We start from the raw sequence: 244743 nt of genomic DNA, 5'->3' as shown, positions 1-244743 counted from the left end.
CACCGTCACAGGGAGACAAAACACCATGGCAGATCTGCTAAGTCAACAAACAGCAATCCACGATTGGAACTTCATCCACAGTTTCTCATCCTTCTTTCAATGGTGGACAACCTCAAATAGACTTTGCCACCCACAAACGTAAATGCCCAAACTCTGACGCCAGATACCCACACCCATTGTCCAAAGGAAATGCGATATGGATGCACTGGTCAAAACTATTTGCGTACGCTTTCCTCCTCCATCCCCCCCCTTAATTACATTAGTGGTGCGCAACAACAGCACATTCCCTAAGCTCATCCTGATAGCTCCAACTTGGGCCAGACAACCGTGGTACACCATGCTGTTGCAAAGTCTTGTAGTACCACACCAAAAACTAACCTATCTCCACGCCTACTAACTCAGAACCGTGGAGAGACCCAGGTCAGCTCAACCTAGCGATCTGGCTCCTGAGGTCATAGAGTTGGTTACCTCAACCCTGACTGCATGAACGTTATCAAAGAAGCATGACACCCCACCGCTAGAGCATGTTACGCTGCTAAGTGGAAAAGGTTTGTCATATAGTGCCAGAACAACGAAGTTGATCCTCTAGAATATCTATTCAACACATCATTGGATATTTACTGCTCTCAAAAGTGTAACTTTATCTGTACTCTGCAGCTACTATGGCAGCATACTTGCAAATAGACAACATCTATTCTTTTTAGAGTACCATCTATTAAAGCTTTCCCGGAAGGACACAAAAGAATAATCCTCCCAGAACACCACCCGCACCAGTGTGGAACCTAAAAGTAGTTTTCACAAGGTTAATGGGACCTCCCTTTGAACCATTACATCTTGCGAATTGCAATTCTAACCTGAAAAGTGCTTACCTAGTAGCCATTACGTCTCTCAGAAGGGTTGGTGAACTACAAGCATTTATCATTCAGGAACCCTTCTGCAAATGCATCTAACAAAGTGGTTCTTCGTACAAATCCAAAATTCCTTCCAAAAGTCATTTCCCTTTTTTCATCTAATCAATCTGTTGAGCTGCCCATGTTTTTCTCGCAGCCTCAAACAGTCGCAGAAAGAGCTCTACACACTTTAGATGTCAAGAGAGCATTATTGTACTACATTGAAAGAACACAAACCTTTCAGAAGACAAAACAACTTTTTGTGTCTTTCTCACTGCTACATAAAGGCAATCCATTTCAAAGTCAGGGATCGCTAGGTGGATTTTTAAATGCACAAATATGTTATCAAAAAGCTAAACGCACATTAACAATCCCACCAAAAGCCCATTCTACCAGGAAAATAGGGGCTTCAATTGCAATCTTAGGGAACATTCCCCTACATGACACATGCAAAGCAGCCACATGGGCTACACCGCACACATTCACAAAGCATTTCTGTGTAGATGTGCAAACTAAACAACAAGCCACTGTGGGCCAGGCTGTACTAAAAACTCAGTTTCAAACCACTGCAACAGATACGTGTGGTCGCTGCTAGGTGTGGGAACTGCTATGTAATTTGTGCATAGTGTGCAATCTGCAGCTCATATGCCTCGAACGGAAAATGCTACTTACCAGTATGCATCTGTTCTTGGCATGTAGAGCTGCAGAGTTGCACACGCCCACCCACCTCCCCGGCTACTTTTATCTGTTCCAGTACTATCTTAATTAGATAGATATCACATGGACATCACTATCTCTTATACAGCGCCATCACTTCCCTAATGGCGAAAAACAATCTGGGGATGGAGCCGATGACCATGGGCAGTATCATTCAAAGGAGGAGTCCCCTATCCCGCGACTTCCAAAGACTTTTCTACAAAACAAACTGCAAACATCCGGGCCCAACACTAGGTGGCAATCTATGCATAGTGTGCAACTCTGCAGATCTACATGCCAAGAACAGATGCATACTGGTAAGTAGCATTTTCCTTTCCTCCATTGGATAACATTGACTGTTTTTATGTGAAAAGTCTCTGTGTGGATTTGTAAAAACTAAGAAACCCTTTAAAACTGTAACTAAATAACAAAACTGCTTTTAGTTAACTGTTTACAGGAAGTGCCCTAGTGCAGTATCAAGGTAAACTGCACTGTGTAAGAAAAGTAATCTGTAAAGTAATCTACTTCACATTCCACTAAAAAGCCGATGCAAAGTATACGTACTATATTTCAAAGCATTTCATTACTAGTAGTTCTACTGCAATCAAACCAAAAGTAGCTATATCACTTCAATTCAAACTGTTTACAAACCATAATATTACTGCAAAGTACTTATCACTTACCTGTTCCAGGCTTGCTTGATTCTAGGAAATAAAAATAACTAAAAGAATATTTTAATCCAAAACCAGTTGGTCTGAAGTTCAGTCTTTAAGCGTGAGTTATCATTTGCTGAGTGAGTGTGTACAAAAAATGCTTAACACTTCCCTCTGATAAAGCCTTACTGCTAGACCACACTACCACAAATAGAGAGTAGACTGCTATCTGCTGTTACCTCTACCTACCTTTGGGGTCCCACTGAACTCTGTGGACACTATTCCTCACTTTGGTATAGTATGTTCGAGGCATATGGGCTGCAGATGGTACATTTATGAATAGATCGCCATCTGGTGTTGGGCTCGGATGATTGCACTTGTTTTTCTCTTGGAGAAGTCTTTTGTCGTCACAAGACTGGTGACTCCTACTTTGGGTGCTAGTGCGCATGGGCATCGGCTCCATCCTTAGATTGTTGTTTTCCGCCATCGGGTTCGGATGAGGATCGAAGCGATCGGGATCGACTTCGAGAAAAAGTGATATTTCGGCGCGTATTCCCTTTCCAATTCGACGGTATTGTTATCGAACGCGATTTAATTTCCATTCCGACGCGTTTCGATTCCAACAATAAACATTTTCTTCTACGTCGACGAGACCGGGAGGCCTTTCTCGACGTAGTCCAGCCCAGGGTCCATGGAAAGGACTCCATTTAAGAGATGTCCAACGTGTGGTGCTAAGTTCCCACACAAGGACCTCAACGAGGTGTGCAATCTTTGCCTATCACCTGAACACGAATCCAGGGACTGCGAAGCCTGCGCAGCATTCTCCTCCAAGTTGACGATTAGAAACCGTCGAGCCCGAAGACACGAGGTGTCGAGAATGCAGTCGGAGGCAATCCCGGAGCTGTTCGAGGCCCAGCAGCCCGAAGAAGAAGAGGAATATGAGGACGAGTCCGGGTCGAAAGTGGACGAATCTGATGTCGAAGAAATCGACGCTCAACAAACAGTGAGTGACAACGTCCCCTTACCGAAAAACCGACCCCACGTGGTACCGACCCCGCCTTCGAGCCCGGTCAGACTACCGAAGAAAGTTTCCGACGCCCCGCCTTCGGGCCCGGCAACGAAACCGAAACCGAAACCCTCGGCCTCCCACCATGTCGGATCCGAGAAACGGTCGACATCGACACCGAAGCTCCATACAAAGGAAAGCTCGCAGTCGAAACATTCCATGTCGAAACCGAAACATGCTTCGACGTCGAAGACTTACTCGACACCGAAAAAATCGGAATCGAGCAAATTCTCGGTGCCGAAAACACAGAACATTGACGGTCAGAAGCAAAGGCACCTTTCGGAACCAAAAACTTTGGTACCGACACAGGAGCAGCAGACCGATCCAGAACAAAAGACTTTGTTTATTGATCCGCAAACTGGCAAAGTGGTGACAAAATTACCTAAAAAGAGGAAGAATGAACAGCTAGATGACAAAGCTCTTCCTCCTAAAAAGAGAACAATGGGGACAAATACAACTCCTCCACTTTCTCCTCGACCTAGAGACACGCCCTCTTCTCCTCTTCCTCACACTATGCCAGCTATTCCTCCACCAAGACCATCTACACCTCAAACAGATGTAGACAGTGATACAGGGGAGGGAGAACTTCATGGGGATGACGACACTGTCCCAGATGAAGCAGACCCATGGGAGAATTATAATGCAGGGTCAGATGATAACAACCCAGAATTATACCCCTCAAAACCTTCACCACCTGATGATAATACAGGTTTTGCACAGCTGATTAATAGGGCAGCAAAATACCATAAGGCAGATTTACACGCAGAACCTCAAATAGAGGATTTCCTTTTAGAAACGCTACCTGCTGCACAAAGAACATCAGGAACACTACCTTTGCTGAAGGGTCTTCTCAATCACACAGCAGACGTATTCAAAGACCCTGTGAGGGCTAGGGTATTAAACCCAAGAATTGATAAAAAAATATAAGGCAGCCCCAAAGGACCCAATATTTATCAAGGGACAAATACCTCTGGACTCGCTAGTAGTCACAAACGCTCGTAAAAGAGCAAACTCATTATCTACAGGAGAAGCTCCTCCTCCTGATAAAGAGTCCAAGTTAATAGATGCATCGGGCAAAAGAGTAGCATCCCAAGCAGCAAAAAGCTGGCGCATAGCTAATACACAAGCGCTCCTTGCACGCTATGATAGAGCGCATTATGATGAGTTAAAAAAACTCATTACACATCTCCCTAAGGAACATCAAAAGAGGGCAGACCAGCTCATACAAGAAGGGAAGATAATAACCAACACTTCCATTAAGTGCGCCTTAGACGCGGCAGACACTGCAGCAAGATCCAGCAACACCAGTATCATGTTAAGAAGACATGCATGGCTTAGGGTCTCAGGGTTCAAACAAGAGGTAGAAACATCCTTATTGAACCAAACTTTTGATCAAAAAACACTTTTCGGCTCAGGTACAGATGAGACTTTAGAAAAGATTAAAAATGACACAAACGGCTAAATCAATGGGTGCATTACAACAGCCAACTCAAAGGGGTTCCTTTCGTAGGTCCACCTATAGAGGCGGGTCACAGAATACAGGCACAAGCCAGCAATCTACCTCTTTTACACCAACATCACCCAGAGGTAATTCAAGAGGCAGTTACAGAGGTAACAACAAGGGTAGAGGTCGCGGAAATAACAACAACCGCAACTCCTCAACCCCAAAACGGTGACTTCATACATCTCCCCCCAGACCATATAACACCGGTCGGGGGACGTCTATCACAGTTCCTACCGGTCTGGGAAAACATCACATCAGACAAGTGGGTGAGACAAATTATCCAACATGGTTATTGCCTAGAACTCACAGCTACCCCACCAAACATCCCACCCCAGACAGCGTTCAATGAGTCAAGATCATCTAACATTGTTAAAACAGGAAGTACTATCACTGCTACAAAAGCATGCTATAGAGGAGGTTCCAAAACATCAGCAAGGGACAGGAGTATACTCTCTATACTTCCGTCTTTTTTGGGAATTAGGGTCTCTAAGACCAATTTTAGACCTCAGACCTCTCAATACATACATAAATTCGGAACATTTCCACATGGTCACGCTCCAACAAGTACTTCCTTTACCGAAGAAAGTCGACTTTCTTTCTACACTGGATCTAAAAGACGCTTACTTTCACATTCCAATTCACAAAGCTCACAGAAAATACCTCAGGTTTGTAGTAGAAGGACAACATTATCAGTTCAAAGTCCTTCCGTTTGGGGTCACAACAACACCAAGGGTGTTCACAAAATGCCTAGCAGTAGTTGCAGCACACCTAAGAAGACAACAAATACATGTCTTCCCTTACTTGGACGATTGGCTAATAAAAGCCAAGTCACAAGAAGTATGTCTTCAAAACACACAAAAGACCATTCAATTGCTGCACCAGCTAGGGTTTACGGTGAACTACACAAAATCCCACCTACAACCAAACAAAGTTCAACAATATCTAGGGGCTACTATAGACACAGAAAGAGCCAAAGTATACCCCAATCCAATCAGGATCCAAACAATGATCACGTTGATCCAAAGATTTCAACCACAACACTCACTAACAGCTCGAGTGTTCATGCAGCTGTTAGGGATGATGTCCTCCTGCATACTGCTAATACCATATGCCAGACTACAAATGCGTCCACTGCAAGAATGTCTAGCAACACAGTGGAATCGGGCTCAAGGTCAGATTACAGATCTGGTGTTGGTAGACGACCGCACACATCGCTCTCTGAAGTGGTGGAACACAACAAACATTTCCAAGGGGCGGTCGTTCCTAGAACCGAATCCACAAGTGATACTAACAGCGGATGCATCGCTCACCGGATGGGGAGCGCATATGGAGAAATATACAGTGCAGGGAAAATGGAGTGTACAGCAAAACTGCACATCAATTATCTGGAACTACTAGCAGTGTTTCTAGCATTAAAAGCTTTTCAAAGGCAAATCCTCAACAATGCAGTCCTGATCAGAACAGACAACATGACTGCAATGTATTATATTCAAAAACAGGGGGGGGGACACACTCTCTCCAACTATCCAGACTAGCGCAGGACATTTGGAGATGGGCCATTCCTCAAAAGTTCTATCTCTTAGCCGAACACCTACCAGGAGTTCAAAATCAGATAGCAGACATCCTAAGCAGAGAGTCAGAACAAATACATGAATGGGAACTGCACAACCAAATACTGCAGCCATTCTTCTAAAGATGGGGACAACCAGAGATGGCTCTCTTTGCCACTCATCAGAACGCAAAATGCCAAACCTTCGCATCCAGGTACCCACACCACCTGTCCCAGGGCAATGCGTTATGGATAAATTGGTCCAACAAATTTGCTTACGCTTTTCCCCCTCTCCCACTAATTCCATTAGTGGTTCGAAAACTGCAACAACATTCAATGACAATGATACTAGTAGCACCCACGTGTGCAAGACAGCCGTGGTTCACCACGCTACTGCAACTCTCACAGGTGCCACATCAAAAGTTAAGAATATTACCCATGCACCTTACACAGAACCATGGAAAATAATGCACCCAGATCCCAAACAATTGAACCTAGCGATCTGGCTCCTGAGGTCATAGAATTTGGATACTTAGATTTACCTCCAAACTGTATGGAAATCATTAAGCAAGCAAGACGTCCTACTACCAGAGCATGCTATGCAGCAAAGTGGAAAAGGTTTGCTGTATACTGTAACAGTAACAACATCAACCCTCTGGACGCATCCACTAAAGAGATTTGCTATTTACTACACTTGCAGCAATGTAACCTTGCTTACACCTCTATTAGAGTACATCTTGCAGCTATAGCAGCGTACCTGCAAAACAGACATCTTCTTTCCCTGTTTAAAGTGCCAGCAATAAAAGCTTTCATGGAAGGCCTCAAAAGAGTCATTCCACCAAGACTACCGCCTTCCCCAGTCTGGATTCTCAGCATAGTACTTACCAGACTAATGGGACCACCTTTCGAACCTATGCATAGGTGTGAAATGCAATTCCTCACATGGAAGGTGGCTTTTCTTATAGCTATTACTTCACTCAGAAGAGTAAGTGAATTGCAAGCATTCACAATACAAGAACCATTCCTGCAGTTACACCAAAATAAAGTAGTTCTTAGAACAAACCCAAAATTCTTGCCTAAAGTAATTTCAGCATTCCACATCAATCAGCCAGTGGAACTACCAGTCTTCTTTCCAAAACCACAGACGGTAGCAGAAAGGGCCCTACATACATTAGATGTCAAAAGGGCGATATTGTACTACATAGAAAGAACACAAACTTTCAAAAAGACAAAACAACCATTTGTAGCGTTTTCTCCTACACATAAGGGCAATCCTATCTCTAAAGCAGGCATTGCCAGGTGGATTGTAAAATGTATACAAATATGTTACTTAAAAGCAAAAAGGACATTAACTGTTCCTCCTAGAACTCACTCTACACTTAAACTAGGAGCATCTATGGCATTCTTAGGAAACATTCCTCTAGATGACATAAGCAAAGCAGCTACCTGGGTTACACCGCATACCTTCACAAAACACTACTGTGTCGATGTGCAGGCAACACAACAGGCTAGAGTGGGACAAGCTGTACTAAAAACTTTATTTCAGACTGTTGCAACAGACACTGGTGACCACCGCTAGGGAGATAACTGCTGTATAGTCTATTCATAAATGTACCATCTGCAGCCCATATGCCTCGAACGGAATATGCTACTTACCAGTATGCATCTGTTCTTGGCATAGAGGGCTGCAGAGTGGTACATGCCCTCCCAGCCTCCCCGGAAACCTGTGTCTGTTCCAACACTATCTTATTTAGATACACTTACATGGGCATTTCTATCTGTATTCTATCATACTACTCCATCTAACCCTACTATGGCAAAACAATCTAAGGATGGAGCCGATGCCCATGCGCACTAGCACCCAAAGGAGGAGTCGCCAGTCTCGTGACGACAAAAGACTTCTCCAAGAGAAAAACAAGTGCAATCATCCGAGCCCAACACCAGATGGCGATCTATTCATAAATGTACCACTCTGCAGCCCTCTATGCCAAGAACAGATGCATACTGGTAAGTAGCATATTCCATACAGAGCCAACTTCCTACAAAACAGACCCGGTCGTTGTTTTCGCAGAGGACTTTAAGACTAAAGGGGTAACATAACTTTGAAGATTAAGCCTATTAATCGAGTAAGGCAAAGCTTTAGACCACACAGGTGTTTCTAGTGTTGTGAAATGAGAATGAGAACCTCTGGTCTTCTTCATTTGTTTTTGGTTGTTGACTTTCTGCAAGCATTTCTTCTACTCAGTTGTTTGCATTGAGCTCGCCGAATACTCTCCCTGTGTCATATCTGGCATAAGATTAATAACACTTGCTGACTAAGGCCAGCTGCAGTGATGGAGAGAGCATTGGCTGTTGAATATTTTATAACTCAATATTAATCCTTGAAAATTCACAGGGTGCTACTTCGTGTCCGGATGCTCTACTATCTGAGGCAGGAGGTTATTGGAGATCAAGCCATGCATGTGCTGGGAGGAACTGATGCCAGGTATGACCACAGATTTTATTTTTACCATTCCGAATCAGCATTGTTCTAACTTCACCCTTTCCACTCGTACCGGTTTCCTTCATTCTGTCCAGAGCAGTAATCATTCAATATACCAGCCCAGTGATAGATTAGAAAATTCCTACTCTGTCTTGGGTTAAATTTGATCTGACTGATGTAGAAACATTCTTGTGGAATAGAATGGTCCTCTTGGGTATTTGCTGCCTCTTATAAGAAATGATCAACCATAAATAAAATAGGGTTCGAGGCATGTGGGCTGCTGAATTCATATATGTGCATAGATCGCCGCCTAGTGTTGGGTCCGGATGATCGCACATTGTTGTCCTGGAAGAGTCTTCGAAGTATCACGAGATAGGTGGCTCCTCCCCTGGACTACAGTGCACATGGGCATCGACTCCATCCTCAGATTGTTTTTTTCCGCCATTGTGTTCAGATGTATATTGGTTCACTCTAGTCTGAATCGATATAAACTTTCTTAAGGCCAAAAGGCCTTTAGCTTTTTTCGTCGGTATAGTGTTGCGTTCGGTGCCTGATTCTTTCAGCTCGGTTCTGAGCCGGATTCCAGAGAACCGCGTGCTTTCGACGCTCGACGCGGAAGGCCCAGTCGACGCCACAGACCCTATCGACTGATCATCATGGAACGGAGCCCGTTCAAGAGATGTCCCGTGTGCAACTCCAAGTATCCCCACATCTACGTCCACCCGGTGTGCAACAAGTGTCTGCCGCCGGGTCATGATGAAGCCAGTTGCATGGCTTTTTCCCGTTTTCGATCCAAGAAGACACTTAAGCATCGACGTGCTGCGCGCCAGGAGGCCCAGCAGACTGCACGGGCGCCTGTGGACATCTTCGATGCCGGGGATGATGAGGGAGCTGACCGGGAAGTTAGTGAAAACCTGTCGAATCCCGCGTCGGAGGTCGACTAGAACTACGACGCGGACGCTGAAATGTTCGAAGCAGAAGAAATCGTCGACGAGGTAGGAGACGACGATGGGGCCTTTGGGGCCATGGAGGATAGCTCGAGCGAAGAGCTAACTCAGACTGACATTGGGGCCGAAACGCTTCAAAAGGCTCAGGTCGAGGGATCGCCACTAGGCCTTACCCAAGATCTTACAATGGGTTCTACGGCCCCGCCTTTGGGCTCGGCTACGGACATTACTGTTGAGCCGCACCCTGCACAATCGAAACCGAAAGTAAAACCAATGGTCTCGACGCAAGCGAAAGCACTTGCGCCCCCCTCGAAAACCGAAAGTGCGCATTACTTTGGTCGGATCGAAGGCCTCGGAGCCGTCGGCACAGACGAAGCAGAAGGGTGTTGTCGATCCGAAGACACAGGTCAAGGGCGTCGAGACGAAGTCTGCCACGCCGAAGACAAAGGTCAACGTGGTCGAACCGAGTAAATCGGCGCCGAAGGTGGTCGACACAAACAAGGGACTCGGTGATCCGAAGGTTCTCGAGACTCCGCGTCAACATGACAAGGCCAAAAGCAGCACACCCCACGAATCCACGTCTAGTGGTGCCTCAAAGGATCCCGTCGACTCAGCACGGCCGTCCGCCGCTTTCTCCAAGCAGGTGGCGGACTCCCTAAAGCGCATCAAGGAGAAGGCCTCGACTGTCGGCCCGAAAGATCCTCCACCTTCGAAGCCGGTTGAGAAACCTCAAAAAGCGTTGACGCCCATTCACTTCACGTTGCCGCCAAAAGTGGCGCAGAAGGCTTTCACCCCTAGGATGGGCGCCAGCGTGCCCGAGAAGGTGGCCTCGGTGCCGAATCCACGACAGTGGTTCCTACCTTAAAGCATCGACAATCTTCGTTAGAAGAACAACAAGAACACTTTATCGATGCCGAAACAGGCAGACTTTCCCTCCATAAACGGAAAATTGCCCCGAAACAGCCAATGGAGTCCTATAAAATTCCTTTAAAGAAAAAGAAGGAATCCACTTCAACTCCTGTTCTTGTGGAACCACTTTCTCCACATGGCCATGATGTCTCACCCACTTACTCTGACGTCGACGCTGGGGAAGGTAATGGTGATGATGATTAGTACAGCTATCCTGTCTACACCGACCCTGAGGATACCAATGAACCCTGGGCAGCTGGTGCTGACCCAGGTGATCCTCACTCTACCCCAGACACAACTCTATGCTGTAAAAACGTCGCCTACAGAGGATTCAGCGGCGTTTAATGCCCTCATTGAAAGAGCGGCTAAAAATCATGACGTCCAGCTCCATGCTGACTCCATTGAAGTGGACTTTCTTTTTGACACCTTTTCCTTCTCAGAGAGAACTGTCAAGACTCTGCCTATGTTGAAGGGTGTCTTGAAACATGCTGGGGAGATCTTTAAAGAGCCTACCAGAGCCAGGGTGATAAACCCTAGAATTGAGAAGAAGTATAAACCAGCGCCTACTGACCCTACTTACATCAAGGGACAGTTGCCTTTGGACTCTCTTGTTGTTTCAAATACCTGGAAGAGGGCTAATTCTCAAACGACGGGTGATGCTCCTCCCCCAGATAAAGAATCTAAGGTGTTTGAGGCATCAGGGAAAAGGGTGGCAGCTGAAGCGGCCAATATCTGGCGCATTTCGAATACACAAGCACTTCTAGCGAGGTATGACAGGGCACACTATGACACACTGGAGACCCTGTTGCAGCACCTTCCAGACGAATACAAAGAGGCAGCTGAGATGCTCATCCAAGAGGGGAAGCTAATATCCAATGCTTCTATTAAATGTGCACTGGACGCGGCTGATACCGCGGCCAGAGCTGTCAACACTAGCGTCATGCTGAGACAACATGCCTGGCTCAGAATCTCGGGATTTAAGCCAAAGATACAGACCACCATTCTTAATCAGACAGTAAACCCTGATCATCTGTTTGGCCCAGAGGTGGACACCACCTTAGAAAAGATCAAAAAGGACACTGAAACTGCTAAGTCCATGGGGGCCCTGCAGTCCCAGCAATTCAGGGGTGGTATTTTTCGTCGCTCAAGCACTAGAGGTGTTTCCAGAGGCCAGCTCTCCCAAACCACGCAGTACTATAAAGGCAACACGCAGACACATACACCACACAAAGTCGAGGTTGATATCGTGGAAACAGCGCCAAGGGCAGGGGTCGTGGAAACAACAACTCCAGATCCTCTGCCACTAACAAACAGTGACGCCTTGTCACTGCCTCCCAACCACGCCACACCGGTCGGGGGGAAACTTCAACAATTCCTGCCAGTCTGGAAATCCATCACCACAGACAGGTGGGTCACACAGCTTACGCAGTACGGTTATTGTCTGGAGTTAACATCCACTCCACCCAACATACCCCCAAGACAACGTCCTATGTCCGCCGAGCATTTGCACTTATTGCAGCAGGAAGTCCTTGTCATGCTGCAAAAAGGGGCAATCAAGCTCGTGCCTGTGGAAGAAAGAGGCACAGGAGTTTACTCACTGTACTTCTTAATACCAAAAAAGGACGGGTCCCTCTGACCCATACTGGACCTCAGACCCCTCAATCAGTACATTCTCTCGGAGCACTTTCACATGCTGACCCTGCAGCAAGTGCTCCCGTTGCTCAGTCAGGGGGATTTTCTCGCAACTGTAGATCTAAAGGATGCGTATTTTCACATTCCGCTGCACCCGTCACACAAAAAATACCTCCGGTTCACCATCCAAAACCAACATTACCAGTTCAAGGTTTTGCCTTTCGGGGTCACCACGGCACCCAGGGTGTTTACAAAGTGCCTGGCGACGGTGACGGCGCACCTAAGGAGACAAAACATTCACGTCTACCCTTATCTGGACGACTGGCTCATCCAGGCAAAGTCAGCCCAGCAGTGTGCCGCCCACATGTCCCACACCATTCACCTTTTGCACGATCTGGGATTCTCACTGAATTACCCAAGGTCCCACCTGCAACCCGCCCACATATAGCAGTATCTGGGTGCGACGATAAACACTCTGGCAGCCCAAGCACAGCCAAATTCAGTGAGGCTCAACAGCATCCAATCGCTGATACAGAGATTAAGACCTCAACACTCGCTTCCAGCGCGAGTGTTCATGCAGTTGATAGGCATGATGGCCTCCTGCATCTCCATAGTCCCGCACGCGAGACTACATATGCGTCCGCTTCAGGAGTGCTTAGCACGTCAGTGGACTCAGGCTTGCGGACAGTTGAAAGACCTAGTGTTGGTGAGCGGTCGGGCATACAACTCTCTGCATTGGTGGAATCCACAAAACCTTTGCAAGGGACGACCGTTCAAAGAGCCTGTGCCACAGATCATCCTGACGACGGACGCTTCTCTCCAGGGATGGGGAGCTCATGTACTCCATTACACTGTGCAGGGACTATGGACACCACAGCTAGGGAAGATGCACATCAACGTTCTAGAACTGATGGCAATCTTCATGGCACTAAAAGCCTTCAAAGTACATCTATGCAACAAGGTCGTGTTGATCCGGACGGACAACATGACGGCCATGTACTACATTAAGAAGCAGGGAGGAACACACTCTCCACAGTTGTCTCATCTGGCTCAGAGCATGTGGAAGTGGGCCATTCAAAGAAACATCTTCCTCATGGCAGAACACCTCCCAGGCAAAGACAATCGGATGGCGGACCTGCTCAGCAGGTACAGCCTCCAAATGCACGAGTGGGAGATACATCCATCGCTACTACACCCGTACTTCCAAAGGTGGGGTCATCCAGAGATAGACCTGTTCGCCACAAAGGAGAACGCAAAATGCTGAAGCTTTGCCGCCAGGTTTCCACACCCACAGTCGCAAGGCAATGCAATATGGATGAACTGGTCAGGCAAATTTGGGTACGCTTTCCACCCAGCACCTCTAATACCGCTGGTGGCACGCAAGCTGAAGCAGCACTCGATGACTCTCATCCTGGTTGCTCCGACGTGGGCTCGCCAACCATGGTACACCACGTTTCTGGAACTGTTAGTGGTACCGCATCAAAGGCTGCGCCTCACACCCAGGCTTTTGACGCAGAGCCATGGCGACATTCAGCATCCAGATCTGCAACAGCTCAACCTGGCGATCTGGCTCCTGAGGTCTTAGAGTCTGGCTACCTCAACTTACCTCCTGACTGTATGGACATCACCCGGGAGGCAAAGAAGCCCACCACCAGAGCATGCTATGCGGCGAAGTGGAAGCGGTTTGTCATTTATTGTGCAGGCCACAACATTAACCCGCTGGATGCATCTATTCAGAACATCATTTGTTATCTCTTACATGGGCGCCAGGACGCCCCTTCGCTGGGGCAGCTGTGCGCCGAATAAAAGTTATTAACATAACATAACATAACATCTGTACAAATGTAATCTGGCCTATGCTTCCATTCGCATACATTTATCCGCAATGGCTGCTTATCTCCAAAACAGACAGCACCTCTCACTTTTCAGGGTGCCTGCCATTAACGCCCTTCTGGAAGGACTCAGAGTCATTCCTCCGCGGACGCCACCAGCTCCAGAGTGGAACCTCAATGTGGTCCTCACCAGGCTGATGGGTCCCCCTTTTGAACCAATGCATTCCTGCGAGATTCAATTCTTGACATGGAAAGTGGCTTTCCTTATAGCGATTACGTCGCTACGACGAGTTAGTGAACTCCAGGCACTAACTATCCAAGAGCCATTTATCCAAATTCATCCTAACAGGGTGGTGCTTCGCACTAACCCTAAATTCCTTCCTAAGGTAGTGTCTCAGTTCCATATCAACCAGACTATAGAACTGCCTGTGTTCTTCCAAAATCCAGAGTCACTGGCGGAGAGAATGCTCCACACACTTGACGTCAAAAGGGCCCTAATGTATTACATTGTTAGGACCAAGGATTTTAGGAAAACTAAACAACTCTTTGTTGCCTTTGCGCCACAACACAAAGGTAACCCCATTTCCAAGGCTGGTATAGCCAGGTGGATCGTTAAATGTATTCAGATCTGCTATCAGAAAGCCAAGCGCACTCACCATTCCACCACGGGCCCACTCCACCCGAAAGTTGGAGGCCTCCATGGCTTTCCTTGGAAATATTCCTTTGGAAGACATATGTAGAGCAGCCACATGGTCTACCACACACACTTTTACAAAACATTACTGTGTTGATGTGCACTCCAAACAGCACTAATAGTGGGAGAGGAGGGGTGCACAACGAAGAGGTGAGTTGGTTGGTCGGTAGAAGCTTCTGAATTCTGGGTGCACTCGTAGGGTAGTGTTATCCGTCTGAAACACTTTAAACTATCATTGTGGTTGTGTATGCGGAGCCCCGCAGATACATCCCCTGGTGAGGCACACCAATTCGGATCACACAAGTGCTTCGCTTTCGGTTGTATATATCTTCGTTTATTTCATTTCAGTTGTTTATACACATTTAAGGATAGTTGACTCGAATATTGAACAGCATATCCGACTGTCGTTATCCGTAACATTTAAACATTGACCTCCATTGACCTCCAAGGCATTTCGGGCATAGGTGCCCTTGGTCACGGAGAGCTGAGGAGGAAGCAGAAAGGGGCGGTGGTGAGAGACTGTGTTGCAGTGGAGAAAGTCGGGGAGTCTAATGGAGTGATATGGTGTGTGGGCTGATGCGCTATTGCTAGTGCACGAGGCTACAGTGAAGGGTGGGGGATGTGAAGGGAAAGTTACCGCTGGTGAAAAGAACAAAATATGGATATTAAAAACATAGTTTCTCATCGTCTTACTTCAAAGTTACGCGTAGCGTCCTTAGACGTTCTCAGTCAGTCATCCGTTCGCTGTCCCGGACGCGTGTGAGACAGCCTGCTTAAAAATTACACGAACAGTGATGACGGACTAGCGCCCGAGAGTTACGGGGGCCATCTTGGAGTGGTGAATGCTAAAGGGAAATGCTAAAGGGAAATCGGGTGGTGCAGAGTGAATGCTGTGTGTAAAAAAGGATGGAACAAATGAACAAAGGTGAACATGTGTGATTAAAATAGAAATAGAGAGGAAGGTAAAGCAGCAACATAGTATAATACAGATGATATTACAAATAGCAACTAAATTCTGTACGATCATTGAGCCCGTGGGGCTTGAGAGTTTGCAAAAGGTAAATCCATTCAAGTTCTCTCTTGAGTAACAGTTTGGTGTTGTCTGTGCCTTCTTTCTTAGATACAATCTCTAGGACCAAGAATTTTAATTGAGCGATGGTGTGGCGTGCTTCCATAAAGTGGCAGGCAATGTTAGATTTCTCAGTTTTAAGTCTGATATTAGACTTGTGTTCGTTTAGTCTGGTTTTGATTTTTCGTTCGGTCTTCCCTATGTATAGTTTGCCACATGGGCATTTGATGGCGTAGATCAGATTGGTGGAATCGCAGGTGGCGTCTACATGGAGTTTGATATTGTGTCCTTTCATGGGGTGTTGTATTTCATTGCCCCTGATTACACTGTTGCAGTGGCCACAATTCAGGCAAGGTTGGGTGCCACGGTGACGTTTGGTTGACTCGGTAGGTTTAGCCAATATTTCTTTAATGTTTCGGCTCCTGGTATGGGCGAAAATTGGCGGCTCATTGAAGATGCCTTGGAAGTCGGGTTCATTTTGTAATATTGGCCAGTGCTTCCAGATAATCTTTTTGTACGCTGCACTTGCAGTGGAAAATTTGGACACAAGGACCATGCGTTGTTCTATGTTCTTGTGACTCCAAACAGCAGGCAGCTGTAGGGCAGGCTGTTCTAAAAACACTTTTCCAAACTGCTGCAGCTGGCACGGGCAGCCAGCGTTAATGGAGGGACTGCAGCCCACATGCCTCGAACCGAATATGCTACTTACCAGTATGCATCTGTTCTTGGCATCTAAGGCTGCTGACATTCATATCGTCCGCCCTCCTCCCCGGCGCCTGTAGCGGCTGCAGCATTCACACATACTTCTAGCATGGTCATCATTCACTTAGTTTCACTCCATCTTAGCCACAATGGCTAAAAACAATCTGAGGATGGAGTCGATGCCCATGCGCACTGTAGTCCAGGGGAGGAGCCACCTATCTCTGGATACTTCGAAGACTCTTCCAGGACAACAATGTGCGATCATCCGGACCCAACACTAGGCGGCGATCTATGCACAGATATGAATGTCAGCAGCCCTACATGCCAAGAACAGATGCATACTGGTAAGTAGCAAATTCGATACAAAGACAGCCTTAGTTCAGTTTTATTTTGATGGAGTATTATGGGAGTCCAGTAATCTCAATACTGTTGTTCCGTTTATTGCATCACTTTCATCTTTCTGTAATCCCTACAGAGCAATTGACATATGGTTACCAGAGGTGGAACCTTTGGAGGTACCAACAGGCTGGTGGGATACAGAGGCTGACAAATCTCTGCTTCTTGGAGTTTTTAAGCATGGTATGTGAATTGACACACCTTACAATCTAAAATTTGCTTTTTGGCATTGAAATGGTAGTCTCAAAAACCTATAATGTAGTCATACAGAAAATTTTATACAGTGTTTACAAAGCATTTCAGAAAGGCAGCATATTTTATTATAAAGTTTATAGAGACATTTGGTTTTCTATATGCAAGTACATCATGTGCATTGCTTCTACTTTTCTAACAGCATCAATGAATCCCTTCTGTTTCTCCAGCGGAGGAACATAGAAAGGAGGTAAAATTCATTAGGTAATAATAGAAGAGAAAAGACAAAGCTTGTTTTGTTTACCACCGTTCCCCGTTGTTTATAAAGTAAAAGTAGATATGAAAACGAACGTTTAAATCAAATTGTTGATCATTATCTGTAGACTATTTAATGGAAATGTAATGCATTAGTGTGAGATGTTAAGAACTTGGTAATGTTTGCAAGAACATTGTAATGTAATAACTTGTAATTTGATGTACTCTTATGCTCATAAAAAAAACTATAATGTCAAAAAAAGTGTGGTAAGTCCTGTACACTTTTCCCACTTGTAGGAAGCTGGCTCTGTATACTCTATATCAAAATGAGGTGTAGTGTGCAGAGTCCAGTGGAACCCAAAATGTAGGCAGAGGTAAAGTGGAAAGCACCTCACTCTCCATTTGTTGTGGTGTGGTCGAGCAGTAAAGACTTTATTAGAGGACAGTGTTAAGCATTTGCTGTACACACTCAGTCAGCAAATGAATTCACACACTTAAAGACTGAACTTCAGACCAATTGTTTTTGTATAAAAATATTTTGTTAGGTTTTTTATTTTCTAGAACCAAGCAAGCCTGGCACAGGTAAGCAATAACTACTGTATAGTTTGTAAGCCGTTTGAATTCCAATTGTAAATTTATTTTGATTTGAATACAGTAGTGTTACTGATAATGCAGTGCTTTCCAGTATACTGTACATATACTTTGTTTAGGATTTTTGGCAGAAAATCATGTGTGAGAAAGTGGCTCGATATATACTGGACTAGAATGAAGTACAGTGTGTATAGAGTCCACAAACCCCAGAGGTATAACAGAGGTTAAAGTCAGGACTGACCTTACTCTCCAAAGTGGTAGCTTGGTCGAGCAGTAAGGCAGTACCAGAGGACAGTGTAAAGCATTTGTTGTACACACTGTCAGCAAAAGGTTTCACACACTCAAGGACTGAACTCCAGGCCAATTGTTTTTAAATCCACAGATATATATATATATATTTTTTTAGAACCAACAGTTATAAAAATATACTTTTCTGGTTATGAGTACTCTCGTGTAAATACTTTGCAAAGGGGCAATAAAGGTTGTGCACACAATGATTACAGTATTGATAGTAAGCGACACATTCTTGAAACACACTTTAGCATTGAGCTCAATGGATTTTCTACATATAAGTACAGTTGATTACTTTATCGATTACTTTGGGAGTTCCAGGACTAGCTCTTGGATTGAGTCCAGGGGTCTAAGCTGAAACCTGATTAGCAAAAACGTTTTAGTTACTGTAGTGAATTTTCACAAATATAAAGCTTTTTTAAAAGTTCACACTAAAACGTTTCAATGTAAATCTCACAATGTTCTTCAATGGGAGGAAATTCAGATTGCAGGTAAAGTACGATCGTGTTACTTTTGTAACCCAGCACTGGTCTCATATGGCCAGCGCTAGGGTCTTAACTCAAAACTGGTAGGTAATTGCGTTTCAGTATTTCGTATGATTTTTAAAGAATATTTTCAAAAGTAGACACTTAGAAGAAAGTTTATAAAAAAGCAGACAATGGGTGTAGGAAGGTACATCCTGACTATGGTTGCCCCCAACTTTTTGCCCTGTGTTTTAGCTGGTTTTGGACATAGTCGACCTGGGACCCTGCCAATCAGGACCCCAGGCCTACTGCTCTCTCTTTAAAATGGATTCCATGTACCCTAGGTACATTTCCAATTGGTACTGGGCCCCCTTATCAGACCCTGTAACTCAGGGCATAGGTGTACCCAGGGCTGCCAGGGGCTGCAGCATGTATTATGCCACCCCTGGCTGGCCTCTTAAATTTGACACAACTGGCTGCATGACAGCTGGGGCAAAGTCGTGTAATCACCCTTTGCTATAGGTGTAGTATACCTATACCTAACCCTAAAATGGACACACAGATTCCTATCAGTCACTCCTATGGCAGGCCTTGACAATCCTGAAGGCAGAGTGCTTGGAATCATGTGAGATGGTGCTCTGGCATGAGCTGAGCCTGTCTGCAGCTTGCGGAATCAAGTCCTAATAGCTGTTCCATGATATCGCATACCATATACTCTTAAGTGCATTATAATCCTCGCGGTTAAATGCTATCTTTGGTATTGCTTTATCAAAACATGTCGAGTAAGGTGTCATACGAATTGGAATACTAACCCCTCGCCAATTCTGGCGACGGGGTTAGCATTCCACCCTTCTAGAGGGACACGACATGTATGTAACTGTGAACCCCGGTTAAAGTTAACTGAAGCCTCAGCTCCACAAAATGGATGCTGCCACCACAGACACGAGTCTGACCCCCTGCAGCTGGGAGTCCTTCCAGCGAGGGGAGCCTGGACAAAGGGTTTCCTGTCAGGGGCGGTGCTAGCACCGTCCCAGACATGGTTTTGTGTATCCTGGGTAGGCAGGGCTTTACAGGAAGGTGACTGCTGAGTGGCACCCCGGTGCTCACTACGCATAGGCCGGTCTGAACCAGTTCCAGGGGCACACCAGCCCCTGGCCTGGGGAAGTCCGGCATGGCTGAGGGGTGTAACCACCCCCCACCTAGTCCCACCCATAGGCAGGACCTAGTCACCGGGTCAGCCCCCTTTTTTAGTATAAAGATAGGAGCGGGCCCCCTGTTCAAATTAGATCATCTTTGGAATCAAGATACCACTTTCTTCGAAAGGACTTCACGATTTCTTCTTCAAGATTCTCCCTTGTGGCTAAGGAGTAGTCACCCTGCATCCGCAGGCACCATCCTAAAGAACACTGCGGTCTGCTGCAAGTCCTTCATCACGAATCCGACGACCCAGCTCGACGAGACCCGGCTTCCCTGGCACCTCTGACCTCTACTCACCTCTACAGCCCAGCTGAGAACCGTGAGTGCGACGAGACCTCAAGGGACCGACGATCGCCAAGACTGCACGACATCTTTACTGCAAGCCCACCGTGTCCTCCACTGGTGAGTGCTTTGGGGTCCGAGAAGCCCCGACCCTGCGCAGCTCCAGCACCCAAGATCAGCCCCCCTGCATCTCCACGATCTGCGTGGGGCCCTTCTGCTGTTTGCTGTGCACCGCGTTGTTTGGCTACTAGCCGGCTGGCTTGTGGCCCTCTGAACGACGCCCAACGACTTCACGACTGCTGGTCTGGTTGCTCCAGGCTGGCCTTTGCTTCCTTCTTCAAGAGAGGCACCCCGGACCCTCCTGGTCCACTCCAGACGCCATTTTAGGTCCACCGCGTGGGCTTGAATTTGCCAAGGCTTTGTTGCCCAATCCTGGGTCCAGCGACGCCGACAGCTTCTATCTTCGTGGGACAGCTCGATCCTCCATCCTGGTCGCCGACAACGCCTCCTGGTCCGTGAGATCTTCGAGTCAAGCGTCACCCACTCACCTTGTCGAGGTGGCTACCATCCGGTGCCCTCCTGGTGCCCACTGACTACTGGCTAGTAGTCTCGAACTTGGTCCCCTCTGCTTTCAGGTGTCATCTATCTTCGAGATCCAGGCTCGGATCCAACTGAACTTTCTTCACTGGTCACCGGCCAGCATCTTTTCTTCCGGCTCCTGGTCCGTCTACGAGGATTCCCGACGTCTTTTCAGACCTATGCAGCTGCAGCCCCTGGGCTAGGTAACTTCGGCATTTCGGTGCCCCAGCATAGCCTCACTATCCAAGGGTCAGAATCTACCTTCGTTTTCTCCCTACCAGGTCGGGTTCGCCCGAGAACACTAACTTTCTATTTCCTAGCTACCATAGACTTTTGTCCCGCATCTCGCGTGAGAGTGCACACACTGCACCCGAGTCCCCTAGGCCTCCTAGACGTAATCTAACGATTCCCTAGTCAAGTCCTAGCGATTCCAAAAGCTATTAGTACTGTACTTACCTGCTAGGAATTTCGCATTCCACTTTCAGAGTATATGGTTTTCCGTGCCCCTCGGGCATTTGTATATACTGTGCTAACTTAAGTATTTTTGTAAGAATTTTGGTTTGTGCTTAGTACCCTGTCCTCATAAAGAGTACAGGGCTGTTGTGATCTTTAAATAAATAACTGTTTATTTTCATAACACTTGTGTGGTGTCCTTTCACTGGGTATTCAAGGGGTATATGTGTGGTAAACAGCTGGCTTAACGCGCCCTCTCGAGTCTTTAGCCTTAGACTGCTCGTATCCACGCTACTAGGATAGCTGGTCTATAAGGTTGACTTACAACCAATCATCAATAAGGGTTGCTGGACTGATACATAGTGTTCACTAGAATAGTGAGCACTGCATATCAGGCCACCTTCTCACATTGGTGAGCAGCGGTTGGGATTTGAGCTTGCTGTTGTTTTACCACACGTATCCTAAGAATATCTTGTTGAAAGATCACATAAGTACTGTTAGGTACATATAACTAAAGCTTAGAATACTCTGAGTTCTACTGAACCAGCTGTTGTAGCTCCTCAAGGCTTAGCACACCTTGGCTGCAACTCTAGCAAGGGACCAGTAGGTAACACATAGTGTAGGTAGGTGCATCACTTACACCACACTAGAAGCAGTATGTCGGTCACAGGAGGAAACACTGAGTCTCCCCTTGTGTCAGTTGACCCTCCACAGGTCATCCCTTCAAAATATACTGCTCTTAGCTTCCATGAGATGAGACAAGTGTGTACTCTCAGGAAACTAAAACAGGGGTCTAACCCCACCACCTCCTTTCTGATTGGTCTCTTAGAGGCCTATGATGCCAGTAGGGCTGGTAACCCAGACCCTTCTAATCCAGAAGGAAGTATGCCCTCCTTACAGGGTCCCTTTGATATCCATCCCCTCCATGAGGCAGATGATGCTGAGGAGGAGGATGAGTTGTCTGGGGATGAGGCAGATAAGGGACAGCTAGAAGTCAGTAGACTAAGCAGGTCCAACTTAAGCAGACATGAGCTTGGTACTGGGGGACTCCTGGGCCCACTCTCAGGTCAGCTTAACATTGGGGATGGACGAGTTAGGTCTCTATCAAGAGGCTCTAGCAGATCCTTTCGAACCAATGGCTCTCTCAACTCTTCTCACAGAGGAATGTCTTCCCCTAAGAGGAGAGTGTATGAAGCTGAAGAAAGGGCAGTCAAACTGAGGATTGAAAGGGAAGAACTTGCCCTGGCCAAAGAGAGACTTGCCCTTGCTAGAGAGCAAGAATTATGTGGGCTAGTTCCCACTGGTGGCAGCAATAAACCTAGCAATAGGGAAAGGAGTTTTGATAAAAAGCACCTGAATAAGATAGTGCCCCCCTTTAGGGAAGGGGATGACATCCACAAATGGATTACTGCTTTGGAGAGAGCCTGCACTGTGCAGGGTGTTCCCCAAAGTCAGTGGGCAGCTATCTTGTGGCTCTCCTTTGATGGTAAAGGTAGAGATAAGCTCCTCACCACAAGGGTGGAGGATGCTAACAATTACCAGGTCTTGAAGAATGTACTGGTTGATGGGTTTGGTTTAACCACTGAACAATACAGGATGCTGTTCAGAGACACCCAGAAAACTCAGTCTCAAGATTGGACTGACTTTGTTGATTGTGCCACTAAGGCTTTTGAAGGCTGGCTACTGGGTAGTAAGGTTACTGATTTTAAAGGATTGTATAATCTAATTATGAGGGAGCAAATCTTAAGTAATTGTCAGAACCAGCTATTACATCAGCACCTGGTAGACTCTGAGTTGACCTCTCCACAGGAATTGGGTAAGAGGGCAGACAAATGGGTCAGAACCAGGGTTAGGCCTAAAAACCAGGGTGGTGACCAGAAAAAGGAATCAACCAAGCCTCAAGAGAAGGGTGGGGATAAATCCACAGAGAAGACTTCCCAAGGGCCCCAAAACTCCAACAAGGGTGGTGGGTCCCAGAACACTCCTTCAGAGCAAAAGAAACCTTATTGTCATACCTGTAAACAGGTGGGCCATTACAAAAGTGATGCCAGTTGCCCTCAAAATGGCAATAAGGGAAATGTACCCCCAGGTAATACTCCTAAACCTCCTGTTACCACTAGTGGTAATCCCCCAGGTGGTGGGAGTGCCCCCAAGAATGTGGTGGGCATTACTCTGGGCCAACAGGAGGACTATGGCTTAGCCAGGTTCCCTGACCACACTCTTGTCTGTGAGACTGGCATGGGGTTTGCCAACTTCACTACTGGACCCCACATTTTGGGCAAGTATAGACAAGAAGTTTTAGTGAATGGTCAGAAAGTTGAGGCATTCAGAGACACAGGGGCCAGCCTCACCATGGTGAGTGACCATCTGGTCCCCTCTGCTCAACTGACCCCTGGTTTTACTTATCAGGTGACAGACATTCATGGAATGAAGAGAAGGCATCCCATGGCAGTAGTCAAGCTCGGCTGGGGTAATGTCACAGGGCCCATGAGAGTGGCAGTGACAGATAACCTACCTGTAGATTGCTTACTGGGGAATGACCTGGAACTCTCAGCATGGGCTGAGGTGGAACAAGAAACTCATTCCAGAATGATAGGCCTATCCAGACAGGTTAGTGGGGCAGTAATAGCTACAGCCCCAGTCCAAGCACCAGTCCTCCCTGAAAAGGTTGGAAGGGCAGTGGTAGCCACTGCCCAGGCTCAGACAGACTTTCCAGAACAGGATAGGAGGGCTGTGACAGTCACAGCCCAAACACAAACTGAGTGCCCTCCTGAAAAGGTTGGCAAGGTTGAAATGGTCTCAGCCTCTACTCAGACAGATAGCGAGGTTGTGAAGCCTGAAACAATGGATCACTCCACTCAAACAGAGAGCATTGAGGAGGAAGAAGAGTCTTCCCCCTCCCAGACACTAGGTGAGAGCCAGCCTCCTCAGGGAACTGACTCTACCCCTGTTGAAGGAACTGCCCCAGAGGTAGTCAGGCCTAGCCTGGCAGAGCCCCTGATGGCAGTGGACCCTTCCCAGGTGGGACCCAGTCTGGAGCAGGTAACCTGCACCTCTCTACCCTGCCTCAGTCAGCCCAGGGCTGAAGAGACCAGGGAGGCCAGTGGTGGACCCCAAAGGGCCCCCTGTCCAAAAGAACCCCTTAATCCGCAGATTAGGATCACTGAAGCTGGTAAACCTAGCCAAGTGAAAATAGAGCAGACTCCGGAGGGATCCCCCTTAAAAGTAGTTAGGGAACTCCCACAGCTGGACACTGTTGGGCACAGCCAAACATGGGGCCTAAAAACCCCAGACCTGACCTGTCCCTCCAGTGAGCCAAACAGAGGGACTCAACCTCCAGCTTTAGGTAGCCAGAGGCTGACCCTGAGAGCTCAGTGCATCTCAGCTAAAGAAAGAAAGGCACACATGATGAATGGTGATTGGAGGAAGTTGAGCCCAAAGGTAGAGGAGCCTCACTTCAGTACTCCATCCCAGCATCAGCCTCCTTCTTTCCCAAAACACACCAGAGACAGAGATTCCCTATGGTGGAGACCCTCAGATACCCTTAGGGTGAGGGGTTGCCTAGTGGACCATGACACAGGGGGAAACCAAGCCAGAGCTGGTACTTCCTTATATGGCCACTTAGGTAATAGAGGCTTACCTGGACAAGGATAGCCTTATCTCCTTTCGTTTGGGGGGGGGTTGTGTAGGAAGGTACATCCTGACTATGGTTGCCCCCAACTTTTTGCCCTGTGTTTTAGCTGGTTTTGGACATAGTCGACCTGGGACCCTGCCAATCAGGACCCCAGGCCTACTGCTCTCTCTTTAAAATGGATTCCATGTACCCTAGGTACATTTCCAATTGGTACTGGGCCCCCTTATCAGACCCTGTAACTCAGGGCATAGGTGTACCCAGGGCTGCCAGGGGCTGCAGCATGTATTATGCCACCCCTGGCTGGCCTCTTAAATTTGACACAACTGGCTGCATGACAGCTGGGGCAAAGTCGTGTAATCACCCTTTGCTATAGGTGTAGTATACCTATACCTAACCCTAAAATGGACACACAGATTCCTATCAGTCACTCCTATGGCAGGCCTTGACAATCCTGAAGGCAGAGTGCTTGGAATCATGTGAGATGGTGCTCTGGCATGAGCTGAGCCTGTCTGCAGCTTGCGGAATCAAGTCCTAATAGCTGTTCCATGATATCGCATACCATATACTCTTAAGTGCATTATAATCCTCGCGGTTAAATGCTATCTTTGGTATTGCTTTATCAAAACATGTCGAGTAAGGTGTCATACGAATTGGAATACTAACCCCTCGCCAATTCTGGCGACGGGGTTAGCATTCCACCCTTCTAGAGGGACACGACATGTATGTAACTGTGAACCCCGGTTAAAGTTAACTGAAGCCTCAGCTCCACAAAATGGATGCTGCCACCACAGACACGAGTCTGACCCCCTGCAGCTGGGAGTCCTTCCAGCGAGGGGAGCCTGGACAAAGGGTTTCCTGTCAGGGGCGGTGCTAGCACCGTCCCAGACATGGTTTTGTGTATCCTGGGTAGGCAGGGCTTTACAGGAAGGTGACTGCTGAGTGGCACCCCGGTGCTCACTACGCATAGGCCGGTCTGAACCAGTTCCAGGGGCACACCAGCCCCTGGCCTGGGGAAGTCCGGCATGGCTGAGGGGTGTAACCACCCCCCACCTAGTCCCACCCATAGGCAGGACCTAGTCACCGGGTCAGCCCCCTTTTTTAGTATAAAGATAGGAGCGGGCCCCCTGTTCAAATTAGATCATCTTTGGAATCAAGATACCACTTTCTTCGAAAGGACTTCACGATTTCTTCTTCAAGATTCTCCCTTGTGGCTAAGGAGTAGTCACCCTGCATCCGCAGGCACCATCCTAAAGAACACTGCGGTCTGCTGCAAGTCCTTCATCACGAATCCGACGACCCAGCTCGACGAGACCCGGCTTCCCTGGCACCTCTGACCTCTACTCACCTCTACAGCCCAGCTGAGAACCGTGAGTGCGACGAGACCTCAAGGGACCGACGATCGCCAAGACTGCACGACATCTTTACTGCAAGCCCACCGTGTCCTCCACTGGTGAGTGCTTTGGGGTCCGAGAAGCCCCGACCCTGCGCAGCTCCAGCACCCAAGATCAGCCCCCCTGCATCTCCACGATCTGCGTGGGGCCCTTCTGCTGTTTGCTGTGCACCGCGTTGTTTGGCTACTAGCCGGCTGGCTTGTGGCCCTCTGAACGACGCCCAACGACTTCACGACTGCTGGTCTGGTTGCTCCAGGCTGGCCTTTGCTTCCTTCTTCAAGAGAGGCACCCCGGACCCTCCTGGTCCACTCCAGACGCCATTTTAGGTCCACCGCGTGGGCTTGAATTTGCCAAGGCTTTGTTGCCCAATCCTGGGTCCAGCGACGCCGACAGCTTCTATCTTCGTGGGACAGCTCGATCCTCCATCCTGGTCGCCGACAACGCCTCCTGGTCCGTGAGATCTTCGAGTCAAGCGTCACCCACTCACCTTGTCGAGGTGGCTACCATCCGGTGCCCTCCTGGTGCCCACTGACTACTGGCTAGTAGTCTCGAACTTGGTCCCCTCTGCTTTCAGGTGTCATCTATCTTCGAGATCCAGGCTTGGATCCAACTGAACTTTCTTCACTGGTCACCGGCCAGCATCTTTTCTTCCGGCTCCTGGTCCGTCTACGAGGATTCCCGACGTCTTTTCAGACCTATGCAGCTGCAGCCCCTGGGCTAGGTAACTTCGGCATTTCGGTGCCCCAGCATAGCCTCACTATCCAAGGGTCAGAATCTACCTTCGTTTTCTCCCTACCAGGTCGGGTTCGCCCGAGAACACTAACTTTCTATTTCCTAGCTACCATAGACTTTTGTCCCGCATCTCGCGTGAGAGTGCACACACTGCACCCGAGTCCCCTAGGCCTCCTAGACGTAATCTAACGATTCCCTAGTCAAGTCCTAGCGATTCCAAAAGCTATTAGTACTGTACTTACCTGCTAGGAATTTCGCATTCCACTTTCAGAGTATATGGTTTTCCGTGCCCCTCGGGCATTTGTATATACTGTGCTAACTTAAGTATTTTTGTAAGAATTTTGGTTTGTGCTTAGTACCCTGTCCTCATAAAGAGTACAGGGCTGTTGTGATCTTTAAATAAATAACTGTTTATTTTCATAACACTTGTGTGGTGTCCTTTCACTGGGTATTCAAGGGGTATATGTGTGGTAAACAGCTGGCTTAACGCGCCCTCTCGAGTCTTTAGCCTTAGACTGCTCGTATCCACGCTACTAGGATAGCTGGTCTATAAGGTTGACTTACAACCAATCATCAATAAGGGTTGCTGGACTGATACATAGTGTTCACTAGAATAGTGAGCACTGCATATCAGGCCACCTTCTCACAATGGGTTCCTATGGATAAAATACAGATTACTAGTAAACCCGCTAGGGATTACTTCTACGGTACAGTACTGGCTTCTCCCCTGATCCCAGTTGAGTTCTTCGGCATTCAGACTTTGGCTGATATAGGAATATTTTCAGTTTTCAAAACTTTACACTTTCGCGTCAAAATGGGTCAATGTTATCCAATGGCAGGTGAGTGAATTACCGGTTTCCAGGTGAGTACTTGGTTGGGGAAGTTAAGGTTCTGGGTATAGACTCAGGGGTCCCCCAGGGTCAGGTAAGTACAGTTAGTCAAATCCCAGCGGCACAGGGGCGGCCGGGTGCAGAGGTAGGTAGGCCCAAGGATATCCAATGAGGGAAAGGGGGCCTTCGGTTGGTGGCTGCTGGCTAGCAGGTCACGCGTCTCTGGGAGCTGGGCTCCTGGTCGCTTGCTCAGGGCAAGGGGGGAAGTAGGATAGGACAAAGGGGTCACAGCCAGCGGCACTCGGTTGGCTGGGTGCAGTGTGCTTTTGAGCCATCATGAGCTCATTGTTCTCCAATGAGGATCTTGAAGAGGAAACAAAGGCTGCAGGCTCGGGGACAGAGACTCTCCAGGGGTGGCCAACACTTTGAGAGGTAAGTTGGGATCTTGGAGCACAGGTAGTTACCCCAAAGGGAGGCACAGGGGGCTGTAGGGCGCCGGGTGCAGTGGTGTCTTTGGATGTCGGAAAAGCCTTCGGCTGGTCGCGGTTGGGGTGGCCCCTGGTTCTGAGTCTGCAGGCATCAGCTGGTTCGTCGAGGTGGGTCTTTGGGCACTGGACTTCGGGTACCAGTCACCGGGGGGACGCCCTCGTGGTCTTGGTTCAGGTTGGCCCGCCCGGGCTCGGCTGGTGCAGAGTGGGCTGGTCTGGAGCTTCCTGGTGAGCACCAGGTGAGTTGTTGCAGCAGAGCCTCTGCTGACGGGAGTCCCAATCTTCAAGAGGGTCGAGGCAGGCAGTTCCTCTGGGTGTCCCAAGGTTGCTGTCCGTGGGGGTTGCCAGGTTTAGGCAGGAGCAAGTTCCAGGATCAACAGGCCGGTAGGGCTGGGGCCAAGTCAGTTGTTGTTGTCCTATTGTTAGCAGCTGCACGGCGGGGCTTCTTCTTGATCTTCTTCATATATCTGGATCTGAGGATGGAATGTTTAGGGAGCCCCTAAATACTAAATTTAAAGGCGTTACAGGTAGGGCAAGGGCAGGGACCAATAGGTCCCTGTCCGGGGGTGAGGGCACCCCTAGCCTGCTCCTCTCCTGTGGGAGGAGGGCAGGAGTCTAGTTGGTATTCGGCAGGGCTCCCCATCTACAAGATGGCCGGAGCCCGGGGTTGTGCTTCACCTCGCCTCCTCCACCTGAGGGGTGGAGTTGGCATAGGTTGGCACACCCTCTTTCATGACGTAGTTTTTCCTGACAGTCTTCCCGCCAGTGTGGGGGTAGAACGGGTGGGGGGCCAGTTGCTGGGTACAGAAAATGGTCTGGGGAAGCTCTGAGGCGGTATGCCTTTGAAGCTTCCCCCTGTCCATCCTGGGGGAGGAGACATAGCACTTCGCCCAGGATGTGCATTGTTGCAGGCCCAGGAGACCGGGGGGCTCTCCACTCAGGGGTCCAGCAACATGTCTGCTGTGTGGCAGCCTCTGCAGCCACTCAGCCCAGACGTTGATTGTAGGTTACGGGTTTTGGAGGGCATCTCTAAGATGCCCTCTCATGCATCTTACATTAAATCCCACACTGGCATCAGTGCAAGTTTAATGTGCTGAGAAGTTTGGTACCAAACTTGTCAGTCTTCAGTGTAGCCATTATGATGCTGTGGAGTTCGTAATGACAACCTCCCAGCACCATATACTCTTAAATGGCATCACTGCACTTACAGTGCCCAGGAATGGCCCTGGGTACTGTAGGGGCACAGGGCTTATGCACCTGTGCCCTCACCTCTGGCATAGGGCACCCAGCTAGAGGGGTGACTGAAGTATGCCAGGGCAGTGGGGTCTGTTGGCATGGTACACAGGGATGTGTGCCATGTTGACTCTTGTTTTTATTCTGCACTTAGGCACTCAGCCTGCAAAGGAAGTGTGTGGGTGCTAGGGTACAGGGCCCCTGAGGGTGGCACAATAAGTGCTGCAGCCCTCAAGGGTCTTCTCTGGTCACCATGCCCTGGGTACCTAGGGTACCATTTACTAGGGGCTGACAGGTGGGCAGAGATGCCAATTATCCAAAGGAACACAGGCCCTGGGTACCTGATTGGCAGGGGCCCAGGTCACACTCAGTTTTCGGGAGATAAAAATAGCCCGCCCAGAAGATGTGCCCAACTCTGCCAACCCCACCTCTTAGGTGGGGGAGGCGATGTGAAGCCCACTTTTCATTACCTGCCATCTTGCAGATGTCAGGCACTCCCCAATCAGGATAAGGGATTGTGCTCACTCCCCCACGTGTGGTGAGCACACCAAGGGCTACTGACCTCAAGACTCCTAAAACGCCCACTAAATATAATATTTAGGGGGCAGCCCTGAACCAAGAAGTCGGACAAGAAACCAGAAGGAGAAAATAAATAGTACCGAACAGCCGTGCCGAAGCCAACAAGAGGACGCCCCATCCCTCCCGGCCTGTTCCCACCTTGAACCTACAGAAGCGAAACTCTGGTGTGTCCTGCAGCCAGACACTGCTGGTACGGCAAAGTCCGCGGCCCGAGTTAGAGTACCCCTACATCACGAGTGGGTCGCCCTGGAGATCCTGACCTGAGATCCGGTGACCCCTGACCTGCCTCCAGTCGACGCCTGCAGCCTCAAACTGGAAGGTCCCCCCCAACCGCGAACAGGACCTGGTAAGAAGATCCGACCCTAAAAGGCACCTGACGCCCTACGGCCTTGGGTGGCTCAAGCTACGGTGCCTAACCAACCCCCAAAATCCCAACTTAACTCTCCAAGTGGTGGTTGCACCCAGAAGTCCTTCGTCCCAAGCCTGCTGTATGTTTGCAAACCGGAGACTCCGTATTGAAAGCTGCAGGGTGCCCGATGCCAAAACAGCACTCTGCACCAGCCGCCCCAGAGCCGCTGAGGGTGCACCTTTTTTGCTTGCTTGAACCCCCATTTGCCCTGAGCTTAAGTCCAGAGGCTTTGCTCCCACAACCTTGTTGCCTGCTTGTAAGCAGCCACCAACCGGAGGCCCCCTATCCTCTATTGGATAACATTGGGCTTCAGTACTCTGCACCCGGCTGCCCTAGTGCCACTGAGGGTGTAATAGGAGGTCATCCTTGACTCTGGGAGAGCCCCGAGTCTACCCCAGAGTATCAACTCCCACAACCAAATACTTGCTTTTGAACCTATAACCCTATGTTCGAGGCATTTGAGCTGTAGATCACAAGCTGTTCTTAGCTTGTCATCTAGTGTTGGGTCCAGATGTTTGCACTTTGTTTTTCTTTGAAGTTTTTCCAATCACGAGGTAGGTGACTCCTCCTTTCGGTGATAGTGTGCGTGGGCATCGACTCAGTCTTAAGTTTGTTTTTTCCCTACATCGGGTTCGGATGTGTATTGCTGCGCTCCTGTTTGGCAGCGTTTCTTTGACCCCCTTCGACGCAAAATCCACTTCCCTCGACTGTATTGTTACCGATCCCGATTTCCCATTCATCGCATAGCGTCTCAACTAAAGACAACTTCAATCGGAAAACTCGTGGCAGGCTGTCGGGCCTACCCTGCCGACAGCGCTAGCAGTTGATGGAACAGACTCTTTATAAACTCTGCCCAGGGAGTTGTGCAAAATTTCCACACATTTGCACGAAGTGTGCAACCTCTGCCTGTCCCCACAACACGACGAGAATGACTGCGGCGCGTGTCGATCGTTTCGATTGAAGAAGACGCTTCGTGACAGTCGGGCTCGACGGCACGAGATGCAACATCAAAGCGGCTACGCACCAGACATCCTCTGTGAATATTGCGACACAGAACATTACACTCATGGAGCTGAGGAAGGAAAACCGCATATCTCAGTGTCCGAAGTCGACTCCGATATGGAAGAAGAGGAGCAGGTTACTCATGTTCAGGGTACCGTGAGTAAAGATACCTTTTTGCCCCCTCAACAAAGAAAAAGGCTCTGGTACCTCCTCCGCCTTCGGGCCAAGGTCGGCACTAACAAAAAGTTTCAGATGCCCCGCCCTCGAGCTAGGCACACAACATAAAGAAAAGCCTTCGGTTTCATGCTTGAGCGGGCCCCATATCAGTGCCCAACTGTAGGAAAGTGGCTCTGTATATACTGGCTGAAAGTAAGGTACAGTGTGCACAGAGTCCACAGTCCCCAGAGGTTTTGGCAGAGGCTAAAGTTAGATATACTAAAAAAACACAAGTGGGTCCTTAGGGCATACATGTGCGCCACAGGTGCACACATACATATTTCAGGGGTGCAACTGGGTGTCCTTTTGACACCCTTGCATCCTTGAAATTGCATTCACAATTTGCGAGTACCTAATGGGTACTTGCAATGGCGAATTTCTTCCCATTCATTCCTATGGACCTCTAGGCCTATAGAATGAATGGGAAAGTATTCCTTAATTGCAAATTGCATAGATCGCCATCTGGTGTTGGGCTCGGACGCTTGCACTTTGCTGTTGTCTTCGAAGAAGTCTTTTGTGGTCACGAGATAGGGGACTCCTCCCTTGGACGATTATGCACATGGAGATCGACTCCATCTTCAGATTCTTTTTTTCCACCATTGGGTTCGGATGTAACTGCTGCGCTCCGGTTCCGCACCATATTCTCCAAACCTTTTTGATGCGCAAAACCATCATAGTCTTGACGATATTGTTTTCGATTGCATGATCTTCGACGCGCTTCAAAAATTCTCGATTCCGGTCCTCGACGCGGGCCACTGGGCCTATCGACGCCGTTCAGGCCTACAGCTCATGGAAAGGACTCAATTTAAGAAAATGCCCCCAATGTGGAGCTAAATTCCCACACAGTGACCACCACAAGGTCTGTAACCTGTGTCTCTCGCCTGAGCACGACGAAAACAATTTAGATCCAAAAAGATCATCCGTGATCGCCTGGCCCGTTGGCACATTATGGCGCAGCAAGCCGCTCCGGCACCGGTGGACATCTTTGATGAAGTCCATGATGCTCCGGAAGAAGACTCTGAAGATTTGCAAATCGTGTCCGAAGCAGACAACTCAGACTCAGACCATCCCATCACTCTAGGTCAACGAGTGAGTACAACTGCCTCTGCCCCAATTCCACCTCCAAAAATGAATGCCCTGGTCAAGACTTCGCCTGCTGGCCCCAGTCGCGACCAAAAGCAAGCTTCAAAAGCCCCGCCCTCGGGCTCTGCTCCTAAGAGAAAAGACAAGCCCTCCGGTGGCTTGGGACCGAGCAAACTACATGTCACGGTCCCACAGGCGCCAGCAGCACAGAAGCACGGAGCACAATCTACTCCCAAAAAGACCTCGGCACCAACCATCCCCGTGCCGAAGGAAAGGGCATCAGATCTGAAACCAAAACATTCGGAACCAAAAGATTTCCGCCTCCACAACCAAGCCAAAGGACCCGAAAACATCCTCCAAGGCCCTGGAGCAGAAATCCAAACCTCGCTCGGACCTGAAAAAATCAGCATCAAAAGTATCTACAGAAGAGGAAGAACTTTTTCGACCGGATCTTATTGATCCAAATCAAAAAATACTCCATATGAACCCTTAAACAGGACATGTGTCCACTATTCCACACAACAAAAGTACAGCTTTGAACAGTCACTAAAAACTGTACAAACACTGCCAATGTTAAAAGGTGTCATTAAACATGCCCCTGACATATTCACGGACCCTTTTAGGACTAGATTTCTAAATCCAAGGATTGACAAAAAAAATATAAAGCCGCTCTCAGTAATCCCGCCTACTCCAAAGGTCAACTTCCTTTATATTCCCTACTGTTATGTTATGGATATTTATTATGCGCACAGCTGCTCCAGCAAAGGATCGTCCTGGCGCAAGACAAGGTAGCAACATAACAGCTAAAAGAGGCAACAGAACGAGAAGTGAAACAATTTAAGAGAATAAAAAGGTCTTAATGGCCCTACGAAATGAGAAAAGATCGTCAAGGGCACGGATCTTTGGAGGCAGGGAGTTCCATAAGGCCGCAGCACGTACTCGAAATGAGCGGCCACTAGCCCGACTGCGCTTGAACCGGGTGACTACTGCAAGTTTAAGGCCCAATGAACGTAAAGAGCGGGCAGGAACATAAGGAGACAAGAGATTCAAAAGAATTTGGGCAGGGGAGCCTTTAAGGATTTTATGAGAAAGAAAGAGCACTTTTAATTGAATTATCTGCTTAACCTGCTGCCAATGAAGGGAGCGCAGGGTGTTGGCAGCAGAGCAGAACCTGGGTAAAACCACCACTGCTCTAGCTGCCACGTTTTGCACACGTTGAAGACAAGTAATTTCAGCCTGGTTTATCCCTACCAAGAGGGAGCTGGCATAATCAAGCCGAGAAATCACCGTCGCCTGCACCACGAGCTGCCTGGTCGAAGCGTCAAAGAATTTCAGTACTGGTCTTAAGCCACGCAGGATGCCGAAACAGCATGCAGCGTTTCGCTTTGTGTGGCAGACAAAGCTACGTGCGGGATCTAACCACACCGCGAGATTTTTTACCTCCGAAACCGGTACTCTTAACTGATGCTAGAAAACGCACAAACTCTCAAACCTCCGGTATCTGAAAGAAACCGGTTTAGTATTAGATTCCTTACCTTAGAATATCCCAAGGCGTCAGACTGGATCTGGAAAGTTTTCGTCCGCAGTACCCCTGCGCGTCGGTAGGCGTCTTCTGCAGCTCCGCGTCTGTCGTCGGCGTCGTGTTCGTCGGGATGACGTCGTCGGGGAACTTGGACGCCTCCCTTGCGCGCTGACGTCAGTTCTTCTGTTTTCTGTGCCAGAAAACACAGATCCGGGAAGAGCTAGTACCCTTAGTCACTTTTTGACTAACTTTTTGGTCTTTTTGACTGTTTCTGTACTAGTTGACTTCGACTCCTGGTGCCGCTAGGAATGTCCGGTTTCAAGCCGTGTGAAGCCTGACACCGACTGATGTCTGTTACCCACCCCCATAGTCGCTGTCTCTACTGCCTAAGGGCCGACCACGACGACAAGTCGTACCCCGACATCCGGGACTTGATGTCGAAGGCTAGGCGGAAGCAGTCCCGCAAGCTCCTCGAGATCCGACAGTCTGCTCTGCACCGCTCGAGGTCCTGGTCGAGGGGCAGGTCGCGGAGTCGGAGCCCACACCGTTCGTCGGGCTCCAAGTCCTCGCATTCAGGCAAGTCGAGGCACTCTAAAAAGAAGTCTAAGAAGAGGCATCCTCTTCTGACTCCCCTCGCCGGTCGTGCGACTCGGCTTAGGGTTCGGGTGGCACCACCCGCGCGGCTCCGCCTGAGTCTTGGCCATGAGTACTCACTTGCCTCCGTCGCGGCCTACCGGTGTGCCTTCGGGCCCTAGCGAGCCGGCACCTTCGACCCCGGCGCCATCATCGACTTCATTCCCAACGCCACAGGGCCCCAGGGGATCCAGGCCTGGATCCTGGTTGACACCAGTTGACCTCACGACTCCTCCACTGGCGCTGACCCCGATGGCGTCACTCCCTGCGCCGTCCTCGGACGCCAACCCCGGTTTCAGTCCGGGTCTGGAGTCGGAGCGGCGCAGTCTCCGGCGTCGGTGGGTGAGCAATTTACCTATGTCCTGGCTCTGTCATTTCTGCCTGTTTATCAGGACACGGATGAAGGGGAAGACTGGGAGGGGGTCTGAGGACCCTCTGGCACAACAGTGCCAGTTAAGCCCGTACTGGGCAGATGAGCTGGGGCGCTACCTACGGCTAACGGTAGGCCACGAGCACTTTCAGTTTACTGTGCTCCCCTTCGGCCTCACCAGTGCCCATCGGGTGTTCACGAAAGTGATGGTGGTGGTCGCAGCTCATCAGGGGTTTCAGTTTTCCTCCTATCTCGACGACTGGTTGTTGAAGGCGGCTCGCCCCCAGATAGTCGTCTCCCACCTCCGGACTACGGCCGATCTCCTGCCCTCTCTGGGGTTCTCCATCAACGTGCCGAAGTCACACCTGTGACCCTCTCAGAAGGTCCTCTTAATCGGAGCGTTTCTGGACATGGCACAGTTTCGTATTTATCCTCCCGAGTCAGGCTGACGCTGCGGCTCCTGGTGCTGATGGGCTCCTGCATCATGCTGGTACATCATGCCAGGTGGCCGATGCGAGCTCTGCAGTGGGACCTAAAGTTCCAGTGGTCACAGCATCAGGACAACCTGTCCGACCATGTCATGATCTCGGAGGGCACTGCAAGACAGTTGCAGTGGTGGCTCACAGATCGTAATTGGGTCAGTGGGAGATCCCTCTCCCTTCCCCAACCGGAGCACGTATTTGTGATGGACGCGTCCCTCCAGGCCTGGGGAGGCTACATGGGAGAGGCGGAGATCAGAGGCCTCTGGCGGAGTCCCGGCTCCATATCAACCTTCTGGAGCTGCGGGCGATTCGTCTAGCACTGAAGGCATTCCTCCCCTCTGTCTGAGGGAGTGTAGTGCAGGTGTTCACAAACAACACCACCGCCATGTGGTACTGCAACAAACAGGGCGGGGGGTGGGGGAGGTCGTGGACCCTCTGCCAGGAGGCTCTGCGCCTCTGTCAGTGGCTGGAACATCAGAGCGTGACCCTGGTGGTTCAACATCTGGCAGGTTCCCTGAACGCCAGGGCGGACGAGCTAAGCCGAAGGTGCATGATGGATCACGAATGGCGTCTGAATTCGGACGTGGCTCAAGGCCTCTTTCTGCAGTTTGGAGAGCCTTGGTTGGATCTTTTCGCCACCAAAGAGCACGCGCAATGTCATCAGTTCTGCTCGTTGGAATTTCCAAGGCGGCACTTGCTCGGGGATGCTTTTCGTCGCGAGTGGAGTTGCGGTCTGTTGTACGCCTTTCCGCCTATACCACGTCTGCCCAGAGTGCTGAAGAAAATCAGGCGCGACCGGGCCCAAGTCATCCTTGTGGCTCCGGACTGGGCGCGAAGGTACTGGTATCCCGAGCTACTCAGTATGTCAATCGATCCCCCGGTTCGTCTGCCTCTTAAGGAGGACCTTCTGTCGCAGCAGCAGGGGACGGTCCTCCACCCGAACCTGTCCATTCTCCACCTCCATGCTTGGCGATTGAGCGGCGACAGTTGAGCCCATTTGACTTGCCTCCTGAAGTCTGTAATGTCATTCTGGCAGCCAGGCGTCCCTCCACGAAGTCGGTATACGCCTGCAGGTGGAACAGATTTGTGGCTCGGTGCACAGCAAAGGCTGTGGATCCTCTCAATGCCCCTCTTCCTGAGGTTCTACTCTTCCTTCTTTCTCTTACCCAGCAGGGCTCTGCTCTGGGCACTATCAAGGGCTACCTTTCTGCCCTTTCAGCCTTCCTAAGGATACCTGATCAGCCTTCTTTGTTCAAGTCCCCATTGTAAACAGATTCTTAAAGGGCATCACTCATATGTTCCCTCCTGTTCCTTTCGTGATGCCCCAGTGGGACTTGAACCTGGTTCTAACTTTCTTGATGTGGGCTCCCTTTGAGCCACTTCATAACTGTCCTCACAGTCTTCTTAGTAGGAGCCCCACATGCCAAGAACAGATGCATACTGGTAAGTAGCATATTCCATTTAGGGGCACCCTGAACCTTCCTTCCTCAGATCCAGATTACGAAACAAGAAAGAACAACAAGGAACAAGAAGACCTGCTGTGCAGCTGCTAAAAAAAAAAAAGAGGAAGATACCAATTGACTTGGCCCCAGCCCTAGAGGCCTGTCGACCCTCGAGCCTGCTCCTGCTAAACCCCGGCGTCTCCGTTGGTCAGCAACCATAAAAACCCCGGAGGACCTGACTGCCTTGTGACTCTTAACTACCTCGGTCTCCCACGAGTAGTGGTACTGCTCAAAGCAAGTAACAAGCCCTGGCATCAGCCCGGAACCGCAAACCCTGCACACTCTGCACCCGCCAAGGCTGGCCTGTGCTGGAGTGAATCAAGACCCTGAGGATGTCCCCCGGCGATTCTAACCTGGAATCCAGTGCCTCAGGACAAGGGACCCCTCCAACCACGACAAGCAGGGGGTATGATTCCCCGACCTCAAAAGACACCCCTGCACTCTGCACCCCACGGCCCCCTGTGCCCAACTCATGGGTGCCTACCTATCCTCCAAGATCCCAACTTACCCCTCGAAGTGTTGGCCGCTCCAGAAGATCCTCCGTCCCCGAGCCTGCAGCCTTTTCTCCCTTTTCAAGATCTCCAATGAATAACATTGGGCGCCAACGGCTCAAAAGCACCCTGCGCCCAGCCGCCCAAGTGCCTCTTGCAGTGCAACCTTTGTCCTATCCTACTTCCCCGTTTGCCCTGAGCAAGTGACCAGGAGCCCAGCTCCCACAGCTGCGTGGCCTGCCTGCTTGCAGCCACCAACCGAAGGCCCCCTGCCTCTCATTGGATAACATTGGGCCTAACTACCTCTGCACCCGACTGCCCCTGTGCCACTGAGGGTGTACCTACTGTACCTATCCGACCCTGGGAGACCCCTGAGTCTATGCCCAGACCTTAACTCCACTAGTCGAGTACTCACCTGAAATATGATAACTCACTTTCCTTCCATAGGCTAACATTGACTGGTTTTCACTGAAATTTCTTCTAAGTGTGGAGATTTGGAACTTTAAAACATTCATCTAAAATCAGCTGAATAAAGAATTCCGAAATACTCACCTGTGATCAGGAGAGAAGCCAGTACTGTACCTTTTAGCCCAGTACTGAACCGCAAAAAGTAATCCTAACTGTACTTACCAGTAACTTGAATTTTCTTCAATAGGAAACCATTGACTGTTTTTCTCTGAAATTTCTTCAAAGTGTTGATTTTTGCAAACTAGAAATATTCCTTGAAAATCGTACTAAATACTAAAATGTAATTACTTACCTGTCTTAGGTAGAGGTCCCAGCGCTGATCCTAGGAGTCCAGTATTGGATTACAAAAGTAACGAGAACCTGCTTTACCTGTGACTTGAATTTCCTTCCTTAGGATAACATTGCTAGTTTTTCACTGAAAAGTTTCTAAGTGTCAACTTTGAAAATACATTTATATTCTTTAAAAATCACAACTGTAACCAATACGCTTTTACTTAACTGTTTACAGCTTACATCCCGGGACTGAATCCATGATCCAGTCCTGTGGTTAGAAAAGTAATCCTGAAAGTAATCAACTGCATTTATGTAGAAAACCCCATTGAGCTCATTGTTAAATTGTGTCTAGAATTGTGTTGCCTCTTGCAACCACTGTAGCCATTGAACTTACAAAGTCTTTCACCTTTTTGCTAAATAATTACATGAAGTCTCTCATATTGAGAAAAGTATATTTTGATACCTGTTGGTTCTAAAATAAACAATTATATATTTTGATATAAAAACAATTGGACAAGAGTTCAGTTCTTGAGTGTGTGAAACCTTTTGCTGACTGACTGTGTACAACAAATGCTTTACACTCTGATAGTGCCTTACTGCTCGACCAAGCTACCACTTTAGAGAGTAGGGCCATATCGGACTTTAACCTCTGTTATACCTCTGGAGACTGGGGACTCTATACACACTGTACCTTACTTTGGTCCATTATATATATAGCCACTTTCTTACACAGACAAATAGGTGGTAGGAATTATCCAACATGGTTATTGCTTGGAGCTTCCCACCAATCCTCCCAAACATTCCCCATCGTTCTCACAAAATGTCACCAGAACATTTACACTTGCTCAAACAAGAAGCACAGTCTCTTTCACTAAAATGAGCCATAGAACCTTAACCCAGGCTTATACTCTTTGTATTTTCTAATTCCCAAAAAGGACGGCTCTTTGAGACCTATTCTGGATCTCAAAGAACTAAACTTCTACATACTGTCAGAAAATTTCCACATGGTAACACTTCAATAAGTTCTGCCACTCCTACAGCTGGGAGACTTAATGTCTACTCTAGACTTAAGAGACACATATTTCCACATTCCAATTCACCCTACTCATCGCAAATACCTCAGATTTTTGATAGCATGCCAACATTACTGTTGGAAGTTTGGAAGTACTGAAGAAACAGGACACAGCTGGTAGAAGCAATACTCATTTATTGACCATCCACTCTCCTCACTGGAGAACACCTCAACATTCTACAGGGAGCTTCAGGATGGGAGAACCCAACAGGGGTCAGGGAGAAGGGGTGAACGGAATGTACCAACAGGCTGGTTGTAACACATCTCCCTTCCTTATAATGAGTACCAGCAATGCATACAGACAGGTACAGGTTAGCAACAAACTGGTCGGCTCCCCGGGGGGAAATAACAGGCGTACCTACAAGGAAAAGTTATGGCTGCACTTTTACAATGTTGTCAAAACTCCACCATTGACCATTTTCAAACTGTACTACATTTTTCAACACTTTGACAATCCTGCTGGGGGAGTAGAACTTGCTGATGTCAGTTCCCAATTTGGTGTTCCTTCTGGCTTGCGCCATGTCCCCCACTTCCCACCATTGAACCTTAACACCATGTTTCTTATCGTACCACTGTTTGTACTTAGTTTGATGTTGTCTGACTTTCTCTCCTGCCTCCTCCCAATCTACATCCCTGACATCGCCCCCGTTTAACCAACTGGGATTAAACTTGGTACTAGGCTCCCTCCCACGTAAAGACACAAAAGGAGAGACTCCAGTTATTCTATTGGGCGAAGTGTGATAAGCCCACAGACATTCCCTCAAACAGTTCTCTACATCTTGTCCATTTACAGTAGCTAGCTGGATATTCTCTTTGATGACTCTATTAGCTCTCTCCACCATGCCATTTGCTTTGGGGCAATAGAGGGCTGTGGTTTCATGTCTTATGCCTGAAGATTCCAGAAAACCCTGCATTTCCTCGGAGGTGAATTGTACCCCATTGTCAGTAACTAATGTGGAGGGTATACCTTCTTCACAGAACACTTCTTTGAGAAATTGGATCACTGATCTGGTGTTGATGTGCACAAATTTTTGCCTTATCCAGTTTGAAGTATAGTCAATCAGAACCAACATGAACCTTTTTTGCACACATAGATTTTGCATGGGTCCAATGATGTCCAATGCCAACTTGCTCCATGGCTTGTTTGGGACACTTACTGGAGAAAGTGGAGACTTGTGTATTATTTTTGACTTGTCACTTTTAGCGCATGCCCCACACTTTTACAGCTTCTTCCGTCATGGTGTCCATTTTGGGGAGCCAAAAATGTGTTCTTACTCTAGCTTTGGTGGCACTTCGCCCAAGGTGGCCTTCATGCGACAAGTCTATGACTCTCTTCCGTAATTCTCTGGGGGGAATCACTCTGTTGTTTCGGTACACTTTTCCTCCAATGACACTCAATTCATTCCTGACCTCCCAAAACACTTCTAGTTCTGCTTCAACGTCTCTCTTCTTGTTAGGCCATCCTTTCTTGACTTGCTCCATTAAAACATTAAGTTCTTTATCTTCCTTCATACCGTCTTCCCATTCTTTCTCTTTGATGGCAGGAAAATCCATCATCATTATGGGACTGTCCAGAGCCTCCTCAGGTTCTTCTTCCTCTGGTAAAGGTGATCTTGAGAGAAAATCTGCAATAGTATTTTCCTTGCCCGGCACGTGTTCGATCTTGAAATTAAAATGTTCTAATCCCAGAATCCACCTGCTGATGCGTGGGGTGCAGTTCTCCAGACCTTTCACCGAAAATATAAACGTGAGGGGCTTGTGGTCCGTCCGTATTGTGAACCTCAATCCCCATAGAAAATTTTTTAAATGCCTAACCGCCCAAAAACACGCCAAGGCTTCTCGTTCGATTACCGAGTAGTTTTTCTCCTGTGGAGAAAGGCTCCTGGACGTGTAGGCAATGATCTTTTCCTCACTACCATCTTTCTGGACTAAGGTGGCACCCAATCCATAGTTTGATGCATCTGTTGCAAGAATGGTTTTTTTAGTCGAATCAAACGTACCAAGCGCTGGAGAGTTGATTAGATCCTCCTTTAGAGCATTTGCGACAGCCTCCTGCTCCTCATTCCACACAAAATCCTTGTCCTTTTTTAACATCTCTCTCATGGGCTCACACTTTGTTGCAAAATTGTTCACGTACTTAGACATGTACTCCATGAGTCCTAAAAAGGATTTGAGTTCCTCTTTGTTACGTGGATTTGGAGCCTCCTTCACTGCACGGATTAAACTTCCCTTTGGTCTAAACCCTTGTTCTGAGATGGAATGGCCCAGATATTCAACTTGTTGCACTTTTATTCTGCACTTTTCCTTCTTAACTGTTAGGCCGGCATCCATGAGTTTTTTAAAAACTTGCCTTAGCACATTATCGTGTTCTTCTGAATTTTTTCCATAGACCAAGATGTCATCCTGCAAACACATTGTGTGTTCTACACCTTTGAGGATCTTCTGCATAACTCTTTGGAAAATGGCTGCCACTGACGCAAGGCCAAACGGCATCCTTTTGAACATAAAAGCTCCAAATGGCGTAATAAACGCCGCGAGTGGCCTTGAATCCGGATGCAATTCGATCTGGTGGTACGCCATGGCTAGATCTATTACACTGAAGTATTTAGCAGGGTCCATGGTGCTTAGCATCTCATTTATGACTGGCAAAGGGTGTCTTTCAACCCAGATAGTCATTTAAGCTGCGCAAATCCACACAGAGGCGGATACCTTCACCGTTGGATTTTGCTGCGAGAACAATGGGGGCCAACCACTCGGAGCAGTCTATGGATTGAATAATGTCCAAGTCACACAACTTGCGCAGTTCGTTTTCTAGAGGCTCTTTCAGTTTAAGAGGCACGGTGCGCAGGCTGTGCACCACAGGTTTGGCATTGTGTTTTAGTTTAATCCTATGTAGGAAATTGTGCAGACATCCTAGCTCCTCTTTGAAAAGCTGTTTGAATTCTTCACAGATCTTTTCGATTCCCAGAAACTTTTCTGTAAGCAAGACTTGTTCCGCACTATTTGGGTCCAGTATGATTCCCAACTCCTTTTGATGAACCCATCCCAAAAGGTTTGAACCAGACTTTACTACGTATATTGTCCCATAGGTTTTCCTATCTTTCAATTGAAGCTGCACATCCTTCATCCCCAGAAGGGGTATATTGCCCTTATTGTATCCTGAAGGAGAGATAGCTGAACGTGAACGGTGAACAGGAATCTGCAAACATTTCAACATGTTCATCATTAATTAATACATCGCATTTTGGATAAATGGAATTCACGGTGTCATCAACATCCTTTACCTGCAAAATAAACTTTTCCATTTTCTGTTCAATACATTTTACTTCTTTATTTGCACCCCTTTCATTACTTCTTTCATAATCTCTTGAGTGTAACTCTCCATCACGGCACACTCTGGCAAAATGCCCCCTTCTATTGCATTTCTTACAAGTGACATACCTGGCTGGGCATTGAAAATAGGTGGCAAAATGGTTGTTACTGCCGCACCGGTAACACTTAGGACCCTTCTCTCTGTGCTCTACCTTGGTGCTGGTATTTTCCTTAAACCTCATCTTGTACACATCAAATCTCTCCTCTGCATCACTAATGGTAACCACTACCTCCCCTTCTGGTTTCATTTCTTTAACACACCTTGCTGTGTGTTCCACTGACTTGGCTATTTCAATAGCTTCTTTTAGCCCTGGATTCTTAGCTAATAGTTTTTCCTGGATGCGTGGGTTATTAGTGCACCTCACCAATTGATCTCTTATTAGGGAGTCAGTGAGATCCCCAAACTCACATAGCTGTGTCAGTCCCCACAAAACTGCGATATAATTCTGTACTGACTCCTGTTTTCCTTTACATCTTTTAAAGAATTTGTGGCGCTCTAGGACCACATTGATTCTATCCCCAAAGTGTTTCTCTAACTTTTCCATGGTCTGCACAAACACATCAATTTCCCCCACAGCATTACCATCCTGCTCTGGCACAAGTAAGTTTTCATACACTTTGCGCCCTTGCACACCCAGATTATGGAGTAGGATATGTTGTTTCCTTACAGAATTGAACCTTTGTCCCCCAATGGCTATAAGGTACGACTCAAAAAGCTTCACCCATTCCTTCCAGCTTATCTCGGGTTCCCCTATGTCATTTAGAAATGGCGGGGGTTGGTTCATGCTTGCTGCTGCCATTGTGGACCAGGAAAATTGGACCAATAGCTACACAAAACAGGGGGGGGGAAATTAACCTTAGGAAGAGGATTCTACCCAGCATGCAAAAACAACTTAGATCAGGCTTTTTTTTTCCTCTTCCACAATACTCACTGTCCCTCATTAAATTGGACCAACGCAGAAACAGAAAAAACGCTGTGAAAGTAAAAGTTAGTTTGTTTGGACGAGTTCACACTAACTACTTGAGCACCAACAGTCAGTCGCTTAGCTAGCGGTGCGCAGGCTTCCTTACTGAATGTTCCCTTCCCTTGTGACACCGCTCTCCGACCGACTTCCGTGGAGATCCTTGAGAAAACGATATTGGTGCAAAACAGCTGCTTCGTACTCTAAATTTGCCGGCCTGAACAGGCTTCCGGATGCAGACGCTGTCAACAGGAAAAAAATCCGGCCCTTAACACCTGATGCACCGGCACTGCTCCCCCAGCGGAAACCAGGCACACGGACACTCTTCTCAGAGAACGATCTAAGGTAACAATGCAGGCGCCGTCAAGGGACACCGCCAGGCCCCGGATTTAGTCAGCCTCCAGGGACTCTGACAGGAAATGGGCGGGCTAGGCTTCCGATGCGCCGCTATGCCAGGACACCGCTCTCACAGGCAAACAAGCCTTTCTCACACAGCGCCATAGTCCCACGATACAAAATTCGTCAGCAACTTGGTCAAGGACGGAGCGCCCTGGCAGGAACCCTCGCTGTCAACGCTGCTACCGACCCCATGCACGTAGACTTCAATCGCTACGCCGCCCCTCTGCTCACGCCGGTCCTCAGCAACAGCAAGGTACGTGTAAACAACAGAGGGTATTTTCCACGTCAGGATGTACACGTCGCACTCAGAGCGGGTCAGGCTTCTTCAGAGACATACCATCCGCTCTCCTTCAGTCTCTTTAGAATCACTTATACTGCACTCCCACAGTAACCACTCGTAGCTCATCCAGGAGGTCAGCTTACGTTTTACAATGCTCCTATGCGATACTGATTCCTGCTTTCTTTCTTGAAAAGCCAGTATTGGATAAATTCCTTACTTCAGAGTCCTTAGATGTGTGTGTGTGGAGAGAGCACACAAAGGGGAGATGGTCACTACTGCCCCCTGCACAGTTCCGTCGCCAGTGTTGGAAGTACTGAAGAAACAGGACACAGCTGGTAGAAGGAATACTCATTTATTGACCATCCACTCTCCTCACTGGAGAACACCTCAACATTCTACAGGGAGCTTCAGGATGGGAGAACCCAACAGGGGTCATGGAGAAGGGGTGAACGGAATGTACCAACAGGCTGGTTGTAACAATTACCAATTCAAAGTTCTACAATTTGGAGTCACCACTGCTCCCAGACTATTTACCAAATGAATGGCAGTAATCGCAGCTCATCTAAGAAGACAGCACATCCATGTGTTCCCATACCTGGATGACTGGTTATCAAAGCCAGAACTTACCAGAAGTGTTTCCAACACACTCAAGCCATAATCCAGTTCCTACACCTACTAGGGTTTACAGTGAATTCTTTGAAGTCCCATTTGCAGCCTACCAACATACAGACTTACCTGGCCCCACCATTGACACTCAAAGAGCTCTAGCCTCTCCCAATGCAGCCAGAATTCTCAGTATTCATTGTCTTGTCAGTCAGTTTTAGCCCAACCAATCATTACTAGCATGAGTCTACATGCACCTGCAAGGATTGATTGCGTCTTGCATAGCAATTGTTCTCCATGCAAGACTTCACATGCATCCCCTCCAAGTAATTAGCCCAAGTAATTAGCAAGTCAGTGGAACCAGACGCAGTGTTAATTGACCGATCTAGTGTTGGTATAGGGCCGCACTGATCACTCTGCAGTGGTGGTACCCATAAAATGTATCCAAAGGGGGTCCCTTCATAGACAGGAGCATCATTCACTGGTTGGGATGCTCACTTGCTCAATCACACAATCCAAACAATTATGGAGTCAAAAGCACAAAAGGCTTCATATAAACCACCTAGAACTACTAGCAATGTTTCTAGCAATCCGAGCCTTTCAAACTCACCTCATTGGCAAAGCTGTGTCCTAGTCTGCATGGACATCATGACAGCTATGTACTACATACAAAAACAGGAGGGGGGGGGGGGGACATATTCTCTCTGTCACGCCTAGCACAAGCCATTTGGAAATGGTCTTTCTGTAGTAGGGGATCTCTGTGTATAGTCATAATCTAGTGAATAGTCCCGCCCATGTGCGTGGACCCTGGAGCAATCAAAATAGTCTCTTAAGTTGTCTTCTTCTGCAGTCCTGCAAAGACACTTAAGAGAAAATCAATCAAAGACAAATAATGCAGCCTAAAACTACAAGGCTACACTGGCCAGTACTTCATCTTGAAGTGACAAAAATAGCAAAATATTATTAAATGTTACGCACTTTGTAAAGTTTCACACCTAGAGAAACTCCCCTTGACAAAAATCCTTTGTCATGATGGAAGGGTTGGACAGACAAGCCTCATAGGCTGCCATTATGTGTCTGGAAAAGGGCTGGAGCAGAGGAGACATCAAGAAACAGGTGGGACTTCTGGGCCTGGAGGGACCCTATTTTCATCCTCTGCACGTGCATCGGCCTCAGGGGGGCTCCCCAGTCAAGAAAAGGCCCAGAAAAGGCACCCGTCCCGGTCGACATTAATGGCTTCGACGTTGACAGGTATGAGTACCATCTGCTCCCTGTCGACCCAGGGCTCTGGGTCGAAGCAATGTCTCCATTCGGCGTCTAGGGGTAGGACTTAGAGACCTCGGATTAGGTCGACGTCGAGGAGTTCACCGGCGTCAACACATCGACGTCTAGGTGATTCCCGGAGAGGCAGGCGCTCGCCGTCGAGGAAACACGGCCGTTCGCCATCAACGTCGGCGCAAAGATCGATGTCGAGGAGAGAAAGATCGCAGTCGAGGCGAGGACACTCGACCTCCGGGAGTTCATCGAGGTCAGAAAGGTCGACATCGAGAAGAAAGACATCAAAGAGGTCAACGTCGAGGAGAGAAAAATCAGCGTCAAGGGGTGAGATGTCGAGGCCCAGAACGGAGTCTAGTGCGTCTCATCGACATCAGCGAGTCACTGGTCGTGGCGGCGGCGGCGCTCGCGATCAGAGAGGTTGGCCTCCAGAGTGTCCTCTCCGAGGCCTGATCGCAAGAAGAGACGAGTCCTTAGGCCACCGGAATCTGATTACTCCCGCACCTACTCACCCTCAAGGCCAAAGACTCCTACTCCTCCGCCTCTTCCGCAGATGCCTCCTCCTCCTCCTCCTAGTCCTCCTCCTCTTCATCCTCCTCCACCACCACCTCCTTATCTTCCACCACTGCATCAGCCTCATTTTCCGAGCCCTGTGGTTCCGGCGCTAACTGTTTGCTTCCGCAGCCCCCGGGGACAGTGGTTCCTGCAAGGCCCAGAAAGCCATGGTCAAGATCCAGAGGGAGGCATCGCTCTCGCAGTGAATGTCGATCCTCGACGAGGTCACGCCATCGTCGGCGGAGGTACAGGTCGCGGTCCAGGTATAAGGACTCATCTAGCGACAGAAGGTATTCTCCCACTTTGTCGGACTCTCCTCCGAGTGTCCCCCGTGGTACGACATTGTGACTTTCCAAGATGTGCTGCTGAGGGAGGCAGGGAAGTTGGGGATCACATTGACTGTGCCCACCCCCACCACTTCCGTGATCTTTGAAACGCTGCAGCGCAGACACCTCTCTCGCCCTTTGGTGCCAGGACTGGAAGAGCCGGCCATGGAGCTGTTTCTGACGCCGACCTTGGTGAAGTCGGCACCATCGAGACTTCAGAAGAAGTACAAGCCTCCGGATTCTGATCCAGCATTCTTGAGAGCGGATCCTGTACCGGATTCTGTCATTGTGACAGCGGCCAAGAAACAGCAGTCTACTGCTCCGTTGTCTACGGTTCCTCCAGGCAAGGAGAGCAGGCACATGGATTCGGCAGGAAGGAAAGTCTGTAGTACGGCTGCCACCTCAATGAAGGCAGCTAGTGCATCAGCACTTTTGGGCAGATATGATCGCTCGTTGTGGGAGTCCCTGCAACAATTTATTGAGCTCCTCCCGAGAGACAGGAGGGAAGACTTCCAGGAGATTCTGAATGAGGGCATGATGGTCTCAAATCAGGTCATCAATTCGGCGGCGGATGCCTCTCTCTCCTGGCCGCGCCTGGGTACTGCCATGGCATTAACTTGAGGTGAAATTTCTGGTTGCGCCTTACCTCACTTAAACCCGAGGCGCAACAGCAGATATCTATTTTGCCCTTTTCAGGATCCACCCTCTTTGGGGCTCATGCTGACGAGGAGATGGCCCGCATGAAGGCGGAAGTGGAAATGCTGAAGGCTGTAGGTTTGGATAAAACAAAGGAGCAGCGGAAGTCATACGTCCCTTCCAGAGGCTTTACTCTTCCCAGAGGTATCAACGGGGGCAAGGTCGCCAAGCTGGCCAAAAGCAGCAGCAGCAGCAACAACAGCAATACCAGTGACAACCCTTCCAGAAGCGTCAGAGGGGCAGAGGCGGACAGCAGTCCTCCTCGGCGAATAAGGGCCTGGCCGGGTCTAAGCCCTGAGGAGTTCCTTCCCCCTCGTCCGTTACCCGCTCCGGTGGGGGGAAGCATACAGAATTACTTGAAGGAGAGGATAAAAATTACTCCGGACAAGTGGGTTTGCAATGAATATATTTTTCGGTTTGTCAGCCCTCCTGCAGCTAATCCACTGGTTCCTTCGCACTACCAGCTGCGAGAACTCCAGGCGTAGGCCGATACCCTGTTAAGAAAAAGGGTGATAGAAGACGTCCCTCTGTCAAATGGGAAAGGGTCTATACTCACGGTTCTTTCTGGCACGCAAAAAGGACATGAATGAGTTCAGGCCCATTCTGGATTTGCGACAGGCAAACAAATGGATTTGCAGGCAGAAATTTCTCATGCTGTCCTTACACCAGATTTATCCTCGGCTGCAGCGAGGAACTGGCTTTGCGCAATAGATCTACAGGATGCGTACTTCCATGTGCCAATTGCACAGAAACACCGGAAGTTCCTGCGATTCTTAGTCTGCACCAATCACTATCAATACACCGTGCTACCGTTTGGACTGAAGTCTGCACCCAGGACTTTCTCAAAATGCATGGCAGTGGTGTCAGCGCACCTGAGAAAGAACAAGGTGTTTGTCTACCCGTACCTGGACGATTGATTGATCAAAGCCTCCCCCTTCCAGGAAGCGCAATTGCATTTCAACAGAACGGCCGCTCTGTTGAATCAGCTGGGTTTGCACATCAACATGTCCAAGTCTGTTCTGACTCCGGTTCAGTGCCTGCAGTACTTAGGAGCCTCCATCAACATTATCAGAGCAAGCGTGTCTCCTTCGGAGGAGGGACGATTATCGATCCTTCGGAATGCTCAGGCTCTCCTGTCGGTTCCATCAACGACAGAAAGGAATGTGTCTTCTCTTCTGAGGTTTATGGCCTCTTGCATCTTCCTCACGCCACATGCACGCCTCCACGTGAGACCGCTTCAGGAATGTTTGGAGGATCAATGGGACCAGAAACGAGGGAGCTGAGACAACAGGATCCAACTGTCTCTACACTCTCAACAGTCCCTGAGATGGTGGTGTTCGGCAGAGAATCTCCTAAAGGGGGTCCCCTTCCACAAGGACATTCCCACACAGACTATTGTGACAGATGCGTCTCTCCACTGCTAGGTAGCGCATTCAGACCATCTTCAGATCCAGGGAACGTAGTCCAAGGCGGAATACACGTACCACATCAACTTCCTGGAGATCAGAGCTGTTCATTTGGCGCTGAAAGCCTTTCATCAGTCCTTCCAGACCGACTCCTTGCGTGTACAGACGGACAATACGACCACAATGTATTACCTCAAAAAGCAGGGGGGCTCGAGATCGCGCACACTGTCCCAAGAGGCGCAGGCGATCTGGCACTGTCTGTTAGCCAGGGGACTGACGATAACGACGACCCATCTACCAGGTGTGCAGAATGCTCCGGCGGACGCACTCAGCAGGCTCGTTCAGGAGAACCACGAGTGAGTCTTAAACGACAAGGTGCTAGGAAACATCTTCGGAAGATGGGGCACTATAGATAAAGATCTGTTTGCCACCGCCGAAAACAGCAAATGCCGAGGCTTCGCCTCCAGGTTTTACCAGCCGGGGACTCTGGGGAATGCGCTATGGATCAGCTGGTCGAAAAGCTTTCTGTACACTTTTCCACCCATTCCCCTGATTCCGGCAGTGCTCATCAAGCTGTCGCAGTCCAGAGCGCAAATGATCCTCATTGCTTTGGAGTGGCCTCGACAGTGGTGGTTCACAGACCTGCTCCACCGGTATCTCCAACCTCACCTGCGGCTTCCATGTCGGCCGGACTTTCTAAAGACGTTCGGGGGCAGATGGTGCACCCCAACCTCTCATCGTTGAGTATGGCGGCATGGCTCCTGAGATAGTACAGTATGGACACTTGAACTTGCCTGACAACTGCATGGAGATACTCAAGGAAGCTAAAAGACCTTCCCCCAGGACTTCCTATGTCTATAAGTGGGTGAGGTTCTGCATCTGGTGCATGTCCAAGAATGCTGATCCTACCTCTTGCAAGGAAGATGTCATCCTTCCATATCTCTGGCACTTGACTTAATCTGGCCTTAAATTCCATTCTATTAAGGTTCACCTCGCAGCATTAACTGCGTATAGGAAATGCCCTTCACAAACATCCTTCTTCCAGATTGCTGTAATTAAAGATTTTTTGGAAGGTTTGAAGGAAGTGTTTCCTCCTGTCAGGCGTCCGTCGCCTTCATGGTAACTGAATGTGGTGCTGTCTCGGTTGATGAAGGAACCTTTTGAACCCATTCATAAGGCTTCCCTGCAGCATCTTTCCTGGAAGGCGGCCTTCCTTGTGGCTTTAACATCGACCCGCAGGGTGAGTGAGATTCAGGCCTTGTGTTGCAACGAGCCTTATACAGTGTTTCCTGCTTCTAAGGTTGTCATGAGGACTCACCCCAAGTTCCTGCCTAAAGTGATTTCTGATTTTCATGTCAATCAGACGATAACTTTGCCTACCCTTCCTCTCCTGCGGAGAAGTCTCTTCATTCCCTGGATGCAAGAAGAGTGTTGAAGTTCTTCTTAGATAAGACTAAGGATATTCGTAAGTCAGACCAATTGTTTGTAAACTATGGTTCGGTCAGGACTGGTCTTGCCACTTCTAAACAGTCCATCTCTAGATGGATAGTGTCCTGTATCTAGTTGTGTTATCAGAAGGCTAACAAGAACTTAGGGGGTAAACCTAAGGCCCATTCCCCCAGGCGCAAAGCAGCTACAACGGCTTTGCTACGTAATGTTCCCATTGCAGATATCTGCAGGGCTGCCACCTGGAAGTCGGTCCATACATTTGCCAAACACTACTGCCTGGACTCTGATGCCAGAGCAGACCCTCGGGTTGGGCAGGCTTCGTTGAGAAATCTGTTTGCACAGTAATAGTTTATCTGTTTCCTCCACCCCTCGTTTGGGTTGTTGGGATGGGCTTGCCATTCTAATCAATAGATTATGACTATACACAGAGATCTCCTACTACAGAAGGAGTAGTTTCTTACCTGTAACTCCAGTTCTGTAGTAGGGGTATCTCTGTTATAGTTATAAGCGCCTGCCCCATCCCCGGTGGATGAAAGGATAATGTACTGAATGCTGCACTTCACCTACACCTTCAAAAAAGAACGGAAAGTAAAAGGCCTATGGCTTTGCATCCTGGGATACCAAGGGTCTCTGGAGAGTTCCTTAAAGGCAGGGTATCCCTTTTCCAGACACATAATGGCAGCCTATGGGGCGTGTTTGTCTAACCCTTCCTCTCTATCATGACTAAGGATTTTTGTGAAGGGGTTATTTCTCTAGGTGTGAAACTTCACAAAGGGTGTAAAATTTAATATTATTTGGCTATTTTTGTCATTTCAAGATGAAGTACTGGCCAGTGTAGCCTTGTAGTTTCAGGCTGCATTATTTGTCTTTGATTTTCTCTTAAGTGTATATGCAGGACTGCAGAAGAAGACAACTTAAGAGACTATTTCGATTGCTCCGGGGTCCACGCACATGGGCGGGACTATTCACTAGATTATGACTTTTTAACAGAGATACCCCTACTACTCCACTTACCACAAGATTTATCTCCTGGCAGAGCATCTTCTAGGAATAAACAATCAGATTGCGCACCTCAGCAGACAGAAGCAGCAAATTCATGAGTGAAAAATTCATCCTCAAGTTCTCCTCCATTGCTTTCAGGAATGGGGACTTCCTCAAATAGACCAGTTTGCCACATAGCACACCGCTAAAGGCCCGTGCTTTACCTCCAGGTTCCCACACCATCTCTCCAAAAGCAATGCCCTATGGATGAACTGGTCAGGGATATTTGCTTACGCTTTTCCACCTCCCACTTATTCAGTTTGTAGTTTGGAAGGTCAGGCAAACATCCCTCACACTGATTCTCATAGTTCCCACATGGGCATGTCAACCATGGTTCACCATTCTACTGGAGATGTCAGTAGTTCCACACCAAAAGCAGTATCTCACCTCCACACAAAGACAACCCCATATCTAAATCGGGCATTGCAAGATGGATTGTGAAATGTATCCAAACATGTTATGTGAAAGCCAAAAGAAATTTAATAATCCCCTTATAGCACATTCCATTTGCAAGATAGGGGCTACTATGACCTTTTTATGGGACTATTCCCTTAGCTGACGGCTGTAAGGAAGCAACATGGTCTACACCAGACACATTCACCAAGCACTAATGTTTAGCTTGAAGGCAAGAAGCTAACGTAGGCCAGGTAGTACTTAAAACACTGTTTTAAACAACTGCAACAGCTACAGGTTAGCCACCGCTTTGGCAGTATACTGCTGTATAGTCTATGCAAAGCATGTGTATCTACAGCGCACATGCCTCGAACGGATAATCTAACTTACCCAGTAAACATTTCTTCTTGGCATGTAGAGCTGTAGATTTACATTTGCCCACCCGGGTACCTGTAGTTGGTGCAGTTCTCACTTTACATACATAGGAATGGACATCTGTATTCTACACTTCTCCATTCTCACCCTATGCGGGGAAAACAATCTAACAATAGAGTTGATGTACATGTGCACTATCACCGAAAGGAGGAGTCACCTCACCTCTTGACTGAAAGACTTCTTCAAAGAAAAAAACAACTTGCAAACATCCGGACCAAACACTCGATGGCAGGAGTACGCAAAGCATGTGAATCTACAGCTCTACATGTCAAGAACAGATGCTTACTGGGTAAGTAACATTATTCTACCTTACCCACAGTTCATTGTTTCAGTTGGTTTGTTGGTGTTTTATGTTTATATGAGATTTTCTCACAAATTGAACAAGGGATGTGTATTAGGATAGACTCACTCCACCACAATGAAGGTTCTCTACAAGTTAACTCAACTGACTGTACATGAGTCCCTTTCAGGGTCTTTTGCTTAGAATTCTAATAGGTTGCATGTTTACCATTCTGACCTTTAATTTCTTTTTTCCAGGGTATGAGAAGTACAATACTATGCGCGCAGATCCAGCACTGTGCTTTCTGGAGAAGGTTGGACGGCCGGATGACAAGGCCATTGCTGCAGAGCATCGGGTGCTAGACAATTTTTCAGACCTCGTGGAAGGGTATGGGCATGTCTCCTTTGCTTAAAATTGTTATGGGAGTTAGATCTAGCCATGCCTTTGCTTGTCCTTGACATATACCCTACAGATTCTCCAGCTTTACCTTGGCTTCTACACCATGCAGTATTGTTTCAGGTCCATGTTCTGATGAATACATGTTCATGCAAATTCCTCACCTTGCGAATACCTTTTTCTAGGCTTGAGTATGGTCTGAATAACATTGCCCAGCAATGACTCCCTAGCTCTACCATGCGGCGCCAACTGCAACTTAGACTCTATACAGGAACTTGTGAGTCTGTGGCATAGTAGTGGCTTCATATCCTGTTTTGCATCACAGATTTTGTTTGAAGCTTTCAGACAGTTTCACCCACATTTCTTGTATTTTAACATTGACTGGGTCAGATATCTCAAATCTTCTGGCATGAACCTTGCAGAAATGTTGTAACCAAGTTATCTGCACAGTCTTGGCATGCGAGTCTTTCTGGAGGCAAAGGTATTTTTGCTAAGGCTCTTGAAGGCTCCCTCCCTGCAAAAGCCATCATCCATGTAACCGTAGGAATTAGAGGTCTTCTTTCTGGAAGTGGTCTTGCAGTCAGCTTGCTGTTCCTTAGTGCTGGTTTCCTCCCTGGCAGCTAAAATGATGAGATTGAAATGTTCGTTATCTTGTGGCCTTCTGGATGGTGAAGCTGATAGTTTTCAGGTTGGCTGTGAGAAAGTGCCCTCTTTTTGCATGGTTCCCCCCACTTTTTGCTGAATTGCTGATGTACTTTTGAGTGTACCCTGGGCTCCTGCTAATCAGGTACCCAGGGCCTATGTTCTTTCCCTAAAACTGCATTGAAGCCTGAACCCAATTGGCATCTCTGGCCACAGGTCAGCCCCTGGTAAATGGTACCACAGGTACAGGCCTCTAAGGGCTGCAGCCCTTATTGTGCCACCCTCAGAGGTCCTGTACCCTGACACTCACACACTGCCTTTGCAGGCTGAATGTCTTGGTGCAGAACAAAGTGAAGAGTCGACATGGCATGCATTCCTATAACCCACTGCCCTGGCATAGATCAGTCACCCCTCTAGCTGGGTGCACTATACCATTGGTGAGGGTACAGGTGCTCGAGCCCTGTACCCTTACAGTGTCCAAGTCCATTCTTAGACATTGTAAGTGCAATGCTGCCATTAAGAGTATATGGTGCTGAGTTTGTCATTACGAACTCCGTAGAACCATAATGGCTACACTGAAAACGGAGAAGTTTGGTATCAAACCTCTCCAGCACATTAAACCCACACTGATGCCAGTGTGGGATTTGATGAGAAATGCACACAACAGGGCATCTTAGAGATGCCCCCTGAAAAATAACCCACCACTTGTGTCTAGGCTGAGTGGCTGCTTTCAGCTGCCACCACCATACATGTTTCTGGACCCCTGGGTCGAGAGCCTGCTTCTCTCTGGGGCCTGAAACAATGCACATCCTGGGACGAGGTGCCAAGCTTCCTCCCCCAGAAAGGGCAGGGTTCACGAAGGGGAAGCTTCAAAGGCTGGCCGCCTTTGTGAGCTTCCCCAGGCCAATTCCTGCTTGCAGCAACTGGTCCCCACTGGTTCTGTCACCCACTTTGGATGGGAAAACCGGCAGGAAGAAAAAGTGAGGAAGAGAGGTGTGCCCACCTCTGCCAACTCCACCCCTCAGGTTGGGGAGGCAAGGTGAAGCACAACTCTCAGTCCACGCCATCTTGAAGATGGGGGGACTCCGCCAACCAGGGACAGGCACATGCCCCACTCGCCCTGGAGGGTGGCATAATAGGGGGTGTACCCACCCCAGGGAAGGGACCAATCGGTCCCTGCCTTTTACCTACCTGTAACACCCCTAAATCTAGTATTTTGGGGCACCACTCAACCTTGCTTCCTTAGATACAGACAAGAATAAAAGGAGGACTGAACAGCTGTGCAGCAGCTAACCAGAGGAAGACGCCCACTGACTTGGCCCAGGCTCCATCGACCTGTCTCCCCTTTGAACCTGTCCTGCGAAATCTCAGTGCGTATTGCAGCCAGCAACCTCTAAAACCCCGAAGGACCTGCCTGCCTTCACTTCCAAGACTGTCTCCTGTGAACACCGCATTTGTTCAATTGCAACCTCTGGGAGCAGCCGGAAACTGCAAATCTGCCCTACTCTGCATCCGCCGTCCACGGCCTGAGCTCGTGAGGGCAACCACCACGAGGAGCTCACCCTGGTGATCCTGCCCCAACATCTGGCGACCCCTGACCTGCCTCATGTCTCTAGCTGATGCCTGCAGCCTAAATCCAGAAGGTCCCCCCCCAACCGCAACCAGGAGCTTGTAAGAAAATCCAACCCCAAACGGCACCCCTGCATCCGACGCCCCATGGCCTTGTGTGCCCAAACTGCCTAACCTGCCCTTAACTTCCCAACCTACCTCTCGAATTGGTGGTAGCACCCAGAAGACTTTTGTCCCCAAGCCTGCAGTGGCTTTGCAAACTGGAGGTTCCTCATTGAAAACAGGGCACCGGACGTCGAAACCGCATCCTGCACCCGGCTGCCCTAGTGCAGCTGAGGGTGCAACTTTGGTGCTACTTTGTTTCCCCAATTGGTCTGAGCTGAAGTCCAGGAGCTTTGCTACCACAACCAAGTGGCCTGCTAGCCAGCAGCCACCAACCTAGGGCCCCTACCCCCCATTGGCTAACATTGGGCCTCAGCACTCTGCACCCATCCGCCCTAGTGCCGCTGAGGGTGTAACAAGAGTGCATCCTTGACCCTAGGGGAAATCTAGTTCTAACCCCACAAGCTCAAATCCAAAGACCGATTATTTACCTGGTAACCGTTAACTTCATTTCACTCCATAGGAACCTATAGACAGTTTTTCCTCTGAAAAGTGTTTTATGTAGGGAGTAGATTTGTATGGAATCCTGAAAAATAGCAATTGCGCATAACTGACTTTACTTACTGTGAGAAAGTGCCATCTTTCTTGCATTGGTTTGCCCCCACTTTTTGCTGAACTGCTGATGTGCTTTGACTGAGTGTGCCCTGGGCTCCTGCCAACCAGGTACCCAGGGCCTGTGTTCCTTCCCTAAAGCTGTATTGAAACAAAACCCAATTGCCATCTAAGGCCACATATTAGCCCCTAGTAAATGGTACCCAATGTGCCCAGGTCCTGGTGACCAGAGAAGACCCCTAAGGGCTGCAGCACTTATTATGCCACCCTCAGGGGCCCTGTACCCTGATACCCACACACTGCCTTTGCAGGCTGAGTGTCTAGGTACAGAACTAAACAGGTACATGAGCCCTGTTCCCCTACACTACCCAGAGCCATTCCTGGGCACTGTAAGTGCAATGATGCCATTAAGAGTATATGGTGCTGGGAGGTTGTCATTCCGAACTCCACAGCATCATAATGGCTACACTAAAGACTGACAAGTTTGGTACCAAACCTCTCAGTATATTAAACCTGCACTGATGCCAGTGTGGGTTTTAATGTAAAATGCATCAGAGGGCATCTTAGAGATGCCCCCTGAAAACCTAACCTGCAATCCACGTCTGGTCGGAGTGGCTGCAGAGACTGCCACACAGCCGACATGTTGCTGGACCCCTCGGTGGAGAGCCCCCGCTCTCCTGGGCCTGCAGCATGCACATTCTGGGCGAGGTGCTAGTTCTCCTCCCCCAGGATGGGCAGGGAGAAGCTTCAAAGGCATGCCGCCTCTGTGAGCTTCTCCAGACCATTTGCTGTACTCAGCAACTGGCCCCCACCAGTTCCAACCCCCACTCTGGCGGGAAGACTGGCGGGAAACCCCACGTCAGGAAGGGGGTGTGCCAGCCTGTGCAAACCCACCCCTTAGGTGGAAGTGGCTAGGTGAAGCATGACCCCGGGCTCCGGCCATCTTGAAGATGGGGAGCCCTGCCCAATCACAGCTAGGCTCCTGCCCCCTCCCACAGGAGAGGAGCAGGATAGGTGGTGTACTCACCCCAAGGCAGGGACCCATTGGCCCCTGCCCTCACCCTACCTGTAACGCCCCTAAATTTAGTATTCATGGGCACCCTAAACCTTCCTTCCTCAGAAACTTTGATTAAGAAAGAAGACCAAGAAGAAGACCTGCTGTGCAGCTGCTAACAAGAGGACGATATCAACTGACTTGGCCCCAGTCCTACCTACCTGTTGATCCTTGAACCTGCTCCTGCTAAACCCCAGCGTCTCTTGCGGACAGCAACCTCGAAAACCCCGGAGGACCTGCCTTCCTTGCTCATCTAAAAGACTGGGACTCTCATGAGCAGTGATTCTGCTCAAACAGAAACACCCCTGGTGCCAGCCAGGAACTGCGAATCCAGCACACTCTGCACCCGCCGTGCCCAGCCCGGCCTGTGCCTGAGTGGACAAAGACCCTGAGGTTGTCCCCCTGGCGATTGTGACCTGAAATCCAGTGCCCAAGGACCCTCCTCGACGACCCAGAGGACACCTGCAGCCTCACATCCAGGGACCCCTCCAACCGCGACCAGCAGAGGGTAAGATTTCCCGACGTCAAAAGACACCCTTGCACCCGGCGCCCCACTGCCCCCTGTGCCCAACTCCTTGGTGTCTACCTATCCTCCTAGATCCCAACTTACCCCTCGAATTGTTGGTCACTCCTGAAGAATCTCCGTCCCCTAGCCTGCAGCCTTTGTTCACTTTCCAAGATCTCCATTGACATCGAGCGCCCGAAGACTCAAAAGCACCCTGCACCCAGCGCCCGAGTGCCCCTGGCAGTGCAACCTTTTTGTAATCTACTTCCCCATTTGCCCTGAACAAGTGACCAGGAGCCCAGCTCCCACAGCCACGTGGCCTGCTTGCCAGCAGCCACCAACCGAAGGCCCTGTGCCTCTCATTGGATAACATTGGTCCTAACTACCTCTGCACCCGGCTGCCCCTGTGCCGCTGAGGGTGTACCAACTGTACCTACCTGACCCTGGGAGACCCCTGAGTCTATGCCCAGAACCTTAACTCTGCCAGTTGTGTACTTACCCAAAAGCCGATAACTCTTTTCTTCCATAGGCTAACATTGACTTGTTTCACTTGGAAATTCTTTTGTGTGGAGGTTTGAAACTTTAAAATATTCATCTAAAATCAACTGAACAACAAATTCCGATATACCCACCTGTTATCAAGAGAGAACGCAGTGTTACATATTTTAGCCCAGCACTGACCCTGAAAATTATTTTTAACCGTACTTACCAGTAACTTGAATGTCCTTCCATAGGAATCCATTGTCTGGTCTTCACCAGAAAAGTTTCCAAGTGTCAATTTTCAGAAACTACAATTATTCCTTAGAAATCACCTGTATGTATATTACAAGCCGGGTCTGGTGGCTCAGTGGACTAATGCGTCTACTGCAGGGGCCTGTGTTCGACCTCATGGTCACAGGTTCAAATCCCGGCGGGTCCACTCAGCCTTTCATCCATTTGGGGTCGATAAAATGAGTACCATTGATTTGGGTAACAACAAACATCTGTTATTTCAGCGCCAAGAGGCCCGTAGTGGTGAACGTGCGCTTACAAATACTCATGTTATGTTATGGTGTTATGTTATGTCTTAAATGCATTCTTTCAACGGTTTACAGGAGATGCACCAGTGCTGGATCCAGGATCCAACACTGAGTAAGAAAAAGTCATGAATTTCTTCCCCCAGGATAACATTGGTGATTCTATGTGAAAAAGTTTTTAAGTGTCAACTTTTAAAACAAATAATATTCCTTGAAAATCACTACTGTAACCAAAACACTTTCACTTAACTGTTTACAAGAGATGTCCCAGGACTGAATGTAGGATCCAGTCCTGTGATTAGAAAAGGCATCGTCGGTGGTCCTCGGCCCACGGCCTTGACAACTTTCAGAGGAAGAGCGTCAAGAGCATTTCATCGACGCCGAAACGGGCAGGCTTTCCCTCCTGAAGAGGAAAATCACCCCGGAGCCCCAATTGGAGTCGTACAAGATCCCACTCAAACGGAAGATGGACTCTGCTGGCACTCCAGCCTCGCCCACTCACTCCAATGTGGACGCTGGTGAGGGCGACCACGAGGATGAATACAGCTATCCCGTCTACACAGACCCAGAGGATGTGGCAGAGCCCTGGTCTGCTGGTGGTGAGCCTGGGGACCCGCATTCTGGGCAGGACCCTCAGCTCTTCTCCGCAAAAACTTCCCCCACTGAGGACTCTGTGTCTTTCAATGCCCTCATTGAGTGGGCAGCGGCCAATCACAGCGTCGAGCTGCATGCTGACCCTGTGGACGTCGACTTCCTCTTTGACACTTTTTCTGTCTCTGAAAAGACTGTAAAAACACTGCCAATGCTGAAGGGTGTTTTAAAGCACGCTGCTGAGGTCTTCAAAGAACCCACCAGGGCGAGAGTCATCAACCCAAGGATCGACAAAAAGTACAAGGCGGCGCCCACTGATCCAACTTATATTAAGGGACAGTTGCCTCTGGACTCCCTGGTTGTCTCCAATGCCCGGAAAAGGGCCAACTCGCAGACTACGGGTGATGCTCCTCCCCCAGACAAAGAATCAAAAGTCTTTGAGGCTTCGGGGAAGAGGGTGGCAGCACAGGCAGCCAACATATGGCGCATCTCTAACACGCAGGCGCTCCTGGCGCGTTATGACAGGGCACACTATGATACCCTAGAGACCCTTTTGCAACACCTACCCGATCAATATAAGGAAGGGGAAGAAATGTTAATACAGGAGGGGAAGCTGATCTCCAACGTTTCCATAAAGTGCGCTCTGGACGCGGCTGACTCCGCCGCACGCGCGATTAACACTAGCGTTATGCTTCGTAGACATGCATGGCTACGGATATCTGGGTTCAAGCCGGACATTCAAACCACCATCTTGAACCAAACGGTCAACCCAGATCACCTGTTTGGCCCAGAGGTTGATACCACCCTTGAGAAGATGAAAGACACCGACACTGCAAAATCCATGGGTGCCTTGCAGTCCCAGCAGTTTCGGAGTGGGTCCTTTCGTCGCTCCAATATTAGAGGCACCTCAAGGGGTCAACTTTCGCAGTCCGCGCAGTTCTACAAAGGCAACACCCAGACTACTTATACCAACAAGGGTCGAGGTGGATACCGCGGAAACAACGCCAAGGGCAGAGGACGTGGCAACAACAGCTCCAGGTCCTCTACCGCTAACAAACAGTGACGCATTGTCACTGCCCCCCGACCACACAACACCGGCCGGGGGAAGACTCCAGCAGTTCCTGCCCGTGTGGAAGTCCATCACCACGGACAGGTGGGTCAGAAAGCCTATCCAGTTTGGTTATTGTCTGGAGCTCACATCCACTCCACCCAACATACCCCCAAGGCACCGTCCTATGTCCGGCGAGCATTTGCAATTATTGCAGCAGGAGGTCACAGTCATGCTGCATAAAGGGGCAATAGAGCTTGTGCCCTTGCAGGAAAGAGGCTCAGGAGTTTACTCCCTGTACTTCCTGATTCCAAAGAAGGACGGATCCCTCAGGCCCATCCTGGATCTCAGGCCCCTCAACTTTTACATCCTGTCCGAGCATTTCCACATGCTAACACTGCAGCAAGTTCTCCCACTGCTTCAACAGGGGGACTTTCTGGCAACTCTGGACCTGAAGGATGCGTACTTCCACATTCCGCTACATCCTTCACACAGAAAATACCTCAGGTTCACCATCCAAAACCAGCACTACCAATTCAAGGTTTTGCCTTTCGGGGTCACCACGGCACCCAGGGTATTCACAAAGTGCCTGGCGACGGTGGTGGCGCATCTAAGACGTCAAAACATCCACGTCTACCCCTATCTGGACGACTGGCTCATTCAGGCAAAGTCGGCCCAGCAGTGCGCCGACCACGTGTCCCACACCATTCACCTCCTGCATGATCTGGGATTCTCACTGAATTACCCAAAATCCCATCTCTAGCCCGCCCACATACGACAGTATCTGGGTGCGACCATAGATACTCTGGCGGCCACAGCCCAGCCAAATTCAGTGAGAGTCGGCAGCATTCAATCGCTGATCCAAATGTTCAGACCTCAACACTCGCTTCCAGCAAGAGTGTTAGGCATGATGGCCTCCTGCATCTCCATTGTCCCGCACGCCAGGCTACATATGCGTCCGCTTCAGGAGTGCCTAGCACTTCAATGGACCCAGGCTCACAACCAGTTGAAAGACCTAGTGTTGGTGAGCGGTCGGGCATTCAACTCTCTGCATTGGTGGAATCCACGAAACCTGCAAGGGCTGACCGTTCCAGGAGCCTGTGCCAGAGATTATCCTGACCACGGACGCCTCTCTCCAGGGATGGGGAGCGCATGTGCTCCAATACACTGTGCAGGGACTGTGGACGCAGCAACAGGGGAAGATGCACATCAATGTCCTAGAACTGATGGCGATCTTCATGGCACTGAAGGCTTTCAAAGAACATCTATGCAACAAGGTCGTGTTGATTCGGACGGACAACATGACGGCAATGTACTACATTCAAAGGAAGGGAGGCACACGCTCTCCGCAGCTGTCTTATCTGGCTCAGAGCATGTGGAAGTGGGCCATTCAGAGGAACATCTTCCTCATGGCAGAGCACCTCCCGGGCAAGGACAATCAGATGGCGGACCTGCTCAGCAGGCTCAGCCACCAGATGCACGAGTGGGAGATGCATCCATCAGTACTGCAGCCGTACTTCCAAAGGTGGGGTCATCCAGAGAAAGACCTGTTCGCCACAAAAGAGAACGCAAAATGCCAAAGCTTCGCCGCCAGGTTCCCACAGTCGCAGGGCAATGCGATATGGATGAACTGGTCAGGCAAATTTGCGTACGCTTTTCCCCCAGCACCTCTGATACCGCTGGTGGCACGAAAGCTCAGGCAGCACTCAATGACTCTCATCCTGGTTGCTCCAACGTGGGCTCGCCAACCATGGTACACCACATTTCTAGAACTGTCCGTGGTACCGCATCAAAGGCTACATCTCACACCCAGCCATCTGACGTAGAGCCATGGCGACATTCAGCACCCAGATCCGCAACAGCTCAACCTGGCGATCTGGCTCCTGAAGTCCTAGAGTTTGGCTACCTAAACTTACCTCCCGACTGCATGGACATCATTCGGGAGGCGAGAAAGCCCACTACTAGAGCATGCTATGCGGCAAAATGGAAGCGGTTTGTCATTTATTGTGCGAACCACGGCATTAACCCGCTGGATGCTTCTATTCAGAACATCATCTGTTACCTTTTCCATCTGTACAAGTGTAATCTGGCCTATACTTCCATTCGCATTCATCTGTCTGCAATGGCCGCTTATCTCCAAAATAGACAGCACCTTTCACTCTTCAAGGTGCCTGCCATCAAGGCTTTTTTGGAAGGCCTCAAACGAGTCATTCCACCACGTACTCCACCAGCCCCTGAGTGGAACCTCAATGTGGTTCTTACCAGGCTGATGGGTCCTCCTTTTGAACCACTGCATTCCTGCGAGATTCAGTTCTTGACATGGAAAGTGGCTTTCCTCGTAGCGATGACATCGCTACGGAGGGTTAGTGAATTACAAGCCCTCACAATCCAAGAGCCATTTATCGAAATTCATTCCAACAGGGTAGTGCTCTGCACTAATCCTAAGTTTCTGCCCAAGGTTGTGTCTCAGTTCCACATCAACCAAACAATCGAATTACCTGTTTTCTTTCAGAATCCTGAATTATTGGCGGAGCGGATGCTCCATACCCTGGACGTTAAACGGGCCCTAATGTATTACATTGATAGGACCAAGAATTTTAGAAAGACTAAGCAACTCTTTGTCGCCTTTGCACCACACCACAAAGGTAACCCAATTTCCAAGGCTGGTATTGCTAGGTGGATCGTTAAATGTATCCAGATCTGCTATCTGAAAGCAAAACGTACTCTTACCATTCCACCAAGAGCCCACTCCACCAGAAAGTTGGGGGCCTCTATGGCATTGGAAGACATATGTAGAGCAGCCACATGGTCTACCACACACACATTTGCTAAGCATTACTGTGTTGATGTGCACTCCAAACAGCAGGCAGCTGTAGGGCAGGCTGTTCTCAAAACACTTTTCCAAACTGCTGCAGCTGGCACGGGCGGCCGCCGCTAATGGAGGGACTGCTATGTATTCTATGCACAGATATGAATTCAGCAGCCCACATGCCTCGAACCAAATATGCTACTTACCAGTATGCATCTGTTCTTGGCATGTAGGGCTGCTGACATTCATATCGCCCGCCCTCCTCCCCGGCGCCTGTAGCAGCTGCAGTATTCACATATACTCATAGCATGGTCATCATTCACTGAGTTTCACTCCATCTTGGCCACAATGGCTAAAAACAATCTGGGGATGGAGTCGATGCCCATGCGCACTGTAGTCCAGGGGAGGAGCCACCTATCTCGTGATACTTCGAAGACTCTTCCAAGACAACAATGTGCAATCATCCGGACCCAACACTAGGCGGCGATCTATGCACAGATATGAATGTCAGCAGCCCTACATGCCAAGAACAGATGCATACTGGTAAGTAGCATATTCGATCTGACTTTAGCCTCTGCCAAACCTCTGGGGACTGTGGACTCTGTGCACACTGTACCTTACTTTGGTCCAGTATGTACAGAGCCACTTTCTTACAATAAGTTTCTGCCGTGCACTGGAGGCATTTCAGCCCCTCCCACTAGTTTAACATTTTCTCCATATTCACAGATTTAAGTGTACTGTAGTCGTAACACGCTGTAAAACTACATGCCCAGTCACGCTGTGTTCAGCAATGTTTCATCAGACCCTTGGTTTCGGCAGAGTACATGTGCTTCCCGTCCGCGGTTGGGGTGCCCGACTACTGTGACCCACCAGTGGTGAGTGAGACATAAACACCCAGTCCTGCAGGGCTGATGAGAGTACGCCTTCCCAGAGGAGATTAATCTCAAAGCTCATGAATACTCCCATTGCACTTTGTTGCAGTGCCATAATCCAGGTTAATGCACTGGCTGCGGTGATTGTTAAGGAGACACAGATAGTTTCTGTATGCCGCAAGTCATAGGTGGCACCCTGGATGGTCTGATACTGCTTTTGAACAACAAGAAGTATGTTTCGTCATATGGTAGGCAGAACGTCCCGCGTGTTATCTGTTGAAGTGTTGTTTTGTAATGCCACCTGCGCCCCTGACCTCTGCTACATTATAATTGTGGCCAGTCTATTTTCCGGCGTCTGACCCCCCGCCACCATACGTTAGGGCCCAGTCCCTACGGTCTCCCCTAAACCCAGTCCTTTGGGATGGTGGGCCAGTCCTACCTGTACCCTCTCTTTCCCCAGCCTCCTTTGAATGTTGGCTAGTCTTTTCGGTACCCTCTAACCCCATCGCCCTTTGAATGACCTTTCATCATTCATGCATCCTATGTTGCCTTGCCACTTTGGTTATTTATTCATTGGTAATTTTTTCATTAGAAGCATATCACTTGGGAACTGCTTCCGTTAGTGGGCAAGGCCCGTTTTTTCCTGCACACTTAAGTTGGAATAAAGGCTTCCCCTATACCTCCCCCCCTCTCGCCGTCACTCAAATATCACATGCATCACAAAATATAGCTTCCAAGTTTTCAGTGTGCGTGCATGTGACTTTTGCATGTCTCATGTGTGACACCTTAAAGGACACTCTGTCACAAGCAGCTAAAAAAGAAAACTGGTGCAGAGCATGAAGTTTAAATCTGGTTTTATTTTTGGAACCAAGGATCTAAAGCTTTTAACATTGTGAGCACTGCAAGTACCAGAATTCAGAGGAAGAAAAATTATTACATTAAGTACTTGCATCCAATTTAGGATCTTCTGGGATCACCAAGTTGTTCCAGTTTAGGTCGCAGTGTTACAGGGATTCTGCTCAAACACCGAACTGTGCACAGAGACATAGGACCTCAGTTAATTAGGGTGTGCCAAAACTCACATTAGTACCCAAAATCCCCTACCAGACTAGCAATCAGTGTCACATTAGCTCCTATAGCAAAGAAACCAATGATTAGACAACCTACAACATGCGGCGTAGAACCATCTCAGGAATAGTGGGAAGTAAGAACTCTTTTGTCTTACGCTCATACCAGTCCACAACGTGAGTAAAATAGAGACACAGTAAGGTTAAAATGTTTATTTTAACGACGTGATCTCAAGCGCAGTATTTTCATCAACATCAGCATACATATTGATAATAAAAATACGGACAGCATAGTTACAATTCCATAAAATAAAAAAGGAGGAATCATGTTATAATAGTGCAAACAGGTGATAAAAGCGCCTATTTAAAACACCCTCCCTGTCTAGGAAATATGTATTATAAAACTATAGAAGGTCTCTGGAGTAATCTTAGGGGTTCCCATTTACCTGTCCGCTCAGTAAGTGTAAATTACATCAGGATCGGTTAGTCTCTCTGCATGCCTGGAATCTTCCAAGTGTGTGCAATTCTGGCAAGTGTGATATGGTAAAGGTGCCAGAATCCTACTCCGCTTGCAGCAGCCAAATTGTTGTGTCTAGAATGTGTTACATGGACAAGCCAATAAACAGGCTCGCGTTATGATAACCTTGGCGGCTTAGCACTCACTGTACAGACTGGGGATACGATGTATGTCTAGAGATATCGAAAAACAACCAGTTTCCCATGTCTAGACCTTCATCCAAGCTAAGTCATCAAAAACAGCAAAGCAGTGTCATGTGCAAAAGCAGCAAAGGGGAAAAATGGCGTTTAAACTCAAGTAAGCCATGCTAACTTAACATTCACGCAAAAGAGGCCCAAAATACATAAGACATCCCCCCATGTTCGGGGAACTCACAGTTGTGAGAAGGTGGCCTGATATGCAGTGCTCACTATTCTAGTGAACACTATGTATCAGTCCAGCAACCCTTATTGATGATTGGTTGTAAGTCAACCTTATAGACCAGCTATCCTAGTAGCGTGGATACGAGCAGTCTAAGGCTAAAGACTCGAGAGGGCGTGTTAAGCCAGCTGTTTACCACACATATACCCCTTGAATACCAAGTGAAAGGACACCACACAAGTGTTATGAAAATAAACAGTTATTTATTTAAAGATCACAACAGCCCTGTACTCTTTATGAGGACAGGGTACTAAGCACAAACCAAAACTCTTACAAAAATACTTAAGTTAGCACAGTATATACAAATGCCCGAGGGGCACGGAAAACCATATACTCTGAAAGTGGAATGCGAAATTCCTAGCAGGTAAGTACAGTACTAATAGCTTTTGGAATCGCTAGGACTTGACTAGGGAATCGTTAGATTATGTCTAGGAGGCCTAGGGGACTCGGGTGCAGTGTGTGCACTCTCACGCGAGATGCGGGACAAAAGTCTATGGTAGCTAGGAATTAGAAAGTTAGTGTTCTCGGGCGAACCCGACCTGGTAGGGAGAAAACGAAAGTAGATTCTGACCCTTGGATAGTGAGGCTATGCTGGGGCACCGAAATGCCGAAGTTACCTAGCCCAGGGGCTGCAGCTGCATAGGTCTGAAAAGACGTCGGGAATCCTCGTAGACGGACCAGGAGCCGGAAGAAAAGATGCTGGCCGGTGACCAGTGAAGAAAGTTCAGTCGGATCCAAGCTTGGATCTTGAAGATAGATGACACCTGAAAGCAGAGGGGACCAAGTTCGAGACTACTAGCCAGTAGTCAGTGGGCACCAGGAGGGCACCGGATGGTAGCCACCTCGACTAGGTGAGTGGGTGACGCTTGACTCGAAGATCTCACGGACCAGGAGGCGTTGTCGGCGACCAGGATGGAGGATCGAGCTGTCCCACGAAGATAGAAGCTGTCGGCGTCGCTGGACCCAGGATTGGGCAACAAAGCCTTGGCAAATTCAAGCCCACGCGGTGGACCTAAAATGGCGTCTGGAGTGGACCAGGAGGGTCCGGGGTGCCTCTCTTGAAGAAGGAAGCAAAGGCCAGCCTGGAGCAACCAGACCAGCAGTCGTGAAGTCGTTGGGCGTCGTTCAGAGGGCCACAAGCCAGCCGGCTAGTAGCCAAACAACGCGGTGCACAGCAAACAGCAGAAGGGCCCCACGCAGATCGTGGAGATGCAGGGGGGCTGATCTTGGGTGCTGGAGCTGCGCAGGGTCGGGGCTTCTCGGACCCCAAAGCACTCACCAGTGGAGGACACGGTGGGCTTGCAGTAAAGATGTCGTGCAGTCTTGGCGATCGTCGGTCCCTTGAGGTCTCGTCGCACTCACGGTTCTCAGCTGGGCTGTAGAGGTGAGTAGAGGTCAGAGGGGCCAGGGAAGCCGGGTCTCGTCGAGCTGGGTCGTCGGATTCGTGATGAAGGACTTGCAGCAGACCGCAGTGTTCTTTAGGATGGTGCCTGCGGATGCAGGGTGACTACTCCTTAGCCACAAGGGAGAATCTTGAAGAAGAAATCGTGAAGTCCTTTCGAAGAAAGTGGTATCTTGATTCCAAAGATGATCTAATTTTAACAGGGGGCCCGCTCCCATCTTTATACTAAAAAAGGGGGCTGACCCGGTGACTAGGTCCTGCCTATGGGTGGGACTAGGTGGGGGGTGGTTACACCCCTCAGCCATGCCGGACTTCCCCAGGCCAGGGGCTGGTGTGCCCCTGGAACTGGTTCAGACCGGCCTATGCGTAGTGAGCACCGGGGTGCCACTCAGCAGTCACCTTCCTGTAAAGCCCTGCCTACCCAGGATACACAAAACCATGTCTGGGACGGTGCTAGCACCGCCCCTGACAGGAAACCCTTTGTCCAGGCTCCCCTCGCTGGAAGGACTCCCAGCTGCAGGGGGTCAGACTCGTGTCTGTGGTGGCAGCATCCATTTTGTGGAGCTGAGGCTTCAGTTAACTTTAACCGGGGTTCACAGTTACATACATGTCGTGTCCCTCTAGAAGGGGGGAATGCTAACCCCGTCGCCAGAATTGGCGAGGGGTTAGTATTCCAATTCGTATGACACCTTACTCGACATGTTTTGATAAAGCAATACCAAAGATAGCATTTAACCGCGAGGATTATAATGCACTTAAGAGTATATGGTATGCGATATCATGGAACAGCTATTAGGACTTGATTCCGCAAGCTGCAGACAGGCTCAGCTCATGCCAGAGCACCATCTCACACGATTCCAAGCACTCTGCCTTCAGGATTGTCAAGGCCTGCCATAGGAGTGACTGATAGGAATCTGTGTGTCCATTTTAGGGTTAGGTATAGGTATACTACACCTACAGCAAAGGGTGATTACACGACTTTGCCCCAGCTGTCATGCAGCCAGTTGTGTCAAATTTAGGAGGCCAGCCAGGGGTGGCACAATACGTGCTGCAGCCCCTGGCAGCCCTGGGTACACCTATGCCCTGAGTTACAGGGTCTGATAAGGTGGCCCAGTACCAATTGGTAGATGCACCTAGGGTACATGGAATCCATTTTAAAGAGAGAGCAGTAGGCCTGGGGTCCTGATTGGCAGGGTCCCAGGTCGACTATGTCCAAAACCAGCTAAAACACAGGGCAAAAAGTTGGGGGCAACCATAGTCAGGAGGTACCTTCCTACACAACCCCCCCCCAAACGAAAGGAGATAAGGCTATCCTTGTCCAGGTAAGCCTCTATTACCTAAGTGGCCATATAAGGAAGGACCAGCTCTGGCTTGGTTTCCCCCTGTGTCATGGTCCACTAGGCAACCCCTCACCCTAAGGGTATCTGAGGGTCTCCACCATAGGGAATCTCTGTCTCTGGTGTGTCTTGGGAAAGAAGAAGGCTGATGCTGGGATGGAGTACTGAAGTGAGGCTCCTCTACCTTTGGGCTCAACTTCCTCCAATCACCATCCATCATGGGTGCCTTTCTTTCTTTAGCTGAGATGCACTGAGCTCTCAGGGTCAGCCTCTGGCTACCTAAAGCTGGAGGCTGAGTCCCTCTGTTTGGCTCACTGGAGGGACAGGTCAGGTCTGGGGTTTTTAGGCCCCATGTTTGGCTGTACCCAACAGTGTCCAGCTGTGGGAGTTCCCTAACTGCTTTTAAGGGGGATCCCTCAGGAGTCTGTTCTATTTTCACTTGGCTAGGTTTACTAGCTTCAGTGATCCTAATCTGTTGATTAAGGGGTTCTTTTGGACAGGGGGCCCTTTGGGGTCCACCACTGGCCTCCCTGATCTCTTCAGCCCTGGGCTGACTGAGGCAGGGTAGAGAGGTGCAGGTTACCTGCTCCAGACGGGGTCCCACCTGGGAAGGGTCCACTGCCATCAGGGGCTCTGCCAGGCTAGGCCTGACTACCTCTGGGGCAGTTCCTTCAACAGGGGTAGAGTCAGTTCCCTGAGGAGGCTGGCTCTCACCTAGTGTCTGGGAGGGGGAAGACTCTTCTTCCTCCTCAATGCTCTCTGTTTGAGTGGAGTGATCCATTGTTTCAGGCTTCACAACCTCACTATCTGTCTGAGTAGAGGCTGAGACCATTTCAGCCTTGCCAACCTTTTCAGGAGGGCACTCAGTTTGTGTTTGGGCTGTGACTGTCACAGCCCTCCTATCCTGTTCTGGAAAGTCTGTCTGAGCCTGGGCAGTGGCTACCACTGCCCTTCCAACCTTTTCAGGGAGGAATGGTGCTGGGACTGGGGCTGTAGCTATTACTGCCCCACTAACCTGTCTGGATAGGCCTATCATTCTGGAATGAGTTTCTTGTTCCACCTCAGCCCATGCTGAGAGTTCCAGGTCATTCCCCAGTAAGCAATCTACAGGTAGGTTATCTGTCACTGCCACTCTCATGGGCCCTGTGACATTACCCCAGCTGAGCTTGACTACTGCCATGGGATGCCTTCTCTTCATTCCATGAATGTCTGTCACCTGATAAGTAAAACCAGGGGTCAGTTGAGCAGAGGGGACCAGATGGTCACTCACCATGGTGAGGCTGGCCCCTGTGTCTCTGAATGCCTCAACTTTCTGTCCATTCACTAAAACTTCTTGTCTATACTTGCCCAAAATGTGGGGTCCAGTAGTGAAGTTGGCAAACCCCATGCCAGTCTCACAGACAAGAGTGTGGTCAGGGAACCTGGCTAAGCCATAGTCCTCCTGATTGCCCAAAGTAATGCCCACCACATTCTTGGGGGTACTCCCGCCACCTGGGGGATTACCACTAGTGGTAACAGGAGGTTTAGGAGTATTACCTGGGGGTACATTTCCCTTATTGCCATTTTTAGGGCAACTGGCATCACTTTTGTAATGGCCCACCTGTTTACAGGTATGACAATAAGGTTTCTTTTGGTCTGAAGGAGTGTTCTGGGACCCACCACCCTTGTTGGAGTTTTGGGGCCCTTGGGAAGTCTTCTCTGTGGATTTATCCCCACCCTTCTCTTGAGGCTTGGTTGATTCCTTTTTCTGGTCACCACCCTGGTTTTTAGGCCTAACCCTGGTTCTGACCCATTTGTCTGCCCTCTTACCCAATTCCTGTGGAGAGGTCAACTCAGAGTCTACCAGGTGCTGATGTAATAGCTGGTTCTGACAATTATTTAAGATTTGCTCCCTCATAATTAGATTATACAATCCTTTAAAATCAGTAACCTTACTACCCAGTAGCCAGCCTTCAAAAGCCTTAGTGGCACAATCAACAAAGTCAGTCCAATCTTGAGACTGAGTTTTCTGGGTGTCTCTGAACAGCATCCTGTATTGTTCAGTGGTTAAACCAAACCCATCAACCAGTACATTTTTCAAGACTTGGTAATTGTTAGCATCCTCCACCCTTGTGGTGAGGAGCTTATCTCTACCTTTACCATCAAAGGAGAGCCACAAGATAGCTGCCCACTGACTTTGGGGAACACCCTGCACAGTGCAGGCTCTCTCCAAAGCAGTAATCCATTTGTGGATGTCATCCCCTTCCCTAAAGGGGGGCACTATCTTATTCAGGTGCTTTTTATCAAACCTCCTTTCCCTATTGCTAGGTTTATTGCTGCCACCAGTGGGAACTAGCCCACATAATTCTTGCTCTCTAGCAAGGGCAAGTCTCTCTTTGGCCAGGGCAAGTTCTTCCCTTTCAATCCTCAGTTTGACTGCCCTTTCTTCTGCTTCATACACTCTCCTCTTAGGGGAAGACATTCCTCTGTGAGAAGAGTTGAGAGAGCCATTGGTTCGAAACGATCTGCTAGAGCCTCTTGATAGAGACCTAACTCGTCCATTCCCAATGTTAAGCTGACCTGAGAGTGGGCCCAGGAGTCCCCCAGTACCAAGCTCATGTCTGCTTAAGTTGGACCTGCTTAGTCTACTGACTTCTAGCTGTCCCTTATCTGCCTCATCCCCAGACAACTCATCCTCCTCCTCAGCATCATCTGCCTCATGGAGGGGATGGATATCAAAGGGACCCTGTAAGGAGGGCAAACTTCCATCTGGATTAGAAGGGTCTGGGTTACCAGCCCTACTGGCATCATAAGCCTCTAAGAGACCAATCAGAAAGGAAGTGGTGGGGTTAGACCCCTGTTTTAGTTTCCTGAGAGTACACACTTGTCTCATCTCATGGAAGCTAAGAGCAGTATACTTTGAAGGGATGACCTGTGGAGGGTCAACTGACACAAGGGGAGACTCAGTGTTTCCTCCTGTGACCGACATACTGCTTCTAGTGTGGTGTAAGTGATGCACCTACCTACACTATGTGTTACCTACTGGTCCCTTGCTAGAGTTGCAGCCAAGGTGTGCTAAGCCTTGAGGAGCTACAACAGCTGGTTCAGTAGAACTCAGAGTATTCTAAGCTTTAGTTATGTGTACCTAACAGTACTTATGTGATCTTTCAGCAAGATATTCTTAGGATACGTGTGGTAAAACAACAGCAAGCTCAAATCCCAACCGCTGCTCACCAATGTGAGAAGGTGGCCTGATATGCAGTGCTCACTATTCTAGTGAACACTATGTATCAGTCCAGCAACCCTTATTGATGATTGGTTGTAAGTCAACCTTATAGACCAGCTATCCTAGTAGCGTGGATACGAGCAGTCTAAGGCTAAAGACTCGAGAGGGCGTGTTAAGCCAGCTGTTTACCACACATATACCCCTTGAATACCAAGTGAAAGGACACCACACAAGTGTTATGAAAATAAACAGTTATTTATTTAAAGATCACAACAGCCCTGTACTCTTTATGAGGACAGGGTACTAAGCACAAACCAAAACTCTTACAAAAATACTTAAGTTAGCACAGTATATACAAATGCCCGAGGGGCACGGAAAACCATATACTCTGAAAGTGGAATGCGAAATTCCTAGCAGGTAAGTACAGTACTAATAGCTTTTGGAATCGCTAGGACTTGACTAGGGAATCGTTAGATTATGTCTAGGAGGCCTAGGGGACTCGGGTGCAGTGTGTGCACTCTCACGCGAGATGCGGGACAAAAGTCTATGGTAGCTAGGAATTAGAAAGTTAGTGTTCTCGGGCGAACCCGACCTGGTAGGGAGAAAACGAAAGTAGATTCTGACCCTTGGATAGTGAGGCTATGCTGGGGCACCGAAATGCCGAAGTTACCTAGCCCAGGGGCTGCAGCTGCATAGGTCTGAAAAGACGTCGGGAATCCTCGTAGACGGACCAGGAGCCGGAAGAAAAGATGCTGGCCGGTGACCAGTGAAGAAAGTTCAGTCGGATCCAAGCTTGGATCTTGAAGATAGATGACACCTGAAAGCAGAGGGGACCAAGTTCGAGACTACTAGCCAGTAGTCAGTGGGCACCAGGAGGGCACCGGATGGTAGCCACCTCGACTAGGTGAGTGGGTGACGCTTGACTCGAAGATCTCACGGACCAGGAGGCGTTGTCGGCGACCAGGATGGAGGATCGAGCTGTCCCACGAAGATAGAAGCTGTCGGCGTCGCTGGACCCAGGATTGGGCAACAAAGCCTTGGCAAATTCAAGCCCACGCGGTGGACCTAAAATGGCGTCTGGAGTGGACCAGGAGGGTCCGGGGTGCCTCTCTTGAAGAAGGAAGCAAAGGCCAGCCTGGAGCAACCAGACCAGCAGTCGTGAAGTCGTTGGGCGTCGTTCAGAGGGCCACAAGCCAGCCGGCTAGTAGCCAAACAACGCGGTGCACAGCAAACAGCAGAAGGGCCCCACGCAGATCGTGGAGATGCAGGGGGGCTGATCTTGGGTGCTGGAGCTGCGCAGGGTCGGGGCTTCTCGGACCCCAAAGCACTCACCAGTGGAGGACACGGTGGGCTTGCAGTAAAGATGTCGTGCAGTCTTGGCGATCGTCGGTCCCTTGAGGTCTCGTCGCACTCACGGTTCTCAGCTGGGCTGTAGAGGTGAGTAGAGGTCAGAGGGGCCAGGGAAGCCGGGTCTCGTCGAGCTGGGTCGTCGGATTCGTGATGAAGGACTTGCAGCAGACCGCAGTGTTCTTTAGGATGGTGCCTGCGGATGCAGGGTGACTACTCCTTAGCCACAAGGGAGAATCTTGAAGAAGAAATCGTGAAGTCCTTTCGAAGAAAGTGGTATCTTGATTCCAAAGATGATCTAATTTTAACAGGGGGCCCGCTCCCATCTTTATACTAAAAAAGGGGGCTGACCCGGTGACTAGGTCCTGCCTATGGGTGGGACTAGGTGGGGGGTGGTTACACCCCTCAGCCATGCCGGACTTCCCCAGGCCAGGGGCTGGTGTGCCCCTGGAACTGGTTCAGACCGGCCTATGCGTAGTGAGCACCGGGGTGCCACTCAGCAGTCACCTTCCTGTAAAGCCCTGCCTACCCAGGATACACAAAACCATGTCTGGGACGGTGCTAGCACCGCCCCTGACAGGAAACCCTTTGTCCAGGCTCCCCTCGCTGGAAGGACTCCCAGCTGCAGGGGGTCAGACTCGTGTCTGTGGTGGCAGCATCCATTTTGTGGAGCTGAGGCTTCAGTTAACTTTAACCGGGGTTCACAGTTACATACATGTCGTGTCCCTCTAGAAGGGGGGAATGCTAACCCCGTCGCCAGAATTGGCGAGGGGTTAGTATTCCAATTCGTATGACACCTTACTCGACATGTTTTGATAAAGCAATACCAAAGATAGCATTTAACCGCGAGGATTATAATGCACTTAAGAGTATATGGTATGCGATATCATGGAACAGCTATTAGGACTTGATTCCGCAAGCTGCAGACAGGCTCAGCTCATGCCAGAGCACCATCTCACACGATTCCAAGCACTCTGCCTTCAGGATTGTCAAGGCCTGCCATAGGAGTGACTGATAGGAATCTGTGTGTCCATTTTAGGGTTAGGTATAGGTATACTACACCTACAGCAAAGGGTGATTACACGACTTTGCCCCAGCTGTCATGCAGCCAGTTGTGTCAAATTTAGGAGGCCAGCCAGGGGTGGCACAATACGTGCTGCAGCCCCTGGCAGCCCTGGGTACACCTATGCCCTGAGTTACAGGGTCTGATAAGGTGGCCCAGTACCAATTGGTAGATGCACCTAGGGTACATGGAATCCATTTTAAAGAGAGAGCAGTAGGCCTGGGGTCCTGATTGGCAGGGTCCCAGGTCGACTATGTCCAAAACCAGCTAAAACACAGGGCAAAAAGTTGGGGGCAACCATAGTCAGGAGGTACCTTCCTACAACAGTACTCAGGGCAAAAAGTCCAGAACGCAGAGTTCAAGTTTGAAGAGGAAAGAACCAAGTTCAGAAAGCCTGTTGAGTTTGAATTTTAGGAGCGAAAATCCCAAATATATTCAAGCGAGTGGGAATACAAATCAGCCTTGTAAGGAAAAAGCAAAACAAAAATAAAAATATTCACGAGTCTAGCACGTGTCTATGAAGCAAAAAAGCAATACTTCCGTCCAACAACGTGGAAGCACCAAATGTTGCAACTGCTTCCAACAAGAAGTCGTTCTCATTTGCGAACATATCAGCCATCCAATTAAGCAAGGGGAAAGAACATACATGTTCCACAATTGCCGAAGCCTCTAGCATCATCAGAGGACAACTCTGGCTTATTTCAAGAAAACTGCGATTCAGAAAGTCATTGGCCGCAGTCCAAATGTTCCAATTGCCTCCTCCCCATCAACCTCCCCCCCTCCCCACCCGCGCCTCAGCGCCTTGAGACCCTCACGGGTAAATAGCGTGCTCTACAAATAGATTGATTGATTGATTGCCTAGAACCCTATGTGCCGCTGATCAGGCCATAATTCCGGTACCAGAACAGTCTATTTCATGAGCAACTTAGTAGATCAAAATCCAGATCAGGATACACCGTGTTGCAGAGACACAAATTCGGGGCCCATTCGAATTCACAATCCTGGCAAGGGAAAAACATGCTGCACTCCCTATATGGCCTCCCTCTTCAACGCCATGGTGGAGGAAAGTAGAACAATAGGTACCATGGCGGAGGTAGTGATCTCAGTCATACCCAAGCCGGGGAAATACCCTAAATCCTGCTCCTCATTTAGACCGATCGCGCTACTTAATTTAGATGCCAAGCTGTACTAGTCTATTCTCGCCAAACGCCTGAATGACCTCATGCCGCTCCTCATTCATCTGGACCAGTCCGGTTTCATCAAGGGGAGGCTTACCCACGACAACACTCGCCGTATAGTCCACCTCATAGAAAAGGCCAATAAATTTCGCATCCCAGCCATCTTGGTGGGCCTTGACGCGGAGAAGGCCTTTGACCAGGTCAACTGGTCCTTTCTTTTCCAGACGCTGTCTGCCTTCGGCTTTTCGGCCAAATATATTGCGATGGTCCAGGCAAACTACCGCGCCCCCACCGCCAGAGTGATGGTTAATGGAGCGCGATCGGACTCCTTCCTGCACTCTCGAGGGACGAGGCAGGGTTGCCCCCTCTCCCCCTTACTTTTTGCCCTCAGCATTGAACCCCTAGCGCTGGCGATACGACAAAATGAGTCCACCCAGGGTATCCTGTTCACAGGGGTCCCCCACAAGATCTCCCTCTTTGACGATGACGTCCTTTTGTCCCTTGCGGAACACGAGAGCTCTCTCCATAGCCTACATGCGGAACTCACACAATTCGAATCTGTCGGGTTTCAAGATAAATTCTGGGAATTCTTTCATTCTCAACCTCTCCCTCCCCGCAGAAAGGGAGACTCAGCTTCGATCTTCCACATCGCTTGCCTAGGCCTCTAAGTCCCTCCAATATTTAGGGGTGTCTTTAACCCCAACGCTTCAAGGACTCTATCGAGCCAATTAACCCCCCCCCCCCCCCCCCCCCCCTCCTGCTTACGCAAATTCAAGCTGATCTAGCGAAATGGAAGCCACTCTTCCTCTCCTGGCTGGGCCGTATCCACGCAATCAAAATGACCCTGCCGCGGTGCCATAACTCTTGTACCTCTTTCAGGCGCTCCCTATAGGCTTAGACTCTGATCTCTTCCAGAAAATCAAGACCATGATCCTACGCTTTATCTGGCAGGGTGGAAGAGCACGCTTTTCCTTCTCACTTGTTCGCCGTCCCCGCACTCAAGGGGGAGTGAGACTGCCGGACATTCAGCTTTTTTACAGAGTGGCCCAATTACGGGTTATGGTCGCATGGTCCCAGAGGGAATCCAAGAAACACTGGCTTCATATGGATCGTAGCGTGACGGGTCGGACCGTCTGGGACCTGGCCTGGCGTCCACGTAGAGACAGACCTTTGAACACATATATAAGCACGCCCACACACACACCACACTTAAGGTATGGGACACACTTACGGGCGACGATAGGTGGACTACTTTCCCGTCCCCTTATACCCTGATACACCACACTTCACTCTTCCCCCCAGGCCCTCCAAGAAGGCCCACTTTGACTCCTGGAAACAGGTCGGTTGTCTCGCTCTGATACACCTGTTCCGGGATGGCGAGCCCCTCTCTTTCCAGGACTGCCGGGACGAATTCTATTTACCAGAAACCGAGGCCTATCACTACACTCAACTGATGCATTGGGCTCTTTACCCCCCATTTAGGGAAGCCGCTACACGTCCCCTGACCAAGTTTGAGGCTTTCCTCGCAAGGTCCTCATCTATGGAAGGGGTAATTTCCTTTTTTTACATTCTGTTGCTTGATTCCTCCATTCCCCACGACCCCGATACATGTCTATATGGGAGGATTCCCTGCAAAGCCCCATTTCTGAGATCTATGGGCAGATACCACCCGATTCAATCGTTCCATAGCCCTCTGGGAAGCCCACCTCAAGACAATATTGGACTGGTACCTACACCCTTCCAAACTCCAGATCTTCCCCGCCACTTCTGATAGATGCTGGAGGGGTTGTGGGCAGCTGGGGGATTTCCGTCATATTTGGTGTGACTGTCCTGCTATCCGACCCTATTGGGAAAAAATCTTAGCACACATGAAGGAGATGTTGGGCTATCCCATCCATACGGAAATGGCAGGGGTTCTTCTGGGGCTTCGTGATCCATCCCTACTCTATCAGACTCGAGCGGACAATAATGTGGTTGTGCCTTGGAGCAGCCAAGATTCCCCTGGCCGCGACTTGGGAAGAAAAAGGAGGCCCCGGCTATATCCCTCTGGCATGCCCGCCTTTGGCAGCTCCTAAGTCTTGAACGCATGGCAGACATCTTTAGGGATGATTTTAAAACTTCACCTTCAAATGGGGCCCGCTGGTCACTTTTCTCTCAAGGGGCCTTCCATCAGCGGTGTGCCTCCCCCCCTCACCCCCCCCCCCCGCCACCACCACCACCACCACCACCATTAGGGCTTTGCATCTGTTCCAACTGTGGGACGCACCACATCATCCGCGGTCACCCCCATATCCTGTTGTGCTCTATTTCCCGCTGTGTGTCTCCTATTCTCGTAATTATCACCGCCACCATGGGGGGAGGGGGTTTGGGGGAAGTCTGGGGGACCGAGAGGGGGGGAGGGGGATGGGAGGGCGGAGAAGGGGGGTGTTCGTTGGGTTCTTTTTCAACATGCATAGCTAGCCCATAGGGGCCATCTAGACGTATCCAGTTTCTCCATGCCTCTACAGCAGCCACATGGGAGAGCTCTACACAGCTCGCATCAGGTGAATGGACGAATGACGTAAGGTTGAGCTCCTACGGGGTGGCTTTCCCAGCTGATCTCAAGTTTGACAGTTAATGCTATCTGCTACCTTTCGGCGGGTCCCCGCCCCCCCCCCCGGAGGTTTGATGTCATTCATAATTGCTGCTTGCCCCAACAGTTATGTCTTCACTCTGTATGCATACTCCCCTGCGTGTGAATGTCTACTTTGGCTATGGTCTTTGTCTTTCTGCTGTCTGGCACATTTTCTGTTTTTTTTGTCCTCATTTGCCTTACCCTCAATACGGGCGATACCAACCACCTTGCACGATACAAGGACGCGAGTTGTTATATTGGTGGCAGAGATGTCCCAAAAGCAAAGGGGCTTTCTTTGACTCCATCTAGGTATATTCCAACCTGCAGGGCCATTATCATAACTAGGCTAGACCCGGTCCAAGGAGTGTTCATGGCATAATCATAGGATCCGGGGGGAAAAAAACAACCCAAGAATTATCTCCATTTGATCAGCAGATCCCAGAAAGCCAAGTTACGTTTACTACATGGTCTATTGAGGTCAACTTTAGATGTTTCATATAAAGATGAAAGCCACCCAGAGTGTGATGGGGCTGTTTTCTATACCTAATGTATACAGATTTGCCTTCTTGCCAATAAAATTGCATAGAAAAGGAAGGACCTTGCTTTACCTGTGATGTTGTCTTCCAGCCCAAAGATGACAAAGTGGTAGGGCTATTGACAGAGATGCATTTAGGATAGAGTTAAAGGTATTCTTCATTTCTTCCCAAAATCTTGCAATGTTAGGGCAATCCAGGAACATGTGAACATCACAGGCTACTACAAAGTTACATTTATTGCACTTTTTGTCAGGGAGAAATTTAGAAAGTTTCAACGGTGTTATGTATGCACGATGAGCTGAGAAGAGATGATTTCGTCTTAGCCATGATGGTTTCACGATTTTATGAAGTAGAGCAAGGAGTTTAGCCACATCTCCTCACATTGAAGACCAGTCACCTCCCCCCATAACTCATCTGGAAGATGAAACTCCCCATCAATTTCCTCCCAACAGCTGCCAGTACCATGCGGCTACTTCTCTCCCTCCCATTGGTCGTTCCACTAACCGTTGCTCCAGTATGCTAGTCTTCCCAATATGGGCGCTGGGATCTCACCCAGCTTTCCAGTTGAATGTATTTAAATCTGGAAAGCCCAGGGCCAACGTGATCGTATAACTCATCCCAGGCTATTAATGATCCTTCCTTAAATAGCTGACCCCATCTTGTAATGCCGGCTTGTTCGATTATGGAAGACAGACTATCTCTTAAACATGGTGGTAGACCGGGGGAGTCCCAGATTGGAGAGAAATTGGAATAGTAGGACAACCCCAGTTTTTTCCTAATAGTAAGCCAGACTTGGGCCTATGACTGTAAGATTTTAAGTTTGATTTTTTTTTTAAATTTCTGACTCCCAAATTTTAACATAAAACAGTCTACTGCTAGATTCGTCCCTAATAGCATAACTCTATACATTGACTCAGTAGGAAGATTAGATGGCATTTTTAAAAGCATCCTAGAGTGTGGCATCTGGAAGGCCCATGCATAGTACAATATATCCGGCAATGCAATACCACCCTGCTCTCTTCTTCTTCTCAACTGTTTCCATGGTAATCTGGTGGATTTGTAATTCCAAATGAAGGAGTTAATTTTTCGCTGACATTTTTCAATCATTTTAAGTTTAAAAGCCAAAGGGATAGCATTGAAAACAAACGTGAACTTTGGAAGAATACACATTTTGACTAGATTTACCCTGGCAGGTGAGTCCAGGATTTTAAAATTCTTTTACTCTCGCTGTATATTCTATCCAAGTTGGTTTGTCCAATGCTGCCCACGTCTTGGGTAACTCGTATCCCTAGGTAGCGCATGAAGGTTGAAATATTTACCCCAAGCTGTATATTTGGTAGGTTCCATGCCATTATCTCGTTTTTGCTCGAGATGATGTCATAACCCGAGATATGACCAAATTCTTCAGCCCGCTGAATGACGACTGGCAATGCCTTTTCTGGATCAGATGTAAAAAACAGGATATCATCTGCATATAGTGTTAACCGCCTTTCCCATTCTCCGAAGCTGAAAGATGGAATGTTAGCCTCCTCCCGCAAAAGCTGGGCAAACGGTTCGATATATAGGTTGAAGAGGAGGGGAGAAAGCGGGCAGCCCTGCCTTGTACCTCTGGTTATATTAAAGGCTTCCGTCAAAGCCCCATTGACCAACAACCTGGCCGAAGGGGCACCGTAAAGTTGAGTTATAGTTCTTCGAAAACCTTACCCACAGTTGAATTTTTTAAGTACATCATTTAGATAGAGCCAGTTGACTCTATCGAAAGCCTTAGTTGCATCTAAGATTAGGGTAGCTAAAGGTAGGGAAAAGGCTGTGGTGAAATCAATGGCCCCTATCAGTTCATGTGTTAAGTCTGATAGTTGTCGACCCTTAATGAATCCTTTTTGATCTAAATGAACTATAGTACCAATCTTGTTGAAAAAATTGTTGTAAAAATGTTATAATCATTATTGAGTAATGATATTGGCCTATATGACCCGCACTCAAGGGGAGATTTCCCTGGTTTCGGGATAAGTACAATTGTAGCCTCCCCCCAGGATTTAGGCGGTAAATCTTCTATTAGGATACCATTAAATAAGGCCGTCAGCATGGGGGGGATGATATTTTCCAGTGATCTATAAAATTCTCCCAGCAGACCATCTGGACCTGCCGCTTTTCCTTTTTTGGATTGACAAATAGCTTTTTTCACCTCAGCCTCTGTTATCTCAGTCACTAAGGATTTACTCTGAGTTGTTGAGAGGGTTGGAAGCGTGATAGCTTCCAGCCATCTATCCCTTGCCTGCTGGTCATTAGGAAGATCTTCCCTATAGATCGCCTCAAAAAATTCAAAAAAGCTCTACCTATTTCTAGGTTAGTGGTTCTTGCCATGGCCTCTCCCTCTATCCTGATTTCCTTGATATATTTAAGGGCTTGGTCAGATTTTATTTTCCATGCTAGCACTTTCCCTGCAGCTTCTCCGAATTCAAATTGAGAAATCTTGTTCGCTTCCCATCTTTTATTTACTCTCTCCTGTAGGATATTTTCCTATTGAGACTTTAACCTGGCCAATTTTTCCTGTTCTTCTAATGTTCCTGAGGACGGGTCGATCTTTAATTCTAGAAGTTTCATATCTTGTTCTAGGCTAGCTACCCTTTCTGTATATATTTTTCGCCTATAAGAGGTTCTGTTTGTAATCTGACCTCTTAAAAAGGCCTTGAATGTCTCCCAAAAAGCCAAGCCTGCAGAGTTACTATTTATATCGAAAAAGGCTGAAGTCTCGTCTGCCAGAAATTTAACCTCTTCTTCTTCGAGCAAGAGTGTCCGGTCAAAAGACCAGAATGGATGTTTAATGGAATTTTCGAATCTCAAAGTGACTATTAATGCGGAGTGGTCTGACAAGTGTGATGGTAGATAATCTATCGTTGTCAGAGTATCCTTTAGACAGTAGCTGAAAAGAGCATAGTCGATTCTGGATTTATGTTTCAAGCGACTATTCTGGAAGGACACCCCTGGCTTGTTACCTACTCTCTCTCCACAAATCCGCCAAGCCAAGTTGTGTCATAGTTGTTATAAGGGTTTGTCTGGATTTAGCGGAGCTACAAGTTCTAGATTTTGTCGATTTATCCAGTCTGGGGTTAAGGACGATGTTGAAGTCATAGGGTTTTTCTTCAGTGTGTTAACTGCCAGCCTCATCCAGAGGCACCTCCCAATAAGTTAAAATATTGTTATACTCAAGACAGACCGGGTTACTGGGTCTGTAGGTATGAGGATTATTGTGGATTTGTCAAATCCACAATAATCCTCATACCTACAGACCCATATTTTAACTTATTGGGAATTTATCCCCTAATAAATCACTGGGATTCCTTTCCATTTTTTAACATTTTTTCCTGTCATTTTTGCACTCTTTGTTTTGCACGTTTTAAGTTGGAAAACCCTCAATCTCTGGACACTGCATTTGAAACCAGAGGTGTCTCTGGATGAGGCTGGCAGTTAACACACTGAAGAAAAACCCTATGATAACTGCCATAACTACAATGCGGGCGGATGAAACACATATACCGCACTCCGATTAGCATTGAGTTTTTGAGGGTATTCTTCTTCCTTGAACCTAAGGTTGAAAGTGTAACAGGTGTCCTTTTTCACTTTTTTGATAAACTTGAACTTACTCTGGGGAAAGAAACGGACACATCGATTCCTCATCCCTCCTTATTGATAAACCACGATGTTGAAGTCCCCCCCATCCAGATTACTGGATCCTGGACTGAGATTAGTTGTTCCTTACAGCATCCAAGTGCGATGGATCATCTGAGTTGGGACCGTAGTAAACCACTAAAGTACGAATCTGACCATCCAGCCAGACTCTCACTATTAGCCATCTCCCTGTGTGATCTTCTTTACAGTCCAGAATTTGCGCTTTTGCAGATTTTTTTAAAATAAATATTACCCCCCTGATGTTAGTCACGGTCTGTGGAACAGAATCTATCGATCCACCTTTGTTTTTTAAGTAGGGTAGTAGCCTCTGTTTTAAGGAGATGTGTTTCCTGGAGAGCTATGATCTGCGCCTGTGAGTCTCTCAAGTATTGTAAAATACCATCTCGTCTACCTCTCACACGCAGACCATTAACGTTCCAGGACATATAATGAATACATGTCATGCTATAGCCACAGTCCCTAACTCCTTCACTCTTTTACACCCCGTTTGATGACCTCTTAATTTTAGCATGTTGAAAGTTTGGTTTTGGAAAAAATGAGAAGCTGAAACACTAAAACGGGCAGAAAGATGAGGATTTTTTGCTATTTTAACCTTTCTCCTCCCCCCCCCTCCCCCCCCCCCCCCCTCCTTTCCCACCCCCTGGGAAACCCACCCTTACTTACTCTGGCTTGGTGTCTAGCCAGATTTACGCCCACCTACAACCTTACCCTTCGACCCCCCGCTGCTACAATGTCTTGAAGTAAGAAGTTACTATTGCCGAGCAGTATGGACGCAAAATAACCATTTCCTCAAGAAAGGATATTTGGACACTTCTTTCTTTTATGTTAGTATATGTTTTTATATTATTATTTTTGTTATATATATATATATATATATCTATATCTTTTTTTTAGATAGCATTATATACATTTATTTTCTTTTTTTTTTAGTTTAAATTCAGTTGTGATATTTGTTTGTTATTTATATCCTTCCCTACGGGTTAGTGCAAGAGGTTGAAATAGCTTCCCTATAGGAACATATAGAGACCTGTAAGGACCTGAAGGAAGCTATATACTACTAGTCACGCCTAAGTTAATTTGTATTATGGGCCTGGGCTTGGGCGAGTTCTCGGATGGATTCTAATAGGTCATCAGCATCATGTATAGAGCGGATGTTATGCATCTTGTTGTTGTACATGATCCGTAGAAATCTCATCTGCACCGTGGCTCCCAATGACCTAAATTTGTCCATGCGCTGCCCCAGCTCCCACTGTCTATCCAATGTAGTTTTGGAAAGATCAGAACGTATCTCAAAGGAAAAGTCGAGGCCCTTCATTGTTCTAGCTTTCAGAGCAAGATTTAGAATATTTTCTTTAAGTCTGCAAGTCAAAAAATTGATTAGCACCTTTCTGGGTTTAGTTCTTGCCGGGTTCATGCGAAACGGATCTCTATGTATTCGCTGAATATCCTTGTCTAATTATTCAACTGTTTCATCAAGATTGAGGGATCCCTTTAATAGCTGTATTATAAAGCCTTTAAGGTTACCACCTTCCTTGCCTTCTGGAATTTTCAGGAGTCATTTTCACATTGTCTGTTACCGATTATTTCAATAAACATTTTATTGACACCAAAAAAAAGCAACGTATAATAGTTTGTGTTGGCTTTTACCTATATTGGTTGTTTCTGATTTTGGACCCTGCATACATGACATTGGAGTTTGGACCCGATTCAGGCGGGAGAGGGTAGACTCCCAGTTTCTCAACTCAACAATGTGTTTAATTTAGCTGTCTAGTACCTGAAATTGCCTCTGCTTCAATATACGTCAATGGGGAAAATATATTTCCCCGATTTTTTTCTAAAAATATCCACTTTCCTGTTCTAAAATGTTGGCATGTATGGACCCTGTGGGAAATGCTGCGCTCATGAGACTAGTTAAACTGTTGTCATTGAACCACATTTGTAATTGCTATGTACTGCTTGCATATATGTAGATTGCCATGCAACCTATTTCATACATGTAAAAGCCTAATAAAAAGATTTAAACAAAAACATGCTGCACGCAAGTGAAGAATGAGATCCGGAAGGATAAACCATATGCTACACTTAGTCGCCAAAGGCAGGGCTCCATAGCATTCTAGAATCCGGTCACGCAGGTGGAGCAGCCGGGACTGAACGTCTAGGGGCACATACAGCGCATCCATTTTGCAATAAGCAAAACAATAGCAGAATGCCTGCACCCAAAGCCAGGAGCAAGGGGAAACCTCCAAAGACGTTCGAAAAAATTGAATGAAAAAATGCAGGGATCACACCGAATATAGTCTTAAATGGGGTAACCAGGCTAGAGCATACTACTTAAAAAAAATTAGCCAAGTCCGTAGTCCACGAGGCATTCAGGATCGTGTGGATCAAAGCACCGAAGTGCAAGGGCATCCTTATTTAATAAAGCATTTACTTCTGTACGAGTATTTGGAACGTGAAGGACGAATGTCTCACGTGCATTTGTAAGGGCAACTTCCTTTTGGGACAATAGAGCTCTTATTCTGCTCATCTTGTTGAACTCTGCTTTCGGAATCGAGGGCCAGATGGAAGCATCAAGCCTACCATGCGGAGGAGGGAAAAGCACATTCTCGCAACAAGTAACATGCTGGGAAACTGTAACAATGTAAGCAATACCGTTAGCAAGCAGCGTAAAAGTTGGTGTAATGGCCGGGACTGGGGTGCCTTTTAAAACACCCGCCAAATTTGTTGCAAGTACATTACAAGAGCGTGCAATTGAAGATTTCTGCATGTCAATGAATGATCGGGTGTAGAGACAATCTTCACCATTTAAAAACACTTCCTTACCATCCATTAAACATCTGTAAGTGAATGGGAGGTTCCAAACTTCATGAAGGAAAGCTCCACCCAGGGGCTCAAATCTGCCTATAGCATAGTGTTTCATGCAATTCTCGAATTTAAAAAGAGAGAAAGGTAAGGTTATTAACCAGTGAATAAGCCAAACAGCCGAATTTGCTTCTGCTACTGAAAAAGGCAATGGTTCTAATTTTTCAATATGCAATAGGGAAAACGTGGCATCTTTCATTGACATAAATTGCTGTTTCAAAGTCAAATTAAAAGGCAGAAATAACAAGCTCGTATTCATGTAATCCCATGGTACGCGGCCATTTTAACCCCTTCCATGCTGATGACGAACCCCAGCCGTCATGCACTACGGTGCTCGTGTGCTGATGACGGCTGGGGTTCGTCACGGCCCGCCCCTGTTCGTGCTGTTTACAGCACACCAGGGGAATCGCGGCCGCATGGAAAGGGTTAAGGGTTTGCAAGTCCAGGCAAACTGCATGACGGAACGCAATTGATTTTGCCCATGATACAACACTGCAACATCTTCTTGTACAATATCGAACACAGACAACACAATATTATCTAATGTGTAAATTCTGGAAGAATGGGTGTTATTGCTGTTGTCTACCGGAGCTAGCACTTTTTCTAAATTAGCTTGATCTATAGCTCTAAGCCTAGAAGCAGCTTCAATCTGAGACAGTTTCCAAACTTCATTGTAAGCAGCATATATCCATCTTTTTAATCTGCCACCCGCAGGGCCCTTAACAGGGCCCTTAACAAAATCATTTAAATCGACAGACTCAGTGAGTTTGGACAAATGCGACTTGACAGACGCTAAGGATGAATGTCTGAGCCAACTCTGGCACAACTTGCTAACAGAATAGGTGGTGACTGAACGGTGAGGTGGGAAACGGGGATCAGTGGTGCTGGCAAGAATCTGCGCTTTTTTGCCAGAGCAACCAGCCTTCAGAATTAATGCTGGAAACTTTTGAAGAGGAATTACTGAGCAATGCCTGTACAGGGGTGTACTGGTAAAATTATTCCAATTGGGGTACGCACCCAAATCAGGAAAGGAAGGAGTATTTAATTTTTTAGATGTAGGCAATCCAAAGCATGTCGTTTGTAAAATAGTGTCATTCAGGAACAACATATGGTTCGGGATGAGATAAGCACGATGAAAAGCGTAAGTGCCTTGCACTTGCCAACTTTTAGAACCCCAAACCGATTTAAGATTAATAGTATCTCTCCACATCTCATAGCCCCCAACAGCCAACTGGTCTATAAAGGACTTTGAATAAAGTAATTTGTTGTGGGTAAGTCTAACCTTGGAAAATGACTCTCCAGTCAATTTAAAATAAAATGCATTAGGGTTTGATTGATCAAAATCAGTAAAATAGGAAAACTTTTTCAAAAACGTTTTAGAGCTGCCTTCCACTGGTGCAGGACAATGTTCCCACTATGTGTAATTAACTATGCTCCTGAAGGAGCCAGTCTTATGCAGAAAGTGATTGCCAAAATGTTGGTAACAGTACAAATCACCATCATTTGCAGATTCTAAATATAAATCTTCAGCATCCAAGGCAGCATAATATTTCAAATCAGTAAATAAAGCTTCAACCGCTTTAACATCCCAGTCATCGGAGCGAATATTCTGTTTAACCACATCCCCCATAGAAACACTGAGTACATTGGGAACATTAATACCCTCTGTGGGACCATGAATCTGGAACTTCACAGCATCCCATACAATCCCATCTAAAACGGGCCAAGCAGTTATATTAACATAAGTCTGGTCCCTCTTCTTGATGTGCGAAGAGGTGTGGGGAGCCAAAGTTCCATTGATCACTGGAATTGACGTTCTTTCTTCAACATAGTGTCCATTGTTAAAACAAAAAAAAATACTGCAAATTCTATGGACATGAACAAAAAAATTGCAATCGGCACCAGCCAAATGTAAATCCAAGGTGGGATCAAAAAAATGTTTTTTTAACCAGGTAACAAAGTAAAACTTTTGAAGAGGTTTTTGATGTGGATGAGCCAGTGTCAAATGAAAAACTGGATTGATTAGCCACACAGGTTTCCAAATCAGGCATAGACAAGTCAGTTGGATAAGTATATTCAGTGTCATCGAGGGGATCATCAGTTGGTAGATTCACAATAGGATTCGTAAGTGGACTCATTTCAATGGCAACAACAGGCCCGATGGTAGGATCCGGGCCAAAACAGAGTGTTGCACCATTGCTGGACACGAAACCGCAGGCGTCATACTATACAGTATCGGCCACCCTGTAGATTCTGTAAAACATTAGAATGCTTGTCTACGTCAAAGGATGTGACTCTCGCCGACATGTCTAGACCGTCAAGGTCCGGAACAAACATCTTGATGCCAAAGAGCAATTCGTATGGGGTCCGCCCACCCAGAGACCTTCTAGGGAGATTATTAAGTGCATGTTGTACGCTATGCAAGTGGGTAAGCCATTCTCTGCCAGCACCTAACACCTTCGTTGTCAATGATTGCTTTAAGTCACGGTTCATCCACTCCACAACACTGTATGGAGACGAAAATTTGACTTGGACCCCCAATGAACCCATGGCATCCTTGTACGCCTTAGAGGCGAACGCTGGACCTTGGTCCGAATCGAAGGTGCCACATGCAAAAATTCCCACAAAGACACGCAAATCTCTTATGACAGTTCTGGCATCAGTGCTCCTCTGCGGCCACAGCCACACAAAGCGCGGGCAAGAGTCAACTGCTACTAAGATGTACTTATATGCAGTATCAGAGGAAAAAGGACCGCAGTTATCTAAATAAACACACGCAAGTGGCTTACTAGATATGTACAACTGAGTTTGGGGTGGGCGTGCAGCAGAAGAAGGCTTAATTTGCTGACAAATGCCACATTGAAGGACAAAATCACATGTCTGTTTATACAAACCTGCTACCAATACCGTTTCTGTAGGAGAGATGCAGTAGCTGATACGCCGGCATGCGCTGAAGCCATCCCCGCATGGGCTGCTGTAATCAAAGCCTGTTTGCAGTCCACGTTGGGAATCAGTCTGTCACCAAAGTCATTAATTTTCACATAAGGAACTTTATCGGGCCTTAAGTGATGAGAGTACTTTGAAGGGAAACCCTTAGGAAAATTACCTTCCTTCTCAGTCTCGGCAATAGCTGCAAAGATGTCATCATCAATCTTACTTTTGGAACGTGTAACCGCTTCCACTGCAAATGTTGCTACTGCTGTCTTTGCAGCTTCGTCTGCGAGACAGTTGCCAACAGTGTGAACTCCCACGCGCTGATGACCCAGAGTATGAATTACAAATACAAGTGGGAGACGGTCTTTAAATTCTGCGAACTCGAACCCATATCATTTTATGTTTTATTGTGCGACCTTTGGAGTCACGATAATCATTTTGCGTACAAAACAGTAGATTGTCATTGAATTACTGTACACAGTAGTAAGAATCACTCACAATAAGAGTAGTCACACTGGGTGCAAGCATCAGAGAACATAGTTCTGCTAATTGTGCGGTACAGTCCCCTAATGTCTGAGTATGCACGACATCGGACCTGAATTCACCATCCACCATTGTACCAACCACAATTGCACTGGCTGCAGAATACGCGTTTCTAGAACCCGTAGCCGCTTGAGCACTTCCATCAATGTAAATGATACAGCGAAAATCCTCCAGTGGGCGCATAGTCAGACGAGCAGGATGAACAAACTCATACTGCAAAAACTCCTGAGTCTGCGAAGAGGAATCGAAAATGAACGTTACATCCGAGGATGTCAAGGATGTAGCCAACTGTATCCACCGAGGGTGCAAAGCCTTAGAATTCGGTACACTGGCCTTCGTCACTGCCTCCAAGGCAGGACAATGTGTTTTCCCTGCAACAGTGCACGTTCCTTAAGAATTTGTACTGCTGTCAAAACTTTTTCCACATTGGAAAACCGCAACTCTGCCGAAGTGTACAGGTGTGACTTGTAAGCAATAGGTACTGTGTCTCCCTCATTAAAAGTGAGGTATGTGAAACCCACCGCCCCTGGCACGATTCTTTTCACCAGGTTTGTGTGGTTATCACGAGTCGACAAGAATTTAGATTCAAGTAGGTCAGCCTGCAAAGATTGCAAGACAGCTGAATGTTCTGGCAGCCAGCACGATTTGGAGAAAGTAGGTTGTATCCACGCATAAAGGGGCTTGATACGCTGGGCATATTCTCGAAAGTATGTACGACCGAAATTCAAAAAGCCCAGTAAGGATTGTAATTTTTTCAGAGTTGTCGGAGCACGCAAAAGGGCGCATTTCTCCAAGTGAGGAGCCAAGCCTCTACCTTAGTTGTTGAGCTTGTGGCCCAGGAACTACACTGTGTATTCTGCAATGTGCGATTTCGCAAAATTTAATTTATAGCCAAAGTCCACAAAACAGCAAATTATGCGGTCAACACGACACAGATGTGGCCATTAATTTGTCTGTGAGATAAACATCATCCACATACGTACATGCATCTGCGTCGAGTCTCTCAAGCAGAGAGACAACACGGGCAGCAAAAATGCCCGGACTGTTCTTGTAGCCCATGGGCAAACGAAGAAATTGGCTCTGTTTACTGCAACAGGTAAAACTTCTCCACTCGCTACTAAAAGGGTACATTTATGGGCAAAGAAGCCATTGGAAATGTCAAGTGTGATTTTAAACCTTTTATGCACAAGACTATCCACTAAAGCAGAGCTGTGAGTATTCTGGACCGCACACGTACGACAATGTGAGTTTTAAGTGGCGGTAATCCAATACCAAACGGTACGAGCCATCGGGCTTGGTCACAGTAAAAAGTGGGTTATTCATCAGAGACACAGACGTTTCAATTATACCTTGATATTCCAATTGTTCAAGGATTTCGGCCAGAGAGGCTTTCGCCCCACGCCGTATGGGGTATTGGGGTTGGGGTTGGGGTTGTGGCTGTGGCATGGACCGCAAAGGGATCTCATGTCGAGGGGATAATTTGTCTCATCCACAATGAGTACGGTACAATGCTGGCGCAAGCGCCTTAGCCCAATCTTCTGCAAACTGCAGTGCCTGCTCCTTTAGCACAGTGTGCATGAAAGCGGGGAGGATCACCTCCTCACCTTGTGGAGCGGCCAAAACAAACGGTGGGGGCCAATCGACCTCCGCCAACAGAATGTCATAGGTGGTCGTCAAATTTTCCCAAAAGACCCCTTTTATGGTACGTTCTATGTCACCTTCAATCACTAGGACTATTTCATAAAGCCTGACAGGAGGAGCCACTCTGGTGTCGGCTGTCTCAACAACAACGACGAAGGTGGCAGTCGCTGTCACCTTCAGTAGTGGACTCAGCGCCTCTCGAATGATGGTAATCGTACCGCGCTGACCAGCAGGGTCAGATCCCATGTCAGATTCCGAAGCTGCGTTCTCACTATCTGTGGCATATCTCGCTGTTACAGCAGCAACTTTCTTCTTTTGAAACTGGAGTCTCTGACGCAGTGTCTCGTCCTGCTTGCTTTTTCCGTCAGCCTTGCGAGGCTGCTCACAGCTCTGTTGGGCACCTTGACCTCTGCCACCGCCTCCTCCACCGGTGGCTGTAACCAATGTTTCCTGCAAAGACGAGGAGAACATTGTACAGGAACCAGAAACCTATCAGGCGACTTAATAGCACTGCGGTCTCGCAAATCATATTTACGCTCAACAGGGGCAGGCGTTGGTGAAGCCGGAAGGGAACCCTGTTTCTGCTGCTTCCCCTGTTTTTTGTTCTTACTCCAGTTTTGTTTCTGAACTTTTGAGCAGTCATCTTTATCTGAGCTTGCTGATTTTCTTTCTTTGCGAAAGGCTTAACACCCAAACTATTACGGCCCACAGTCTTATAAGCCTCTGTAATAATTTTCGGTAAGTGACGGGGTTTGTCGGCATCGGGTACCTCGCGCAGAGCATTAGCGACCTGGAAACTTACAGCATCTCCCTTGACATTAGCAAGGACGAGATCACGTACCATATCAAACGCTCCCACGAGGCGCATTCCCAGTTCCACTGCTGCCTCTGGTCCATGCTCATCCTGAACACGCTTGATCACAGTGGGCAAAACAGTCATTGACGGGGTGCCATAGCACCGAGTGTAGACTGCTGCAAAAATTACCCTCCAAGTTGTACACTCAGTTACGTCAGGCACTGTCTTTCTGCAAACTCACAGTGAGAATCCTGTGTTTCTCAACAGGACTCATATTTGTGAACACTGCTTCCGGTTGGTCAAATTTCTCGGCAAGCCAAAAAGGCATTTCTCCTTATCTTGGGGACGCTTGCCCATGACCGCATTAACCATGGTGGGACTAGGTTTGAGTCCACCACAGCCAAATGGATGTGCTGCACCAGCCGGGGCCCCACCCGGGAGGTTGTGTGAATTGTAGTGAACCAGACCCCTAATAACTGCTACCGAAGAGGCATACAGGGTCCAGAGTTGTTGAGCTGTCAAAGCACCCGCTAGGGGATGCAGAGTGTAAGCAGCCAACACAGGCCAAGTAGCGCCTGGAATGGACAACGGTTCTTGTCTCACCGCTGTAGGAACGTGTGGAAGGGTGCCATTAAACCAAACGGCATGCTGCAAAACCGAAATCGGAATTTCCACCGTCCAATATGGAGCGTACACTGCAGGGGCATCAGCGGTTGTATACGAGTGATAAACACCAGAAACAGCATCCACTACGGGAAATGTGACCCAAGAGTAAAACAACTCAAACAGGTACGCCGCGTCAGCAGAGACTACAAAAATCACTGCCTGTCCCTCAAGGGAAACGAGGTATTCTTGCAAGTGATCATGCACAGCTACACGACTGTGTGCTGGGATATCAACGCAGCCATATCGAAACTGCAATAGAGAAGCACCAGACAATACTAGAACGCACAATTGGGTTGTAATTCAAAAAGAAACCTTTTATAATGAACAAGCTTGTAACACCTATGTAAATATAAGTAGTTTTTTTTTATCCGCCACCACCCTCAACCGGAAACGACAGTGAGGGTGTCATAGACTGATATAAGCACTACTCGAGTGTCTCACAATAGGACCACACTCTTTGTCGGTGCCATGCTACAGGGATTCTGTGCAAACACCGAACTGTGCACAGAGACTTACGACCTCAGTGTACTAGAGTGTGCCAAAACTCACCTTAGTACCCAAAATCCCCTACCAGACAAGCAATCAGTGTTACATTCGCTCCTATAGCAAAGAAACCAATGATTAGACAATCTAGAAATGCGACCTAGAACCATCCCAGGAATAGTGGGAAGTGAGAACACTCTTTTGTCATACTCTCATACCATTCCACAACATGAGTAAAATAGAGAACCATAAGGTTAAAATGTTTATTTTACCGATCTGAAACCTATCAGTAGTGGTCGCAGCGCCTCTCGAATGATGGTAATCTCCGCTGCGCTGTCCAGCAGGGTCAGAGCCCATGTCAGATTCCGAAGCTGCGTTCTCACTAGCTGTGGCATATCTTGCTGTTTCAGCAGCAACTTTCTTTTGAAACTGGGGTCTAACGACGTGATCTCAAGCGCAGTATTTTAATCAACATCAGTATGCATATGGATAATAATAATACGGACAGCATGGTTACAGTTCCATAAAATACAAAGGAGGAATCATGTTATAATGATAGTGCAAACAGGTGATAAAAGCGCCTATTTAAAACACCCTCCCTGTCTAGGAACTATGCATTATAAAACTATAGAAGGTCTCTGGAGTAATCTTAGGGGGGACCCCATTTACCTATCCGCCTAGTAAGTGTAAATTACATCAGGATCGGTTAGTCTCTCTGCATGCCTGGAATCTTCCAACTGTGTGCAATTCTGGCAAGTGTGCTATGATAAAGGCGCCAGAATCCTACTCTGCTAGCAGCTGCCAAATTGTTGTCTAGAATGTGTCACACGGACAAGCCAATAAACAGGCTCACGTTATGATAACCTTGGTGGCTTAGCACTCACTGTACAGACTGGGGATATGATGCATGTCCAGAGATATCGAAAAACAACCTGTTTCCCATGTATAGACCTTCTTCCAAGCTTAGTCAGCAAACACAGATAAGCAGTGTCATGTGCAAAAGCAGCAAAGGGGAAAAATGGCGTTTAAACTCAAATAAGCCATGCTAACTTAACATACAGACAAAAGAGGCCCACAAGCCATACGACAGCAGTCTACTTTATGCTTTTGGACTTAGTTCACATCCAAGATGAAAACCTCCCTCCATGTCCTTGCTATCACTTTCCAGGACTGGGCTTGTGTGTGACAACGTAATGCATTCTGGGTAATCTAGTCTTCGTGCCAGTGGACCTAATTAAACTGACAAGAGTGGCCACCATAGTTGTAGGATGTAAGTTTTAAAAATCCCCGGAGCATATATTTCAAAATTAGTTGCATCACATATGGTGGCCGATTGCAGTGTGCACACGCCTTCCTCTATTGACAAATATTATATGGGCAGTAGCAAGCCAAGTGTCGAAGCAGGAGCCTACAGTGAGGGCATCGGAATCAAATTTACGTTACCAGCTTTAAATAAGCTTTGCACACTTCAGCTGCTGTTTTCAGTTGCAGAAATAAATATCGAGCAGGCCTCTATTTCACTTTATCTCCTGTGCCCTCCCCACCCCACACCATCTCCCGTCTGTCCCTGCTAATTTAACTGTTTGTCTTCCTCCCTAAGCATTACACACTTCAGCTGATGAAACAAATATAGAATCTCTCCTCTGATATTTCGTGATTGCCTTAAAAACTGATGTCCAGCAGCCGAGGCATACTCCTGCATGCACATTCAGCAATTCAGCACTAACACACAACACTACTTCAGCATAGCATTTACTCAGTTTTACTCAGCAACACCACCTCCACATAACTCAGCACCACAACATCACTTAGCACCACCTCAGTATCACTGCGCATCACCTGAGCGTAATCTCTGCATTAGCACACCACCCCTTCAGCATCAACTCACCATAATTCAGCACCACGTGAGCATTACCTCTGCATCATCAAACCACAACTCAGTACCACTCAGCACCATCTCAGTCTACCCTCTGAATCTAGCATCTGTTGAGTCTCCCCTAAAGTCTGTCTGCTGCTTGTGTTGCAATTCAGGTACTATTTCCTAACCTCCACCGTCCTGTTGTTTATGTCCTCCTGCATAAAAAAACAAAGAAAACCACAATAAATAAATACATCAACAATAAATAGACAAGCATTAGAACAGGCAGGGAGAATTTGCTAGCACTGCAAGGACAAAAAACTAGAAGACATTTTTTATGTTAATTCTTTTTTAATCGGGTCATTCTGTTGTGCATAATGGCTTCTTAGTTATATAAAAATATATGGTAACAAATGCTTATTGCACTTTTCTAATCATAACTTTTTAACTTGCTGCACAGTAGCCACAATGCTCTACAACATAGCTTAAAAACATTGGCAAAATCAATAGCTCTGGCTAAACACTTATAAGGTCCCAAAGGTGAGACCTATTGGCTATGCCAATGCTTGTTCTCCCTTTATCCAGAAAATGTCCTCGTGTGGTATCTAAGCATATCACACCGAGTAGAAAAAGTAATATAAAAAGAAATCAAAAGGAATTTCAACAGTATTTGAATATTTTACAAACCTGTTACAAAAGTTATTTTCTTCCTGCTTGCTTGTTGATCAGTCTGTCTTGAACCAAGTCCTGCTTGGTTCTAAAAATAAAATACACCTCAAGAAATATTTTTAATATAAACAATTAGTCTGAGTTCAGTCTTTAAGTGTGTGAAATGATTTCTTGCCTGAGTGTGTACATTAAATGTGTAACACCTCCCTCTGATAAAGTTGTACTGCTCGCCCATACTGCCACAAATGGAAAGTAAAGTATAATCTACTTTTACCTTTGTAAGCCTTTGGGGATCCACTGGACTCTGTGCACATTATACCTTACTTTCGTATAGTATATACACGAAGCCCGCTTCCTACACAGGTGCAGTGGCACTGGGGTCAAAATGTCAAGGAAACCCACTGAACACTGATTATTGCTATATTTTAGTACTAAACAAGCTATTCCAAGTGCAATTACCGTACAGACGCCAGGTTCATGATTTGAATGGTACAGTATGTGCAGTGGCACAGGGGCAAAAGCTCTAGGAAATACACAGATTATTGCTATTTTTTGCTACTGATCAAGCATTCACAAGTGCAGTTACTCTGCAGGCAGTAGGGTCATGATTTGACTGGTGCAGCAGGTGCAGTCGCACAGGAGCCAAAAGGTCTAGGAAACCCACTAAGCACAGATTATTGCTATTTTTTACTATTAAACAAGCAGTCAGGAGTTTTTTGGTTGGTTGTAACTATTTTACCTAAAGTAACACATAGCCACATCACTGTAAAAAAAGCTGTAACCCATTGGAATTTTCTATCTCTCAATAGCTTATGTTACATTCAGCACATTTATATGACACATTTTCACAGTTTGTCTGGTCCTAAAATTCTTCTGAATCTGGATACAGTAACATCTTAGCAATGGCATTTTCCATTCTATAACATTAGCACTTAAGCAGTTGTAAACCTTATATGAATACTTATAACTTACCAAATGGCATTCCATTCCAAGCGTTGGCAAAGCCAGTAGGTCTCACCTTTGTGATATCTTTTGGCTTTGTCAATATTTTTTTTGGCATATTAAACAGCTGTTCAAGCTTCAGTGCAGCGTAACTAAAAAAAAAGGTATTATAAGGCGGAAAATCAATAAATCATTTGTAGAGCGTGCTAATCACCCGTGAGGGTATCAGGATGCTGAGGGGAGGGAGGAGCAGCTACTGGTCCAGGTCGAACAGCCAGGTCTTGGGTTGTCTCCTGCAGGTCAGCAGGTCCCTGGTCTGACGCAGGTGGATGGGGAGGGTGATCCATGTCTTGGCGGCGGGGTGGGAGAATGATCTTCCACTGGTGGTCATTCGGCGAAAGTGTGGGATGCTGGCGAGTGCGAGGTCGGCGGAGCGAAGCTGGCGGTTCGGGGTGTAGGACAGTCGTTCGTTGAGGTATGCCGGACCGGCGTTGTGGAGCGCTTTTGAGTGTGGGTGAGGAGCTTGAAGGTGATCCTCTTGTTAACTGGAAGCCAGTGCAGATCTCTGTTGGGTGGTGATGTGGCTGTGGCGAGGGAGTCAAAGGATGAGGCGTGCGGAGGCGTTTTGTATGCGTTGGGAGTTTTCTGGAGAGTGGCCATCGTTCCTGTGTAGGGCGTTGCCGTAGTCCAGCCTGCTGCTGACCAGTGCTTGGGTGACCATTCTTCTGGTTTCGGTGGGGATCCAATTGTAGATCTTGCGGAGCTTGCGGAGGTTGTTGAAGGAGAAAACTGTGTTGACTTGTTGGGTCATAGAGCGCATTGAGTCCAGGATCACTCCCAGGTTGCCTGCGTGGTTGGTTGTTGTCGGGTCCACTTCCAGCATGGCCGGCCACTAGGAGTCGTCCCATGCGGTGGGAGAAAAGCCAAGAATGAGGACCTCCATCTTGTCCGAGTTCAGTTTCAGCCGGCTAGTCTTCATCCACTCTGCGATGGCCTTCATTACCTCATGAAGGTTGGATTTGGCGATGTCCGGGTCCTTGGTGAGGGAGAGGATCAGCTGGGTGTCGTCGGCGTATGAGACAATGTTGGGGGGGGGTGAGCTCGGACGATGTTGGCTGGCGTATCCATGTAGATGTTTAAAAAGGGCTTGGCTGAGGAATGATCCTTGGGGTACGCCGCAGGTGTGTTTGGTGGCTTCGGACCTAAAGGGGGGGAGGTGGACTCTCTGCGTTCTGCCAGTGAGGAAGAAGGTGATCCAGTCCAGGTCTTTGTCTCGGATTCCTGCATCATGGAGGCGTGTGCGCAGGGTGTGGTGGCAAACGGTGTCGAAGGCGGCCTTTAGGTCCAGGAGGAGGAGGGCTGCAGTTTCGCGGTTGTCCATTGTGGTCCTGATGTAGTCAGTGGCGGCGATGAGGGCGGTTTCGGTGCTGTTATTGCTGCGGAGGCCGGATTGGGAGGAGTCCAGGACGTTGTTCTCCTCCAGGAAGTGGGTCAGTTGTCTGTTGGCAGTCTTCTCAATGACTTTCGCCGGGAACAGGAGCAGGGAGGTGGGTCGGAAGTTCTTGAAGTCTTTTGGGTCCGCCTTGGGTTTCTTGAGAAGGACGTTAATCTCTGCGTTTTTCCAGCTTTCGGGGAAGGTGGCAGTCTCGAAGGAGCTGTTGATGATCTTTCTAAGTTGGGGTGCTATGATGGATCTTGCCTTGTTGAAGATGTGGTGGGGGCAGGGGTCGGAGGGTACGCCGGAGTGGATGGTGTTCATAATTTTGATGGTGTCTTCGTCGTTGACGTTGTGCCAGGCGAGTAGGCACAGCACAGGCTGTATCATACAGCCTTTTTACATTACTTTCGGCCATTTGCAACATAGCTAAAAAAAATAAGACCAGCCAATAAATCTCACATATTCAAGACGTATGCCTATTCCAATGCTTGTTAAGGTTCTGAACCAACAATTATTGTTTCAGTCACTTGTGATGAGGTATATTAAAGATTAGATAACCATGCCCACCCAATCAGATTTTGCTGCCACAGTGGGACCTTATTTTGAACTTCACATTCCATGTGTGTATGCCTTTCGAGCCCATGCACAGCTGCTCACCGCTGCTCTTGACCTATTAGTCAGCCTTTCTGTTTACGATTGTATCCTCTCATTGCATAAGTGAACTGCAGCCCTTTTACTCCACCTTTTCTCAAACAACCTGGTACTACAGGCGCGAGCGGCCTTCCTACTGAAAGTCATTACTTTTTTTCTAACCTCGGCAATCAATCGTGTTACCTGCATTCTTTGTTCACCTGCACCCATCAAAAAATAAGCTACCATTTGGATACCAAGGGAGGTTAAAGCTTTCAAATACATTCTACCTGTACTATTGTGTGTGGGAGGGGGCAGATGCCAAGTAAGGAAAAGCTGTACAGAAAAGCGCCTTGTTAAGATGGATAGACTTGGGCATTAAGATATGTTATGCTATGTGCTGGTCAAGAAGCAGCCCGCAGAAGTTATGAGAGCCCATTCTATCAAGGCCATGTCTACAACCAGTACGCTGGTGCGAAGGGTACTTGTCATTGATATCTGCCAGGCGGTGACGTGAGCATTGGTACATACTTTCAAGAAGCACTTCTGCCTAGACAGCCATGCTTGGCAGAAAGTATACTTCAGCTGCTCAGTTATGCTCGACTTTTTGCTATGAGCCCACTCTACAGATCTTATACTTTGGAGAGGTACTGCTTTGGTATCTATTCTCAGGCGAGGTATATGCTGTTGGACGTATCCACCAGAAAATCAAGTTACTTTTGTAATGCTATTTCTGGTGGATACTTTAACTGCATACATCTCACTGCCCATCCACCTCCCCGTTCTGTGGAGTGTCCTCTTTTCAACATGTAGAGGAGCCAAGTTAGTACACGGCCCACTGTTGCCAACAGTTGTTCTCGCTCTGCATCTGAGGGTTGGAAATGGTAAAGTACAACATTACAACATATGTCAGCACATAAAGGTGCCGCTTATATGCGTCTTTGCTCCTTCTATTCCATGGCATTGTGGAGCCGCACAACAGGAGCACTGCTGTGAAGCAATCTCTGGATTCAGTATGGAGCCTGGAAGAGATTCCAAGGTGTAGAATCTAGAGTTCAACTTTACATCAAAAAGAGCATTCTTACAGGTTAGTAATTTCTTCCATTGTCTCACAGTACTATCACTAATAAAATTTTGCCTCTGTGAATACTGCCAGGTGATGTCATTTTTAAATATTCTTTTGTTCTTTTCTTTAGTGTGGACTTTGATAAGGATTGTGAGGACCCAGAATATCGTCCACTCCATTTGCAGCGGGATCAGGATGAGGAGGTATGCATTACTGTGATGTCTCCATTCAAGTTTACACCCTGTCCTGATAGTTTTGACCCAGGGTCATTTTACATATTGTCTCTAATAGATGCTCAATTGTGCACTCAGTTTCTTTATTATCAGAAGGAGGAGTTTAGGGAGATGGAAATGCTCTATAGCTTGGATTTGTGATGTGGGTTTCCACACAATTTCACTTTATACTTCCCAGTTCAAGGTTTATGAATTAGGGAAGGATTGTGTTTAACAAGCACTGTGGACACCGGTGCCTGGTGCAGGGTCTGGCTCTGGGCTGAGTCCTGTGCTCAGAGCTAGCCTCACCTAGCCAAAGTCTGTGCGTGTGCACACCTAGTTCTAATCAACAGTACTGGTGTAGGGCCTGTTGCAAATGGCCAAAAGATATACCACCAATGTAGTTATAACATTTTTTTTATTGTGTTTTAGATTAATTTTATTGAAGGTATTAGAAGCATCCTTTCCTAGTAACTCCCTTGCCCTTTAACAGTATGGTACTGAAAATAACAAAGAATACTTGTACCAGGATGTTTAATAAGGCTTGCTGCTGTGTGTTATAAATAGGATATCCTGTTTTTAATATTTATTGTATGGGGATTTCAGTGGTGTTGTCTCAGTATTTCTCAAACATTATGAAATCAGTGCTAATCATTGTTTAGTCAGCTGCCAAGCCCTCTCAAAATAGACAAAAACTGTGATTTTCCACAGTTTACAAAATGTTGTTCTTTTGCAGTTTTAAGCATGAATGTCGGTTTTGCTCCGTCACTTATTTTAAGTCTCATACTCTCTCTCAGCCCTCTCTCTGCTTTGCTGGACTATTAATGGGTTTAAAAAGTAGGAGTACTGTATTCAAATATTTTAATAAAAAAATTCCAGTACACAGTTAGGGGTCATTCACCTACTCCTTACTGAACATTATGACATTGTAGGGGTGGTCAACCCTGCAAATAGCATAGTGCCTTGTGAAACGTATTATATTTTAAATTTCCACAGGTTAATTTATAGCCCTGCATTCTAAGGCACCTGAAACTTTATACTTTAGGCGTACTCTCCACTGCTTTTCTGCACTCTTTGTTGCCTCTTTGTAAGGTAGCGCTGCTGTTGTGAGGACATTTATAGCTGCCTAGTGTCCCCATGGCACATATTTCATTTTGTCAGTTCCGACCTTTTACAGAGGTGCTCTGAGATTTACAAATTCTGCTGTAGAAATTTTAAGTATGGCCTCAAACACGCCAGCAGTAAATTGCAGTTGGGTATAAAGCCAAAATTAGCTGATGGTATTGCACATAACATTGGGATACTGTAGCATCCCCCCACAGAGGACAATGAAATTAGCATGTAAAGTAAATAAACTTTGAAGATTATTTAAAAGTAGATGCACAGCAAGCCACCAACACCCCTGTCATCCAGCATGTAAGTAGAACCTGAAGCATTTTCAAACGACAGCGCTCTGACACTCGAGCGTTCCTAAGGAACTCTGGACATCAGTAGCACTGTGCTGTGCTGACTGATAAACAAATACTACAGACACCTTGCAGCTACGAATTTTGTTGATATGTGGAAACTCTTCTGTCATGTTTTCACCCCTATTCCATGTACTTGGTGACAGCACTCTTTTCACAGGTACCTGTCACTACACATTGCATTTATATTTAAAGTCTGGGGTTGACCTGCTTTAAACAGTTACTTGTTAAACAAGCAGTGGCATAGCCAATAGGTCTCGCCTTTAGGACCATATAAGTGTTTAGCCATGCCTACCTACCTCTGCACCCAGCCGGCCCTGCGCTGCTGGGGCGGAACCGACTATACTTACCTGACCCTGGGGGGACCCCTGAGTCTATACCCAGAACCTTAACTTCACCAGCCAAGTACTCACCTGGAAACCGGAACTCACTTACCTGCCATTGGATAACATTGACCAATTTTGACTTGAAAATTTTCTAAGTGTGAAGTTTCGGAAACTGAAAATATTCATATAAAATCAGCAGAATTCTGAAGTACTCACCTGTGAGCAGGGGAGAAGCCAGTACTGTACCTTGCAGCCCAGTACTGAACCGCAAAAGTAATTCCTACAGGGTTTACTAGTAATCTGTATTTTCTCCATAGGAACCCATTGTCTGCTTTTCTATGAAATTTCTTCTAAGTTTCTACTTTTGAAAACTTGAAATATTCTTTAAAAATCATAAGAAGTACTGAAATGCAATTACCTACCTGTTTTAAGTTAAGATCTTAGGAGCCCAGTACTGGATTACACAAGTAACGCAATCGTACTTTACCTGCAACCTGAATTTTCTCCCATTGAATAACATTGCCAGATTTTCATTGAAAAGTTTCTGTGTGAACTTTTAAAACCACTTTATATTCATGAAAATTCACTACAGTAACTAAAACGTTTTTGCTAATCTGGTTTCAGCTTAGACCCCAGGACTGAATCTAGTATCTAGTCCTGGAACTACTAAAGTAATCTGTACTGTAATCAACTGTACTTTTATTTCTATTTATTTTTTTAAAAAAATTATTTTAATGTCACAGCAAAAAAAAAAGAGAGGAAACAACCAAACATACATAACACAAGCAATGATAGAATCAACAAGAGGATCACAAACTAATCAACCATTAGACAAAATTCCACTTATCTCGAATAGGACAGTCAAAAAAGTAATATTCTGAATAAGTAAAAATCTGAATCAAAATCGTGGCCACTTGGAATGAAAAGAGATGTACGTACAAATGGAATAATAAGTGAGATCAACACAGAAAAAAACCAGAAAATATGGAGAAAAAAAAGAGAAAAGACTTTGAACAAGCGACAGCAATTAATCCCATTGCAAACTTGCCCACATCTTCCCGATTTTTACCCTTGAACCTAAGCCCTGTGCTTTTGCTAACACTCGTTCCATTTCATAAACTCCCCTTGTAGCAACCAGAAATCACTAATCTTAGGACTCGCTGCCTCAATCCAGGCGCTGGCAATGCAGAGCCACGCCGCAATAATAACAATTGAGACTACTGTTTTAGGTAAATTACCTGACTGGGTGACCACACCCAGAATTAGTTCTCTTTCCATTAGCTGCATTGATGTACCTGACAACCTACTCCACACTGAGGCAATCTCCAACCAGAATGTATTTAAGCGTGGGCATGAAATAAACATGTGTCTAAGATCCGCAGCGTACAAGTTGCACTGTGGGCAGAACGATTTCGAAGAGCCCTGGGAGTTTGCCCATTTTAAAATAATCTGCGGAGTATAATATAGCATAAACATAAGACGATGCTGGTGCAACTTTAGATTGATTGAAGAAACAGCAGAATTAATTGTAGCCAAGGACTCGTGAAAATTTTCCATAGTGATTCAAGTTGGAAACATATGGTTAATCTTAGCTACCTTCGTCACGCCATCATTCATCGTTTCTTGCATAAAACACTGATAGGCTTTACCAATCTGGCCCCGGACAGAGGTGTGAAAAATAGCCCGAAGTACAGCAGTAGTATGGGGGAGAGCATACAAACCCTTCCCTTGCAGAAAATAGTTTCTGATTTGCAAATACCTAAAAAATGAGTTCTGTGATATCCCAAACTCACCTTTTAAGGAAGCAAATGACCTAAAGCCCCTTCATCATAATCTGTCCCAGTCAAATTATTCCAGCCTGTTGCCACTTTCTGCAGACCCCATCCGAGAAAATTCCCGGGAGCCTAGGGTCATCCCATAAATAAGTATATTCATGCAAGTCAGGCAAAGAATACGTTTTACAGATATCTTGCCATATACTATAAATATGTTTGGCTACCTTGAAACAAACTCTCTTGAAATAGTTTGGGTCCGACATATAGTGTAACAGAAAACCACTGTTAAGACCAAATGTAAGCTGATAGGCTAACCAGGTTTTACCCACCGTTGGTCCAAAGAGTACACTCTGAATACGATTCAGGAACGCAGCCCAAAAGTAGGTTTTGTAATTGGGAAGCTGAAAACCACCTTGCTCATAAGTCAGCTTAATATATCTGAGGGCTCTCCTAGCTTTACGATAGCCCCATATAAAACTACCAATAAGAGTCAAGTTGCTTAAAAAAAGAATTTGGGACCCTTAAAGGAATTGAACGAAACAAATAAAGAAATTTGGGCAGGATATTCATTTTTACTATGTTGCATCTCCCAATTATAGTCAGCGGCTGCCTATGCCATCTACGCAAATCTACAGTGATTTGTCCAATTAGACGTTCATAGTTCAATGACATGAAGTCATTTATACATCCATGGAGACGAATTCCGAAATAAGTAGCTGTAGTAGTAACACCAAGCTGCACTACAGGAGATGCAGGATCATAGTTAAGAATCGTCTGCGTTTTGTTAAGATTAAGCTTATAGCCAGAAAGGGAGCCAAAATATTGTGCCTCTTGTATAATTGCATCAATCGCGACTTCAGGTCCAGAACTAAATACCACAATGTCATCTGCATAGGCCGTAATTTTTAGGGTTATACCATTAAAGCAAACAGGAGAGATAAAATTGTTATAGAGAAGGTGCCTAATATAGGGCTCAATGTAAAGGGCAAATAATAATGGGTAAAGAGGGCAACCCTGGCGGGTGCCCCGCTGAATGTTGACTACCCCGAATGTACAGCCATTCAACTTGATAGCTGCCACCGGATTACGATACAGTTCCTGGACCGCCGAGATGAACCTCTGACCAAGGCCAAATGATTGCATAGTACTCCATAAAAATCCCCAAGCGACCTGGTCGAAGGCCTTCTTGGCGTCCAGCATTAACATGCCAATCCGCTCCTCTAGTTGACCAGCTACGTCCAAAGCTGCGTAGGTTGTATTTATATGCGCCACCGTATCCATACCTGGAACAAAACCATGTTGTTCTTCTGAAACCAATAAGTACATACATGGGGCTAGGCGAGAAGCAAGCAATTTCGAAAATATTTTAGCATCAGAATTAATAAGTGAAATAGGTCGGTATGACCCCATCTCCTCCACCCGTTTACCCTTTCTGGGGAAAACCACGATGTTAGTTTTGTTCCAGGAAGGGGGAGCGCCTCGTCCATCCAATATGTCGTTGAACAATTCAAGAAGAACTGGTGACAATAATTCCTTAAAGATTTTGTAAAACTCTAGCGGTATGGTGTCCTCTCAGACCACCTTACCACTGGGAAGGGCCCCCAGGGCTAGCTTCAATTCCTCAATGTCAGCTAAGGTCTCCAGACACTCTGATTGAAATATGTCAAAAGTAGGAAGAACACTCTTGCAAATACCGCCCTACAGCTGGTTTCCTCATATAAGAAGCCATAGAATTTCCTAAATTCCTCTTCTAGGTCTTCAGATTTTGAATGGTTATTAGAGTCCACACCCTTAATATGCTTGATATGAGAATTTGCCCGCTGATCAGCACTCTTCCTACCCTTTCTCCATATTCGTACTGCTTTATTCTGTATTTGAGGAAGTTATTAGCCACTTCATCTTTAAGTTTCCTCTGAAGTTTAGCTTTAGTCTCAATAATCTGGGCATAAATCTCTTGCTCACCACTGTCTTTAGATGCAAATGCAGCGGCATGTTGCTGCTCTAATTACATAAGCCGGTTATGTTCATTAGCACTTTGGATGTTATATTGTCTATTCTGTTTTACTATATACTGCAGAGTTGCCCGTCTCTCACACCTGCTTTAAACAGTCCCATATCATAGCCATGGACGAGGAGTGAAGGTAGATCAGAATGAATTCCTCTAAAACCTTATGCATATAAGCGACATAGTCCGGGTTATTTAGCAAATGTTGTGGGAATGAAAACTCCTTTGCTTGATGTGATCTAAACCCTGCAAGAGTTACATTAATCATAATAGGGTTGTGGTCCGATGTAATCTTTGGACAGATGATCATAGTTGCGTTGACCAACAACCCGTAATTCATGCAAATCATATTGATCCTAGAATAGTGTTTATGGGGATGGGAGTTAAATGTAAACCGCGGTATAAGGTTCGCCAGTCATCGTCTAATTGATGGATATGCATTAAATCAAGCATACTGGCCCTTACCTGGACCATTCTGGCCCTTGCGCGTGCATTAGTAGTATCTATTTGTTTTTATCCATAATAAATTTAAAATCACCCATTACAATACGTTCGCCCTCCCAGTCCAAAAATTGAGAATTCAAGAAATAAACGACCTCCGGGCAATCAATATTAGGACCATATACCATACAGACTGTAATCTTTTTTCCCAGAATCAGAAACTGCGCGATTGCCCACCTCCCCTGACTATCTGCCAGAGTTTTAACTACGATCATTTTCGAGTACTTACCTTTCAATAGCGCAACACCCCTTAAAGATACTGTCTGTGAGGAACAAATAACCAAATCATAACCTAGTTGTTTAATTAACTTTCTATCCTTATATGCGAGATGGGTTTCAGCCAGCCCCACTATTTGAGGCTTGAATCCTTTAAGTTCTTCCGCGACCAAACACCTTTTACCGGCTGTGTTGAGCCCACAGACATTCCAACTCATAATCTTGACTCTAGACATTATAAAGAATCAAATTGGCCGCTTAATACTCTAACCAAAACCAATTGTCCATTTTCCTGCGTGACGAGCTCATTTTTAGGTCTCGCACCTGCGACACATGGCGAAGCCATGTTGCAGAGAGAGCCTATTGTCGCCGGTTCTGCTTCCAAGGAGAGAAAGGAGACAGGAGATGGGCACGCGCAGCCGGAATCGGATCAGGTCACGCACGCGTTCACCATCTCCGGTCAAGTTCGTCGAGGAAGAAGAAGAGTTCGAGGTCGAGGCACCGCCAGAAAGCCAGGAAGATCTGGAATATCGGGAAGATGACACTCCCTACTACGAGGAGGAGGAAGATGACGACCAGAGGACCTTCCAGGGCTCGACATACTCGGACACACAGGACCTAGAGTGGCAGGACCTAGAAGCCGAGAGTCCAGAAGAGGGAGTGGACACATATCCGGCGAGGCCCTCGCCGCCTGACGACATTAGACTTTGCAATGAAGTCATCAAGAACGCAGCATCAGCGTTCAGAGTAAAACTCGAAGAGGAACAGCCTAAGGCGGATTTCCTTGTGGAAACACTGCTCCCGATACAAACTAGGAGCCAGTACCTGCCAATGCTCGAAAGCATCAAAGGACAAGGCAGAGAGGCCTTCAAAGAACCTGCGACTTGTAAACCAGTCACACCCAGGATGGAGAAGAAGTACAAGCACTCCCCCAAGGACCCACCCTACATCCAGGGAACGGTCACTGCAGACTCCATCATTGCGGCAACTGCAAGGAAAAGGGCCAATGTCCTAACAACGTCAGGACCACCTCCAGACAAGGAGAGCAGAAGGATGGACCTGACAGGGAGAAAGATCGAGAGGAATGCCGCAACTCACTGGCGCATGGCCAATTCCAGCACCCTGCTGAACAGGCACCAGTACCAGATCCTGGACGAACTGGGCCAGTTAATCAAACACATCCCACAAGAATACCAGCAAAGAGCTACGAACCTGGTAGAGGAGGGGAAGAACGTGGCAAATTCATGCCTAAAAACAGCACTGGCGGCCATCTTTCAACAGAATTTGAAAGATGGCCGCCAGATAGGAGCTCTCTGTAAGAGCTCCGGTGCTGGGGATCCAGTTCTTTGGTTTTATCCCTGTCAGCTCCGAGCTGCACCGTCTTGAGCAACGCTTCGCAAAAGTAACTGGAGCAAGTAACAGGATTTAAACAAGTTATTTACTTACCTGCTGGATGAAACAGGCTGAGGATCCCCGACCTGACTGAAGACTGAGACCCGCAGGAGAAGACTGAGCCACTCCCGCCTTCCTCTTCGGACCTTGGGCTCCCCGCTGACCAACTTGCGGAGCTCGATACGGATGCCTGCTGCCTGGAGCCTGCTGTGGACGACTGGTGTGCCTGGCAAGGCCGGTGGTTGCCTATGGGACGTCGCTGTAGACCTGGACCTGGACCGTTGCTGGCGCCTGGAGTGCGACGGACACGTCGTTGCGGAGTGGTGCTGCCCGTCTGCGGGTGCTGCCGGGAACCCCAGTGTCCTGCTCGCGCTGGGAGCTGTGCGCCCTGTCTCGTCCTCTGGGCTCTGCGCCTTGCTGCTCGCTCCGGGCTGTCTCCTGCGCCTAACAACAACGTCGGAGGAGGTGGGCGCCCGGCGGTCGTGGAGGCAGAAGTGGTATGGGACGTGGCGGACTTGCGGAGCGCGGGCGAGAGAGGGCTTCCCCGCCTGGCAGATCGCTGCGGGCTGAGTCCAGTGCATCCTGCCCTGCCTTGTGAGCTGTGTGCCTGCCAGCTTCCTCCAGTGGCGCCTTGCTGTCGGGGGGCTCGTGGTTCCCCCCTTCCCCCCCCCCCTTTGTTTCCCACCCCCAGCGGTATCGTGCCTCACAATTAAAAATACTCGAGAGTAGAGGCGGCCCTCTTCGGCTCGGAGATGAGCTTGTCGTTCTGGGCGCCACTGCCACCGTGACCCTGGGAGCAGAGCTGCAAACTCATGCAAAAGCTGCAAAAGATCGTCTTTGCCCCTGAGGCTGGGACTACAGAGCCCAGGCTGAAGCGAAGGCTGGAAAAGGTATTTACTTTGCCCCACAAGTTTTTGCTGGAAAGATACTTAATTTGCCCCACTCGTTTTTTGTTTTGAAAAAAACCTCTTGATTTGAAAAAAAACACCAAAAAAAAACCTTTTTGTGCAAAATGGCCGGGGCCATAAACTGAGCACTTAATCCCCTCCTGTACCAACGGAACCCACGAGGCCCCTCAGATAAGACTTCCCATGGCATGCAAGATCCTGAGCCAGCCGGAATAGAATCTGAAACTGCACTTCCCTGCTCTGAAAAAAGCAACAACAAAAAGAGGACTAATGATTCTATCCCTCCTACTTGGCGGCCATTTTTAGACTGCTCTTTCTCTCTTTGGCGGCCATCATGGACTAGTCTTTCTGACTACTCTTGACTATCGGTACCACAGCCTCTACATAGCTCTGTATTTAAATCTTTGCGTGATTAAGAAACTCAACCCAAACTCCTTACCGCCTAACAGCCGCAATCGACTACTCCCTCCTCCCGGCGCTACGGACGTTCAACGACTGACTGATCACTATCTCAATACTATGTCCACAATAATCAATGAGGCTGCACCCATGCAACTGAAAAGAGTCTCATCCAAGATTTCCAACCCATGGTATGACGGGAGCCTCAATGAGGATAGAAGGGCAATGCGACTGGCACAGCGCACATGGAGGTCAGCCCCTTCTGCAGTGCACCTAAAAAGATTGAAGAAACAGAGAAACGCCTACTTCAGGAAAATATAACGCTCAAAAAGAGATTTCTTCAGCCTCCAGCTCGCCCAAGCAAAAAACCGCCCAAGAAAATTATTTGACTTAATCAGAACACAATCCAAAGAACAACCCCAGACACTCAGCACCATGGGCGTTACACCTTCCTGTGAAGACTTCTCTGCTTTCTTTATCCAAAAAACTGACAACATAAGAAGCGATCTCCTCAATGACTCAATCCTTTACTCCAACCCCCAACACACAGCTATGCCTGAACCAAAGAATAATGCTACATGGTCCTGTGGCACCTACTCCGAAGAAGAAATTGGCAGACTGCTCAGCACCCTGAAACCATCCAATCACCTCACTGACCCCCTTCCTGCTAACGCTGTAAAAGACTTTACTCCTTTGCTCCTCCCACTCTGGACTAAGATTATCAATAGCTCTCTTCAACAAGGATCCATCCCTAACGCCCTCAAAGTCGGGCAAGTCTCACCGCTACTAAAAAAACTAACAGCAGACCCCACTGATCTAAACAATTACCGCCCTATTACAAATATTCCGACCCTCGCTAAACTGTTGGAGAAATGCGTACAGCTACAACTGACTAAACACATAGACAAGTTTGATCTCCTCAACGCCCATCAGTCAGGCTTCCGAGCAGGGCACAGTACCGAAACTGCCATGACTCACATAGTGGACGACGCCCTCCAAATCCTAGACCAAAACGATACCTGCCTCCTCATCCTTCTGGATCTATCCTCAGCATTCGATAAAGTTAAACATAAGAACTTACTCGAACTGTTAAACAGAAGAATGGGCATTTCTGGGACTGTGCTCAAGTGGTTCACCTCCTTTCTACACAATCGGTCACAAAGATTCAAAAGTAGCAACCTGTTGTCCCCTCCGGTACCTGTAACGCTAGGCGTCCCTCAAGGATCCTCCCTCTCCCCAACACTGTTCAACCTAGTTATGGAACCTCTCACTACTTTGCTACAGACATCCAATGTTCACTTTCACATGTATGCCGACGACACCCAACTTTATCTCAAACTACAATCTCCCAAGGACATCATGCTTCTGAACACCACGATCAGAAACACCCAATCCTGGCTTGCCGAGAATCACCTCAAACTCAATGCGCTGAAGACCGAGTTCCTCCTGATCTCACCTCCTGCAAAAATCTCTACGGCTCAAACATGGCTTAAGCACTTAACGGCTCTAAATGTACAACCTACCGTCGTAGACTCGGCAAAATCTCTAGGCAGAACACTCGACGCCAATCTCGACATGCAGCAGCACATCAGCAAGGCAACCAAAGGAGCGAACTTCCAAATCAATACCTTGAGAAAACTTAAACCCTTCCTTCCAGCCAAAGACTTCCAAACTGCAGTACAATCTATAGTCATCCCGCACATAGAATATGGTAGCACCGCCCTCTGCGGGCTCCCTCTAACTACAACGGCACCCCTAAGAGCGTCCCTTAACGCTGCAGCGAGACTCATCAATGGTTCAAAAAAACACTCGCATATTTCCCCTGACTTTAAATCTGTCAACTGGCTACCTTTTGAAGCCAGAATTCATCTGAAAATCGCCTGCATGACACACAAGGCTGTACACATGAATTCACCCGCCTACCTCACTCAAAAGCTGACAATTTCGGGTGGCTCTAGAACTACTAGAAGCACAAACAATCTTCTACTGAAGCCTCGAAGATTTCGGAAGGAAAAAACCTATAAACGCTCCTTTTCAGGAATGGCACCCAGGATCTGGAACTCACTCCCCCCTGAAACCAGGCTCATCTCCTCCAACAAACTTTTTAAGAAAGAAGTAAAAGCGTTCCTCATGGCTAAACACACACGATCTATTATTCTGTATCTCCCATGAATCTGCTCTGTAAGACCTGCCTGACCACCTTGGTCTTAATGTATTACTTGTATTATCGACTTACTTGATTGTTTACGCTCCCTCTTTGTATATTGTTATATTGTTGTCGCACCTGCCTGACTTTGCACACTGTACCTACACCACCTCAACGATCCCTACTCTTGTACTACTGATGCACCTATGTGACTACACATCCTGCACTCACCCACCTCAACTATGCACTCCTTTATGCTATCTCCAAAAAATTTTAAACACGCTTAAGCAAGTATATGCTCCTTATTTTTGTACATTATATTGTTTGACACAACTGTCTGACTATGCACCTTGTACCGACACTACCTCACCTGTGACCTACCTCACGTTTTTTTGACATACCTATGTAACTATGTAACTACTATGCAACTACCTAACTACCTCAACTATTACATTGTATTACTCTATCACCCCTGTGTCTTGTAAAGCGCTCTGATATCTGCAAAGATCTTGTTCGCGCTATATAAAACTCTCAAAATAAATAAAAAACAAAACTGGGCGCAGACTTATGATGCTGGGCATCACGGAAAGGAGACAAGCCTGGCTCAGAATATCGGGTTTTAAACCAGAGGTGCAACACAACTTCCTGAACACCCCGTTCAACGGTGAGACACTGTTCATAGCACCAGTGGACGAAAAGCTCATTCAGTTAAAAAAGGACAATGACACCGAAAGATCCATGGGGGCCTTGCAGTTCAGGGGAAATAAGAGAGGAACCCCGTCATGGAGACCAAACTGGAGAGGGAGAAACCAGCCGGGGACTTCGCACCAGACTTTCCACCAGACCCACCAGGGTGACACCCAGACTCAACAAGGCCAGCAAAAACAACACTGGCAATACCAACAGAGGGGCCAGTCCTTTTGCGGGAAGGGAAATGGATGTGGAAACAGAAGAGGTGGACAACAACCCACCTCCAAGTGACTCTGCCACACTACTAGTGCACACCCTTTCAAAAATCCCACGGGTGGAGCACATATACAACAGAGGAGTGGCTCGGACTAAACATCCAAGAGCACGTAACACCGGTGGGAGGAAGACTGAACCATTTCTTCCAGGAGTGGTGGAAAATAACGAGAGACAAATGGATTCTCAACACCATACAGTACGGATACTGCATAGAGTTGGAAAGAACACCACCAAACAAAAAACCAAAAAGAAGAGCACTAGCAAAGAAGGAACTAGAGCTACTTCAAAGGGAAGCACAAGAACTCCTGCAGAAGGAGGCTATCGAGCTTGTACCTCCCATAGAGAGGAACAAGGGGGTGTACTCTACGTACTCCCTGGTACCAAAGGTAGACAAAACAATGAGACCCATCCTGGACCTAAGGTTCCTCAACAAATACATAAAAACCCAAAAATTCAAAATGACGTTCCTGCAAGAGGTCCTTCCACAGATACAAGGCGGGGCCTTCATGGTCACCATAGACCTCAAAGATGCCTACCTGCACATCCCAATGAACAGGCGGCACAAATATCTGCTAAGATTTGTCATCAACACAGACCACTATCCATTCACAGCACTGGCATTCGGACTGAAATCGGCACCATGGGTATTCACAAAGTACCTTGCAGCAGTCGCAGCACACTTAAGGAGGGAAGGGATCCACGTATACCCTTACCTGGATGACTGGCCAATAAAGGCAAGGTCATACAAGACATGCAAACGGCACGCACAGCGAGTGACAGACACGCTGATGGCCCTGGGTTTCTCCATCCACTGGGGGAAATCCTCAATGAACCCAGAACAAGTAAAAATTTTCCTGGGTGCACAGATCAATACCGTACAGGAGAAGGTGTTCCCCAGTGAGAAGAGAACGCAAACACTGTTGAAGGAGGCACACCTCTACCACAAGGGGCGTGCTCTGACAGTGAGGCCGGCGAGCAAGATGATGGGTATGATGGCCTCATGCATACACATAGTGCCAAATGTACGACTCCACAAGAGACCACTCCAGGAGTGGCTACAGGACCAATGGTCACAAGCTACAGGTTGTTGGCAGGATCTGGTGGTTGTAACGCACGCAGTGCACGAGGAGATATCATGGTGGAACAAAGGAAACATAACAAAAGGTAAGCCTCTAACACCATCAACACCAACTGTGACCATCACCACAGACGCATCCCAGAAGGGATGGGGAGTACACATGAAAAAACTCAGGGTGAGGGGTCTGTGGACACCAACGGATGCGGTCAAACACATCAATTACCTGGAACTAAATGCCGTTTTCCTCGCACTAAAGGCATTCCAGACAAAGCTGTACAACCAAACAGTGTTGATCCAGACAGACAACACAACAGCGATGTTCTACATAAACAAACAGGGAGGGACACAATCAGCCCCGCTGTCAGAACTAGCGCAGGAGATATGGAGATGGGCCATCCCACTAAAAATAGACCTACTGGCGATTCACCTGGCAATAAAGGACAATGTGGAAGCGGACTGCCTAAGCAGACCGACATCGGCTTCACACGAATGGGAGCTCAATGCCCAAGAGACAAGGTGACTGTTCAACAGGTGGGGAACACCATCAATAGACCTATTTGCAACACGCCAGAATGCCAGCACTTCGCATCCAGGCAACCAGGGGAAGGGTCACTGGCGAATGCCCTATGAATAATATGGTCAAAGACATTTGCTTACGCTTTTCAGCCGATCCCCCTGATACACAAGGTACTCAGCAAGTGCAGGACGAGCAACATGACCCTGATACTGGTGGCACCACAGAGGGCCAAACAGACCTGTTACCGCAGATTATGGAGATGACACAGCACCACACAGATATGCAAAACGGAGAGGTGTTGCATCCAGAGCCGGAAAGTCTCAGCCTGGCTCCTGAGGACCTAGAGTTCGCACACCTTAAATTACCTGAGAGCACCCTGAAGGTACTTCGAGAGGCAAGAAGACCTAGCACACGGAAGTGCTATATGGCCAAATGGAAGAGGTTCACACTATGGTGCAGAAACGAAAAACAGCACAACAAAGTGACAAGAGACTCAACAGTGCTAAAATACCTCACGCGCCTGCTTGAGGCTAACCTGAGCTCATCCTTGCTAAGGGTACACCTGGCAGCCATAGTCGCTTACACTAGAGGAGAGACAGGGAACAGCCTTTTTACTTCACAGATTGTAAAAAGATTCTTGGAAGGTGCAAAGAGGATCGCACCGCGAAAGAGGTTACCAGCACCCGCGTGGAACCTCAACCTAGTACTGACGGAACTCATGAAAGCGCCCTTTGAACCGATCCATTAGGCCTCCCTAAAAATGCTAACCTTGAAAACAGCTTTCCTAGTGGCAATCACCTCGCTACGCATGGTGAGCGAGCTACAGGCATTAAAGCTACAAGAACCCTACATACAAATTCACAACGATAGGGTGGTGATGAGAACGGACCCACACTTTATGCAAAAGGTGGTGTCTAAGTTCCACATCAACCAGACTATTCAAATACCTAGTTTCTTCCAGAAACCAACGACAAACGCAGAGAGAGCACTGCACACTCTGGACGCCAGACGTGCAGTCATGCACTACATGGAGAGAACTAGGAATCAAAGAAAAACAAAACAATTTTTTGTGTCATTCACAGACATTTTCATGGGAAAAGCAGTTACCAAGGGGACAATTGCATAATGGATTGCGCAAGCAATACAATTCTGCCACAAGCAAGCTTGGCAAGAGCTAGCGGAGGGCCCACGGGCCCATTCGACCAGGAAAAAGGGAGCAACAATAACCTTCCTGGCTAACACTCCCATTCAGGACATATGCCTGGCGGCAACAAGGGCTTCAGTGCACACATTCACAAAACACTACAGTGTGGACATACAAATGAACAAAGAAGCACAAGTAGGATAGAAAGTGCTTCAACACATATTCAAAACTCAAAGCTCCATCTTCCACCCAGCCGCCACAATTATAACAAACTGCTACAAAGTCTATGCACAGCATAGTGAATCCAGAAAGATTCACGCTGCAAAACACATAGTTTCTTACCTGTCGGTGTAGTTTTGCAGCTTGAAGATCTTTCTGGATTCACTAATGAACCCACCCACCTCCGCCGAAACATGAGACTGGAGAAAGAGGTGGGAAAAACGGGAAAAAGACTTTAACAGACCTTTGAAGGAAAAAGCGGTGAAACAAAATTTTGAAACATTGCCATACTATTCGGAAACAGAACACAAACGGGGAAAAAAGAATCGGAAGATGGCGCCCAAGGGTGGGAGCTTCCGCAGAAACCATGCGACGTCACCGGAAGGACACCAAAAGGTGGGACGTCGACGCCCACCTCGGCTACGAAACAAAAAACAAAGAAAAGACTACGATTCCGGACCCAACCACCAGACCGCAGAATAATGTACAGCATAGTGAATCCAGAAAGATCTTTAAGCTGCAAAACTACACCGACAGGTAAACTATTCGTTTTGGGTCTATCCTCCAGAACAGCGAGTCCGGGACATTCGGCTATGATTCTGATCTTTCAGCCCTTGTCCCGGGTTTCGGTCAGGCCGACCTGGAGTCTGCTGGGCCTCATGGCCTCCTGCATACGGCTCACCAACCATGCCAGATGGCATATGCAGGCTCTGCAGTGGGACCTGAAGTTCCAGTGGGAGCAGCATAAGGGGAACCTGTCTGACTACGTCCAGATCTCGGAGGGCACTGCACATCAATTGCAGTGGTGGCTCACGAATCATCATTGGGTAAGCGGACGATCCCTCTCCCTTCCCCAACCGGAGCACACAGTGGTGACTGATGCGTCCCTCCTGGGATGGGGCGGCCACATGGGAGAGGCGGAGATCAGAGGCCTCTGGTCTCCGGCGGAGTCCCGGCTCCATTTTAAACCTTCTGGAGCTTCGGGCGATCCTTCTTGCACTGAAGGCATTCTTTCCCTTTGTCAGGGGAAAGGTAGTGCAGGTTTTTACAGACAACACCACTGCCATGTGGTATTGCAACAAATAGGGCGGGATGGGGTCGTGGACCTTGTGTCAGGAGGCTATGCGCCTCTGGACATAGCTGAAACGTCAAGGCATTTATTTGACGGTTCAACACCTGGCAGGTTCTTTGAACACCAGGGCGCACGAGCTCAGCTGCCGGTGAATGATGGATCACAAATGGCGTCTTCACTCTGAGGTGGTGCAAGGTCTCTTTCGACAGTGGGGAGAGCCTTGGTTAGATCTGTTCGCCACCGAAGAGAGTGCGCAATGTCTGCTGTTCTGCGCTTTGATATTTCCAAGGCGGCACTCGCTTGGCGACTCTTTTCATCGCGAGTGGAGCTGTGGTCTATTTTACACCTTTCCGCCTTAACCACTTCTACCCAGAGTGCTGAAGATCAGGCGCGAAGGGGCCCAAGATATTCTTGTAGTACCGGACTGGGCTCGAAGAGTTTGGTATCCCGAGCTACTCAGTATAAGCGTGAATCCCCCGATCCAACTACCTCTTTGGAGGATCTTCTGTTGCAGCAGCAGGTTCGGGCTCCACCCGAACTTGTCCAGCCTCCACCTACATGCGTGGAGATTGAGCGGCAACAGTGGATTCCGTTTGACTTACCTCCTAAAGTATGTGATGTAATTCTGGCAGCCAGGCGTCCCTCCACTAAATCGGTATACGACTGCAGGTAGAATAATTTTGTGGCATGGTGCACAGCAAAGACTGTGGATCTCGCTTTCTGTCACTCTTTCAGAGTTCCTTTTGTTCCTTCTTTCTTTGGCCCGGCAGGGCTCTGCTCTGGGGACCATCAAGGGCTACCTTTCTGCAATCTCGGCTTTCTCATGCTCCCTGATTAGCTCTCTTTTCAAGTCCCTTGTTAATAGATTTCTCAAAGGCATTACTCACCTTTTCCCTCCTATTCCGTTTGTGATGCCACAGTGGGACTTGTATCTGGTATTTACTTTTTTGATGTGCGCTCCCTTTGAGCCGCTCCACAATTGCCCTCTTAGTTTTTAGGTCGAGCATTCGAGACCTCTTGTATACTTTAGTATACCTCTTGCGTACTTGAATGTGGACACGAGTCGGACGCGCGGTTTTTCAGTGTCCGATTTGTCCCTGTGAGCGTGCTTTTGCTGCTGGCTGTTTGCTGTGAATGTCAGAATCCGACTCTGCCATGCTCTGTAGGTTTCAGTTTCGTTTTGACCATCTGCACGACGCGACGCGACCGGGCACATAGTTTGCACTCAGCACTTTCCTTCAGTTGCTGGCGAGGATGCAGTGTCGTGAGACTTGCCGATACTCTCTGAGAATATCGTGATTCTCTCTGCCGAAAACAGCAAGCCACACTCTGTTCCTGGAAGTTTCTTTGGGAAAAAGGAGGTGTGCAGTGCCGGGAGGCTCCCTTCTAGACCTCATTCGGGACAATGCACCCCGGTAAGCGTTCCATGAGCACACAGGCCACAGCCGCTTTTTCAGTACGGCGGGCTGTGCCTAATAATGCTGGTGGTGCAAACAAGTGGTCGGGCATGGCCTTTGTCCTGGGGGCTGCTCCAGGAGGCGTCGGGCTCGCTTTTCCCCGCTGAAGGGAGAGAGGGGCACGCAGTGTCTTATTTAGCTCCTTCAGGACACTGCTGGCAGGACGCTCCTCGCAGGGCACCGAGAGAAGGTGCACAAGTGGAGCGGTTTGCAGTTAGCAATTTTTCGGCAGCGCGTGGGGTGTCACCGGTAGGTTGCTGCGGGGGCATGTGCAGAGGGACAGCCGCAGGGCCTTACCGCTGGACGTTAAAATCTTTGTCCGGTTGTCTTCCGCCCCGACTCCCCCTAATCGTGCTGGCAGCAGGTGTGATACAGGGTGACTCTGGCTCGCAGATAGCAGCAGTGCGGCTTGTCGTCCTTGAAGTTCCCGGGGCTGCTGCTTTCCATGCGTACCGCACAGGCCTTCCTAGCGCTGCAGGCTGTACTCAGCTTTTCCGGCGAGCCTAATTTGCACTTTATTATCCCGTCGCTGTCTCCTTTCCCAACACTTCCAGAAACTATTCAAACTTATCATACTCGCCCAGACTGCTTGGCTCCCTTCTTTTTCTGATAAAAAAAGCGTGAATACATTACAATTAGCTTTAAGGCAATTTTACCCTTTCCGATCTAAAGCATCTTTCGACAAAATGGAGTTGCTTTTTTTTTTTGCTTGCTTTGGTGCATTTAATAAATGTATTTATTTATTTTATAAATATGTTTACAATTTGCTGTTATGGAAATTGAAGTAGAGGATGTGGCATAATAGCCAAAGCCGCTGACTTTTAGTGCTGGGGAACAAAGTCCTCATTTCGGGTTCAGCTCAACATCTTGTTTTTTAAATGGCTACTGCATCATGACGTACACGCCATCACACTGGTGTCACTGGAGCGTCTTGACAGATACATGCACATGCGAGATGGGCATGGGCTTATTTTCTTTGTTTTTTGGAAATGCCTCTCGTCATTGGAAAACAAGCACTTTTTTTATTTTTACTCATTCACAACAACATAGGCGAAACAATTGACATAGCTAGAGATAGAGTTGTGCCTTTGGCTAAACCTATTGCACTTGCCAATTATTCATATTACTGCTGCCAAGAAGGACCACATGAAGTGTGATAGGTTCAGCCAGTTCAGCCCTTTTTTAGGTCTCGTAGAGAGACCTTTTGCCATCCATCCACAAAGCTGACTTTTTACGATGAGGATTTGAGGATTTTCAACAGTTCACGAGAATCCCAATCACGTGACCTGCTCTCATGCACGAGCCTTCCCCCTGCCAGCAGCCTTTCTCACTTCACAGCTATCTGTTCCTCTCTCCCCGCCCTCGCATTTACTTCCCCGGCTCTGCTCCCCGCCCCGCCTCCTCTCTATCCCTAGCTCTCCTTCACCCTGCCCCCACCACCTCTCGATATTGCTGCTTGTTTGTCTACTCCAGTTTCCGAACGTGAACGATAGTGCCCTGTCTACAGAGCACAATACCGCCGTTGTAACTTTTATACTCACTTTAAACTAAACCCTATTATTTATGTGTCGACTATGAAGGGTGAAATGCTGGGTTGGAGCGCCTGAGTGACTGCAGCCAGACCTTTAACTCTCAGTTAATTCTGCCAGCTTGAGGGAAAACCAGCTTGATCGAGAATGTATTCATAAAGAAAAAAATGTGCCAGTAAATAAAATCCGCCTTTTAATTATGCAAGTAATTTCGACGATCACCAACAACGATCTGCCTGTCCTTCTTACTAAACAAGAAAGCAAAACGTGTTCAAAATAAATTGGCTCCAAGTTTTTGCACGCATGCATTCGACTCGCACATGACACAATTGCCATCGAATTGTAAACTCACTTGTGAACAAGTTCAGAAGGTAGGGGAAATACATTAGAACACCACAATGATTTATTGGCATGCCTGTGGGTTGACACGTGTTTCCAAAGCTTCACAGATTCGAATGGTTGTCACAGTTTTACACGAGGGTCACAGATCTTTTGTTTTCTGCTGTAGAAGAATAGCTTCCAGGTCCGGCCACTCACTCTGCTATTTCTCACCAAAGTGCTATGTACGAGCACAAAGGAGCAAGCCGGGTAATTTCCTCCTTCACACCACTGGAGAGTCAGAAACAAGGGGGCACAAACATTCCCAAGCCGTTTCAAAAAGTAAAAGGGTACCAATTAACACGTGTGGAAGGAACAAGCCAAGGACCAGGCCAGGGGCACAGGACAGAAGCAGATTTTGTGTTCGATATGTTCCCACCTGGGCTGCACGTGGCAGTTCTCTCTACACCCAGCACTGCATGGCCCATGAGATATCCATTTCTGATACAGTGGTAGCATTGCTAACAGTCGCAGAAAGACGTTGTGGCAATAAAGTTATTTACCCTGAATTGAGCCCTTCCTTCTTAGGAAAGTCCTAAACAGGCCCCCTTCAACATCAAAGAGCTCCGTTGTTTAGGGCTGTCATTCTTTCATGCACATTTTTCTGGCGCTTTTGGGGAGGGGGGCGGACACCCATCATCCTGCTGAGAAGATACTAGCATCTTTCCAAGCATTTTAAAGTACATCATTTAATTCAAAGTATCCTTAAGTACTCGGAGGATTTACTAGAAGGAAGTACTGCGAAAATCAAAAGAAGTTACTTTCCTGTAAGCACAGTTCTCCAGCGTTAGTATCTCTCTAAAATTCTCACGTATGCCACACAAATCCATGCTAGCATTTTACTGGGGTGGGTAATCATATTGTTGGTTACATTAATACCAGTGAGCTGGGTAACAGTAATATCTGCCATTAGAACTGATGGTTGCCAAATTTAGGCAACATATAAAAAGTGTTGAGAGTTTACACTTAGAGCTCTTAAAATGTGTGAACCTCGACTACTAGCGCCTTGCGGATTTATGTAGCTGAAGGCAAACACGGCAGGTTCACAAAACTGCAATGCAAGGGGCTAGCTGTTAATAGTGCACAGCTGGAGTGGCAAATGGGGCCAGTGGTTGCAGGGAACCACTGCACCCAAATTATAGCTGTTTACTATCCAATTGGGAGTTAGATGAGCATATTTTTTCTCGCTGCAACAGAGCCCATTGCACGGTTGCTGCACCACAGCTAAAATGATACAAATTCTATTGCGAAACACTAATCTTTCGAAAATAGGGATTCAGACACTCATTTCTTTTTCTTTCCTGGTAATATAATTTCGGAACCGCAATGCCCGAGGGGCCGGTGTCTGAGTTCCTGCTGTGGTATGCTTTTTTGAGCAGTCTGGTGGGCCATTTGGGCGCTGTCTCTATTGTTCGAACACAGCCAGGTGCCCAGTGGGTGTCTGAGTGGCCTTTCTAGAGGCAGATTGGCGCTCGTTACCTACGTTTTGCAACAGCCTTTGTCTCACTGGCCGGCCCATTAATGTGTGTATATACTGAGCGGGGCAGGGTGCCTGTGCAGAAGTGGCCTCACTTGTTTTCAGTGCGTTTCACTAGTGTAAACTAATGCGTGCATTTTTTTAAGCCCCTCCCCCTCCTTCTTTTTATAGCAATTACGCTGAAGCAGTGATTTGAAGAAAGGCATTATACAAATGGGGGCCGTTTTTACGTCTCGTAGAGAGACCTAATGCCTTCCATCTACAAAGCTGACTTTTTACTATCCGGATTTTGACGAGTGCATGTGCACGAGCTTGCCCGAGCCATCTGCCTGCCTCCTGCCTTGAAGGCAATCTGCTTCTCAGCCCCCTGGCAGCCAAACGCTCTTCAAAGGGTTTGCTCCACGCCCCCCGCCTGCACCACTCTCCATACTTCTCCTCCCACCTTCCACGGCCGTGCTTTCTGCCCGCCTCGCACACCACATCAAAGCGTCCAGATCACAGCATGTCCAGCCTGTGCCTTCTCTCCCTACCCTTAACCCTGCCCCCACCACCTCTCGATATTGCTGCTTGTTTTTCGTGCGTTCTTTCTATGTTCTGTTTTATCTCTGTCTTTGCCAACCTTTTTTCCTCTCCTCCATCTTTTATTCTTTCTTCTCATCCACCCTCCTCTTTTCACTGTTTCCTGCATTGTCCGCCCATATTTGCTCCTATTACCCGTTCTCTACTTCTGTTCTTTTTCTTGTTTACCTTTCACTGTCTGTTCACTTCTATGTCTCTGCAGTAAATTTTGATCATAATATCAATAATATAATAAAAAACGAATAGCATTGCATTTTTGCTCTAGAACATTCCACGGTTTCTGCATCTTTGCACCTGTGTACATGTGTAACGGTTGTTACTGTTACCTAATTCAAGGGCCCTCTTGTTATACGTATTATTATCGTTATTAATGGTATCTAAGACGCTTCAACAATATGCCACCACAAAGCTCCAATAAACTATCAGCTGGGAAGGATATAGCTTGACGGCTAGGGCGGCCGAGCTCTAACCTGGGGAACCAGGTTCGCGTCTCAGCAATGACACTCAACATCGTGTGATTCTGGTCAAATCCCCCGTGCCTAACAAAAACGAATGTGTCCTTGTGTAACGCAACTGGTGCTCATGTAAAGCGCTCTGATGCCGTCGGGTCACGTTTGTGCTATGTATAACTCCGGCAGAATATTTTATAAAGCAACGTGGTTCTTTAGTTTGTTCTTTTATTTGTTTAGCAGCCTCCTAAGAATGAAAGTCAGAGGACAGAGCTATAGAGACCCCAAAGCTCTCCGAGCTCCCTGCATCCGCCGGCCGCTCATGGCAGCCTCCACACTTGCCCCAAAGCAAAAGGCACATTTGCCCGGTGGCAGGCGTCACAAAGAAAACCCATCAGTGACGCAGGACATGAAAGGCAGCAAGAATTCACTGGATGCCATTCCTTCTGTGAGCATTCCAGGGCATTTCATGGTAGACTGGGCAGTCATTCACCAGTGTATTGGCTGATGTAATATATCCATTTGCCCGTTTGCAAGTGCGAGCAGGTGACAGTGGCCGGGATGGCGAGCATTAGTTACCCTTTGGAAACAATCTGACGTGCAGATAGCTGCAGGACCAATCCAACAGGCTATTTACGGGCTGCCCTTAACATACACACAGTTGCATGACCTGTAGCTGTACACATTTCTTATGAGTTCATTACGTATGTGAGAAGGTGGCCTGATATGCAGTGCTCACTATTCTAGTGAACACTATGTATCAGTCCAGCAACCCTTATTGATGATTGGTTGTAAGTCAACCTTATAGACCAGCTATCCTAGTAGCGTGGATACGAGCAGTCTAAGGCTAAAGACTCGAGAGGGCGTGTTAAGCCAGCTGTTTACCACACATATACCCCTTGAATACCAAGTGAAAGGACACCACACAAGTGTTATGAAAATAAACAGTTATTTATTTAAAGATCACAACTAGCCAGTAGTCAGTGGGCACCAGGAGGGCCCCGGATGGTAGCCACCTCGACAAGGTGAGTGGGTGACGCTTGACTCGAAGATCTCACGGACCAGGAGGCGTTGTCGGCGACCAGGATGGAGGATCGAGCTGTCCCACGAAGATAGAAGCTGTCGGCGTCGCTGGACCCAGGATTGGGCAACAAAGCCTTGGCAAATTCAAGCCCACGCGGTGGACCTAAAATGGCGTCTGGAGTGGACCAGGAGGGTCCGGGGTGCCTCTCTTGGGGAAGGAAGCAAGGGCCAGCCTGGAGCAACCAGACCAGCAGTCGTGAAGTCGTTGGGCGTCGTTCGGAAGGCCACAAGCCAGCCGGCTAGTAGCCAAACAACGCGGTGCACAGCAAACAGCAGAAGGGCCCCACGCAGATCGTGGTGATGCAGGGAGGCTGACCTTGGGTGCTGGAGCTGCGCAGGGTCGGGGCTTCTCGGACCCCAAAGCACTCACCAGTGGAGGACACGGTGGGCTTGCAGTAAAGATGTCGTGCAGTCTTGGCGATCGTCGGTCCCTCGAGGTCTCGTCGCACTCACGGTTCTCAGCTTGGCTGTAGAGGTGAGTAGAGGTCAGAGGTGCCAGGGAAGCCGGGTCTCGTCGAGCTGGGTCGTCGGATTCGTGAAGAAGGACTTGCAGCAGACCGCAGTGTTCTTTAGGATGGTGCCCGCTTGATGCAGGGTGACTACTCCTTAGCCACAAGGGAGAATCTTGAAGAAGAAATCGTGAAGTCCTTTCGAAGAAAGTGGTATCTTGATTCCAAAGATGATCTAATTTGAACAGGGGGCCCGCTCCTATCTTTATACTAAAAAAGGGGGCTGACCCGGTGACTAGGTCCTGCCTATGGGTGGGACTAGGTGGGGGGTGGTTACACCCCTCTGCCATGCCGGACTTCCCCAGGCCAGGGGCTGGTGTGCCCCTGGAACTGGTTCAGACCGGCCTATGCGTAGTGAGCACCGGGGTGCCACTCAGCAGTCACCTTCCTGTAAAGCCCTGCCTACCCAGGATACACAAAACCATGTCTGGGACGGTGCTAGCACCGCCCCTGACAGGAAACCCTTTGTCCAGGCTCCCCTCGCTGGAAGGACTCCCAGCTGCAGGGGGTCAGACTCGTGTCTGTGGTGGCAGCATCCATTTTGTGGAGCTGAGGCTTCAGTTAACTTTAACCGGGGTTCACAGTTACATACATGTCGTGTCCCTCTAGAAGGGTGGAATGCTAACCCCGTCGCCAGAATTGGCGAGGGGTTAGTATTCCAATTCGTATGACACCTTACTCGACATGTTTTGATAAAGCAATACCAAAGTTAGCATTTAACCGCGAGGATTATAATGCACTTAAGAGTATATGGTATGCGTTATCATGGAACAGCTATTAGGACTTGATTCCGCAAGCTGCAGACAGGCTCAGCTCATGCCAGAGCACCATCTCACACGATTCCAAGCACTCTGCCTTCAGGATTGTCAAGGCCTGCCATAGGAGTGACTGATAGGAATCTGTGTGTCCACTTTAGGGTTAGGTATAGGTATACTACACCTACAGCAAAGGGTGATTACACGACTTTGCCCCAGCTGTCATGCAGCCAGTTGTGTCAAATTTAAGAGGCCAGCCAGGGGTGGCATAATACATGCTGCAGCCCCTGGCAGCCCTGGGTACACCCATGCCCTGAGTTACAGGGTCTGATAGGGTGGCCCAGTACCAATTGGAAATGTACCTAGGGTACATGGAATCCATTTTAAAGAGAGAGCAGTAGGCCTGGGGTCCTGATTGGCAGGGTCCCAGGTCGACTATGTCCAAAACCAGCTAAAACACAGGGCAAAAAGTTGGGGGCAACCATAGTCAGGATGTACCTTCCTACAACGTATACAGTTATGAAAATATATGGTTAGTCATAAAATTGCCAACACCTCCCCAGCAGTGGTACAGCAAGTATGCTGTGAAACCAAAAGCAAGAAAGGAAACTGGGTACACTGGTTGGGAAGTAAAAGCCATTATTGGGGTGCAGTGGGGCCCTGGACCCACTAGCTTCCCGTCACACTGGACTTTCTGCACTTATTATACTAGCCACCATGACCTGAAGTCTCAAATATAGACCACTAGTTTGGACAATACAGCACCACCACAGCATCACTCAGTGGCACCACAACATCACTGAGCTCCACCACAGCATCAATCTGTGCAACCATTCAACAACAACTGGTTCGAATATGTTATCTCAATGTTTCAAGCTTTATTACAAATGTAACAAAAAGATGTTAATATTTGACATATGTTCTTGGATTTTCGTCACAATAAAATACACTGAACATAATCTTCACAGATGTTATTTACAAAAGTTTAAGCTATTGCCATTATAAATTACAATAACTTTTATTTAAGTATTAATTATTAAAAAAATTAAAAAACATTGTTATTTGTAATATAAATACATGCAAGTCACGTAAATACAACACATATTGCATTACAAATGCTATAGGTGTCACATTTGCGAGAGTTATAACTATTGGCATTGTAAATGACAAAGCTATTAATTTCGCACTTTTCAAAAACAAAACCTAAATAAAAAATGTGTAATTTACAATACCAATAGCTCTAACTTTCCTAATGCGAGACCTATTGCATTGCAAATGCTTGTTTATACAACAGCTCTTAGCATGCTGCGACTTATTAACCTATACTTACCCTGTTAACAGTGAAACTACAAGTCCCAGCATGCAGTGTGCTTGTGGCTGTAAAGCTAGACCTGGCTGAGACCTCATATGTGATATTGGGCAACATTGTAGCTGTGTTGACCTCAGAATCAAGGTGACGCATACAGTGTTAGTATGGAGATTACCACATATGAGCACGAATTTTGCTTTATTGCCAAATTTAAGCACCCACAACTTCATCTTTGACTCTTCAATCTGGGTCACCCTCACACACCCTCTCACACCCTCACCCTCACACACCCTCACCCCCCCTCATCCTCACCCTCACACACCATCGCATCCCCTCATCCCCCTCACCCCCACACACCCTCACACCCCCTCAACCTCACACCCCCTCAACCTCACACCCCCTCAACCTCACACCCCCTCACCCCCCCTCACCTACCCTCATCCTCACACTCCCTCTCACCCCCCTCACCCTCACGCACACCCTCACACACCCTCTCAGCCTCCTCACAGCCCCCTCACCCTCACTTACCCTCTCACCCTCACTTACCCTCTCACCCTCACTTACCCTCTCACCCTCACACACCCTCTTACCCTCACACACCCTCTTACCCTCACACACCCTTTTACCCTCACACACCCTCTTACCCTCACACACCCTCTCACCCACCCCCTCACACACCCACCTCACCCTCACACACACTTTCACCCTCACACACCCCTAGCCCTCACACACCCTCTTACCCTCACACACCCTCTCACCCTCACACACCCTCACCCGCACACACCCCCTCACCCACCCCCTCACCCTCACACACACACCCTCACCCACCCCCTCACCCTCACACACCCCCTCACCCTCACACACACCCTCACCCACACCCTCACACACACCCTTACACTCACCCTCCCCCTCACACACCCTCACACACCCCACACCCCCTTGCACCCCTCACACCCCCACACCCCCTCACCCTCACACACCCACACACCCTAACCCTCACACACCCACACCCCCTAACCCTCACGCCCCCTCACCCTCATACACCCTCACACCCCCTCACCCTCACACCCCCTCACCCTCACACCCCCACATCCTCCCTCACACCCTCAGACCCTCACACCCCCCTCACCCTCACTCACCCCCTCACCCATGCTCACCCACCCTTTCACCCTCACCCACCCTCACACATCTCACCCACCCCTTCACTCTCACTCACACCCTCACTCTCACACACACCCTCACTCTCACACACACCCTCACCCTCACACCCCCTCACCCTCACACCCCTTCACCCTCTCACACCCCCTCACCCACTCACACCCCCTCACCCTCGCACGCCCTCACTCACACACCCTCGCTCTCACACACCCTCGCTCTCACACACCCTCGCTCTCACACACCCTCGCTCTCACACACCCTCGCTCTCACACACCCTCGCTCTCACACACCCTCGCTCTCACACACCCTCGCTCTCACACACCCTCGCTCTCACACACCCTCGCTCTCACACACCCTCGCTCTCACACACCCTCGCCCTCTCACACACCCTCGCCCTCTCACACACCCTCGCCCTCTCACACACCCTCGCCCTCTCACACACCCTCGCCCTCTCACACACCCTCGCCCTCTCACACACCCTCGCCCTCTCACACACCCTCGCCCTCTCACACACCCTCGCCCTCTCACACACCCTCGCCCTCTCACACACCCTCGCCCTCTCACACACCCTCGCCCTCTCACACACCCTCGCCCTCTCACACACCCTCGCTCTCACACACCCTCGCCCTCTCACACACCCTCACCCTCTCACACACCCTCACCCTCTCACGTACCTCTACTACTCCACCGCCCTCACTTTACCACTCTACCGTCCTCACTCTACCACTCTACCGCCCACTCTACCGCCCTCACTCTACCACTCTACCGCCCTCACTCACTCTACCGCCCTCACTCACTCTACCGCCCTCCCTCACTCGATCTATCGCCCTCCCTCCCTCGATCTATCGCCCTCCCTCACTCGATCTATCTATCGCCCTCCCTCCCTCGATCTATCTATCGCCCTCCCTCCCTCGATCTATCGCCCTCCCTCACTCGATCTATCTATCGCCCTCCCTCACTCGATCTATAGCCCTCACCCCCCTCTATCTCGATAGCCCTCACTCACTCTATCTAGCGCACCACTACAGCATCATTCAGGGGTACCACAGCATCATTTAGCACCACCACAGCATCACTCAGGGGCACCACAGCATCACTCAGGGGCACCACAACATCAATATGCGCTACCACAGCATCACTGAACGCCACCGCATCACTCGTCGCCACCACAGTATCAATCTGTGCAACCATTCAACATCAACTGGTTCAAATATGTTCTCTCAATGTTTCAAGCTTTATTACAAATGTCACAAAGATGTTAATATTTCACTTCTGTTCTTGGATTTTCGTCACAATAAGATGCACTGAACATAATCCTCACAAAGGTATTTACAAAGGTTTAAGCTATTGCCATTTTAAATTACAATAACTTTTATTTTAGTATTATGTATTTAAAAAAATTAAACCATTGTTATTTGTAATAACAATACATCTAAGTCATGTAAATACAAAACATGTTGCATTACAAATGCTATAGGTGTCACATTTGCAAAAGATAAAAGTATTGGCATTGTAAATGACAAAGCTATTAATTTCGCTATTTTCAAAACCAACACATAAATAAAAAAAATTGTCATTTACAAGACCAATAGCTCAAACTTTCATAATGCGAGACCGATTGCATTGCAAATGCTTGTTTAACTTTGAAGACTACTTTCCTGTTTACCATCACCTCCGCTAGGTGTGTGAATGAGCTCCAGGCTCTTTCTTGTAAGCCTCCTTTTCTGTCAATCCATCCGGACAAAGTTGTGCTTCGCACTGGTCCTTCTTTCTTCCCAAAAGTGGTCACTGCTTTTCACAGTTCCGGGTGGATGACCAGCTCTTTGTTGTCTACGCGGGTGCCAAGAAAGGTTGGGCTGTACACAGGAGGACTATCTCCCACTGCGTCGTCTTGTGTATCAAAGCCTGTTATTCTCTGGCTAAAAAGGAACCTCCGGTGGGGGTGCACGCACATTCTACCAGGGCGGCAGCAGCTACTATTGCATTGGGACGTGGTGTCCCCCTGCAAGACATCTATCAGGCAGCCATATGAGCCTCGTTGGAGACTTTTACCAAGCATTATTGCCTTGACTGTCAAGTCCGGAGAGACTGCTTCTTTGGCCGTTCTGTTCTCCGTGACTTTCTGGTGTGATCTTGGTTCGCAGACCCACCACCGGGGTTGGTATCGCTGGGGTATCTATTCTAAGGTAAGGAATATATCACTAACTAATGTCTCTTACAGATACATTGTTACACAAGTAAGTAACTTGTGCATTAGCCAACATTCTTGTGAGCCAGTCATTTCCAGCACCTGGATTCCTAGTCTTGCCCCCCCATCCCACCTTCTCATTCCCAACCCTTGACACTTTCAGCGGCAGCTCTTCACGGCCTGAACCCCAGACACCTTTCTTTTTGCTGTTGCCTGGCTGATGTGGCCAGCACGAAGGTGTGTTTGGATGCTTCATCTGCATTTGACCAAAACTCTTCCCCCCTGCTCCTCCAAAGTCTCACACACCTATGGCTTGTGACACAGTAAAGACCAACACTCTCCCCTCTCTGACTCGTGCCCAATTGTAGGAAGCTGGGTTTCTGTTGTGGTAAACCCCTGCCCCACCGCCCACCATACCCCCCCTCCCAACCCACTTTGTCAACTACTGATATACTTTGACTTGATGTGCCCTGGGTCGCTTCTTTCCCAAAACTACCTTGTACCGCCAATTAGCACCTCTGTCCACATGTCAGTCTCTTGTAAAAGGTACCACAGGTACCCAGGGCACTGTGACCAGAGAATGCCCCTAAGGGCTGCAGCACTTATAGTGCCACCCTTAGAGATCCTGTTCCATTACACTCGCACACTGCCTTTGCATTATGCGTGTTTTGGTGCAGAACAAAGTGAAGTCGACATGGCACACATACCTGTATGCCATGCCTACAACTCACTGCCCTGGCATAGGTCAGCCATCCCTCTAGCTAGGTGCACTATACCAGTGGTGAGGTTACTGGTGCATGAGCACTGTACCCCTACAGTGTCTAAGTCCATTCTTAAACATTATAAGTGTAGTGCTGCGTTAAGAGCATATGGTGTTGGGAGTTTGTCATTACGAACTCCACAGCACCATAATAGCTACACTGAAAACGGAGAAGTTTGGTATCAAACCTCTCTGCCCATTAAACCCACATTGTAGCCAGTTTGGGAAATAAAAAATGCACACAGAGGGCATCTTTGGGATGCCCCCTGAAAACTAACCCACCACTAGTGTCGAGGCTGAGTGGCTGCTTTCAGCTGCCACCACCAGACATGTTTCTGGACCCCTTTGGGAAAAAGTGCCCGCTTTCTTGCATGGTGTGCCCCCACTTTTTGCTGATTTGCTGATGTTCTTTTACTGAGTGTGCCCTGGGTTCCGGCTAATCAAGTTCCCAGGGCCTATGTTCCTTACCTAAAACTGCATTGAAGCCTAAACCGAATTGGCATCTCTTGCCACATGTCAGCCCCCTGGTAAATGGGGCTCAACACTCTGCACACTCACTCACCCTAGTGCTGCTGAGGGTGTACCAACAGTGCATCACTGACCCTGGGAGTGCTCTGAGTCTAATCCCAGTCTAACACCAGAACCTTAACTCCCACAGTCATTTACCTACCTGCAAACGGATAACCTTTTTTCCCTCAATAGGATAACATTGACGATTATCCGTCTAAAAAACAGTCAAGTGTGGAGTTTTGTAAACTAAAGACATTCTTTAAAAATCGTACAAATAACCAAAACATGAATTCTCACCTGTTTGCTGGACATATCCCAGTGCTGAATCTAGGCATCCAGCATGGAGTTAGAAAAAGTAACGTAAAAGTAACATCTGAAAGAGACACGTTAGTGATAGATTCCTTGCCTTAGAATATCTCAGGCGTCAGACTGGATCCGGAAATTTTTGCGTAGCAGTACCCTTGCTCGTCAGTAGGCGCCGTCTGCACCTCCACGTCAGTCGTCTGCGCCGTGATGACGTCGTCGGAATACTTAGACGCCGCCTCCGCGTGCTGACGTTAGTTCTTCTTTTTTCCGCGCCAGCAAGCGCAGATCTGGAAAAAGCAGTACTTCTAGTCACTTTTTGACTAACTTTTTGGATCATTTTGATCATCTTTTCGAAGTCGAACGACTTTGATCGGTGCCATAGGGATGCCTGGATTTAAGCACTGCGAGAATTGCGACCGCACGATGTCGGTCACGGATCCTCAGCATCGGTGTCTACTCTGTCTCGGCGTCGACCACGACGACAAGACCTTCCCCGACTGCCGGGCCCTGTCTTCGAAAGCCAGGCGGGAGCGGTCCCACAGGCGACTCGAACTCCGGCAGTCGGCCCCGCGCCGCTAGAGTTCCCGGTTCCACGGGAGGTCGAGGGACAGGTCGCGGGGTCGGAGCCACCACAGCTCCGAGAGTCGGCACCACTCCTTCGGGTCGAAGTCGTCGTCCGGTAAGAAACACAAGAAGTCGAAGAGGCCTCATCGCTCTTCTGACCCCCCGACGCTCGCGCGATGCGGCCGGGATTTCGGGTGGCACCGCCCACGCGGCTCCGTCGGAGTCTCGGGCGCCGCGTCCAGCTCCACACCCTCCGGTCCCTGGGCGAGACGCGACGCCGGAGGAGATCGAGCACTTCCTCATGGCCATGAGGTCCCTCTCTCCTCTGACGAGCTCCGCGGGGCCTTCGGACCCGTCTGGGGCCTCTAACGGGTCAGGGGCTTGGGCCCAACGGCGTCGAGTGCTTCGGCCCCGACACCGCCGGCGTCTTCGGACCCGGCGCCGCAAGCCCCCACGGTCCCGACGCCGCTGGCGCCTTCGGGCCCGGCGCCACAGGGCCCCGCGGTTCTGACGCCGCTGCCGCCTTCGGGCCCGGCGCCGCAGGACCCCACTGGACCCGCTTCGGGATCCGGGTTGTCGCCGGTGGACCTTACGACCCCCCGGCGTCGGTCCGTCAGTTATCACCTCCGCCGCCGTCCTTGGGCGGCACCGTCCCCGATGCCTCGCTCGCTCCGATTCCGGCGTCGGAACGGCGCCGCTTTTGGCGCTGCTTGGGGAGCTTACCTTCTATGAACAGGCCTCATCGTTTGATGACCCTGACTATCGGGGGATGGGTGACGAGGAGTATTGGGAGGGGTCTGAGGACCCTCTGACCAGAGAGTGTCAGTCTCATGAGGACTGGACAGGTGGACTTGGGGATGCCAGTGGTCTGGACACCTCACCAGACACTGGTTTTGTCTCACCTCCTACCGTGGCTTCGGAGGAGGGGGCAACCTACAGTGTGGTGTTGATGAGGGCTGCCAAGGCCTTGGGCCTTGAGCTCCCCGTCGCGGCCGTAAGGACTAACCTCCTCACTGAGGTCCTTAAACCGCAGTCATGCCCAACAGAGCCTCTGCTGCCGTTTAATGAGGCCTTGTCCGACGTTCTTTTGGGCACTTGGTCCAGGCCCGCTGCGGGTTCGCCCGTAGATAGGAACGTGGCCAGACACCACCGCCTGGCCCCGGGCGACCCAGTTTTCCTGTTCACCCACCCCACCCCGAGAGCCTGGTCATCCAGGCATCCACTTCCCAGACAGCATTACCTTCGGCTCAGCGCGACAGGGAATCCAAGAGGTACGAGTAGTACAGTAAAAAGATCTTCTCCTCCCTTAGTCTGGGACTGCGGTCTTCCAACACCGCATGCCTCTTGGGCTGCTACACCCACTCTCTGTGGTATACGGTCGAGGAATTGCTGCCAGAGTGTCCGTTGGAGGTACAGGCCAAGCCCTTGTGGAGGGCCGGGATGCAGCCAGATATTCTATCCGGTGTGGGCTGGATACCACCGACTCACTAGGTAGAGCGATGGCTACGACGGTGGCGATTAGACGCCACGCCTGGTTGAGGTCCGCCAACTTTTCGGCCGATGCCCAAAACACACAGATGGACATTCCGTTTGATGGCCGTCGCCTTTTTGGCGACAAGGCAGACCATGCGCTTGAGCGCTTTAAGGACTCCAGGGCTACGGCCATGTCCTTGGGCCTCTCGGCCCCGCGCCAGCAAACTGGTGCCTTTCGCTCCTTTCGTGGCCAAGGAAGGGGCGCCCCCACACGTGCCGCCAGCCACACGCTGCAGACTAACATCCAGCGCGGTGACGGCCGTGGAAATCGACTTGGAGGAGGTCGGGAACAGTGGCGAGGCCAGTCCACACCCTCCTCCGCAGCAACCACCTCTAAACCCTCCTAATACGTGCTTTTCAGCCCACGTGACGCCAGTGGGGGGCAGGGTTCACCATCACCACTCTCACTGGCGCTCTGTCACTTCGGACAGGTGGGTGCTGCAGGTCGTCCGAATGGGCTACTCCCTCCCCTTCGAGACGACCCCCAAAGCCATGCCACCGCAAAAACACCGCATATCGGGGGATAATTTGCGGCTTCTGCAGGAGGAAGTTTCGGCCCTCTTCTGGCCTCCTGGGCCAGAAGTAGGACGTGGTTGCTACTCCCACTACTTTCTGGTACCCAAGAAGGGCAAAGGGAGCCTACGCCCTATCTTGGACCTACGGATCGTCAACTGCTTCCTCCGGAAGGAGAAGTTCAAGATGCTGACTCTGGCTCAGGTCTTAGCTGCCCTGGACCCAGGAGACTGGATGGTAGCGTTGGACTTGCAGGACGCTTATTTCCACATCCCCGTCCTGCCGGCCCACCGGCGTTACCTGCGGTTCACGGTAGGCCACGAGCACTTTCAGTTTACCGTGCTCCCCTTCGGCCTTACAAGCGCCCCACGGGTGTTCACGAAGGTGATGGCGGTGGTCGCAGCTCATCTGCGCAGGTTAGGGATTTGTCTTCCCCTACCTCGACGACTGGCTGTTGAAGGTGGGCTCGCCCCAGACAGTCGTCAGCCACCTCCAGTCGACGGCAGACCTCTTGCACCAGCTGGGGTTCTCCATCAATGTGCCGAAGTCACACCTGTGCCCCTCTCAGAAGCTCCTTTTTATCGGAGCGGTTCTCGACTCGGTGCAGTTTCGGGTTTACCCACCCGAACAGCGGTTTCGGGATATACAGGCTCTGATTGCAATCTTTCGGCCTTTATCCCGATTTTCGGTCAGGTTGATGCTGCGGCTTCTGGGGCTGATGGCTTCCTGCATCCTTCTGGTGCATCACGCCCGTTGGCGGATGCGGGCTCTGCAGTGGGACCTGAAGTTTCAGTGAGCCCAGCATCAGGGCAACCTGTCCGACCATGTACTGATCTCGGAGGGCACTGCGAGACAGCTGCAGTGGTGGCTCACGGACCGCGATTGGGAGTCCCGGCTCCATATCAACCTTTTGGAGCTGCGGGCGATTCGTCTAGCACTGAAGGCATTCCTCCCCTCTGTCTGAGGGAGTGTAGTGCAGGTGTTCACGAACAACACCACCGCCATGTGGTACTGCAACAAACAGGGCGGGGTAGGGTCGTGGACCCTCTGCCAGGAGGATCTGCGCCTCTGGCAATGGCTGGAACATCAGGGCGTGACCCATGTGGTTCAACACCTTGCAGGTTCTCTGAACTCCAGGGCGGACGAACTCAGCCGCCAGTGCAGCATGGATCACGAATGGCGTCTGAACTCGGACGTGGCACAAGGTCTCTTTCTGCAGCGGGGAGAGCCTTGGTTAGATCTATTCACCACCGAAGAGAACGCGCAATGTCATCAGTTCTGCGCGTTGGAATTTCCAAGGCGGCACTCGCTCGGAGAAGCTTTTCGTCGCGAGTGGAGTTGCGGTCTGTTGTACGCCTTTCGGCCTATACCACTTCTGCCCAGAGTGCTGAAGAAGATCAGGCGCAACCGGGCACAAGTCATTCTTGTGGCTCCGGACTGGGCACAAAGGTACTGGTATCCCGAGCTACTCAGTATGTCAGTCGATCCCCCGGTTCGTCTGCCTCTTCAGGTGGACCTTCTGCCGCAGCAGCAGGGGACGGTCCTCCACCCGAACCTGTCCAGTCTCCACCTCCATGCTTGGAGATTGAGCGGCGACAGTTGAGGCCATTTGACTTGCCTCCTGAAGTCTGTAACATCATTCTGGCAGCCAGGCGTCCCTCCACAAAATCGGTATACGCTTGGCATGGTGCACAGCAAAGGCTGTGGATCCTCTCTCTGCCCCTCTTTTTGAGGTTCTTCTCTTTCTTCTTTCTCTTACCCAGCAGGGCTCTGCTCTAGGCACTATCAAGGGCTACCTTTCTGCTCTTTCAGCCTTTTTGAGGCTGCCTGATCAACGTTCTTTTTTCAAGTCCCCTAATGTTAACCGATTCTTGAAAGGCATCACACATACGTTCCCTCCTGTTCCCTTTGTGATGCCTCCGTGGGATTCGAACTTGGGTCTTACTTTTCTGAAGTGCGCTCCCTTCGAGCCACTTCACAACTGTCCTCTCTGCCTTTTTACTTTAAAGACTGCCTTCCTGGTAGCCATCACCTCTGCCTGGAGAGTGAGTGAGCTCCAGGCTCTATCCTGTAAACCTCCTTACCTTTCGGTCCATCTGAACAAGGTTGTGTTGCGGACAAGGCCCTCTTTCCTTCCCAAGGTAGTCACAGCCTTCCACATCGGGCAATCCATCACCTTGCACACCTTCTTTCCGCCTCCGCATCCCTCTAGAGAGGAAGAGAGGCTCCAGCGTCTGGACCCAAAACATGCGCTCTCTTACTATCTAGATCGCACACGCCAGTTCCGGGTGGATGACCAACTCTTTGTTGGTTATGCGGGCGCCAAGAAGGGAAAGGTGGTACACAAGCAGACCATCTCGCGGTGGATCATCTTGTGTATCCAGGCATGCTACTCCTTGGCTGAGAAGGAACCCCCTGTTGGTCTGGGGGCTCATTCCACTCGGGCCACGATGACCACCACTGCCCTGGGCCGAGGAGTGCCCTTGCAGGACATTTGCCAGGCAGCTACGTGGGTCTCGCTGCACACGTTTGCAAGACATTATTGCCTGGACAGCCAAGTCCGGAGGGATGGCTTCATTGGCCGGTCCGTCCTCCAGGACTTTCTGGTGTGATTATTGGTTCGCAGACCCACCTCCTGGGTTGGTATTGCTGGGGTATCTATTCTAAGGTAAGGAATCTATCACTAACGTGTCTCTTTCAGATGCACAAGTTACTACTTGTGTAACGATATATCTGTAAGAGACATTAGTTAGAGATAGATTCCTTACCGACCCACCCATCCTCCCCGTTCTGCGAACTGATATCTAGGGTTAAGGTCATCCCCTTTCAGGGCCCTAGTTTCAAGGCACCAGTGTTGGTTTTTAGCATAGCTCTGCGTCTCTGGCGCGGAAAAGCTGTGTCTAAGAACGGACGTCAGCACGCGGAGGCGGCGTCTAAGTACTCCGACGACGTCATCACGGCGTCAACGAGGGACGCGGAGTGGCTGACTACGCCTACCGACGCTCAAGGGTACTGCTACGCAAAAATTTCCGGATCCAGTCCGACGCCTGGGGATATTCTAAGGTAAGGAATCTATCACTAACTAATGTCTCTTACAGATATATATCGTTACACAAGTAGTAACTTGTGCTTACCTGCAATTTGTTGACAAAGCCTATTCATTTCAATGTACAGCTCCAAAAAGGTTTTAAGTGTGGCATTTTGAAATCTGAAAATATTCTTTAAAAATCGATAGAGTAATACAAACGCATTTACTCACCTATTTACAGGAAATGTCCCAGTGCTTAATCTAGGCATCCTACACTGAGTTAGAAGAAGTAACATAAAAGTAACTTACCTGCAATTTATTGAAAAAGCCTATTCATTCCAATGTACAGTATTTCTATTGCATTTTCAAACTGTTCTATATCTAGTAACTTACTACTGAAAAAGCATTTAATGCTTACCTGTACCAGGCTTGCTTGGTTCTACAAATAAACAGTATATTTTTATACAAAAACAATTGCCCTACAGTTCACTTCTTGAGTGTGTGAAATCATTTGCTGACTGAGGGGGTACATCAAATGCTTAACACTGTACTGCCTTACTGCTCGACCAAGCTACCACTATTGGAGAGGAAGGTTCTATATAACGTTAACCTCTGCCTACCTCTGGGGACACCTGGACTCTATACACACTATACCTAATCTTACACCCATGGGTCGGAGCCTGCTTCTAACTGGGGCCTGAAACAATGCACATCCTGGTACGAGGTGCCAAGCCTCCTCCCCCAGGACGTGCAGGGTATACGAAGGGGAATCTTCAAAGGCTTGCCGCCTTTGTGAGCTTCCCTAGGCCACTTTCTGCTTCAGCAACTGGTCCCCTCTGGTTCTGACCCCCCACTTTGGGCGAGAGAACCGGTGGGAAAATCACGTGAGGAAGAGAGGTGTGCCCACCTCTGCCATCTCCACCCCTCAGGTGGGGGAGGCGAGGTGAAGCACAACTCTCAGTCTCCGCAATCTTGCATATGGGGGACTCCGCCAACCAGGGACAGTCTCGTGCCTCCCTCCCACTGGGTGGTGGCATAATAGGGGTTGTACCCACCCGAGGGAAGGGTCCCTTTGGTCCCTACCTTTTACCTACCTCTAAAGTCCCTAAGTCCAGTATACTTGGGGGGAACCCCTGAACTTTGCTTCCTCAGACAAGAACCTGCAACAAGAAAAAAAGGACTGATCAGCTGTGCCGAAGCGAACAAGAGGAAGACACTCACTGACTTGGCCCCAGCCCTACTGGCCTGTCTCCACGGTGTGTCCTACAGCCAGCAACCTCGAAAAGCCCGGAGGATCTGCCTGCCTTCAACCACAAAGACGTTGTCTCCTGTGAACACCGGATTTGTCCATCTGCAACCTCTGTCTACGGCTGGACACCACAAATCCACCCCACTCTGCACCCGCCGTCCACGCCTGACCTCTAGTGGGCAAACACAACGAGGAGACTCCCCGGCGATCCTAACCTGAGATCCGGCAACCTCTGACCTGCCTCCAGCCGACGCCTGCAGCCTAAATCCGAACGGTCCTCCCAAATGCAACCAGGAGCTGGTAAGAAGATACAACCCTAATAGGCACCTCTGCACCAGACGCCCCATGACCTTGGGTGGCCAAACCGACTGTGCTTAACCAACCCCTGACCTCCCAACTTACCTCTCGAAGTGGTGGTCGCACCCAGAAGACCTCTGTTCCCAAGCCTGCAATGCCTTTACAAACCAGAGGTTCACCTTTGAAAACAACAGGGCACCCGACGTTGAAACAGCACCCTGCCCTAGTGCAGCCCCAGTGCAGCTGAGGGTGCACCTTTGGTGCTACTTTGTTTCTCCATTTGCCCTGAGCTAAAGTCCAGGAGCTTTGCTTCCTCAACCTAGTGGCCTGCTCGTCAGCAGCCACGAACCGGAGGCCCCCTATCCTCCATTGGATAACGTTTGGCCTCAGCACCCAGCCGCCCTAGTGCTGCTGAGGGTGCAACTAAAGCGCATCCTTGACCCTGGGGGACCCCTGAGTCTACCCGCAGAACCTCAACTCCCACTACCAAATACTTATCTCAGAACAGATACACTATTTTCCTCCATAGGTTAACATTGACTGTTTTTCTGTGAAAAGTTTCTAAGTGTGAAGTACGAAAACCTAAAGGAATTCTTTAAAATTGTACTGTTTAACAAAAACGATTTTACTTACCTGTTTACAGGAAATGTCTCAGAGTAGTATCCAGATATAATACTCTGTAAGAAAAGTCATCATTCAAAGTATATTTACTGTATTTACAAAGCATTGCATTTCTCAGAAACAATACTGAAAGTCAAAACAAAGTACATTTACAATTGCAATCCAAACTGTTATCTATTTATTTACTGCAAAGTACTTATCACTTACCTGTGCCAGGCTTGCTTGGTTCTAGGCAACAATATAACTAAAAGAATATTTTTATACAAAAATAATTGGTCTGAAGTTCAGTCTTTGTGTGTGAATTAATTTGCTGACTGAGTGTGTACAACAAATGCTTAACACTTCCCTCTGATATTGCCTTACTGCTCCACCACACTACCACAAATGGAGAGTGAGGTGCTATCCAACTTTACCTCTGCCTACCTTTGGGCATCCACTGGACTCTGTGCACACTATACCTCACTTTGGTATACTATATACAGAGCCAGCTTCCTACAATCCAAAACCCGGGGCCTGTGTGCGTTCCGAAGAATTTTACTTTTGCACCCCCAATTGGCACCTCTGTTGCCACGTGTAAGTACCGTAAAAAAGGTTCCAAGGGTACTGTGACCAGGGAAGGTAACTAAGGACTGCAGCACATATTGTGCCACCCTTGGAGGCCCAGTACCTTAACACACACGCACACGCTGCCCTTGTGGGCTGTGTGCTTTGGTGCAGAGAAATGTGAAGAGTTGACATGGCACACCTGTGTGCCATGCCTACAGCCCACTAACTATGGTATATGTAAGAAAGTGGCTCTGTATATACTGCACCAAAGTAAGGTACAGTGTGCACAGAGTCCACAGTCCCCACAGGTTTGGCAGAGGTTAAAGTTAGATATAACCTTACTCTCTAAAGTGGTAGCTTGGTCGAGCAGTAAGGCAGTATCCGAGGATTTGTTGTACACACTCAGTCAACAAATGGTCTCACACACTCAAGAACGGAACTCTAGGCCAATTGTTTTGTATATAAAAATAATAGTTTTATTTTAGAACCACCAATAGGTATAAAAAACTTTCTCAGAATGAAATGCAACATTTGAATACTTTCAAATAGCAATATGCTTTTCAATGAACTAGATACAGTTGGTGCAATATGCAACACAATCTTAACACAATAATAACATTGAGCTCAATAGGAATTTTAAGTAAAATGCAATATTAGTTACTTTGCTTATGTTTTCCTTACTCTGGGCGGAATCCTGGATTACGCTCTGGTGCATCTCCAGTAAACAGTTGAAAGAAATCGTTTTTGTTACACAGGCGATTTTTAAGGAATATTTGTATGTTTCAAAAATTGACACTTAAAAGAATTTCTGGCAAAAACCAGCCAACGTTGTCCTACGGAGGAAAATCAGGTTATCGGAAAATCTTAGTTGTAATTACTTTTTAAGGTCAGTGCTGGGCACAAAGATACAGCACTAGGATCTCTCCTGGTAACAGGTGAGTAATTTCGTTTTCATTGATCAGATGATTTTTTTGTGAATATTTAAAAGTTTCAAAACTCGCACTTAAAAGAATTTCCAAGTGAAAATCAGTCAATTTTACCCTATGGAGAAAATGTAGGTTATCAGTTTTCAGGTAAGTACTCAACTGGCAGAGTTAAGGTTCTGGGATAAGACTCCAATTTCTCCCAGGTTCAGGTAGGTACAGTAGTTACACCCTCTACAGCAGCACTGGGGCAGCCGGATGCAGAGAGAGTAGGCCAAATATTAGCCTATGGCTGGTAGGGGGCCTTTAATTGGTGGCTGCTAGCAGGCAAACCACTTGGCTGTGGGAGCTGAGATCCGGGTCACTTACACAGGGCAAGGGGGGATGTGGAATAGAACAGTTGCTGCAATTCCAGTGGCACTCGGGCGGCTGGGTGCAGTGTGCTTTTTGGCCGTCGCGTGCCCAATGGATTTCAATGGGAAAGCTGCAAGACTAACAAACTCTGCAAGCTCGGTGACAGAGATTCTTCTGGTGTGTGACCACCACTTCGAGAGGTGAGTTGGGAAGCTGTAGGTTAGGCAGACACCCAGGAGTTGGGCACAGGGGGCAGTGGGGGGCCGGGTGCAGAGGTGTCTTTTAGTGTTGGGAAATCTTATCCTTTGCTGGTTGTGGTTGGAGGGGTCCCTAGTTGTTTGGCGGCAGGAGGAGTCAGGAGCATCGAGGAGGGTCCTTGGGTGCTGGATTCTTGGTCAGTCGCCGCGGGGGGGATGTCCTTTTGGTCTTGGTTTACTCAGGCACAGGCCTGGCTCGGCGGGTGCAGTGTGTGCTGGATTCGCGGTTCCTGGCAGGCACCAGGGGTTGTTGCTGCTTGAGCAGAACCACTGCTCTTGGGAGTCCCAGTCTTTGGATGAGGAAGGCAGTCCGGTCCTCTGGGGATTTCGAGGTTGCTGACCACAGGAGACGCTGGGATTTAGCAGGAGCAGGTTCAAGGGTCGACAGGCCGGTAGAGCTGGGGCCAAGTCAGTTGGTGTTGTCTTCTTTTTAGCAGCTGCACGGCAGGTCTTCTTTCTTCTTGTTCTCCGTAGTTTCGGTATCGGGATCTGGGGAAGAAAGGTTCAGGGTGCCCCTAAATTCTAAATTTAGGGGCGTTACAGGCAGGGAAAGGACAAGGACCAATGGGTCCCTTTCCTGAGGTGAGCACACTCCCTATCCTGCCACTCTCCAGTCGTAGGGGGGCAGGAGCCTAGCCCTGATTGGGTAGGGCTCCCCATCCTCAAGATGGCGAGAGCCCGGAGTTGTGCTTCACCTCGCCTGCCCCACCTGAGGGGTGAGGTTGGCAGAGGTTGGCACACCCCCTTTCCTCACTTTGTTTTTCCCGCCTGTCTTCCCGCCAGAGTGGGAGTCAGAACTGGTGGGGACCAGTTGCTGAGTACAGCAAGTGGTCTGGGGAAGCTCACAAAGGCACCATGCCTTTGAAGCTTCCCCTGCCCCTGGGGGAGGAGGCCTAGCAACTCGCCCCAGGATGTGCATTGTTGCCGGCCCACGAGAGCGGATGGCTCTCTACCCAGGGGTCCAGCAACATGTCTGCTGGGTGGCAGCCGAAGTAGCCTCTCAGTCGTGACCCAGGTTGTGAGTTAGTTTCAGGGGGCAACTCTAAGTTGCCCTCTGTCGTGCATTATACATTAAATCCCACATGGATTTAATGTTCTGAGAACTTTAATACCCAACTTCTCGGTCGTCGGTGTAGCCATCATGGGGCTGTGGAGTTCGTGATGACTACCTCCCAGCACCATATACTCTTAATGGCAGCACTGCACTTACAGTGCCCAGAATGGACCTGGGTACTGTAGGGGTACAGGGCTCATGAACCTGCACCCACATCACTGGCATAGGGCACCCAGCTGTTTTGTGCTGCCCCATGACACTCAGCCTGCAAAAGGGGGGGGGGGTGGTTGTGTGTGTGTGGGTGTGTGTGTGTGTGTGTGCGTACCCTGGGTACTTGATTGGCAGGAGTCCAGGGCACACTCAGTCAAAGCACTTCAGCAAAAAGTGGGGGCATACCATGCAAGAAAGAGGGCACTTTCTCACAGTATAGATAAGATACTCCTCTAGCTGGGTGCACCCTACCACTGGTGAGGGTACAGGTGCATGAACTCTTTACCCCTACAGTGCCTACGTCCATTCTTAGACATTGTAAGTGCAGTAAAGCCATTTTTGCAGCGTGAATCTTTCTGGATTCACTATGCTGTGCATATTCCGCGGTCTTGTGGTTGGGTCCGGATTCGTAGTCTTTTCTTTGTTTTTTTTTTTTTTTTCGTAGCCCTTGTGGGCGTCGGCGTCACACCTCCTCGGGTGCATTTCCGGTGACGTCGGCATGCTTCCTGCGGAAGCTCCCACTCTTGGGCGCCATCTTCAGATTCTTTTGTCCGCGGTCGGGTCTGGATCGTTCCCGTTGGGCTCCAGACATTTTTGGAGAAAGTGCTGAAAAGAATTGAAGTTGGAGAAGATATTGGAAGAAGAAGACTAAAGAAGACTTCGCAGAACATTGACGAAGAGAAAAGAAGGAGAAAACCTCGAGAACTTCGACGATCGTCGACGTCCACGCGGTCAGGGAGGCCTGAACGCTCGAGGATGGACAACACGCCGTTTAAGTTCTGCCCGAACTGCAGACACAAGTACGCGCAGAAAGACCAGCATCCGGTTTGCAACCTTTGCCTACCGGTAGAACACAGAAGCGAGGACTGCAACGCCTGCTCAGTCTTCGCCCAGAAGACCCATCGTGTGAGGAAGAGACCGAGGGTAGCACACGCCACCCTCGAAGGAAAATCCCCGACGCCATCGCTGTACGAGCTGGGGATGTCCTCGGAGGAAGAGGACAACGCTGCCGCTGAAGACGACAGCTACACGGTCGTAGAGACCGATTACAAGAAGACGCCTGATAAGGTAGGAGACTCGACGTCCCACAAGAACACAAGAGACTCTGAGTCTCGAAAGTACGAGGGCAAGAGCCCGAAGGCGCCGACGCAGAGACATCTGCCGTCCGCGACCACAAACAGGCCCAGCGGATCCTCGGAGAAGGAGTCCCTGGCGCCGAGAGCTGTTGATCAGCAGAAGGCGTCGAAGATCGTCGCCGAAAGGGACCGATCGACGTTGAGGGAGAAAGACCCTAAAGCCTCGGCGCCGTCCAAGGACCCGAAAGCCAGTTCGACGTCCAAGTCATCGACGCCGAGAATCTCGCCGCCGAGCCAGGCGACGAAGAGAGGGGCCGAACGTTCCGAAGCCGAAAACGCGGCCGAGATGGCAAGGAAAAAACGCCGGCTAGAAGCCGAAATGGCAAGCCTCTTGCAGCGGAGAAAAGATTTCAACGCCGAGATGAGTGCCTTCACGATTCCACACAAGACCAAGCACGCTGTGCTAGATCTGGTCGAAGAGGAAGAAGAACATGTCGACGGGCATGGGCCTAGCGACGAGATGGTCGACGACCAGGAAGGTGAGGAGAATCCCTACGAGGATTACACCTATGAGGAGTAAGAGGGCAGTAGGTTGGACGCCGAGTCAGCCACCTCTGACCCATATGAGGAGGATTACCTAGATGTCGATCTGCCGCAGCTGCATTCAAGCTAAAGCTCGACGAGGAAAGGCAGAAAGCGGACTTCCTGCTAGAGACTTTGCTCCCAACACAAACAAGAAGCCAGTTCCTTCCAATGCTCGAGAGCGTCTTGGCTCAGGGAAAGGAAGCATTCAATGAGCCAGCAACATGCAAGGCGGTAACTCCCAGAACAGAGAAAAAGTACAAACACTCCTCAAAGGACCCGGCCTACATTCGGGGCGAGGTCTCCGCAGACTCCATTATCACGGCCACAGCTAGGAAGAGGGCGAGCGTATCCAAAACCTCTGGCCCACCACCGGATAAGGAGAGCAAGAGGATGGATCTGGTGGGGAGACGGATCAAACGGAATGCCGCGACCCACTGGCGCATGGCTAATTCCAACGCCCTGATAAACAGGCACATGTACCAGATCATGGAGGGGCTGGGGCAGTTGGTGAAGGACCTACCCCAGGAGGGCAGGCAGAAGGCCGAAAAGTTGATCGAAGAAGGGAAAAACGCGGCAAATTCTTGCCTTAAGACGGCCCTGGACGGAGCAGACACCGCCAGCAGGCTCATGATGATGGGTGTCACGGAAAGGAGACACGCCTGGCTCAGGATCTCAGGGTCCAAACCCGAGGTACAACACAGTATCCTGAACACACCGTTCAACGGCGAGACTCTTTTCGGAGCAACAGTTGACGAGAAACTCTGCCAACTCAAAAAAGATAACGAGACGGCAAGATCCATGGGGGCATTGCAGTTCAGAGGCAACAAAAGAGGCACCCCGTCACGGAGGCCAGGCGGGAGAGGTGGAAACCAGCCAGGTACATCGCACCAGGCCTTCCAGCAAACGCACCAGGCAGACTTGCAGGCTCAGCAAGGTCACCAGAAGCAGTCCTGGCAGTACCAACCAAGAGGTCAGTCCTTTCGAGGGAGAAATGGACGTGGCCAGAATAGAAGAGGGGGGCAGCAGTCCACCTCGAAGTGACTTCAAAGACCTCCGGGTGCCCGACCACAGAAAGGATCCCAGGGGGCACCACGTACGAAGGGGTCGGGACAATCTAAACACCTACGACCACATGACACCAGTGGGAGGAAGATTAAAGTTTTACCTCCAAGAATGGAGAGAAATAACATCAGACAAATGGATCCTAAACATTATCCAATTCGGATACTGCTTGGAGTTGGAGAGAAAGCCAACAAGCAGAAAACCAAGGGGAAAGCCACCAGCAAGAGAACAGCTGGCGAGGCTTCAGGAAGAAGCACAAGAACTTCTACAAAAACGGGCCATAGAAAGAGTTCCCTTCAAGGAAAGAAACAAGGGAATATACTCGACGTACTTCCTAGTACCAAAGGTAGACGACAAAATGAGACCCATCCTAGACCTGAGGTTCGTCAACAAATTCATAAGATCACAAAAATTCAAGATGACCTCCCTGCAGGAGGTGCTACCGCAATTGCAGGTCGGAGACTTCATGGTCACGATAGACCTCAAGGACGCCTACTTGCACATACCGATGAACGAGAAGCACAAATATATGCTCAGGTTCACAATCGGAGGAGGCCCCTACCAGTTCACAACGCTAGCCTTCGGACTAAAATCCATTAATAATAATGGGGCAACCCAAAACGGTACGGACCTGGGTATAGTGCATTAAGAAAAAACAATGGTCCAAGACCTAATTCTTTACAGCCTGATTCAATCAGTGTATATTCATACAGTAAGAAAATTCCTGGGCGTTCCAACTAGATCCGCTCCAAAACAATTATTACACATAGTCAGACAATTATATATATACAACACTACAACAGTACTGCGGACAAGTTTGTGAATCCACACGACAGAAATCGTAAACCGCGCAAATAGGCTTCCTGATCGGTACGTGACAGGAGCTTTTTCTCGAGTGGAGGAAAAGATCTCAAGTTCCACAACTATTGGGGAGGAGTGACTGAGGTCCCTTAGTACATCTGATTGGAATTTATTTCTACTACACAAGATCACATGACATGTTGATGGATGATTGATTCCCACAATTAAATAAGGATTTACTCCTACCAGGGTGATCCGAGGATACACTGGCTTCGCCCTACTCCATAGGGGTCATCACTTACCCTTGGTTGCCCCACCTTTTGTCCTGAGGAAGACTCGCACGGTCCAGGTCTAACTTACCGGCTGACCATAAGTCGAGTCGAAACGTCGACGATAATTTTCCAGCCTAGGATCCACACTTGCCAAAAATGTGCACCAAAATCTGACTCCAATGTCTGTGTTTAGCTTATTCTGACATCATTTGGCATTTAGCATTATTTAGTGGACCAGGTCCTGACACGGCAAACTGCGATACCGTGATTGTAAAAAATCAAATGTGATTTCTTTTAAATTTCTCATTTGGAATTCTTTCCTTTCTTTATTCACCGCACACTCTTTTTGATCACTTCTTTGGGCACGCCCCCCTTTTTTCTGGGCAACCTTCTTACTTCAAAGAGTTAAAATATTTGTGTTGATTATTATTCATTGGTGTAGAGACAATAAATTAAATACTGGACTCTGCAGTACTGTTGTAGTGTTGTATATATATAATTGTCTGACTATATGTAATAATTGTTTTGGAGCGGATCTAGTTGGAACGCCCAGGAATTTTCTTACTGTATGAATATACACTGATTGAATCAGGCTGTAAAGAATTAGGTCTTGGACCATTGTTTTTTCTTAATTCCGACTAAAATCAGCACCGAGGGTATTCACGAAGTGCCTCGCGGCAGTCGCAGCGCACTTACGAAGACAGGGGATACACGTATACCGTTACCTGGACGACTGGCTGGTGAAAGCAAATTCGTACCAGAAGTGCAAGCAACATGCACATACAGTGACGAGCACGCTCATAAACCTGGGGTTCTCCGTCCATTGGAAGAAATCATCAATGGAGCCGGAGCAAGTGAAGATCTTCCTGGGGGCAGAGATCAACAGCTTACAGGGCAAAGTGTTCCCCAGCGAGAAGAGAGCAAGGGCACTGGTCAAGGAAACTAGCCTCTACCGGAAGGGACAAGCTCGGACAGTGAGGACTGCGAGCAAGATCATGGGGATGATGGCATCATGCATCCACCTAGTGCCGAATGTGCGGCTCCACATGAGACCCATGCAAGAATGGCTCCAGGAACAATGGTCACAGGCTTCGGGCAGTTGGGAGGATCTTGTGGTGGTGACGTGCAGAAGGAGATGACATGGTGGACCATGGAGAACTTAACAAGGGGACAGCCTCTAACACCCTCAACTCCGACAGTGACCATCACCACAGACGCAGCCCTGAAGGGATGGGGCGCTCACATGGAGGAACTCAAGGTGAGGGGTCTTTGGACGCCAGCAGATGCGACAAAGCACATCAATTACCTCGAATTGAAGACAATCTTCCTTGCACTGAAAGCCTTCCAGACAAGACTGTACAGGCAAAGGGTGTTGCTGCAGACAGACAACACCACTGTGATGTTCTACATCAACAAACAGGGTGGAACACAGTCAACAACGCTTTCAACGCTGGCACAGGAGATATGGAGATGGGCCATCCCTCTCCAGATAGACCTGCTAGCCATACACCTACCAGGGAAGGAGAACATTCAGGCAGACTGGCTGAGCAGACAGACATCGGCATCCCACGAGTGGGAGCTCAATGCTCAGGAGACAAGGTGGCTGTTCAACTGGTGGGGAACGCCATCAGTGGACCTGTTTGCAACACGCCAGAATGCGAAATGCCGAAACTTCGCATCCAGACAACACGAAGAAGGGTCCCTTGGGAATGCCCTATGGATAGACTGGTCCGGGACATTTGCTTACGCTTTTCCCCCGATACCACTGATACACAGAGTACTGAGCAAGTGCAGAGCGAGCAACATGACCCTGATACTGGTCGCGCCACAGTGGGGGAGGCAGACATGGTACTCGCAGATCATGGAGATGTCACAGTGTGCACTCCACAGATTCGGCAGAAGAAAAGACCTGCTCTCCATGCAGAACGGAGAGGTGCTGCACCCAGAACCAGAGAGCATGAGCCTAGTAGCATGGCTCCTGAGGACATAGAGTTCGCACATTTGAGACTGCCAGAGAGCACCCTCAGGGTCCTTCGGGAGGCACGAAGGCCCAGCACACGGAAGTGCTATGTCGCTAAGTGGAAAAGATTCACGATGTGGTGCAGGCGGGAAAGGCTTCACAATAAAATGAAGAAGGACTCCACAGTGCTAAAGTACCTGACGCACTTACTGGAGAAAAACCTCATCTCGTCCTCCTTGAGAGTTCACTTGGCAGCTATAGTGGCCTACACAAGGGGTGAGATGGGCAGAAGCTTCTTCACATCACAAGTTGTCAAGAGGTTCCTGGAAGGAGCGAAGAAGATCGCACCACCCAAGCGTGTGCCACCACCAGCATGGAACTTAAACGTAGTCCTGACGGAGCTCATGAAGGAGCCCTTTGAGCCACTTCACAAGGCCTCCTTACAGATGCTAACTATGAAAACTGCTTTCCTGGTTGCAATAACGTCCTTACGCAGAGTGAGCGAGCTGCAGGCGCTAACGCTACAGGAACCCTACTTACAAATACACAATGATAGGGTTGTGATGAGGACCGACCCACACTTCATGCCGAAGGTGGTGTCCAAATTCCACATGAACCAGTCCATACAGATACCGAGTTTTTTCCAAAAACCAACCACTAGCGCAGAGCGAGCTCTGCACACCCTAGACGCCAGAAGGGCGGTCATGCATTACATTGAAAGGACAAAAGGACACAGGAAAACGAAACAGTTCTTTGTGTCGTTCGCCAACAGTTACATGGGCAAGGCAGTAACTAAGACCACTATTGCACGCTGGATCGCGCAAACAATCCAACTCTGCCACAAAAGGGCAGGACAAGAACTGGCAGAGGGGGCACGTGCCCACTCCACTAGGAAAAAGGGGGCTACAATAGCCTTCCTGGCCAATACACCCATACAAGACATATGCCTGGCGGCAACATGGGCTTCGGTGCACACATTCACGAAGCACTACTGCGTGGATGTTCAGATGAACAAAGAAGCACAAGTCGGACAAAGGGAGCTCCAGCATATATTCAGAAACCAGAGCTCATCTTCCACCCAGCCGCCACAGAAATGAGAAACCGCTACAAAATCTATGCACAGCATAGTGAATCCAGAAAGATTCACGCTGCAAAACGAATAGTTTCTCACCTGTCGGCGTAGTTTTGCAGCTTGAAGATCTTTCTGGATTCACTAGCGAACCCACCCACCTCTGCCAGAAAGAGGAGGCTGGAGAGAGAAGAGGTGGTCAAAAAAAAAAAAAGGGGGAGAGAAGTAAGAGAATATAAGGATAAAGCGATAAAAAAATTCTCACCTAAATACAACATTGCCATTGCTTCGGAAACGAAAGGAACACGGAAAAAAGAATCCGAAGATGGCGCCCAAGAGTGGGAGCTTCCGCAGGAAGCATGCCGACGTCACCGGAAATGCACCCGAGGAGGTGTGACGCCGACGCCCACAAGGGCTACGAAAAAAAAACAAAGAAAAGACTACGAATCCGGACCCAACCACAAGACTGCGGAATATGCACAGCATAGTGAATCCAGAAAGATCTTCAAGCTGCAAAACTACACCGACAGTTAAACTATTCGATACAGTCTGGGACTTTGTCAATATGAACTCCACCACACCTTAATGGATTTACACTTCTCAGCTCATTAAACCCATATTGCCAGATTCACTTAGTATTAAATGTTTTTATTCAGAGCTACAAAAAACTTCCGACCCATGCATGCCATGGTACCGGTTACACATAGAGGGCATTATAGAGGTGCCCCCCTGAAAAACGACTTAACTCTATTGTCCTGGCTGAGAGATTGCTTGCCAGCTGCCACCCCCAGACATGTTTCTTGACTCCTAGGTCGAAAGTCTCCGCTCTCGGGGTCCTGAAATAATGCACATCCTGGGCAGAGGTGCCAAGCCTCCTTCCCCAGAATGGGTAGGGTCCACGAAGGGGAAGCCTTAGAGGTTTGCCGCCTTAGTTAGCTAACCTAGCCATTTTCTACTCCCAGCAACTGACCCCCACTGCTTCTAACTCCCACTTTGGGGAGGGGGGAGGGGGGGAGTATAAGGAGAATCAACATAAAACCCAAGATAGGAGGAGTGGTGTGACCACGTTCGCGTTCCGCCCCCCCCCCCCCTCCTCCTCACCTCGGGTGGATAAGGCAAGGCGAGGCACAACTCTGTCCTCATCATCTTGAAGATGCGGGACCCAGCCAACCAGAGAGGGGCTTATGCTCCCTTCGCACTGGAGGGTGGCAAATTAGGGGGTGTACACACCCCATGGAAGGAACTCATTGGTCCCGACCTGTAACGCCCCTAAATGTAGTATTTAGAGGCAACCCCGTACCTTGCCACCTCAGAAAAGCAAGGAGGACTGAAGAGCCTTTTATGTAGGAAGAGGAGGAGGACACCAATCGCCTTTTCTCCTGCCCTACCGGCCATTCCCGACCTCAACCTGCTCCAGCTGAATCCGGCGTGACCTGCAGCCAGCAGCCCCCCAGAACCCAGAGGACCTGCTCTGACTTCCCTATAAAGACTTTGTCTCCCGTGAACACCGGACTTAATCAAGCACCAGACTCTGGCTCTGGCAGAATCTGAAAGTCTGCACCATTCTGCACCCAACTCCCACAGCCTGAATTAGAGTAGCCCAACACCACGAGGAGGTCCCCCCAGCAATCCTGACCTGGTATCTGGTAACTCCTGACCTCCCTCTGACGCCTGCAGCCTCTAGCTGGAGGGTCCACCCTACTGCGACCGGAGTTGGTACGGAAACCTAATGCCTAAAGGCACCCCTGCAACCGACGGCCTTAAGTGGCCCAACAGACGGTGTCTAGGCATTCCCCTACATCCCAGCTTACCTCTCTAGCCAGTGGTTGCCTCAAGAGAGCCTCCTTGTCCGAGCCTGCAGTCTTTGTTCCGACTGGAGATCTCCCATTGAAAATAACAAGGCACCTAAGGCCAACCCAGCACCCGGCTGCCCTTGTGACGATTTGGGTGCACCTTGTGTGCTAACTTGGATCCCCCTTTGCCCTGAGCTTAACCCTAGGAGCTTTGCTCCCTCAACCCAGTGGCTTGCCCGAGAACAGCCACCAACCGACGGCCCCCTTGCCCCGTAGGTTAACAGTGGGCTTTGGCACCCGGCCGCCCTAGTGCCGCCGAGGGTGCTCTTTGCGTGCATTCTTGACCCTGGGTGAACCCTTGTCTCAGAAACTGAACCCTCAAGACTGTTTACTTACCTGCATCACACTTTGTAGAAAAAGTAATCACAAAGTAATCCAAAACAATCCAATAGTAATTAAAACTGTTTTTAAACATTGTACCAACCTGTAACAAAGCTAACTTCATCAGCTTGCATTTCCTTACCAACCTGTTTTGAAAAGTACAACTTTACTTACCTGTATCAAGTTTGGCTAGGAAATAAAATACAACTAAAGAAGTTGATTTTATTTCTGATCGAAAAAATATTGCCCCAGTGATACTCTGGGTGAAAGTCTGGCTTATGGAAGAGTTCACGCCCACATGAGAAATGATTAAGGATTGCATTTTACTGGATAATGCAGAAGCCATCTCATGGCTTTGCTATGTGAAAGGAAAACTTGATAAAATTGGCCTAGAGCATTTCTTTGACAACCCTAAAAGTATTGATATAAGCACGAAATTTACTATAAAAACGCATATCGTGTTGAGATTGACAATCACCGAAGGCCAGCAAGGCGACTATCACATACCGATCAGCCTTTTTTATAGCAGCAATTTTATTTGCCTTTTACCCGGAACGTACAGTCTATATTTCTGCTGACCAGGTTTAGGCCCTGTACATTGCACTTTTTGGGGCCTTTCTTAAACAGGCTGGATGGTGCAATAACCTTACATCTTACCCCTGTGACAACCTGTCCCAACAAAGCACCCTGCACTTTACCCTTTTTTGCGCACTCTACAAGGTCCCAAGATTTTGGTCCCTTATACCACTCCTAAAAAATATCAGACCATGTAATTTTCAGGAGGGTTTTAATTTTTTATTATCCTTGTCTACTGAAGGAACCTGCATAGCTGTATTACATTTTATCAGAATGGCGTTATCAATAAGGAAGCAATATGAAATGTAATCAAATTCTGACATCTCCTTTTAGAAACTTGTTTTTTAAACCTGTTTGAAAATCTTGATATATATGTGAGCTGTATGATTTTATTGCAATTTTCTATATATCCAATTTTTATGTGTGTTTTATGAATGTTTTACTTTTATGGTTAATTCTACCCGAATAAAGTTATTCTTGACTTAAAGAAGCATTTTTGATACAATCAGTTGGTTTGACTTCAGTCTTTAAGTGTGTGACATCATTTCTTGCCTGACTGTGTACAATAAATGCTTAACACTACTCTCTGATAAAGCCTTACTGCTCGCCCACTCTACCACAAATTGAGAGTAAGAAATTATCTACTTTTACCTCTGCCTGCCTTTGGTGATCCACTGGACTCTCTGCACACTATACCTTACTTTGGTATAGTATATACAGAGCTAGCTTCCTACACTTTTGAATAAGGGTATCCCAAAAACAAAACAATCACCAGCTAGATACATTTTTCATGTATAATTCTGAATCGCACATCTATGAGCAGACTACTTTCTGGAACTGTTAGCGCTCTTTCTGCAAGAAGTATGGTAGCCTTTTTAAAGCAGTGTGACATCAATTTCAGAAAGACAGCAGTGTTCGAACAAATAGTGCTCTGGAACCTCTTTCATAATGTGAGCCTCATTTTCTGCCTTGCACTGTGTTTTTACCTGTTTTGCTAATCTTGATTCAAGTGTTGATACTATCAAATATCGAATGTTAGAGAAGAAAGTGAGTTGCTTTCTTGTTAATTTGGTTCTCCTGCATTGGTATCTTTCATAGATTCTCATGTGACTCTTCCTCATCCCCTTTCATGATGCTTGATAGCTTGGCTTCATTTGCACTGTCACAAACTAGAAAATCTGGCATTTGAAAGCTTTTGTCAGGCAAAAAGCTGTGTGATCTGGTGCCTGATTGACTAAAGTTAGGCTCTCAGAATGCAGTGGACTGTTTGTATGTAATCTGTGGCTATTTGAAATTCTATTTTGTATGATAGTAAAGTGCTTTGCTGACATTGATTACCGAGAGTGGTGGGAAATGATTCAAGCATATGAATCTATGAAAGATACCAATGCTGGGAAAAAACGGTTCAGAAACATATTTGTTATGTGACTAGACTACAGTACGATTGCGCAACCGATTCATCGGGGCAAGCCTACAAAGAGTATTGTCATGACACAACTGACTACTTTTGCACTTCTAGAAAAGACCTTGTTTGCTTTTTTAGAACCATTCTGAATGGAAGCCACTCTATTGCAAAGCATGTGTACTTGTACGTGATAATCTCCCCCTGCCCCTCATCTTCCCTATATCATCTGAGTATTAAAATCTCTTGAAAGAAACATTAAACCTTTTAATTCTCTCCCTCCCCACTTCCTACTCTTGCTCTGCCTCCCCCTTTTTCCCTTGCTTTGGTCTTCTCTCAGGGTGACATGATGATGATGGACGAAGAGATCTCAGTGGTGGATGGAGAAGAAGGTATGCTGTATCCATAGTGATCAAAGTTCATACTATGATAAAAACAACTGTAAAATGCTCATCTTTTTCATGAATCAGATGTTGTCTGTTCAATTCTACTGATCTTTCTTTAATGTATGTTGAATAACAAATATTTTCCTTTCAAACATACAGCTGTCTAGTGTTTGATAATGCTGTGTGATTGCTGTGGTTATTTAGATTGCTGAAAAAATGCCAAGTTAATCCATTCTGGTGGTATTGTTTGATTTGGGGCACGTTGGAATAATGCTACGTTGTTAGTACCATATCATAGTTTTTGAAGTAGGACTTGCACAGAAGACAAGGTAATTCTTTGTGTACCCTTCATTCAGTTCATTTAGTGATACTATTGCTTATAAGTTGGCTGTTTGCTTGTCTTAGGAGAGCACAGATTCCCATTTGGGTTGAACTCTTACACAGTCATACAAAGAAATATGCTTGTCTCTAGAAACTTTCACTTTCGATGGAGACTTGTAGCTACAAAATTTTCACCTTTTGAATGTTCCCTGGATCCGAAAACTTTCCAGCAGTATCTCTGCGTGCCAGTAGTTGGCTCTGTGCTGCTTCGCACTTATGCCATTCTGCACCTTAAATGACTCGCTGGCTTATATATGTGCCACTCCCACACTCTGATGTCCGTTCCTTTCTTTTTGTGCCACCAGCTATGGATCCGGAGCTGCCTTTGGCCTCTTTAAGACCCTTACTTGGCTATAAAATTCTGTTTTCAGTGTGCAGGGTAAATGACATGGCCCAAAACAACAGGTTGTATGCCCTTTAAGAACTGTCACAAACAAATGCCTGTGCTCAATCCTCATCAGATTTACCTGTGGTGCCTGGGATCATTTCACAACTCTAAGGCCTGCAGTGACTACGCTCCGATGAACCCAAAGGCCAAATGAGACCGCTAGGATAAACCTGACATCTCCAAACACCTGAAGATGAAGACTAAGCGCCAAGACTGGTCCAAGTCGAAAATTCAGTCTATTTCCCTTTGGAGATCCAGAAGTCGCTGAAGCCATTCCAGGGGACTGTTTTCGTCTCAGTCAAACCTGTTTTGTAAATTGAGGAAATCGTAAGTGGGATTTGAACCCTTCCCATCACTCACATCCTCCTGGCACCGTACTACTCTATCTTGCTCCCAAAGTCGTTCAACTTAAGAGCCTATACTGCAACTTATCCCTGCGCAACGAGAGTTTCCCAGGCTGTCTGCTACCCTAAAACATATCAGAGATCCGCGCAGCCATGCTCTTACTCTTTGGATTTTCCCTACTCCCTCTATCGTACACCTGCAGGCCACACACAGCCAAGAGGTTCTCCTTCTGGAATACTGCCAGCGAGTTTACCCTTGGTGCCCGTTGACCCTCTAAGTTCACTACGGCATCCACTTCTGGATCTAATTCTGAGTCCGGCACCGCGGTCCACGCTTGTTTCAGGTACTTCGCCACTGATGCCTGCCTCCATTGACAGCGGAAGACAAGGTCCCAGTTTTCCTCTGGCTAGCAATACCACAAGGAGAATTGGTATGAAGACCTGGAGGAGGCTAGTGGTTTTAACACCACCCCTTATTTGGGGCTTCTTTTACCACCTGGACCTGACACGGAGGAGCATGCTTCTTACACCATGGTAATGCATAGAGTGGCAAAAGTCTTTGACTTCCAACTCCTCACGTTAGAGGTCCAGACCGATGTTCTGATCAAACTCATCCAGTCTAGGCAAACATCCACTGAGCCCCTCTTGCCTTTTTCAAGGCGTTCACTGATACCTTAATAGGGATGTTGGGCATCGGCTAAATCGATCTCTCGCACACCGGTCAACCGCCAGATTGCACAATGCCACTTTCTGCCCTGGGGCGACAGTCGTTTTTGTATTAGCACTCCTCCTCTGAAAGCTTGGTGGTGCAGGAGTCTACAAGCAGGACTACGTATTACCAACCACTCCCCCTGGCAGGGAGTCACGACCGGTGGTAACGTTTGGTAAGGGTCTTCTCGTCCACTAACTTAGTGCTTCAATCTGTTAGTGCCAGCTGCCTTCTGGAGAGCTATTACCATCCCGTTGGTATTCCGTGGTTAAGTCTTGCCAGCTGTATCGGAAGATTTTCAATCTTTCCTCGCCCTGGCTATACAGGATGGTTGTGACACGGCCAAGTTTACAGTTCAATTTATTATGGTTTTGACACCACTCATTCCATCGGACAAGCTATTGGCATTTTTCGCCATCTCCTGCCCTACTTGGCTCGCCCAACCGCAGGAGAGTAGGGCAGGCTCTCTGGGCTGATCTGCCCCACCTCGCCAACCGCTCCATTCTAACGCTTCTTTTGCAGCCAATTCACCCACACCCAAGTGCCCAGCATTTTTGATAACCACTGCCTCCGCACTCAAGGTCAACAGACCACCCAGTCAACTTTTGTGAGTGCTTAGCAGAGCACAGCCTCCTGGTGGGAGCCAGTATCCAACAAGTGTTGATGGGGTGGCAGGATCCAACGATTGTTGTCAGGTTGGCAGGCCTTAACATTATACAGGTGGTTTGTGCAAATTGTTTGTGAGGGATATGCCCTGCCATTTCTTTTCACTCCACCCCTCTGCAGAAAGCGGCTCTTTATGTAATATACCAAAAAGAGGTAAATTGTGTAAACAAAATCGGGTATCCCTTATGAGTGGACAGGGGCTTACGTTAACATTTCCAAGGTGCTCTCTTTGTGGTCGTGTGGTTGAGCAACCTTAGGCTTATCAAGAAGGAGTGTTAGACATTTGTTTCATACACACAGTCAATACATAATATACACACACTCAATAAGGAGACCCACACCAACATAGAAGAATAGCACCAAGAACTTAATTATTTGGCAAGTACTTTTTATAAAGCAGTTTTAAAGAAAACAAGTAAACATACTTGTATTGTCTCTTATGCGGTAATGTATGACACATATTTTGCATATGGGTACTTAGTAGTGACTTCAGGACTAATCTTCTAGAGTTAAGGTAAGCATGGGGCAAGCTCCAAGGCCACGCCAACAGGTCACCTCGGTAGGCTTTGGGGCATCCAGGTGCAGAGGTGCTTTTCAGCGTTGGGAGCCCCTTTGGTTTAAATGGGAAACTGACCTGGGGAAAAGAGACTGCAAGCTGGGACTGTGATGCCAGTCCGGTTGAAGCCACAACAGGCTTGGTTCTTGAAATGCTGGAGGCACATAGGGACACCATCATTCCACTTCTCCTCTGGCTGTGGGGCTCAGGTGCAGTGGTGCTTTTAGGCCTTGGTTCCTTGGTGCGGAGACACTCGCTGTTGAAGGTGCTTACACAGAGGCTACATATGGTAACAGGTAGTCCAGTGCGGGCAAACTCAAGTTGGGGTTTGGCTCTGGAGAATTTCAGGACGTCGTTGGCACTGTTTGGACCACTACGACTCAGGATAGAGGGCATGGGTGAAGTGGTACTTGGCAGTTTATGCACTAGCGAGATCAGTACTCATTAACATTGTGTTCGAGGCATATGGGCTGCAGACCACACACTGTAGCATTAGATCACAATCTGGTGGTGGGCCCGGATGATTACACTTTGTTGTTGTCTTTGAAGAGTCTTTGTCTGTTGAGTGACTCCTCCCTTAGATCGTAGTGCGCATGGGCATCGACTCCCTCATCAGATAGTTTTTTTCCGCCATCGGGCTCGGATGTGTTCATCATTCGGTCCCGTTTCCAAACTCTTTTCGAACCCATAAATCGATCTACAACATCGACATAGTCTTCAACACTAATTCCGGTTACCCGCGTCGAAGAAAGGATACACTTTTCGATTCCAGTGTTCGTCGGGTCCAACTGCGCCATTGGGCCTTTGGCTCATGGAAAGAACACCCTTCAAGAAGTGCCCTCAGTGTGGACACGAATTTCCCCACACTGACCTTCATGAGGTTTGCAACCTGTGCTTGTCTCCAGAGCACGAGAGTCATTCCGGTCCAAGAAAACCATCAGGGACCGTCAAACTCGAAGAGCTATGGAGCAGTCATCGTCGTTGACTCCAGACCTAATCATCGACTAGGCGCTGATCGAGGTAGACACCGAACACAGCAAGAAGATGTCGCTTCCGAAGCAGAGAATTCAGCTGCAGTAGACGAGGATCGATCCGAAGATGACTATCTTCTTCCAGCTGGTCAACAGGTCGTGAGTAATTGCGTCAACCCTGTTCCCCCGACCATATCGGGACATGCTTCGGTTCCACCTCCACCTTCGGGTCCAGGTGCACACCGACCAAAACCTTCCGACGCCCCGCCTTCAGGCTCGGCAGCGAAGAGTACTAAAAAGCCTCCAGTCAACTCGGGCTCGATTCAGTCTGTCGGTCCCGAAAAGCAGAAGGTACTAAAGCCAAAGTCAACACGCACCGAAACATCCATCGGTTCCGAAAACAGGCGAGCCGAGACAGTGTTCGGCGCTGTTGCAAAGTCATCCTGTGCCCTGGGCACCCCCCAACTTTTTGCTGACTGGAACTGGTGGTAACTGACTCTGACTGACCCTGGGCCCTGTTTAACCAGGCCCAGTGCCAAGCTAAAGGAACACATTAGAATACAGTTAAGACACCCAACATACACTAGGGTACACTATGGTATGGTGGGGTACCCCTGTAATTGGCATGGCCTACCCCATAAGCCCCTAGTATGTAATAGGGCAGGGGATTGAAACTACCTAGAAGTCTCCAGTATCCTGGTGCATGGCAGTTTAGAGGCCAGCAGATTTTGTGCACTAGCATGTGGTCCGTGTAAAAGCATCCCTGGTGGCCAGGACAGCTTTTAAACATTAAATTGTGCCCAAACTCGACTTTGGGGGTAGGGGCCCTTAAAAATGAAAAAACTACCATGTGTTTGCATATATGTGGGGACCCCCAGGGTCACCCCTAGGTATCCGAGGGGTGGGGGGACAAATATCTATAAGGAGCGCGCTTATAAAATGAGTTTTTTATATGCCTGGGAAAGTGAAATTTTACATTTCACTCCCCACATTGTATTAAAGAGCTGCTCAAATTCGACTTTGATGCTAGAAGAATTGGGTAAGGATGACCTGCAATATTTCTGCAGATTCAGAACCCCTGAAGTCTCCTCTAGTTGCACAGGGGGTGTGGGTCCTGTAGAAATTAGGGAAATACATATTAAATATGGTTTTATAAGCCCTGGATCTTGAAAAGTGGCCCAGGTCATTTTCCCCATTGCAAACCCCATGGCCCATAGGTTAACATGGTAGGAAGTGATTGATTAATAAATATTGATAGGAGAGGACTAGCTGGACCATTCAAAGACTTCCCAGAATGGTAGTAGTAAATCCAACAATATTATATTGTTGAATTTCTGCTAAAGTGTACATACAATAAGTTATGAGACTTTCTTGTTTGTAAGTCCAAATTCAGCCTTTCAGTGGTCTGCCCTGATTGGTCAGAGTTGAGTAGATTAGCAAGGTTGCTGGGAGGGCAGTGTGCTGTTCTATAGGAATGCCAGGAGGTGGCGTCGTAAACTATGCTCTTCGAAGGCAGAGGGGAGGCCTGGGTTTCAGTCCACGATGACAGTCTTGACCCATATTCAGGGCTAGGCTTAAGGAAGGTATGTGCAGATGGTAGGGGGAGACATCCCAGGGGGTGTGTTTAGCCAGCTCTTACCTCCTTGCTGGAAAATCAGCCATCATGGATTTGGAAGACTGATGCACTCTGGGAAAAACTAATGCCACACTCCACCAGAAGTGGTCATAACTAGGAGGAGTTGCCCTGCTCTCATTGTTCAGCAGTGACCTGGTGCTTTACCCAGAGAATTTTGAATAAGTATCTGAGAGGATCAGAGCACTCCGGATCTGCTGCTTGAAACTGAATGAAGCAAGAAGTGCCCTGCTGGAAAGTTTTGCTGTGCAAGGAACTCTAAGGCCTGACCTATGAAGACTGCACCATCTGAAACTACAGCCCTGTGGATTACCTTGCTGCCAAAGGACTCAAGAGTGGAAAGTCCCTGCAAAGCTACAGGTTAACAGAGCTCGCCTTGACAGCCCCACAAAGAATTCAAAGCCTGGAGTACCAGTGGTTTGGTAAGGGTTTTGTTCAAGTGGATTGCGGAATTGAAGTTTCACACTTTCACTGACCCTCTTGGAGATTCCAGAACCTTGGATTGTGTGTTGGATACTTTGGGACCCGCAAGCAGAACTCCAGGAAGGTGTTCTAACTCGACCCCGCTTGCTGAAGAAGGCGACCCACTACAGTGGTGAGAATTCTTCAGAACAATTTATAAAGGTGTGTACCTGACAGAGAAACCGAAATGACTTAAGGGGCACTGTTGGTTTCTAAGCACTAGAAAGTGACTAATCTTTAAAAATTCATATCTCTGGTTACTTATAGTGGATTATTTTAGTTTTGGTGTCATTTAAAAGATACAAATATTACCTATTTTGTATCAATTAGTGTTGGATTTTTATTTTGTGTTGTGTCTTAATTATTTACTGAAATGGTGTTTTTAAATGCTTTACATATCTGTCTTTGAAGTTAAGCCTGTCTGCTCGCAGCCACGTTACCAAGGGTTGAGCAAAGAAATACTTTTCTAAGACCTAAGCTGAGTCCTATCATGTGTTAGTGGCCTTATTGCCAATGACAGACCTACATTTGCCCCTACCATTAACCCACTTTCCAACATTTGGTGTTCAGCGGTGTGGATGAAGACTTGTGTTTTAAAAAGTACACCTTTAAGTGAATAATTTAAGATTATAAAAAACCTCTAAAGTGCCTTAGAACACAACATTTGAATTTGATTTTTCGAATTTGGACTACACTTGGACTATTAATCCATTGTTTTGATTTTTCCAAATTGTTCTAAGTTTATTGTGCCTAGTTTTTTGTGACCCAAAACTAGGGAACCATGGAGCTGGACCTGGCTAAACTGTCCCAGTTTAAGATGGCGGACCTTAGAGAACAGTGTAGGCTTAGGGGGCTGCATCCTGCCAAGAAGATGAGGAAGGCAGGGTTGCTTGAGTCCCTAAAGGCCTGGGCCAGGGCAGCGGAGGAGAACCCAAGGGGGTGGGAAGATGTCCCCCCAACATCACCCGAGAGGGGGGTGAGGATGAGACCTTTCCCATTGTGACTAGTGTTAGCCAGGTTAATCAAGGTGGTGGTGGGAGTGGGGAAGGGTCCCTTACTCGGGTACCACTACTGTCCCTTGCAGAGAGACAGCTTCAGGCTCAATTAGAGTTGATTTCCTTGGAGAAGGAGAAATTCAAATCGGCCAAGAGAAAATCGGATAGGGAGGAGGAGAAAAGGAATGGTCGCAGCGAAAGTGAAGAAGATGCTGAGATGTCCAGGGGTGGTAGATGTAGGAAGGTGGATACCTGACTATGGTTGCCCCCAACTTTTTGCCTGGTGTTTTGCTGGTTTTCCGATTTAGTTGACCTGGGGCCCTGCCAATCAGGACCCCAGGCCTACTGCTCTCTCTCTAAAATGGATTCCATGTACCTTAGGTACATTTCCAATTGGTACTGGGCCACCTTATCAGACCCTGTAACTCAGGACATAGGTGTACCCAGGGCCTACCAGGGGCTGAAGCATGTATTATGCCACCCCTGGATGGCCATCTAAATCTGACACAACTGGCTGCACGACAGCTGGGGCAAGGTGGTGTAATCACCCTTTGCTTTAGATATAGTATACCTATATCTAACCCTAAAAATGGACACACAGATTCCTATCAGTCACTCCTATGGCAGGCCTAGACAATCCTGAAGGCAGAGTGCGTGGAATCGTGTGAGATGGTGCTCTGGCATGAGCTGAGCCCGTTTGCAGCTTGCGGAACCAAGTCCTAATAGCTGTTCCGTGATAACGCATACCATATACTCTTAAGTGCATTATTATCCTCGCGGTTAAATGCTATCTCTGGTATCGCTTTATCAAAACATGTCGAGTAAGGTGTCATACGAATTGGAATACTAACCCCTCGCTAATTCTGGCGACGGGGTTAGCATTCCACCCTTCTAGAGGGACACGACGTGTGTAACTGTGAACCCCGGTTAAAGTTAACTCAAGCCTCAGCATCACAAAATGGATGCTGCCACCACAGACACGAGTCTGATCCCCTGCAGCTGGGAGTCCTTCCAGCGAGGGGAGCTTGGACAAAGGGTTTCCTGTCAGGGGCGGTGCTCGCACCATCCCAGACAGGGTTTTGTGTATCCTGGGTAGGCAGGGCTTTACAGGAAAGTGACTGCAAGTGGCACCCCGGTGCTCACTACGCATCTGCCGGCTAGAACCAGTTCCAGGGGCACACCAGCCCCTGGCCTGGGGAAAGTCCGGCATGGGAGAGGGGTGTAACCACCCCCCTTCCTGGTCCCACCCCTAGGGCAGGACCTAATCGCGTACCCACCCCTTTCTTTAGGATAAAGGCAGGAGCGGGGACCCTTCCAAATTAGATCATCTTTGAATCAAGAAACTACTTTCCACGAAAGGAACTCTCGACTCTTCTCAAGATTTCTCCCTTGTGACTAAGGAGTAGTCACCCTGCATCCGCAGGCACCATCTAAGAACTCTGCGGTTTGCTGCACGTCCTTCCTCCGGAATCCGACTGACCAGCTCAACGAGACTCCGCTTCCCTGGCACCTCTGACCTCTACCTACCTCTACAGCTAAGCTGAGAACCGTAGGTGCGACGAGACCTCGAGGGACCGGCCATCATCAGAACTGCACGACTTCTATCCAGCACGACCGCCGAGGGATCCTCTGGTGAGTGCTTTGGGGTCCGAGAAGCCCCGACCCTGAGCAGCTCCAGCACCGAAGACCCACCCCCAGCATCCACGAGATCTGCGTGGGGCCCTTCTGCTTTTTGGCTGCTCACCGCGTTGTCTGGCTACTAGCCCGCTGGCTTGTGGCCTTCCCGACGACGACCAACGACGACAACACTGCTGGTCTGGTTGCTCCAGACTGGCCGTTGCTCCCTTCCAAAAGAGGAGCACCCCGGACCCTCCTGGTCCACTCCAGACGCCATTTTAGGTCCACCGCGTGGGCTTGAATTTGCCTAGACTTGTTGCCCCAATCCTGGGTCCAGCGACATCGACAGCATCAACCATCGTGGGACAGCTTGCACCTCCATCCTGGTCGCCGACAACGCCTCCTGGTCCGTGAGACTGCAGAGCCCAGCGTCGCCCACTCACCTGGTCGAGGTGACTACCATCCGTTGCCATCCTGGTGCCCATCTGATCACTGGCTAGTGATTAAGAACTTGGTCCCCTCTGCTTTCAGGTGTCTTCCATCTTCGATCCAGGCTTGGATCACTTCGAACAATATTCACTGGTCGCCTGCCAGCAACTCTTTCTTCAGGCTCCTGGTTCGTCAACGAGGATTCCCGACGTCTTTTCAGACCTATGCAGCCGCAGCCCCTGGGCTAGGTAACTTCGGCATTTCTGTGCCCCAGCATAGCCTCACTATCCAAGGGTCCAGATCCACTTTCATTTTCAACCTACCTAGTCGGGTTCGCCCGAGAACACTAACTTTGCTTTTACTGGCCTCCATAGACTTTGTCCCGCATCCCGCGTGAGAGTGCACACTCTGCACCCGAGTCCCCTAGGCCTCCTACTAGTAATCTGAAGGTTCAGTAACGTAGTCCTAGCGATTCCAAAGCCTATTAGTCCAGTACTTACCTGCTAGTAATTTCGCATTCCACTTTCATAGTATATGGTTTTTCGTGCCCCTCGGGCATTTGTGTAAATTGTGCAACTTAAAGTATTTTCGTAAGAGTTTTGTTGTGTGCTTAGTACCCTGTCCTCATAAAGAGTACAGGGCTGTTGTGATTTAAATAAATACACTGTTTATTTTCATAACACTTGGGTGGTGTCCTTTCACTTGGTGTTCAAGGGGTATATGTGATGGTATAACAGCTGGCTTAACACGCCCTCTAGAGTTTAGCCCGAAGACTGCTCGTATCCATGCTACTAGGATAGCTGGTCTATAAGGTTGACTTACAACCAATCACCATAAGGGTTGTTTGGACTGATACAAAGTGCTCACTAGAATAGTGAACATTATATATCAGGCCAACTTCTCACAGTAGATTTGAACCTAAACTTCTTCAAAGGCATAGTACCCAAGTACACTGAGGGGGATGACATTGACAAGTGGCTAGCAGCTTTTGAGAGGACCCTTAAAATGAGTAGGGTTCACTCTAGCTATTGGGGTGCACTTCTGTGGGAGTTGATTCCAGTAGCTGGAAGGGATAGACTCCTGACCCTGAAGGGAGAGGATGCAGAATCATACCAGCAGATGAAGGCATGCTTAGTCAAGAGATTTGGTCTGACTCCAGAACAGTACAGGGTGTGTACTTAGAGGCACGCAGAAATTGAGTTTAGAGTCTTGGGTAGACTTTGTGGACGTTTCAGTAAAGGCACTGGAAGGCTGGATTGTTGGTAACAAAGTTGACACATATGAGGGATTGTATAATTTGTTTTTGAAAGAACACATTTTGACTCATTGTGCAGAAGAGAAGTTATGCCAGTATCTAGTGTACTCTAAGCTGACAGAACCCAAAGAGCTGGGGGGATCAGCTGATGAGTGGGTGAGAACCCGGGTTTCCATTCAGCACCACAGGGGTGACCAAAAGAAAGGAGGACAGGTCCCTCCCCTGGATAAAGCCCAGGGAAATGAAGGTCAAAAACCTAAGGCGTCCTGCAAAGACCCACAACAACCTGCACAAGGAGGGCGGCCGAGCCAACCCAAATTCAAAGGGAGGGGGTTTCAGGGGAAGCCTGGTAGGATCATAGTGCTTTGACTAACCAGCCAGGGCATAAGCAGGGAGATGCTGTCTGCACCAAGAAGCTCCCCCCCTAAGGGGCCATCCACAGGGATTGCCAGTGTCAGTGTATGGGTGGAGGATGGTGTACAGAACAGGCAGGTGGTGGAAGCAACCTTAGTGTCCTTGGGTGGGGTGAGTATTGCCACTCTTGCTGCCTTACCTCCAAACATGGACATGTACAGGCAGAGGCCTAAAGTGAATGGGACTGATGTTGAGACACTGGGGCTAGTGTAACTATGGTCCTGGATGAACTGGTGCCACCAGAGAGGTTGTTACCTGGTGAGTTTCACCAGGTGACCTATGCAGACAGCATTACCAAACTCCATCCCATGGCTGTGGTGGATTTGGAATGTGGAGGTGTATCTGAAAGAGACACGTTAGTGATAGATTCCTTACCTTAGAATATCCCCAGGCGTCAGACTGGATCCGGAAATTTTTGCGTAGCAATACCCCTGCGCGCTGGTAGGCGTCGTCTGCGGCTCCGCGTCCGTCGTCGGCGTCGTGAGCGCCGGGATGACGTCGTAAGAGTATATAGACGGCGCCCATGCGCGCTGACGTCAGTTCTTCTTTTTTCCGCGCCAGCTAGCGCAGATCCGGAAGAAGCTCTACCCCCAGTCACTTTTTGACTGAAAACTTTTTTGATCTTTTTGATCCTCTATTTAGTCGATTCTCGACTATCGGTGCCAGGGATGCCCGGGTTCAAGCCTTGCTCGAAGTGCGGCCGACTCATGTCGGTCACGGACCCCCATCGCCGGTGCCTGAAGTGCTTAGGCCTCGACCACGACGATCGAACCTGCTCCGACTGCCGGGCCCTGACGTCGAAGGCTAGGCGGGAGCGGTCCCGCAAGCGTCTCGAGCTGAGGCAGTCGGCCCGCGCCGCTCCAGGTCCCGGTCCCGGTCCCACGGGAGGTCGAGGGACAGGTCGCGAGGTCGGAGTCATCGATGTTCCGGGAGTGGACACCGATCGTCTGGTTCCAAGTCCTCAGGTAAGAGGCATGAGAGGTCGGAGCGACGCCATCGATCCTCCGACCCGCCCCGTCGCTCGCACGATGCGACCGGGGACTCGGGCGACACCGCCCACGCGGCTCCGCGGGAGTCGCAAGCGTCGCCGCCTGCCCCACACCTTCGAGTCCCTGGGCACGGCGCGTCGCAGGAGGAGGTCGAGAGGTACCTCATGGCCATGAGGGCCCTCCCTCCTCAGTCGGTTCCCGTGGCGCCTTCGGGCCGATCGGCTCCGTCTGGAGGTCCTTCCGGGTCGGGCGCTTCGGCCCCGACGACGTCGGGTACTTCGGGCCCGGCGCCGCTGGCGACTTCGGTCCCGGCGCCGCACGACCTCGCTGGATCCGGCTCCGGATCCGGGACCTCGCCGGTCGACCCTACGACCTCGCCGGCGCCGTCCGTTCAGGTGTCGTCCCCGGCGGCCGATGTGGTTGCCGCCCCCAATGTTTCCTACGGTCCTCCTCAGGAGTCGGAGGGGCGCCGCTGGGCGCCGATTCCGTCGGCCTTCGGAGAGTTCTATCTCCACGAGGAGGCCCTGGCTGTTAATCCTGGTCTCCAGGAGCCAGGTGACGAGGAGCAATGGGAGTGGTCCGAGGACCCTCTGGCACGTGATTGCCAGTCGAATCAGGACTGGACATATGAGCTTGGGGAGGCCAGTGGTATTGACACCTCGCCAGACACTGGATTTACGTCGCCCCCGACTGTGGCTTTGGAGGCGGGTTCTGCTTACAGTGTAGTGTTGACGAAGGCAGCTAAGGCCTTAAACCTTCAGCTCCCCGTCGCGGCCGTGAGGACTAATCTCCTCACTGAGGTCCTCAAACAGCAGTCCGGCTCCGCGGAGCCCCTCCTGCCGTTCAACGAGGCCTTGTGTGACGTTCTTCTGGGCACTTGGTCCAAGCCCGCCACAGCCCCCCATCTGGACAGGAACGTGGCCAGACGCTACCGCCCGGCACCGGGCGACCCTTGCTTTTTGTCCACCCACCCCACCCCCGAGAGTCTGGTCATCCAGGCCTCCAACTCCCAGACCGCATTCCCGTTGGCCCCGCCCGACAGGGAATCCAAGAGATATGAGCAGTTCGGGAAGAAGGTCTTCTCGTCTGTGAGCCTAGGGCTACGGTCAGTGAACACCAACTGTCTCTTGGGCCGCTACACCCACACTCTGTGGGACACGGTTGCGGAGGTGCTGCCACAATGCCCTGAGGAGGTCAGGGCTAAACTCAGCCAAACCCTTGCGGACGGCCGAGATGCGGCACGTTTTTCTATCCGGTGTGGGCTGGATACCACGGACTCACTGGGCAGGGCGATGGCAACGACGGTGGCGGTTCGACGCCACGCCTGGTTGAGGTCCGCCAACTTCTCGGCCGATGTCCAGGCCACCCTCCTGGACATGCCGTTTGATGGCCGTCGCCTCTTCGGCGACAAGGCAGACCATGCGCTGGAACGTTTCAAGGACTCCAGGGCCACGGCCAAGTCCTTGGGCCTTACGGCCCCACGCCAGCAATCGGGTGCCTTTCGCTCCTTTCGTGGCCACGGAAGGGGCGCCCCACCACGGACCGCCAGCCACACGCCGCAAAATGTCTAGCAGCGCGGTGGCGGACGTGGGAACCGCCGCGGCGGTGGTCGGGGTCAGCGGCGAGGCCAGTCCACACCTCCCTCAGCAGCCCCCGCCTCAAAACCTTCCTAGTCCGAGTTTTCAGACCCATGTGACGCCTGTGGGAGGCAGGGTTCGCCATCACCTCTCCCACTGGCATACAGTCACTTCGGACAGGTGGGTGCTGCAAATTGTCCGAAGGGGTTTCTCCCTCCCCTTCGAGTCTTCCCCTCCATCCATGCCACCTCAATACCACCGTGTGTCGGGGGATCACTTGCAACTTCTGCAAGAGGAAGTTTCGGCCCTCTTGGCCAAGAGGGCCATCGAGCGCGTTCCTGGGCCAGAAGTAGGACGTGGCTGTTACTCCCACTACTTTCTGGTACCCAAGAAGGGCAAAGGGGGCCTACGCCCTATCTTGGATCTGCGGAACGTCAACGGCTTCCTCCGGACGGAGAAGTTCAAGATGCTCACTTTGGCTCAGGTCCTGGCTGCCCTGGACCCAGGAGACTGGATGGTAGCGTTGGACTTGCAGGACGCCTATTTCCACATCCCCGTCCTGCCGGCCCACCGGCGTTACCTGCGGTTCACGGTAGGCCTGGAGCACTTTCAGTTTACCGTGCTCCCCTTCGGCCTTACCAGCGCCCCACGGGTGTTCACGAAGGTGATGGCGGTGGTCGCAGCCCATCTGCGCAGGCAAGGGGTGTCAGTCTTCCCCTACCTCGACGACTGGTTGTTGAAGGCGGGCTCGCCCCAGACAGTCGTCAGCCACCTCCAGACTACGGCCGACCTCCTGCACTTGCTGGGGTTCTCCATCAATGTGCCGAAGTCACACCTGTGTCCCTCTCAGAAGCTCCTTTTCATCGGAGCGGTTCTCGACTCAGCGCAGTTTCGGGTTTACCCACCCGAGCAGCGGGTTCGGGATATTCAGGCTCTGATTCCTGTCTTCAGGCCGTTATCCCGGGTCTCGGTCAGGTTGACGCTGCGGCTTCTGGGACTGATGGCCTCCTGCATCCTTCTGGTGCGTCACGCCAGGTGGCGGATGCGGGCTCTGCAGTGGGACCTGAAGTTTCAGTGGGCCCAGCATCAGGGCAACCTGTCCGATCATGTCCTGATCTCGGGGGGCACTGCGAAGCAACTGCAGTGGTGGCTCACGGACCGCGACTGGGTCAGTGGCAGACCCCTCTCCCTACCCCAGCCGGAGCACGTAGTTGTGACGGACGCGTCCCTCCAGGGCTGGGGAGGCCACGTGGGAGAGGCGGAGATCAGAGGCCTCTGGTCTCCGGCGGAGTCCCAGCTCCACATCAACCTTCTGGAGCTGCGGGCGATTCGTCTTGCACTGAAGGCATTCCTCCCCTCTGTCAGGGGGAGCGTGGTGCAAGTGTTCACCGACAACACCACCGCCATGTGGTACTGCAACAAACAGGGCGGTGTGGGGTCGTGGACCCTTTGCCAGGAGGCTCTGCGCCTCTGGCAGTGGCTGGAACATCAGGGCGTGACCCTGGTGGTTCAACACCTGGCAGGCTCTCTGAATGCCAGGGCGGACGAACTCAGCCGCCGGTGCATGATGGATCACGAATGGCGTCTGAACTCGGACGTGGCGCAAGGTCTCTTTCGACAGTGGGGAGAGCCTTGGTTAGATCTATTCGCCACCGAAGAGAACGCGCAATGTCAGCAGTTCTGCGCGTTGGAGTTTCCAAGGCGGCACTCGCTCGGAGACGCTTTTCGTCGCGAGTGGAGCTGCAGTCTGTTGTACGCCTTTCCGCCTATACCACTTCTGCCCAGAGTGCTGAAGAAGATCAGGCGCGACCGGGCCCAGGTCGTCCTTGTGGCTCCGGACTGGGCACGAAGATACTGGTATCCCGAGCTACTCAGCATGTCAGTCGATCCCCCGATTCGTCTGCCTCTTCGGGAGGACCTTCTGTCGCAGCAGCAGGGGACGGTCCTGCACCCGAACCTGTCCAGTCTCCACCTACAAGCTTGGAGATTGAGCGGCGGCAGTTGAGGCCATTTGACTTGCCTCCCGAAGTCTGTGACATCATTCTGGCAGCCAGGAGTCCCTCCACGAAGTCGGTATACGCCTGCCGGTGGAACAGATTTGTGGCATGGTGCGCATCTAAGACTGTGGATCCCCTCTCTGCACCCCTTTCGGAAGTGCTGCTCTTTCTTCTTTCCCTTGCCCAGCAGGGCTCTGCTCTGGGCACTCTTAAAGGGTACCTTTCTGCTCTTTCAGCCTTCTTGAGGCTACCAGATCAGCCTTCTTTATTCAAGTCCCCTATTGTGAGTAGATTTCTGAAGGGCATCACGCACATGTTTCCTCCTGTTCCCTTCGTGATGCCCCAGTGGGACTTGAATCTGGTTCTCACCTATCTGATGTGTGCTCCCTTTGAGCCACTTCATAACTGCCCTCTTCGTCTCCTTACTCTAAAGACGGCCTTCCTGGTTGCCATCACCTCTGCCAGGAGGGTGAGTGAGCTCCAGGCTCTTTCTTCTTCTCCACCTTTCCTGTCTGTTCATCCTGATAAGGTGGTGTTGCGTACACGACCTTCCTTTCTGCCCAAGGTTGTCACGGCCTTCCACATCGGGCAGTCCATCACTTTGCCCACCTTCTTTCCGCCTCCGCATCCCTCGAAAGAGGAGGAGAGGCTCCACCGTCTGGATCCAAAACGTGCGCTCTCCTACTACCTAGACCGCACTCGCCAATTCCGGGTGGATGCCCAACTCTTCGTTGGTTACGTGGGCGCGAAGAAGGGAAAGGCTGTACACAAGAGGACCATCTCGAGGTGGATCATCTTGTGCATCAAAGCATGCTACTCCATGGCGAGGAAGGAGCCCCCGGCTGGATTGCGGGCTCACTCCACTCGGGCCACGGCTTCGACAACTGCCCTGGGCCGCGGTGTCCCCCTGCAGGACATCTGTCAGGCAGCCACGTGGGCCTCGCTGCACACGTTCGCAAGACACTACTGCCTGGACAGTCAAGTCCGGAGGGATGGCTTCTTTGGCCGTTCCGTCCTCCAGGACTTTCTGGTGTGATATTGGTTCGCAAACCCACCACCGGGGTTGGTATTGCTGGGGTATCTATTCTAAGGTAAGGAATCTATCACTAACGTGTCTCTTTCAGATGCACAAGTTACTACTTGTGTAACGATATATCTGTAAGAGACATTAGTTAGTGATAGATTCCTTACCGCCCTCCCATCCTCCCCGTTCTGCGAACCGATATTTAGGGTTAAGGTCATCCCCTTTCAGGGCCCTAGTTTCATGGCACCAGTGTTAGTTCTATCATGGCTCTGCGTATCTGGCGCGGAAAAGCTGTGTTATCAGAACTGACGTCAGCGCGCATGGGCGCCGTCTATATACTCCGACGTCATCCCGGCGCTCACGACGCCGACGACGGACGCGGAGCCGCAGACGACGCCTACCAGCGCGCAGGGGTATTGCTACGCAAAAATTTCCGGATCCAGTCTGACGCCTGGGGATATTCTAAGGTAAGGAATCTATCACTAACTAATGTCTCTTACAGATATATCGTTACACAAGTAGTAACTTGTGCGACAGGCCCAATGAAGGTAGCTGTGTCAAAGGTGCTCCCAGTCCAGTGTTTACTGGGCAATGATCTTGAAGCCTCTGCGTGGTCAGAGGTGGAGAGAGGACTCCATATGAAAATATTGGAGCTCCCTGAGTGGGTATGTGTTGTGACTAGGTCACAGACTAGCCAGAAGGGAGGGGCTGGACACTTGGACCCTGGAACAAAGGGCCAAGGACAAGGGCACTGGGCCTGGTGAGCCAGCCCAGGGAACTCCAGAGGTGCAGAAATAATCTAACCCTGATGGGGAGGATCTGGACTCTGAGGGAGGGACTCCATCCCTACCAGAGCTGTCAGATTTGGCAGAACTGACAGGTGCAGGTGGACCCTCCAGATTGGAGTTGAGTCAGGGACAGCGTGACTGTCCCACCCTTGAGAGCTTGAGGTGGATTTCTTCTAAACAAGAGGAGGGGGATGACAGTGGGCTTCACAAACTCTACTGGGAATATGGACTGCTTTATACTGAGGCCAGAAACCTCAAGGAGGGGGCCACCAGGAGATTGGTGGTGCCCCAGAAGTACAGAGAGTTCATCCTGACTTTGGGTCATGATATCCCCTTGGCAGGACATTTGGGATGGACAAAGACATGGAACCGGTTGGTGAACCATTTCTACTGGCCCAATATGTCTGAAAAGGTAAAGGAGTTTTGCAACTCCTGTGTCACCTGTCAGGCCAGTGGAAAGGCAGGGAGCAAGACAAAGGCTCCCCTAAAACCACTGCCAGTGGTTGGGGTTCCTTTTGAAAGGGTGGGGATGGACATTGTTGGTCCCTTGGACCCACCTACTGCATCAGGGAATAGGTATATCTTAGTGGTAGTTGACCATGCTACTAGATACCCTGAAGCCATACCTCTTAGAACCATTAATGCACCTGCAGTGGCTAGAGCACTTCTTGGTGTGTTCACCAGAGTGGGTTTTCCAAACGAAGTGGTGTCAGATAGGGGTACGAACCTCCTGTCCAGCTATCTGACTGCTATGTAGGATGAGTGTGGTGTCAACTACAAGTTCACCACCCCCTATCACCCACATGGAAATGGTCTTGTTGGGAGATTCAACAAAACCCTGAAGGGCATGATAAATGGGTTGTCAGAGAAACTCAGGAGGAGATGGGATGTTCTCCTCCCATGCTTACTGTTTGCCTACAGGGAGGTGCCACAGAAAGGGGCTGGTTTCAGTCCTTTTGAGTTGGTGTTTGGACACCCTGTGAGGGGGCCATTGAGCCTGCTAAGAGAGAGAAGCCTCTTAAAGAAGCTAAGAACAATGTGCTTGATTATGTGCTAGGCCTGAGATCTAGAATGGCGGAGTACATGTACAAGGCAAACTGGAGGCCAGCCAGGAGCTCATGAAGCACTGGTATGATCAAAAGGCTACTATGCCCGAGTATACTCCAGGATAGTTGGTGTGGGTGTTGGAGCCTGTGGCACCCAGAGCCCTCCATGACAAATGGAGTGGACCCTATCCAATCTTAGAAAAGATGGGTGAGGTTACCTATTTGGTTGACCTTGGCACCCCCAGGAACCCTCACAGGGTCCTGCATGTGAATAGATCGAAACCCCACCATGACAGGGCAGACATGACCATGTTACTGGTCACTGATGAGGGTGTGGAGGAGGAAACTGAGCCTGTGCCCGACCTCCTCTCCACTAATGTGCAAGATGGGTCATTGGAGGGAGTTGTACTCTCTCCAAAATTGACAGACCAGCAGCACAGAGACTGTAAGCAGGTGCTGGAGCAGTTTTCTGGCCTGTTCTCTTTGATCCCAGGCATCACTGAGGTGTGTGCACCACATTGACACTGGTGACGGCTTACCTGCCAAAAATAAACTGTACAGGTCGTTTGACCATGTCAGAGCCAGTATTAAAGCTGAAGTTGCTAAGATGCTGGAGCTGGGGGTAATTGAACCGTCTGAGAGTCCCTGGGCCAGTCCAGTGGTACTGGTACCTAAACCTAACCATCAGGGGGGACCCAAGGAGTTAAGGTTCTGTGTGGACTACAGAGGTTTGAATGCAGTCACAAAGACGGACGCTCACCCTATACCTAGAGCTTAAGAGCTCATTGATCGGTTAGGGGCTGCTAAGTACCCGAGTACTTTTGATTTGACTTCAAGTTACTGGCAGATTGCCCTCACAGATGGAGCAAAGGAGAGGTCAGAGGTCTCCACAGCAGAGGGAGATTATCAGTTCAAGTTAATGCCCTTTGGACTAAAGAATGCACCTGCCACCTTCCAAAGGTTGGTGAACAGGGTCTTGTCTCGGTTGGAACAGTTCAGTGCAGCTTCCCTGGATGATATAGCTGTACCTTGGGGGATCACTTAAACCACCTAAGGGAAGTGCTTCAGGCCATGCAGCAGGCAGGCCTGACTATTAAGGCAAGCAAGTGCCAAATAGGGCCGCATTCCGTAGTGTACCTTGGCCACCTGGTAGGTGGGGCCCATATACAGCCTCTCCAAACTAAAATCCAACTTATTTTGGATTGGACAGCTCCTGTTACCCAGACTCAGGTCACAACATTCCTTGGACTGACAGGGTACTGTAGAAGGTTTGTTCAAAATGATGGGACCATTGTGGGGCCCCTAACCGAACTGATTTGTAAAAAGAGGCCCAAAAAGGTGATTTGGACCCCAGAGTTTTGGAAGGTTTTTGACACTCTGAAAGCTGCTATGTGTTCAGCACCAGTGTAACTGGCCCCTGACTACACAAAATAATTTGTAGTTCAGACTGATGCTTCAGAGCAGGGGATTGTAGCAGTTTTGTCACAGCTAGGTGGAGGGGGCCTTGATCAGCCAGTTGCCTTTATTAGCAGGAGGCTTCTTCCCAGAGAGCAGAGATGGAGTGCCATTGAGAGAGGGGCTTTTGATGTGGTGTGGTCACTGAAAAAGTTGAGACCATATTTGTTTGGGACTCACTTTTGGGTTCAAACTGACCACATACCTCTCAGGTGGCTCATGCAGATGAGCGTAGAATCCCAAGCTGTTACGATGGTCCATTTCCCTACAGGGAATGGACTTTACAGTGGAACACAGACCTGGGGTTGCCCATGCCAATGCAGATGGACTTTCCAGATTTTTCCACTTAGCCGATGAGGACTACCAGGGTGTAGGTTAGTAACCCATCATCTTTCGTTTGGGGGGGGGGGGGGAGAGCGGGGGGTGGCTATGGTGCAAAGTCATCCTGTGCCATGGGCACCCCCACTTTCTTTTTGCTGACTGGAACTGGTGGTAACTGACTCTGACTGAACCTGGGCCCTGTTTAACCAGGCCCAGTGCCAAGCTAAAAGGAATACATTAGAATACAGTTAAGATACCCAACATACACTAGGGTACACTATGGTATGGTGGGGTACCCCTGTAATTGGCATGACCTACCCCATAAGCCCCTTGTATGCAATAGGGCAGGGGATTTAAACTACCTAGAAGTCTCCAGTATCCTGGGGCATGGCAGTTTAGAGGCCAGCAGATTTTCTGCACTAGCATGTGTGCATTGCTGAAGCCTGAGGTCAGTTTAAAAGCATCCCTGGTGGCCAGGACAGCTTTTAAACATTAAATTGTGCCCAAACTCGACTTTGGGGGTAGGGGCCCTTACAAATAAAAAGCCTACCATGTTTTTGCATATTAGGGACCCCCAGGGTCACCCCTAGGTATCCGAGGGGAGGAGGGACAGTTATCTATAAGCAGCGCCCTCATAAAATGAGTTTTTTATATGCCTGGGTAAAGTGACATTTTACATTTCACTCCCTACATTGTATTAAAGAGCTGCTCAAATTCGACTTTAATGCTTGAAGAATTGGGTATGGACGATCTGCAATATTTCTGCAGATTCAGAACCCCTGAAGTCTCCCCTAGTTGCACAGGGGGTGGGGGTCCTGTAGAAATTAGGGAAATACTTATTAAATATGGTTTTATAAGCCCTAGTTCTTGAAAAGTGGCCTAAGTCATGTTCCCCATTGCAAACCCCATGGCCCATAGGTTAACATGGTAGGAAGTGATTAATAAATATTGATAAGAGAGGACTAGCCGCACCATTCAAAGACTTCCCAGAATGGTAGTAGTAAATCCAACAAGATTATATTGTTGAATTTCTCCTAAAGTGTACATACAATAAGTTATGAGACTTTCTTGTTTGTAAGTCCAAATTCAGCCTTTCAGTGCTCTGCCCTGATTGTTCAGAGTGGATTAGTCAGGTTGCTGGAAGGGCAGTGTGCTGTTCTATAGGAATGCCAGGCCAGAAAGTGGCATCATAAACTATGCTCTTCAAAGGCAGAGGGGAGGCCTGCTTTCAGTCCACTATGACAGTCTTGACCCTGAGTCAGGGCTAGGCTTAAGGAAGGTATGTGCAGATGGTAGGGGTAGAGTCCATGGAAATAAGCCATCCAGGGGGTGTGTTCAGCTAGCTCTTACCTCCTTGCTGGAAAACCAGCCATCATGGATTTGGGAGACTGATGCACTCTGGGACAAACTAATGCCACACTCCACAGGATGTGGTCATAACTATGAGGAGTTGCCCTGCTCTCATTGGTCAGCAGTGACCTGCTTCTTGACCCTGAGAATTTTGAATAAGTATCTGAGAGGGGCAGAGCCCTCCAGATCTGCTGCTTGAAACTGAATGAAGCAAGAAGTGCCCTACTGGGAAGTTTTGCTGTGCAAGGAACTCTAAGGCCTAACCTCTGAAGACTGCACCATCTGAAACTACAGCCCTGTGGATTACCTTGCTGCCAAAGGACTCAAGAGTGGAACTCCCTGCAAGCTACAGTTAACAGAGCTCGCCTGGACAGCCCCACAAAGAATTCAAAGCCTGGAGTACCAGTGGATTGGTAAGGGTTTTGATTAAGTGGATTGTGGAATTGAAGTTTCACACTTTCAAGGACCCTCTTGGAGATTCCAGAAACTTGGATTGTGTGTTGTATACTTAGGGACCCGCAAGCAGAACGCCAGGAAGGTGTTATAACTGGACGCCACTTGCTGAAGAAGGCGGCCCACTACAGTGGTGAGAATTCTTCAGAACAATTTATAAAGGTGTGTCCCTGACAGAGAAAACAAAATAACTTAAGGGGCACTGTTGGTTTCTAAGCACTAGAAAGTGCCTAATCTTTAAAAATTAATATCTCTGGTTCCCTACAGTGGATTATTTTCGTTTTGGTGTAATTTAAAAGATATAAAAATATTACCTATTTTCATATATTGCTGTTGGATTTTTATTTTGTGTTGTGTCTTAATTATTTACTGAAATGGTGTTTTTAAACTCTTTACATACCTGTCTTTGAAGTTAAGCCTGTCTGCTCGCAGCCACGTTACCAAGGGTTGAGCAAAGGAATACTTTTCTAAGACCTATGCTGAGTCCTATCATGTGTTAGTGGCCTTATTGCCAGTGGCAGACCTACATTTGCCCCTACCAATACCCCACTTTCCAACAGGCGCCGAAAGAGGCTCATAAAAGTTACCGTACCGAAAACGATTCCGGTTCCGAAAAAAGCGGAGCCGAAAACAGTTCGATATCGAAACATGTTTCGGCTCCAAAGGCAGACAAATCTAGACACATGGGAACAAAAGCTTAGGATCCAAGGAGCACAGATCCAAAGAAAAGACAAGAAAAGCCTTCCGAACCGAAACCAAGAACCGTTCCAAAGACCATAGACACTGCAAAGTCTAAAAAAACTTTCGGCCCCAAAACAGATAAATTGCCGCTGAAAAGGGATTTGCCAATAGAAGAGCTTTTCCAGCCTGATGCAAGATAAAAAACTGGACGTGTATACACAGTGCCTGAAAAGAGGAAAATGGACTATCCTAAACCACCGCCAGTTCCTCTTAAAAAGAATGTTCAAACTTCCTCTTTAAGAATTCCTTCACCAGAGGTAGAAATGCCAGTAGATATCTCTCCTGTACATTCTCCAGCCAGTACACATAGCTTCATACCACAACATGAGGACTATGGGGATACCTACTCACAAGAGGTAGAGAGTGAACATCAAATGGATGATATTAATGATCCAGATGATATGGCTGGGCCATCAGGTGACTATAATGCACCGGATGCACCAGATCTACCACAAGACGAGGCATACTCGTCTAGGCCATCTCCCTCTGATGACCCCATTGGATGCACACAGCTCAATCATAGAGCAGCCACTTTCCGTGGAGTAGACTTACATATAGATCCAATAGAAGAAGACTTTCTAATGGACACACTGTTATATGCGCATAAAACCACTACCACTTTGCCAATACTTAACGGAGTGGTAAGACCTGCACCAGAAATATTTAAAGACTCAGTCAGAGCCAGGGTAATTAATCCTAGGCTAGAAAAGAAGTACAAAGCGGCTCCAACTGACCCCACATATATTAAAGGTCAGTTGCCACTAGACTCAATGGTAGTGTCAAATGCGAGAAAGAGAGCTAACTCGCAGAAAACATGGGATGCTCCACCCCCCAATAAAGAGTCTTAAGCTTTTGGATGCTTCAGGAAAACGCACCATCTCACAAGCAGCCAATATATGGAGGATTGCTAACACTCAAGCTCTGTTAGCGAGATATGACAGAGCTCATTATGATGAGTTAGAGTAGCTCATGCAACACTTGCCAGAACAATATAAGACTAGGGCTTCTGACCTAATACAGGAAGGCAAGATTATAACAAATACCTCCATAAGATGCGCACTAGACACTGCAGACACAGCATCTAGATCAGTAAATACAGGGGTACTGTTGTGCAGACATGCATGGTAACGCATCTCTGGGTTCAAACCAGAAGTACAAGCCAGTATATTAAACCAACCATTTGACCAACAGCATCTTTCCGGCCCAGCAGTGGACAGTGCACTGGAAAAGATGAAAAAAGATACTGATACGGCAAAATCAATGGGAGCCGTAAAAACGTAGTCGCGACCAGCCACAGGGGCCCCTGTGGATAAGAACGTCGCCAGGCGTCATCGCCCGACGCCGGGTGACCCTGCCTTTCTGACCACTCATCCTACGCCACAGAGCCTGGTCATCCAAGCTTCGATGTCTCAGAGTGCCTTTCCCACAGTTCCGCCGGATAAGGACTCTAAGAAGCTGGAGCAGTTCGGCAAGCGGTTGTTCTCTTCTGCTAGCTTATGGCTGCGGTCGGTGAACACTGTATTTTTGTTGGGCCGCTATTCCCACACTGTGTAGGATACGGTTGCACAGGTGTTGCCTCAGTGTCCTGAAGATGTACAAGCTGTGTTGTCTCAAGCTGTGGCCGAGGGTAAAGATGTGACCAAGTTAGCCATTCGGTGTGGTTTGGATACCGCAGACTCACTAGGTAGGGCAATTTCTACAACTGTGGCGTAGGGCAATTTCTACGACTGTGGCGATTCTTTGCCACGCCTGGTTGAGATCTACCGGGTTCTCGTCAGATGTCCAAAGCTCACTCATGGACATGCCCTTTGATGGCACTTGCCTGTTTGGCATAAGGCTGACAGTCCGCTGGAGCATTTTAAGGACTCTCGGGCTACGGCCAAGTCCAAGGGTCTCTCCCCACGTGCCTGGCCACGTCTACCTTTCATTCCTTTCGTGGCCGTGGAAGGGGCGCCCCTGGCCGCTCGTTCAGTCAGAAGCCTGCTCAGAACCAAACTCAGCGCGGCCTGGGGGGGGGGGGGGGGGGGGGATGCTGCCGTGGGGGGGTGTGTGCCGTGGCGGCACCAGGGGCCAGCGTGCGTGTCAGTCCACCTCCGCTCCCACAGCATTTCCTCAAGGCCTTCCTTGTCCGAGCTTTGGGGTGCATCCCCTTCCCCACTGGTATTCTGTCACTTCTGGCAACTGGGTTCTGCAACTCGTCAGGAGGGGTTACTCCCTCCCCTTCGAGTCTACCCCCCAGCCATGCCACCTCAGTTCCACCGCATGTCGGGGGATCACTTTGCACTTCTCCAACCGGAAGTTATGGCCCTTTTGGCCAATGGGGCCATCAAGCGCGTTCCTGGGCCAGAAGTAGGACATGGATGTTATTCCCACCACCGCCATGTGGAATTGCAACAAACAGGGCGGGGTGGGGTTGTGGACCCTATGTCGGGAGGCTCTGTGCCTCTTGGCATGGCTGGAACATCAAGGCATTACCTTGGTGGTTCAACACCTGGCAGGTTCTCTAAACGACAGGGCAGACTAACTCAGCCGCCGGTGCATGATGGATCAGGAATGGCATCTGAACTCTGACATGGCGCACTGTCTCGTTCTGCAGTGGGGAGAGCCGTGGTTAAAGCTATTCGCCACCGAAGAGAACGCGCAATGTTGTCATTTCTGTGCGTTGAAATGTCCAAATCGGCACTCGCTCGGCGACCATTTTCGTCACGAGTGGAGCTGCGGTCTGTTGTACGCCTTTCCGCCTATGCCGCTTCTGCCCAGAGTGCTGAAGAACTTTTGGTGCGACCGGGCCCAAGTCATTCTTGTGGCTCCGGATTGGGCACAAAGATACTGGTATCCCGAGCTACTCAGCATGGCGATCGATCCCCCGATCCGACTGCCTGTGAGAAAGTGCCATCTTTCTTGCATGGTATGCCCCCACTTTTTAGGTCGAGCAGACCTACCTTCAATGCGTAAGCATTGATGGTGTCTGCTTTAGACCTATTGTGACCCGTATTTAGGAATGAAGACACGAGTCAGACGCGCGCTTTTGCAGTCTGTTTTGACCGCGGGAGCGCGCGTCTGAGCTGCGCTTGCGCAGACTAACTCCCAGCCCCTGCTTTTGCTTCGCTCGCATACATTAATGGCGCACACACGCACACACAGCCAGCCCCCACCCCTCTGCATGCACACACAGGCGCGCGCATGCATACGCAGGCACACACATACAGGCACACAGCCGCCCACCCCCCCTTCCCCCCCCCCCCCCCTTACCTCACGGAGTCGGGCTCGGGCTTGCACCATCTGCCAAGGGAGCCCCGCAGAGCATCCGAGCTCCTCTGCCACTCTACCAAGAAGCGGAGCTCTCCCCATAGGCATGGGGGCCCCGCAGTCTCCCCGCTGGTCTTCACCCGGGCCCAGGACTTCATGCGGCACTTCTCTTCTCCGGGCTCGCCTTAGTCAAAACGAAACTGAAGAGTGGTGCGCATGCGCAGGCAGCCCCCGCCCTCCAACTCCTCACAGGCCGGCGAAGAACTGATGGCAGCGCAAGACTGGTTTCTTTTGTAAACTAAATGTCGATCAAATCGTTCATGGGTGAAATCGCTTGATTCATTTGGTGGGTGTGCGCTTGTAGTGTCCCGTTAATGTCTTTTACCCATGTTTGAGTGGGGCAGTGGTGGGACAGCGGTGGCTTCTGCCTCCAAGCAGTCCCGACTTTGTTAGTTCCTCAAGGAGGACGGGATTTGAAGTCCTTTGCTCCGTCAGTGTTTTGCGCTCGCTTTGTAAAGTTGTGTAGACCCGATCTACTCTCTTGTGTGATGGCGATCACGTCGAAACTGTGATTAGTGCCTTTATTTTGACATCCGCGTGATTTTAATTTCCGGTATAACTTGTGTTAGTTGAAGGACATTAGTGCTGCTGGCCCCCCCCTTAAATGCCAGAATCAAGGTTTGTCCTTTATACTGTTACTTGGCAGCCCCGGCCAAGCACATGACATCATTTCCCTCATCTCCCTGCGGCCCGCCGCGTGAACAGCACACTCTGTACTGAGGCGGGGTGGAGTAGGGGTTCAGGTTAGTGCGGAGTTGTGCTGAAGTGGGGTTGCACTAGTGCTGAAGTGAGGCTGCACTGGTGATGAGGATGAGAATGGCGATCCTGAAGATAACTATTGCTGAAGTTTATCATAGTGTTTAGGAGCCCGCAATGTTGTTCTAGCTTTTTGCTTGCAGACTGCAAACACCATCATATTTCGTGGCTACTAAGGACCAAGCGCCAAGAAGCAAATGTGTTTAAAGAGTGCGCTACACTCTTATTACTTTAATTAGTGCCATGTTTACCTCGATCGATAAGTGACACCACTAATTGGTAATAAGGCTGTATAATGAAATAAACAGAATGTATATTATTAAACTACACTGGAGTGCTTTTTGCAACATAAACGTGGCGAGTGCATAGAGGTGTGAGGGATGCGTGTGTACGGTGTGAGCCATGGGGATGGGGTAGTATATTTTTGAATGTCAGTAAATTCCAGAGACAAACGAGATTATGTGGAGGAGTCCTGGTTTTCCATAGTAACCATTGGCAAAAATCCAGAGATGGAGTTTGGAAAAAAAAAAACACTGGCAAAGACAACGGCATTGGCAGTTCATGTGCTGCAGCACAAAAACTGCTATTGTGCATGTATGTTTAGATGCATCTGTAAATTAAAGCCAGAATGTAAATTAAAACAAAATCTATTGCAGCTGCAGTCTGTGCCCTTGTAGATGTGTTTTTGTGTTTTAAGTGTGCACAATTTCTAAATGTATTACAACCTGCTGCAGTTACAAATCAAACCAGGAATTCCAACCCTACATGGTGCAGCGTGTTACCTATTTAGGCAAGTGCTTCAACGCACAACATTGGGGTACTAACAGCTATGTAAATGTTGCAGTACAATACTGCTGTGTTTTTTACAGAAAATATATGGTAAAGCAGAGTGGTAGGTGAGGGAAGGGAAGAAAACACGCAGGTCCAAGTCCGGTGAGTGGGAGAAAGAGGTGATTGATCGGTTGTCGGGAGAAAGGAATGCGGGGAAGATGTTAGTGGTATGAACAGTGAAAGTGATACAAATTCAGTGGCACTGTTGTAAAAATATTTGACGTGTTATCCCAGTATTTGGCTTGGAAAAAGATTTGCGGCGTTCCAACTGAAACGCAAGTGCACATGCTGGCAATGGCACTGACATCCAACTTGCTGTGGCCATCTTATTCGGATCTTGAGTGGGTGCTGGGGATGACCATGTAACATATTTGCTTTTCTACACTGTATAATATGGCTGGGGGTGAGCGAAGATCTGCATCTCGGGCCTGCCATGGTAAGCAGGAACAACTGAGGCCTGCCGCGGCCAACTCCAGGGTGCTGGTGATCAGCCTCGGTGGCACTGGTGGGCTGTATGACACTCACACTGCGTCCAGATGTGGGGCTTCGCTCCAGCAGCTCGTGCAACTGCAGAGCCTCAATGAGCTGATGGCCCTTCACATTAGCAGCTTCCTGCATCCCCTTCCCTCCTGTCTTTTTGCTTTAATTGCTGAATGTGGAAATACCGTTCTCCAGGGACAGCTCCTCCATTGTGGGCGGAGGGTTTGGTTGGATGCGGGCTGGTAGGCGGTCCTGCTCTATGGCAGGGGAGGAGTGCTTGCCCACTCTGAGGGTGCTGACTGTTTGATCGGCCCAAGGGCCGACCAAACCAGTCATACGCACTCTCCCTTTTCTCCATGTAGGCTGTATGGCCTCCCCATGGAAGTGTGTGTGGTAGGTGTCGCAACCAATCACAATGCTGCCATTACAGCGTTGTGATTGGCTTAAGGGGGAGGGGAGGGAGGCTGCCTGCTTCCTGTGTGGAGCAGAGAAGCAGTGATCTTGCAGGACTTGGCCGGCGAAGGTAAGTCCACTTTAACAGACAACAGACGCCACTGTGCCACAAGGCCGCCAGAGTCCTCCTCTTTCAGTAACACCTCCTTTAAAAAAAAAAAAAAACTGCACGTGCATCCTGCTTCTTTAGCTCCTTCCTCTCTGCTAGAAACAGACAGCCGGCGCCACAGGGACAATATAAACAGAGCTATCCTGCTTAATGAATGTTTGGGGGAATTCAGGTGTTTAAAGGAAACAAACTCCTAATATCAATACATGTAAGTCGCATAAATACAACACATATTGCATTACAAATGCTACAGGTGTCACATTTGCGAAAGTTATAACTATTGGCATTGTAAATGACAAAGCTATTAATTTCGGCATTTTAAAAAACAAAACATAAATAAAAAATGTGTAATTTACAATACCAATAGCTCAAACTTTCCTAATGCGAGACCTATTGCATTGCAAATGCTTGTTGTTGAATTTCTGATGTACTTTGACCGCGTGTGCCCTGGCCTCCTGCCAATCAGGTGCCCAGGGCCTGTGTTACTTCCCTAACACTGTGTTGAATCCTAACCCCAATTGGCATCTCTTGCCACAGGTAAGCCCCATGTAAATGGTACCATGGCACTGTGACCAGAGAAGACCCTTAAGGGCTGCAGCACTGATTGTTCCACCCTTAGGGGCCCTGTACCCTGACACACACAAACCTTTGCAGGCTGAGTGGTTTTGTACAGAACTAAACAGAGAGTTGACATGGCACACATTGTGCCATGCCCACAAACACACTGCCCTGGCATCCCTCAGTCACCCCTCCAGCTAGGGGCACTATGCCAGTGGTGTGGGCACAGGTGCATGAGCCCTGTGCCCCTACACTACCCAGGGCCATTCCTGGCCCTGTATGTGCAGTGATGCCATTAAGTGTATGGTGCTGGGAGGTTGTCATTACGAACACCACAGCACCATAATGGCTACACTGAAGACTGAGAAGTTCGGTATCAAACTTCTCAGCACATTAAACCCACACTGATGCCAGTGTGTGTTTTAATGTAAAGTGCACTAAAGAGGGCATTCTAGAGATGCCCCCTAAACCTAACCAACTACCAGTATCCTGACTGCGTGGCGACCAAGGCTGCCACCACCAGACATGTTTCTGGACCCCTGGGTCGAGAGGTTGCTGCTCTTGGGGGCCTGAAACAATGCACATTCTGGGACGAGGTGCCAAGCCTCCTCCCCCAGGATAAGCAGGGGAAGCTTCAAAGGCGTTTTGCCTTTTGTGAGCTTCCCCAGGCCAATTGCTGTACTCAGCAACTGGCCCCCACCGGTTCTGACCCCCACTCTGGTGGGAAGGCCCTAAGTGAGGAAAGGGGATGTGCCAGCCTCTGCCAACCCCACTCCTCAGGTGGGAGAGGCGTGGTGAAGCATAACTGTGGGCTCCCGCCATCTTGAGGATGGAGCGCCCTACCCAATCAGAGATAGGCTCCTGCCCCAATCCCACAGGAGAGGAACAGGATGGGAGGTATACACCCACGAGTACAGGGACCCATTGGTCTCTGCCCTTGCCTTTCCTTTGACGCCCCTACATTCAGTATTTAGGGCACCCTGAACCTTCCTTCCTCAGATCCCGTTGTTAAAACCAGAAGAAGACCAAGAAGAAAGAAGACCTGCCTTGCAGATGCTAACAAAAGGACGACACAAACTGACTTGTCCCCAGCCCTACCTGCCTGTTGATCCTTGAACCTGCTCCAGCTAAAACTCTGGTGTCTCCTGCGGACAGCAACCTCGAAAACCCTGGAGGACCTGCCTGCCTTCCTTGAGTGTCTACCTATCCTCCAAGATCCCAACTTACCTCTTGGAGTGGTGGTCGCTCCTGAAGAATCTCCGTCCCCGAGCCTGCTGCCTTTGTTCAACTTCCAGCTTTCCCATTGAATAAAATTGGGCGCCCGAAGACCCAAAAGCACCCTGCAGCCTGAGTGCCACTCGAAGTGCAGCACCTATCCTACTCTACTTCCCCACTTGCCCTGTGTAAGTGACCAGGAGCTCAGTTCCCACAGCCACATGGTCTGCCTGCTAGCAGCCACCAACCAAAGGCTCCCTATCCTCCATAGGATTACATTGGGCCTACTCACTCTGCACCCTGCTGCCCGTGTGCTGCTGAGAGTGTAGCAACTGTACTTACCTGACCCAGGGAGACCCTTGAGTCTACCCCCAGAACCAGAACTCTGCCAGCAGAGTACTTACCCAAAGACCGATAACTTGATGTTCGAGGTATGTGGGCTGCTGAATTCATATCTTAGCATAGATCGCCGCCCAGTGTTGTGTCTCGAGGTTTGCACCTTGTTGTCTTGGAAGAGTCTTTGAAGTATCACGAGATAGGTGACTTCTCCCCTGGACTACAGTGCGCATGGGCATCTTCTCCATCTTCAGATTGTTTTTCTCCGCCATTGGGATCAGATGCACTTCGACAACTCCAACTTCGGGACCGAAGTTTTTCAACTTTCCAAGGCCAAAACCTTATCCTTTCGATGGTATTGTTGCTGCTCTGTATCCCTCGACTCATCAACTCTTTCCATCTATATCTGGTAGTCGACGTGGGCCGCTGGGCCTTTTAGACGCCACGTGGGCCTCCTGCCGATGGAAAGGACCCCTTTCAAAAGATGCCCACAATGTCGATCCAAGTTTCCACATAGCGATAAGCATACAGTATGCAACAGGTGCCTATCTCGGGAGCACAACGAAGAAAACTGTCCAGCTTGTGCTCAGTTCCGGTCGAAGAAAACCATCCAGAACCGAAGAGCTGCTCAACAAGACATGCAGCGACAGGCACTTGAACCGGAAAACATTTTCGAGGACGAACAAGAACTCCCAGAGGCAGCGGACTCCGACCTAGAGCTAGTCATAGTAGAAGGCCAGTCGGACTCGGATAAAGACATCCCACCGGGGCAAACCATGAGTACCAAAGCCCCTACCCTGCCTCCACCTCCACACAAGGCTCTGGTCAAAATATCGCCTAAACGCCTTGGCCGCGACCGAAACACTGCTTCGAAGACCATACCCAAGCCTTCCGGTACCCCGAGACCGAGCAAAACACTTCCCAAGAAGGCCGTCGATTCAAAAACGGCTGCAGAGATGAGAACGGGCTCCGACACTGAAATGTATCGATCCGAAAAAGGGCGTCGAGCCAAAGAAGGTCATCGACCCGAAAAAGACCGTCGATCCAAAGAAGTCTGTCGACCCAAAGAAGGTCGTCGATCCAAAGAAGACCGTCGACCCGAAAATGGGAATCGACCCAAAGAAAGTAGTCGATCCGAGGACTGCCGTCGAGCCGAAGGCCATCGAACCGAAAAAAGTTGTCGAACCGAAAAAAGTTGTTGAGCCGAAAAAACACATCGAGCCGAAAAAGACTGTCGAACCGAAGGTCGTCGATTCAAACAAGGCCGTCGAGCCGACAAAGGACTTCGAGCCGAAAAAAGCTCAACAGAAAAATAAAAACAAGCAAGCGACCGATCCAAAACCATCTGCGCCAAAGCCACGGACAGTGGAAGATGAACTTTTTCATCCTCATCCAGTGAGCCCAGACCAAAATAGACTGTATATAGAACCTGATACAGGACACATATCAGTTTACAATAAGAACCAGAGAAGACTGGACACTGAAGCTCGTTCTCCTGTTCCTTCTAAGAAAAAGGACTTTATCACATCCCCTTCAAGACCTTTCACACCTCTTCCTTTCACTCCTCACATGCCTTTTGTTCCATATTCTCCTACACCCCACATTATGATGAGGGAGAAGACATGGGTGAAGATCCTCAACAGGATTTTATAGACCCTGATGAGCAAGGAAACCAGGATCACACATGGGATGATCAGAATGACCCTGATGACCCATATGATACACAACCCATACCCGATCCCTCGCCATACCCCACAAAGCCATCTCCTACTGACGACTGTTGCTTTTAACCAGCTAGTCGACAGAGCAGCTCAGTATCACAGCGTACAAATGCACACTGACCCTGTAAAGGCGGATTTCCTATTTAACACCTTCCCAACATCAGAGAAGAGTGTACGTATACTCCCTATGCTAAAGGGAGTACTAAAGCATGCACCAGACATCTTTAAAGACCCAGCCAGGGCGTGTGTCCTCAACCCTAGAATTGAAAAGAAATATAAACCAGCCCCTACAGACCCCTCTTATAGCTACCACTAGACTCTCTAGTTGTATCTAATACGAGGAAAAGGGCAAATTTGCAAACAGGTGATGCCTCCCCTCCCCCCCCCTACCCCTCTCCTGACAAGGAGTCAAAAAAATTTAGAAGCCTCAGGGAAAAGTGGCCTCTCAGGCAGCAAATACCTGGAGCATCGCCAATACATAAGCTCTCCTAGCCCTCTGACAGAGCACACTATGATGAACTGGAGGGATTATTACAACACCTACCAGAACCCTATAAGGCAAAAGCAAACTACCTAATGCAGGAAGGGAAATTCATCACTAACACATCCATAAAATGCGCCTTTGATGCAGCGGATACAGCCGCTAGGTCTGTCAACACTAGTGTTTTGCTACGCCGGCATGCCTGGCTCCGCATCTCGGGTTTTAAAAATCAGGTGCAATCTACAATACTCAATCAACCCATTAACCAGGATTTCTTGTTTGGCCCTGTAGTTGATACCATCTTAGAAAAGATGAAAATAGATACTGACACCGCAAAGTCGATGTGTTCACTTCAATTTCAACAGTCTAGGAGCTCCTTTCGTTGCTTCTCTTTTCGAGGCTCAGGCAGAGGCAACACATCCCAAACCTCTTCATCATTTAAAAGTACTACGCAAGGCACCTTTAATAGAGGCTCCAATAGAGGAGGTTATAGAGGGAACAATAACCAGGGCAGAGAACATGGTGGTAATAACACCAGAGCCTCCACCGCCAACAAACAGTGACTTGTTCACACTCACTCTAGACCACTTAACACCAGTCGGAGGAAGAATAAAACAATTCCTACCAGTCTGGAACGCCATTACGACAGACAGGTAGGTGAGACAAATTATCCAGTATGGTTATTGCCTTGAACTCACTTCTACTCCACCCAACATACCGCGCAAAAACCGTCCAATGTCCAAAGAACACATCACGCTGTTACAACAAGAGGTGCTATCCATGTTGGAAAAGGTCCCATTTCAACATCAAGGGACAGGAGTATACTCTCTATACTTCCTCATTCCCAAAAAAGACGGATCCCTCAGGCCAATATTGGACCTCAGACCTCTAAACCAATACACTCTCTCAGAGCATTTCCATATGATTACTCTACAACAAGTACTACCACTACTCCAGCAAGACGACTTCCTTACTACATTAGACCTCAAAGATGCATACTTTCACATCCCTATACATCCAGCTCACAGGAAATACCTCAGGTTCACAATAGAAGGTCACCACTATCAATTCAAAGTTCTCCCCTTCAGGGTAACTGCGGCACCAATGGTTTTTACAAAATGCCTAGCAGTAGTAGCAGCACACCTCAGAAGGCAACACATCAATGTGTTCCCCTATCTCGACGATTGGCTCATAAAAGCCAACTCATACGCACAGTGTGCAAGCCATACGTCTCAAACAATCCTAAACAGTCTAGGATTTTCCATAAACTATCCAAAGTCACATCTGAAACCCTCCCACATACAGCAATATCTGGGAGCAACAATAGATACCTCAGTGGCAAAGTCATATCCAAATCCAGCCAATATAGCCAACATACAGGCTCTCATTTAAAGATTTCAAATACAACACTCCCCGCCAGCTCGAGTGTTCATGCAGCTTATAAGCATGATGGCCACCTGCATATTCATTGTCCCTCATACTACACTTCAAATGTGTCCCTTACAGGAATACCTAGCACGGCAGTGGAACCAAGCTCAAGGACAACTAAAAGACCTAGTGTTGGTAGACAGTCGCACTTACAACTCTCTGCAGTGGTGGAACCCACAAAACCTTTCGAAGGGGCGACTGTTCCAAAAGCCAGTTCCACAAGTAGTATTAACAGCAGACACATCACTGACAGGTTGGGGAGCCCATCTCCTTCAATATACAGTCCATGGTCTCTGGACAATCCAGCAAAAGACACTACATATAAACCACTTAGTTACTAGCAGTATTTCTAGCAATGAAAACCTTTGCAACAAGGCTGTGTTAATCCGGACGGACAACATGACAGCCATGTACTACATCCAAAAACAGGGAGGGACACACTCTCTGCAGCTATCTCACCTAGCACAGAGCATATGGAGGTGGGCAATTCCAAAAAACATTTTTCTCCTGGCAGAACACCTCCCAGGAATAGACAATCAGATAGCAGATCTACTAAGCCGACACAACCAACAAATAGATGAATGGGAGATTCACCCTCAAGTTCTCCAACGCTCCTAGAACTCTCAGTAGTTCCTCACCAAAGGCTGCACCTTTCGCCACAATTGCTAACACAGAACCATGGAGAAATCAGGCACCCAGATCCCAATCAGGTGAACCTAGCGATCTGGCTCCTGAGGTCTTAGAGTTCGGATATCTTAACTTGCCTCCGGACTGCATGAACATTATCAAGGAAGCAAGGCGCCCCACTACCAGAGCATGCTATGCAGCTAAGTGGAAAAGATTTGTAATTTATTGCAATAATAACCAAATCAATCCATTAGATGCCTCCATACAAAACATAATCTGTTACCTGCTACATCTTCAAAGATGTAATCATACTCATCCATAAAGCTACACCTTGCTACTATAGCAGCATATCTTCAAAACAGACAACATGTGTGTCTGATCAGAATACCACCTATCAAAGCTTTTCGGAAGGACTTAAAAAAATTATCCCTCCAAAGCATCCACCTTCGCCAATCTGGAACTTAAACATAGTACTTACCAGACTCATGGGACCACCCTTTGAACCACTTCATTCATGTGAACTACAATTCTTAAAATGGAAGGTGGCATTTTAATTGCCATTACCTCCCTCAGGCGAGTGAGTGAGCTCCAGGCACTAACCATTCCGGAACCTTTCATGCAAATGTACCACAATAAGGTAGTGCTTCATACAAACCCTAAATTTATACCAATAGTTACCTCCACTTTCCACAGCAATCAGTCTATAGAGTTGCCAGTTTTCTTTCAAACCCGCAGTCAGTAGCTGAAAGAGCTCTACACACACTAGACGTTAAAAGAGCTCTGCTATATTACGTTGACAGAACAAAATCATTCAGAAAGACAAAGCAACTATTTGTTGCCTTTTCACCACAACATAAGGGTAATCCCATTTCTAAGACAGGAATAGCCAGATGGATAGTTAGATGCATTCAAATATGCCATCAAAAGGCAAAGCGCACTTTGACAGTTCCCCCCAAAAGCCCACTCAAGGCGCAAAATGGGGGCATCCATGGCTTTCCTAGGAAATATTCCCCTAGAAGACATATGTAGGGCAGCTACAAGGTCTACCATTCACACTTTCACTAAACACTACTGTGTTGACGTGCAAGCTAAGCAACAAGCTGTTGTAGGCCAGGCTGTCCTTAAAACTCTTTTCAAACCACTGCAGCTGGTACGGGCGACCACCGCTAGAGGAGAAACTGCTATACAGTCTATGCTAAGATATGAATTCAGCAGCCCACATGCCTCAAACGGAAAATGCTACTTACCAGTATGCATCTGTTCTTGGCATGTAGGGCTGCTGACATTCATATCGCGAACCCTCCTCCCCGGTGCCTGTCACAGTTGCAGGGTTATCTTCTTTACATACATTTACATGGTCATCTCTTACTTTCCTATACTCCATCTTCGCCACAATTGCGACAAACAATCTGAACATCGAGAAGATGCCCATGCGCACTGTAGTCCCCTATCTCGTGATACTTCGAAGACTCTTCCAAGACAACAAGGTGCAAACATCCGGACCCAACACTAGTCGGCGATCTATGCTGAGATATGAATGTCAGCACCCCTACATGCCAAGAACAGATGCATACTGGTAAGTAGCATTTTCCTTTCTCCATAGGGTAACATTGGCTGGGTTTCGCTCCAAATTTCTTCTAAGTGACATGCTTTGCAACTTTAAAATATTCACTAAAAATCAGCCGATAAACAAAATTACTCACCTGTTATCAGGAGAGATCCCAGTGCTGTCTCTTTGAGCCCAGCACTGAACCTGAAAAGTAATTATAACCGTGAATTACTGTTAACCCAATTTTCCTTCATAGGAATACATTGCCTAGTTTTAACCACAATTTCTTCTAAGTGTCGATTTTTAAAACAAATATTCCTTAAAAAATCGCCTGTGTAACAAAAATGATTTCTTTCAACTGTTTACAGGAAATGCACCAGGGCTGAATCCAGGAACCAGCCCTGAGTAAGAAAAACCTACGTAAAGTACTTTTATTACATTTACTTAAAAACTCCCTTTGAGCTCAATGTTATTTTGTTTTTTAAGTTGTGTTGCATATTGCAACTACTGTAACTATTGCATTTAAAAGTCAATTGCTATTTGAACGTATTCAATTGCAACATCTCATTCATGAGAAAGTATTTATGATACCTACTTGATTCTAAAATAAAGTAACTATATATTTTTATATACAAAACAATTGGCCTAGAATCAGTTCTTGAGTGTGCAAGACTGTTTACAACAAATGCTTAACACTGTCCTCTGATACTGCCTTACTGTTCGACCAAGCTACCACTTTAGAGAGTAAGGTTATATCTAACTTTAGCCTCTACCATACCTCTGGGGACTGTGGACTCTGTGCACACTGTAGCTTACTTTGGTCCAGTATATACAGAGCCACTTTCTTACACTGCCTCTTCATGAGGATCTTCTGTCGCAGCAGCAGGGGACGATCCTCCACCCGAACCTGTCCAGCCTCCACCTCCATGCGTGGAGTTTGAGCGGCGATAGTTGACATATTTCGATCTTCCTCCCGAAGTCTGTGATGTCATTCTGGCTGCCAGGCGTCCCTCCACTAAAACCGTATACGCCTGCAGGTGGGACAAATTTGTGGCATGGTGCACAGCAAAGGCTGTGGATCCCCTCTCTGCCCTTTTTTCTGAGGTCCTTCTGTTACTCCTATCCTTGGCCCAGCAGGGCTCTGCTCTGGACACTATCAAAGGTTATCTTTCGGCCATCTCCACCTTTCTACGGCTTCCAGATCAGCCTTCTCTTTTTAAGTCCCCAGTTGTTAACCGTTTCCTGAAAGACATTACGCACACATTTCCCCCGGTTCTGTTCATAATTACTCAGTGGGACTTAAATCTTGTCTTGACTTATCTGATGTGCTCTACTTTTGAGCCCCTTCATAATTGTCCTTGACGTCTTCTCACTTTAAAGTCCGCTTTCCTGGTAGCTATCACCTCTACCAGAAGACCGAGTGAGCTCCAGGCTTTTTATACTAAACCTCCTTTCCTTTCTGTTCATCCAGACAAGGTGGTTTTAAGGACCCGTCCTTATTTCTTGACAAAGGTTGTCACGCCCTTCCACATCGGGCAGACCATCACTTTGCCCACCTTCTATCTGCCTCTGCATCCTTCAAAAGAGGACGAGAGGCTTCACTGTCTGGACCCAAAACGTGCGCTCTCATTCTATCTGAAGCGCACTCAACAGTTTCGGGTGGATGACCAACTTTTTGTTGGCTATGTGGGTGCCAAAAAAGGTCGGGCCGTGCACAAACGAACCATCTCTCAGTGGGTCGTTCTGTGCATTAAAGCATGTTACTCGTTGCCTAAGAAGGAGCCTCCTGTGGGGCTGCGTGCCCATTCTACCAGCGCAACGGCAGCCACTACTGCCTTGGGACGCGGCGTTCCCTTGCAGGACATTTATCAGGCAGCTACGTGGGCCTCGCTGCACAACTTTACCAAGCATTACTGCCTGGATAGTCAAGTCTGGAGAGATGTCTTCTTTTGCCATTCTGTTCTCCGTGACTTTCTTGTGTAATCTTGTTCACAGACCCTCCACCGGGGTTGGTATTGCTGGGGTATCTATTCTAAGGTGAGGAATCTATCACTAACGTGTCTCTTTCAGATGCACAAGTTACTACTGGTGTAATGATGTATCTGTAAGAGACATTAGTTAGTGATAGATTCCTTACCGCCCCTCCCATCCTCCCCGTTCTGCAAACTGATTTCTAGGGTTAAGGTAATTCCTTTCAGGGCCCTAGTTTAATGGTACCAGTGGTCAGTTTATTGCTCTGCGTTCCTGGCGCCGAAAGTAGTGTACAGAACCAACGTCTGCTCACATAGGTGGCGCCTAAGTAGTCTCTGTGACGTCATCTCGGCGCATATGACGCCAGCGACGGACACGGAGCCGCACAACGCCACCTACTGACGCGCAGAGGTAATGCTAGTGAAAACTTTCCGGATCCAGTCTGACGCCTGGGGATATTCTAAGATAAGGAATCTATCACTAACTAATGTCTCTCACAGATATATCGTTACACAAGTAGTAACTTTCCCTTTAGGGACATGAAGGGAAGAGTGATTGCCAATGGGCTATATACCCTTGATGTCACTACACCCCCTATATGACCACATCATGTGGGAAGTGGGCATATCCTGACTCAGAGTTCCTAATTCTGCCATCACCAAGATGGCAGAATTTTCCAAAACGGACGCATATCAGGCAGCTCACCTTAAGGGTTTGACTGGCCTGGTAGTTCACCACACCTCTCTTTTTATCTTTTGTTCGAGGTATGTGAGCTGTAGATCACATTCTTTGCATACTCCTGCCATCTAGTGTTGGGTCTGGATGTTTGCAAGTTGTTTTTCTTCGAAGAAGTCTTTCCAGTCACGAGGTTCGTGACTCCTCCTTTCGGTGATAGTGCGCATGGACATCGACTCCATTGTTAGATTGTATTATTTGCCATCTGGTTCGGATGTGTATCGCTGCGCTCCGCTTCAACACCGTTGCCACTCAACCCGCGTCTGTATTGTTTTGGAACGCGTATCCCAATTCTGCGCATATCGTATCAGTCGAGGAAAACTTCTACTTTGATCAGAGATCTTGGAAAGGCTCTCCGGCCTAGCCACGTCGGTCCACTTTGCAGTCGATGGAATGGACTCCATTTAAATTCTGCCCTTGCTGTCCCACTAAGCGGTACAAAAGGAGGGACTGTTCCCCTTTTGACTGGGTGTGAGTGTTTGATTGATTCAGATGCTCCGTCCATCACCAGCTCCCTTTTGTACCGCTTTTGGCCGCCATAAGTGTGGCAGGGTATGCTCAGAATTGAGTCCCTTTATCACTTTGCCACTGGATTCCAGCAAGCCGGGCTGAAGACGGCTGGAATGCCAGAAACCGGTCCTCGGAAGCTTGTTTCCGGTCCAGGGAAGACATGGCTTGGCAGTTCGGAAAGGACTGTTCCCATGAGGCACAGGGTCAGACTGATTTGCATATAGCCATGTCTGAAATGGGGTGGCAGAGTGGGCTAAAGAACGGTGATGGATTAAACCCATATCTTTTCACTGGGTGTGAGTGTTTGATTCAGATGCTCCGTCCAATCCCCACCCCCTTTTGTCTCCAGAGCACAACAAACAAAACTGCGACGCATGTAAATTTTTCCGATTAAAGAAAAAGCTGGTTGATCGTCGGGCTCGACGTCACGAGATGCTGAGCCAAAATGTTGAATACACGCCGGACATCATCGGCGAAGAATCAGAGCAAGAATTTGTACAAGGGGCCAAGGAAGAACAAGAGGAACTTGTGTCTATTCCGGAATCGGACTCTTGTCGGAAGGCTTGCCGCATGATCAACGTACCATGAGTACTGAATGCCCCTTAACCCAAAATCCGCTTCACCCAAAACAAAAGGCTTCGGTCCCACCCCCGCCTTGGGCCACGGTCCGCACCGACAACATATTTCCGGCTTGTCACTGAAACACGTCTTGAAGCCTTCTGGCTTGGGATTGAGTCTGCCAAAGACTGGCACAGAGCCGAAGCATTTGGGCCTAAAGCTGAAATCTACTTCTGAGTTGAAATCCTTGACGCAACAGACTAAACCTCCTTCGGCATGGAAACCTTAGCCGTTGAAAGCTGTTTCTACCCTGGCACCAAAACATAATACTGTGCCTCCGAAGCAGCAGGGACCAAATTTCGACGCCCCAACACCCAAATTGGACTCAATACAAAAGGAACTCTACATAAATCCTGATACCTGAGTCACAAGAAAAACCTTTCTTTATTCCTTTCAAGAGGAAGAATGTTGATACTAACCCTTCCCCTCCTCCTACTTTACCATGTTCCCCTACACCAACCTCTCCACCTTTACTTCATTTATTGATCACACCAACTAAATCTCCACCACCTGATGATCAGGAGGATGACGACGATGATGATGATGATGGTGGTTTGGGGGACAATTTTGTACCGATAGATCCCTGGAAAGACTATCACACAGATTCACCTGCAACTAACGACCCAGATCTTTACCCGGCAAAGCCTTCTCCCCCGACAACAATGTAGGACATCTAGAGTTAATCACTAGACCTGCAGAATATCATGAGGTGCAGTTACACAAGGAAAGTTAGAGGAAGATTTCCTATTTGAAAGCTCAGTACCACATATAGGGCTAGTCACACCCTGCATATGCTTGAAGGCATGATGAGACATGCTGACAACCTCTTCAAAGATCCAGTGCAGCTCGCATTCTAAGCCCCAGAATTGACCAAAAATTTAAAACTACTTCTTCAGATCCAGTCTTTATTAAAGTTCCGCTACCACTAGACTCTTTGGTAGTCTCTAATGCCTGTAAACTAGTCAATTCACAGACCACAAGAGATACTCCCCCTCCAGACAAGGAGTCAAAACTATTAGACACCTCTGGTAAACAAGTAGCTGCCCAAGCAGCAACCATTGGTGCATTGGCAACACCTAGGCCCTACCAGCACACTGGGGCGAAATAGAGCAGTTGCTACAAAACCTCCCAAATGAATACAAAACAAAAGCCCAAGATCTAGTACAGGAAGGAAAGCTCATATCCATTTCTTCAATGAGATGCGCTTTAGATGCTGCAGACACGGCAGCTAGTTAGGTCAACTTTAGCGTGTTACTAAGAAGACCTACATGGTTAAGGATTTCTGGGTTCATACCAGAAGTGCAACAGTCTATTTTAAATAATCATTTTGATAATGAGCATCTCTTCTGCCCGATGTAGATAAATCATTAGAAAAGATGAAAAAAGTCATAGGTAGCCAAGTCTATGGGAGCGCCCCTTCTAATCGTGGCTCCTTTTGTCGCTCCTTCTACCGGGAGGTCCTAAACCTTGTCCTCACACAATACTGCCACCTCTTACAAAGGCAACAGCCAATCTTCCTTTACAAGAGGTTTCTTTAGAGGGGATACAGAGGTAACAACAAAAAGGGTTCCACACAGTGTATTACCCCCTCTCCCAACAAGCAGTGACTTGCCCACACTTCCTACCCGATCATTTAACACCCGTCAGGGGACTTCTAATACAATTCCTCCCCATTTCGCAATCTATCACCACAGAAAAATGGGTGTTAGGAATTATCCAATATGGTTATTGCCTGGAGCTTACCAACATTCCTCCAAACATACCACCACGTTCTCACAAAATGCTGCTGTTTTGTTGTAATAGGAAATTACACATGAAAATAAAGAACATAAATAAAGGTGTCTGAAAAACTACATCATCTACCTTGACTTCATCACCTGGTGCACCCTGTATTGCTTTATGGATTATTGCTTTATGGATTAAGAATCTAGACAGTTTACAAAAAACAAAACTAGCGTGAGGTGCAGATTGGAAACGTCCGCCGTTGGGCTCTGTCCTTTTTGACAGAACATCATCTTTTACCTCTTACACTAACAGCAATCTGGACTAGCCTGTACATCCATTTGCTTGCATTTAGCAGCAGTAGCGGCATATTTACAAAACAGACAACACTGATCTCTATTCAGAGTACTAGTGATTAAGTCCTTTATGAAAGGACTAAAAAGAGTGATACCGCCAAGCGTTCCCCCTGCACCAGTATGTAACTTAAGCACAGCCCTTATTAGGCTGATGGGTATGCCTTTTGAACCAATACACAGGTGTTCTTTACAGTACCTCTCTTTGAAGGATGCATTTCTTATAGCAATCACTTCCTTAAGGAGAGTTAGTGAACTCCAGGCACTAACTATACCAGAATCTTTCTTTCAACTTCATAAAGACAGTGGTTCTTCGAACGCATCCTAATTTTCTACCTAAAGTGGTTTCTGCTTTTCACATCAATCAATCAGCTGAGTTAGCCGTGTTCTTTCCTCAACCTGATTCTGTAGCAGAACGAGCTCTACACACATTAGATGTTAGAAGAGCTCTACTATATTATGTGGAAAGAAAAAAAAGATTTTCGCAAGACAAAACAGCTCTTTGTTGCTTTTTCTCCACCACACAAAGGCAATCCCATATCAAGATGGATTGTCAAATGTATTCAAACATGTTATGTAAAAGTGAAATGAACCTTGACAATACCCCCTAGGGCGCATTCCACCTGCAAAATAGGGGTTACTATGGCCTTCGTAGGGATTATTCCCTTAGCTAACATCTGTAAGGCAGCAACATGGTCTACACCGCACACATTCACGTAACATTATTGTGTAGATGTGTTAGTGAGGCAGCAAGCTACTATAGGCCAGGCAGTACTTAAAACACTTTTTCAAACAAATGCAACATCTACAGGTTAGCCACTGCTTTGGGAGTTTACTGCTGTATAGTCTATGCAAAGCATGTGATCTACAGCTCACATGCCTCGAACGGTTAATGTTACTTAACCAGTAAGCATCTGTTCTTGGCATGTAGAGCTGTAGATTTACATGCGCCCACCCGCCTCCCCGGGTACCTATACCTGTTGCAGTTCTTCTTACTTGCATACATACGCATGGACATCTCTATTCTACCTTTACTAACTCCATTATCACCCTCTGCGGGAAAACAATTTAACAATGGGGTCGATGCACATGTGCGCTATCACCGAAAGGAAAGACTTCTTCGAAGAAAAACAACTTGCAAAAATCCGGACCCAACACTAGATGGCAGGAGAATGCTAGCCATTTCTCTGCCATTGGCTTTGCCTGTGCCCCAATCTTGTCCTGATTGCCTTTTGGCTTGCTGCCATTTTGTTGTTGTTGTTGGTCCTCCCAGCCCGGCTCTCCGCCCCGCTCCCAGCTGATCCTCCCTCCCACTAAGAGCATAGATCCTACCCTCCGCTTTAAGCGCTGTGACCGTCCTGAGCTCCTCGAAGGCGGTCACTCCCCACGCTGCTCCCAGACCAGTACCTGACCTGACCTGGTATCGTAGCGCTGCTCGCACTGTAATTGCTCAACTCGATTTCACTAAAGCTGATCTCTGTGACCTGGAAGCATTGTCGCATTACTCGCACTACTATAGCTTAATTGGATTTGATAGTAGCGCTGTGCCGCTAGACTGCGCATTGTTTGTTTATTGTTATCCAGTGCCGCCTTTGCCTGCTTGCCGATTTGTGCCTGATTGTGCCGATTTCACTAGCCATTTCTCTGCCTTTGGCTTTGCCTGTGCCCCAATCTCGTCCTGATTGCCTTTTGGCTTGCTGCCATTTTGTTGTTGTTGTTGTGCCTCCCAGTCCGGCTCTCCGCCCCGCTCCCGCCTCCCAGCTGATCCTCCCTCGCCCCTCCCCCCTCCACCATCCACATATGACAGATGCTTTCGCGCCAGATGCGTTCACTAATTGCTGGGCAGCTGTGAAGCAGAACTGCGGCAGGGCTCTCACTAGCCCTCAGGAGCAAACTGCGCCCACTGCTAGCAAACTGCGCATAGTCAACCGTTGGAGCCACACAGGCTCTGAAGACACTCGTGTCCACAAACGTTGAAGCCACACAGGCTCTTAAACAAATATGGCCCATGGGGCCCTCGAGGCTCTGAACAGATCCCTCGCAGGCTCTGGACACCTGATGAACTTTCCGTGGGGACCCTTGCCTGTGGTCCCCTGCTGCAGACTTCTGGGAACTTTCTCTTGCTTTTGCCAAGGCTTGTTCTAGCCTAAGATGCCTGGAAGGACTTACTACATCCCCTGAAGAACTTCTGAAGACCCTTCTTGCTATAGGGGTCATTTCTAGGGGCCTGTGGGTGCTGCCAGTGCCCCCAGGGCGATGGAAGCGCTTTATTTTGTCCCAAAAGTGCTTGATAGCGCTTTTTGCTGAAATCCGAGCGTGTCGCCGTCAGGCATTTTGCGTGAGGTTTGGCAGGTGCCTACCCTGCGACTTTGCCCGGTTATGTACTTATTTTGCGAGTGCCCACCTCGCTTCTTCATTTTATTTGAAATTCGAGGTTGCCCACCCCTCGCTACGGTCCCCATGCGATCACCGCCGCTGCCCCGGGCCGAGAGGAAGCAGCCGCCGACGTCACTGAACGGCCGCGCTGGGATTGGCCCAGCCGGCAGGGACTCCTCCCGCGTCACTGGAGAGGACTGATTAAAGATGAAATGAAATGAAATGAATGAAGCTTATATAGCACATGACTTACCCTGGGGCATCTCCGCGCTTGCTTAGGGAACCCGTCCTGGTATTCCCCTGTGAGATAACCCTGGCAGGGTATCCACAAGGTGCAAGCCAGGCATCCCACCGCGAGGGGCCGATGTGGAGATTAAGCAAGCTATGGCCCAGAGTCGCAGAGTGTGAACTCGTGAGTCGAGAAGGCACCGGAGCGAGAATTAACGAGTCCGTGGAATTTTTGAGCCCAAGACCCGCCGAGGCGGGAAATTGAACCCTGGTCCAGGGCCGAACTCAAGCTCCAGGTCTGCCGCCTCTAACCCCTGAGCCACACTTCTCCAAGACTTAAAAATAAGAGGAAAAACAAGATAAACACAAGACAAGAAAATAGAATCTGAAGATGGCGACCAAAGGTGGGAGCTTCCGGAGGAAGCAAGTCTGTCACAAAGCACTCCAAATTGTGGTATGTCGATGCACACCTGGGCCACAAAAAAAAGAAGAGAAAAAAGACTACAATTCCGGACCCAACTACTAGATGGCGGAATAATGCACAGCATAGTGATTCCAGAAAGTCTTCAAGCTGCAAAACTACACCGATAGGTAAACTATACGTTTTCGGCCATGCCTAGAGGATGGCAAACCTCCTGTCATCTTTCAACTTGCTGAGGTCACACCTGCCTCATTCTCAGATGCTCCCCTTCATTGGAGCCATTCTGGATGCTGTTCAGTTCCGTGCCTTTCCCCAAGGAAAGAGTCCAGCAACCGATCTTTGAGCCTTGGTCCTGGATCTCAGTTAAGTCATCTCTCTGGATGCTGAAGGAATGTCCTCATGCAACCTGCTGATCAAGCACCCCAGGTGGCACATGAGAGCTTTGCAGTGGGATCTGAAGTCTGTCGGCCCAACATTAAGGGGACCTCTGACTATTTTCAGATTTCAAAGTAGACTGCAAAATATCTGCAGGGGTGTTTGCTACTCCAAGATTGGACCCAGCCTTGACAATGGTTGACCTATGCATTGCTTCTGAGTTGGTGTCCAGCTAGGAGAGGTGGAGATCAGAGGCCTCGGTCTCCAGCAAAGTGCTGCTCCACATTAAACTTCTGGAACTGAGTGCCATCTGCTTGGCCTTAATAGTCTTCCTTCCATCCAACAAGGGCTGTCATATACAGGTGTTTATGGACAACAGCATCATCATGCGGTGCTGCAACAAACTGAGCTGGTGGGATCTCAGACCCTGCGCTTCTAAATATGTCTGGGCCACCAGCAAATTTTATTGGTGGGGAATCACATGGCAAGATAGTTTAATGCTAGGGCGCGCAAGCTCAGCTGTCGATGCCTAGCAGATCACTAGTGGCAGTTGCACCCATGAGGTGGTGCAGGGTCGCTTCTACGGATGAGAAGAACCTTGGCTCGATGCGTGAGCCATGACCGGGAAGGTGCAATATCTGCACTTCTGCGCGCTAGGGTTTCCAAGCCTTCTCTCGCTCACACGCGTTCCTCCTTGAGTGGAACTCGGGACTATTTTATGCCTTTATGCTGATGCCTGTCCGAGTTTTCAAGAAGATCAGGATTAACCAGTCCCTAGGTATGCTAGTAGCCTCGAATTTGGCATGGAGAGTATTCTATCCAAACCTCCTGGGCTTCAGCATCTGTCCTCCGCTCAGACTGCCTCTCTGAGAATCTGCTGTGGCAGCTGCAGGGCAGGGTTCTGCACCTAGGGCTTCGCATTCTCCACCTTCATGCTTGGAGATTAAGCAGCAACATCTTCGACCTTCCTCCGGAGATGGTTAATGTTATCTTGACAGCAAGGGGACCCTCGACAAAAACTGGTGTAGCCTATTCTTGGAACAGATTTGTGGCTTGGTGCTGCACTATGCAGTTGGACCTCCGGACATAATTATCTGACATTTTGTTTTTTGTTTTCTCCCTACCCCAGAAAGGCTTTGTTCTGCGCACAGTTAAAGGGTGCCTTTAGTTTTTTTTGCGGTTGCCTGTTGTCTTCATTGTTTTGTCTCTAGTTATAATAACCTTTTTGAAAGGGTTATAACATTTGTTTCCGCCCTCTCTCTCTTTCTGATGACATGGTGGGACCTTGACCTTTTGATGTGCACTCTCTTCGAGCTGCTTCACAAATGCTCCTTGCAACTTCTCGCCCTCCAGGCATTCTTCCTTGTCACTCTAACATTGGCTTGTCGTGAGTAAGCTTCTAGCTATCTGTGTCAACCTACCGTATAGCACCCTCTTCCCAGACAAGATGTTTCTGCAGACATGGGCTTTTTTCCTGCCTTAGTTGTGATGCCATTTCTCATCTGTCAAAACATCACCTTGTTAGGCATTCTGTGCTCCGCCTCACACCTCTAAGGAGGAGAAGAGACTCCATTGCTTAGCCCCCAAACGTGTGCTAAGCTCCTATCTAGATTGTACCTAAGAACACCTGATGGTCAGCTCTTTGTGGGATTCTCTGGAACAAAAAGTCAAGTCTGTGCAGAAAAGCAGCATCTACAGTGCATCGTTCTCTTCATTAGGATCTGCCACTCGTTAGTGTACGAAAGTGGCTCTGTATATACTGTTCCCAAATAGGTACAGTCTGCACAGAGTCCACAGACCCCAGAGGTTTGGCAGAGGCTAAAGTTAGATATAACCTTACTCTCTAAAGTGGTAGCTTGCTCGAGCAGTAAGGCAGTATCAGAGGACAGTGTAAAGCATTTGTTGTACACACTCAGCAAATGGTCTCAAACACTCAAGAACTGAACTCTAGGCCAATGGTTTTAAATCAAAAGATATAGTTGTTTTATTTTAAAACCAACAGGTATCAAAATATACTTTTCACAATATGAGTGACTTTAGGTAATTACTTTGCAAAAAGGCAATAGACTTTGTAAACACAATTGCTACAGTGGTTACAATAGGCAACACAATTTCAAACACAATTTAACTTGGAGCTTAATGGGTTTTGCTAGATAAATGCAGTTGATTACTTTATGGATACATTTTCTAACCCCAGGACTGGATCCTAGATTCAGTCTCGGGACGTGTACTGTAAACAGTTAAGTAAAAGCATTTGGTTACAGTAGTGATTTTTAAAGGATATAAATGTATTTTCAAAGTTGACACTTAGAAACTTTTCAGTGAAAACCAAGCAATGTGTTCCTATGGGAGGAAATTCAAGTCACAGGTAAAGTAGGTTCTCGTTACTTTTGTAATCCAGTACTGGACTCCTAAATTCAGCACTGGGACCTCTACCTAAGACCGGTAAGTAATTTCATTTTGGTAGTTGGTACGATTTTTAAAGAATATTTGTAGTTTGCAAAAATCGACACTTAGAAAAAATTTCACAGAGAAACAGTCAATGGTTACCTATGGAAAAAAAATTCAGGTTACTGGTAAGTACAGGTATCATTACTTTTGCGGTTCAGTACTGTGCTAAAAGATACAGTACTGGCTTCTCTCCTGGTCACCGGTGAATAATTCAGAATGTGTTATTCTTCTGATTTTAGATGAATATTTTAAAGTTTCAAAACTCCACACTTAAAAGAAAGTTCAAGTGAAACCAGTCAATGTTAACCTATGGATGGAAAATGAGTTATCGGCTTTTAGGTAAGTACTCCACCTTTTGGAGTTAAGGTTCTGGGCATAGACTCAGGGGTCTCCCAGGGTCGGAAAGGTATAGTTGTTACACCCTCAGCGGCACAGGAGCAGCCGGGTGCAGAGAGAGTAGGCCAAATGCAATCAAATGTAGGGTAGGGGGCCTTTGGTTGGTGGCTGCAAGCAAGCAGGCCACGCGGCTGTGGGAGCAAGGCTTCTGGTCACTTACTCAGGGCAAGTGGGGAAGTAGAGTAGAGTAGTAGTTGCACTTCCAGCGGCACTCGGGCGGCTGAGTGCAGGGTGCTTTTGGGCTGTCAGGCGCTCAATGTTATCCAATGGCAAAGTTAAAAAGTAAAAAAAGGCTGCAGATTCGGGGACGGAGATTCTTCAGGTGCGACCACCACTTCGAGAGGTAAGTTGGGATCTTGAGAAGAGGTAGGTACCCCAAAGGAAGGCGCAGGGCTCCGGGTGCAGGGGTGTCTTTTGGTGTCGGGAAATCTTACCCTCTGCTGGTCGCGGTTGGAGGGATCCCTGGTTCTGAGGCTGCAGGCGTCGTCTGGGTCGTCGAGGAAGGTCTTTGGGCACTGGACTCCGGGTCTCAGTCGCCGGGGGGACGTCCTCGTGGTCTTGGGCCACTCGGGCACAGGCCGTGCTCGGCGGGTGCTGAGTGGGCTGGTTTTGCGGTTCCTGGCTGGAACCAGGGGTATTGCTGTTTGAGCAGAACCACTGCTTTTGGGAGTCCCAGTCTTTTGGAAGGTTCAAGGCTGGCAGGTCCTCCGGGGTTTTTTCGAGGTTGCTGTCCACGGGAAACGCCAGAGTTTCGCAGGAGCAGGTTCAAGGGTCAACAGGCCTGTAGGGGTCGGAGGCCAAGTCAGTCGGCGTCGTCCTCTTGTTGGTAGCTACACGGCAGGTCTTCTTGTTCTTCTTCTTCTTGCAATCGGGATCTGAGGAAGGAAGGTTCAGGGTGCCCCTAAATACTATATTTAGGGGCGTTACAGGTAGGGCAAGGCCAGGGACCAATAGGTCCCTGTCCTGGGGTGAATACACCCCCTAGCCTGCTCCTCTCCTGTGGGAGGGAGGCAGGGACCTAGCCCTAATTGGATAGGGCTCCCCATCCTCAATATGGCGGTAGCCCGGAGTTGTGCTTCACCTCTGTTCTCCCACCTGAGGGGTGGAGTTTGCACAGGCTGGCACACCCCCTTTCCTAACCTAGGGTTTCCCGCCAGAGTGGGAGTCAGAACTGGTGGGGGCCAGTTGCCGAGTACAGCAATTTGCCTGGAGAAGCTCACAAAGGCGGCATGCATTTGAAGCTTCCCCCTGCCCATCCTAGGCGAGGAGACCCAGCACCTCGCCCAGGATGTGCATTGTTTCAGGCCCTGGAGAGCGGGGGGCACTCCACTCAGGGGTCCAGCAACATGTCTGCTGTGTGGCAGCCTAGGCAGCCTCCCAGACAAGACGTGGATTGTAGGTTAGGTTTCAGGGGGCATCTCTAAGATGCCCTCTGTAGTTAATTTTACATTAAATCCCACACTGGCATCAGTGTGGGTTTAATGTGCTGGGAAGTTTGATATCAAACTAAAGTCCTCAGTGAAGCCATCATGGTGCTGTGGAGTTCGTGATGACAACCTCCTCATCACTATATACTGTTAATGGCAGCACTGCACTTACAGTGCTTAGGAATGGCCCTGAGTACTGTAGGGGCACAGGGCTCATGCACATGTGCCCACACCACTGGCATAGGGCACCCATCTCGAGGGGTGACTGATGGATGCCAGGGCAGTGAGTTTGTGGGCATGGCACACATGAATGTGTGCCATGTCGACTCTGTTTAGTTCTGTACTTAGCCACTCAGCCTGCAAAGGCAGTGTGTGGGTGTCGGTTACAGCACCCCTAAGGGTTGCACAATAAGTGTGGCAGCCCTTACGGGTTTTCTCTGGTCACCATGCCCTGGGTACCTAGGGTACCGTTTACTAGGGGCTGACAAGTAACCAGAGATGCCAATTGGGTTTTAGTTTCAACACAGTTTTAAGGAAGGAACACAGGCACCTGGTTAGCAGGAGCCCAGGGCAGCCTCAGTCAAAGTATATCTGCAATTCAGCAAAAAGTGAGGGCATACCTATGCAAGAAAGATGGCACTTTCTCACAGTTAGCTAAAAAGCAGCCTCTGCACGGATTGCATGCTTATTTTACTTGGGCCAAAGCTGTTACCGCTGCTTCAGCATGGGGAGTCCCTGTCCGTTTGCCAGGTGAGTGTTTCTCCATATGTTCACGAAGCACTATTGTCTACACAGACGGGTTTGACGAGAGGTGCATTTTTCCAGTTCGATCCTATAGGATTTTCTACGTCTATTTACCGGCCACTTCCAAATAGGTACTGCTTTGGTATCTACTCTAAAGGTGAGCAATCTGCAGATAGAAATCTATCTGAAAAATAATTTACTTACTTTCTGTAATGCTCTTCCTAGTAGAGACGCTAACTGTAGATTCCTCACATACTCTCCCATCCTCCCCATTCTGTGATCGGACTCTATCCATTAATAAGATCCCAAGTCTAGGAATCGGCACACTGGTCACTACAATTTCATTTTGGGGCTCTGCGCCTGTGTGCGCCAACAGTCTTGAAAGTGGGCTGGAGTGGCACCTATATAGGCTCCGCATGTAATTTTTCAGTATGCAACATTGTCTTCAGCACAAATCATATGCTGTTGTGCAACTTGGAATATACTTTTCTGATGGTTACCTCTAGCTACAGATTCCTCACCTTAAAATTACAAACTGAATCAGGTAATCTTTCTCCACAATGGTCCCACATGCTGCAAGGTGGTGCTATGCAGTTCAGTACTGCCTCAGTAGTAATAGAGTGCAGCCACGTATAAGCATTCCTGCTAGCTGACTTCCGTTCCTTTCATGTTGTGCCTTCCGAAGTGTATCCTGAGCTTAGCTTCCAAGTTCGTCGACCTCCCGACAGGTTCCAAACTACATCCAGTCTGCTAGGGAACTATAACTCCCTCTAAAATAATTGGCTTCTTAACATGCAGTGACTGTAGAAAGCTGATGCTGGTCACAGATCTGCAGAAAGTGTCTCTCTGGTGTTTGAGCTCAGTAAAGTGATCCTAGACTGAGAGGTGAGGCTGTATGTCGCCGAACATAAGACATTACGGCCCTCACATAAGTCCTGCTCTATCTTGCTCTTGAGGCAGTGTACGTGGCCACCCTCCCATAGTTCCAAATTAAAGTTAACATACAAAAAAGCGAAGTCGGAATTGACCCCTTTCCCACCACTCTTTAGCCAACTAGAAGGTACAAGGGATAATTTAAGTTGATCTGCCTCTAGGCGCCTGGTTCCGAGATTGATTCTCGAACTGATCCCAGGGTGTCCTGAGCTTCCTGAGACATTAGTGATATCACCTCAGATTGTAACCTTTCGGGAGGCGATGCTGCAGGTTTTGGCATACTTCGAGCTCTATCTGATGCCTCTTTGGGCCCCAAGGAACTGGAGAGACCTCTTCTTGTATTACCACTGGTTGAGCCATCTAACGGACCCCTGGGAGCCTATCCGAATCCTATGCTAACTCCTGCACAGACATCCACTCCGAAATAAAGGCCTACGCCACACTCTTTCTCATCAACACTGGCACTGATGCTACAGGCACTGGAAGAGGTTCTGATGCTGATTGTGATGTCCAATACTAAACGGAGTAAAGCTTGATCTGGACTGATGTTGCCCTACAAGAAAACGCTTGCTATACAGCCTGATTCTGAAAAAGTGCCTCTACCAGCCCAGACACCCCAGCAGAAGATCTTTTTGGATTGACTGTGAAAAAGATACACATCATGATGGTGATGATGAGGTGATGGGACAAAGTTTGCATGGACTTACAATTGGCCTTTCGGCTTCATACCTCCCCTGAAACCACGTTTGATTTGCCACTTAAACCACCAACGGAAGAGAATGCATCCTTTGAGTATGTGTCAGATGGGCAGCTTAAGTCCTGGATATGTAACAGCCTTCAGTCAAAACCCAAACTATTGTTCTTGGGGACATTTTGCAGTGTGAGCCCCTGCTCTCCTTTAGCGAGGTCCTAACTTATACCTTAATGTGCTGTTGGTCACAGCCATGTTTCTGCCCACCCGTCACCAATAGTCTGGTTGCCAGACGCACAGAGGGACTCTTAGTGATATCAATTTTCTGCAGACAGCCTTATGGTTGAGTCTTTAATAAGGAAGGTGAACTTCCCAGCTCTTTCCCCAGACTCCTCTGGATAGGGAGTCCATGGGGGTTAAGATGTTTGGCAAACATATGTACTCCTCTGCCAGCCTGGCAATATGATTGGTAAATGCTGTTGCCTTATTGTCTCTACACACATGCCATCTGAGACATGGCCATCGAGATCTTGCCGGCCGGCCCAGAAGACTTTAGAGCTTCTCTGGCTGAAACAATTTATGTTGAATAAATCCCCAAACCGTGCCTCCTCAGACAAGCATGAAGAAGAGAAGGACCAAAGAGCTGTGCTGAAAGAAGAGGAGGATGAAACCAACTGACTTGGCCCTAGCCCTACCGGCAGGTCCTGACAATGACCTGCTCCAGTGAAACCCACCCTTGTCCAGCAGCCCCCATAACCCATAGGAACTGCCCTGCCTTCCATACCAAGACTGTCTCCTGTGAGCACTGGATTTGCTCACCAACAGACTCTGGCTCCGGCCAAATCTGTGAGTCTGCGCTACTCTGCACCCAACGCTCACAGCCCGAATTCGAGTGGCCCAACACCATGAGGAGATCTCCCCAATGATCTTGACCTGCGATCTGGTGATCCTGACCTGCCACAAGCCTTTCAGTGACGCCTGCATCCCCTACCTGAGGAACTTTCCCCCAACCGTCACCAGAGCCGGTAGAAAAACCCAACGCATCAAGACACCCCTGCACCCGACGCCCCACAGCCTTGGGTGGCCCAACCAACAGTGTCCAGGCAACCTCCAGCTTCCCAACTTACCGCTCCAACATGTAGTCGCCTGCAGTAGATCTTGGTGCCCAAGCCTGCTGTATTTGTTGTTACCGGAGAATTCCCATTGAAACCAACAGGGCACCCAACGCAAATCTAGTATCCTGCAACTGGCAGCCCAAGTGCCGCTGTGGGTGCCCCTTGTGTGCTAACTCGGATCTCTCTTTGCCCAGAGCTAAACCCTTGACGCTGTGCTCCCACATCCAAGTGGCGTTCCTGTGAGCTGCAACCACCCGAAGGCCCCATTTCCCAAATTGGATGAGATTGGGCCACAGGACTCTACACCTGGCCACCCTAGAGCCACTGAGGGTGCTCTTGGAGTGCATCCTTGAGCCTTGGGGAACCCTGGTTCTAACCCCAGTAACTCAACTCCCAAGACCGATTAAGCACTTTTAAGCCGATAACCTGATTTTCTCCCATAGGCTGCATTGACTGTTTTTCGGTGGAAAAAGTTTGTAAATTGTATGAAAATCTAAGAAACTGTGGTTTGAGGCAAACTGTTTTACTAACATTTTATTCAGGAAATGGACCAGAGTGAAATTGAGGCATATCACACCAAGTAGAAATAGTAATCCAAAGTAATCCAAAAGTAATTAGAAATCTATTTGCACATTTTTACAAACCAAAAGTCATTATTTATCCAGCTTGCCTTTTAACAATCTATCTTGAAAAGTCCAATCCTATTTACCTGTACCAAGTCCAGCTTGGTTCTATAAATAAAATACGACTACGAAATATTTTTGATACAAACAATTGGTCTGAGTTCAGTCTTTGAGTGTGTGACATAATTTCTTGCCTGTGTGTGTACAATAAATGCTTAACCTTAAGCCTTACTTCTCGCACAATACCGCAAATAGAGAGTAAGTTATTATCTACTTTTACTCTGCCTACCTTTGGGGATACACTGGACTCTGTGCACACTATACCTTGCTTTGGAATAGTATACACAGAGCCGGCTTCCTACACCAACATCATAAACAGAACGCACTTCTATCTATGGGTTGCAAGAAGCAAAAATAGCAATTATATATTGCATCGTCCACATTAATAGTCACAAATATTTTGTTTCTTATGCTCCTCAGTCTTAGGGGAAAGCAACCAGAAAGGGACAGTTGTAGGATGAATTGTTAACAGTGCAACATGAATCATTGTAGGGGAGTGCTCTTTTTGACATTTGTAAGAAAGTGGTTCTGTACATACTGGGCCAAAGTAAGGTACAGTGTGTACACAGTCCCCAGAGGTTTGGCAGACGCTAAAGTTAGATATAACCTTACTCTCTAAAGTGGTAGCTTGGTAGAGCAGTAAGGCAGAATCGGAGGACAGTGTAAAGCATTTGTTGTACACCCTCAGTCAGCAAATGGTCTCAGACACTAAAGAACTGAACTCTAGGCCAACTGTTTTGTAACAAAAGATATAGTTGTTTTATTTTAGGACCAACAAGGTATCAAAATAGACTTTCTCAGAATGAGTTACTTTAGTTAAATACTTTTGAAATAGGCACTTGACTTTTGGATTACAATAGTTACAGTTGTTGCAATAGGCAACACAATTTCAACACAATGCAACATTGAGCTCAATGGGGAATTTTTAGTTAAAAGCAATTAGTTACTTTGTAGATTACTTTTCTAACCAAATGACTGGATCCTAGATTCAGTCCTGGGACATTCCCTGTAAACAGTTAGGTAAAAGCGTTTTGGTTACAGTAGTGATTTTTAAGGAATATTATTGTATTTTAAAAGTTGACACTATGAAACTTTTTCTCATAGAATCACCAATGTTATCCTATGGGACGTAATTCACTTAGCAGGTAAATAGGGTTATGATTACTTTTTCTTACTCACTGTTGGACCCTGGATCCCGCACTGGTGCATCTCCTGTAAACAGTTGAAAGAATGCGTTTAAGTCATACAGGCTATTTTTAAGGAATATTTGTAGTTTCTGAAAATCGACACTTAGAAACTTTTCTGGTGAAAATCAGACAATGGTTTCCTATGGAAAGAAATTCAAGTTACTGGTAAGTACGGTTAAGATTGCTTTTCAGGGTCAGTACTGGGCTAAAAGATGAAGCACTGGGTTCTCTCCTGATAACAGGTGAGTAAATCAGAATTAGTTGATCAGCTGATTTTAGATGAATATTTTAAAGTTTCAAAACTCCACACTTTTAGAAGAATTTCCAAGTAAAACAACACAATGTTACCCTATGGAGGAATAGTGAGTTATCGGCTTTTGGGTAAGTACTCGACTGGTAGAGTTAGTACTCGACTGGTAGAGTTAAGGTTTTGGGCATAGACTCAAGGTTCTTCCAGGGTCAGGTAGGTACAGTTGGTACACCCTCAGCAGCACAGGGGCAGCTAGGTGCAGAGGTATTTAGGACCAATGTTATCCAATGAGACACAGGGGGGCTTCGGTTGGTGGCTGCTGGCAAGCAGGCCACGCTGCTGTGGGAGCTGGGCTCCTGGTCACTTGTTCAGGGCAAATGGGGAAGTAGATTTGGATAAAGGTTGGACTTCCAGGGGCACTCGGGTGGCTGGGTGCAGGGTGCATTCAAGCAGTCGGGCGCTCAATGTTATTCAGTGGAGATCTTGGAAAGTGCACAAAGAATGCAGGCTCTGGGATGGAGATTCTTCAGGAGCGTTCAACAATTCGAGGGGTAAGTTGGTATCTTGGAGGATAGGTAGGCACCCCGGAGTTGGGTACAGGGGGCCGTGGGGTGCAGTGTAGGGGTGTCTTTTGGGAAATCTTACCCTCTGCTGCTCGCGGTTGGAGGGGTCCCTGGTTGTGAGGCTGCAGGCGTCGTGTGGGTCGTCGAGGAGGGTCCTTGGGCACTGGATTTCAGGTCACAATCGCCGGGAGGACGTCCTCGAGGTCTTTGTCCACTCGGGCACAGGCTGGGCGCAACGGTGAAGAGGGTGCTGGATTTGTGGTTCCTGGCTGGCACCAGAGGTATTGCTGTTTGAGCAGAACCACTGCACATGGGAGTCCCAGTCTCTTAAGATTTTCAAGGCGGGCAGGTCCTCCGGGGCTTTTGAGGTTGCTGTCTGCAGGAGATGCTGGGATTTAGCAGGAGCAGGTTCAAGGATCAACAGGCCTGTAGGGCTGGGGCCAAATCAGTTGGTGTCGTCCGTGTTAGCAGCTACACGGCAGGTCTTCTTCTTCTTGGTCTTCTTGTTTCGAAATCGGGATCTGAGGAAGGAAAGTTCAGGGTACCCCTAAATACTAAATTTAGGGGTGTTACAGGTAGGGTGGGGGCAGGGACCAATGGGTCCCTGCCCTGGTGTGAGTACACCCCTATCCTGCTCCTCTCCTGTGGGAGGGGGGCAGGAGCCTATCTCTGATTGGGCAGAGCTCCCCATCCTCAAGATGGCCGGAGCCGGGGGTGTACTTCACCTCGCCTCTCCCACCTGAGGGGTGGAGTTGGCACAGGCTGGCTCATCCCCTTTCCTCACTGAGAGTTTCCCGCCAAAGATAGGGTAAAAACTGGTGGGGGCCAGTTGCGGAGTACAGCAAGTGGCCTGGAGTAGCTCACAAAGGCAGCATGCCTTTGAAGCTTCCCCTGCCCATCTTGGAGTGAGCTGGACCTAGCACCTCGCCCAGGACTTGTATTGTTGCAGGCCCAGGGGAGCCGATGGCTCTCTACCCAGAGGTCCAGCAACATGTCTGCAATGTGGCAGCCTAGGCAGCCTCTCAGACAAGACGTCGATTGTAGGTTAGGTTTCAGGGGCATCTCTAAGAGGCCCTCTGTAGTGCATTTTACATTAAATCCCACACTGGCATAAGAGTTTCGGTTTAATGTGCTGAGAACTTTGATCTTAAACTTGTCTGTCTTCAATGTAGCCATTATGGTGCTGTGGAAAACCTCCCAGCACCATATACTCTTAATGGCATCACTGCACTTACAGTGCCCAGGAATGGCCCTGGGTACTGTAGGAGCACGGGGCTCATGCACCAGTGCCCACACCACAGGCATAGGGCACCCAGCTAGAGGGGTGACTGATGTATGCCAGGACAGTGGATGTATGGGCATGGCACACAGGGATGTGTTCCATGTTGTCTCTTTGTTTAGTTCTGCACTAGGACATTCAGCCTGCAAAGGCTGTGTGTGTGTGTGTGTGTGTGTGTGTGTGTGTGTGTGTGTGTGTGTGTGTGTGTGTGTGTGTGTGTGTGTCAGTGTGTGTGTGTGTCAGTGTGTGTGTGTGTCAGTGTGTGTGTGTGTGTCTGTGTGTGTGTGTGTGTGTGTCAGTGTGTGTGTGTGTGTGTCAGTGTGTGTGTGCGTGTGTGTCACTGTGTGTGTGTGTGTCACTGTGTGTGTGTGTGTCACAGTGTGTGTGTGTGTGTCACAGTGTGTGTGTGTGTGTCACAGTGTGTGTGTGTGTGTCACTGTGTGTGTGTGTGTCACAGTGTGTGTGTGTGTGTCACAGTGTGTGTGTGTGTGTCACAGTGTGTGTGTGTGTGTCACAGTGTGTGTGTGTGTCACTGTGTGTGTGTGTGTCACTGTGTGTGTGTGTCAGTGTGTGTGTGTCAGTGTGTGTGTGTCAGGGTACAGGGCCCCTAAGGGTGGTGCAATAAGTGCTGCAGCCCTTAGCGGGATTCTCTGGTCACAATGCCCTGGGTACAGTGTGTGTGTGTGTGTGTGTGTGTGTCAGTGTGTGTGTGTCAGTGTGTGTGTGTGTGTGTCACTGTGTGTGTGTGTGTCACTGTGTGTGTGTGTGTCACTGTGTGTGTGTGTGTCACTGTGTGTGTGTGTGTGTGTGTGTGTGTGTGTGTCACTGTGTGTGTGTGTGTCACAGCGTGTGTGTGTCACAGTGTGTGTGTGTCAGTGTGTGTGTGTCAGTGTGTGTGTGTCAGGGTACAGGGCCCCTAAGGGTGGTGCAATAAGTGCTGCAGCCCTTAGCGGGATTCTCTGGTCACAATGCCCTGGGTACTTAGGGTACCATTTGCCAGGGGCTGACATGTGGCCAGAGATGCCAATTGGGTTTTAGTTTAAACATAGTTTTAGGGAAGGAACACTAGCCCTGGGTAGCTGATTGGCAGGAGCCCAGGGCACATTCAGTCAAAGCACATCAGCAATTCAGCAAACAGTGGGGGGCATACCATGCAAGAAAGATGTCACTTTCTCACAACATTGACACACCCCACTTTTTGCCTGGTATTTAATGCCCTATCCACTGGAAGTGGCCTGGGTTCCTGCTCACTAGGTCACTAGTGCCAGTTCTATTTCCCTAAAATGTGCGATTGTACCCCAGTTGACAATACCTTTTAGCATCCTCTGTAAGTCCCTAGTAAATGGTGTGAGAAAGTGCTATCTTGCTTGCATTGGTATGCCCCCACTTTTTTCTGAACTGCTGATGTGCTTTGACTGAGTGTTCCCTGGGTTCCTGCCAACAAGGTACCTAGGGCCTATATTCCTTCCCTAAAACTGGGTTGAAACTAAAACCCAATTGGCATCTCTGGCCACCTGTCAGCCCTAGTAAATGGCACCCTAGGTACCCAGGGCATGGTGACCAGAGAAGACCCCTGAGGACTGTAGCACTTATTGTGGAACCCTCAGGGGCCCTGTACCCTGACACCCACACACTGCCTTTGCAAGCTGAGTGTCTAAGTACAGAACTAAACAGAGAGCCGACATGACACGCATCCCTCTGTGCCATGCCTTCAGAACCCACTGCCCTGGCATACTTCAGTCACCCCTCTAAATGGGTGCCCTATGCCAGAGGTGTCGGCACACATGCATGAGCCCTGTGCCCTTACAGTACCCAGGGCCATTCGTGAGCACTGTAAGTGCAGTGATACCATTAAGAGTATATGGTGCTGGGAGGTTGTCATTACGAACTCCACAGCACCATAATGGCTACACTGAAGGCTGACAAGTTTGGTACCAAAATTCTCAGCACATTAAACCGGCTGGCACTGATGCCAGTGTGGGATTTAATGTAAAATGCACCAGAGGGCATCTTAGAGATGCCCCCTGAAAACCTAACCTACAATCCACGTCTGGGCCGAGTGGCTGCAGAGGCTGCACACAGCAGACATGTTGCTGGAACCCTTGGTGGAGAGCCCTCCGCTCTCCTGGGCCTGCAACAATGCACATCCTGTACCCACCCCAGGTCAGTGACCTATTGGTCCCTGCCCTTGCCCTACCTGTAACACCCCTAAATTCAGTATTTAGGGGCTCCCTGAACCTTCCTCCCTCAGATCCCGATAGGAAAAGAAGGAAGAAGATCAAGAGGAAGAAGTCCCACCATGCAGCTGCTAACAGGACGACAACAACTGACTTGACCCCAGCCCTACCGGCCTGTCGATCCTGGAACCTGCTCCTGCCTAAATCCCGGCGACTCCAGCGGGCAGCAACCTTGGGACACCCAAAGGACCTGCCTGCCTTGACCCTCGTAAAGAGTGGGACTCCCATCAGCAGAGGCTCTGCTGCAACAACCCCCCTGGTGCCAACCAGGAAGCTCCGGACCTGCCCACTCTGCACCCGCCGAGCAAGGCCCGTGCCCGAGTGATCCAAGACCACGAGGACGTCCCCCCGGCGACTGCAACCCGAAGTCTAGTGCCCAAAGACCCTCCTCGACGACCCAGATGACTCCTGCAGATTCAGAACCAGGGGCCCCTCCACCCGCGACCAGCTGAGGGTAAGCTTTTCTGACACCCCTGCACCCGGCGCCCTGCTGCTCCCTGCGCCTTCCTTTGGAGTGCCTACCTGTGCTCCAAAATCCCAACTTACCTCTCGAAGTGGTGGTCGCCCCTGAAGAGTATCCGTCCCCGAGCCTTTGTTCATCTTTTACCTTTCCCTTTGAATAACATTGAGCACCCTACGGCTCAAGAGCACCCTGCACCGAGCCGCCCAAGTGCCGCTGGCAGTGCCACCTTTGTCCTATCTCACTTCCCCCTTTGCCTTGAGCAAGTGACCAGGAGCCCAGCTCCCACAGCCCGTGGCCTGCTAGCCAGCATCCACCAACCATAGACCCCCTGCCCCTCATTGGATAACATTGGGCCTAACTACCTCTGCACCCGGCCTCCCCTGTGCCGCTGAGGGTGAACCAACTGTACCTACCTGACCCTGGGTGACCCCTGAGTCTATGCCCAGAACACTAACTTCACCAGCCGAGTACTCACCTGGAAACCGGCAACACACTTACCTGCCATTGGATAACATTGACTGGTTTGACTCGGAAAATCTTCGAAGTGTCTACTTTTGAAAACTTAAAATATTCATATAAAATCAACTGATTCCTGAAATACTTACCTGTGATCAGGAGAGAAGCCAGTACTGTACCTTGTAGCCCAGTACTGAACCGCAAAAGTAATCCTTATCGGGGTTACTAGTAACTTGTATTTTCTCCATAGGAATCCATTGTCTGCTTTTCTATGAAATTTCTTCTGTCTACTTTTGAAAACTAGAAATATTGTTTAAAAATCATACAAAATACTGAAGCATAATTACTTAACTGTTTTAAGTTGAGACCCCAGTGCTGAACCCAAGAGCCCAGTACTGGATTACAAAAGTAATGAGATCGTACTTCCTGCAACCTGAATTTTCTCCCATTGGATAACATTGCCAGATTTATGTTGAAAAGTTTCAAAGTGTGTCCTTTAAAATAGCTTTATATTCCTGAAAAATAACTGCAGTAACTAAAACGTTTTTACTAAATTGTTTTCAGCTTACACCCCAGGACTGAACCTAGGATCCAGTCCTGGAATTACCAAAGTAATCCACAAAGTAATCAACTGTGTTTAGATAGAAAAAACCATAAAGCTGAATGCTAAATTTATTTATTTTATTTTATTTATTTATTGCCATTTGTAAAGCGCGACAAATACCCGCAGGCGTCTTGGCGCTAGTTAATTTGCAGATTTCAGATCGGTGGTGAAGAATTGTGTTGCCTACTGCAACCCCTGTACCTATTGTGTTTACAAAGTTTATTGCCTTTCTGCAAAGGACTCATCTGAGACCTCTCATATTGAGAACAGTAACTGTGTATACCTGTTGGTTCTAGAAAATAAAACATCTATATCTTTGATATAAAAACAATTGGCCTGGAGTTCAGTCTTTGAGTGTGTGAAACCTTTTGCTGACTGAGTGTGTACAACAAATGCTTTACAGTTTACACTGTCCTCTGGTACTGCCTTACTGCTCGACCAAGCTACCACTTCAGAGAGTAAGGTCACACCTGGCTTTAACCTCGGTTATACCTCTGGGGTTTATGGACTATATACACACTGTACCTTATTCTGGTCCAGTATATATAGAGCCACTTTCTCACAAATTGTACCCCTGGCATCTAGGGCCTGAGTTGTACTAAAGAGTTTCCTAAGGGCTGCAGCATGTATTGTGCAACCCTAGAGGACGCTTCACCACACATGAAGACTGCCATTGCAGGCTGCATGTCTTGGTACAGACAAAAGTAACATCCCTGTGTGTGGTGCCTGCAGACAGTGCAAATATCGAATAGGTAAGTCACCCCTGCAGCAGGCATTACAGCCCTAAGGCCGGGTGAACTATACTGCATGTGTGGGCATAACTGTCTGACTATATGCCCCTGTGTTAACCTGTTCCACTGGTGCCAGTACAAATGACCAGGGAAACCATTATAAAAACGTGCTGGACACTGGTAAAAACAATTCCCCAGCTACACTGTGTTGTATTGTAATTGCATTTGTATAGCGCTTACTACCCCTGACGAGGCGTCAAATCACTTTTTTTCAGCAAGTAGCACGCTACTCCGGGGCCCATAGAGGATTATAGTTGAATTAGTATAGTGAAACATGCATGTAAATTTTATGTGGTGGATAGGTTTGTCAGTTATTTGGATTCAGAAGGATAGAAGAGGAAAAAAGGTTTGTATTTATATAGCTTTTATTACTCCTGATGGGGTGTTGAAACACGCTATTCCAGAAGCCCATAAAGGATTAGTGAAGAATTAGTATGGTGAAATATAAAAGTAATTTGAGTGGTGGATATTAGTTATTTGGAGTGAGAAGTATAGCGTAGAGATAGAAGGAGAAGAAAGGTTTGCATTCATGTAGCACCTGTTACCCCTGATGTGTGGTGAAGCGCTTTTCTGGCAAGTAGCATGCTACTCCGGAACCCATAGAGAATTAGTGTTGAAAATTAGTATAGTGAAATATGATGTAATTTGAGTGGTGTATATGTTATTCAGTTATTTGACTCCAAAAATGGCAGGTGGCTGGATAGAAGAGGGAAATAGGTATGTATTTATATAGCTCTTGCTACCCCTGATGGGGTTTTGAAGCGCTTTTGTAGCGAGTAGCATGCTACTCTGGAACCCATTAGGATGAGTGTTGAATTAGTATGTTGAAACGTGAAATTAATTTGAGTGGTGGATATGTTAGTCAGTTGTTTGGATTGAGAAGGGTTGGTGAGGGGTAGAGAAGGGAAAAAAGTTTTGCATTTATATAGCACTTGTAACCCTGATGGGGGTTGAACGCTTTATTGGTGAGTAGCACGCTACTCTGGAATCCATAAAGGATTAATGGTGAGTTAGTATAATGGAATTTGAGAACTGAGCATGTTAATCTGTTATTTTGATTGAAAAGGATATTGGAGGGATAGAAGAGTGAAGGACTGTTTTTTGTCTTTTTTTTTTTAGGTCACAGCAGTAGGAGGAGGCTTTTTGATGAGTAAGAAGGTTTTTTTTGGAGGATAAGAGTCAGAGGGAAGAGTTTAGAGAGGTTTGTTTTTGGAGGATCAGTATATTAAGAGATGTCAGATTATTCAAGGAGGGGTCGAGTAGGAGAGAGTCTAGAAAGGGTTATTTTGGGGATCATAGTAGTGGTATTGTGTTTGGAATAAATGACAGTGGATGTAGAGGATATATTGATAGATGTATAGGGTGAGAGATAGGGTAATGCGTTGGAAAGAGTAGTAGAAAGTACTTTGAGAAGATTGAGAAAGTTGGGCTAGAAGATATATTGAGAGAAGTATAGACTGAGAAATAGTGTAGTGCATTGGAAATGCCATATTAGAAGAAAGTGATAAATATTTAGATCCATAAGTACATTGAAAGTATATAGATGCATAAAGGAGGGAAGTATATGTAGATTAAAGATATTGGTAGAGGTACAGAGGTGGAGAAGTGTGGCTCAGGGGTTAGAGGCGGCAGACGCGAAAGCTGAGATCGGCCCTGGACCAGGGTTCAATTCCCCGCCTCGGCGGGTCTTGGGCTAAAAAATTCCACGGACTCGATAATTCTCGCTCCGGTGCCTTCTCGACTCACGGGTTCACACTCTGCGACTCTGGGCAATAGCTTGCTTAATCTCCACAACGGCCCCTCGCGGCGGGATGCCTGGCTTTCACGTTGTGGCTACCCTGCCGGGGTTATCTCACAGGGGAATACCAGGACGGGTTCCCTAAGCAAGCGCTTAGATACCGACCTCGGTCAGTGATTTGCGCTAAATAAATACATGTACATGTACATTTACATTTACATTTACAGGATGAGAAATAGGGTAGTGCATTGGATATGCTTTTTCAGGAGAACAGTAACATACACAGATCCAAGTACATGGAGGTACATAGATGCACAGTATAAGCAAAGACATGTAGGCCAAAGATGATTATTTGTTTTTTAACAACATAATTCTACATTTTTATACAAAGCAATTCACAAGTTACATAAATAAATTGTGGGTGGGTATTACTGAATGGGAACATGGGCAGCATTTCCTTCTATGGTCCCGACCAGTCTCGACCAAGCTCAAACAGGCAAGTGCCCTTGTCCTCTCTGCCCTTCTCCTCTCTGCCCTCGTCCTCGACTCCTGGGCTGAGACGCCCTAACCCGGGCCTTTTATAACCCTAGCAATCAGGTGACCCCACCAGCCAATGGGAACCCTAGCCCTAACACTATCCAATCACAACAGTACCCCATAAATCTGGAACCAGTAGGAGACCAGGACCTTACAGCCAATCTTAGCCCTAGTCCAAGCAACCAATCAGTTTAAAAAACCCTGATCTCTAGTCCAATAGAGGCCCTAGCCCTACCAGTAGTCCCAACCCAATTCCAAGCAACCAGTGGCACAGGAAGCCCTAGTCCCTATTTCCAATAGAAAACCTAACCCTACTCTTAGTCCCACATCTAGTCCAGCAACCAATCACACCAGAAACTTTAATCGCTACTTCCAATTAAAGGCCTAACCATACCCTTAGTCCAAACAACCAATAACACAGGAAGACCAGTCCCTACTTTCAATAGAAATCCTAACCCTAGCCCCAACCCTAGATTGACTGAATCACAGACCCAGAAACCAAAATAACCCTCAAATACCCCAACCAAAGAGGACACTAACCCTAATCCAATAGAAACACCAGATACAACCACCAATCAGTGCACACATGTACCAAACAATAGCAGACTATATAAGGTCCCAGCTACCTCAGACAAGGTTTGCTGGCTAGGGAGTTGGAAGCTGCTGCTTTATTCAGAAATTTCCTAGGAGACACACAGGCTCAATCCACACTTTGAACTTGTACAGGTAAGGGCTAACAAACTTGCCCTTTAACAATACTGTTTGTATAAAAATTGACTCCCTCTCCTGGCCAAAAAACAAAGTGCACAGCCCCTATTAAATACAGTTTAAACAGCACACATCAGATTACTGCTGTCTCAGAGCACCCGGTGATATAGAATATCCCTGTTGCTTGGTGGGGGGAGGTGATGGGTGGTGCTCGTTTCAATGACTTGTTAACACAAAATTGTGGCTGGGGGTGCACTGCTTAACATACAGGTCTTAGCACAGAGCAAAGGAGACATTTGGAGGGAAAAACTGGTAGTCACAGGGAATAAGAGGGAAAAACTAAGCTTGCACTGTAAATCTCACAATTCAACAGGTTAAATCGAAGCAGTCGCGGGCAGGAAAAGCCACAAGTTTAAACACAAAACTGGTGATAAATTATGCAATCGCAGGTAAAAACTACAATTTTAAACTAGCAACCACAGGCAAAGACAGTTAAAGAACTTTAAAAAAAGAAAAGATGATGCAATCACAGGTAGGGAAAATCGTTTTTAGGGAAGAGACGGCACTAGTCTGCCTCCTTACCACTTCCTGGACTCTCCTCCCTGCAGTCTGGAGCACATTTAGGCTGCAGCTCAACATATTGAGGAGAATGATTTTGGGTGCACCCCGCAATGCCTTAAGGGGCCCGGGCAGGTGGTAGAGGAGAGCTCAGATTTGCTTGGAGCTGCCAAAACCAATCAGCAGTCCTAGGTCTGCTGGCCTGGGGGTGGTGCTGGGGCTGGGACTGGGGAGCTGCTCTATTCAGAAATCTCCTAGGAGACAGACAGGCTCAATCCACACTTTTGATTTCTGCGGGGTAACGGCCTAACAAACTTGTCCTTTAACAATACTGTTTGAATAAAACTTTACTCCCTCTCTTGGCCAAAAAACGAAGTGCACAGTCCCTATTAAACCCCCATTTAAACCGCACACCGCTTCACTGAAACTGAAGGTGTTTGGTATCAAACATCTTGTATTAACAAACTCACACGGATCCCAGTCATGGATTTATTAATAGATGCACTCACAGGGCACCCAACCTACTCACCTTTCGCAAACACCTAAAAACCTTGTTTTTGCTTTTGTCTGCAGCGCTAGGACAGCTACCGCGCTATACAAAAAACATTGACATTCATTTATTTTATTTCACCTTGGAGGTGTCTCCTGAAAACCTACCGACAACTAATGTGCTGACTGACTGGTTCTAGCTAACCTGTAACCACAGATGAGTTTCTGACATCCAGGGTTGAGGACCTTTGCTCTCAGGAGGTCAGGAACAAAGCCTGCGCAAGTCGAGGGTGTTTACAGCCACTCCCACAGAATGACCTGCTGTGAAAGTGCCCTCTTTCTTACATGGTATGCCCCCACTTTTTGCTAAATTGCTGATGGTCTTTGACTGAGTGTTCCCTGGGCTCCTGCTAATCAGGTACCCAGGGCCTTTGGTCCTTCCCTAAAACAGCATTGAGGCCTAAACCCAATTGGCATCTCTGGTCACATGTCAGCCCCTGGTAAATGGTACCCTAGGAACTCAGGGCACTGTGACCAGAGAAGGCCTCTTAGGGCTGCAGCACTTACTGTGCCACCCTTACAGGCCCTGCACCGTGACACTCACACACTGCCTTTGCAGGCTTCGTGTCTTGGTGCAGAACAAAGTGAAGAGTCGACATGGCACATGGTTTGGTATCAAACTTCTCAGCACATTAAACCCAAACCCAAGCATTAATGTAAAATGCACCACAGAGGGCATCTTAGAGATACCCCATGAAACACAACCAACTCCTAGTGACCTGACTGAGTGGCTGCTTAGGCTGCCACCACTAGACATGTTTCTGGACCCCTGGGTTGAGAGCTTGCTGCTCTCGGGGCCTAAAACAATGCACATCCTGGGACGAGGTGCCAAGCCTCCTCCCCCAGGATGGGCAAGGTTGACGAAGGAGAAGCTTCAAAGGCATGCCCCCTTTGTGAGCCTCTCCAGACCATTTGCTGCTTTCAGCAACTGGTCCCCACTGGTTCTGCCCACCACTTTGGGTGGGAGAACCGGCGGGAAAAAAAAGTGAGCTGTGCCCACCTCTGCCAACCCCACCCCTAAGGCGGGGGAGGCGAGGTGAAGCACAACCTCGAGTCACCACCATCTTGAGGACTGGTGGACCCAGCCCACCAGGGACAGGATCCTGCCCCCCTCCACACTGGAGAGTGGCAGAATAGGGGGTGTACCCACCCCAGGGAAGGGACCCATTGGCCTGCCCTTTACCTACATGTAACACCCCTAATTTTAGTATTTAGGGGCAACCTGAACCTTCCTTAATCAGATCCAGCAACAACGAGAAAAGAAGATGAGGAGAAGGAAAAGCCGTGCAGAGCCAACAAGAGGACGACGCCCACTGACTTGGCCCCAGCCCTACAGGCCTGTCTCCCCTAGAACCTGCTCTTGCGAAAACCCCGGTGTGTCCTGCAGCCAGCAACCTCAAAAACCCTGGAGGACCTGCCTTCACTTCAAAGACCGAAATCTCCTGTGAACACCTGACTTATTCAAACTGCAGCCACAGACCACAGCAGCAACAACCCCAGCGTGGTCGCGGACATGGCAACCGTTGAGGCAGTTCAAGGGCCAGCGGGAGGGTCAGTCCACTTCCATCCCCGCAGCATACACTTCAAAGCCTTCCTAGTCTGACCTTTCAGGCCCAACAGACGCCAGTGGGTGGACGAATAGGCCATCATCTCCACCACTGGTGGAACATCACTTCCGACAAGTAGGTGCTGCAAATTTTCCGAAGGGGCTACTCCCTCCCCTTCGAGACAACCCCTCCAGCCATGCCACCTCAGTACCACTGCATGTCTGGGGATCACTTGGCACTTCTCCAGCAGGAAGTTGCGGCCCTCTTGGCCAAGGGGGCCATCGAGTGCGTTCCAACGCCAGAAGTAGGTTGTGGTTGTTATTCCCACTACTTTCTGAGTCCAAAGAAGGACAAGGCCCTACGTCCTATCTTAGACCTTCGGAACGTCAGTCGCTTACTCCCAAAGAAGAAGTTCAAGATGCTCACACTTGCTCAGGTCTTGTCTGCTCTGGACCTGCAAGACTTGATGGTGGCCATGGACTTGCATATTTTCATATTCCCGTCCTGCCTGTCCACAGACACTACCTGCGATTCACAGTAGGCCATGAGCACTTTCAGTTCACTGTGTTCCCATTTGGCCGTACCAGTGCCCCTCGGGTGTTCACGAAAGTGATGGTGGTGGTCGCAGCTCATATGCGCAGATCAGTGGTTTCACTCTTCCCCTATCTCCCCTATCTCGATGACTGGCTGTTGAAGTTGGGCTCGCCACAGGCAGTTTTCTCCCACCTCCAGACTACAGCCGACCTCCTGCATTTGCTGGGGTTTCCATCAACGTGCCGAAGTTGCACCCGATTCCCTTGCAGAAGCTCCTTTCCATCGGAGCGGTTCTGGACTTGGCGGAGTTACGGGTTTATCCTCCCGAGCAGCGAGTCCGGGACATTCAGGCTATGATTCCGATCTTTCAGCCTCTGTCCTGGGTTTCGGTCAGGATGAACCTTCGACTACTGGGCCTGATGGCCTCCTGCATGCTGCTGGTGGATCATGCCAGATAACATATGCGGGCTCTGCAGTGGGACCTGAAGTTCCAGTGGGCCCAGCATCAGGGCAACCTGTCTGATCACGTTCAGATCTCGGAGGGCACTGCACGGCAAATGCAGTGGTGACTCACAAATAGCAATGGGGTCAATGGCAGATCCCTCTCCCTTCCTCAACCGGAGCATACAGTTGTGATGGACGCGTCCCTTCTGGGATGGGGCGGCCACATGGGGTAGGCGGAGATCAGAGGCCTTTGGTCTCTGGCGGAGTCCAAGCTCCACATTAACCTTCTGGAGCTTCGGGCGATCCGACTTGCACTGAAGGCATTCCTTCCTTCTGTCATGGGGAGAGTACTGCAGGTATGCAACATGGATTCCGGGCTGGACACAGCACCGAGACAGCCCTACTAAGTGTGACAGAACACCTCCGTACCATTCTAGACTCTGGCGGAACGGCAGCACTGATTTTACTTGATCTCGGTGCTGCCTTCGATACGGTGTCACACGAGGTTCTGCTGTTCAGGCTAAAGGAGGTCGGGATATCAGGAAACGCCCTTGGCTGGTTCAGAGACTTTCTATCAGGCAGATCATTCCGAGTCTCCACCACCCCCTTATCTCTCCAAAGAATACCCCATTGAGCAGGGCGTGCCCCAGGGGTCAGCTCTTAGCCCCACCCTGTTCAATGTGTACGTCCAACCCCTGGCAGAGGTAGCCAGGAGGTACGGAATGTCTCTCGTGTCCTACGCGGACGACACACAGCTAGTGGTGGCATTAAATGACGGGAGTGGCCACGGCGCCCAAAAATTCCAACAACCGCTCGTCGATATCACAGATTGGATGACGGCGAACTACCTCCAGCTCAACGCCGGAAAAACGGAAGTTCTGCTGGTGGGAAAAAAGACAGACACTTGGGGTAACAACTGTTGGCCAGACACCCTCGGCCAACCCCCTAAACCAAGGGACTGTGTCAAAAACCTAGGAGTCTGGGTAGACTCTGCCCTAAGCTATACCCACCATACCAAAAAAGTGGCGCCCACCTGCTTCGGCATTCTACGGCATCTTAGGCCTATCCCAGGATTTTTCGACCATCAAACCCGTCAGATGATAGTCCAGGCAGCCATTCTCTCAAGGCTGGACTACGCCAGCTCCCTCCTGCTAGGAGCTAACGTGGCAGAAAAAAACCAGACTCCAGCGAGTCCAGAATGCCGCCGCCAGGGCTCTGGTAGGACTCTCCCGCCATACGTCTGTGTCTAGCGTCCTTACAAAACTCCACTGGCTTCCAATGTAGAAAAGGATTCACTTTAAAACGCTATGCCTAGCATTTAAAATCCTAAAAACGGCATCTCCCCATGCTCTGCCCACTCCTGTCAGCCTACGTCCCCCGGCGTACTCTACGATCAGAGGGGCAGAGTCTAGCAGCCGTACCTCGCATCAAACTAGCCAGGATGGGTGGCCGTTCATTCAGATATCTGGCCGCCAAACTCTGGAATGGCCTCCCAGACCAGATTCGAAAGATGCTGGATCTGCTATCTTTTAGAAAAGCAATCAAAACACACCTCTTCTGTTAAACAGTATCCTCCCTTCTTCTCTCCCTCTGACCCCATCCCCCGTCCAATGTCTCATACAGAAAGTGCCGGGACGCCCCTTCGCTGGGGCAGCCGAGCGCTATACAAACACATATAACATAACATAACATTCACCGACAATACCACAGGCATGTGGTACTGCAACGAACAGGGTGGGGTCGTAGACACTATGCCAAGAGGCTCTGCGCCTCTGGGCTTGGCTGGAACATCAGGACATGTCCCAGGTGGTTCAACACCTGGCAGGTTCTTCGAACACCAGGGCGGACAAACTCAGACAAACTCAGCCATGGTGCATGATGGATCGCGAGTGGCGTCTGAACTCTGACGAGGCAAAAGGTCTCTTTCAGCAATGGGGAAAGCCTTGGTTAGATCTATTCGCCACCAAAGAGAACGTGCAATGTCATCAGTTCTGCGAGTTGGAATTTTCATGGTGGCACTCGCTCGGCGACGCTTTTCGTCGTGAGTGGAGTTGCGGTCTGTTGTATGCCTTTCCGCCTATACCACATCTGCGCAGAGTGCTGAAGATCAGGTGCAACCATGCCCAAGCCATCCTTGTGGCTCCGTACTTGGCTCGAAGAGAATGGTATCCCGAACTTCTCAGTATAAGCATCGATACCCTGATCTGTCTGCCTCTTCAGCAGGATCTTCTGTCACAGCAGCAGGGGACGGACTTCCACCCGAACCTGTCCAGTCTCCACCTCCTAGCGTGGAGATTGAGCTGCTGCAGTTGACGTCTTTCGACCTGCCACCCGAAGTCTGTAATGTTAACTTGGCAGCCAGGCGTCCCTCCACTAAGACGGTATACGCTTTCAGGTGGAATACGTTTGTGGTATGGTGCACAGCAAAGACTGTAGATCCCCTTTCTGCCCCTCTTTCAGAGGTCCTTCTTTTTCTTCTCTCTTTGGCCCAGCAGGGCTCTGCTCTGGACACTATCAAGGGCTATCTCTTGGCCATTTCCGCCAGACTTCCAGATCATCCGGACAAAGTTGTTCTAAGGACTCGTCCTTCTTTTCTGCCAAAGGTTGTCACTGCCTTTCACATCGGGCAGACCATCGCTTTGCCCACCTTCTTTCCGCATCTGCATTCCTCAAAAGAGAGACTCCACCGTCTGGACCCAAAATGTGCGCTCTCTTTCTGTCTGGACCGCACGCAACAGTTCCGGGTGGATGACCAGCTCTTTGTTGGCTACGTGGGCGCCAAGAAAGGTCGGGCTGTGCACAAGCGGACCATCTGTCGGTGGGTCGTTCTGTGCATAAAGGCTTGTTACTCTTTGGCTAAAAAGGAGCCTCCGGTGGGGTTGCGCCCCCACTCTACCAGAGCGACGGCAGCCACTACTGCTCTGGGACGGGGAGTTCCCTTACATGACATCTGTCTGGCAGCTACGTGGGCCCCACTGCACACGTTTACCAAGCACTACTGCCTTGACAGCCAAGTCCGGAGAGACGGCTTCTTTTGTATTTCTATTCTCCAGGACTTTCTGGTGTGATCTTGGTTCACAGATCCACCCCCGGCGTTGGTATTGCTGCGGTATCTATTCTAAGGTAAGGAATCTATCTCTACGTGTTTCTTTCAGATGCACAAGTTACCTACCTTTGGTAACGATATGTAAGAAACATTAGTAGTGATAGATTCCTTACTGCCCCACCCATCCTCCCCGTTCTGCGAACTGATTTCTACGGTTAAGGTCATCCCTTTCAGGGTCCTAGTTTCATGGCACCAGTGGTCGATTTCTTGCATGGCTCTGCGTTCCTGTCGTGGGAAGTTGTATACAGAACTGACGTCGGCGCGCGTGGGCATATCTTAGTAGCTCCAGCGACGTCATCTCGGCGCCAACTACACACGCGGAGCCGCACGACGACGCCTACCGACGCGCAGGGGTACTGCTGATGAAAAACGTTCCAGATCCAGTCTGACTCCTGGGGGTAATTCTAAGGTAAGGAATCTATCACTTTTAATGTTTTTCACAGATGTATATAGCTACCGAAGGTAAGTAACTTGTGCTTTACCTCCATAGGATAACATTGACAATTTTCGATCCAAAAAACGACTGAGTGTGGAGTTTTGAAAACTAAAGATATTCTTTAAAAATCGTACAAATAACCAAAACGTGTTTTCTCACCTTTTTGCAGGACATATCCCAGTGCTGAGTCTAGGCATCCAGCACTGAGTTAGAAAAAGTAATGTAAAAGTAACTCACCTGCAATTTGTTGACAAAGCCTATTCATTTCAATGTACAGCTCCAAAAAGTTTCAAAAAAGTGTGGAGTTTTGAAATCTGAAAATATTCTTTAAAAATGGCATGAATAACAAAAATGCATTTACTCGCCTCTTTACAAGAAGTGTCCCAGTGCTGAATCTAGGCTTCCAGCACTGAGTTAGAAAAAGTAATGTAAAAGTAACTTACCTGCAATTTACTGAAAAAGTTTATTCAATCCAATGTACTGTATTTGCTAAGTGTTGCATACTACGGCTCCCCTGTAAATCAAAGTACAATTCCTATTGCATTTTTAAACTGTTCTATGTCCAGTAATTTAGTACTGAAAAGTATTTAATGCTTACCTGTACCAGGCTGGCTTTGTTCTAGAAATAAACAACTGTATATTTTTTTATACAAAAACAATTGGCCCAGAGTTCAGTTCTTGAGTGTGTGAATTAATTTGCTGACTGAGTGTGCACATCAAATGCTTAACACTGTCCTCTAATACTGCCTTACTGCTTGCCCAAGCTACCATTTTGGAGAGTAGGTTCTATCTAACTTTAACCTCTGCCTACCTCTGGGGACTCTTAGACAACATACACACTGTACCTCACTTTTGTGCAGTATATATAGAGCCAGTTTCTTACACCTGCACATTAGCATCCCAGAGCAGGGAGCGTCAAAGAGCCCACCGCCTTTGGTATGCAAATCCCTCACAGAAGAGGGTGCTGAGGCGTGGTCACTCTCAGGCTAGTTCCACCCCTAGGTTGGGCTGCTTGAAGCGAGTATGAAAAAAAGAAGTCTGCCATCTTTGTGATGACAAGTAAAAAACTCTGGAACAGAGTTATGCCCACTTCCCACAGGAAGTGGTCTTATTGGAGGCGTAGTTACCCCAGGGGTAAGTAGCCCATTGGCTACTACCTTACACTGCCTTATGCCCCTAAATCTAGTATTATGGGGAGGCCCTGGCGCCAGAAAATCAGATCCTGCCAATCCAAAAGACAAAGGACTGAAAAGCTGAAAAAAACAAGAACTGTGGATGGAGCAACCCAGCTGGCCTATTCGCTGTTCCCAGACGATTGTGCCAAAGTCAACTACTGTGCCTCCAAAAGCCTGGGAGGGCGACCTGGTCTTCTGCCAAGTCTTAGGATATTTCGTGGAGCAGCTCCCCAGTACCCTGCAGGTACCACAGATTGAACTTTGAGCACTCCACACTGTGTAAACCCCACAATGGCCAGCACTGAGTTAGAAAAACTCCAAGCCCGAGTTGAAGTGGGCTAACCGTACCAGAGTGGTTCTGCAGAGAAGAAGCACTCCTTGACGCTGCCTGTTCTATTCTATACTGCGCTTATATATCGCATGGCTACCTTTAGGAATCCCAGCGCTGAAAGGGAGGCACAAACCGGTTTAGAAAGGGGTAGACGGGTTTGGTATGGAAGAGCCAAGTCATTGGATGTTTTCGAAAGGGAATTTCCGTTTGGCTGATCTAAGAGAAAGCAGAAGGCCATTCCATAGTTTAGCCATGTTTTAGACTGAGAGGGCACTCTCAAGAATTTGCTAATTCCGACCCCGGGAACTATCCCCAGATGGACCATGGAGGAGCTCAAAGTTCTCACCGGAAGAAAGGGGGCTACTAAAATACAGGAGATCATGGGACCTTTATCGAAGAGGGCTCTATGGGCAATACAAAGTGATTTGAACTTGGATTGATGTCTAGGTAGATTACGCAAAATCCAGGCAGCCGAGTTCTAAATCACCTGCAATTTTCTTATTGTAGTCTTTGGAGCACCCAAGTTTAAAGAATTGCCTTTGTCCAGGTGAGAAAGTATAATAGCCTGGACCACCAGCCTTTCCCAGTGGGAGAAAGGAGAGGGAGAATTTTTCGAAGCATCTTTAGTATGCCAAAACAGATGTCTCAGAGCTTTACTGTTTGGGTGTTAAAGTTCAGGGATTTGTCTAGCTACATTCCAAGGCTCTTTATAGCAGTTTTTAGGGTAGGAGGTGGGGCTAGACAACTGAGTCAGATAAGATTATATGAGGATGTCAGATTGTTGCCTACCATCATAAGCTCAGTTTTTCCTCCTTTTAATCGAAGGTGGGACCTGTTCATCCAGCCTGCAACTTTCTCTAGGCAAGTGCCTCGTGCGAAGGAGGGTGAATTCTGTGTCTGAGAGAAAAGGCCAGTTGAGTGTTGTCTGTGTAAGACACTATCAATATCCCATCGATCTCTGAAAGGGGCCTCTGTAGGAAGCTGGCTCTGTATATACTATACCAAAGTGAGGTATAGTGTGCATAGGTGTAGAGTGGAACCCCAAAAATAGACAGAGGTAAAAGTAGATAGCACCTTACTCTCCATTTGTGGTAGTGTGGTCGAGCAGTAAGGCTGTAACAGAGGGTAGTATTAAGCATTTGTTGTACACACTCAATCATCAAATGATATCCCACACTCAAAGACTGAACTTCAGACCAATTCGTTTTGTGTAAAAGTATTCTTTTATTTCCTAGAACCAAGCAAGCCTGGCACAGTTAAGTAATACTTACTTTACAGTATTGCACTTTGATGTGATTACAGTAGAGATACTACTAATGCAATGCTTTTGATATACTGTACATATACTTTGCATTGGCTTTTTAGTAGAATGTCAGGTAGATTACTTTACAGATTACTTTTCTTACACAGTGCAGTATACCTGGATACTGCACTGGGACATTTCCTGTAAACAGGTAAGTAAAAGCTTTTTTGTTTAGTTACTGTTTTATAGGGTTTCTTAGTTTTTCCAACTCCACACTTATAAACTTTTCATAGAAAAACAGTCAATGTTATCCTAGGAGGAAAATAGGGTTATCCGTTCAAAGGTAAGTATTCAGTAGTGGGAGTTGGTATCCTGAGGGTAGACTCAGGTGTCCCCCAGGGTCAAGGATGTACTCTTGTTAAACCCTCAGCGGCACTAGGGCGGCTGGGTGCAGAGTGCTGAGGCCCAATGTCATCCAAGGGATGCAGAGTGCTGTTTTGGCGTTTCAATGGGTAGTCTCCGGTTTGCAAAAACACTGCCGGCTCGGGGGAAGGTCTTCAGGGTGCTACCACCACTTGGAGAGGTAAGTTGGGATGTTGGTTAGGCAGCGTCAGTTGGGTCACCCAAGGCCGCGGGGCATCAGGAGCCAGGGGTGCCATTTATTGTCGGATCTTCTTACCTGCTCCTGGTCGCGGTCGGGTGGACCTTCCGGTTTGAGGCTGCAGGCGTCCGCTTGAGGCAGGTCAGGGGTCACCTGATCTCGGGTCAGGATCGCCGGGGAGACCATTCTTGTGCTCTTGGGCCACTCGTACTAGGGCAACTCTAACTCGGGCCGTGGGTGCGTGGTGCAGACTTGCAGACTTTGCCGGACCTGCAGGTGAACAGATCTGGTGTTCACAGGAGACAGTCTTGCCTATTGAAGGCAGGGCAGGTCCACAGGGTTCTTGAGGCTGCTGGCTGCAGGACACACCGGAGTTTCACTTCTGCAGGTTGGAGGTGGGTACAAGCTGGTAGGGCTGAGGCCAAGTCAGTGGGCGTCCTCCTCTTCTTAGCTTCGGCATGGCTGTTCAGTCCTTTTTTTTCTTTTCTTTGGGTTTGGGAGAGTGGGATTCACCTCACCGACGCCTCAAGATAACTCTGCACCTGTCCTGATTGGAAGTGGACCAAAGGTGTCCCCAAGCATCGTGACTGTCACCGAGAAATGAGTTCTGGAAAAATTAGTAATTCAGTTTTTTATAAAACACAGTATCTTTGCACAAATATATGTATTTTTGAAACAATGTTTATGGAATTGTATGTTTAAAAAACATATATAAAAACAATCACATGTATAATAACATTTTTAATATCTAAAGAATATCTGAATTAATATAATAAAATGTTCTAAAGTTTGCTGAACTGAGTTGTTGTTTTATTTGGCATGAAGGTACCTGAATTGGTTATATGGAAATTAAATTGGTCGGAATAGAGGTTTCTCAATCTTCCCAAGCATCGTGAAACCGTAGCTCTCCTGTTTGTTCAGACCGACTGGCCTCCCAGTCCAAACCTGGAGCCTCTTTTCGACGGGACCAATCTCAATTGACGGTTTTGCACCTCTGCCCCTAGCCGCCCCTGTGATGCCCAGTGTGACCTCTTGGTGCTGCCTTAGACATTGCCCTTTACTCACCGTAGGTCCTGGAGATTGGTCCCATAAGCCGCTGTATGATACCCTAGGGAGGAAAAATAAATACTTCATAAAGGTAACATTGCAGCTTCTGAAAAATTCACTGAAAAGTGTTGACTTTTTAAATGCAAAAGGTATTTCTATCTCAAAACTTACTTACCTGATCATAATGATTTTGTTGCCAAATATTATGTAAAGATACGTGGTGTTTATATAAATCAGTGTGGATTTCCTTATTGAGTCATGTGAATCATTTGACTGTGTGTGTATTGCTGATGTCTTACACTTCTGATAAGCCTAACTCTGCTCGACCACACTACCCCCTAGAAGAGCACTGTGGTTTTGCTAGAGCAAGCCCCTTTCCACTTATAAAGGAATACCTGGACTCTTTGCACAGTATGTCTCTTTTTTGGTGTGCTATATAAAGAGCCAGCTTCATACAATTATTTCAGGGAAAGATGACTTTAGAAGCAAAGAAAAACATTATTTTGCAAGAGAGTGCTTTTCTAGCATTTCTTGGGATTTTTTTGCTTGCAGATATCTGTGCAGCAGCAGCCTAGGTCATTTATACTTATACATGTAGGGGAAATAGGCCAAACAGTTTTTAAGCCTTTCATTTGGTACAGCTATCACTTTTCGCCTTTCACATTAAGTGGGTACTGTGACATGCAATCTATCCACAGCTTGTGGATCTAGAACAAATTTGCAATGAAGGAGATGCCAACAAGTTATCTGTGACAATAAGTTTGCTTCCTTAGGGTATTTTAGAGTTACATTAACATTCAGCCTTCCTGCCTCCCTAGGACAATGATATTTATAAATGGGTAACCTTGTGATCTTGCCTCATGGTACAAGGTGAAGGGCGAAATATCTATGGAACACAGTAGATTGATCATAGTTGGGAATGTCGAATTTTAGAATGCTATTTGTCTTTTTAAAAAAACAACACAATCTTTCTTTGCAAGGCAGAGTTTGTTGAATCAAGGTCTCTCTAACAGTTTTTACTGATTGGAATAAGAATTTTCTAGCTTGTTTTTTACATCTCATAAATAGAAAGTTGAGTAAATATTCAGAAATTGTGAAGAGTGGTTTAGGGCTGACTTCTTGATGATGATCCCCATATGTCACTGGGATCTATGGAATATATTCCATATTCAAGGGTCCCTGTCAAGTATGGATTTTCTTATTGCTGAATTTTGTGCTCTAAAACCTGGAACTTATTGCAATTTATGAACTACTATCCTCTCTCAAAATCATAATGGAATTCTGAAAATAGTGGCCTTGTAGTAAGAAGTTGTGGTCAATTTCATGAAGAGTAGCACATTCTCCTACTATAGCGAAGACTAAAAAACAAAAGTTTTATTATTTTATATTATAGCCACTAGTTGGTGGAAATCTTATAAATGGAGAATGGAATTTAGCTGCAAAATTATTGTTACAGCTTGGGGACTTATTATTTGTTATGCATTAAAACCCCATCTAAGGGGATGATTTATGGTCGGTCACCTTTGCTACCATGATAGACTACCTCCAGCCAAATTAAGAATTGACCGCCAGCCCAACTTCTCCATACAATGAAAGGAAACGCCTGACAGTAGCTTCCTTCAGTGGCAGACAAAAAAGGACATTATTCTCTCCACCCTTTCCTCAGAAGGCCCCTACATGCTTTTGCAGCAGAGTACTTGGTCCGTCAGACTCTAATCAGGCTGTTTGTCAGGGGCATTTCCAATAAGTTGTGCTGGACCTCCTTTCTTACAAGTAATCAACTTCTTCCATTTTACTTTTGCATTATTTTAAAAATGCCTCTTACACATGTGCCCTGATTCAAACATGCAGCCTCTGGTCACAGAATTATAAATCAGATGAGGGATGACTGGTCTTCTCTAATCACCAGTTACCTTACTAGATATTTCTTTACTGGGCAGAACATAGCTGCTTTCCAGCTTTATGCAGGAGAGTTAGATCAGTGCTCTCAATAGCGAGGAATGCTTGTTATGCTTCAGGTTAGTTAGAGAAATGGTGGTGGCTGAGCTCCCATCCAGTCTTTTGTCAGCCTTGTTGTACTTTCTTCTGTAACAGCCCAGGCACCGCTTCCAGGTCGTTTGTGCTGGCCCCCAGGCTCATCTTTGACTGCCCGCCTGCGCCGCCTCATCACAGCCTACCAACGCAGCTTTAAGAGGGAGCAAGCGAAGATGGAAGCAGCAGAAAGAGGAGACCGCCGGAAACGTCGTTGTGAAGCTGCTTTCAAGTTGAAAGAGATTGCACGACGCGAGAAACAACAGAGGTAATGCTAGATTTGAGAAGGAGCCAAAGTATAAGCAGTTTGTATAATGAAAAATCATTGATTGAAGAATGAGAGCAGAACTACTTGAAAAAAAGGACGAGTGATCAAAACCTTCTGATGTGTAAGAAGTAAGAGAAATATTGTCTTAAACCTCATTAGCACCATTTGCAGGGTCGGAATATACATTGTTATAGACCGTACCTCTGTTCTATCCTGGCATTCCTTATCGCCCTGAGAGGCAGTCCGAGGACGGTGAGGGGGACCAGCAGCCCAGCTGGAAGAGCCGGACTGGAGAGAGGAACTGGGTGAGGCCAGTGGTCTGGATACATCCCCATACCTTGGTATGCTTTCTCACCCTACCGTGGCTATGGAGGAGGGAGCCTCCCCCATAGCCACGGTAGGGTGAGAAAGCATACCAAGGGTGCTGAGGCCTTTGGCTTTGAGCTATCTATGGTTGTGGGAAACTGGATATGTATATATATATATATATATATATATATATATATATATATATATATACGAGAGATTAAGGGAAATAGGGGGTACGTCCTTGTCCCCAATACGATACTCAGCTAAACAATGTGGACGGACCCACTGAGTAAATGTGTAACAATCACTGTTGTGGTAAGTACATGTACCCATTAGGTTTGCTTAAAAGACCCCTCACACACCAACATAGTTGGTGTCATGCTTCATCATTGGGGTCCCAACCGGGTGGCCAAATGCCCCCCGGTTGTGCTACAACGCTTGATTACAGCGGAGCTCGTGTTGTGTGATTTGTGTGAAGTGTAGTGAATTAAAATTGTCTCTGAGAATCCTTGCCTTTAGAATTTATTAATGGCGGCCCAGGATAGGGATAAAAATGTGATGCAACTACTGGAGAGGTATTACCCTTAGTTGGCTAGATAACGTGGTCTACATGTTTCGGCCCGAAAGGTAGATAAAGTGGTCTTTCTTCAGGACCGGGTGAGTGAAAAAGTGAGTGGAAAAAGTGGAATAGTCACGTGAAATAGTGGAGTACCTATACATGCGCTAAGGTGTGTGGTAGTAGTGTTGGCGTACTCACAGAGACTCTGTCAATAAAAAACCTCTTAGGGAGAGAAAATGAAAAGACAAGACTCATAGTAACAACATAAAATGCAATCTTAAAAAGGTTAAACCTCCCCTCCCCCCTAGTTTAATGTCACCATAGCCATTGCATGATTAGTGGTAACTCTGTCAGTATTGGTGACTGGGTAAGTACGCCCAATCCAATGTTGCTCAGGGGAAACAAGTATGTCTCTCACCATAGTGACACTGGCAACCGGATACCTCAGAGCCTCTATCCTAGTTCCTTTAATCCAAGGGTACTGTAAGTATTTCTTTAAGTTGAGTGGCCAAACAGCTACATTGGCAAACTCACCTCCCCCCTCTGAAACTAGAACTGCTTCAGTGTGCAACCTGATTTGCTCTGGGCACACTGTTGATCCCATCTGTAGACTTGCTACACCAGAAGTAGCTGTAGAACTAGGGGCCTTATTGTTAGGGAAAGCTTTGTCTACAGTTAAGTGTCCCAACTCCTTACAGTTGTTACACCAGGCCTTTGCAGGATCAAGGTTCTTCCCACTATAGGGCTGTGGAGTATAGGGATTAGGTCGGGACCCACCCCCTGTGCAGGTTTTTGGGGCCTTTTGGAAGACTCAGACCTTTTATCTTGGGGATTCTCACCACCTTTCCCCTGGGAAGGTTGTGTAACCTCTTTCTTTTGGTCACATCAAGTGGTTGTCCTGATCACCCTAGTCTTGACCCAGTGGTCTGCCTTCTTTCCCAATTCGTGGAGAGAAATTAGACCTAGGTCTTCCAAATGCTGATGTAACTTTTCATTTGTGCAATTACTTAATATATGTTCCTTCATAAACAATTGTAAAGTCCAGTAAAGTCATGCACTTTGTGTCCAGTTAACCAACCATCTAGTGTCTTTACTGAGTAGTCTACAAAATCAATCAAGGACTGGTCCTGGATTTTGTGAGCCCCTCTGAATCTAATTCTCTACTCAGCGGTAAGTCCAAATCCCTCAGAGTTTTCTTCATGAGATCATCTGGCCCAGAGAGGGTCAGAAGCCTGTCTCTGCAGTTACCAGAGAACAGTTCCCCCAGGAGTGCTCCCAGAGAGGTTTCTTCACCTTTCTCATGTCACAAGCCCTCTCAAAGGCTGTAAACCATTAGGTGATGTCATCACCCTCTTCAAATTTAAGGACACTCCCTTAGGGCATGTTAGGATCATAAGACTGCTCTTTATCCTTGTTATTTGTTTTGCTGCCACCATTGATGGGTGCTAATCCCATCTCCTTTCGTTTTTTCCAGAGCCAGGAGTCTGGACTCTAAATCCAATCTTTTGGCCAGCCTTGCTAAAAGGCTGTCCTCCTCATTGAGGTTGTCCTCCATGTCCTCACCAGAGCCTGGTTCACCTGTGTGACCTCTCGGTCCCCAGGGGTTGATTCTTAGAGTTGAGAGTATGGGGACCCTTTCCTCCCTAGGGATTAATGGAGGTGGGTTACCAGCCCTGTCATCCTCATCCCTTTCCTCATCTGACTGGTCATTAGCATTCTCAGATGGGTGGGCCATGGCATACACAGCCAGGAGCTCCTGGAGTCCTTGTTTGGTTGGATGCTGGCCCCTTGGTATGTTTTTAGTTTTACATAAGGACCTTATCTCTTTGAAAGACAAGTGAAGATAAGGGGTGAGGGCGTGCTCTTCAACCATGTCCTGTATGTTATCATTGTTATCTTCACTAATAGTTGGGTTCTGTTTTTGAGACATTCTAACAAAAAGTTCTAACCCCTCTACCCTTGACTATAGTGACTTTTTATTTTCTAAAATTCTAAAGGGACTTAAGCGAGGCCCTAACAAGACTTTTAGTAGTTTTGAAAAAATGCCAATTTGTAAAAATCAGAATTCTAAAGGCATTTTAAGAGTTCTGTCATGTGATCAGGTGGTAACCAAGTAGTCCAACAAATGCAAGTTGTGTATCCCACGGCTTATTAACCAATGTAAGAAACTGGCTCTGTAGATACTGCACCAAAGTGATGTACAGTGTGTATAGAGTCTTAAGTGTCTCCAGAGGTAGGCGGAGGTTAAAGTTAGATAGAACCTTACTCTCCAAAGTGATAGCTTGGTTGAGCAGTAAGGCAGTATCCGAGGACAGTGTTAAGCATTTGATGTACAGACTCAGTCAGCAAATGAATTCACACACTCAAACTGAACTCTGGGCCAATTTTTTTTGTATAAAAAAAATATACTGTTTTATTTCTAGAACAAAGCAAGCCAGCCTGGCACCGGTAAGCATAAAAATATTTTGTAGTGATAAATTACTTGTGTGAACACAGTTCACAATTGCAGTAGAAAATTGTACTGGTTTTGGTTACAGTTAAGGAAGCAGATTGCAACACTTAGCAGGTATAGTTCATTCGAATGAATAGGCTTTTTCAATAATTGCAAGTAAGTAACTTTTTTTTGATAATCAACTTTATTAGTTTTATAAGAACGGAGAGACATTCATTGGTTGCAGTTCAATAAGCATTAAAAGGGAACATGACAGGATTGATTGATAACAAAGATAGGGCCAGTCCAACAGGGTCTAACACAGCAGTCCATACAGTAATCACTGCGTTACGTGGATTGAAAGGAAGACAGATCATCATGGTGGCATCATATTAAACCATTTACCCCACAGTTCCTGGATCCCACACCAGTCTACTCCCCTCCTCCATCTCTGCACAGTAGGTGCCTTGGCCTGTGACCAGTGCGCTGCTATATCTCTCTTGGCCACTGCCACCGCTGTCCCCAAAAGGTGCTTGTCCATCCTAGAGCCATCCAGGCCATCAAAGACCCCCAACAGCATACGCATTGGATCATGTGGAACCTCCCACCCCAAGGCCTGCATAAGCTCAAGCTCCACCCCCCTCCAAAACGGCGCCAGCGCTGGACAACACCATACCATGTGGTAAAAATCAGCAGGGGCAGAGGCACATCGCGCGCATGCTGGAGAGGGCTGCAACCGGACCTGGAATAGGCGTGCCGGGGTGAGGTATGTCGCATGGAGGTAGTACAATTAGACCAGGCGCAGCTTGGAGGATGTAGTCAAGGTTTTGGGCGCCATGAGGGCATCCCTCCAATCTGCCTCTTCTAGGGGGCCCAACCAACCCTCTCAATGAGCCTTGAGCCGATCTAGGGAAGCGGGACCATTATTCATCAGAGATCGATATATGCGCGATACTCCCCCTCTGCCCAGGTTCCCCATCATCACCTGAGCCTCCAATGGGCTAAACTCTGGAAGGGAGACAGGAGGTGAGACATGCGTGTAGAGGGCGTGTCTGAGTTGCAGGTAGCAATAGAGTTGGGAGTGAGGAAGAGCGTGGCGCTGCTGTAGGTCTGCAAATGAACGGATGTGATCCCCCACCCAGACATCCCAGAACACTGAAACTCCAATGAGGTCCCACCTGCAGAACCCCTGCAGGGACGAGACCTCCCGCATCCAGGATCCATACCAAAGTGGCGTCTGTCGAGTACGTTTCCGGTCCCACCTCACGTGATGTAGGGCCGTGCGCCAGGCTAGAAACACCGTCCTGGTGACCGGGGCCATCGCCTGTGGCACTGGACTACCAAATAAAAACGCCTGTACCTGCGTGAATTCCAACACACTGAGTTCCAAACGATAGGCAGGGTCGGACCAGCCGCCCGCATACCAGTCGTGGATGACGATGAGTTTCGTAGCCAGGTAGTAGAGGTGGAGATTGGTCACCCCCATACCTCCGTCAAAGGGGGGAATGCCACAGTGTGCCAGGGATAAGTGTGGTCTCCCGCCTCCCCAAAGAAACCGGGTGAGGACGCGGTCAAGCTCGCAAAACCCGGAAGGTGGACCGTGATGTTCTGCAGTATGTATAGCAAACGCCGGATGTGAGAAGGTGGCCTGATATGCAGTGCTCACTATTCTAGTGAACACTATGTATCAGTCCAGCAACCCTTATTGATGATTGGTTGTAAGTCAACCTTATAGACCAGCTATCCTAGTAGCGTGGATACGAGCAGTCTAAGGCTAAAGACTCGAGAGGGCGCGTTAAGCCAGCTGTTTACCACACATATACCCCTTGAATACCAAGTGAAAGGACACCACACAAGTGTTATGAAAATAAACAGTTATTTATTTAAAGATCACAACAGCCCTGTACTCTTTATGAGGACAGGGTACTAAGCACAAACCAAAACTCTTACAAAAATACTTAAGTTAGCACAGTATATACAAATGCCCGAGGGGCACGGAAAACCATATACTCTGAAAGTGGAATGCGAAATTCCTAGCAGGTAAGTACAGTACTAATAGCTTTTGGAATCGCTAGGACTTGACTAGGGAATCGTTAGATTACTTCTAGGAGGCCTAGGGGACTCGGGTGCAGTGTGTGCACTCTCACGCGAGATGCGGGACAAAAGTCTATGGTAGCTAGGAAATAGAAAGTTAGTGTTCTCGGGCGAACCCGACCTGGTAGGGAGAAAACGAAAGTAGATTCTGACCCTTGGATAGTGAGGCTATGCTGGGGCACCGAAATGCCGAAGTTACCTAGCCCAGGGGCTGCAGCTGCATAGGTCTGAAAAGACGTCGGGAATCCTCGTAGACGGACCAGGAGCCGGAAGAAAAGATGCTGGCCGGTGACCAGTGAAGAAAGTTCAGTTGGATCCAAGCCTGGATCTTGAAGATAGATGACACCTGAAAGCAGAGGGGACCAAGTTCGAGACTACTAGCCAGTAGTCAGTGGGCACCAGGAGGGCACCGGATGGTAGCCACCTCGACAAGGTGAGTGGGTGACGCTTGACTCGAAGATCTCACGGACCAGGAGGCGTTGTCGGCGACCAGGATGGAGGATCGAGCTGTCCCACGAAGATAGAAGCTGTCGGCGTCGCTGGACCCAGGATTGGGCAACAAAGCCTTGGCAAATTCAAGCCCACGCGGTGGACCTAAAATGGCGTCTGGAGTGGACCAGGAGGGTCCGGGGTGCCTCTCTTGAAGAAGGAAGCAAAGGCCAGCCTGGAGCAACCAGACCAGCAGTCGTGAAGTCGTTGGGCGTCGTTCAGAGGGCCACAAGCCAGCCGGCTAGTAGCCAAACAACGCGGTGCACAGCAAACAGCAGAAGGGCCCCACGCAGATCGTGGAGATGCAGGGGGGCTGATCTTGGGTGCTGGAGCTGCGCAGGGTCGGGGCTTCTCGGACCCCAAAGCACTCACCGGTGGAGGACACGGTGGGCTTGCAGTAAAGATGTCGTGCAGTCTTGGCGATCGTCGGTCCCTTGAGGTCTCGTCGCACTCACGGTTCTCAGCTGGGCTGTAGAGGTGAGTAGAGGTCAGAGGTGCCAGGGAAGCCGGGTCTCGTCGAGCTGGGTCGTCGGATTCGTGATGAAGGACTTGCAGCAGACCGCAGTGTTCTTTAGGATGGTGCCTGCGGATGCAGGGTGACTACTCCTTAGCCACAAGGGAGAATCTTGAAGAAGAAATCGTGAAGTCCTTTCGAAGAAAGTGGTATCTTGATTCCAAAGATGATCTAATTTTAACAGGGGGCCCGCTCCCATCTTTATACTAAAAAAGGGGGCTGACCCGGTGACTAGGTCCTGCCTATGGGTGGGACTAGGTGGGGGGTGGTTACACCCCTCAGCCATGCCGGACTTCCCCAGGCCAGGGGCTGGTGTGCCCCTGGAACTGGTTCAGACCGGCCTATGCGTAGTGAGCACCGGGGTGCCACTCAGCAGTCACCTTCCTGTAAAGCCCTGCCTACCCAGGATACACAAAACCATGTCTGGGACGGTGCTAGCACCGCCCCTGACAGGAAACCCTTTGTCCAGGCTCCCCTCGCTGGAAGGACTCCCAGCTGCAGGGGGTCAGACTCGTGTCTGTGGTGGCAGCATCCATTTTGTGGAGCTGAGGCTTCAGTTAACTTTAACCGGGGTTCACAGTTACATACATGTCGTGTCCCTCTAGAAGGGTGGAATGCTAACCCCGTCGCCAGAATTGGCGAGGGGTTAGTATTCCAATTCGTATGACACCTTACTCGACATGTTTTGATAAAGCAATACCAAAGATAGCATTTAACCGCGAGGATTATAATGCACTTAAGAGTATATGGTATGCGATATCATGGAACAGCTATTAGGACTTGATTCCGCAAGCTGCAGACAGGCTCAGCTCATGCCAGAGCACCATCTCACACGATTCCAAGCACTCTGCCTTCAGGATTGTCAAGGCCTGCCATAGGAGTGACTGATAGGAATCTGTGTGTCCATTTTAGGGTTAGGTATAGGTATACTACACCTACAGCAAAGGGTGATTACACGACTTTGCCCCAGCTGTCATGCAGCCAGTTGTGTCAAATTTAGGAGGCCAGCCAGGGGTGGCACAATACGTGCTGCAGCCCCTGGCAGCCCTGGGTACACCTATGCCCTGAGTTACAGGGTCTGATAAGGTGGCCCAGTACCAATTGGTAGATGCACCTAGGGTACATGAGGTAATTTAGAAAGAGAACAGCCAGGCTGTGGGTCTGATTGGCAGGCCCACAGCCAGAGAAAGTCGTAAACCAGTGAAACAAAAGCAAAAAATCTGGGTGATCATAGGATTGCAGACCCTACTCTCCTACATGACCCCCCCCCAAACTTTGGGACAATAAGCTAACCTTGACCAGGTGAGTCTTCTTGTTCTAAGTGGAAATATCTGGAGAGCCCATCGGCATTGCCATGATCAGTACCAGGTCTATGTTCCACTGTAAAGTCCATCCCCTGTAGGGAAATGGACCACCTAAGCAGTTTGGGGTTTTCACCCTTCATCTGATTTAGCCACAAGAGGGGCTTATGGTCGGTCTGAATCTTGAAGTGAGTGCCAAACAAGTATGGCCTCAGCTTCTTCAGGGCCCAAACCACAGCAAAGGCCTCCCTCTCAATAGCTGACCAATTCTTCTCTCTGGGGGTCAGCCTTCTGCTTATAAAAGCAATGGGCTGATCCTGACCATCAAAATTCAGTTGAGAAAGAACAGCTCCCACACCCAACTCAGAAGCATCTGTTTGGACAATGAATGGTTTGGAGTAGTCTGGACTCTTAAGGATAGGTGCTGTGCACATGGCCTGCTTTAGGTCATCGAATGCTTTTTGACAGCCTGCTGTCCACTGAACCTTTTTTGGCATTTTCTTACTTGTCAGTTCATTTAATGGTGTCACAATGGAACCATAGTTCCTGACAAATTTTCTGTAGTATCCAGTCAGGCCCAAGAAAGCTCGAACCTGAGTCTGGGTGGTTGGAGGAGCCCAGTCCCTGATTGACTGTATTTTGCTCTCCAGTGGCTGAACCTGGCCTCCACCTACAAGGTGGCCCAGGTATACAACCTGTGTCTGCCCTATCTGGCACTTGGTGGCCTTGATAGTGAGGCCTGCTGCTTGCAGAGCCTCTAACACTTTCCTCAGGTGGACCAGGTGATCCTCCCAGGTGGAGCTAAAGACAGCAATATCATCTAGATATGCTGCACAGAAGTCATCCAGCCCAGTAAGGACTTGATTCACCAACCTTTGGAAGGTGGCAGGTGCATTTTTCAGACCAAAGGGCATTACCACAAATTGATAATGCCCACCAGGGGTTGAAAATGCTGTTTTGGGCTTGGCATCCTCAGCTAACCTGATTTGCCAATACCCAGCTGTTAAGTCAAATGTACTTAAGTAGTTGGCAGAAGCCAATCTATCTATAAGTTCATCTGCCCTTGGTATTGGATGGGCATCAGTCTTAGTGACTGCATTGAGACCCCTGTAGTCTACGCAAAACCTCATCTCTCTCTTACCATCTTGGGTGTGAGGCTTTGGCACTAGAACTACTGGACTAGCCCAAGGGCTATCTGAGGGTTCAATGACTCCCAATTCCAACATTTTCTGCACTTCAGTTTTTATGCAGTCTCTAACATGATCAGGCTGCCTGTAGATTTTACTCTTGACTGGCAGGCTGTCACCAGTGTCAACCTCATGGGTGCACCAATTGGTCTGACTGGGTGTCAGAGAGAACATACGTCTGAAAGACTGAAGAACCTGTTTACAGTCTTTCTGCTGATGTTCAGAGAGGCTGCCACAAAAGACAACTCCATCTACTGACCCATCATCAGGATTCTGAGTGAGCAGGTCTGGGAGAGGGTCACTCTCTTCCTCCTGTCCCTCATCTATGGCCATGAGCAAGCTCATGTCCTTCCTGTCGACATATGCTTTGAGCCTGTTGACATGGAGTACCCTATGGGGACTCCTGGGAGTTCCAAGGTCCACCAGGTAGGTGACCTCTCCCTTTTGCTCAAGGATTGTGTGGGGCCCAGACCATTTGTCTTTGAGTGCTGCTGGGGCCACTGGCTCCAGCACCCACACCTTCTGTCCAGGCTGATAAACAGTCAGGACAGCCTTTTGGTCATGCCAAGCTTTTTGAAGTTCTTGACTGGCCTTAAGGTTTTCTGATGCCTTCTCCATATACTCAGCCATCCTGGAGCGGAGACCAAGTACATAGTCCATTATGTTGGTTGCAGGCTTTTTGAGAGGTCTCTCCCATCCTTCCTTCACCAAACACAAGGGGCCTCTCACAGGATGCCCATACAAAAGTTCAAAAGGGCTGTAGCCAACCCCCTTTTGTGGGACCTCTCTGTAAGCAAACAGAAGGCAGGGCATCAGGACATCCCATCTACGCCTGAGTGTTTCAGGTAGTCCATGAATCATCCCTTTTAGGGTCCTGTTGAACCTTTCAACAAGCCCATTGCATTGTGGGTGATAGGGTGTAGTGAATTTGTAATTGACACCACACTCCTTCCACATAGCAGTTAAATAGCTTGACATGAAGTTTGCACCTCTGTCAGAGACAACCTCCTTAGGGAAGCCCACTCTGGAGAACACTCCAACTAGGGCCCTTGCCACCACAGGGGCTGTGGTGGTCCTAAGTGGAATAGCTTCAGGATACCTGGTGGCATGATCCACTACCACCAGTATAAACTTGTGCCCTGATGCTGTCTGGGGTTCCATTGGACCAACAATGTCAATCCCCACTCTTTCAAAGGGCACCCCCACCACAGGCATTGGTATAAGGGGGGCCTTTGTTGTGCCACCTGACTTACCACTGGCTTGGCAAGTGACACAGGAGCGACAAAACTCCTTGGTATCCTCATTCATGTGAGGCCAGTGAAAGTGTGAGACAAGCCTGTCCCAAGTCTTTGTCTGGCCTAAGTGACCTGCTAAGGGAATCTCATGGGCCAAGGTAAGTAGGAAACCTCTCTGAGACAAGGGTACAACCAGCCTCCTGGTCATGCCAGGCTTGGGGTCTCTTGACTCAGTGTACAGGAGTCCATCTTCCCAGTATACCTTGTGGGTACCTGTGGCGTTCCCAGCAGCCTCAGCAGCAGCCTGCTGTCTGAGGGGTTCAAGAGAAGGGCAGTCTAACTGGTCCTTCCCCAGGTCTTCCCTTGAGGGTCCCCCTGAACCCAAGAATTCAACTTGATCAAGTTCAAACTCTCTAGGCTCAGTTTCCCTCAATTCCTGCAGGTCAGCCTCCTCTGAGACTTGATCCACAACCTGGGGCAAGGGGGAAGGCACAGCCTTAACCCTACTGCTCTTTTTCTTGGAAGGTGTCTGGTCCATTGTTCCAGGATCCAGCACCTGTTCAGTGGGGCCTCTTCTGGCCTGTGACCTAGTCACAGCAAACACATGTGCTGGCAAACCTAACATTTCCAGATGAGTCCTCTGCTCCACTTCTGACCATTGTGATGACTCCAGATCATTGCCCAACAAACAATCCACTGGGAGGTCTGAACTAACTACAACCTTCTTTTGGCCAGTTACCCCTCCCCAGGAGAAAGCTACAATTGCCATACTATGATTGGTAGTGACATTGCTTGCATTGGTCACCAGGAATTCTGTACCTGGCATGATCTGTCCAGGGTCCACAAAGCTAGGTGTCACCATTGTGACACTGGCACAAGTGTCCCTATAGGCCTGAGCCATTTTTCCATTAATAAAAGGTGTCTGTCTGTATTTGCCCAAAGTATTGGGACTTATGTCAGGGGACATATCCATATCCCCTGTACTGACAAGGACAGCCTGAGTGAGGGTGCCAACTAAGTTGTCACTCCCCTCAGAACCCAGGGTTAACCCTACTAAACCCTTGGGAGGTGCACTACCACTGCTGGCTGTACTAGGGGGCACAGGTGCCTTAGGGGCTGCAGTGGCAGGAGTCTGCCCTCCTCCTTTCTTGGTGCACTCACTAAACCAGTGAGTTTTACTTTTGCAGTATTGGCACCACCTTTTAGATTGGCCTTCTTTCTTCTTTTGGGGAGCCTGACCCCCACCCTCTTTGGGTTGTTGGGGACCTGTCGAAGACTTCTGGTCATTTTGTTCCCCTTTCGAATCCTTACCCTTCTGGTCTGCTTTCTTCTGACCACCTTGATTCTGGCCCTGGTTCTGTTTAACTCTTGTTCTAACCCATCTGTCTGCCTTCTTTCCCAATTCTTGGGGAGAGGTCAGATCTGAGTCAACAAGATGCTGATGCAACAACTGGTTCTGACAATTGTTTAAAATTTGCTCTCTCATCATCAAATTGTACAATCCTTTATAATCAGTAACCTTACTGCCCAGCAACCAGCCCTCAAAAGCCTTAGTGGCACAATCTACAAAGTCAGCCCAATCTTGAGACTGAGTTTTCTGGGTATCCCTGAACAGCACCCTGTACTGCTCAGTGGTTAGGCCAAACCCATCAACCAGTGCATTTTTCAAGACTTGGTAATCATTAGCATCCTCCACCCTTGTGGTGAGGAGCTTGTCTCTTCCTTTACCCTCAAAGGAGAGCCACAAGATAGCTGCCCACTGACTTGGGGGAACACCTTGCACAGTGCAGGCCCTCTCCAAAGCAGTAATCCATTTGTGGATGTCATCCCCTTGTTTAAAGGGGGGCACTATCTTACCAAGGTGTTTTGTATCAAAACTCCTTTCCCTATTGCTAGGTACAATGCTGCCACCAGTGGGGACTGTCCCACTCAATTGTTGCTCTCTAGCAAAGGCAAGCCTCTCTTTGGCCAGGGCAAGTTCTTCCCTTTCAATCCTCAGATTGGCTGCCTTTTCCTTAGCTTCATACATTCTCCTCTGGGGAGATGTCATTCCCCTTTGAGAGGAACGTTGAGAGCCATTGGTATGAAGGGATCTGATAGAGCCTCTTGATAGAGATCTATCTCGTCCATTCCCAATGTTAAGCTGACCTGAGAGTGGCCCCAAGGGTCCCCTAGTGCCCATCTCATGTCTGCTTAAGTTGGACCTGGTTAGTCTGCTGACTTCTACCTGTTCCTTTTCTGCCTCATCCCCTGATACCAAATCATCATCCTCATCATCAGCATCATCTGCTTCCTGAAGAGGATGGTCCTGGGCATCAAAGGGACCCTGTAAGGAGGGCATGTTGCCATCTGAATTAGAAGGGTCTGGGTTACCAGCCCTCCTTGCATCATGAGTCTCTAAGAGACCAATCAGAAAGGCAGTTGTGGGGTTAGACCCCTGCTTAATCTTCCTAGAGGTACACACTTGTCGTAACTCATGGAAGCTAAGCGCAGTATATCTTGAAGGGATGACCTGTGGAGGGTCAACTGACACAAGGGGAACCTCAGTGTTTCCTCCTTTGTCCGACATACTGTTTCTAGTGTGGTGTAAGTGATGCACCTACCTACACTATGTGTTTACCTACTGATCCCTTGCTAAGAGTTGCAGCCAAGGTGTGCTAAGCCTTGAGGAGCTACAACAGCTGGTTCAGTAGAACTCAGAGTATTCTAAGCTTTAGTTATATGTACCTAACAGTACTTATGTGATCTTTCAACAAGATATTCTTAGGATACGTGTGGTAAAACAACAGCAAGCTCAAATCCCAACCGCTGCTCACCAATGTGAGAAGGTGGCCTGATATGCAGTGCTCACTATTCTAGTGAACACTATGTATCAGTCCAGCAACCCTTATTGATGATTGGTTGTAAGTCAACCTTATAGACCAGCTATCCTAGTAGCGTGGATACGAGCAGTCTAAGGCTAAAGACTCGAGAGGGCGCGTTAAGCCAGCTGTTTACCACACATATACCCCTTGAATACCAAGTGAAAGGACACCACACAAGTGTTATGAAAATAAACAGTTATTTATTTAAAGATCACAACAGCCCTGTACTCTTTATGAGGACAGGGTACTAAGCACAAACCAAAACTCTTACAAAAATACTTAAGTT

General features: G+C 48.4%; 1 protein-coding gene across 1 annotated transcript; it reads left to right on the top strand.

Annotated features, from left to right (window-relative positions):
* Nucleotides 1–8753: 8753 nt before the first annotated feature.
* LOC147663861 (ATP-dependent chromatin remodeler CHD8-like) lies at nucleotides 8754–231478 on the top strand (the record flags this gene model as incomplete). The annotated part of the gene is made up of 6 exons (XM_086950144.1): nucleotides 8754–8843; nucleotides 17101–17204; nucleotides 53465–53594; nucleotides 99458–99530; nucleotides 152583–152634; nucleotides 231270–231478. Coding segments are annotated over 6 exons (658 nt in total), but the record flags the coding sequence as incomplete, so codon positions are not given.
* Nucleotides 231479–244743: the final 13265 nt, after the last annotated feature.

This window comes from Lissotriton vulgaris, unplaced genomic scaffold (genome assembly GCF_964263255.1).
Source record: "Lissotriton vulgaris unplaced genomic scaffold, aLisVul1.2 SCAFFOLD_3282, whole genome shotgun sequence".
NCBI classification, from domain to species: domain Eukaryota; kingdom Metazoa; phylum Chordata; class Amphibia; order Caudata; family Salamandridae; genus Lissotriton; species Lissotriton vulgaris.
This window is presented reverse-complemented; position numbering and strand designations above follow the sequence as displayed.